This window comes from Gopherus flavomarginatus, chromosome 4, assembly GCF_025201925.1.
Source record: "Gopherus flavomarginatus isolate rGopFla2 chromosome 4, rGopFla2.mat.asm, whole genome shotgun sequence".
Taxonomy (NCBI): domain Eukaryota; kingdom Metazoa; phylum Chordata; order Testudines; family Testudinidae; genus Gopherus; species Gopherus flavomarginatus.
In genome coordinates, this window is record NC_066620.1 from 115,979,696 (window position 1) to 116,268,053 (window position 288,358).

The 288,358-nt window shown below is 42.6% G+C and overlaps 3 protein-coding genes across 20 annotated transcripts; 1 reads left to right on the forward strand and 2 right to left on the reverse strand.

Annotated features, from left to right (window-relative positions):
* Nucleotides 1-3,117: 3,117 nt before the first annotated feature.
* On the reverse strand, nt 3,118-96,195 carry LOC127049124 (ectonucleotide pyrophosphatase/phosphodiesterase family member 3-like). Of its 4 annotated transcripts, XM_050949538.1 has the most exons (25): nt 82,410-82,608; nt 71,981-72,059; nt 66,724-66,846; nt 64,775-64,900; nt 61,738-61,798; nt 58,221-58,318; nt 55,750-55,829; nt 55,162-55,281; nt 53,941-54,050; nt 48,064-48,129; nt 47,278-47,350; nt 41,731-41,839; nt 41,429-41,557; nt 39,904-39,935; nt 35,250-35,377; nt 30,637-30,703; nt 23,599-23,686; nt 22,434-22,606; nt 22,292-22,349; nt 19,479-19,633; nt 11,590-11,728; nt 10,440-10,517; nt 7,099-7,231; nt 4,742-4,898; nt 3,118-3,448 (listed from the first exon to the last, which is right to left on the reverse strand). In XM_050949538.1, the coding sequence occupies exons 1-25, from the start codon at nt 82,524-82,526 to the stop codon at nt 3,275-3,277; spliced, it is 2,673 nt and encodes an 890-aa protein (XP_050805495.1). In that variant the 5' UTR covers nt 82,527-82,608; the 3' UTR covers nt 3,118-3,274. The 4 variants fall into 4 exon arrangements, with proteins under 4 accessions (XP_050805495.1, XP_050805496.1, XP_050805497.1 ...); XM_050949539.1 differs by lacking the exons at nt 71,981-72,059; nt 82,410-82,608 and adding an exon at nt 95,855-96,195; XM_050949540.1 differs by lacking the exon at nt 3,118-3,448 and having other exon boundaries at nt 4,829-4,898; nt 7,085-7,231; nt 82,410-82,823.
* A 1,158-nt stretch (nt 96,196-97,353) lies between these two features.
* Nucleotides 97,354-209,206, forward strand: MED23 (mediator complex subunit 23). 10 transcript variants are annotated; one of them, XM_050949452.1, is made up of 30 exons: nt 97,354-97,550; nt 102,050-102,081; nt 102,205-102,292; nt 103,282-103,406; nt 103,556-103,667; nt 104,388-104,486; nt 105,384-105,485; nt 106,753-106,822; nt 109,562-109,674; nt 110,431-110,526; nt 111,092-111,109; nt 119,865-120,065; nt 120,808-120,951; nt 123,360-123,505; nt 124,268-124,513; nt 124,702-124,844; nt 125,573-125,747; nt 127,424-127,587; nt 128,735-128,859; nt 129,603-129,808; nt 130,882-131,062; nt 132,909-133,079; nt 134,150-134,366; nt 135,076-135,312; nt 136,525-136,690; nt 137,737-137,809; nt 140,072-140,286; nt 141,514-141,634; nt 146,133-146,264; nt 208,859-209,206. In XM_050949452.1, exons 1-30 carry the CDS (start codon nt 97,491-97,493, stop codon nt 209,015-209,017), a joined length of 4,137 nt encoding a protein of 1,378 aa, XP_050805409.1. In that variant the 5' UTR covers nt 97,354-97,490; the 3' UTR covers nt 209,018-209,206. The 10 variants fall into 10 exon arrangements, 8 of the variants coding, with proteins under 8 accessions (XP_050805409.1, XP_050805410.1, XP_050805408.1 ...); XM_050949453.1 differs by lacking the exon at nt 146,133-146,264 and adding an exon at nt 207,732-207,863; XM_050949451.1 differs by lacking the exons at nt 141,514-141,634; nt 146,133-146,264 and adding exons at nt 203,803-203,923; nt 207,732-207,863.
* On the reverse strand, nt 155,834-231,517 carry ARG1 (arginase 1). Of its 6 annotated transcripts, none has more exons than XM_050949843.1 (8): nt 231,366-231,488; nt 165,474-165,546; nt 162,713-162,884; nt 161,172-161,325; nt 160,582-160,676; nt 158,620-158,724; nt 157,218-157,354; nt 155,834-156,234 (listed from the first exon to the last, which is right to left on the reverse strand). In XM_050949843.1, exons 1-8 carry the CDS (start codon nt 231,423-231,425, stop codon nt 156,086-156,088), a joined length of 945 nt encoding a protein of 314 aa, XP_050805800.1. In that variant the 5' UTR covers nt 231,426-231,488; the 3' UTR covers nt 155,834-156,085. The 6 variants fall into 6 exon arrangements, with proteins under 6 accessions (XP_050805800.1, XP_050805801.1, XP_050805804.1 ...); XM_050949844.1 differs by lacking the exon at nt 231,366-231,488 and adding an exon at nt 175,382-175,558; XM_050949842.1 differs by lacking the exons at nt 155,834-156,234; nt 157,218-157,354; nt 158,620-158,724; ... (2 more) ...; nt 162,713-162,884; nt 165,474-165,546 and adding exons at nt 214,915-215,606; nt 216,435-216,571; nt 220,022-220,126; ... (2 more) ...; nt 224,162-224,336; nt 225,804-225,876 and having other exon boundaries at nt 231,366-231,517.
* Between the last annotated feature and the right edge of the window lie 56,841 nt (nt 231,518-288,358).

Genomic DNA, 288,358 nt, shown 5'->3' on the forward strand with positions numbered 1-288,358 from the left:
TGCAGACTTACCCTGGTATAACCAGCTCTTTGGGTATGTAATAAAGACCATTTATTTGAATTTTGGAGCAGATATTTTTTCTTTGAAGTGCTGAAGTGAGGCATTTAATCGTGACAAAATAGCAGCTGCTACATATTAAAAAGATATTCAAGTCAATTGAATTCATAGAAGAAGAAAGTAAAGATAACAGAGCATCACAGAATGGTGTTAGAAAACTGCAGATTTACTGACATATACAAGTGGAAAAACAGTCTATCAAACTGGTTTTCCCTTGATCTTCATTATAGAAATATTCTTTCTTATGATTGGCAATATCAGGGTCTCTATAGCACAACCATTTTGTGTGGTAAACCTACAATATAGATCATTTAAAGTTTTTAAGAGACTCAGGAATATAAAATTTGGTGTATATTAAAAGGCTGGCTCAGAAATGCAGATTTGACTTATCTTGAATTGCTCTTATCCAGTTTGCACAAACCAAATCAAAGCTAATGTGGAGGAGAGGCCTCAATTTTGATGCAAAATTAATACATTTATTATAACAATAAAAAATTAAGTTCTAAAGTTGTTTGCACTTTTACTGAATATAAAGATTAGCTACACGAATGCCATAGCCAGGATGATTGGAGATATAACAATATTTATGTTTAGCTAGTAGTTACAAAATGTTAAGCGAATCAAAGAAATTTAGAAGGTTTCCATTTCTATCTTCTATGAACAAGTAAATCAAGCATGTAAACATTCATGTTTTAGAAAGAAACATGAGTATGAAAGGAATGTAGGGTGTGTGATCAGTGCAACAAATCTAGGCAAAGTGGGTTCCACCAACACCCACCCTTTTGCAAGAAAACCTACTATTATACTAGAGAAAAACTTTTGTTTATTTCTTAAATGTTATCATGACAAAACTCTGTGAAATGCATATTTGTAAATATGTAGCTAAATGCAAAATCCCTAATGTCTTTGCTGTGTAAACGGTAAAAATGTTTTTGTGTTCCACCATGGAATCTAATGACCTAGCTAAACTAAGCTGTGAAAGAAGCCACTTAAATATAGAATCTTTATATTAATGGGGAATTAATTAGTTACTGACAGTGCACCAGCAAGTCCTCACCTAATTCAGGAAGACAAGAAAATCATCATCCCAAAAATTAGCATCAACAGCTTAAGCTAAGCTAAAATCAACAACTTTCTAAAAGTTATTTAATTTTAGTTCTCAAAACAGTCTTAAAAATTCTTATAAAGATCAGGAGTGTTTGGCCTTTTTTGAAAACAGAATTTCATTTCCTGTCAAATTTTAGTAAAATTGCAACAATATCTCAGAGAATGAATTGAATAAAAAAATAAGAGTTAAAGCTAGCTTTGAAAGTTATCTGATGCTTTCATGCCACAAAAAGCACAAAGGCAAGTAAAGAAAGGTTGCATATGCATTAAAACAGACTGCATATACAGGACCTGGAAGTGTCACCTAATGCCTGGCCTGCACAAAAAAGTGAGGTTGACCCAGCTATGTTACTCAGGAGTGTGAAAAATCCATATCCCTGAGAGACGTAGTTAAATCAACCTAACCCCTGGTATAGACAAGTCTAGGTCAATGAAAGAATTCTTCTGTCAACCTAGCTACTGCCTCTTGGGGAGGTGAATTACCTCCACCTACAGGAGAAGCCCTCAGGGCTGCAGCTGTAACATTTCCAGTTTAGACAAGCCCTAAGCCAACACTGAAGGCATGAAACCAATGAAAGGATGACAACAACCAACTCTGAATGTAAACAAACCCAAAAGAGGTGTTTCCCGCCCCCCTCCTCCCTCATAATTCATTAACATAGGAAGGAGAAGAATATAGAAACACTGAAGGATACAACCCCCACCCCTACCTTGCTCAAACAGCACTCCACAAGCCAGCCACCACAGAGAGATAAGAAAAACAAAGAAGACTTAAGAAGAAACCTACTCAAGGAAAACCTCCAGCAAAGGCTTGAAAATCAATTGGTGAGAGGAAGTTCACTAAAATATGCCAAGGAATTAGGTTTAAAACTCTTCTAATGATTTTGTTGGAATATTGAAATGCTGTTGTAACTTAGGCCATGTCTATATTGCACTTCCATCATGAAAACTTTCGTCACTTAGGGATGTGAAAAAAATGACAAATGTTCTAATGACGAAAAGTGCTGTTGTGGACAGCGCTTCGTCAGCAGGAGGTGCTGTCCTGTTGACGAAGTTACTGCCATTTGTTTGGGGGTGGTTTTATTTTGTCACTGAGAGAAAGAGCCCTCCCAGCAACAAAGAGCAGCTACACTGCTTACTTTACAAGCGTAGCGGCACTGCTGCGCCATTATAACGTGCACAGTGTCAACATAGCCTTAAAAAGCTATCAGCTTCTCCAGTTAATCATCAGGTGGTTAGACCAGGTATTCCTGGAGAGGAGACAGGGGCTAAACAGAAAAATAGTGGGATGTATGTGGATTTAAGTTTCTTAATATCCATAATTGGCCTGTTTTCAGACAGCTCCTTAAATGGCTTCTTCTAAGTAACTAATTTAACTACCTTCAGTTTCATAGGACCTAGTTAAAAGAGTTTATAGTTAGGCAAAGTAAGTAGTTTAGATTATTATTAATAAATACTAGACAAGCTTCACTTCCCTTAAATTCTTTTGCCAATACATGACCAGTTTTAAGTATCTAGTAAGATACTAAAATGAATTCATAATAATTTGACGAAATGGTAAGTTAAGACCAAAGAGATAAGTGCCCCCCGGAGATGATTCACGCTCTGGAGTGTAATCTCCATTAAAAGCTCTCCCCAGAGAGACATACAGAAGAAGAAATTGTAATGGAGGTAAACAGTTGATCATTTGTGTTGTTTAATGTTTTCTTTTCCTTTCTTTAATAAAAAACCATAGCCCTGGTTAATAACTATGATTGTTTTGCTTGGTCTTGATCACGGTGTCCTGTAAGGTATGTAAAAGAACCACATCCCTGAGTTGGCAATAAAAAAAACCACTAGTAGGAGCTGGCCTACCAGCTCTTGTTTCTGTAGACTAAATATTTTTTGTAATTTTTAAAATAAAATTACCTGGCAGTCAATTTAAAACTACCCCTTCAATCCCATACTGAATAAATGGCAAAATACTGAAAATTTGAGAAAAAGCAAATAAAATTATGTTTCTTATATTACAAGTTTGTTTTCTTGATCAATTGAAAAGCAGTAGTAGGTTTTTCTTTGCAGGAAACATTGATTTACTTTGGATTTATTTGTCCAAGTTACTGACACATGCTTAGTTAATGATAGTCTCAAATGTCGGCAAAAACGTCTTTAGCTGTAAAATTTCAGAGAGAGGCTGATCTCTGTCCTGGTAAAAGTCAAGCCCAGTTACAAGTTCCACATCTCGAACACGTGCTGCATGAGCCTGAACTCTTTCTTCAACCCACTGGGACTCTGGTTGCCCATCCTGCCAAAGCAAAATGAGCACAGTTCAAACCACTGGTTATTCCTTCACATGTTACCAAACAACAGAATAGCCTTGTATGGCATAAGGGCCTTCACTTGAAAAAGCTCTTTCCACTCTCTTCCTGGGCATCTCTGTAGTCTAGCATTTGGGTGCCTGGTTTGAATTGGATCAAGTGGATGTTTTCTCTCTTTCTTGATATCAATTTACTCTACTGAACAGATATTGCTGTTTCCAATTAGTTACACTCCACTTAATTGATTATTTTGGCTGAATAGGGAAACGAATGTATACTATAACTCCAGTACTAGAGCCATCTTTTGGGAGAGAATTGTATGCAAACAGAAGTGACAGAGAAGTAAATGCTGCTGATAAATGGTTTCTTGACGTTTCAATGGCCCTTTAACTACAAAATATAGTGGAATTGCATTTCCACTTGCACTTACAAATCAGTATAGTCTTATCTACTGTCTACATTAAGTACTGCCCCTCCCCAAATAAAAGAAAACTAAAATATAAAGAGCAATGGTCCAAAACACTATGATGTTTGTACTACTACTCTAGAGTTTTTTTCATAAAAGGATGGTAACTTATTTTTCCATTATCATCTCCTATTTACTATGTACTGTAAGTGTATCACTAAACATCAAGGCTACTGGTTATTAATTTCAATCTCAAAAGAAGCATTGATGTAAAAGTACACTATCTGATGTCAGCCCAAGACAAATAAGGAATAATATTTTCCATAGCTATGCAGAAGGGAGTAACCCTGCTAATGCTGTTACACCATTAAAATGGTCTAAAAACAAGTTTTATTCTTCAAAAAGCTGCAGTGATCCCACCCTGCACACAGAGAGAGAGCTGATCTATGTCATGTCTAATCTGCAGCTCTTCCCAGCCCTGCTACATACTCCCCACTGCCAACTGCTGAATGATAACTGCTCTGAGTTCATCAAGCCCACAAGATCCTTCCTTTCTTCCTGCATGGCTGACTAGCTACTTCTCTACTTAGCTGTCTCACTCTCTTCAGTCTGCCTCACCTGATCCACACCCTGCTGCCCCAGCTTCTCACCCGCCCAGTAATCTTTACAGCTGCTACCACTCACCCGACAACACGAACAAGCCCCTCACAAGCTGCCACTAGTTCCAGCCTTCACTCATGACTGTTTTTTGTTTAAATCAAGAATGACTGAGTTAAATACACCAGAATCTAAAGACTTCCCCCAGAAACAATTCTGTAGGAATCACAGGTCATGCACACACCAGGTGCAGAGACATGCACAAAACCATACTTACAGCACAGCTTTCACTGTTGTCAGGTCGATGAGGAATGATAAAAGATGAAACGTCCAAAGAGCCCACACAGTTCAGTGGTGTATTAGACTGGTTCTTACAGCTGGTCAGCACCACAAAGTAGTGGGTTGGGACAGGGATTTGTGTGTTGTTTATATGTCTATAAAAGAACGTTAATTAAGGGGTAAGTTTGATCATCAAGGGCATAAAACAGGAGTGGGCAAACTTTTTGGCCCAAGGGCCACATCTGGGTATGGAAATCATATGGTGGGCCAGGAATGCTAATGAAATTGGGGATTGGGGTGTGGGAGGAGGTGAGGCCTCCATGTGGGGGTGCTGGCTTTGGAGTGAGACCAGAAATGAGGAGTTCAGGGTGTGGGAGGGGGCTCTGGGCTGGGGTAGGGGGTTACGGTGCATGGGGGTGAAGGCTCGGCTGGGGAGGGCTCTGGAGTGGGGTTGGGGATGAGGGGTTGGGGTGCGGGAGGGGTTTGGGGTGCAAGGTCCTGGCGGCGCTTACCTCAAGCAGCTCCCGGAAGCAGAAGCAGCAACATGTCCCTCCTCAAGCTCCTATGCAGCAGCGTGGCCAGGAGGCTCTGCACACTGCCCCATCCGCAGATGTCGCCCCTGCAGCTCCCAGTGGCTGCAGTTCCTCGCCAATAGGAGCTGCAGGGGTGGCGCTTGGGTCTGGGGCAGCATTCAGCATTCAGAGCCCCCTGGCTGCCCCTACACATAGGAGCCAGAGGGGAGCCACGTGGAGCCATGTATGGAGCGGGGTAAGCCCCCAACCCCATTCCCTGTATGGAGCACCAGAGCGGGGCAAGCCCTGGGCCTCGCTCCCTGGCAGGTGCTCGAGGGCTGGATTAAAATGTCTGAAGGGCTGGATTCAGCTCCTGAGCTGTAGTTTGTCCACCCCAGCATAAAAGATAATATACTGTACAAGCACTGAAGTCAGTGGGACTGTATTTGTATATATACACATCAGTGCAGAATTTCACCTTTTTAAAAATAAATTGAAAACAGCCTTTTATATAAATATATCTCTAGTGTGACTGAATATCTGTATAAAGCACTACTCTAGCAAGGCAAATAGCTCTAAAAGCATTTTAAGTTTGTGATTGTCCCACTGACATCAAATGGACTACTCACATGCTTAAAGTTAAGCATGTGCTTAAGTGCTTCACTGGCTCAATATCAAAATGCACTGCACCTTGCAGGATCGAGCCCCATATTTGCTTTTCATTCTGTTAACAATTGAAAATAAAATTAAGTTTAATTTGCAAAAATTAAAGTGAAACTTAGTGTGGCAGGGAGAGTTGACAGTGCCTAACCTGAAGTGCCATGAAGAAAATGACACCTGGTAACCTGCTGTAGAAAGCTAAATCAATTTAGGATTCACAAATTAAAGTTTCCCCAAACCAGGATGAAAATCATCCCTACGTAGGGCCTAACCCTTTGAAGTGCTGAGTGACTCCTGGATGTGCTGTACACCCTCACTTCCCATTGACAGGCACTTTATACATAGTATGACTAAACGTGCAGAATTAAACATGTTTGTGAAAAATTGTAGACAGTGTTATGTGGTTGTCTGGGCATTACAGCATATTAGTTAGAAGGAATCCCCAGCCTGTCATCTAGTCCACCCTCCTGCATCACAGCAGAACTGATTTCACTATTCCCAAAACATCCTTGATAGATGTGGTATTAAGTTTAGCCTTGAATACAGCATCTTCAATTACATCAGTTCCACAAGCTATTAGCCAAGAAGGTCAGGGATCCAACCCCATGTTCTGGATGTCCTAAACATCCAACTGCTGGAAGCTAGGGCTAGATGATAGGGATGAATCGCTCAGAATTTCCCTATTCTGTTCATTCTCTCTGAAGCATCTCACATTGGGCATTGTCAGAGATACTGAGCTTGATGGGTGGTTGGTTTGACTCAGTATGGCCATTTTTAAGTTCCAGTGTTGCAGAGGCCTCAGATCAGGGTTGCCATATTACATCATATGCATCTGCAACAGCATGTGGTTAGTACACTGTTTATCTGATATGAATGCGTAGTGTTTGTCTGTAGGTATGTAATTGTTATGACTATTTTCTCTGTATTGCAAATTTTAAGTTCTCAAGGATTCTGTCATTTTGTGAGTAAGCATTATATGGAGAGGATACACTCTGTGCTCCTCTCATGGATACTTTATTTTTGATCTTTCTTGTTTCTCTTAACCTATAACAGAAGTCGTTCAGACTGAAAGAATATGGCTTGAATTGAATGAAATATGGTTGGAATATGGAAAACATAACAGCAAATATATGTGAAATAAGCCAGAGTTTGATCCTTCTCTCAGTTACCTTTTTGTACTTACTGTGTAATTTCATGAAGAGCATCAAAATGGCCATCATAATTGTAATCAAACACTGGTCCACTGATCACATTCAGTCCATTCCTCTCTGCAGCATACTTTAGAAGCAGCACATCATGGAAATAGTTCCATATCTCTGTCATTAAAATGATAGTTGAACATAATTAATACCAGTTCCAAAATGCTCTACCTCTAATACATTAATGAGCTTGTGAATTTTTTTCAATTTTGCCATAGGCAAAGAATGAAAATATAGCACATTTTTCCAGGCTAAACTGCCACAACTTCTTCTATATTTTATAATTTTTAAAATATTTCACTTTTTAAGCAAATTTAGAGGGAAACTGTTGTACTGACACAACCAATGTACTCTGTTGACCTATGAAAGAGGTGTAGTAAAGGCTATGCCATTGCAAGTTTCTCCACACAGTCCAGCGATATGGCTCAACCTGAATTTGTAAAGAACAACTCTTGAACAGAGAGGACAGTTCATTTTCAATGTCTATCAGTTCTTGGCATCTCTGCTGAGACTACTGACAAAGGTGCCAACTGGTGCCAGCTGAGATGGTGATTTTGGGGATATGGATATTTGTTCACAGGAACTAGTCTGAGTCAACTGAACACATTTCAAATACCAGTGGGCCATTTAACTTATTTTACTTATGTAACACTGGTCTACAATTTTTGAGAAGTCGTCTGCTTCAGAGACAAAATGTGCCATTTATTAGGTATTTTGATGTGCTGAATTCAAATATGACAATTAAAACAACTGATTGGCTACTGTTTCTAAGATATTTAAGTTTTTACATTTTATGTCTATGTATATTGTATAGATAGTAGAATTTTAATCATAAATTGTAAACCTAGGTCTTTTCATGTGTTTATGGTTGCTTTACATGATAATATTTCACCTGTCCTGTTTATGTAACACTTTAAAAATCAGCAAAAGGGTTATATAAATAAAATTGATTATGAAACAAAAGGCAAAAAACTATTATGTACATAGTTTAGTCCTTTTCAGTGTCTACTCAGCGCTTCTTGGCTTGTCTCTTGTATTCATTAAATGGAGCATCTCTTGTCACTGTCCAGCAATAGTCTGCAAGCATTGATGGGCTCCATTTGCCCTGATAGCCTGCCGGGAGATTCCACTGCTACAGTCTGGAGCCCAACAGCTCTGCCTTACTCTTGGGTAGTTCCAAATCCCTGACAAGGTCATTCAGTTCACCTTGTGTTATGAGATGTGGTTCAGAGGAGGAGGATGGGAGAAAATGTGGGTCCTGTGACATTGATGGTTCAGGACCAGAAGTTTCCTCCTCTTCCTCTTCCTCGTCTGACTCAAGTGAGAATGATTCTGGTGCATCAGGAACCGGCAGTCCTCCTCCGTGGGGTACTGGGCGTATAGCTGATGGAATGTTTGGATAATGCACAGTCCACTTTTTCTTCTTTGACACACCTTTCCCAACTGGAGGCACCATGCAGAAGGAACAATTGCTGGCATGATCTGTTGGCTCTCTCCAAATCATTGGCATTGCAGAAGGCATAGATTTCTTTTTCCTGTTCAACCACTGGTGAAGATTTGTCGCACAAGTGTTGCAGCATATGTGTGGGGCCCACCTCTTGTCCTGATCTCCAATTTTGCAGCCAAAAGAAAGGTGATAGGCTTTCTTAACCATAGTGGTTAGACTGCACTTCTGTGATGCAAATGTCACTTCACCACAAACATAGCAGAAGTTATCTGCACTGTTCACACAAGTACGAAGCATCTCTGCTCACTTTGGCTAAACAGAAATGTGTCCCTTTGCAAAATCAAACACTGACAAATAAGAGAGCACGACACTGTATGATTTCTAGAGCTGATATAGGGCAATTTGTTCAGCAGAGTGATGTAAGCTTCGTTATGATTGCATCATCCATGACTTCTAGGAATAACATGATGCAATTCATATCATGTATGACGCAATACCAGCTTCAGATTGCAGCATTCATTGTTTTGCCTAAAAAGCAAGTACTGTCCAAACCCAGTCATAGATTTATTCATAGATCCAGTCAAAGATGTATTTTAGTCATTTCTAGTTTAAATTGAGATCCCTTCCCTTTATAACTCACTTATCCTCCGCCATTCCCAAGTCAAGGGTCGTATATACTGACCCAATAGCATATCTTGAAAACTAGAGCCAATCAACAATTTTAAGCATCATTTTCGTTCTCAGTGACCCAGAATTAGTAAAGTTGGACTACATTTATTTCAGAAGCATTTTGGCTGTAGAGCAGTGTAATTAAAATTTATCTGTACAATGTAAACTAGTGATTATAGGTGCACAGTTATAGACAGTGTGGCTAAAAATACACTTTTTTCTGTTTACCTCTTACTGATATACCTGTAATCTATAGTCTGCAGTAACTGTCCAGTGAGTTTTATATTTCTTGTGACAGGGTGTTCTGTCGCTAGTTATTTATTTTCCCTTCAGGATTCAGATCACTTTGCTGTTCTGGGTTTCTTTGTTTTATGTGGTATGAGCGAATGGGATATGAATGAACTGTGAAAAACAGTCCAGTCATTTTTATTTTCTTTCTTTTTTCTATTACTTGCTGTAGCATTTTCTATATTTCTCCTTTGTCTTAGAAAACCAGCACTGGACTGTTAGACAAAACATGCATCTGTAGACAAGTCATAGCTCATGGTTACTGAAAACTGGAAGCAAGGATAGATGGATGGGCATAACAGGGTTCATTATAGTTGTACACAAGTACATCTGCCTGATATGCAGTTTTCCAAATAAAGATCCAGATTTTCTGATTCGCTGAGATACTGTGTGGTGAAGCAGGGGCAGTGTCAAAGAGCTGGTTACTAATTCCAGCCTGTCTACTTCTCCTGCATGGGGTTAAGAGAAGATAAAAGAGGAGCCAGCTATTCCATCTGTACACCTACTAGAGATTTCCCCGCACCAGGAGAATCCCCAGCAATGGCTTTGCAGGCAGTCTCTACTTCCTCAGCACCACCTGAGTGGTTCAAAGAGAGGGAGGGGCAAAGAATCTCCCCAAAGTCTAGTAGTAAGGAATTCTAACATTAATATATTCCAATTAGCAAGAGGCAGTTTTAAGTAGGATTGTCCAGAGAAAAGAGTAAAGGAAATGAATACAGTGGATGGGTTTTAAAATCTTCTGTGGCGATTTAAAAAAACAACAACAGTTTTTAGTGCAATTGTACTAGATCTGGATATACTGAATATGATCAGCTAAGAAAAGAATTTTTAAAATCTTTTAATTTTTTCTTAATTTTCTTTAGTTAATTATCATTTAATAAACTGCAGGAAAACGTCCAGTAGAACCTTTTGAGAACGTACTTTTGAATTCTTCATACATGGGGACAATATTGCTGGTAAGTAAGGCATCATATTGTTCTGGACCAGTTGCATTGAAATCTATGAAAAAGAATGAAACATGCATTAATGACTGATCTGATACAGGAAGATGTTTCTCTTCCTTTCTCTTTCATCTGATATAGGAAGATGTTTCTCAATGTGCAATTTATGTATCCCTGCAGACAGAAGGCAAATTATTGCAGGTAATTAAAATCTCACATTAATATGTGAACTATATAAATATACATACATAAATAATACATAATTATATATACAAACACACAGGATTGTTTGAACAGGATTAGGGGCTTGTTCTCTAATACTGGAAAATATTACCCTGGGATAGACAACAAAAATATCCCTTACACCCCAATAAAAGGTCTCCCTCCTGCAAATGTTGGAGAAAAATGTAATCTCTGAGGAATGGCATGGAGGAACCATTAGTACAAAGTATGCCACATCTATTCCCCAGGATTTAGTTTACTGCCTATTCAGATTTTAGCAACCTATATATTTAAAAAAATACATGCATTGACTTGATCTATTTATACTTCAATTAACTATTCTAGAACATACATTTTTTCCACTGAGAAGCAGGTCCCCCAGGAAAAGACTGTTCAGATGTACCAAACTGTGTGGTACCTTTGTGATGGGTAAAAAAGGACTATGGGCTGACAACAACTGTTTGACTGTTGCGAAGCTAACTCTTCCAATACATCAAAACTAACATTAAAAAAAACAAAATTTACATGGAGTGACACCACATGGGCCAGATTCTTGACTCCACTCTGGTCTTTGTCACTCTGGTCAGTTTTCATCACAGCCAGCATGTCTTCCATTTTGAAAGTAAACCTAAATCTTCTGAACTGAAAATATTTGGGTAGGATTAGAGTGGCTCTGTGGGTGGCTGCTGCAAAATGTATTGACTTTATAATAGTAATTCTGCTGCTTTTGGTCAATGCACAGCCACTGGAAACCTCTATTTTTTAAAAATTAATTAATTTATTTATTTTTTGCACAGCACACGTTACCAAGTAGGTTGCTTTGGTGTTGTAGATATGCTTTAAACACAAACCCACATCCAGCTGATTAAGACTTTCTAAACACTAGCTATAAAAAGAATCCTACTGACTGGGAGGATACAGGAACCCGTGGGTGATGTTCAGGTCTAGCTGGTAGTCAGAGCAGTTTTGGCTTTGAGTAGCAGGGATTCTAACATCAGCCCGCAGACAGTCTGGAACAGTGGAAGGAAGCGAAGATGCGTCTGCCTGCTAAAAGGAAAAAATGGGGAAATAGTGTTACACCCACAGTTGTGGTTAACCTTATGCACTGTATGGTTTGTGACTTCCTAGAATGGTTTTCATTTAATCTTTTCCTATTTTCATAATGAATCAGCTCAATGCAAGTAATGGAAAATTATGTTTTCTATAGAGTGTTTTTCCTTGGTCCTTCTGTTTTTCGGTAATCCAATTAGGGAAAGCATTTAGCATGGTGTAAAATTGTAGTAGCAAGTCTAAGGAAGTATCTTAGCCCAAAAAGGTGACATTTTTGGCCCATTCAGCTCTCTAAAAATAATTTCACTTCCTACTGCAGGGCAATTAACATGTGAGAATCACATACTGGCTGATGTTATTTTAGCTGTATCCAGATGGGATAAGCATTGACACCAAGAACCTTTATGGGTTAGATTCTCAGCAGCAATAAATCAGTAAACTCCTTCCACTTCAATGAAGCAATGTTAACTCACATCAGCTGAAGAACTGACCCACAACATTTCAACTCTAATTTCGGTATTTACAACTGGCAAGATTGCACCCACAGCAAGACCAGAATTGTACTTTATCTGCACAACTGTATTTTATTTTTCAGCAGCAGCTCTTACTTCCATTTCATTTCTTCTCAGTTTTGATAAGAAAAATATTTTATTTGATATGAGGATATAATTAATTATATCCATCTTTCATAGCTAATGAGATTTCGCCTGTTTTATTTTTAACACTATATGTTAAGGTTTTTTGATATGGTTTTTATTTTTATTTTAATAATCTAGGAAGCAGCCTAAGCTTTATAAACCTTTATTAGCTATGAAGATGACAAATGCAGTGCAACATCACTTTTGATTTGTTAAAGGTGAACTGCAGTCGGGGAAATCGTGCTTGTGCCTCTTCTTTGCACTTTGTTTAGAAGTGTGAAAATCTCTGTATGTGTCCATCCTATGTTCTAGGTGTGCATTCAGGGGCGGCTCTAGGCATTTTGCCACCCCAAGCATGGCAGGTAGGCTGCATTTGGCGGGTTGCCTGTGGAGGGTCTGCCGAAGCTGCAGGACCAGCGAACCCTCCGCAGGCAAGCCGCCAAGGGCAGCCTGCCTGCTGCCCTCGCGGCGCCGGCAGAGCGCCTCCCGCGGCTTGCCGCCCCAAGCACGCACTTGGCGTGCTGGGGCCTGGAGCCGCCCTGTGTGCATTACATTGAAGCAATATAATGTAAAAGGATAAAAAAATATCCATCAGCAAATATAAGCCACAATCCTGCACTGAGATCCATTAATTTGAACACCTAGCCCCAGAGGGTGTCCTGCTGAAGTCAACAGGGATCCACATGGGTGCAAACCTGCATGTTAATAGATCCAATTGCCAGATAAGTGACACAATGAGGATTCTAATCTAAATCACTATAGCCCTCCACCTGCACCTTCTCAAAAAACCTGGGGGGTAATATGGAGTTTGCAGCACATACAGAAAGTTAACAAATCCAGGCTCTGGCAGACTCAAGGGGAAACTGTGATCCAAAGTCAAGAAAATCTACAGAGAACATCTTTCCTCCCCACCCACCTCAGCAGTGCTCTCCTGCATGTTGCAAGGAACTCCAGCTGAAGCACGTTCGTTAACTGGGACAGTACATCATAAGGAGAGAAATGATCTCTCAGGAAATCAGGCCCAAAACTATTTAAGGCTTGGTAGATTAACATCAATACCTTCCAATTTCATCTGGAAACTTATTAGAGAAGTGCAGTGCCTGGTGTAAAGGTGGAATTGTTTCCAGTGTGAAACTCCACTTAACAAGCATGTGGAAACATTTTATAAGAACATCAGAATGGCAATATTGGGTCAGACCAATGGTCCATCTAGCCCAGTATCCTGTCTTCTGAAGGTGGCCAATGCCAGGTTATTCAGAGGGAATGAATAGAACAGGTAATTATTAAGTGATCTATCCTCTGTCTGACATTCTCAGCTTCTGGCAAACAGAGGCTAGGGACACCATCCCTGCCCATCCTGGCTAATAGCCATTGATAGGCCTATCATCCATGAACTTACCTAATTCTTTTTTGAACCCTGTTATACTCTTGGTCTTCACAACATCCTCTGGCAAAGAGTTCCACAGGTTGACTGTGAAAAAATACTTCCTTTTGTTTGTTTTAAATCTGCTGCCTGTTAATTTCATTTGGTGACCCCCTAGTTCTTGTGTTATGAGGAGTAAATAACACTTCCTTATTCACTTTCTCCACACCAGCCATGATTTTATAGACCTCTGTCTTATTCCCCCTTAGTCATCTCTTTCCCAGGCTGAAAAGTCCAAGTCTTATTAATCTTATTAAGCCGCTCTATATACCTAATCATTTTGTTGCCCTTTTCTGTACCTTTTCCAGTCCCAATAATTTTTTTTGAGATGAGGCAACCAGTTCCTGCACACAATATTCAAGATGTGGGTGTACCATGAATTTAAATAGAGGCAATATGATATTTTCTGTGTTATTATCTATCACTTTCCAAATGATTCCCAGCATTCTTTAGCCTTTTTGACTGCCACTGCACATTGAATGGATGTTTTCAGAGAACTATCCACAATGACTCCTAGATCTCTTTCTTAAGTGGTAACGGCTAATTTAGGCCCATCATTTTATATGCATGGTTGGGATTAAGTTTTCCAGTGTGCATTACTTTGCATTTATCAATATTGATCAATATAAATATTATCAATGTCAATTGATTAATATCAACATTATTAATAGCTTCAGTTTCTGAATGATCTCTAAGCATAGCTCTGTGTGAAGCTTTTTACAGGAATCTAATCACAAGTTGACAAAACACATGAATAAATGTGGAATGGACCATCTTGGAGAGAAAATGTCATTTTTTTCACCAAGCACAGACGAGAGTGTGCTCATAACTATGGCTGCTCCTTGAGCATCCAGGAACAGCCCAAGATCTAATACAACACCTAAGTCATGCATCTGGGCTACAAATGGCATTCAAACTCTCCCAATCAGATGAACCAATATAAATCCCACCAACTGTTCTGGCAGCTTGTCCTAAGCCACCAACATTATTTCACTCCTCTTCAGATACACAGTAATTCTCATCCAAGTCTCAAATTTATATAGATAGTGGATTATTTATTCTACTGCTCCAGCCAAATCAAAAGAATAGAGATGTAGAGCAAGCTGTCATCTGCATATTGAATATATCACAGACCATATATCTTCACTAACTCTCCCAGTCACCTCATCTACATGTTGAGTGGGAAGGGTGATAATATAGATTCCCATTGTACCTTGCAGGAGAGAACTCTCAAGTTGGAGAAATAAGTACCCACAAATAACCTCTGTGTTCTCTCAGAAAGATAAGAGAGGAACCACTCAGCTCTGTAACAGTCTTGCTAGGCTCCGCAACCAAATCAACAAAACTTCACGATCAGCAGTATCAAAAGCTGTTGACAAGTCTGTAATAATCAGTGATACTTTCACCCTTTGCTAGGAGAGTCCCAGCTAATCCAATCAATGCAGTCTCTGTCCCATACACAAATGACTATGGTCAAAGAAATTGGAAGACTTCAGAAACCATCACAGTTGCTCAGCTACAACCTACTCAATGGCTTCCCCATCCCAAAAAAATGGGAGATTTGCTATTGGTCAATAGTTAGGCAGAATGTACGTATCAAGAAGTGGTCCCTTAAGCAATGCTGTCATGATAGCCTCTTTAAGAAATCTCTTTCTTCATAAACTACACGGACAGACAATCTGTTACAACAGGTTAGACTCAGAAGAAGACTTGCATCACTAGATCTACAGCTGTATCCTCTCTCATTTCCTCTATCTCAGGTGACATGGTGAACCATGGTGACCTGTGAAGAAAAAACCAGTTACAATGACTTTAGAAAACTACTCCCTAGGTAAAATTACACAACCCATTCTCCAGTTTATGTTACAAGAATAAGATTTTTTTAAACAACCCAGTAATTAATGTTTCCAGATGCATAATCTATTTTCATTACATGACAAACTAAATATAGTATTCCGCAGCTGTTGCGGTCTGTCATGTCAATTTTCAGCCACTTCCAGGAGAGTTTTTTTGGGGTAATACCAGCAGAAAAAATACTTAAACCACAAAAAACAAAGATCCCATAAACCCAAAGTACCAAGGCCTTTTTTTCATAAATCATAAAATACCAAACAAGTCTCAAATCTGTTTGCATCCCAGTGCAGTAAAGATTAGATTCTTTAAGGATAAGATTCAAAAGTTAATCTAATTTACAATATTTTTATACTAAACAAAAAATCCTTGCACGTTACTTTCTTTAGCTACAAACATAGTCTAGAGTCATACCCAGAGGAACTACAGCAAACTCAGAAAGGCAAATAAAATTATAGTGTTCCAGTGTGCAAATTCAACTCACAACCAACAAAATATTACAAAGGGTGTGGTAGCTTTGAATTCTACCCCACAACAGAATTAGCATTCCAGCTGTTACATGCTGATTGGATAGGAGAGGTGGGTGGATTGATGCAACCAATTCCTTCCTCTTGAGGAGATGAGTATGTTACCTCAGAAATGCATTCCAAGGACCAATAGTTTAAATCTTAGATTTTCCTCTGAATCAGAGTCACAGGTAACAGAAAAGCCAGCTGCTGTTACTGATATACTGTCTGTAATTATAATAATATAAATATTTGTGACAGCTTATTAATATTCACTCAAAAAGAATTGTTCATTCATAACATTGCTAATCAAACACAAAAAAAATTACATATAAGAACTTTTTGAGCCAGATTTTTGGCCCTGCACTTGCCCCTTTGCACTGATCCTGATTAACCAGCCACCTGAGGGAATCCCTAGGAGACAGTCAGCAAAGCCTCAGCCTGCTTCATTTTGTTGTCCTGTTTGAGTCTCTCTGTATCTGTCTAGCAGTCAGAAACACACCAACCTAGAGGCGCTGCTAACCACTCAGCATTGTTTCTCCAGCTTATAGGTAACCGCAGGATGTACTGCTCGGTTAGAGGAAAACCATCTCCAGGAGCCTTGGCATCTCCATGATATTGTGCCCAAAGCATACAAGCAGAGACAGTTATTGTAGCCACCTAGCACTCATCTATTGGTAGAAATAACAAGGCTTTTGGCCTGTTTTCTCATCTTAGAAACTCCTATTTCTTTGGAAAAGTTATATTATATTTAGTTAGCAAAACACAACTGCAATTAACCATGTAGGTTTAGAAAATAAGCCAGTATGCAATCTGACCCTTACATTTGTAACTTTTCTCCATGTTATTGTCTTTAACGTAATTAAAGGAGGAAGACAGAATCTGTGCTACTGATTTTTGGTTGTTATAGTCCATTCCAGACACCTCAGTGCCTTTTTAGTCAGTGTTCAACCATGATGCAGCCTGAACTTCTATGAGAAACACCCACAGCTGCATTACCTTAGAATTAAGGCTGGTCAAAAAAAATTCCATCAAAACTGCTTATACCACAGAAAATGGGGTTTTCAATAACACATGTTTAAAATGCTTTCTTTGAAAATGTTTGGGGTTTTTTGGAAAAGAACTTCCTCCAAAATTGGCACTGGTACAAAGAGGAAACACATACTTATATCACGCTATATAAACAAAGCACAGACTTCCCTTTAGCTGGAAAAATCAATTGTAAAATTATTTCCTGTGGGAAAAAAGCATGTTAAATTATAGAGGGAAAAGTGTGTAAACTCACACTAGCTTTGCCAACCTGGTGAACCTCCAAACAATTGGTTCAAGAGATTCATGGAAGCATGAACTCTACAAGGTTCACCCATCTCCAGTTATAATTATATCATTTATCAATCACGCTGCTTAGGAATTGTAAATGCATGGAACATATTTGCAACAGAAACTGCATTAGTACAAACTATTCAGTAGGTTTGTATAGTTATGGAAAGCTTTCTTGGCAGAGAAAGCTAATAATAAGCTTAAGAAAACTTACAAAGACCCATTCCTGGAAATCATTAGTTTGACTTTTTTCTCAGGGATTCTTAGGCAAATTGGAGCCCTTGTGCACGACTGCCACTGAATGGCCAAGAGAGAGCACTTATCTTTTGGTTTTAGTTGTGTTTATTTTCTCATTTATTATTATTTTCTCTCATTGTTCCATATTCCATTCCCCTCCTTTGCCCTGTGGGACTGTGCAGTAGTTTTCACTCAATGGCCAGCAGGCCTAGTGGGCAAGCCATGGCTCAATGGTCCGTTCACCCCCGCCCCAGTCCTGGCATGCGGGGAGGGGAGAAGGTAGGGGAACCCAGGACCTGGCCCAAGTATAGTCTTGGTCACCTCTTTCTGATGAAAGTGACCAGCTTCCCTTGAGCCACTTCCTACATCCCCGTTCTCTCTTCAATTTGGTGCATGGGCGCCCCTCAACATGGAGTTCCCAATCAGTCTCAGCAGTTCAGTCAGTCAGATAAGCATTTCTCAGCCCTCTTCCTAGTGCTCAGTTATTTTCTCTCAGCAGGGAGAAAGAAAGGGGAAAAGAGTCAGTTCCCTACCCTCCCAGTTGGGTCTCGGCCACAGTCCAGACCCCTTCCTGTGGGTCACTTTGCCTCCAAACACTGCAAGCCAACTACTTCTCCTTCATTTTCTTCCCCCCCGCACAATCCCAGACTGACAGAGTCCCCTTTTGAGCAGATTCTTCATTTGGAGTATGCGTCACAGCTGCTGAGGGGCAGGGAAGGGCTCACTTTGCCCAGTACTGCTTCTTCATTCCCTGCAGTTTTGACACCCATGGCTGGCTCATGTCAGCTGGCTCATGTCGGCTCACAAGGCTTGGGCTAAGAGGCTTTTTAACTGCAGTGTAGACATTCAAGCTTGGGCTGCAGCCTGGACTCTAGGACACTGTGAGATGAGAGCGTCCCAGAGTTTGGGTTGTAGCCTCAGCCCAAATGTCTACACTGCAATTAAAGAGCACCTTAGCTCGAGTCAGCTGGCATGGGCTGACATTAATTACAGTACAGACAGACCATTAGTCTCTGTGTTGGGTCTGTAAATGCCCTCACAGACTATAAGGCAAATTCTGCGCCTTTGCTTTCCTATCCTGACTATTTATCTATTTTACAAAACCAGGTTTAGTTGAACCAACTTAACTCTTGTGCTTTGATCTTTGCATCTTTTGTGCTCCTATCAAGTGGCCATTTCCACATTTTAAAATAATTTTTAGGGTATTCAAGGTACAATTAGTTTTGATTATTTTACAGGTTGTTTTTCAAGACATGCTAGCTTTAGACAATTTAGGTGTGTTTAAAAAGCATTACAAATACGTTGCTTAAACCCCCTGCCACCATTTGAAACCAAGCACTAAACTGGAAGTATAATGCTTTGGGGAAGCTAAATAAAATTCCATCTTTCCATTACCAGACTCCAAGTAAACTCAACCTGTTTTGTTCTCATAAGAAAAAATATTACATTGCGAGAAAGAAATTGTCTGGAAGAGTCATATAACGTCCCCTAGTTCATAACCAATTTTAAATATATGGAGATATACCTATCTCATTGACCTGGAAGGGACCCTAAATGGTCATTGAGTCCAGTCCCCTGCCTTCACAAGCAGAACCAAGTACTGATTTTGCCCCAGATCCCTAAGTGGCCCCCTCAGAGATTGAACTCACAGTGCTGGGTTTCGCAGGGTTAAACCACTGAGCTATCCCTCCCCCCTTTTCCTAATGAATGCTCTACATTTTCAGAACAGTGAGTCATTCCATTATGAATGGTAAGTACATTTGATAACATACAGTTTTGTTGACAGTGTATGCACTCCACAGTGGCATCCAGATGCTGTGACTGTATCCACTCACATACTGATGATGGTGAAGAAGGCAGTAGGCGTTTTGCTTCTGTAGAACTCTAGGTCTCCCATAGGGCAAATTATAGGTCTCTGCCTTCTTTACTAGAATGTAAATAATAGTTACTGAATTTTGTACTTGTGAAAAAAAATGTCTTGACAGAAATTCATATGGGATGAGGAAAAATATACACAAAACGCAATGATGTTTTAGTGGACTAAATATGTACAATTTAATTAAGTATAAAAATGTTTATTAAGGATCTGTACTTCTGGATATTTGAAATTGTGGACAGAGGTGAAAGTAAGCTAGTATGGTACGGTACAGTGTACTGGCAAGAGCCAGTACACTGTGCCAGACTGGACCGGCTTCCATAGTGGTGATTTAAAGGGCCCAGTGCTCCAGCCACTGCAGGGAGCCCTGGGCCCTTTAAAGTGCTGCTGGGGCTCTGGCAGCCGGGCTCGGGTGGGGATTTAAAGGGCCCGGTGCTCCGGCCGCTGCAGGGAGCCCTGGGCCCTTTAAATTACCGCCAGAGCTCCAGCTGCTGGGCTCGAGCAGGGATTTAAAGGGCCCGGAGCACCAGCCACTGCCGGGAGCCCAGGGCCCTTTAAATCCCTGCTGGAGCTCCAGCAGTCAGGCTCCCACAGTGATTTAAAGGGCCTGGAGCTCCGTGGTGGCCGGAGCCCTGGGTCCTTTAATTCGCCCCAAGCCCCGAGGCTCCCAGCCGCCTCTGCAGTTGGTAGCTGCAGGGTGATTTGAAGGCCCTGAGGCTCCCAGCCACAGCCAGAGCTCCAGAGCCTTTAAATCTTTAAAGGCACCATCTTTTCTGGTTGAGGCCACGCCCTCGCTCAGGACTCCAGCGTATCAGTAAGTCCTTTAAGTTACTTTCACGCCTGATTGTGGAACAATATTTTTCACTCTATGTTAAAAATGCACAAGTTACTCAAGTATGACAAAAAGAACAGGAGTACTTGTAGCACCTTAGAAACTAACAAATTTATTAGAGCATACGCTTTCGTGGGCTACAGCCCACTTCATCGGATGCATGTAGTGGAAGATACAGTAGGAAGGTATATATATACACAGAAAACATGAAACAATTGCATTTGCTCCAACCTCCAGACAGAGACAACACTTACAAGATCTCTATCAATACTCACCTGCTGAAGTGAAGAAACAGACTGACAGAGCCAGAAGAGCACCCAGAAGTCACCTACTACAGGACAGGCCCAACAAAGAAAGTAACAGAACACCGCTAGTTGTTACTTTCAGTCCCCAACTAAAACCTCTCTAGCGCATCATCAAGGATCTACAGCCTATCCTGAAAGACGATCCCTCACAGATCTTGGAAGACAGGCCAGTCCTTGCTTACAGACAACCCCCAAACCTGAAGAAAATACTCACCAGCAACTACACAACAAAAACACTAACCCAGGAACCTATCCTTGCAACAAAGCCCATTGCCAACTCTGTCCATGTATCTATTCAGGGGATATCATCATAGGACCTAACCACATCAGCCACACCATCAGGGGCTCATTCACCTGCACATCTACCAATGTGTCGACAATGCCCCTCTGCCATGTACATTGGCCAAACTGGATGTCTCTATGTAAAAGAATAAATGGACACAAATCAGACATCAAGAATTATAACATTAAAAAACCAGTCAGAGAACACTTCAATGTCTCTAGCCACTCGATTACAGACCTAAAAGTCGCAATATTACAACAAAAAAACTGCAAAAACAGACTCCAAAGAGAGACTGCTGAATTGGAATTAATTTGCAAATTGGACACCATCAAACTAGGCTTGACTAAAGACTGGGAGTGAATGAGCCATTACACAAAGTAAAACTATTTGCCCATGCTTATTTCCCCCCGCGCCCCTCCCTCCACAGTTCCTTACATCTCCTTGTCAACTGCTGGAAATGGGTCATTTTCGTTACGACTACAAACAGTTCTTTTTCTCTCCTGCTGATAATAGTTCACCTTAACTGATCACTCTCCGTATAGTGTGTATAGTAACACCCATTGTTTCATGTTCTCTCTGTGTGTGTGTATATATCTTCCTACTGTATTTTCCATAACATGCATCTATGAAGTGGGCTGTAGTCCACAAAAGCTTATGCTCAAATAAATTCGTTAGTCTCTAAGGTGCCACAAGTACTCCTGTTCTTTTTGCGGATATAGACTAACACGGCTGCTACTCCGAATCAAGTATGACAGTATCACAAAAATCCAGGGCTTGATTTTCCTCTAACTTATACCAAGTTTACACTGATACAGCTCTGTGGACGTCAGTGTGTCAGTGAAGTAAGAATCAGGCCCTAGCTGACTATGAAGTGTTATATAAACCAAGTGCCAAGAACATCCACCAAAAGAGCCCAGTTACGCCCCCCAGAACTGTGTGAACAGATGAAAGGCAGATGGCTGAAAGGCTGGGAACAGTACTTTTATCTCCTGTTTTCCTAAAGAACTTTGGGCCTGATCCAAAGCCCACAGAAGTCAATGGGTGTCTTTCCATTGACTTTAATGGGATTTGGATCAGGACCCTAAGAAGAATTGTTGCTGTAAAGGATTCTCAGCTAACCTCTTCTCCACAGGCAGGAAAGAGAAAGGGGCAAATTACTAATTATGGGCAAGATTTGGTCATCCTTACTTACCTTCAGTTGCACTTTACTCTGCAAATAGTCTCACAGAAAGCAATAATTTAAAATTAAAAAACACAAGGGCATAGATTTTAGATCACCAGCAACTTACTTTCTTCTATGGTGAGATTTAATCTTTGATTTATTGCTTCCAATATGCCTGGTAATGCCTGTAAAATATAATATTAAAAGATTGTTCAGGAAGAATTCATGTTCTGCTTGATTAAAAACAAAACACTGGACCCATTACTTACTAGTGGGGCACATGTGCATCCTAACTCATCCAGAGGAGTTAATGTGGTAAAGGGGCATGAAGATGGAGGTGATTCTTCTTTTGAATGCGATGGATTATAGAAAGCCGTCTTCAAAAGATGATTTAAACTGCCGTGAGTTCCATTGTTTGGTGCAGGTTTAATATGCAGCAGATCTGATTAAAGAGATTACAAAAATTTGAAATTTTTGCAAAAACATCCTGATGCCCTACAGAAGAAAATACCAAAAGTTTCATTTGCCTGACAGCTACTCCTTTATGAATTTCTTCTAAATATGACAGTAGAATTTCAACTGTCTGAACCACTTGGGCAACCACAAAGGCATACGGATAATTAAGACGCTGAATAATAAAAGGTTGAGTTTATAGGGATTCAGTAAAAACAAAACTGAAATAAATATTTAAAATATAATGCAGCACTGCAACAAACAATTAAGAAACTGGCTAATTAACCAATTGCTTAAAGTCCGGCAGTTGAGTTTGCAATTTGTTAAATATGAAGGGTCTAATAGTTTCCACAGTATAACATATCTGCTACATTTTATGTAAAGTTAAGCATTAAGGTGTTGCAGGCTGGTCATTTCTGGGTAGCTTTTACACTTTCAAGTGGTGTTGTAGGCATGAGATCTGATTATTTTTATTTTAATTATGTTACAGGTGTCATTCTTTGAGACCATTACATTATATTATGAAGAGCACTTCATTTTATGTGATCTTTAAAAAAATTACAGAAAATTACAACTTCAAACTTTGGGATACAGTGGCCTATCTAAAATTCTGACCAAGATCTGCAGCTATCTGCAAGATTTCTGTCCCAAGATGACCACAGGGAGCCCCTATATGAACTCAAGCATATTTGCAGCACCTATATTTGTTTGGAGCACCTTTCCTCTTCATGATTCTTTCTCCAATCCTCCAATCAGGAAAATTTCCCTACTTTGCAGCTAATTTCTTGATAAGTGTGAGCCAATATACATAAACTTGAAATCTAATGTGACTTCCGTGGGTGGGGTGAGACAATTGGTACAGTGTTAGCTTCTGGATGCATTCACTAATGTTTCTGTAATCTTTGTCTTAGCTCATAACGTATTAGCATCTGAAAACCTGTTTGTGCATTACCAGCTGCAGTACTGATTGTCTATACTCACCACACATTAGATTATAAATTTCTATGTTTTCAAAAGGTTCCACTTCAGTTTTTTCTTTAAAACTTGGGCCATGTGCCATGAAGATAGCCTGGATTGTAATAATAAAAGTTGTTATCTAAAAGAATTCAAACTAGAAAACAACATGAGTTAGATTTTAGGAGAACTGAGAGTGTTGGGGCAGATTCTGCACTCTGTCACAACAGTTAAAATCAGTGGGATTATTCTGATGTAAGAGAGCAGAATTTAGTCTTGCAAAAAATCCCTTAGGCACCTAACTACAAAAGTAGGTTACCAGCTGTGGATCACAAGCAGGTAGGTGCCTCCCTGCAGCCAGGGGCAACGGAAGCTTCCTAACAGAGGGGAGGCCACTGGCACCTGAAACATGGCCCCACCCCTCACACCACCCCTTCCCCCCGAGGCCCTGCTCCCACACCACCTCTTGCCCTCCAAGACCCTCCCCCTTCCCCCCACTTGTCCTTACAGATGGTTAAAAGTGAGGGGGCTATGCCTCTGTATTGTTCCTGTGTTTTTCTAAGGCCTAAAATTTACAGTGCTAAGTGAATCCAGCCCTAAGTGTCTTAGGCTCCCATGTCCCATTTTCAAAATTGATTTAGGCATTTAGGAGATTAAACCTCACCGAGAGTTGATTGGATTTACAATCCTAAACACTAAAGTCACTTTTGATAATGGGCCTTAGGATTCTAAGTCATATAGGCCATGTCTACACTTGCAGTTGTGCAGCGCTGGTAGTTACAGCTGTGTTCGTACAGCTGTGTAGGGCCAGCACTGCAGAGTGGCCACACTGACAGCTACCAGCACTGCAGTGTGGCCACATTTGCAGCACTTGCAGCGCTGTTGGGAGTGGTGCATTGTGGGCAGCTATCCCACAGAGCACCTCGTCCCATTTTGGTGCTGTGGCTTGTGGGAAGGGGAAGGAAGTGTGTGGGTCTTTCCGCTTCCTGCTCCAACGCCCCGTGGTGCTTTGCTGCACATTCCGAGCAGTTTGGCAGCATTGTGAGTCTGCAGCGCGATTTCTGAGATTTCTGTTACAAATGGAGCCTGAGCTGCTGAGGACCTTGCTGATGAATGTTGCCAGCACATCACGCATGGCAGTGGAGCTATTCCTTCAGCTGCAAAGTGACAGTGAGGAGTCAGACGATGATATTGAAACGCCTGACGCTCAAGACACTCAATTGCTCGTGGCAGTAACAGACGTGCTTAGCACCGTGGAACGGCGCCTTTGGGCTCGGGAAACCAGCACTCAGTGGTGGGATCACATCGTCCTGCAAGCATGGGATGACGAGCAGTGGCTGCAGAACTTTCGGATGAGAAAAGCCACTTTCATGGGACTGTGTGCTGAGCTCGCCCCTACCCTGCGGCGCAGGGACACGAGATTGAGAGCTGCCCTGCCAGTGGAGAAGCGGGTGGCTATTGCAATCTGGAAGCTGGCAACTCCAGACAGCTACCGATCGGTGGCGAACCAGTTTGGAGTGGGAAAGTCGACCGTTGGAATGGTGCTGATGCAAGTTTGCACAGCCATTAATCGCACCCTGCTAAGAAGAACTGTGACTCTGGGGAACGTGCAGGACATTGTGGATGGCTTTGCACAAATGGGTTTCCCTAACTGTGGAGGGGCAATAGATGGGACGCATATTCCTATTCTGTCACCAACCCACCTGGCATCAGAGTACGTTAATCGCAAGGGGTATTTCTCCGTGGTTCTGCAAGCGCTTGTGGATCACCGTGGGCGTTTCACTGACATTTACTCAGGATGGCCTGGAAAGGTGCATGATGCACGCATCTTTCGGAACAGTGCCCTGTTCAGGAGGCTGAGGGCCGGGACTTTTTTCCCAGACCGCAAGATCACAGTAGGGGACGTCGAAATGCCCACTGTGATCCTTGGAGACCTCGCTTAACCCTTAATGCCATGGCTCATGAAACCGTATACAGGGAAGCTTGACAGGAGCAAGGACCGGTTCAACTACAGGCTGAGCCAGTGCAGAATGACTGTGGAGTGTGCTTTTGGCCGTTTGAAAGGGCGCTGGAGGTGTCTTTATGGGAAGCTAGATTTGGGGGAAAGCAGCATCTCCGCTATTATATCCGCGTGCTGTACCCTCCATAATATTTGTGAAGGGAAGGGTGAAAGATTCAGTGAGGAATGGACCTCCGAGGTTCGACACCTAGAGGATGAATTTGCACAGCCAGAGAGCAGGGCTACTAGAGAGGCCCAGGAAAGGGCTTCAAGGATTAGGGATGCCTTAAGGGAGCAATTTGATGCTGAGAGCCAACAGTAATGTTTGGTGCCTTTGCTGTGCTCCTTTCTACCTTGGGGTACAATATTTACCACTTCCTGCAATAATAAAACGTATTGTAAAAGCCATAAAATCCTTTATTCAAAGTAGAGTACATAAAAGGCCAGGGGGGTTAGGGTGGTGGACTACATTCAGAGGTTTGAATATGTCCTGTTTGGATTACTGTTCAATGTCTGCTGCACTTCAGGATTACTATGCTGCAGAGTAATGGGGGTGGAGTGCACAGGGTAAGAATTGTAGTTATCAGGGCTGGTAGGTGATCGTACAGGTGTTGGGGGCAGCTGGGGGTAATAAGAACCAGGCTGCTGGAGAAAGGTGTTTTGTGCAAATACTGGGGAACAAGAAAGAGAGCTTTGGGAGGGGTGTGGGTTACCACGGTACAGATCTGCCTGCATGGCTACGAGAGACTCAAAAGAGTCAGTTTGGCGAGCCAGGAGGCTTATCAGGTGCTTTGAGGTTTTTTTGGTAGCCAATTCCTTTCTCCTGCTTTCTGTTTGCCTCCACTCATACATTTTCTCTCTCCATTCCTGCGTCTTCCTACTTTCTCTGTTGTAGTGAATCATAACTGCTTTGATCAATTCTTCTTTTGATTTTCGCGGATTTTTTCTCAAGTTCTGCAAGCGACGTGAGGCAGGTGATCCGGCTGCATTAGTCAAGGTCACTAAAAAAAACATAGATAGAAACATGTAATACACAGAGGCTACATTGTTTATTATCACACAGTGAAGGAGTTTTTAGACTTTTTGTAGCATCCTTCCCACATACCTAACATAACACAGAGAGGCCAGGGAAGCGAAGGCATGGCGAGCAATGGGGTGAGTGTTTCTGCCCCGACTGCACCTGGGAGGGGGAATTGACCGATGGGTCACTGGGGTTTATCTGCACTGGGTACAGGAGGTAGCTGGTGTCCTGCACAGGGGACAGTACTGAACAGGAAGGTGGCGAGCTGCTGGCGGGGGGGACGGTCCGCGTAACTGCCAGCCTGCTGGTGAGGGGGGGGAAAATGCACAGCTGGGCTGGCTGGCTGCTGGGAAGGGGTGGGAGAGACCGGAGCGCACCGCGGGGCTGGCTGCCTGCTGGGGGAGGGAGACCGGAGCGCACCGCGGGGCTGGCTGCCTGCTGGAAAGAGGAGGGGGGAGACCAGAGCGCACCGCGGGGCTGGCTGCCTGCTGGAAAGGAGGGGGAGAGACCGGAGCGCACCGCGGAGCTGGCTGCCTGCTGGGAAGGGGGGGGGAAGACTGGAGCGCGCTGCGGGGCTGGCTGCCTGCTGGAAAGGGGGGGGAAAGACCGGAGCGCACCGCGGGGCTGGCTGCCTGCTGGAAAGGTGGGGGAGAGACCGGAGCGCACAGCGGGGCTGGCTACGTACTGGAAGGGGGTGGGGAGACCGGAACGCACCGCGGGGCTGGGGGGGGGACCGCGAACCTGGCGCCCTGCACTCAAGTATCCCTAAATTCTCAACAGGGTTTCCTACTGCCAGATATATCACTGCTGCGTGTTACCTGGGAAGAGAGGGAGGGTCTTCTACAGCAATGTGGATTCCACCCTGGCCCCTATGCAGCTTGCCTGTGTGCAGCCATGGTCCCCCCCACCCCTCGCTGCACAGTGGATCGGATGAGTTAGCCTGACCGGGACAAGGACCACGGTGGCTCTCCCTATAAACTTGCGAAAGCACATTGCCCACGCTCTGCTCCCTATAAACTTGCGAAAGCACATTGCCCACGCTCTGGCTGCAACTTTTCAAGAGATTACCGAAGCAGATTACAGAGATGTGATAGAGCAAATCAATGGGCTATTCCACGTTTAGGCATGCATGCAGGCAGCCATAACCCAAACCCTCCTCTCCCAAAAAATAAAAATCTGCTTACCCTGAGCACGCTCCTCAGCTTCTTCCTCACCAGCAACTTCCAGCTGCTGCGACTGGCTAGCCTCCTCCTAGCTTGAGAAGAGCTCCTGGCTGCATGCCTCCTGGGACTCCGGGGTGTCTCCCTCCACGCCAGTAGCCTCACTGTCAGCTTCCTCTACACCCTCCCCCACTTCTCCCTGCTCTGAACTCTCCATCGTGCTCCTAGGATTGGCAGTGGGGTCACACCCAAGTATGGCATCCAGCTCCTTGTAAAAACGGCAGGCTGTGGGGGCAGCTCCTGAGCGGCGATTTCCCTCACGGGCTTTGCAGTAAGCACTCCTCAGCTCTTTTATTTTGACCCTGCACTGCGACGCGTCCTGTTCATGGCCCCTTCTCAGCAAAGACTGTGATATCTGCCCATAGGTATCATAATTTCTCTGGCTGGAGCGCAGCTGTGCTTGCACAGCTTCCTCACCCCAAACACTGATGAGGTCCTGCAGCTCGGAATTGTTCCATGCTGGGGCTCGTCTGGGGCGTGCAGGCATGGTCGCTGATTGATTGAATGATTGATTGCACTCCACATCTGGCTGAGCAAACAGGAAGGAGATTTTTAAAATTGCCGGGGCATTTAAAGGTGGGGTCAGCTGAGCCCAGGGCAGTGGAGTGTGCATGATTACCAGAGAGGCTTCTAAGGTATGCTGGGATACCTCCTTATACCCCGGAGGTCAATAAAAGCGCTGGTGGGCGTCCACACTTGCTCACCAGCGCTGGAATCCCTACACCCGAGGCTCGACCGGGTGTACAGCCAGCGCTGCAACTCCCTGGTTGCAGCGCTGGCTGTGCTTTGCAAGTGTGGCCACATCCTAAGTTGCAGCGCTGTAACCCCCTCACCAGCGCTGCAACTCTCCAGTGTAGCCATGGCTTTAGGGTATGTCTACACAGCATTTTGAAATGCACCTCCTAGCCTAACTAGATAGACTCAGGCTCACGCTAGTGCTCTAAAAATAGCTGCACAGACACTACTTTAAAGTTGCAGCTCAGGCAGGAGCTTGGGCTCCAAACCTCACCCCTTCTCCCTAGGCTTCCGAGCCTGAGCTCCAGCCCAAGCCACAACTTCAAAGCATTGTCTACACAGCTATTTTTTAGAGCACTAGCACAAGCACTGCAAACCCAAGTCTATCAGTCTGAGCTAGAAGGCTCACTCCAAAATGCTGTGTAGACATACCTTTGTGAACATTTTTCTCTGCACGGCTACAGCAGCTGAAATCCATGATCTGCGCTGCTGTTCACTAGTGTATTAGAATCCCAAACCACAGCTGAATTTAGGATTCCACCTGAGGTCTGGGTCTACAAAGAGAAGTTATACCATCACAGCTACACCAATCAAGGGTGTGAAAAAAACACACCCCTGAGCAACATAGGTATGCCAACATAACCCCCAGTGAAGACACACCTATGCCAATGGAAGAAAGCTTCTGTTGACATAGCTAACTTCATTCAGGGAGGTGGTGTTCCTAGACCAAAGAAAAAACCCATCTGTTGATACAGGGTGTGTCTATGCTGGCATAGTCTCTGTGGTATAGACATAGACTCAAATATTCTCAGAGGTTTAATCCAAATATCCCTTCGAGATGCTCAAATCATCACTTAAGAATTTATGTGCCTAAGAATTAACGTGAGCATCCAAATATAGGTTTTGGACATACTATTAAAGCACTCATTCATAAACTGAGCACAAAGTAGATGAGCAGATGAACAAGGACTGAATCCTGAAATATATGGGTCTGAAGCTTATTACCAACAAAGAATAGAGAAGGCCAAACACATACTTCTGTTTATTTTTTTTCCATAAAACAAAGGCAGGAGGACATCAAATGAAATTAAAGGAACCAAATTTAAAAGGGATAAATAAAAATACTTTTTATACTCAGTATACATAGCCATTAAACTGTGGAACTTACTGCAGCAGGATATCATTGAGGCAAATAAGTGACTACGTTCCATACATTATTTAAATTTTTACATGAATAATAATATTATTTGCATTTAAACTAACTAGGATTAAATACTTTAAGGGCTGACAATTAGCTACGGTCTGGAAATTGTGCCTCAAAGTATGTAGTTTTGAACAAGTAAGTGCACTATGGGAATGTTTATGATTCTCTCAAGCATCCTTAACTTGATCACTGCAAGAGACAGAAGACATGACTAGATGGACCAATGGTCTATTCTGGTATGCATTTCCTTTGTTCTTTTAAGAGGCAAGGGATTTTGAACTAACTAATATAGAAGAACTCTTAATGCTTTCTTACTAGCACTTCTGAAGAACATAAACAGGATGCTATCAAAGGAAAATATTATGGGGGTATATCACCACATTATAAAGCACTAATTTGTCCTTACACAGAAGGACAAATCAGCAGAATAAATATGATTAATGTTCTCTATTAACACATTCTGTCTGAAATGTAAATACTTTGGAAAAAATTAGAAATTTCTGATGATTATGTTCTCATGTGCTTTTAATATGGCTGCGTGAACTCTGCAGAGTTCTGTTTCTCACCATAATGTGTTGTGTTTAGGTACTGTAGTTTATATGACTCATATTTTTTAGATGCACTGAGACATGGCTAAGTATTAGACTCCTAAAGATGATGCACAATCATAGGACTTTGCAAGCACAATTGAGGCCTGTCTGAACATTTGATCCTGGGTACAAACTGTCTCCATAGAGAGTAGATTTCCAGGGTTAGATGTCTGAATGCCCATGTAAGAAAAATCAGATTGCAAAAATTGTCATATACTACACTGTGTGGCTTATTTACAGCAAATATGTAGTTGGCTATACAGTGGGATATGCAATTAGACAAGAAAACACCTTACCTCCATACTTTTAAACTCATTGTCATAGCCATGATTACCTCCACCACAAAATGTATAATCTTTATTCCTAAGAAGAAATCATTTTATATTGTAAGTAAAAATGGTACAAATACAACAAAAATACCAGTTACCCCCAAAAATCTTTACTTTGGGTCACCTCGTGAGAGAAGAATTTTGGATAATATTTTGGTACTGATTGTTCTTATAACACAGTGTTGACTTTTGCAGAGACCTCTGCTTCTCTTAGGTTACTAAGATTACTTTAACCAGGAATTTGCCCCAAGATTCTAGCTACTGTACAGTGCATTTATGCCTCTGAAATAATCAGAGCAAAAGGCTGACCTCCGAATTGGGAAGTTCCAAAAAATGCATCATCTGCTTGGGGCTAGTTTTATAATAGCTTTCCTTACTATTCACATCTTAAAACAAGACTTCTGCCTGGAAAACCCAACTATGTTAGTCCTCTTGGAACAATTTCAATCAAGACTACAGATGGTATTGCCTTATGAGGAAGAATTTAAATTTAAATACATCATTCTAAAAATGTTTGCATTTTTTCTACAAATTGTAGCCTTAGTTTTGATTTTGTATATTAAATACAATAGAAATGTCATACTATTTGACTTACAATGAGTAGTACTTGAAAGGAGAAGATAAATATGAACACATTCCAAAATAAATAATTCTCTTAAATATCTAGAACAAATATTGGACACTACTCAAAACAAAATATGAAGTCAAATGCTAAACAGGCATTTTACCCTTCTCTCAATAAAACTTAAGTTTTAAAAACATTATTAAATAAGATTACAGGAAAAATAAGTCCTCTGCTCAGAAAGAGACAGAAGGTATTTAAGAGAAAAGAGAAAGAGTTTATTTTAAAAACCATCCAAAAAGCAGGAAAAGGTTTAACCATCTGGAGATCATTTAGGAATATGTATCTATATGTAAAATACTGTACAAAATATATTCCCAAAAGGTTTGGGCCAGTTGAGCCAATAATAAGTGCAAGCAGAATTTGCACCTGTAGTGCATTTCCAACTGAAAGTGCAAATGGGATGAAAGGAGCTCTCAATTTCTGACTTTCTAAGATTTTTCACCTTCATTTTTCCACATGAAAATTGATACCCTGACACTATGCTTATAATTTATTACCACTGCACCTCTGAGTGTACACACAATATACATTTTTTAAAATATACTCCCATGTATTTATGGTGTGTGTATGTATAACAGGGACAGACCCCACTTGTCGACTGGCAGGAGTGAACCTGGGACCTCTGGAGCTAAATGCATGAGCCTCTACTGCATGAGCTAAAAGCCATAGGCCTCTTAGCTAAGACTGTGGAGGACACTCATTAAGCTAGCTCTCTAAGTGGTCTCAGTACCACTAGATGGAACAGAACACCACACCCAGGCAGTGTGTGGGTTACATATGCCTACAATATATACAGTCTGTGTACACACATTATTATAAGCAACTAGAACAGCTAAGATCACATAACTATTTCCATTCTAACCATTCCTTTTTCAGTTAATCATATCTTTCCAAATCATTCACTTTTTGGTAAATGTTTCAGGCTTAGTCTCTTCCCAAAGGTGATTTATTTTTTCAAGTTTGAGTAAAAATACAGAAAATGTGGCAGGAAATAGACTTCCACCTTTATAAAAAGGGTCCTGCAAGATTTTTTTGAACTGCTCTGCCACTGGTATGGCAGGAGATAGAAAGCAGGGGCGGCTCTAGTATTTTGCCGCCCCAAGCACGGCAGGCAGGCTGCCTTCGGCAACTTGCCTGCGGGAGGTCCCCGGTTCAGCGGATTCAGCGGCATGCCTGTGGGAGGTCTGCCAAAGCCACAGGACCAGCGGACCCTCCACAGGCATGCTGCTGAAGGCAACCTGCCTGCTGCCCTCACAGCGACAAGCAGAGCGCCCCCTGTGGCTTGCCGCCCCAGGCATGCGCTTGGCGTGCTGGTGCCTGGAGCCGCCCCTGATAGAAAGCTAAAACTTGACAAGGTAAGAGTCCTAATTAAAAAGTGTTTTGAATATTTCAATGAAAACTGGCTTTGAATTGACTGAGTTATGAGCTTTGAAAAACTGCAGCACTCTTTGCATGATGGATTCTCATTAATTGAGCATATAAGAAGCCAGTTCTGTCAGCCCTACATAGTTAACTGATGTGATGAGACATTTAGTGAAGGTGAACAATGAACAAGATTTCAATTCCCCTCATTTACCATGCTGATTTGAAGAGAAAACTCTATGCACACCATGTAAAGCAGTGGATACCTAGCTTAGGCTTGGTCTACACTACGCGTTTAAACCAATTTTAGCAGCGTTAAACCGAAACGCTGTACCCGTCCACACTACGAGGCCCTTTATATCGATATAAAGGGCTCTTTAAATCGGTTTCTGTACTCCTCCCCGATGAGAGGAGTAGCGCTAAAATCGGTATTACCATGTTGGATTAGGGTTAGTGTGGCTGCAAATCGATGGTATTAGCCTCCGGGCGGTATCCCACAATGCACCACTGTGACCGCTCTGGACAGCAATCTCAGCTCGGATGCAGAGGCCAGGTAAACAGGAAAAGCCCTGCAAAATTTTGATTTTCATTTCCTGTTTGCCCAGCGTGGAGCTCTAATCAGCACGGGTGGCAATGCAGTCCCAAATCCAAAAAGAGCTCCAGCGTGGACCGTATGGGAGATACTGGATCTGATCGCTGTATGGGGAAACAAATCTGTTCTATCAGAGCTCCGTTACAGAAGACGAAATGCCAAAGCGTTTGAAAAAAAAACCCTACAGGCTACACAGTGCTGCGTGACAAGCGTAATGGGAAGCCAGAGACTCAAATGGACGCTCCTGAAGGGAGGGAAGGGGTACTGAGGACTCCAGCTATCCCACAGTCCCCAGCAGTCTCCGAAAAGTATTTGCATTCTTGGCTGAGCTCCCAATGCCTGTAGGTTCGAACACATTGTCCGGCGTGGTTCAGGGAATAGCTCGTCAATTTACTCCCCTCCCCACGTGAAAGAAAAGGGAAAGAAATTGTTTCTTGACTTCTTTCAATGTCACCCTGTGTCTACTGAATGCTGCTGGTAGACACAATGCTGCAGCAGTGAAGAGCAGTATCTGCTCCTCTCCCCGCCCCAGTGGCAGACAGTACAATATGACTGATATCCATCATCACCATCAGCCCGTGAGTGCTCCTGGCTTGCCTCAGGAGAGGTTGGCCGGGGGCGCCTAGGTAAAAATAGGAATGATTCCTGGTCATTCCCAGTAGATGGGACAGAACGGCTGGTAACCATCCTTATCATAGCAACTGGGGGCTGAGCTCCATCAGCCCCCTCCCTTTCCTGTGTAAAGAAAAGATTCTGTCCTGCCTGGACTATCACAGCAGCGGCATGCTGGGGTCCTCTCCTCCGCACCGCTTAATGTCCTGCCTGGACTGTCATAGCACCAGGAGGCTGCCTCCCCCTCATTTTATCTCACTAACAAGTCACTGTTTCTTATTCCTGCATTCTTTATAACTTCATGACACAAATTGGGGGGACACTGCCACGGTAGCCCAGGAAGGTTGGGGGAGGAGGGAAGCAATGGGTGGGGTTGTTGCAGGGGCACCCCCCGTGAATGGCATGTAGCTCATCATTTCTGCGGGATCTGACAAGGAGCAGCTGTGCTCTCTGATACACTGGTTCTCTAGCACACTTACCCCACATTCTAGGCAGGACTGACTCTATTTTTAGAAACCATAAAGGAGGGATTGACTCAGGGAGTCATTCCCAGTTTTGCCTTTGCGCCCCCGGCCGATCTCAGCCAGGGGCACCCATGATAGCAGCAGACAGTACAGAAGGACAGATAACCGTCATCTCATTGCCAATTTATACCGGCAGCAGACAGTACAGAACGACTGGTAACCATCTCTGCTATCATGCAAAAGCAAATGAATGCTGCTGTGTAGCGCTGGAGTATCACCTCTGTCCGCGGCATCCAGTACACATATGGTGACTGTAAAAAAAAAAAAGCTGAACGGGCTCCATGGTTGCCGTGCTATGGCATCTGCCAGGGCAATCCAGGGAAAAAGGGCGTCAAATGATTGTCTGCTGTTGCTTTCCCGGAGGAAGGAATGACTGACGACATTTACCCAGAACCACCCACGACAATGATTTTTGCCCCATCAGCCACTGGACTCTCAACCCAGAATTCTAAGGAGCAGGGGAGACTGCAGGAACTATGGGATAGCTACGGAATAGCTACCCACTGTGCAACGCTCCGGAAATCGACACTAGCCTCGGACCATGGACACATACAGCCGAATTAATGTGCTTAGTGTGGCCGCGTGCACTCGACTTTATACAATCTGTTTTATAAAACCGGTTAATGTAAAATCAGAATAATCCCATAGTGTAGACGTACCCTTACACAGACACACACAATCATTTCCTTTTAATATAGCCTCCTAAACATTCATCTAACTGTCTGGAAAAGCCAGCATTCTAAGGACCAACTATTGTCTTCAAGGCAAGAGAGACAGTTTTAAATAGAAAGCAAATGACACATCTGTGAAGGAAATGAGGCATCTAAATCATAAAGGTAAGAATCAGTTTACAGCCACAATTTACCTAACAGCCAGCCACTGCCGGTCCACCATAAGATGAACTTTGTCAATGCGAATGTTGTTAGCATAATGGAATCGCTTGGGCAAGTTGGGTGTCAAGTAGGGTTTGAAATGTTGGTTGGGTTTTCGGCACTGAAAAACATAAAAAGGTCCAATCGTGTTAAGATTTGCACTACGACAAACACAAACACATCATTCAGCAATGCCCATAGATACTGTGGAGATTGGCACACTAAATATACTGTATATATTGATTGATAGCTAGAACAATATCTTCTTCACTGACTTATTCCACCACATTTTTGTCTCAGTTGATAATAGATAGTAAAATGTCTTACTTGGATTTGTTACATAGGCCTTTGACAAGATGTATTGTAAGTGTGTCAGTCTTTAATAGGAGACAGTTGTGAAATTATAAATAAGAACAAAAAACTTGTAATGGTAAAGATATTGGTATATGCTATGGCTAATGTTACTGGCATCCATACCATGCAGTTAGTATATCAGTTCACATTCTATAAGCTAGTAATTAAAGGTCCCTGAAAGTTAATGCTTTTCTGCAATCTTTTACCAGTTTACCATGCAATAAATAGAGAAGAGGACTATATCCTTTCACAAGGTGTCATTTTGAAATCATTAAAAATTATAAGCATGCAAATCTCTTTCTTGGAAAAAGTCAACATCCCACTTTTGGCACTGTTGTTTATAAATGTATCATTACTAAAAGAGAGAAAATTTGCTGAGTTGCCAAAATATAACTTTGAAACAAGTTGAATAGATTCTAATGAGTTTTAATAGAACAAAAGTTTTTCTAACATCAGCTAGTGTAGCTACAGCTAGTTTTTCTTTCTGGTTAAGAATCTGTAGGATCTCAAAACTCAGAAGTTGCCAAAAGTAGAAGAATAAAGGAGCATAAGTATGTATTAAGTGCCACAACAAGTACAAATCTGAACAACCAAAACCAACCTATTCACTAGACCTGGTGACCTCACTTTACAACTGACTACCCCTAACACGTTGATTAGGCTTTCTGAAATTCCTTAAAAAGACAATATATATTTCTTGTTTGAAATAAGTAATGGGAATTTTTTAAAAATAATGACGCAATTATAAAAATTCAGAAGGTCCCAATAATTCTGATTGGGAGATACTTTGTTTAAGGCAGTGTTTCCCAAACTTGGGACGCCGCTTGTGTAGGGAAAACCCCTAGCGGGCTGGGACGGTTTGTTTACCTGCCGTGTCCGCAAGTCTGGCTGATCACGGTCCAGTCCCTTGGCTCGCACCACTTCCAGCAGCCCCCATTGGCCTGGAGCAGCAAACCGTGGCCAGTGGGAGCAGCGATCAGCCAGACTTGTGGACGTGGCAGGTAAACAAATCACTCTCAGGGCTGTACTTAATTGTGTCCAGCTGCCTATGGCCCTCAGGGGCCTTTCCAACAGCTAGAGAGCACCAGAGTAAAGCAATGCTCCAAGCATGTATTGTTTTCCCTGGTTATGCCCCCTACCCTGGAAACCAGCAGTGGAGCTCTCTAGAACCACTACTGCTAGTTCTGTGCCATCCGGGGGTTCCCCTACACAGGCAGAATCTTTAGGTAGTTGGTTAAGCCAGCTAACTGGTCTCTTTGTACCATCAGAGAAGCACCAGGGGCCAGAGTGGGTGTAAGAATCTGGTCTGAGGTGTTCAGCTGCTAGAGCTGTATACTCTGTTTGTATTAAACCTGTGAAATGAGAAGTGAGCCTGGATAATCAAATAAGCAACTTAGATTGATAATTTTTATTCTTTTAGAATAGGATTCACTAAGATGGCTACATGACACCTATTATATATGCCATGAGACAAGGTCACTCCTTAAACTCTATATGGGATCCTCATCTAGGGAAAAGATAGAGGAAACCATCAAATGATATAATAGAATACACTGATAGTTGGTGCAAGAAAATCAGACTGAAAGAGGCTAGGAACCCTGGGCTGCACTACATACTAGTGACCAATGATAGAAAAAAAAAGAGGGAATTCCCAAAATTCTGGGCTATAGCTATAGGACAGACATTTCACATCTCTTTTCATATACTCTGAATGGCTATTTGGATTATTTAGTTAACACTTAATTACTTAACAGGGATGGAGAGCTAATAACTGATGACATCAAGGAAGGTTTAGCCTATTTTGCTTCAGCCTTCACTAAAAAGGCTAATTATGACAAGATACTCAACACTATTAATATTAACAACCAGGGGAAAGAAATGCAAGCCAAAATAGGAAAAGAACAAGTTAAAAAAATATTCAAATCAGCAGTGCCTGATGACATTTATCCTAGGGTACTTAAGGAACTAGCTGAAGCAATCTTGGAACTGTTAGCAATTATCTTTGAGAACTCCTGAAGGACAGGAGATGTCCCAGAAGACCAGAGAAGGGCAAATATAGTAACTATCTTCAAAAAGGGGAACAAGGAGGACCCGTGGAATTATAGACCAGTCAGCCTAACTTCAATACCTGGAAAGATATTGGAACAAATTATTAAACAGTCAATTCGTAAGCACTTGCAGGATAATATGGTTATAAGGAATAGTCAGCATGGATTTGTCAAGAACAAATCATGCAAAACCAACTTAATTTCTTTCTTTTGCTGTGGATGTGGGAGAGCAGTAAACGTGATATAACTTGATTTTAGTAAGGCTTTTGACATAATCTCACAAAACTTTCTCATAAGCAAACTAGGAAAATGTGATCTCAGTGAAATTACTATAAGGTGGGTGCACAACTGGTTGAAAGCTTATACTCAAAGAGTAGTTATCAATGGTTTTCTGTCAAATTAAGAGGGCATATTTAGTGGACCCTGCAGGGGTCAATCTGGGGTCTGGTACTATTCAATATTTTTGTTAATGATTTAGATAATGGAATGGAGAGTATGCTTATAAAATTTGCAGATGACGCCAAGCTGGAAGGAGTTGCAAACACTTTGGAGGATGGGTTGAAAATTCAAAATGACCTTGACAAATTGGATAATTGGTCAGAATTCAACAAGATGAAATTCAATAAAGACGAGTGCAAAGTACTTCTTTTGGGAAGGAAACAAAAATCAAATGCACAACTACAAAATGGAGAATAATTGTCTAAGGGATAGCACTGCTGACAAGGATCTAGGGGTTATGGTGGACCACGAATGGAATATAAGTCATCAGTGTGATGCAGCTGCAAAAAAAACCTAATATGAGTCTGGAGTACGTTAACAGGAGTGCTATACGTTAGACACACAAGGTAACTATCCTGCTCCATTCTTCCCCTCAGCAGCTCCCATCCACCAGCAGCCCCACCAATCAACTCCTCTCCCTCCCTGCCAGTGCCTCCTGCCCGCAGCAATCAGCTATTCTGCGTTGTGCAAGAGGTGCTGGGGGGCAGGGGAGGAGCAGGGATGGGAAGAGGCAGAGCAGGGGCTTAGGAGAAGGGGTGTGGTGGGGACAGGGCCTGGAGTGGAGCGGGGGCAGGAAGAGTTGGGGCAGCGATGGGGGTTTGGGAGAAGAGGCAGATGGGGGCAGGGCCTGGGGTGGAGCAAGAGGTTGAGCAGCCCCGGGGACCAGAGGAAGCTGGCACCTGCGCTTCCAAAGGAAGTTGTGGAGTCCCCATCATTGGAAGCTTTTAAAAACAAGTTGGATTAACACCTGCCAGGGATATTCTACATTTTCTTAGTCCTACCACAGTGCAGTGGACTGGCCTATATGACTTCTCGAGGTCCCTTCCAGCTCTACATTTCTATGATTCTATGATTAAAAGTTTAAATGATAAAATCAATCTAAATTATAGACAAAGAAATGCAAAAATGAAGCTTCCCACAATAACATTAATTTGGCCATCTTCTCCATCCCTCATATTTTAAAGTAGATATTGAACTCTGTAAAAAGTATGGAATTAGCCAATAAAAAAGAAAAAAAACAAAGGAGAAGAAATTACTGCACATGTAATGAGGCCGAGTTAACCTTCCTGTAGGAAACCCGGGCCTGCTTCTCCACTGCCTTGCATCTGTACTCTAGATCCTAGCTCTCAGATAACTCTTTCACTGCGTGCCTGGTGGTGGGGTAAGGTCTGTGGATCCACTCCAGTGCAAGTCAACCAATTCCAGTGCAAATTCAACCACTCTGGAGTATGGGAAATTTTCTTCCCTTGATCCCCCAGAGCAGGGCCAGCTCCAGGGTTTTTGCCATCCCAAGCGGCAAAAAAATAAATAAATAAAAATAAAAATAAAAAAAGCGATCGCGATTGGTGGCTGCTTCACCACACCACTTTCTTCTTTGGCGGCAATTCAATGGCCGGTCCTTCCCTCCGAGAGGGACCGAGGGAACCGCCGCTGAATTGCCATGGAAGAGCTCAACATGCCACCCTTTCCCCTTGGTCGCTCCAAGCACCTGCTTGCTCAGCTGGTGCCTGGAGCCAGTCCTGCCCATAGAGACCTCCTGGGCCAAGCCCATGGACAAACTGGAGCATCTAGGATTTGCCTACAATTGTACTCAAAGAGTCAACCTGAGTCAAAACCAACACTAAAAACAATATGGAACTGGTGCAAAAGTTAGGGTTTGAGAAGTGCACACGCAATATAGCGACAAAAATATGCCTTTTAATCAAAATACCATTAAGAGGAAATATATATACAAGAGTTTACTCACGGTAAGGTTTTTAACAATTCCTTCCGAATCAACTGTTTAAGAAAACAGACAATAGAATAAGTTGCATTCAAGCTATTGAAAATTCAAAGCACTGTGCAAGAATTTGCACTATTTTTGCATCCATTTGTATGCTATTTGTAAAAGTGAGCACCAAGTATTTTGTCAGTCTGTGCAGATTACCCAGCCATCTACTTATCAGCTCCAGAATCACTAGCTAGGAACCCAAAAAGGTGGACTGCAGAAAGCTGCCATGGCAGTATCTAACCAAAGACAAAGCTGACAAATCACTGGAGACAGACTCTCCACCTCTACTCCACCCTCACTTTGGAATATCAGATTTGCAGTACTGGACAAGACCTGGATCACTGGTCCTTCAAGTCTTGTTTCCTGGCTTTGGCAGTGGCCATACCTAATGCTTCAGAGAAAGGTAAATCTGCTGCCATAATTCATCATCCATAATGCTTCAGAGAAAGGTAAATCTGCTGCCATAATTCATCATCCACACTTTGAGAGAGAGAGAGTTAATCTTTTGTTGTTAACATTTAGTTTTGAGTTTGTTTTTATTTTTACTGAACCCTGCTGCTTTAGGGAAGGCTAATGTTTTTTAGGGATAATAAGATGCCCACAAGAAATGAGAGAATAATTACATTAATTTAAAAAACACTATATCTTATTCATTTCCTCCTCAAGGCTTCTCATCCTAGCTTGTCTATTCTGTTTCTGTCCTGTTTAGAGTGCAAGCTGCTCAAAGCAGGGACTGTCTTTAGTTTGTGTGAGATCTATCCTACTGCCAAGCACATTAGCTGTGCATTAAAAATGTGAAATAATAATAAATAAGCACAATAGCTTGCTGGCTCCTAAGGCCCTAAAACAAGCATCACTTTTACCATAGGAATTCGGTATGCTCATTGAAATGAGTGACTTTGGGCTTGTACTTTCCCATGTTCTGTTCCCTGACTGAGAGGGAGAACTTAACTCAAGTTGATAGCATGATACGCTACAGGCACATTTAAATGGTTTCCATTATTATTAATTTGTATTATATCTCCTAGAGGTCTCAACCAAGATCAAGGCCCCACTGTGCTAGGTGCCGTACACACATGTATTAAGAGACAGTCCCTGCCCCGGAAGAAATTACAATCTAAATGGAGAAGACAGACTCCAACTGGGAGAAAGGCAACATTATTATTATCATTTTACAGACAGCAAACTGACACACAGAGATTAAGTCATTTGCTGGTGGGCAAAATATCTGTGGCACGAGGTGGGAATTGAACACAAGTCTATCCTTTCTTTTTCCACATGAGATGAAAACTCAAATTGCAATCTGTCATAAGAGTTTTTATTTTTTAGCATCATCTGGAGTTACAGTCACAGATCACTCTTGCAACATTATTTTCATGAGCCAAAGACATGATTGATTGGCACAGAAAAGTGTTCATTATAGACATCCCCAAGGTTCAAAACTATTGATTATCCACCTTCCTTATTTCTTTCCTTTCTGCTGTGCTGGGTTCACACTTACAGGTAAAGTAGTCTTCTGGAACATTGTACGCCCGAATGCGAGCTGCAGGCCCATCATACATGTAGAAATTAATTTGATTAAAATAATCCGTCATGTATTCTAATTGGTTGCAGTAGGTCTTATCCATTCCTAAAATGAGAATACATAAATATTTATTTTGTTATATTAGAAATTGGAATATCAACAAGACTATTTATAATAGTTTATTAAAATAGTGATCATGAACACCAGAAACAAGGAAGAGAATAAACAAGGACATATAATGGAACAGATACTGAAAAGTACAAAACTAGATACAGTACCATGATCAGCCAGAACAATAAGATTTACACAGTTGTGCAGGTTCCTCTGTTTTAGTCCCTCCATTAACATCCCCAATGCCTCATCTGCTAACTGCAAGGCTTTAATGACCTAAAGAATAAACAGAGTTTCATTAGAATTTCTCCTTGCTATTGATTTCAATACCCCTAGTCTATCTATCAGACTGTATAATCAGAGTAGGGAAAAATAAGCAAGTTTCTCTATCATCTTTCTACACTTAATTTTTCTTTGTGTTTGAGCTAAAAAATAATTCTGTCAACATCACTGCATTTTATTAGTGCAAACACCCACTGGTTCCACAAAGCAAAGCATGGTCTATACTGCTTTCTCCGTATAAAAGAAGAATCCCTCCTGCTGGCATAGCTAGTGTCCTCTCTGACATATCCTTAGATTGTATGATCTTCAGGGAAGAGACTATTGGCTTGTCTTCACTACTGTGTTAAATCAGCACCAGTGCCATTGATGCCATTGATGAGCCAGGGACCAGCCTAGCTTTGACAGGCTCCTGTAAGGGAGAATGAGCCAACCCAGACCCATTTGAAAGTAATTAAATCCCTAGGTGGTTGGTTGGCAGTTAATATGCTAATAAGCCACAAACATGTTTTTCAAGGCTCAGCTGGGGTGGGAGGATCCTAGAGATAGGAAGCTCCTGAGAAAAGTGGCTCCCAGGAGAGCTCACCAGGGCAAGAAGCCTGAAAGGTGTGCTCCTAGAAAAAGGAGCTCCCTTAACACTGAGGAGCTCCCAGAGGTGGTGGCAGCAGCAGCAGTACAGAGGCCTGGGGGCCTGCAGCTGCCTGGAGAAAGTGGGTTCAGGTAAGTGCTGCAAGGAATAGAGGTGGAGACTCAACTGAACCCAGCCCCGAGAAGGAAGGCTGAGGACTCCAGACTTGAGGAGAGTGATAGCCAGAGGCTAGAGCCAAGAGAAAGAAACTTTATTTCTGAGTTTATCTGGACTCAAATAAAGTAGACCCGAGGAGGGGACTTGTGTCTCACACCGTTTGGCTGTGCTGAGTTATTTAAGGAATACTGAAGAGGATAAACTGTGGCAGGATCCTTGCAGGGCCATCCTGAGATAGCAGAGGGGGGACACTTCAGGATGCCACCCTGTGATAGTGCCCAGTTTGAAACACCTAGGACTTGATTTTTTTTCAGACTATTTAGCATCATCGAGCACTTTATACATTGAAAGCACTGCTCCCATTCTTTTCAATTTCAGCTGTCAGTTTTCAGCACTTCTGAAAATTAGACCCCAATATCTCAAGTAGGGCACCCATAATATACAAGCAGTGACCTCTTGTGAAAAGTTTGGTTTAATGACTTACCAAGCATCACACAGGAACCCCATGGCATAGGCAGGGATGGAATCAGATTCTACAGGGTAGCATTCAACTGCCTTTACCACAAGAACCTCTTCAGCTCCCTGTGGCTAAGGAGCGAGATAGGAGAGTGGAAAAGCAGCAAGTGGGGTTAGGATCCCCCCTCGCATCCCACATAGGCAGCTGGGAAATATATTGAGATTTTTTTTTTTTACTGCTGCTAGAGCTAGCATCTAACCCCTTCGCCTGTTCCTCCTCCCCTAGCCCTTCTGCTTCTGCAACTAATAAGGCAAGGGTCCTACAGATGGAACTGGTCAAGAATCTTTCAACAAAATGTTTTTTTTCATTGGAAAATGTTGATTAATCAAAACCAAAACTTTTCATAGGAGTGTATTGGCTTTAACTAAATTTTCATTGGGAAGGCCTCTCAGATCCAGGATGGAATTTAGAGATGGTGGCAGGGAGAGATAAAGAAACCTTAGAATAGCCACATGCCCAGTGGATAGAGCACTCACCTGAGATGTGGAAGAAGCAGGTGCAAGTCTTTGCTATGCATGATTTATTTCCTATTTTTGAATGCTTGACTTTGTAACCTTAATAATGTTCCTTTAACTTAGAGTTGTGTGTGTGATATTTTCTGATTTTAAAAAAGTAAATCAAAAAATCTCTGCCCCCCAAATTCCATCACATGGCATCAGGTTGACACCCACATAGGTCATCAGCAGGGTTGCAACCATTTGGTCCACCACGTAGACCTTTGCCACTTGAGCAAATGGAGTAACTGATAGCAGTAGAAAGTTGCCATTTCCTACATAAACCAATACTAAAGGAGGATGAGATATCCTTTGTTGGTGGGTTTCACAAATACTTGCTAAGAGCAGAGGAATGACAAGACTCAGAAATCTTGGGTTTCATTCCATGTTCTGGAGAGGAGCATAATTTGTTTTTCCCAAATGTGGTCCCTTCTGCCCTGTCCCCTCCAACGTCCTGTCCATGTCCCAGTCTTGTCTCTTCCCCTATGCTGGGATGCTTGTCCCAGCCCCATTCTCCACTCCTCAGGCTTCTCATCCAAGTTCCAGTATCCTTGTCCAGCTGGTCCTAGTCTCCCCATCCCAGTCTCCTTTCCTTGCTCATCCCATTTTCCCCCTTCTGGCTCTTCATCTGATATCTTTCCTCTTCTCCTGGCCTTCAGTCATCTTTATGCCCTGCCTTTATTTGCCTCCTATACTGGCTCAGCAGTTCTGTGGGAAAGCATGAGCAGTCCAGTCACATGCAGAAGCTGTCAAGGGACGGAGTATGTAAGTCACTCTGTGACTAGTCATCACTAGGCTGGTCAGCATTAGGATTCATGAGACGCTGGAGCATGCTCAGTGAGGACAGAACCTTTGGCGATTTTAGCTGCTTAAACTCTAAGAAATCTACTGAGCATGTGAAAACAGCAGCTTTTTCAAAGGCTTATCACTTGTCAAAATTTGGATGAACACAAAGATCAACTCCTCTGCCAAATGTCAAGTTCCTTCCCCTAACTACGGGAGCGCTAGAGCTTTCCAAAGAAAAATTTGCCAGAATTTTTTTAACATTGCAAAAGAACACATTTTTCCCTAGTCTCATTTTTAGAAAGATCTGAACCATTTTGGTTGATTTTTTTTTTAAGTTAGACTGTGACAGACCCCTGGCATGGAAAATTTCAGCCCAAATGGTTAAAGTTTGGCAAAATCATAAGCAATTGAAAACAGAGTCTTATTATGAGAAATGTTGAGCAAACTTAACCTTAACCTTAATATGAAGAAGGAATGTAAACTCTCCTGCTTCTAGACATAAACCAACCACTAATCAACATGGATTATGTAAGTGAGTAAGAAGTTTCCCCTGTAGGCTGGTTGTTCCATACATGTCCACTAGAGGGACCATACCATCCTCTGAAGGCCAGTTTCAGAGACAGACACAGAGGGTATGTCTATACTACCCACCGGATCGATGGGCAGCGATCAATCCAACATTTATCCTGTCTAGTCTAGACGCAATAAATCGACCCCTGAGCGCTCTCCCATCAACTCCTGTACTCCAGTGGTTCTCAACCTTTTTGGCTGGCGGGCGCCAGCCGAAGGACCACAGCGGCGGCAAAGCACCCGCCGAAATGCCGCGGCTGCGACACCTCTCGATGACACCACTTGCCATCGATAAGCGACGTCATCAAGAGGTGTTCCCACCGAAATTCGAGAGCAACGCCTCTCGATGACATCACTTGTCGAGGGCAAGCAGCGTCAGCGAGAGGCGTCCCTGCTGAAATTCGAGGGCGATGCCTCTCGATGATGTCACTTGTCGACAGCAAGCAGTGTCAGCGAGAGGCATCCCCATCGAAATTCAGGGGCAACGCCTCTCGATGATGTCACTTGTCAATGGCAAGCAGCGTCAGCAAGAGACATCCCTTCCAAAATTCAAGGGCAACGCCTCTCGATGATGTCACTTGTCGACGGAAAGCGGCGTCAGCGAGAGGCGTCCCCACCAAAATTCGGGGGCAACGCCTCTCGATGACATCACTTGTCGGCGACAAGCGGCGTTATCAAGAGGCATCCCTGCCGCGGCATTTCAGCGGGTGCTCTCCTGGGGGCCAGGACGCAGGAGCATTAAGATACCCCCGTGGGCGCCATGGCGCCCGCGGGCACCACGTTGGGAACCACTGCTGCACTCCATCGGTGCAAGAGGCACAGGCAGAGTCAATGGAGGAGCGACCGCAGTCAACTCACCTCAGTGAAGACACCACAGTGAGTAGATCTAAGTACATCGAAGCTGCGTTATCTTAGATCGATTCCCCCCCTCCTCGCAAGTGTAGATCAGGCCTAAATTAGATAAACTATTGGGCTGATCTGGTATGACAATGTCTATGTTTCCCAGGAAGAAGTGTTCTGTGTGCATGTAAGTGAAAGTGAAATATACTTTGAGTTAGGAATAACAGAAAATGTGATGAATGATGTGGACTAAATAAAATACATATTAACTGGTGTTTGTATTGTATTTCACACTCATAAAAGGATTTAGCCAACTCTAAGAATTTGTCACATGGCCTTCAAGCATCACCTATCAACCAAATGAAAGTTTGTTCTAAATATGTCCATGCTTGAATCTTAATATCCTTCCTAGAACTGTGCAGGTCTGAACAAATTTTCTGCAGCTCTGGTTAGACTACAGCTCTGCTTTTGTACTTGCCGCACTGCTAGTGTAGTAAGGGAGGCCCTAAGATATAAATCTTGGTATCAGAGGCCCAGTATGAGGCCTGAGGCCTGAACTAAAGTAATGGTCAAGACTTTGCTAACATAAAGCAAAGTTAAGCTGTGAGCCAGAGGCAGGCCCTGCTCACAGAAGCTGGCAAGGAAAGGGCTGATGCTGCAAGAAGATACGTACCTAAAAGGTACTGAACACTAGATATCAGAACATTCGCATACTTATACATTCCACACAGATAACAAGGAACAGGCTGACCCATGCCAATAACAGGGCCAAAAGGGTAATATGATGGATAGAGTTGTTTTGTTCGAACCAACATGTACAAGGTGAGAGGCGTCACCTTACTACATAGAGGGGTTGTACCTTGCTGCGTAGATGGGTTGCAACTCAATACATCAGGAGTGATATGTAACTTGTTTGCACCTGTGTATAAGAATGCATCCCTGGGGTGGTGTCTTTGTCCGGACGAGGGGGCAGTGGAAAGTCCCACCACTGACTGAGCCGAGTCCATTGCCAAAGGGCACTTTCTCGTAGTATGCCCTGTAGAGTAACAATCTAGGAGGAACTATCATTGTGTCCAATATGGCAATAAACCTGGCCGACGTGCCTTCGTACTTTACTAGTCTCTGTGGTCATTGGGGGTTCTCTTCAGGTCTGCTGTGTCAGCTATCTTCGAAGAGCTGGGACAGCACACAGAAGGAACACACGCATGCAGCCAAGTGATATCAACATTGAACAGAGCAGAGTGATATCAACATTGAACCATGGCAGGGTGGGCCTCACTACTCCCAAGATGCTAAACAAAATGAAACTAGGGATATTGATGGTTAGCACTGTTTGCTGAATTCCAGTATTGAATAATAGTTACTGTGTGCAATTAACTAGAGCGTAAAGCAAGTAATCAGGACTCTTCTGAACTATATAAATTACTGTATACCATTACTTCTGGAGCAACGTAGCTTAAGATTAAAAAAAAATACAACTTACTCCACCACTAACTGGTCCATATGAGTGTCCAGAACTATCAGGTTCTTCAATATACAGAGTATAGAAATCTGGCCTAGAGTTAAACCAAAGAAAAGAGCACTGTGAGAATTTGGGAAAGTTTCTGTAAAAACTTTATTTAAAAAAAGGAAACACTGAATAAAATTCCAAGCAAACAAAAAAACTTAGCACAGTTGAAGCAGTTTCCTCTCAATTGCTTTTGTGAGCATAAACACTTCGGCCCACATTTCCAGAAGTGGCCTTCAATATCTTTAGTTGAGCATCCAGAAATTGAGGCACCCAAAATTAGAGGCCATGGCCAGTGATGCAAGTGGAATCCATTTCTGACTGGTACGGGAGGCAGAGAGGGCAGCAGCTAATGGGGGGGCACGTCACCTTTCATGTGACTCCTCCCCACCCCCTGCCTGGGGCTTCCCCACTCTCCCCATCCTCTCTCCATGATCCACCCCCTTACCTGGTGGGGGAGCTCTGTCCTCCTCCTGCTACATTGGAGATTTCAGAACCGCAGCAGGGAAAGGAGCAGAAAGTTGGACTACTGCTCAGTACACCCCATACTCATACCGTCATGGACTTGGTTTACCTCTTTCATCTCTAACTTTTGATCCATGAAGATAATAGGCACAACCATAATTACAGCAGCCCTTATATCCCAAGAAATAATAACTGAGCTTGTTTTACAAGCATATGAAAATAACATGAAATCTATATGAGTGAAAATCCTTCTAGCACGTTTTTTTTAACACTGAGTTGTATATTATCAAGCTTTACCTCTCAGATTTGGAACGATCAAGCCATGTGAGTATTTCTGAAATTCTCTGTTGATATATAATTGAGCTAAAATAAAATAAAATAATAATTAGGTTTTGTCAGCAAGCATTTCCCAGTACAAAAATATACATTTTCTAACACCCAGGAATACAAAATTTCCTGGTAATTCACTTAGAGCCTAAGAGTTGGAGTCAAAAAGATAATAAGTATAAGTTTTTGAATGTTAATAAATAAATGAGATACTTACACTATTTAATTTCCCTAATATTTTAAGGAAATATAATAGTTCCAATGACAGTTAGGAAGGTCCTGATCCTGCAAGCACTTGAAAACATGCTTCACTTTGCACATGTACAAAGTTAAATAGTTACATAAGAGTTTATAGGTTCAAGGCCTAAATTTCCAAAACAGAAGGTTGGTCTACACTACGGGGGTAAATCGATCTTAGATACGCAACTTCAGCTACGTGAATAACGTAGCTGAAGTCGAATATCTAAGATCGGATTACTCACCCGTCCTCACCGTGCGGGATCGATGTCCGCGGCTCCCCCTGTCGATTCCGCAACTCCATTGGGATTGGTGGAGTTCCGGAATTGATATAAGCACGCTTGGGGATCGATATATCGCGTCTAGATGAGACGCGATATATCGATCCCCGAGCAATCGATTTTAACCCGCTGATACGGCGGGTAGTGTAGACGTAGCCAGACACATGTATGAATAGGTAAGAAGAACTGTTTCCTTTATATAGCACATACAATTCAAGGACTTTGATATACATTACAAACATTAAGTATCCTCATAATACCCTTGTTAGGTAATTTAGTATTATTATCCCCATTTTGCAGATGAAGAAACTGATCCACAAAGAGATTAACTTTCCCAAAATCACACATCAAAGTCTGTGGCAGAGCTGAGAATAGTAACCAGGTCACCTGACTTCCAGTCCTGTTACCTAAGCACAAAGTCATCCTTCTTTGTACAGACTTATAAAGATAAGCCTGTAGCATGTTATTCTAATGAGGTTACAGGAATCATATAAAAGGTTCGGGAGATAACTGAGAAATTAACAGGAAAAGTTTAGGATACTAATATTAAAGGCAGCTGTAAGGAACAAAATTTTAACTTTGAGGTTAATTCATCATGGGAGTATCTTATCAAGAGATGAAGTATTTTCTCTATCACTCTGACAGCATAAAGGAGCATTAATGTAAATAAGAATCTGGCCCTTCATATCTGCCTAAAAGATATGCTGTCATTCAACCACAAGTTATTGTACTAATGAGTGAAATTCTATGCAGAGCTGTCCTGTCCATAGGACAGACCAGGGCAACCGCCCCAGGACCTGCACTTTGGGGGGGGGGGGTCCTGCACTTCAGGATGCAGGGTCCAGGGCAGCCTGGGAGGTTAATAGGGAGCCTGGCACCAGCAGCAGTGAGCAACCTGGCCCCAGCCCACCCTGCCCTGCTCCGCTGACTCCTGGTATAGCTCGAGGGAGAGGGTGGAAGCTGGAAAGAGGAGGGGCAGGGGCTTAGGGGAAGGGGTGGATGGGGGTGGGGAGGGGGCAGAGCAGTGGTGGGAAGAGGCAGGGTAGGGGTTTGGGGGAAGGAGTGGAGTGGGCCTGGGCCAGAAAGGGAGGGGTTATCCCAGGCCCCACATCCCCCTAGAGATGCCCTGATTCTATGGCTGATATTATGCAGGAGATTAAGCTAGATACTCCTAATGGCTCATTCTGTCCTTAAAAACTAAGTGAAATCTGGACTCCGTTAAAGTCCAGGGGCGGCTCCAGGCACTAGCGCAGCAAGCGTGTGCCTAGGGTGGCAAGCCACAGGGGGCAGCCTGAGGTTGCTGTGAGGGCGGCAGTCAGGATGCCTTTGGCGGCTTGCCTCCGGGAGGTCCAACGGTCCCACGGCTTCGGCGGTAATTCGGTGGTGGGGAAGCTGAACACACGGCACCAGCAGACATCCCACAGGTATGCCAATGAATCTGCATGACCAGCAGACAGCCCACAGGCAAGCTGCTGAAAGCCGCCTGACTGCCGTGCTTGGGGCGGCAAAAACCATAGAGCCGCCCCTGTTAAAGTCAATGACAGAACTCCAATTGACTTTGATGGGAGCAGAATTTCTATGAATTTTAGAAGCCATATATGTTGGGATTCCCTCTGAGATCCTTTCTACTTGGCTTCCAAGAGCTCAGTTCGAGTCCAGCCTTTGTCACTCAGGTATCTTTATTTGGATACAGAAATGATATGCTGGGTTTATCAGACTCAAATGCGGGTATGGACGCAGGATACATCATAGATCCATATTTACACAGCAACTCTCTCCCTTTTATATACATTTACACATCTCATTGCATTTACTAGACATTACATCACACATTTTTGGATTAGCTCGGTTTCTCTGTAGGAACCATGTACATCATGCACTGCCCATGCTTGACCTACTCTTTACTTCATCTTTATATTCCTGACTTGTCCATTTTTATCTTGTTCTAAGTAAATAGTTTCCTGGGCATTCTCTCTCTTCTCTTAGCTAGCTCAGAAAGACATTCTGTCTCATAGCTAACTGACCCATTTTCTTATCTTAACACAAATGATCCATTTACCTCCCTAATCCTGTCTACCAAGAAATGAGACCTTCCCCATATTCAATTATTCATGTCAAGCCAGGCCTATCTACAGTCCACTGCTTCTATTTTTCTTGTTTATATTAGCATTCATTTCATTTGCATCATATAGCACTGGAATGAGTTACCTAGGGAGGTGGTGGAATCTCCTTTCTTAGAGGTTTTTAAGGTCAGGCTTGACAAAGCCCTGGCTGGGATGATTTAGTTGGGAATTGGTCCTGCTTTGAGCAGGGGGTTGGACTAGATGACCTCCTGAGGTCCCTTCCAACCCTGATATTCTATGATTCTATGATATTCCTGTCTTTCAGTGCTCTCTTTTACAAGTTTACCTAGCAACACATGCCTAAGACCACAGTGGCTGTAATCATTTGGACCCCTCTTTATGTTAGGTTGAAGGTATGAACTAGGGTTGCAAGCTCACTTCCTCTGGTACAGCTCACTAGGCTGTCTTCACTGCCTATACAATATTGTCCCCCTTTTCCTGTTGCTGGGCAATTGCTCAATTTTCCTTTGTACTAAATCCATGGTACTAATGGACAAGGGAGGTATGGGTACAAAGAGATTTATCACCAATGACTCAGGGTTATCTGTTATGGCCCTTGTCACATTCTGCTTCATCTTCACTTGGCCATAGGGCATGAGTCCCAATCTGAGTCAGAGAGGTAAGGTTCAAACAAAATCCATCCAGGCTCCTTTGGCACTGTATTGTCCTCACTGAAAAGTTATGGTATCCTATAGCACATACTGTGTCCCCATGCCACACCACCTCCTTCACTCTCTCTTTAATGACTAGTTGGGCCCAATCTCCCTCGCTTGTGGTCAGGTTCATTCATGCCAAGCACTCACAAAATCATCTGTGCTTAATCCAGTTACAGAAGACTGTGTTTATTTCACATCCTTCTGGTGCTTTCATCTTCGCACTCAGACAATGCAGTTTATAGGTCTCATTCTCTAGTGTACCCATACTGGTGACATATATCAATTCTTTAGGTTTCTGTGTCCATCTAGGAATAGCAATCATAATTGGCACAATTGAATTATTAATTTTACGTGATACTCAAGGTCCAGGTCCTTCTAGCATTGTAAATTGCCCCTAATATTATAAATTCCCTTTTCTACCACTGTGGTCCAGTAATTATGCTGTGTAACAAGCTTGGACATTCAAGCCATGATACCATTCCAAGACCTCTTTCTACTTGGCTTCTCAAGAACTCAGTTTGACTCCAGAATCGGTCACTCAGGTATCTCTATTTTGCATATAGCAATGCAAGGGATGGACCAGGGTACATCACAGATCCAAATTCACCCAGAAATCCTCACCCTTTTATATACATTAGCACATTTCATTGCATTTACTATAGACTGCTGCACACATTTTTGGATTGGCTTAGTTACTCTGCAGGAACCAATCTTTGTACAGCATGCTCTGTTCATGCACTATCCGTATTCGATCTACTCTTTACCTCATCTTTACATTCCTGACTTATCTTGTGTGTAGTAAATGGTTCCCTGGGTGTCGCCTCTCTTATCTTTGCTAGCTCAGACACTCCATCTTTTATCTTAGGCCTTGGGTACACTTGAGAGTTACAGCACAATAAAGCCGCCCACAGCGCTGTAACCCACTCCTTGTCCACATTGGCAAGGCACATACAGTGCTGTATTTCCGTGGCTACAGCGCTGCAGGTACTCCACTTCCTTGAGAGGAATAATAGATGCTGCGGAGTGGCTGAGACCCTGGTGCTTCAGTGTAAATGGGGAGTAACCTTATTACACAGTGATTGACCTCCAGAAACTCCCCATAATCCTTTTAAGTGAAGGTTCCTCTCCTTGTTTTGTTGTGATGCCTCTCTTTGTTTTGTTGTGAACTCCTGGCTCCCGGAGCTGCTTATCAAAAAAACAAACACAGTTACTGTTTGCTGTGACTGAGTAGAGGCAGGCAGGGGGCCTCCCTTTGGAACGCCCACAGCTAATGTTTGCTTGAAGAGAGAGGTGGTGTGGGGGAGGAAGGGAGGGTCCATGTTGTTGAGCAGCTGCTTATCTGGTCTGTGAGGAAAAAAACAAACAGCTGCTGTTTGCTTTCAGTGAGTGAGAGAGGGGTGGAAGAGGGAGGGGGGTCGCAACTTGCAAGGTAGGGTGCTGAAACAGTGTCTGCACTCCAAAACCCCACTCTCTCTCCCCCACCATGCTCCCTGTCACACTCCACCCCACCCCCCCTTTTGAAAAGCACGTTGCAGCCACTTGAATGCTGGGATAGCTGCCCACAATGCACCCCTCCCAATGCCGCTGCAAATGCTGCAAATGTGGCCACGACAGTGAGCTGGCAGCTGGCAGTGTGGACAGACTGCAGCGCTTTCCCTGCTCAGCTGTACGAAGACAGGTTTAACTCACAGCACTGTACAGCCGCAAGTGTAGCCATACCCTGAGTCATCCATTTACCTAGTTAGCACAAACATTCTGTTTTCAGCCTGCTAATCTATTTACCTCCTTAATCCCATTTTTTGAGAAATGAGGCCTCCCCCATGTTCAGTTACTCACATCAAGTCAGGCCTATCTACAATATATACATTTCCTATAAAACCATACACTAGAAAAACATTGGCTTGTTATGAAGATACTATGTGAGGATTCTCATTGTGAAAAAAAATCAGAGAAACTACAATATATTTTTAGTATCAGAGGGGTAGCCGTGTTAGTCTGGATCTGTAAAAGCAGCAAAGAATCCTGTGGCACCTTATAGACTAACAGACGTTTTGGAGCATGAGCATGAGCTTTCGTGGGTGAATACCCACTTCGTCAGATGCACGCATCTGATGAAGTGGGTATTCACCCACGAAAGCTCATGCTCATGCTCCAAAACGTCTGTTAGTCTATAAGGTGCCACAGGATTCTTTGCTGCTTTTACAATATATTTTGCAGATTTGCCTGGAATATTTTTCTGTTATCAAAATTGCAGAACTATTTTCTAGTGGGAAACTGTTCTTTTGCTATAGTTTGAAACTATCAAAGCAATCTAGGGGATAGAGATGCCCATCACTTATCCATGGTAACTGGGCATCTAAGTCCCTTAAGTAGTTTTGAAAATCTCAGCCATAAATGTTAGTTTCATGGTAAAAGTGGGATAATTTGACACTAATATTGCGTCTGTTTCCCAGAACTTTGGTAAGAGCTCTAATATTTCATCTGTATTAAAAAAAACTATTGCCAACTTATGTCTTGTGTCATAAATCTTTTGACTATTTTGAAACTTACTTGTTGTACAACCTGTACAAATTGGGGTATGTTCCATTAATAGGTACATCTGATCCAGGCCAAAAGAAGGTGCCAGCCTTCAAATTCTGATACATTGCTGTCAGCCAGATCTAGGTAGAGGACACAAATATAGTATTTCAAATCATTCACACTACTGAATAACCAGATACAAGACAGTAGAGACAAGCCAAAGAACAGATTCAGAAAAATGCAAGTGGAGATCCTTTGCTAGGCTCATTTTTTCAGTTCTTTCACCTGCCCTACTGTTACCCAACTATTGCAATGTTTTGTGATTTGATATTTTACAGGATTGAAGATGGGATGCTGCCCTCTATTGGCTGTTCACAGCTTAGCATGAATGTCAGAGTATTTCTATATCTGAAGCTAACGATGATCTTTTGTTCCAGTGATAAAGGCCTGTGGTTTTGGCTGTGAAGGGCTAGGGCCCAATCTGAGCTCAGCAGTAGGTATATGTTGTTTTATTACACAGAGGGGATAAACTTGCCATATTTAGGGTTGCAACTGCAGTCCCGTTACAAGGCTGATTGGATTCCTCATGAAACAACAACAAAAATCATATATTTGAACCCACGCAATTTAAGTGTTTTTTCAAAATGTTTGGTGCTGTGTTTATATTTTGAGATTACTGGTGAAAGAATATCATCAGTTTTAGGTCAGAGCTAAAGTTATTGATCTGTGATGAAATATGCAATATTTTATACTTAATAATATACTTTGTTTATAACATGGGCAGTGAGATATCTATGATGTCCTTAACTGCACACTCCTTTGCTTTGTAAATGATGTGACAGGTAAGGACACTTGACACTTAATAACCTTAAACTGTTTTTGTTTGTTTGTTTGTTTTCAAACAAAACTTTTGTTTTTAGACTAGACTTTCAGACCTGGTGTAAGGGATTACTGTTGCAGTTTGCACAGCTAAGTTCAAAGTGCAAAATCTAGTAAAATTTAAGTGGTGCCAGCATTTTACTTCAGGTCTGAATATGGGCCAATATATTTTAAATTTGCACGCAAAGTATCACCACAAGTTTTCAGATATAGAAAATAATTCAGATGTTAAAGTTTAAACAGCTTTTCTTCCTGTATCAAAGGCGAACTATCCATTAAAATATCAGCAATATATATGGCAGGATATGGACTGTGGAACAAATTGATGAACCTAGAGGCTATGACAAACACCATAGAAAGAATGACACATACTGGTTGTCCTTTCCACCAGATAGGGTCGAATTTTGCCTGCCCAGAAAGTGAGAAACTCTGGCTCAAGTTTACATCATACATGTTGTTGTCAATGATACCATGAGATTCTGGATACAAACCCTAAGAATGAAAATAAATTAAGAAAGATGAAATATTTCTCTCATTCTTAAAGTAAAATGAAATATATACTGTGTTCCATTACAACTGAACATAGAAATTAGAGATAGAAAAGACTTATTAGGCCACATCCTTTTATATGACAATCCGTTCTACTTCCCTATTTTCATCTCATTTTCATTTAATTGGTGAAACTACTATGACATATGAAGCCTGAAGTGTCTGCAAACATGTATGATAGATCCCAACTGGTTACATATAAGCAGCACAAACAATTTTAATATGTGACTGAGACCAGCATCCCTATACAATCTATTCTAACAAAGAGTAGGAATAAATAATCTGCCCCTTATTGTTACTCTCACTGTAGCATCACATCTAAAATGAGATTGTTAGCTCTTTGGGATAAGCACCTAACATTGTGCAGACTGTACAAATAATGAAGAATAAAAATAATAAGTTCTCACTCACCGTGACAATAGTGTAGTGGTTGGGGAAGGTTTTGGTGGGGTAAGCAGCTCTCATGTACTTTGAATGCGTTCCACATGTTTCTACAACAAATCATGCTGAGTGATTATAAGATTACTTCCCAAGCAATTGTAATATTGAAAATTAGAGCTGGTCACAAAACATTTTTAGATGATATTTTCCACCAGGTTCAGTTTCTGTGATTCATATTCCTCATATGCAAATGTTCGGACAATCTCTCCAAGGTACTTATATAGCCCCCATTACTGTAGCACCTCACAATTTTTAATGGCACAACACTCTTGTGAGGTAAGGAAATGCTAATAGCCCCATTTTACAGATTTGGAATTGAGGCAAGAACACAATGGCTAAGTGACTTGTCCAAGGTGTCACAGGCAGCCTGGCAGAGCAGGGAATTAAGCCGACCCTCCCAAGGCCTAGACTAGTGACCTAACCACTGCACCATCCTTCCTGTCTCCTTTCAATAGTCACTTCTCTTGCTGTGCGACCGTTTCCTGAAATCCAACTTCATTCTTCTGTTTAAAATGTTTCTGTCACTCAATTAGAGATCAGAAAGAATTTGGGGTTCAGTGACCCACCACATTACATAAAAAGAGAATAGTAAGATTAAACAACCCATAGGCTGAAAACTATTCATCCAAACTATTTGGCAAATGCTTACGAATAACAAACAAACCCAGTGGATTCATCAGGCTCAGTTTGCAAATAATTCATAGACAGTGAAAAGGGCTAAATTCATAATGAACATTACCTGTAATTAATAGTTTGACTAACTCTATTGAAGATAATACCTAGGTTTTCTGGGCCAAACTATTAAAAACAATCTATGGAGTTAGTAAAGATACAAGGATAGATTACCACAACCTCTCAGGTTGGTGATAACAGCATAAGTGGTGGCAACAAATGTTTTTTTAAGTTCTTATATTATCATCTACTGAGCACCAACGGTCCACAAAGATCTTCTGTGTGGTCTGCAGAGTTGCTGGTGTCACCATGCTAATCGCTGATAAGTCTTCAAACACAAAACGAATTTATGTTCATGTTTTCCTTTCCTAAATGTACTTCCTTATGTAACCAAGCTCTATAGTTGCTGCAGAGAATGTGTGGGACCAACTGGGGAAAGGAAATGGTCTTTAAGAAGAACTGGTTCATGATATGAAAGTTAGCACACCACTGTTTTATCTTCTCTCACGTATAAATAAATGGGTCTCCTCCTTCCAGCTGCTAATGCGAGAAACAAAGTGTGTGAATGCACAAACCTCTGTTAAAATTGGAAACAGATGTGTATAACTGGTGAGTGTAAACCAATGTTCGAAATTTCCTCCTGGAAGCTTGAAATTAACATTTCTTTCATTCTGGTAGGAAAGATACACTTCCCTTAAATCTGTTTCAAACAGAGCTTGACATAAACTTGAACTTTTCATGAAATGACTTACTAGCTGACTGCATTTCTTCCACTGGTTCAGCGGCAGGAAAGCATAAAACACTCATGCAAGAGTCAGGTCAATTTGCCCATTAGTCAAAGTTATGACTCTCTTACAGTCCTTGTTATATTTAATAGGTTAGCCACAAAATAGATACGTTTGTTTATCCAATTACACTTAGTGGTTTCCAGCAACCATGGCAAGTTTTTAAATATATAATATAAAAAGTAAATACATTATCATTCTGTCCTGTTCAGTCTGGTTGTTGTGGGGGAGGTGAAGAAGATAAATGAATTGAACCATAGGGACACTAGGAGCAATGAGGCTTTGGTTCTAAAGTATTCCCATGAAAACCAAACTCAACTTATGTGCAAGTTTTGAGGGCCCACTACAGCAACATGCTGATGACTCTCTATTCCCATTAACTTCAGAGCACTGTGCATCTTTCAGGATTGTGGCTGTGCTACTTAAGTGAATCAGCATATTAAAGTTTACATTTAATAAATTTGAGTGCAGTAATTCACGATATTTGATATACATTTAAATATGTAGCTGTCTACAAATAGAACAAAATTCCAGACTCAAAAAGACTGTCACTTTGAGTGACATTTCACTGTTACACAATTCATTGCTCTTTAGTATTAGGATATAATTTAATATGACAATAAGTGATGATCCTTTGGAAATTTTATTACAATTTACAGTAATTTAATAACATGGAGGATAGAAAATGTATTAAAACTTTCACTGGAACTTTTCAGCTTCAAACTTTATTTGAATGAATGTTTCACAATATTTATTAAAATTAAATTTGAGGCTGCAGCCAATATTGGTAGCCATTGGTCAATAGGTGACTACAATGAACTCTAACTCTCAGGTTAATCCTGAGCAAATCACTGATGAGAGAACTACTATGAAATATGCGTCTAGTTTACCAGGGAGTCACATGTATAAAGTGGCAGAAGAGGGAACTGAAGAAATTGTCAACAGGCTCTGTTTTTAATTGTCACTGCTTTCTTGGTAACTTACTGAGTTTTTCGATATTCGGCAGTAAAGAACTCCATGTTTGTAAATATTCTGCTCTAAAACCATCCATCGAAAAAAGGATAAGTGGTGGCAAATCAAACCTGCAAGTAAGTGGGAGTTTGTCATCAGAAAAGAGTTTTAGCCATATTCTGGAGAATGCATAGCGATGTCAATAGTGTCAACCCGGAAGCCAGGAGCAGAAGTTCCAAATACCTTTATTTTACAAGTTTATAATCCTTTATAACAATAAATAATTATTCAAAAAGCAAGGGAATAAAAAGAAGGTTATTTACATTAGCTTTCAAAAGTGAGCTATCAAGCAGCTGCAGGGGTTCAAGAATAGGAACACTAAGTGTACTTAGAATTTAGGAAAAGTAAAGCATTGGTTTTTATTTTAAAACAAATATAAACATAGATGATGGGCCAAATTAGCTGGAAGATACTGCTTATGCCAGGATCTGAATTTTGTCTTTTGTGTCTCAATGTGTCCTGAAATCCTCTTGCAGTGTGTCCACACAGATGGTTTGAATATTCTAACAATCACCCATAGGGTGATCAGATAGAAAGTATGAAAAATCGGGATGGGAGTGGAGGGTAATAGGCGCCTATATTAAAAAAAAGCCTCAAATATCAGGACTGTGCCTATAAAATTGGGACATCTGATCACCCTACCCTTAGGAAACTTTGCCTATCCGGCCTGCACCTTGGGGAATGAAATTTTCTTGTGAAGGCAGGAGGGTTTGTGCTCATGATTTCCTTTCTTAGAAGGTTAATAAGCAGTCCAGGTTCTTCCTACACCAAACCCTTCCACCACCTCCTCTGAGCTGGAGCACACTCTCAATATCCAACTATCAGTATTACCAGGAGAGTTTAGCCTTTAATAACATCTATTCTGTAACATCTAATATAAAGAATCAAGGCTAAAATCCTTAGCTCTGAGTGACTTAATCAAATATAGTAGGTGTGATGGTAGGAAACACAAATTTAAACTGCCAGGTAGAAAAAAAATTAAATTGTTGTAACGATAAACTCTTGCCAGGAGGAAACAGCTGCGACAATAAATCTCTGTGTTTGACTAGGAATTGACCATTTTTCCGCCACATACAATTCCACAGGAAAAAACACATTAGTAAGTGTTAAGTAATAAACATTATAAAATTCTGTTTTTAATAATACAGGATTGACTAAAGGTATGTTTACACTACCCCCGAGTGCTCTCCCGTCGACTCCTGTACTCTACCTCCACGAGAGGCACAGGTGGAGTCGATGGGGAAGCAGCAGCAAACTCACCGCAGTGAAGACACCGCGGTGAGTAGGTCTAAGTACATTGACTTCAGCTACATTATTCATGTAGCTGAAGTTGCATAACTTAGATCGATTCCCCCCACAGTGTAGACCAGGCCAAAGGTAGTATCCAGTGCTTTCAGTCCTGTAAGTCAGCCACGTTTGCTAAACATCATTATATATTTTAGTTTCCTTAGAAACATTTATAGCTAGGAATGATATAGAGAATGCAGTTTTAGCTAAATTAGGGATCTGTGCACATGCGACCTAACAAAAAATTGAATTAAAATCTTTATGAAGGAACATTGTGCTCCATATATAGGCCCTCTCCACATTGAGTCAGAACTGTACTAACCACAATGCTGTTAGGTACAGTTATTGCTAGCAGGGTTTTAACACCGTTACTCTATTTAATGCTGAGAGCAATTAACTGTGTTCACTATTGGGAATGGCCTATATGCCTATTTGCTAGCATGCATCTCAATATGCATCAGCAATATTGCATATATATATATATGTATAAAGAGAGAGAAATAGCTGCATACCTGCTTCATAATTCTTCATGATTTTTAAGGTGTTTATATGTTTCCATCCCTTTCTTTCTCCCTCTCCCTTTGCCAACTCCTCTCAACTGACCTTTCTCCCCAAGCTACCTCAAGTAAAAATTCCTGACTATAGTAAGAAATGACATTCAGAAATCAGAATAGCCGTTGCTTTCTGCAGAGCTGCTGACAGAAAGAAATGAGCTCCAAGTAATTGCTTTAAAGCAGCACAGAGAGAGATAACAATGATATGTGATGGACTATGAACGATTCAGCTAAGAAAAAAAACTAGTTTTTTTTCTGAGAAGTAGATGTACATATCATTAGCTGAATTTTTATGTAGAGTTGATCTGAGGTATTCTATTCTAAAGTGTGTTGGGACAGATTGGCATGATGTTCCTAAATATAACCCTTTAATTCAAAAAAAAAGTGTATGCTGGTTGAGCAGAAAAGCTGGCCAAGTCCAAAGTATTATACTCTCTGCCTGCATCATCGGCTGAATTCTAGGGAACAGGATTCAAGGCCTTCCAGAAGAATCAATGTAATACAGCACTGGTATGAGACAGATAGATTATCCCTCCCAGGGGAGTACTACATTATATTATTTAGTAGGATTGGTGTTACAGAGGCATTTAGGGACTCCAGTCATGGACAAGGACTGTGCTCTGCTAGACACGGTACAAATACATAACAAAAACTCTCCCTGCCCTGGAAAGCGGACAATCTACATAAAAGATAACAGAAAAGGAGATGGATCCAATAGACAAGGGGAACACAAGGGAACAATGAGGAACTGGTCAGCATCAGTGTATATACCTTTCTATACTTTTCTCATTGTATAGAGAAAATATACTAATATTCCATCCCTTTTCTATCAGCCACTTCCTTCTAAACTAAGAGCTTTCCATGTTAATTTATTATGAATAATTAAATATAAATATATATTAAATATAAGTGAGATAGCAGGGGAGAAAAGAAAAAGGGGACTATTGCTAAGAATGTCTTCTGAAACCAGCTAAAAGCTGAAATTACTAAAAAAGAGAAAGAAGAGTGTTCTGTGCATAATATATGCTGATAGCTTGGACGAAGGTGTATTATCAGCATGAGTTTGGGATAACCTGTGGATAATTCCTGACTTCATCACTTATGAGTGTTGTGGCCACCCCATACTCTGGATATCACTTCCACATATTCACTGTTAGTTTGTGTGTATTTTATATATATATACACAATAGGGTGGTCACTTATTAGCTTTTGTTATACGTGGGCATCTTAGCAGTTCTGACATTTTGTGTGTGTGTGTGTGTGTGTGTACACACACTCCTCCCACAATATCAGAACCACCAAGATGCCCACATATAGCAAGTGCTATTAAGTGACAACACCGCTGTATCCCTTGCCCTGTGCTCTTCCAATTGCCTATTGATGTCACTCGCATGTTGTCTAAAGTTTACACTGTGAACTCTCCAGGACAGGAAGCAATCTTTTTCAACTGCTATAAAATAACTAATGCAATTCCAGGCACTGTATAAATAAGAATTATTTCGTATTACAGGCTTCCCAAAATTTGTGTCCTTTGTTATTTCTGATTGTTATAACATTTTTCTCCATCAGAAAAGATTCAGTTACAATGTTTAAAATAAAAATGCAAAAAAATTCCATTTGCAGACTGATAAGTGAACAAATCATCCTACCCTTCTGGGCACTGAGAAGTGTTAAGTGACACACATGCTTCTTTCACCCAAGGCGTTTCACCTGAAAATAACAACAGGTGTCACTGCAGCACTGTAGAAAAGTAAATATACAACACAAAGCAGTTTCCTTTCCACCTCCCTGTGATTTTCTGAAACTCTGCTTAATGCTCCTAAACATTTATCATATGCTAATGATCCACTAGGGTCTCTTTAGAAGAACAAAAGGAGTCATGAGAGAGGCAAGAAGGATAAACCAAAGAGGAAAGAAATAATAGAGAGAACTGATGGGGCAGAAAAAGCAGTGGATTTTTTTTAAATAAGTGTTCTCCCTCCCACAGAAAAGCCCTCCCACTGAGGATCCCAAGGCAGGCAGAAACAATAACCATTTTCACAGTGACGTTCATTGTGAATTACTTAAGCCAGCAATTATACAACTAAATAAAAAGTGAAAATTAAATATAGCCACAAGAAGGGGTGAAAACAGGTTCTGGTATTATGATAACAACATTAAAATAGTTTTTTTCATTGCTTCCCACCTCAAAATTTCTAAGAAGTCCATTTATGGATGCAGGGTGATATCGAATCTATAGATCCTTTATATCAGGGGTGGGCAAACTACAGCCCACGGGCCACATGTGGCCCACAGGACTGTCCTGCCCGGTGCCTGAGCTCCTGGCTGGGGAGGCTTATCCTCAGCCCCTCCCCTGCAGCACCGCCACCACACAGGGAGTGCTCTGGCCTGCCGCTCCTGCTGGCAGCACAGCTTGCACCCGCTCACCTCCAGACTTTCTAATAAGCCTCTCCTACTGCTCTGAGCGGCATGGTAAGGGGGCAGGGAGTGGCAGGGTTGGAATAAGGGGCAGAGGGTCCTGGGGGGGCAGTCAGAGGACAGGGAGCAGAGGGCGGTTAAGGGAGGGGGGTCCCTAGGGGCGGTCAGGGGACAGGGAGCAGTTGAATGGGTGGAGGTTCGGGGGAGCAGTCGGGGGAAGGGGTTGGATAAGGGTTGGGAAAGTCAGTGGACAGGAATGGGGGGGTTGGATAGGGGGTGCAGTCCCAGGGGGCGGTCAGGGGCGGGGGGTCCCAGGAGGGGCAGTCAGGGGACAAGGAGCAGAGGGGTTGGATGGGTCCGGGGCTCTGAGGAGGGGCAGTCAGGGGGCAGGAAGTGGGGTGGGGCCAGGCTTTTTGAGGAGGCATAGCCTTCCCTACCCAACCCTACATACCGTTTCACAACCCCGATGTGGCCCTCAGGCCAAAAAGTTTGCCCACCCTGATTTATACCCTCTGACATCATAGTCATGAAGTATGGTTTATTTTGCTAGTGGCATTTTTGCTATATCCATTAACTATTGTGCATACAGAACACACAAAGAAGGTTGGAGACAGGTTCTTTGGGTTGGAGTCTATATTGGATTGTTCCTATAGAATGCTGAAGTATCTATAACAACATGCCACCATGTTCTCATTAAAGTACCACATAACTCCAGGCACCTATTTTGTGCATCGTTTGAAATAATGATGGACTATCATTAAACTCTCATATCCAAATTCCTGTAAGCATCATTGGTTTTGGGAATCCAAACCTGAATCTGGGTCCACATTTAATGGCTGAACCCAATATATATGAGTCTTATGAAAATCCCAGATCTGAACATCCTTATAAAATTTAAAATCCAACAGCCATGAATATTAGGTTGGGGGGTGGTGTGACTTCTTAGAAATTTTAAATCAGGACTCTACATCTGTGGCTCGGATTTATCTCTAATCTAAGAGTTTAATCAATCTTACACAATTAAAATCAGAGTCTATATTTAAGTTAAATTTCTTTTTCCATATGTGTATTTTGGACTGCTGAAGATTTAAGGGAGGGAGGTGCTTTCAACTGAAATACTAAAGCAGTGTCACTGTATTTCTGCGCTGCAAAGTGCCCAGGATGCAATGGAGTTCATGACACTGCTCTAAAACTCCACTGTCAATACTGCCTTTGTGTGTGGGAATGAGAACATAATATCACCTGCTAGTGGCTGACCCACAAAGAAGTAAGGAGAATTAGTACTATTGTCTGTTAAGGAAGATCTTCTTTAGGATAAGTGGCAGAGCAGGGGCACCGGAATGGGGGGGGCAACAATGGGGGGCCCCTCACTTTTAAAAGGCATAGCCCTCCCACTTGTTACCTACTTTAAGGATGAATGTCAGGGGGAGAGGGCAGAGGGGAATGAGTCTGGGCGGGGCCTAGGGGAAAAGACGGAGCAAAGGCGGGGCCTCAGGGGGAATGGGCAGAGCAGGGGACGGGGCCCTGGTTTGGGCACCACTTCCCCCACACACACACACATACACTCCTATGGAGCTTCCGGCACTCCTGGACAGAGACACGTGTTTTCAGAAATAAAGGACTAAGAGTTGTAGCTCCACTTCTCAGGTGCATGTGTGATTTACCCAGTAATTCTATCTGCTATCTTTAGCTCGTGGACTCATCTTACACTCCCGAAAGAAACAGTGCTTGATATATATGGTCTACTGTCTTAAACAATGTTAAAATTAATTTTAAAATGTGCTTATAATGAAATGTTATGAAAAAGTTACATTAGGGATGGTAGTGACATGTTTTTTAGATTTCACAGAGTTCAGTGCAGGGACTGTGCCTTCTTCCATTTTGGGAAAGCATGTTTTGGGTGCTACTGCAATTATAATATCTTCCGTGTTTCTGAGGATTTAATTTTACACATACTAGATCCCTCTCCAGCAATCACCTTCCTTCTCACAAACCTAAATATCAGGTGTTTCACCAGAAAGCAGCCACTCCCCAAGTGACTCAGGCACTCAAAACACATTTATAGCTACAAGAAACCTAAACTTGTTCAAATAAAAGCTGTAGGTATCTTCACTTAGGCACCAGAAGGATTTTATCAGAGTTGCTAACAATTATGAAGCCTCATATGTTTATTTTATATGTATTTCATGTATACTCACTTGGGTAGCTTCCTGTAAATATCCCTATAATATAGCAAATAACACTGTTAAATATTAATTTTTGGTTTACCTTTGCAAATACTTTTGTAGTCTATACAGCAGTCTTTTTTCTCCAAGCAGTCTTCAGAACAAGAACAGTGGCTTCCAGTTATCCGTGTCTCACCACAACGGAGTTTAGTGCATGTCCATATCTGAGCTGAAAAATTATTAATTGGTTGTTGTGATAGAATTCACCTCTGTGTTCATGCCCTACATGCTACTGTAATAATCTTTGTATAAAGTATGCCTTGTAAGGTACCATTTGAAAACGTATAATTTGCTGGTCAGTATTGTCCTGGTAAAGTATGTGTGGCAATATTGTAGGTGAAGTTATAAGATTCTCTTGTATCGTGTTCTTAACACATGTTCCAAACCCCACAGCCCTGCCCAAACAGAAGTTGGCAAACAGGTCTGGCCTAAACAAAGGAATGTGTGCTCTGCTTAATTTGCATTTAAGCAGTAAAGAGAGTCATCAACCAGGAAGGGAAGACAAAGGAAGTTGAAACAGGACATTTTGTCCCCTGGTTCTCAGATGTAAATGTTTTTCAACAGGGGGACTGAAACTATAAAAAGGAGAAACAAACATCCCAAGGCTCTCCTCTCTCTCTCTCTCTCCTGACCCATTGCATTCACTGCACCTGAAGAGACAAAGGAAGCAGTCACTAGACTCTGTAAGAGGGGTTCTTACCTAAAGAGTTTGGTGTGTAAGACTGCTGAAAGTATATGGTGCTAAACTGTGATTGAATCTAATATTGTTTGTTAAGTTAGGCACCAGAAGGGTTTTATCTTTATTTTCTTGTAGACATTTCTGACTTTTATGCCTCATTACTTATACTCATTTAAAATCTCTCTCTTTGTAGTTAATAAACTTGTTTTACTGTTTTATCTAACCCAGTGTATTCAAGCTGAAGTGGCTGGGCAATTCTATTTGGGGCAACAAGTTGTGTGCGTATTATTCCCTTCAAGGAATAATGGACTTAGCATATTTGTACTGTCCAGGACAGAGCTGGGCAGTATACAACATGCATTTCTGAGGGAAGATCTAGGGCTGGAGGTGTGTTGGGATCACCCTGCAATATAACCAAAGCTGATAATAGCCAAGATGTGGCTGGCTGGCTGCAGCACACACACAGACATAGCTGGAAGTGCTGTCTGTGAGCAGACCAGACTAGAGGCTGAACCAGTAAGGTATTGTAAAGGGCACTCCAGATTACAGGGCAGGGGTGACATCGCTATTCGTTAGCCTAGATTGTATCCTGGTATGTCACAGTTGTGTTTTCGTTTGAAGAAAAAAAACACAATTCAGTTCAGAGCACCGAATGTACACATCTGTGGTGAAATCAGCAGGACTGACAAGTCCATTGACACTATTGGGAGCAGATTTGAATCAATAGTCTCTGAGAGAAGAGAAGAAGAGGAGGAAATGTTGCATGATTCCCAGCAGACTGCAAACAGACTGAAGAATGAAGGAACATGTACATGTTACAGAATGTGTACATGTTACAGAACAAGACTGAGAGAGAGAGCAGAACAGGAGAGATGGATTCCAAGAAGCTGTCAAGGGAACAGTTAGAGTGAACAGACAGAGAAAGGAACATGCACGGAAAAGACATTAGATGTGATACAGAAACAGACAAGTCTGCTAGAGAACTTTGTAGCCCACGGATCCAATTCATCCTGCCAACATACCATCGTGTGCTGCATACTATTCAGAACACAGGGTACTGGGAGCGTCCATTAATCCTCTCAGTTCTGAGAGGGATGGAGCAACTTGCATTCAACATACATATGACAGCCCCAGAATTCAGCACGTGCCATAACAAGACTCTCAAATACAAAAGATGGCTGGGAGCCTTTTTTGCATCTGTACTTGTGGCAGAATAAGTAAACATAGCACATTGCTCATTTCCCCTCACCCTCCCTCCAGAAAAATTAAATAAAAAGACTAGGCTAACAAATCTCACATTTATGGGAACATACTTGGTTCCAGGCAGGTACCCTCATAATCCCAGCAGCAGTTTTGACGCTCTTTACAGCCACCATCACACTGGCAGCCCTGTCCCTTTTTATTAAATGGCTCATTACATCTGTTTCTGCAGCTGACTGTAAAGAGAACAAAAGACAGTTTTAGCACTAGAGTTATTCCAATCCTTAAGAATACAACAATTAAATGGAACATGGCCAGGAGCCTAGAGTCAGAATATTCTGAATAATTGCCAAAAACTATTTCCCAAATCACTTGTCAACACATTTAGTAAAATGGGGAAAAGATGTGAAATTCAGACCAGGTAAAGAGGCCTTGTAAACAAAATTGAAAGTAAAAAAATATTTAAACTATTAATTTTAAAGTTATATAAAGAGATACAGTCATATATGTTCATAAAAAGCTTTGTGCCAAAACAGCTGTCTTGAATCCTTCTGAGAGTTTTGGCTTCAATCCTCTGAATGTGCTTAACATCATGCATTTCTCCCAAAGTCTGGGTAAATAGGTAATCCTTGCAACATGCCTTTAAGTGCAACAAATTCAGGCATTTTGGTCCAAAGGAAGAGAGGGTCCTGTGGCAAGGTATACTACCCTTTTAAAATACAATCTGGGGCTTACAAGAAAGACATCCTGGGCACAATCAAGGAGCACCCTGCCTGGCAGGGCCGGTGCAACCATTTAGGCAAACTAGGCGGCCGCCTAGGGTGCCTAGTGGTTGAGGGCACCAAAAAGCCCACTCAGGCCAGGAGGTGGAGTGGAGATGAGCTGGGTCGGGGAGGGGGTGCGGGGAGGGCTACCGGAAGTAACGGGGGGGGGGGCGCACAGGGGAACTGCTCCCCACCCCAGATCACCTCCACTCTGCCTCCTCCGCTGAGCACACAGCCTCCACTCTGAGTCTCCTCCAATCGGCGCCACAAGCCTGGGAGGGGAGGAGAATTAGAGCGGCGCCCGCGTGCTCAGTGGAGGAGACAGAGCCAAGGTGAGCTGGAACAGGCTCCCCAGGCGGGGTTAGCTGCCGCAGAGGGAGGGTGCTCCCCAGGTGGGGTTAGCTTCTGCGGGGTGGGGAGTCTCCCCGGGCAGGGTTAGCTGCCACGGAGGTGGGGTAGCTGCTGCAGGGGCGGGCTCCCCAGGTGGGGGGACTGGGTTAGCTGCCACGGGAGGGCGGGGTTAGCTGGTGGGTATTGCGAAAGGTGGAAGTTTCACCTAGGGCGCGAAACTTCCTTGCACTGGCCCTGCTGCCTAGCTCTTGGAGCCAGGCTATATAAACAGGAAAAGCAAGTTCAGCAGATGAGAGGAACGAGAAACTATGCTGGCAGGTATAAATTGCAGGCCCTGTTTCCCCACCCACACACCCCTGTCCCACTCCGCAGGCACCTGGATGCTAGCCTGACCTGGGTGCTAGGGATTTTGATTTCTGACTCTGAGTTTGTTTGCTCTGAGGCACGGGCCTTGTGAACTTCCTTAAACTGCTCCTCCCCTGACTTGATGCCTAAGGGACAGGGAAAAAGCTTGACTGTCACCTAGAACAATAAGAGAATTAGGAACTCCACTGGCAGGATCAGTTTAGAGGTCTTCTTAAAGGGGACTCTTTCTTTTAAATTAGTTTGACCTTCCCCTTTCTCAGATTCTATCCAGTTCTAAAGTTAAGTTTGGAGGTTTGAGTGCCTCCAGTCACCAAAGCTATGGCAATAACACACAGGGAGAGAGTTCTCTCACACTGCGAAGTTCCAACTCATTTAGGGCTTTATAAGTCAAACCCAACTTCATCTGGAACTGAAAAGGTAGCCAATAAAAAGCATGTGCCTGCAAATGTATTGTAGATACATATCAGAGCACTTGTACTTCAAACTATCGTATTTGCACCAGAAATTTACTAGGTAGATGTGCAACTAGCCAGATTTACAATTCCACCACATTTGCAAAAATGCAGGTGCACATTTTGCATATGTACACTTCTCTGCTCTCCATCACTGACAATTTGTCAAGTGTTTTCTAGTTGAGTTCTAGTCTGTTACAAGAGGGTTTGGGCTGCTGCTGATTTTAATGAATGTATTGACATGCACCCAACATGAAAAGGTAATTCTACCTTGTTTTCCTACACGAATAATCCATTGAATGTCTGACCTTGTCCTTGGGACTGTCAACCACCCTACGTCGTGAAGAAGGGTGGAATGGACCTAACTGAATTTAAGTTATTTTGCATTTAACATGCTGAGTCTCAGGGTATGTCTACACTGCACAGTTAATCTGGGTTTTTCTGGTTTTAGCCAAACACCCCTACCATCCACATAGAAAAAATCTCTGACCCAGGTCTGGAGGTGCTTTAAGCTCAGCTTGTTTACCCAGCTGATGGGTGTGGGTTAGAGCCCAAGTTAGGTTCTACTCTAACTTGGGATGGCACCTGCCCAGTGTGCAATGAGATGCCAGCAAAATTACCTAAGTGTTAACAGTCCTCCACTGCCCTTCCCACAATTCTCCCTGAAGGACAAACAAGCTCTCCCACAATTGACTGAGAAAGACTCTCAGAGTTTCTTACTACAAAGAACCATGGCATATGCCCCCAGATACACACGGACAAGTGCAGAAACAGTTAGGATATAGTAATGCAAATATGGCTTTGCTGTGGTCGTGCTCACACCCAGGCTAGTCTAACCTCAGTGCCAGTCACCCAGGTTAACTGTGCAGTGTAGATATAGCCTAAGTTAAGAGCAGTGTAATCCCTTTGAAATGCAAGCTTTCATACTCCTAACAATATTAAATTCCTCCTTATTATTTGTTTAGAGAACATATATAGAAAAATAGAATATTCAGGTGTAGAGGTCTAATTATATTTTTCAAAAACTTGAGATACTGCAGAATTATTATGGGCGCTATCATGAAATTTACTTTTAATACTTAAGTTTATCCAATAGGATCAAAGCCATTATCACAAGATTTAATATCTCTGATTTTGTACTGCAACTGCTCGCTATTGTATTACTATTTCATAAGCTAGGCCAGTCATAATGAAAGTAGTAAGAGTAAAAGGGCTTGATTCACAATTGCCCTGCAGCTAGCAGTCAAATACACCAGGGCAAAGTGGTTATAAAAGATTGTATTCTGATCTGTTAATATTTTACATCAATTTTTTACAGGCGTAATTGATTCCACAGGGTGGAAGCAATGGAGAATCAGGCTCTACACGTCAATAAATGTTACATGGCAAGTTGACAATACATCATACTATTTGGTTAAGAGTCACTGAAGAGTTCATCATAATAGTTACAAATAATGTCACAAGACGCCAGAAGAAGGAAACGAGCAAGAAAAATAATAAGTGGGGAAGAGTAGGGAAACAAGTTTAACACATTAACATAGGTATCGTAAGAATGAGGAAAAAAAATTTTCATCATCATTTTGTGGCTGCACAGATAGAATTGTTTTAAACAAAGCTATCCAATTGTTGACATTGCACTGAGTTGGTTGGGACATTTTAGACAAAATAAAATTTCATCAAAGTAAGTTGTTTTGTCAAAGCCAAAATGTTTTATGGAGGCATATAGGTGTCAGCAAAGTTTTTATTTGAAAGGGCCTTATTTGCATCAAGAATTCTCTGGTCTTTTCTGACAAGAGAGAGACCGAATTGAAAAGCTCAGGCTTTCGATTTGAAAACAGATGTTTCAATACATTTCTATTTTGCAAAAGCATTCAGAAAGTTTTGATTTTCTTCCAGAGCACAATTAAAACAAATTTTGAAACCTCAGGAATTGTCATGAAATAGAATTGTTGTCCTTCAGACAGCTCTACATTGCATTCTAACTAGACTAGTTCTCATTATTAATTAGAGCTGATTAAAAATCAGAATTTCCATCATATGGGAAATTCAGATATTTCATTATGTTTTTGTACTGAATCAGGATGAAAAGCTAAATAGCAAATTTTCTCATGGAATGGAAAGTTCAGACAAATGTCAGCTGGGAGCTGTTGTATAATTACTTGGCCAATCACTCTCAGCTCTTAACCCAGACTCTCTCTCATAATGCAACATGATCATTTGACTCACATACTGCACAGCATCAGCAGCTAGAGAGGAGAGTGTGGTCCATTGTGGGACCTTTGGTCTAGCCAGGGAGCCTGGCAACTGGAGGCATAGGAGTCGACTCCAAGGGTGCTCTGGAGCACCCATGGGGAAAAATTGGTGGGTGCTCTGCACCCACTGGCAGCTCCCCACCCCAGCTCACCTCCACCTCCGCTCCGTCTCCTCCCCTGAGCACACCATGCACCTCTTTTTCCCTCTAGCTCCCTGCGCTTCCTGCCACAAAACAGCTGTTTTGCAGCAGCAAGCACTGGGAGGGAGGGGGGAGGAGGGGAAATGTGGTGCGCTCAGGGAAGAGGTGGGGCCAGGGCCAGGATTTGCGGAAGGGGTTCAATAGGGGCAGGGAGGGGGCAAAGTTGGGGCTGGGACTTTGGGAAAGGGGTTGGAATGGGGGCGAGGCAGGGGTAGAATGGAGGCAGAGCCAGGAGCAGGGTGGCACGAGCACCCACCGATGCCGGAAAAGGTTGGTGCCTATGACTAGAGGATAGCGGGGGCATGAGGCATCCGAACTACATCTCCTGTGAAGCAATGCAGCAGTTCTGGTGAATACAGATTAATGTCAAACTGACAAAAAATGAAGTGTCTCAATTTGGTTTAACAGATTGAATTGTTTCTATTTGAGATTGCCCAGTCTGAAACAAATATTTTGTTTTGACTTTCCTAACAAAAGATTTTTAAAAATAAAAAAAAATCAAAATTTACCCACAATTTTGAAGAATTTGCATTTTGGCAAAAAAATCCCAACCAGTTCTAATATCAAGCACTTCAAAGTCAAATATACTCAATAAGGGGGGCACGAAAAGCATCCAGTGCTATTATGCATGAAGTATGTCACTTTGCAGTAATAATTTGCAACTCTCTAGTACCTTGTATCTCAACTTATTTTACAAATATTATTTAATTAAGCCTCCTCATACTTGTGAGGCAGGTATTATCACCCCCATTTTACAGATGGGGAACTGAGGCACAGCCATTAGGGCCACATTTTTAAAGCTGTCCACCAATTTTGGGGAGGCCTCCTTTTTATGCTGCCCACCCTGAGAAATCGAGGACCTAATTTTCACAAGTGTTGAGCAGCCACGGTTTATTTTTTGTGAAATTACAGGTCATCCTCTGTTTAAATGCTTTGTTGGATGGAAGCATAAATTAATATTGTACTGAAAATATTGTAAACATACCTTGCACTTGGTCTTCATGTTTTAGTCCGAGTCCCAAGCCTAGCCCAAGTGATATAATCACCAAAGAGACTAAAAGAACCTGTCACAAAAAAAGTCATATACTGTGAGGTATTTCATTGGCAGGTGACACAAAAATTGGGGGAGTCGTAAATAATGAAGAGGACAGGTCACTGATTCAGAGCGATTTGGTTCGCTTGGTAAACTGGGCACAAGCAAACAATATGCATTTTAATATGGCAAAATTTAGGTGTTATAGCCCATAGAGCTAACTTAGTTTTTTATTTTACTCAGCAGTGACACAAGGAACCTACAGGCCTGTATCCTGTGTAAGGTATTGGCTTAAATAAGTAGGAACAAAGAACGTACTTACAGAATGGGGAAGCAGTGACTCTGAAAAGATTAGGGGGTTGAGGTGGATAATCAGCTGAACATGACCTCCCGGTGCAATGCTGTGGCCAAAGGAGCTAATGCAAACGTGGGTTCCATAAACAGGAAACTCTCAAGTAGGCGTAGAGAGGTTACTATACTTCTGCATTTGGCACTGTGCCCGGTATTGGAATATTGTGTCCAGTTCTGGTGCCCACAATTCAAGAAGGATGTGTGAGGGATTGGGGGTCTCAGAGCCAGTCCCACAGCTCCCCAGGCAGTGCTCAAACCATGGCTACCACCTGGAACCTGTGGCGAGAGGGGCTGGTGGAGCTTTAGCTCATTGAGAGCTTCACTCACAAAACTCCTGACTGGGGGAGACTTCCAGCCCCACTGATGGCCTCAAACACACTACTTAAGCCAAAATGAAGCACAGGAAGGTGTCTGAGTAGCCATGTGAATTTTTGGCTGACTGCTATTGTGGACCCTGCCTACTCACCTGATTTCTGAGCCCTGCCTTCCAGCCAGTTCCTGCATCCCACCTCTTCTAACCCTCCTTTTCTCAGATCCCTGTCTGCTCCCAGTTCCTGCTTTCTCACCTCACTCCAGGATCTTGCTCCTACACCCTACCCGACTCAGACTCCAGCTCTGATCTTTGTCCTGACACATGACCTGTATCCAATTCTGCCCCCAGCACTGGTTCCTGGCTTCCAACTCTAACCGTAGGGAATGACCGTCCACACCCTGGTACTTATACAATAAAATATCATAAACTGGAGAGGGTTCAGAGAAGAGCTACATGAATGATTAAAGGATTAGAAAACATGCCTTATAGTGATAGATTCAAAGAGCTCAATCTATTTGAAAAGTTATGGAAGATGGGAGAGATTCCATAAGATTGGAAAATTGCACTATATTTGCTGATCTATAGAAAGGGAAATAAGGACAACCCGGGGAATTACAGACCTCTCAGCTTCACTTCTGTACCTGAAAAGATAATGGAGCCAATTAAGCAATCAATTTGCAAAGATCTTAGAAGATAATAATGTAATAAGTAATAGTCAGCATGGATTTGTCAAGAACAAATCATGTCAAACCAACCTGTTAGCTCTTTTTGATCAGGGTAATAAGCCTTGTGGATAGGGGGGAAGCGGTAGACGTGGTATATCCTGACTTTAGTAAAGCTTTTGATACTGTCTTGCATGACCTTCTCATAAACAAACTAGGAAAATGCAACCTAGATGGAGCTACTACAAGATGGATGCAAAACTGGTTGGAAAACCATTCCCAGAGAGTAGTTATCAGTGGTTCACAGTCATGCTGGGAAGGCATAATGAGTTGGGTCCCACAGGAATCGGTTCTGTTCAATATCTTCATCAATGATTTAGGTAATGGCATACAGAGTACACTTATAAAGTTTGAGGACAATACCAAGCTGGAAGGGGGTTGCAAGTGCTTTGGAGGATAGGATTAAAATTCAAAATGATCTGAACAAACTAGATAAATTATCTGAAATAAATAGATGAAATTTAATAAGGACAAATGTGAAGTACTCCATTTAGGAAAGAACACTCAGTTACACACATACTAAATGGGAAATGACTGCCTAGGAAGGAGTACCATGGAAAGGGATCTGGGGGTCATTGTGGACCACAAGCTAAATATGAGTCAACTGTGTAACACTGTTGCAAAAAAAGGGAACATCATTCTGAGATGCATTAGCAGGAGTGTTGTAAGCAAGACATGAGAAGTAATTCTTCTGCTTTACTCCACATGGATTAGGCCTCAACTGGAGTAATGTGTCCAGTTCTGGGTGCCACGTTTCAGGAAAGATGTGGACAAATTGGAGAAAGTCCAGAGAAGAGCAACAAAAGTTATTAAAAGTCTAGAAAACATGACCTGTAAGGGAAGATTGAAAAAATTGGGTTTGTTTAGTCTGGGAAAGAGAAGACTGAGAGGGGACATAACAGTTTTCAAGTAAGTAAAAGGTTGTTATTAGGAGGAGGGAGAAGAATTGTTCTTCTTAACCTCTGAGGATACTACAAGAAGCAATGGGCTTAAACTGCAGCAAGGGAGGTTTAGGTTGGACATTAGGAAAAACTTCCTAACTGTCAGAGTGCTTAAGCACTGGAATAAATTGCCTAGGGAGGTTGTGGAATCTCCATCACTGGAAATTTTTAAGAGCAGGTTAGATAAACACCTGTTAGGAATGGTCTAGATAATTGGTTCTGCCATTAGTGCAAGGGACCAGACTAGATGACCTCTCGAGGTCCCTTCCAGTCCTATGATTTAGCTTAACAAAAAGAAGATTAAAGGGTGATTTGATTACAGTCTATAAATATTTAATAATGGGAAACAAATATTTAATAATGGGCTTCAATCTAGTAGAGAAAGGTATAACAGGATCCAATGGCTGGAAGTTAAAGGTAGAGAAATCCATATAGGAAATTAAGAGTACATTTTTAACAGTGGCAGCAATTAACCACTGAAACAAATTATCAAGGGTAATGGTGGATTCTCCATCACTGACACATTTTAAAGCATGACTGTATGTTCTTCTAATAGATATGCTCCAGGAATTATTTTGGGGCAGTTCTATGGCCTGGGTTATACAGACTAGATGATCACAATGCTCCCTTCTGGCCTTGGAATCTTTGAATGTTATCACATATGCTGTCCATCAGTAATATCTATGAATGCTAACAAATGAAAAAATTGGGGGGATCCTGAGCTGAGAAGTGTGAGAGAGAGTCAGTAGTTATAGGCATAAAAGTAAAATTTGTGACGTGCTGCTTATATTTTTAGCAAGAAGCTGCCACAAAAATGTCTCCCCTTGAACAAGTGAGTAATCCCATGTGGTAAACAGGGATGTGTTTGCTTGCAGAGGGGGGAGGGACTAGTGAATCTATTAATGTGCTTTCCCTTAAAACAAAAAAGCTTCCTCATAACCAAGGATGGAGGCAGTACTTGATAAAATACTTGTGTTAAGCACATTTGCCTTGAAGTGATTACACTTTGATCTGAAGAAGTACTGCACATATTGATAATATAGCATGCCATTGCGTAATTTGAAAAAGTTGTACTTTAATCATGTCTCTTAGCACAGGTAAAAGATTTTAAACCATGATCAAATTTAAAAATATCACTATCTTCCTCAATACCAAGATACTATTCTCTCAGCCGTCATCTCTGGAACCCAAGTTCTCCCCTCCCTGCCTTGAAATAGCTGGAGGGAAAAGATACACCTCAAAGCTTTCCCATTGGGTCATCAACACAAGGCTCAGGGGAACCAAGGATGGAAATAAACTCCAGAGTCTAGGAAACATCACTTAGAATGCCCTGCCACCAATCCCCTAATAAAACCAAGGGGAGTAATAGCCCAAACTAATTGCAATTATAGAAAAAAAATAAAGAAACCGTCTGAAAAGTAGATAGCAGTAGGGACAAAACCTCTTAAAGATTTCTAGATTATTATTAATTATTATTATTTGTATTATCATAGTGCCTAATAGCCCCAGTCATAGACCAAGACCCTGTTGTGCTAAGCGCATGTAAGTTTCAACTGGCAACCATTTGATAATGAGTACTTATAACGAAACACAGATGTTCTCTACAAGCCCCATATGGGAAATCCCAATTAATAAGTAGGCAACTACTTTCTCTCCCAGAAGCAATTTCCTGATGCAGCCCTACACAGAGCATACTGTAGTAATCCATTCCCCAGATCACCAAATGCATGGATAACCCTGGTGAGGTCTGCTCTGCAACCGTAAGAAAAGGCCACCAGAAACTTCTTGCCAAGGACATAGGATGGAAAGCACTCTTGGCAACTTCTGCTACCAGAATACCCAGCAGCTGCTCTGGCTCTAACAAGATCTCTAGGTTGTTAGTCTGTGTAACAAATGGTAGGCATGCTCAGGATGCCAATAAAATTTCCACCATTTCCTCAATTATCATCCCCATCATCTTATATGGGTGCAACCTCAGTCAGCAAGTTCTTATTCTTATACCAGTGTCTGTTAGACAGGGGGCATGCTACATCGGCCAGGTCAGAGGAGATGGATCTATCACGCTGAGTGGAGGAGTGGATTTAAGAACAAGGGCTGACAGGGCAAACTGGGGAGGCCCAGTGGTAGGCATCAGCATGTGATTTAGGGGCTAGAGAGGCCTGTGGGTGTTTGGTAGGCAAGGGGAGCAGACTTGGGGCAGCGAAAGATACATGCTGGTTGACAGCCACAGGTGAGACGCTACAGTTCCCTTCCCTCAGACTAATCTGCAATCAGGACATACAGTCTCCTTACCCACCTGAAGAAGGGCCATAATGAAGACCTGTTAAGTCTCCCATTTTCTCCAGGAGACTATTTCAGGTCTCTTTCCCAGGTTCCTGAGCTGGAAGCTTCATCTCTCAAAGTAACAAGGAGACTCAATAGGAAATTGTGGCTAGAGCATCTCACTTTACACCCTTCCCCCAGTAACAGACTGCAGCAACTTAGCTGAGAATGACCATAGAGACTAGGAGCCAGATGAAGAAACTAAGGAGGATGCTCATACCTGATATGACACAAACAAATGAGCCCTCTCTGGCTTCTGTTCCTCCTCCTCCCAGCTGTGGCCCTTTCTCCACCTGCATCTGCCCTAACATCCCCCAGCAGGGTTCATCTAGGAGGCTCCTATCCAGCCTCAACTGCTGCCAAGCTCCATGTAATCAGGTTCAAAGGAGTAGCTGCTGAGTCTTTCCCTCCGCTCTCCAGCTCCATGCTCCTGCCTTTGCAAGCTCACCTGAACTAATGGTAGCAGTTCCTTCTTTCTCTACCTTCCCTTGTTTCAAGATACAGGGGACCACTGCTGGGTTAAGGGAAATATGTGCTTCTCTAGCATCCCCGGAGGAAAAATGTCCAAAGAAGGGATTGAAGAAAGAAGGGTGGAAAGAGAGAAGTAGGTGGAAAATAATTTCCCAAAAGGGAATTTAAAGGCTTCAGAGGTTTCATCATCTCTTATGCCACACAGGAGTAATTAAACACCTTAAATTGCAAAAGAGTTGTGCCTATGGATACAACAGCTGGCAAAGCATGACTGAGGTTATGGAATGAAAGACTATGAGCAGTCGGATGCACTGAAATAGATTTGGAACCCCTGGAGGACCTTCCCAGAAGGGCCAACACAGACTGGTCAACGTGGTGATGCCTGAACCACCTGAGCAAGCAAATCGGTAGATCAAAGACTAATATGATCAAATGGGCGGGGCCGGCTCCAGGCATCAGCTCAGCAAGCAGGTGCTTGGGGTGGCCAAGGGGAAGGGACGGCACGTCAGGCTCTTTGGCAGTAATTCAGCGGCGGGTCCGTCGGTCCCTCTCGAAGGGAAGAACCTGCCACCGAATTGCCACCAAAGAAGAAAGCAGCGCGGTGGAGCTGCCGCCAATCACGATCGTGGCTTTTTTTTTTCCCTGCCAGTTGAGGTGGCAAAAAACCCTGGAGCCGGCCCAGCAAATGGGGCAACTCTAATGACATGAATATATGTGAGTGCGGTGAGGTGCAGACCATGGAGCACCTGCTGGTTTGCTGACTCTTTGGGGAGATCTATATGAAGGAGGACTTTGCTGCAGCAACGGAAAAGACCATCACTTGTGCACAGTTCTGGAAAATTATCTAGTTTGTGACAAGGACATGAGAATAAAAAGCTGCACCTTTAAAAAGAAATGGAGAGAACATAGATTTGATATCCATTTGAAGGAAATTAAGGCCTTGGATGTAGATTATGCTCCTGCCCTGTCCCCAGAGAAGCTCAGAACCCTCATCAATCTAAGCTACAAAATCAACAAACTTTTGTCCCAAAAGGTTGAATTTGCTTTATTCTATTTAAAGCAAAACTACTGGATATCTGGCAAAAGAGCTGGCAAGCTGTTTGCAGACAGACTTAAGCAAAAGGCTAACAGAAATAAGATTGCTGCTATTCACGATAGTAGCAATAAATTATCTACAATGCAGTTAGATATTAATAAACAATGTCAACAGTTTTATTCAAAACTATATTTAGCTGAAGAGGGAATCTGTAAAGATGCCCTAGATCACTTTTATAGTGGATTGTCTCTTTCATAGATCTCTGACTCTCAGAAGAAACTTTTAGATGCCCCTCTAGAAATTGTGACTATAAAAGAAATGAAGGTTGGAATGACTCCTGACAGGTTCCCAACTGAATTTTACAAAAAGTTCTGTGAAACTTTAACACCTAGATTATTGAATATGTTCAATGAGACCAAGAATGAGCAAACTCTCCCACCTACTCTGAGAGAAGCTGTAATTTCAGTTATTCCTAAACCTGGGAAAGACTGTGGACTAAGTAGTAATTACAGGCCAATTTCTTTAATCAATTGTGGCACTAAGATTTTCATTAAAGCTCTTGATATGCAACTGGACAAAGTCCTCTCACACATTAAACAGATAAATCAGGTAGGCTTCCTTCATAACAGACATAGCTCAGATAATTTGCATCAACTGATTAATATTATTTCCAGCAAATTTGCAAATTAATTCCAATTCATCAGTCTCTCATTGGAGTCTGTTTTTGAAGTTTTTTTTGTCGTAATATTGCGACTTTTAGGTCTGTGATCGACTGGCCAGGGAGATTGAAGTGTTCTCCAACTGATTTTTGAATGTTGGCATATATCACATTGGTAGATGTGCAGGTGAACGAGCCTCTGAAGTCACCTACTACAGATAGTAGTACCCAGAAGTCACCTACTACAGGACAGACCCAACAAAGAAAGTAACAGAACGCCACTAGCCATCATCTTCAGCCCCCAATTAAACCTGTCCAGCGCATCATCAAGGATCTACAACCTATCCTGAAGGACAATCCATCACTCTCACAGATCTTGGGAGACAGGCCAGTTCTTGCTTGCAGACAGCCCCCAAACTTGAAGCAAATACTCACCAGCAACCACACACCACACAACAAAAACACTAATCCAGGAACCTATCCTTGCAACAAAGCCCATTGCCAACTCTGTCCACATATCTATTCAGGAGATACCATCATAGGACCTAATCACATCAGCCACACTATCAGAGGCTCGTTGACCTGCACATCTAACAATGTGTTATATGCCATTATGTGCCAGCAATGCTCCTCTGCCATGTGCATTGGTCAAACTGGACAGTCTCTACAAAAAAGAATAAATGGACACAAATCAAACGTCAAGAATTATAACATTCAAAAACCAGTTGGAGAACACTTCAATCTCCCTGGCCACTATATTATAGACCTAAAAGTTGCAATATTACAACAAAAAAAATCTTCAAAAACTGACTCCAACTAGAAACTGCTGAATTGGAATTAATTTGCAAATTGGACACCATTAAATTAGGTTTGAATGAAGACTGGGAGTGGATGAGCCATTACATAAAGTAAAGCTATTTCCCCATGCATTCCCTCCCTCTCTACAGTTCCTCACATCTTCCTGTCAATTGCTGGATATGGGCCATTTTCATTACCACTACAAACAGTTCTTTTTCTCTCCTGCTGATAATAGCTCACCTTAATTGAGCACTCTCCTTATAGTGTGTATGGTAACACCCATTGTTTCATGCTCTCTGTGTATTGTGACAGATCCAAACCAGTGTGGTACAGGAGTCTGGTAGAGGGCAAATATACTGGTCACTGGATGAGTAGTTTTCTGTTCCATGAGTGACCACAGCAGGAGCTGCACTAGAGTAATCAGAAACCTGCTAGAACCAATTAAGACTGGCAGGATAATTAATACACCTGGAGCCAATTAAGAAACTGCTAGAATCAATTAGGACAGGCTAGCTAATCAGGGCACCTGAGTTTAAAAAGGACCGCGCTTCAGTTTGTGGCATGTATGTGAGGAACTGGGAACAAGAGGCATGAGGAGCTGAGAGTGAGAAGACATACTGCTGGAGGACTGAGGAGTATAAGTATTATCGGGCACCAGGAGGAAGGTTCTGTGGTGAGGATAAAGAAGGTGTTGGGAGGAGGCCATGGGGAAGTAGCTCAGGGAGTTGTAGCTGTTGTGCAGTCATACCAGGAGGCTCTCTAGACTGCTGTAATCCACAGGGCCCTGGGCTAGAACCTGGAGTAGAGAGTAGGCCTGGATTCCCCCCAAACCTCCGAACTCCTGATCAGACACAGGAGGAACTGACCTTGACTGTGGCTCCTACCAGAGGAGATGGTCTCTGGGCTGTTTCCCAACCCACATGGTGAATCTGTGAGGTGAGCAAATCTGCCAATAAGCACAGTACCCACCAAGGTAAAGGAGGAACTTTGTCACTGTGTGTGTGTATATATATAAAAATTTCTTCCTACTGTATTTTCCACTGCGTGCATCCGATGAAGTGGGCTGTAGCCCATGAAAGCTTATGCTCAAACAAATTTGTTAGTCTCTAAGATGCCACAAGTACTCCTGTTCTTTTTGCGAATACAGACTAACACGGCTGCAACTCTGAAATTTATTGTGAAAGTACAACTTCAAAATGTAGAACTATTTTTATATAACTGCACTCAAAAATAAAACATAAAACTTTAGAGTCTACAAGTCCACTCAGTTCTACTTCTTGTTCAGCCAACTGCTAAGATAAACAAGATTGTTTATATTTATGGGAGATAAAGCTGCCTGGTTCTTATTTACAATGTCATCTGACAATGAGAACAGGTGTTTGCATGGCACTGTTATAGCAGGCATTGCAAAATAAATTGGTGTTCTATTATTTAACAATGTGATTTAAACTGTGATTGTTATAAATTTTTTAAATTTAACTTGTTTTGAGTTAATCACTTGAGTTAACTGTGATTGATTGACAGACCTACTAGATACCTAACTGTACAATCTCACTCTACTTCTCCAAGTCCCTCATGTATCTCACCTTTTCCAGTTAACCCTCCACTCCCAATTAGTCTCCCTTGTAATCTTTTTATTTTATTCCCAGGACAGTCTAAAACACAGATTTATGTTCAAAAAGAAAATAAAAAGGCTTTGGGGGGGCCTTAGTTCTATTTGCCTTCTAGGTTTTTAATATTTTACTATCACCTTTAATAAAATGAATGGGAAATGTCAGTTTTGGAGTGAGTTTATACAGTTTTCAGATTATATGGTTAAATAGGGTTTGGTTTGACCTGTTTAAACTGGTTCTGTTTGTTAGAATGATTCTAAGTGGTGTTGAATTGCTCTCTGTGGCAGTACCTAATGCCATTCAGACTTTTCTGCATGGCTATGTTTTATTACTGAAGTTTTCAGAGTCATAGACTCCTTCCCGCCCACCTGTAGAAGTGAAGTTTCTTGACTTTTTTGGTTACACAGAAAAGCTTGAAAAAGTGCACTGAGCATACCACAAGGTTCCAAAAAAAAAGAGAGAACAAATAAGAGCCCCAAATTTATATTTACAAGCCAATCTCATTAGGGAGAAGGGGGAATTGACCCCCTAATACCTCTTAATATTTTGGGTTGGTGATATTATCTGCATCTCTACTCTTTGTACTTTGGTGCAAGGGTATTATTATTCACCAGTTACTTGTCTGTGTTTTCTGATTTACTAATGAAATATCTGAACACAAAATAAAATAAAAATAACAGCTCCCTTAGCCATGAAAGCAAGAAGCTACCTTTTCTCATTTTAAACAAATACATAACATATAAAGTGCTAAATACATTTTAATAGGCTCTTAGGCTAATACAACAAACATAATAATGTTGCAATAAAAGTGAGGCGGTGAATGCACAGGCTTATTTATTTTGTGTTGCAGTTCATTGAAGCCATATAAACAAAGAACTGTTAGTGTACTTCAGTAAAGCATAAAGTGCAGATTTATAGTGATAACATAATAGCTCTGACATTGTTGAGGCTGCCTCACCAATACTGTAAAATTCATAGAGTCCTGCCAGAGAAGTTCATACATCTGTCCTGTAGAATTCCAATCCCATTAGGTATAGACTAGACAAGTTTATATAGTTAAATTAAACATAGTGAAACTTCTCACTAACAAATATCAAGTTTATAATGCAGAAACAACATTCTGAATTCTGAAAGAAACAGAACAGTCACTACTTACGCCACAGAGTATCTTATATTTCAGAAGTGTGTTTTTCTTAACAATTTCCTCCGTTTGTAAACCCATTAACTCCATCTGGCTGCTTTGATGTGCATTTGTTTCTTTGTCAGAGAGCATTTTGCTGTGAGTTGTATCTTCTGATATTGCTATAGTCTTATCTCCTTTTTCAGCTCAGCTACAGCCAACATTTCATCTTGGCATGAACTGAACACCTGGCACTCTGGTTTCAGGATTTTAATGAGATCAGAGTCCCTGAGTCATAGGGCTGCGGTAAGTCACAATAACAGGGAGATGCACTGAGCAGGGTCAAAGTGTGAGAAGCATGATCAAAGTCACAGTTTTGGTTGTGGTCAGTACATATAGGGTTTTTTGTGTTTGTCATTTAAGATAAGGAGAGAACTTGAAAATCAGAGTTTAGGATTAATTTGTGAGCAAACAGTAAAGCAATCAAATAAAAAAAATAAGTGAAATTCAAATACTTGATTAAAAGCCTCTCTTCACTTCAGCATATCATTCATTATCCTCAAAGTTACATAAAAAGTATTAAGCCAAATCCATTGTCATATAAGTGGATTTTTGTCTTGGATTCTATACTATATCTTTTTCCATGCTTCCATTGTGTTTTGAAGTCCTTTCTCTCTTCTGTATCAATCCTACCTTAAAATTCAATTTTTCCATGAAGCCTTCCAGTTAAAATTCATCAATAATAGAATAGATATTTTAGTTTAAAAAGAACACACCAGTATCGCCCACTCTAACCTATTCCCAAGTGATAAGCAAGACAACAAAAACAATTAAATTGACTTAAAAACCATGAGGCCAACCCCTGGTGCTAGGGGCACTGCAAGGTTGCAGTGAGGTAGCTCCTCACTTTCAACTACAGTACTCTTTCCATGCCCTCTGGCCCCAGCTCCGCTGATTCAGTGCTGGGACATCCAGTCCTAAGGGGGCCAAGAATGGCATCGGGTAATCTTTCAGGGAGAAGCCCCACCGGTGCATTTGAAAAAGAGAGCAGGTAGCCCCTAAACGTAGTAAGGTGATCTGCCCCCACAAGTCCCCTGTAATTCAAACACTATTCTCTCCTCCCTCTTTCCTTCCCCTTTTCTCTGGCACCTTCCTCTGTGTCCCGCTCTGTGCCCTGTCATGCAGCTCCTCAAGCACCTGGTCTCACTTCAGCAAACAGGGGCAAAGTGCACTTTGGCCTGGACCTCTCCTCCTCCTCTTTCTGCTCCTGGTTTCCAGCACTAAATTCCATAGCACCTCTGTTAATTCCTACGTCTAGTTAGCCAAAAGTTTCAGATATCCCAGCGGCCCTTGTACAAAGAGGAGTGTACTGTAGTTCTCAGGATGCAGAAGTTATCTTATTGGACAACTTGCAAGCATTTTAGGAGCAACATAAAAGAGTAAAGCTCAAAAGATGGATTATGATGGATACAGAATGATGCTGGTGCATAGTAAGGTAAGCACCATAGCAGCATCTAAGTCTGTGGTGCTCACATTTGTCAGAGCAGAGTATGAAGCATCTAACAGCTATTAGAATATCTTTCTTTATAAAATATTTACTTTGACAGGTTTGGTCACAGAGACCCCCTTGGGACTGTCACCTGACATGCTGGAATGACCTCTGAGCCCGTTTTTCCTGTCAGCTTGGGACTCCAGAACCCTGCCTTGTTGAGTCAGGCATGCTTGCCTTCTGCAACACAGACCCAGGTTTGGTCCATGCCCCCAAAGCTGCAGACTTTAACCAAAAACTGCTCAGCAGGTCACCTATCTCCAGCACCCAGACACCCAGCTCCCAATGGGATCCAAACCCCAAATAAATCTGTTTTACTCTATATAAAGCTTATATAGGGTAACTCATAAATTGTCTGCCCTCTAGAACACTGATGGAGAGAGATGCACGGCTGCTTTCTCTCCCACAGGTATTAATCACTTACTCTGGGTTTACTAATAAACAAAAGTGATATTATTAGGTATAAAAATTAGGATTTAAGTGGTTTCAAGTAATAACAGACCGAACAAAGTAAGTTACCAAGCAAAATAAAACAACATGCAAGTCTAAGCCTAATATATTAAGAAACCGTTTACAGGTAATTCTCACTCTCAGATGTTTCAATAAGCTTCTTTCACAGACTAGACTTCTTCCTAGTCTGGGCCCAATCCTTTCCCCTGGTACAATCCTTGTTAGTTCCAGCAGACATCTTAGGTGGAAAGCAAGGACGTTCTCATGACTAAGACCCCCTTTATTCTGTTCCACCCCCTTTTATAGCTTTAGCACAAAGCAGGAATCTTTGTCTCTCTGGGTCCCCACCCAGGGCCGGTGCAAGGAAGTTTCGCACCCTAGGCGAAACTTCCACCTTGCGCCCCCCTACAAACAGCCCTGCGGCAGCTCCTTCCTGAGGCGCCCCCTTCCCCCCCGTGGCAGCTCCCCCTCCTGCCCTGAGGTACCCCCCTGCCCTGCGGGAGCCATGCAGCACCTCCCCACCCCACCTCACCTCTGCTCCAGAAGCCCTGCTGTCGCGCCCGTTGCCAGGCTCATGCCACGTGCGCTAAGCAGAGCTGCGGATCTCTGTCCAGCCACCGACACCACTGCCGGCAATGAGAAGAATCGCATGGGATGGAGCAGCCGCTGCGGTGGGAGGGAGAGGGAGTCTGGGCTGCTGGCCCCAGGGATTCCCCTGGGTCAGCGTGCTGTCAGCAGCCCAAACCTCTGGGCTGCTTGGCAGCACGCTGACCCAGGGGAACCCCTGGGCTGCCTGCCAGCGGCTCAGACTCCCTCTCCGTCCCAGCGCAGCGGCCGCTGAAACGCTTAAAAAAAAAAAACTGGGGGCACCACTTTCTGGCGCCCCCAAATCTTGGCTCATTAGGCAACCGCCTAGTTAGCCTAAATGGTAGCACAGGCCCTGTCCCCACCCCTCTTTCTAAATGGAAAAGTACTAGATTTAAAATGGATTCCAGTATCACGTGACCTGGTCACATGTCCTGTGAGACCTCATTCTTCATCACCCAGGTCACGAACACAGGAAGGTAGATTATAAGCTTTGTAAGGATATCTTACAATAAACTTTTTGCATAAAGCATATTTCAGTTACCTTATATACACATTCATAAGCATATTTCCATAAAACATTATGGAGTACAACGTTACACACTTTTCAACAAATAAAAATATTTTTTCACATTTATTTTAACCCACCACAACAGGAAAACATGTATATATGTATGCACACAAAGTATGTTGCAGTATGAGAAATAAAGTTGGGGGGAAATTCCCATTAGCTGCTATGGGAGATGGCCTGAGAAAGGACTGAAAGACTGAGCCCACTACATATACTGAAAATCAAATATGTTTGCTCCTTGCTTCATTAACTTACTTGAGGATACCTGAAGCAGGAGAATCTCACAAAACTCAGCATTTGCAAAAGCCTTCACATGCTCTTGCATCATCAGCAATGTTATAGAAATAACAGAATCATAGAAATGTAAGGCTAGAAGGGACCTTGAGAGGCCATCTAGTCCAACCCCCTATTCTAGGGCAGGATCAAGTAAATCTAGACCATCTCTGACAGATGTTTCTCTAAATTGTTCTTAAAAATCTCCAGTGATGGGTATTCCACAACCTCCCTTCCAGTACTTACCTATCCTTATGGTTAGAAAGTTTTTCCTAATATCTAACTTATAACTCTGTTGCCAAGGAATAAGCTCATTACTTCTTCTCCTACTTTCAGTATATAGGGAGAACAATTGCTCACCATCATCTTTAGAATAGCCCTTGCAATATTTGAAGTCACTCATCAGGTCCACCCCTTAGTCTTCTTTTCTTGAGAATAAGCATACCCATTTTTTAAACTTTTCCTCAATCTTTTATAATTTTTGTAGCTTTCCTTGAGACTCTCTTCACTTTGTCCAGATTTTCCTTAATGTGTGGCTCCCAAAACAACAAACAATACTCCAGCTGAGGCCTCTCTAATCTAAGTAGAATGGGACAATTACCTCCCCTGTCTCACGTACAACATCCTGTTACACCCCAGAATATTAGCTTTTTCACATTTGCTTCACATTGTTGGCTTATATTCAGTTTGTGAACCGCTATACCCCCCAGATCCATTTGAGCAATATTACTCAAGTTAAAGTTAAAACACTTTTTGTATTAGTGCATTTGAATTGTCCTTAGTAAGTATAATAACGTAGTACTTTGCACTTGCGTAAGTAGAGTCTGAATGAGCTCTCCCCTGACATCTAGTGGGTGAGCTGTGGAAAAAGACTTCAGAAGCTGATCTCGTTTGCATGGACACACTCACCCTGCTTAGGTGCTCAGCATGATGGGATTGCTTGCCCAAATGATCATTTGTGGCTGGTGTTGGCTCCCCAGTCTCCTTGTTGTTGGGGCAGGAGTAATAAATGGTTGTTATCCTTGTTGTGTGAACCTAGGGCAGCAGAACTGTACCTGGCATATTCCCCCTGCAAGGACTCCCTCTCAACTGAACGGCAGCCGTGAGGCAGGGCACATGGATTCTAAAGCCCCGTGAGTTGAAAGAGGGTGGGGGTAGGTGGTTGTATTTGGTGTTGAAGGCTCTGTTTAAAAGTCTCAGACACTATTTGGCCCTTCTTCTCTCCATGAGATAATAAGAGCTAATTTAGACTCAATTACATATTACATGCTGCAAAACTGAAATCACTGATCCTATGTCTAAGTATTAGACCTACTTTGGGACAGTGTCTCTATTTCAAGAGACTGCCCAGTGTGTACCAGCAGTGATGCTCCCCCTCTAATAGCTGAAATCACTAAGAGCTGTGTTAAGTGTATATGTCTGGGAGAGGGTGAAGACACCGTGGTGAGCGGGCAGCTGGTGGAGAGGTGCAGCAAGTGACCAACCAGGTGGCTGGTGGAGAGGTGCAGCAAGCAGCCAGCAGAGCAGCGGGTGGAGAGGCATGGCAAGCAGCTGGCAGAGAGGCGCAGGCAGCAGAGAGGCTGGTGGAGAAGGGCAGCAAATGGCCAGAGCAGAGCCATACAGAAGTGTGGCAATCGACTATTGGGGTGACGCGCGAGTGCCCAAGCAGTGCAGCATGTAAGGTGCCTCCTTTACCCTCCCTGCCTTCCACACAGGATGGAAGATGAACTCTGCGGATGAACCTCTGAACTCTGGGGCTGCACTGGCTAAGGACAGCAACTGTGAATGTGTTGCTGGACTTAAGCCCCTGAGGGGAAGAGGACATTGCCCAACTTACTTGGGGGTGGGTCTTTTGCTCATGGTTTGTGTTTATGAACCCTAGTTGCCGTGTTTTCCCAAATTAATGCTGAGTTGACTTCCTCCTGTTAGTAAAAGTTTTTGTTACACTCAGACTCTGTGCTTGCGAGAGGGGAAGTATTGCCTCTTAGAGGCACCCAGGGGGTGGTGTGTAATTGTCCCAGGTCACTGGGTAGGGGCTCGAACTGGTTTTTGTATTGTTGAAAAGAAACCCTTGGATACTGAACCAGGCCCTTGTTTCTGCTGGCTCCACCTGGCAGAAGGGTTACACTTGTTATTACTGAATTTCATCTTGTTGATTCCTGACGAATTCTCCAATTTCTCAAGGTCATTTGGAATTCTATTCCTCTCCTCCAAAGTGCCTGCAATCCCTCCCAGCTAGGTGTCAGCCACAAATTTTATAAGCATACTCTCCACTCCATTATCCATGTCATTAACGAAAATGATAAATAGTACCAGGACAGGACAGAACTCTGCAGGACTCCACTAGATATAGCCTCCCCATTTGACAGTAAACCACTAATAGAACTATTTTTTAAGTATAGTCTTTCAATCAGTTATGCAGCCATCTTATAGTAATTTAATCTAGACCATATTTCCCTAGTTTGCTTATGAGAATGTCATCTGAGATTATGTCAAAAGCCTTACTAAAATCAAGATATCACAACTGCTTCCCCTCCATTGATTAGGCCAGTGAACTTGTCTTAGGCCTGGTCTACACTACAAGTTTATTTCAAATTTAGCAGCGTTAAACCAAATTAATGCTGCACTTTTCAATACAACAAAGCCCTTTATTTCGATATAAGGGGCTCTTAATATTGATATCTGTACTCCTCCCCACCGAGGGGAGTAGTGCTGAAATCGGTATTGCCATTTTGGATTAGGGTTAGTGTGGCCGCAATTCGACGGTATTGGCCTTCAGGAGCTATCCCACAGTGCACCATTGTGACTGCTCTGGACAGCAATCTGAACTCGGACGCACTGGCCAGGTAGACAGGAAAAGCCCCATAAACTTTTGAATTTCATTTCCTGTTTGCCCAGCATGGAGCGCTGATCAGCACAGGTGAACATGCAGTCCCAGAATCAAAAAAGAGCTCCAGCATGCACCGTACGGGAGATACTGAATCTGATCAATGTATGGGGAGATGAATCTGTTCTATCAGATGAAATGCCAAAACATCTGAAAAAATCTCCAAGGCTATGATGGACAGAGGCCACAACAGGGACTCAACACAGTGCTGCGTGAAACTTAAGGAGCTGAGACAAGCGTACCAGAAAGCCAAAGAATCAAATGGACACTCACAGAGGGAGGGGCGACTGACAAATGTAGCTATCCCACAGTTCCCGCACTCTTTGAAAACCATTTGAATTTTTGGCTGAGCTCCCAAAGCCTGCAGGGTCAAAAACATTGTCGTGGGTGGTTCAGGGTATGTCATCAGCCCCATAACTCCCCCCCCCCCCCCGTGAAATCAAAGGGAAAAAAATCATTTCTTGCCTTTTCAATGTCACAGTATGTCTACTGGATGCTGCTGACAGACACGGTGCTACAGCGCTGCACAGCAGCATCCCCTTCCCTTGTGGATGGCAGATGGTGCAGTATGATTGATATCCGTCATTGTTGTCCCGTGAGTGCTCCTGGCTGGCCTCGATGAGGTCAGCCGGGGGTGCCTGGGCAAAAATAGGAATGACTTCCCAGGTCATTCTCTTCAAGTTTTGTCTCCTGGAGATTCACTCCTGCCTGGAATATCATAGCAGCTGGAGGCTGCCCTCCCTTCTCCCCTTTGATCTCTGCTTGCAGATGCAATAAAGTCAGTGTTTCTTATTCATGCATCCTTTATTACTTCATCACACAAATGGGGGGATAACTGCCACGGTAGTCCAGGAGGGGTGGGGAAGGAGGGAAGCAACGGGTGGCATTGTTGCAGGGGTGCCCTCTAGAATGGCATGCAGCTCATCATTTCTGTGGGATGTCTGGGGCTCTGACATGGAGCAGCTGTTTGCCTCTCTGGTTCTTTAGTAGGCTTGCCTGATATTCTAGGCAGGACTGACTCTCCCTTTAGACAAAACTTAAAGAAGAGAATGACCTGGGGAGTCATTCCCATTTTTGTCCATGTGCCCCTGGCCAACCTCACCAAGGCTGGCCAGGAGCACCCATGACAGCAGCAGACGGTACAATATGACTGGTAACCGTCATTGTCAAGTTGCAAGGCAGCAGACGGTACAGTAGAGCTGGTACCCGTCTTTGCTAACTTGCAAAAGGCAAGGGGATGCTGCTGTGTAGTGCTGCAGTACCGCGTCAGTTACCAATATCCAGTAGACATATAGTGACAGTGAAAAAAGGCTGAACAGGCTCCATGGTTGCCGTGCTATGCCGTCTGCCTGGGCAAGCCAGGGAAAAGGGGGAGAAATGATTGTCTGCCATTGCTTTCACGAAGGGAAGATTGACTGACAACATTTACCCAGAATTACCCACAACATTATTTTTGCCCCATCATGCATTGGTATCTCAACCCAGAAATCCAATGGGTGGGGTAGACTGCAGGAACTATGGGATAGCTACCCACAGTGCAACGCTCCGGAAATCGACGCTAGCCTCGGTACATGGATGCACACAGCTGAATTAATGTGTTTAGTGTGGCCGCGTGCACTCGACTTTATATAATCTGTTTCCAAAAATTGGTTTCTGTAAAATCGGAATAATCCCATAGTGTAGACATACCCAAAGAATGAAATTAGGTTGGTGTGACATGATTTGTTCTTCACAAATCCATGTTGGCTATTACTAGGAGTCTACCAAATTCATGGCTGTGAAAATAACGTCATGGACCATGAAATCTGGTCTCTTCCATTAAATCTGGTCTCTGACTACCCAGCTCTGAAGGCAGAGTGGAAAGCAGTGGCTACTGGCAGGGTTCCCAGCTCTGAAGGCATCGCCACCAGCAGCAGCAGAACAGAATTAAGGGTGGAAATACCATGCCACCCTTACTTCTGTGCTGTTGCTGGCCCTACCGCTGCCTTTAGAGCTGGGCAGCCAGATACTGGTGGCTGCTAGCTGGGCACCCAGCTCCAAAGACAGTGCCACTGCCAGCAGTAGCACAGAAGTCAGGGTGGCAATATCATTAATGCACTTTGATCTAGTCCGTATTGAAACTGAACTAGATCAAAGCACACTAACTGTTAATGCACATCAGCAGGGTCTGCTCAAGCAGCAAATGCACTGCAGGCTAGTGCTGGGTAGCTTCACACCCCAGCTTTCTGTTAAGTAAATTGTCCTGTAGACAAGCCTTAATTTTATGAAACTCAAACACTTAAAATAAGGAAATTACTAGGCAAAGAAATCATAAAGCTAACACTGCCCACAAAACAAACATAAATTCTTTAACTTGATGTAGGTGCTTATGACCAACAAGGTGCTTACAAATAAACTCGGTTAACCTCGGCCCTGAAGCATCAGCCATTATTTTCCTTCCAAAACTTTGTGTGTGTGTGTGTGTGTGTTTACAATTATAACTGGATGTCCACATAATCTACATAATGTTCAATCCCTCCTTGAATCCTGCTAAGTTCTAGGCCTCAATGTCATACTATGGCAACTGTCACGGAGTCCCCAGGTGATGCTCTGGAACTGCTCCCCACAAAGCCAGTCAGGACTTTGGGGAGCCTCCTCTCTCTTGGAGCAGACTGTCTTCAGGACAAGAAGCTCACACGGCTTCACCTCCTGGGTCTCTCCTTGGAGCATTCAGCATATGCCCCTCCGTGCACTTCCCACGACGAGTCCGCCCAGGCGGGGTCCTGGGGAAGCCACAGGATCCTGCACCCCCAGTTTGCAGTCAGACATGACTCTTAGCCAGCCAGTAAAACAGAGGTTTATTAGATGACAGGAACAGGGTCTAAAACAGAGCTTGTAGGTACCGAGAATGGGAACTCTCAGTCAGGTCCATTCTGGGGCCCAGCGAGGCAGACCACCCCGTCTGCACTCATTCCTCATCCCCAGCCAGCCCCAAACTGAAACCCTCTCCAGCCCCTCCTTTCTGGCCTTTGTCTTTTTCCAGGGCCAGGAGGTCACTTGATTTCTTTGTTCTCCCACACCTTTAGCATCCCCTTGCAGGGGGAAAGGGCCTGGGCCATTGTTGCCACAGAGACAGAGTGTGGCCAGAAACTGAGGCACCCACACAGTATTCAGAGGAAACATTAAGAACAGCCCCACTTCATCACAGCAACACATTCCACAGTCTAAGTACTCACTGAGTAGAAAATGTATTTCCTTTTATTGGTTTCAATTTGCCACTTTTCTGTTTTATTGACCATCCCCTTGAATTTATATTAAGAGAAAGGGTGGACCATAATTCCACATAGAAAGTGGCAAGGTAACAACCTCACTCGATCCCCAGGGGGTCAGTCTTACGGAAGGAACAGAAGACTACTGAACAAAACCCAAGAAGACACTGGCTTCCTGACTAGGATGAAAGTAGTCTAGCCTACTGGTGAGAGCAGATGTCATGCCTAGGGTTCAGAGCAGGCATCTGGAATGAGAAGCCAGAGCCACAGGTCAAGCCAGGTGTCAGGAACTGGAGTGAGCAGGGGAGAGAGCCAGGAGTGGTTCATGACAGGGGAAGGTTCAAGGCTGGGAGCAAGGCAGGAGCAGTATGAACAAGGTAACACAGGAGCAATCACAGTGGTAGATGTAAGCATTGATTCTCCAGCAAGCTGCTGCTGGTTTAAGAGTTGTCCTGTTGGCCCTGCAGCCAATCAGATGGCCTGGCCAACCAGGCAGTTTGCTTTAGTTGTACTGATGAGGTTGCTTGGAGACTAGTTCTGCTGCAAACTGATTCCTGACGTTTTCACACACAGAGACATATACAAAAGAATAGGCTGTGTGTAAAAGGAATACTAAGAGCAGCCAGTGGAGTCATTGAGTACTGATCCTGTCATCTGAGGCAGTTACCATTATCTAGAGACAGTTGAAACTTTTCTTTTAAAAAAAACAAACCTTTTATCTAAATTTTTCAGTGCAAAACTGGAACCTGCAAAAACATAAACTATTTAGTTTTCAGGGCTTTGTTTTTTTCAACAAAACCAAAACAAATCCAGGGAAATGAAATTTTCACAGAAAATGCACATTTATACAAAAAATCCATTATTCACTGAAAATATTTTTCAATATATTTTTGACCATCTCTATAACTAACGTTTTGCAACTCTGACCTATGTCAGGTAATTGGAACCAGGAAATAAAGCCAAGTCTCTTATCACTCTTTTTGTCACAACTATGTGATCCCTCTACTTCCCTAAAATAAACCTTAGTTGTTTGTTGTTCTTTCTTGCAGTGAATGTTTCTACCATCAGTTGACAGAAGGTAAACGTTAGCCACAAGAATGTTGAAGTTAAGACTCTCCTCTTGGATGGGTGATTGTTCAGCTCAGCCAGTCAGTGTGCTTTTATATCTGCTGACCCTTTCTACAATAATGTTTTTTGGAGAGTGTGTTTTCTTCCACCCATCTCAGCGGGTATGTTTCTTCCCAATGCAGAGGTTTTTCTTTTGTTCTTCCTTGTTTGGTTAGGGTGTGAGACTGTAACCATGTTGACTGAAAATCAGAATTTGAGAGTTCTTTACTTTGCCTGGTGGAGAGATGTAAGAGTCAACCTCTTTGTTCTCAAGACCAGTGTGGTGTTATTTCTCTTTGATGTCCAGCTTCTCTGTGGTAAATGGTAGCATGTGAAGGTTCCCCCATGCTTTGAAGCTGGTGTCCATAAAAACTATTAAGGTCAAGCTGCTGTGCACAGGCTATAATGCAGTGACCTTGTTTGCCAAGGCAAAGTTTAGGAATATCTTAAATTTGGTAAACTGAATTATGGCCTAGGTAATGAGCCTGGGTTAGAGCTACAGTTAATGCCCATTTGTGGGTTCAAAATGGGATTAACATGTGGGCCAGGTTGAGGATCCAATTTAGGCTTAGTGTGTGGTCAGTTTACAGACCCAGACTCTGGTTAGGTGTGGGTCAGATTTGCTTGACCTCTCCCTCTGGGCAGAGAGCTGAGAACAGGCATGCTAGGAGCCTCACCAAGCACACGGTGTTGTGGCTGGGGTGTATAGTTGAGAATAGGCATGCACAATGTATACCACAGGCTCTCAACACTGGCCCTAGAGTGGAGGGATGGGAACACTCACTGAGATAAATGGAGGCGTTTGCACTGCTCAGAGCTGTTCTTCAAGCTACCTCTCCATGATGTATTCTCACTCAACTGAGAATATCACCATGGTTTGATCCCTAGGTTTGCGCAAAAAACAAACAATAACGATGACAGAATTTGCAACTTTAAGAAAAGCTGAGGTTTGGGGGAGGAGGGCTGTATTTTGGGAACTTCTCGAGCAAATGATTCCAAATTTGGTTCACTAACCCTACCCCACACTTTCATGAGACACAACAAATTTCAAGACAATCTGAGTAACCATGTGGATTTTAGAGCACTTAGAAAAATCAACCTTTAAACAGAAAGCAGTTCTCACCCTTAACTAAAATGGAGCTGGCATACTGCTTAGTAAGGCTGTGATAAAGTTTGCTCATTTGTTTCAATGTTTTGCAGAGATGTGTCAATTTCAATGAAATTCCAAGGGAACCCAGGAAGATTTCCAACACAATCCTCTGCCAAGCAGGGGTCCATAGGAAACCTGCCTGCTTTCCTGCTAGCTTGCCCACCTGGCTGCTCTGTAGCTCACCTGGTGCGACGACAGGAAGCCAAGAATATGGAAACTGTAGTTCCTGAGCAGCCTTGGCTCTTAGGCTCTACAGTTTAGCTCTTGGAGCCAGGGTTATCAGGGTCCCCCGTTCCTGGGCAGCCTGCTAGACAAGGTGTCTTGTAGTTGAGATCCTGGGGTTTTTTTCACCTTCCTCTGCAGCATGGGGCATGGGTCACTTGCAGGTTTAGACTAGTGTAAATGGTAGATTAACTGTAACTTGAACTCTTTAAATCATGATTTGAGAACTTCAGTAACTCAGTCAGAAGTTATGGGTCTATTACAGGAGTGGGTGGGCTAAGTTCTATTGCCTGCAATGTGCAGGTTAGACTAGATGATCATGATGATCCCTTCTGACCTTAAAGTCCATGTGGCTATGAGCTCACCAGGCAGATTGCCCCAAAGCAGGGCTCCCACTCTGCTTTGTGAAAAAATTCTAAATTTGCAGGGTTTGTTCTGAACTGGAATGAAAAAGAATTTCAAAATGTCAAAATTCTCTTCAAAACGGAATTACTGTTCTCCAAGCAGCTCTAATTGTGACGCAGATAAAGGGTCTCATTTAAGCATAATACTGTGTCCAGATTATATGATGGTGCTAGTGTTAGTATTGGTTCCATTTTGTTGGGACTGGGTTGTGACCATTGTCTAGGGTAAGGGTTGATGCTATTTTGTATGTTGCAGTTATGATAAGGGATAAGCCCATTCGAATGCCTGGACGGGGCAAGTGCAGTGACCAGTCTGGGCCAGGGGAAAAGTTAGGGTTGTTTAAGGTTGCTTATCTGGGGTCCGGTTAGATATGGACCTAGACTGTGCGCATGGGCTGGGGTTAAGTTTGGTGCCTGTGTGTGGCGTTAGACTAGCATAACCTGTCACACTGTCTGGAGTGGTTTACGACTGTGAGAGACAACCTCAGGAGAGACTGTCAAAAGGCAGGGCAAAGATTCCAAATGGAGTGTATGTTCTATAACTAGATTTCTCCAACCCAATAATAAATGTGAACTCCTGAAACACTATAACAGTCTTATCATGGAGTCACAGACACTCCCCTTGGGCATTCCAGTCTATCTTGCCAACCAGGCAAGCTGGACTTAATGACAGGTAGTTGTTACACACTAAAGATCACAAAAGAGTCAGGTTGCTTCCAGTCCTAAGAGACTGGTCACTTACTCCAGGTCAATTTGTACCTCCGATCTCACACCAGAGAAAATCCTTGTAGCCAATCCTATAGTAAATGAATTAAGGATTAATTAATTAGGAAAAAGAAATGAGTTATTTACAGTTAAAGCAGACAAGCATATATACACAAATGAGTTGCAGTCTATGGCATTAAGCATTTTGCACTAGACAAAGTCTTCTCTTGTTAGGTGAGTTACATAGTTTAAAACAGGGGTTTCCAAACCTGGTTTGCAGCTTGTTCAGGGTAAGCTCTTGGCAGGCCACAAGACACTTTTTTTGTTTACCTGAGCATCTGCAGGTACGGCTGCTCACAGCTCCCATGATCACGGTTTGCTGTTCCCGGCCACTGGGAGCTGCGGGAAGATGTCCTATGTCTAACATAGGAGTTATGTGCTTAAAATAACCCTTTTCTGCTTATATAATTCCTTCTCAATAAACTGCTGTGCACTGAAGATAATTACTGTGGACCTTTTTCACTGGTTTGACAGTAATCTGCTGCACTGGGAGCCGGTAGAGATCCATTTCAGGGGCAGTAGTGCCCCCTGGTGTCAATGGTCCCTACTTGTCCTGGGGCAGCCCGTCAGGCTCCAAAGCAGGGAGACTACAAGGCTGCCCTTGCCCAGAGTACCGGTGTAACGTCAGTTTGAGCAACCCTCCCGTTTTGCAACTAGCTGCAGTTTCTGTCACATAAGAAAACCATCTGTGCTCCTGCTCAGGAATTGCTGCCGCGTTACACCGGCACCCGCGAATGGGAGCTGGGGGGGCAGTGTCTGCAAGTGAGAGTAGCGTGCACCACGGAGCTTCCTGCCCCCTTCCCCTCCTGCCTAGGAGCCAGACCTGCTGGCCGCTTCCGGGGCGCAGTACGGTGCCCCAGGACAGGCAGGCAGCCTGCCTTGGCTCCACAGCACTGCTGACCAGGAGCCACCCGAGGACAGCCTGTGCCCCAACCCCGAGCCTCCTCCCGCACCCCAAACACCTCATCCTCAGCCCTACCACAGAGCCTGCACCCCCAGCCTAGTGATCCCTCCAATACCCCGAAACCCAGGATAGGGAAAGTGAGTGGGGGTAACGGAAATGTATTGCGGGGGCGGAGCCTTGGGAGGGGGCTGCAGGGCTGCCCAGAGAGGGGGGCAAGTGGGGCAATTTGCTCCAGGCGCTGATCCCTGCTGGGCCCCCCACGAGAACATAGTATTCTGTAGTATTGCAACTTTTTTTTATGGCGGGGGCCCCCGAAATTGCTTTGCCCCAGGCCCCCTGAATCCTCGGGGGGGGGGGAGCAGCCTGATGCCCAGTGCCCTGGAGGAGGTGCCCAGAAAGGAAGTTGGCCCAGTGCCCGCACCGTGGCGGCGGCGCTTAGCGTACAATGGCCCGGCCTGTGTCCCAACACTGGTCGGCGCTTTGCGAAACGTTGGTTCTTGTGAGTCAACAAGGCCTGGGCCGAACACGGCGGCCTGGCCGCTGCCTGCCCCGCTGCGCACAAGCTCTTGAGGTGCAGCCCCACCAGCGGGACTTGCTGGACAAGCCCTGCGAGCCGCGGGGGACTCAGCTGCCGGAGTCCAGCCCAGCGCAGGGCCGGGCCGGAGCGAGGCGACACTCGGGGCGTAGCTAGCCTGGTCCGCGCCACACACCCTCCCCGCCAGGCCCGGGCGCGGTCTGTTCCGCACCCGCCTGTTTCTCCCCGCGGCGCACCCGGGGCCCGGCCAGGGAGGTGCGAGAGCCGGAGGCTGCGGTCGGCCCCAGCGCGGAACTGCTGGGGCCGGGGAGCTGTTTCCCGGCGGGGACGGGTTCAGGGACGCACCTTCCGCCGGGGTCGCCGCCAGACCCAGGACCGCTGCCGCTCGGTTCCTCGGCGCTGGAGCTGGTCCCGGTTCGGTGCCGTCGCTGCCCGCAGGGAGTCTGGGGCCGAGCCGCGGGCGGGGCATGGCGATCCCGATGGTGCCGATGGAGACCCAGCTGCAGAGCATCTTCGAGGAGGTGGTGGTGAGTCACAGCCGGGCCCCGGCCCCAGGGGCCTTGCGGTGGGAGGGAGGGAATGGGGGGCTCTGGGGTGTTGTGGGGTCTTTGGGATGTGAGGAGCTGGAGGGGGGTTGGCACAAGACTTATTTACTAATTGGGGAGTGATCCATGGTTGCTTTGTGGCCCCTGCTGATTTTGTCCCAGCATCATGGGGGCCAGGGGCAGGACGGGCCCCAGTGGGATGTTGTTACAAAATTAAAGAGCTGGTGAGTCCCACTAATAACGGGTTGAAAGAACGGGGCAACAGTAAAGCAGTTTGGTGGAAGGACATGAGTCTCAGCGCTCTCCTTGCCTAAACAAAGCTAGATTGTGGCGATTTGTAGGTACGGCAGAAGTTGGTTTTAAGGAAGGATTTAAAAACAGGACAGATGGTGGCTTTGAACATTCTGATAGGAGGGTTTTTTGTTTGTTTCTTCGGGAATAGGAGGATGACTTGGGAGAAATCATGGAAATACTGGAGAGCAAAGGGGATGATCAAGGCAGGCATCACTGGCAGAGCAGTCATTCAGTTGTCAAGCTGAGTAGCACAGGGCTAAATGATAAAAACACCTGAAAAGCAAAACCAAGGAGTTTGTGTTTGATACGGTGGAGGAGAGGGGAGCCAGTGGAGGAATACAAAGAGTAGGTAGATGTGGTTGGAGCTAGGAAGAGGATCCCAGTATTTTTAGTAGACTTAAGGAATGTGGTGTGGTAGGTATCACAGTCAGTGAGGTTGGATTACAGTAGTCAGTGCCTGGGATGACAAGGGGCTCAACAGAAGATCTGGCAGTCAGACAGAAAAGGCTGAATCTTAAGTAGAAGCAACAAAGCTTGGATAAGGCCTGGATATGGAGGTCTTAAAGTAGTGGCTCTCAGAACAAACTCTTGCTGGTGGCCAGTCTGACGTGTTTTCCTAAAATACATAATTAACTTCAAACAAAACAAATATACGTACCTATGCATAGCCAAATCATTGTAACTTATTAATGTAGGGGTTTTTTTCAGATTCAGTAATAAAAATAATATACAGTTTTCTCTTTTCTTTACTGGACCTAAACAGAATAGAAACCCAAATAAAGTGCTTTCCATCTTCTTGTGTTTTATTGTTGTTGTTCCTTTTGCTCTTTTGGATGCATTTTTTTTTAAAGACTTGCTAACTAGTAAGACTGCTTCTGTGCAAAACAGTAGTTGTTTGTTAGTATCACTTTTCACAACAAGTCCTGGGACAAATTACTCCCTGGATAGGGGGGAGGCAGTGGAGGCCGGGAGGAATGGGGGATAGATGGGAGTTGCAGGGGAGACATGGGAGGGAGGTTGAGCCATGAAGTCCAGCGGACAAAGCCAGAGACTAATGCCCAAAGCCCCATGGCTGGAGCTGGAGGCCAGAGCCTGAAGTTCCGGAGTCAGAGCCCAAAATCCTGGCAGCCCGCCACCCCATGCTGAAGCCCAAAAACCAGAAGATGCAGGGGGAACTCACCTTGATCTTCTAGCATTGTGTGTCTCCAGAAGCTACACAGTGCCAACTACTGCTGGTGGCCTCAGCAATCAATGCCAATGTGGTGCATCCAGGAGCAGTAGGGAGGGGCTGGGCTGCTGCTCCTGACCTCTCCCCCACCCCCATTACGGCTCAGGAAGGAGGCTGTTGTTTATTTTTTAAAAGGAAAATGTATTTAAATTAGAGCTGTCAAGCGGTTAAAAAAATTAATCACAATTAGTCTCATGATTAAAAAAATAATTGCTATTAATCGCACTGTTAAACAATAATGGAGTACCATTTATTTAAATATTTTTGGATATTTTCTACATTTTCAAATATTGATTTCAATTACAACACAATTCAAAGTATACAGTTCTCACTTTATATTTATTTTTATTACAAATATTTGCACTGTAAAAAACAAAAGAAATAGTATTAAGTTCACCTAATACAAATACTGTGATGCAATCTCTTTATTATGAAAGTTGAGCTTACAAATGTAGAATTATGTACAAAAATAATCCATTTAGAAATAAAATAATGTAAAACTCCAGAGCCTACAAGTCCGCTCTGACCTACTTCTTGTTCAGCCAATTGCTCAGACACAGAAGTTTGTTTCCATTTGCAGGAGATAATGCTGCCACCATGTTTACAGTGTCACCTGAAAATGAGAACACATATTCGCATGGCACTTTTGTAGTCCGTGTTGCAAGATATTTACGTGCCAGCTGCACTAAAGTTACATATATCCCTTCATGCTTCGACCACCATTCCAGAGGATATGCATCCATGCTGATGATGGGTTCTGCTCAATAACAATCCAAAGCAATGCGGATTGATACATGTTCATTTTCGTCATCTGAGTCAGATGCGACCAGCAGAAGGTTGATTTTCTTTTTTGGTGGTTCGGGTTCTGTAGTTTCCACATTAGAGGGTTGCTCTTTTAAGATTTCTGAAAGCATGCTGCACACCTCATCCCTCTCAGATTTTGGAAGGCACTTAGATTTTTAAACCTTGGATCAAGTGCTGTAGCTCTCTTTAGAAATCTCACATTGGTACCTTCTTTGTGTTTTGTGAAATCTGTAGTGAAAGTGTTTTTAAAATGAACAACGTGCTGGGTCATCATCCGAGACTGCTATAACATGAAATATATGGCAGAATGCGGGTAAAACAGAGCAGGAGACATACAGTTTTCCGAGGAGTTCAGTTACAAATTTAATTAACGCATATTTTTAATGAGTGTAATTAGCATGGAAGCATGTCATCTGGAACTGCGGCCGAAGCATGAAGGGACATACAAATGATTAGCATCTCTGGCATGTAAATACCTTGCAATGCTGGCTACAAAAGTGCCATGCGAACACCTGTTCTCACTTTCAGGTGATATTGTAAATAAGAAGCTTGCCGCACCCCGTACCTCTCCTGCACCCTGATCCCCTGTCCTGAGCCCTCTGTTGCACCCCCAATCCTGTGCCCCAATCCTCTTGCATCCTGACCCCCTGCCGCACCCCACACCCCTCTTGCACCCCAACCCACTGCCCGGAGCCCCCTGCTGCACCCCACACACTGACCCCCTGCCCTGAACCCCCTGCCACACCCCTCCTGCACCCCGACCCCCTGCCATACCGCACACCCTTCCTCCACCCTGACTCCCTGCCCGAGCCCCCTGCTGCACCCCCAACCCTCTTGCACCCCAACCCCCTTCTCTGAGCCCCTTGCCCACCCTGAGCCCCTGCCCTGAGCCTCCTGCCACACCCCACACCCCTCTTGCAGCCCAACCCCCTGCCCTGAGCCTTCTGCCACACCCTGACCCCCTGCATGAGCCCCATGCTGCACCCTGACCCCTGCCTTGAGCCTCCTGCCGCACCTCGCACCTTTCCTCCACCCCAGCTACCTGCCGCACCCTGACCCCTGCCACACCCCTCCTGCACCCCACACCCCAACTCCCTGCCATGAGCCCCTGCCACACCCCACACGCCCCCTGGGGGGCAGGGAGGGGACAGAGTTGTGGTGGGGATTTGGGGGAAGGGGTTGGAATGGGGGCAGGGAAGGGGTAGGAAGAGGCAGGGCCTCATGGAAGGGGTGGGGTGGAGGTGGGGTCAGTAATGCTGCCCTCAGGCCAATGTACTAGTCTTCATGTGGCCCTTGTTGTTGTTTGAGTTTGAAACCCCTGATCTAATTCCTTCACATCCTATTACCCATAGAGATTAATATTTAAAATATTTAATGTCATTATATATACATTGATGTGGTGTCATCGTCTTGAATATTGTGTTCAGCACTAGACACCATATCTAGTCCACCAGTCCATAGAAGGGCAACAAAAATGATTAGAGGAATGGAAATAATCTCACATGATATACTAAAACAGACTGTTCAGAAAGGAGAAAAGTAAGAGGATATATAAAATAATTAATGGTATTAGAAAAGTAAATTGAGTATTTATATATATCCTTGTAATTCAAGACCATAGAATCATCTAGTAAAATTAAAAATCAACAGATGTAAATTAAATAAAAGGAAATGCTTTTATACGCACAGCATAATTAATTTGTGGAACTCACTGCTGCATAATATAATTGAGGGAAAGAACTCAATAGGATTCAGATGATTAGATTTTTATATTTATAAGAAGATCTACAATTACAAAAGATAGAATAAAAAGTGAATAAAAATATAAATCCTCCTACTTCAGTACATAAATCAATCACTATGGGTTACAGAGAAACTCCCTCCACCAAACTCCTCAAGAAATGTTGTATATTTGTCAAAGGGCATGCATGAGAGGGCAGAGAAGAACATTGTACCTGCTGAAGCATCTGGTGCTTGTCACTTTCAAGAGACAGTATATCAGGCTGGAAAAACCATTGGTGTGATCCTATGTTACCTTTTACTGAACATGCCTCATCTTGATAATTCTGTTTTTATTACTACTATGTGTATCTGTAGCAGAGCTTTAGATCGATTTGCCATTAATCACCAAGAGCTGAACCCCTTTCTCTTACAGAAAACAGAAGTTATAGAGGAGGCTTTCCCTGGGTGAGTGCAATGACAATTTATTTGTGCATGAGATTCATTGTGACTATCTTCTATATCTGCTGTTTTAATTGTGCTACCTTTCAAGAACACATTGAAGATCACTAGTGTTCTTATTTGCAATAGTATGTTTATGGACACTCCTGAAGATGAGAGAACCAAATTGATCAGCTGCCTGGGAGCTTTTAGACAGTTCTGGAGCAGTCTTTCCCAGGTAAGCATTTCATTTATTGTTAATGTAGTTATATTTTACAGCACCCGATAGTGTACTAGATACATAGCCAAGGCATGATTCCTGTCTCAAACAGCTCACAACCTAATTTCAGATTGGGGAAAGAAAAGTAGTAGGGAAATAACAAAACACTATAGTGAGCTTAGATGGGAAGGATAGTGCTGACATCAGTGAAATTACATGATTACTTGGCAAAGGCTGGTGTACAACATGGTGTAGTAGTAAAGAATAACTCCTTTTATAAATATAAATATCAAAAGTAAATCCCCATTTCTGGGGTAAAGCTGTAATTTCTTATAGCTGTTGTAGTAGAAGAGGTTCTGAAGGAGGGGCTTGAATGAAAGAAGGGATATATTTCATGAAAAACATTCATGCATAAAATATTACTATCCCATGACTCAACCATTCTTGCAAAGCATAGGTCTTTGATATAGGTAGAAAGAAATGCATTATACTCGGGGTTTTCTAAAGCAGTCATTAAACGTCTCTGTTTACTTTATGCACTGCAAAAATTCACTCAAATCTCTGTTGATGCATCCTATGTTCAGCAGCCCATTCCACTCTATTTCAGAGTAATCTGATTATTTGTTCCTGTTCACAAGTATCATTCCTTACTTTGGTATATCCTCCTATTATAAAATGTTAATATTGGCAAATGAATCGTTTAACTTAATTACATACTGGATATATGAAGTCTTCATTTCAACTCTGTAGTCAGCCCAGCAATATACTTTCTTTGTTTCTCTTCATGTATGCTATCAGGCTATAACTTTGTATGTCACAGATTGGGGAAATTTCTTGAAATAAGATAAGTGGATGTTAAAGGAGCAATCTTTGACAGATTAAATACCCAGAAGTCATTATCCCTCATTTGTTGCTTTTACTCATAGTGTAGCAATTTATGGTTTTAAGAAGTTGTTACTTATGTTTTCATAGTAAGTAGTTTATTTTAATCCTCCACTGTTTTCCAGGAATCTCATGAACAATGTGTCCAGTGGATTGTAAGATTCATCCACAGCCAGCACAGTCCTAAAAGAATTTCTTTCTTGTATGACTGTTTAGCAATGGCAGTCGAGACTGGTCTGTTGCCACCGAGGTATGTTTAGTGTGGGTGAAGCAAGAAATGCAATAGGCTTACGTTGTAGTATTGTAGGTTAGTTAAAAAAAATTCCTTAAATTTACTGTTCATTGGAAATCATCTACTTATTCTCGTCCATCACTCACTGTTGTATTCTTTTTTACTAGAATGGTTTGTGAATCTCTAATAAACTCGGAAACCCTTGAATGGGAAAGGACACAGCTATGGGCATTAACATTTAAACTGGTCCGGAAAATAATTGGAGGTGTAGACTACAAGGTATTTTCCTAAGAAATTTTGGAAACTGTGGTGGTTTTTATAAGTTTACAGTGCTTCTTTCTGGGATTCCAGAGACTGTGTTGAACCTGTCTCTGTCAGCTGAGTATTTTGTCATCAATTAAACCAGATATTCTCAACTTTTTTCCTAGTGTAGACCACATCTTAATTAATATTTTCTGTTGTACACCTTACTTCCTAGTCCTGGTCACAGAGTCACCTTACCTTCCATTTTCAATCACAAAATAAATAATATTCCTAATACAATTTCAGCAATTGTTTGCCTGGAAAAGTAGTATTTTAAAAGCATTTAGGGTTATATCTTCACCTCCATCTTTATACTGTGGAAAGGGTCAGACTGAGCAATGTAAAAGGTACCTAACAGAAGCACTGTATCTGGTGTGGGAAGATTTTGCCTGTGCAGGCACTGAGGAAGACATTCATAAATCTGCCTCTTGCGGTATGTCTTCACAGCAAAGAAAATCCTATAGCTGGCCCGTGCCAGCTGATTCAGACTCATGAGGCTTGGGCTGCTGGGCAGTTTTATTGCTGTGTTGACTTCTAGGCTCAAGATGGAGCCTGGGCAGTGGATACTTACTGTGACTCTTAGAAGCAAAGCACCTAACCTTGTCCTTAGTATTTTCTGAGCAGTCTTCCGATGCACTTTGGCTCCTAGAAATTGAGAGTTTTTGTGAATATTAATCTCTATATGATTTCTCTCAGGGTGTGCGAGATTTGTTGAAGGTGATCCTGGAGAAAATCCTAACTATTCCTAACACAGTGAGCTCAGCTGTTGTACAGCAACTCTTAGCAGCAAGAGAGGTAACTCTGAAATGTTCTATGGTGTCACAATGAAAAAGTTGGTCTCAATCTTTTGTCATTGATCTTCACGGTATTCTGAAAGGGATCTCTTTGGAGCCTTTTAGATCTGATATAAATGAATAGCTTAAGCTGATGACGTGTCTTCTACTGGCTCTTGTGCCAGTGTATTTCAGGATCATCTAATGGTGATCTACAACAGTGGTTTTCTACCTGTGGTCCATGACCCGTTGGGGTCTACAGACTATGTCGAAGATTTCCAAAGGGGTCCACACCTCCATTTGAAATCTTTTAGGGGTTCACAAATGAAAAAAGGTTGAAAACCACTGATCTACCACGTTTCCATTACCAGGCTATCTGAGCCGCTGATATGCCTGGGCATAGTAGAATGCAGTGATGTAGCCATGTTGGTCCTAGGATATTAGAGACATAAGGTGGTTTACCTCACCCACCTGGGCATAATAAAGTCAGTTTAGAATCTCAGCCTTAAAGGGATGCTAAATAAGCTTTATGAAATCCAGTATTAATATTTTCATTAAACCAAAAAAAAAACAAAAAACAAAAAAAGCAGTTGGGATTTAAATATTTCCCATTGTTGCACCAGATATTGCTGTGTTGTGCTAAAGCATTAGAACCAGAAATTAAATCTCGCCATTCTTCTTTCATTGTCCAAACTGAGTAAAATGTAAAAAGTAAACAGCATAAATGGTGAAAAACAAAATACAATTTAATGACAATTTCATTATGATCTAATGTGATACTAATAACACATTGCAGTTTAAAAATAACTTAATGTACCTTCAGATCTTACGTGTCTAGTTTCTAGAGCTCATTGTAATTTATATTGTTTATGGTAACTATCCAAATTGCCTTACATTTTTAAATTTTACTTATTTCTAGGTTGTAGCCTATATTTTGGAAAGAAATGCCTGTTTATTACCTGCCTACTTTGCAGTTACAGAGATAAGAAAACTGTACCCTGAGGGAAAGCTTCCTCATTGGGTAAGGTTTATTGGTAATATTTTATAAAGTGATATGCACCTCATTCTCACCATACAAAACATTGGGTGCAATTTTTTAAAAAAAAGGATGCCTGATGCCTTGTCTATACCTAAAACTTAGGTTGACCTAACTACATCGCTCAGGGCTGTGAAAAATTTCATTGCCTGTGCAATGTAGTTTGGTCAACCTAACCCCGACTGTAGATGCAGCAAGGTCAACAGAAGAATTTTTCCATCGACCTAGCTGTCATCTCTCAGGTTGTGAATTACTGGAGTAACAGAAAAGCCCCTGCTATCGCTGTAGTATTTGTCTGCACTGTAGTGGCATAGCTGCAGCTGTGCCTGTGTAGCACTTGAAAATATACGCTTAGTCTCTATTTAAGCACTGAATGAGGCCCCTATCCTGCAGCTGATTTGCTGGCAGATCCCTGTTCTTAACGCAGATCATGCCATTGATTCCATGCAAGTGGCCTAACTTTCAAAATTGAGGGCTCAGCAGGTCTTACTAATTTAAAATTTGGAAAACTAGGTAACTTATTTAGGTGCCTAAATATGCGCTAAATTAGGCATCTGTTTAAAAAATACAACAACTACTAAACACAAATGTTGGCCATTATATTGCTTTAGATGTGCATCTGAATGTTAGGTTCTTGAATTTTAGCATTTGACACTGGGTTGAAATTCTTCATGTGCCTACCAGCCTTACATACTCTCCGTATAACTAGGAAGATAAGCAGGCAGCTTCAATTTTCCAGTATGGCCAGTTTTGTGTCCTGATATTCACCATTACAGAATTATTTGGCATTCTCGTATAATCAAAACAGCCTTCAGTTCCTAAAGACTGTGATACTCATTCAGTACATGTTCCCCTTGTCCTTTTGGTTCTTTTGACGAACCAGATCTCTGGTTTTGCTTGCACAGAAAGGGACATGTTTCTTTGATTAGAGGAGATAAGGGGTGAAACTCCCATTAATTTCGCCGGGGCCAGGATTTCATCCAAGAAGTGGTAAGTTAAGTACCTTTGAGGAATTGCTCAGTTGAAGAAAATGGTGTTCTATTGCTAAATAGAATTTTAAACCTCACATGAAAGATAATAAATAATTTACATTGCAAGAATATTGTACACATGAAAAGTAGCTATTTTGATTTGCTCTGATTTCTACCAAAAAGAGCATATATCCTTCAAGTAACTTTCCTGATTTAATGTCTTGTTTTATATTGAATATTGTGTCAATGTAAACAATTTAGTATTAATAATCTCCTTTCAGTTGCTAGGTAACTTAGTATCAGACTTTGTGGATACCTTCAGACCCACTGCAAGAATAAATTCCATTTGCGGTAAGAAAACATGAGTGAAGTGAATTTAGATTGAATTGAATTTTTAGCCAGTAGGCCTACCTAATTTGCGGTTAGCCTTATATGTTAATTCTTGCAAAATGCTTGCGTGTGTAGCATTTATGTAATAGCTATCAATTACCTTCTTTTTTTTTTTTTATCCTGCCTCAGCTTAAAAAAAGTTGAAAACTTTTTTGGATTTACCAGATTAAAAGTATTGCTTTGAGCACAGGTAGAAAATGGAAAATTACTACTTTTCACTTGCCCCCTCTGCAAAAAGTGATATTGTCCCTTCTGTGGTCTTAACCTGGCCTGTGAATTCAAGGGTGTGTCTACATTTAATTACTTTTTTACTGGTGTAGCTATGTTATGTGTCAGACTTAATGAACATTTTCTGAATCAACATCTAGACTAGGGATTTGCACCACTGCTGAATTCCCTAATTTATGTAAGCCTTTAGTCTCCATTTAAAAAAAAGTCTTTTTCATTCAGTTTTACTTCTCTCAAGAAATCTGCAAAAGTTTGATTAGGGCATTTCGGTCCTGTTTAATACTCTTCTTGCTCTTTTAGAAGAAGAATTCTTTTTTTTCCTGTACATTTTAAGAAAAGTAATTCTTGTGTATATACTGCTGTTGTTTCATTCATTTCTATAAAGGACCTAAAATTGAGAGCTTCCATTAATCTCCAGATGATTCCTTTAATACACAAAAGCAATGTAGTGAGATTAAGGATGTAATGTCAGCTGTAAATCACTGAGTTTCTTGATTTATTTCTTTCTTTAAATAAATCAATAAATATTTATTTTTTGTTATTTCTTTGTTTTTGCAAGAGTATCTAACACTCTTAAGTATATTTTTCCAAACACGTGGAAAGGATTTATTCATGTGACTTTCAGTCCTGGAAGAAATTTCCTAATTTGCTGAAGTATTTGCATAAATGACCAGGTGTATTGTTGACTTTATAAATTCTCTGACTCCACAAACAGACTATACACAGTTTAAGGTAGAAATAGTATTAAAGGTGCTTGCTGTGTATAGTAGTCCTGTCCACACCCACTACTACTACTACAGCAAAGTAGTATAATTACTGCTAAAGGCAGGAAACCAGAGTGGGTGAACTAACCGTCTACAGTAACTCCTCACTTAACGTTGTCCTGATTAATGTTTTGTTGTTACGTTGCTGTTCAATTAGAGAACATGCTCATTTAAAGTTGTGCAATGCTCCCTTCTAACGTTATTTGGCAGCCACCTGCTTTGTCCACTGCTTGCAGAAAGAGCAACCTGTTGGAGCTAGCTGGTCGGAGCTTGGAACTAGGGTGAGCTGGCAGCCCCCCATGAGCTCCCCTTAGTTCCCTGTCCGCCAGTCTCCCAGCAGGCTATCAATTGCCAGGCAGTTCAGCTGTCCCTCTTTCCCACTGCCATGTGCTGCTCCTGCCCTCTGCCTTGGAGTTGCTCCTGGAAGCCTCCTGCTTGCTGGGGGGTGGGGGGGTGCTAATGTCAGGGTGTCTCCCTCCCCCTGCTCCTGCCCTCATCTCCACAGAGCAGGTGGGGGACACCAGAGGGCTCAGGATAGAGAGAACTCACTGGCAGCAGCTGCTGTCTCAACTTGCTTATGTACTTAGAGTTGGATCGCATACTTAAAGGGGCAGTGTGTGTGTCTCTCTCTCACACACACGGTGTGTGTCTCTGTCTCTCTCTGCCACACTGTCTCCCCTCTCTCCATTCGTGCTGCCTTGTAGAGTGTGAGGCTACATTAACAACAATGTGTTAACCCTTGAGGACTCAACCAAGTGCTAGTACACCATTTAGCAGTAAGGCATTCCCTGGGAGATATCCCACCCTCTGACTCCACCATCTCAACCAACCTTCACAATCATCATTGCTGTGTACAGTATTAAATTGTTTGTTTAAAACTTATACTGTGTATATATGTGTGTGTGTGTCACACACATACAGAGAGAGAGAAGGTCTTTATCTGGTGAAAAAAGTTTCCCTGGAACCTCACCCCTCCCCCCCATTTACATTAATTCTTATGGCGAAATTGGATTTGCTTAACATCATTTTGCTTAAAGTAGCTTTTTTCAGGAACATAACAACGTTAAATGAGGAGTTACTGTACTTTAATGAGGTGGAAGGGGGAAAGCAGTTATCCTTTAATTTCATTTTGCTTGAGAGAAGTTGAAGGCTCAGTGTAGCCAAACTGAATATTATTGCATTACTTCTCCTGTGCTTTTGGATATAATGGCAATAAAAGAACTATGACCATCCGGAGTAGAGGCTTGACTCATTTACAGTAAAAGGTCCATAATGGCCCATTATGGTTGAAATACAACTCCTGCTTTAGTTATAAACATTTATTGGACAAAAAAAAAGTTTTTATGGTCTGGGCATATGATGTGAATAGGAAGACTTTGAGGATAAATAGTATATTTTAGTGTCATTATTTACAAGTATTTTAGTATATCTGGAGATGTCCAAACTGAACAGTTTATAGCAAAACATAATAGTTGAGTTTGCCCTTTAGCTAATGAGTTGAGATTTCTGATGCAAAAGGAATGATTGCTAACATTGGGAGCTTCATGCTAGCCAATTCCTGGTGGGAGATAACAGATTTAAATAAATATAGCGGGAAGGAATATTGTTAGTAGTCTCTGAGGTGGGTTCTTGACCTCTAATGATTAAGTGCCATAGCCACTCAGCTTCCTTAGCATTTATCCTTTCTCATTCTGTGTAATATGTGCAGGACGTTGTAGTCTTCTTCCTGTGGTAAATAACTCTGGCGCCATGTGTAACTCATGGAAGCTGGATCCTACAACCCTTCGTTTCCCTTTGAAAGGACTCTTGCCATACGATAAGGTATGCATGTGTCAGCCTCTTAGTTATTAAAGTTTTGTGTGTTTAATCTATGAAATTACTATTTGTTTGTAGATTAGAGAAAGGAAGAGGGCAATTATTTTGAAAACTCGGGCTTCCCATTTTCAATTAGAACTTAAAAATTAACTAACTTAGTTTACTAACAGATTAAAATCCTCCAAATGTATAGTACACTAATGGCAAACATACACACATCAGGTGGTATGTGATGTTTTTACTTCCTGGCACACAGATTCCCTGAATTCTGAGAATGGGTAGGTGTTGCATGCACCTATTCTGTGTCTGTGTGTGAGAGAGAGGAAGATATAGAGGAAATGGAATGTGGGAAAAGAACTGTGTAGTTCATGCCTTGCACAACAGGGCAAGACTTTTGATTCCACTTTTTAAACTGGTCTCACCTCAGGAGCACTGTGGAGGCAGTGTGCTCATACCTTATTGAGAGGGATCTCGTTGGTCTCCTGAAGCTTGTTTGCCCATGTTTTCCAAAAAGTATCCCATCTTCTTATTGTCGAAGGTCCCCCACAACTGGGAGTGTAAAACCAAGGGGAGGACACTCTCTGCTGATACTTACCTCCCTCTTGGGTATTTAAGAACAAAATAGTTCACCACCAATGGTACATACCTACAAATATAAACATTTAAAATTAAAAATGAATTATTTTTTTACATTTAATCACAACATTTAATTTAATCTTGAGGCAATGTTCGCGTATGTTTGTTTGTTTGTTTGTTTTTAAGGATCTGTTTGAGCCACAGACTGCTTTGTTGAGATATGTGCTGGAACAACCTTATTCCAGGGATATGGTCTGCAATATGCTAGGTCTGAATAAGCAGGTACTGTACTATACTGTGATGCACGATTTAATTCTGCATAGAATCTGCACTATTCTTTTCTCTTTTCTTTGCTATAGCTAACTGAGCAAAACAGTTTAGGTCCAGACAGTGATTTTTTTTTTTTAATATTATCATATTAGGTAAATTGGATTCTATATTGTACCTATCATTTTGATATTGCTTTAAGAGTGTTTAAATTGAAAAATAGAGATTTAAAATATTGATTTTTTTTTTGCATTGCTTTTTTTTCCTATAAGGCCAGCCTCAAATATACCTTTGACAGACTATAACTTACCAAAGTTGTTGTTTTGGTTTTTTTTTAAAGTTCTTGCTAATGTTCATGTAATTAGTTCCCAGAACTTTGTTGTACATTGTTACTTTGGCATGTTACAGCATTGTATCAGTGGAGCGCTGATTTTATTTTTTTATACTTTTAAGTGGGAGGGTTTTGTCTGACTTGGGATTCCTTGAGGCTGGCCTCATAGTCACTGTTTTGTCTTTTCTTTTTTTCTTCCTTTATTTTTGTTCTGTCCTGTCTTGTCCTGCCCATCCTCCAATGCTCTAGACCTTGAACATTGCTCAGGTATGTTCACAACCTTACTGTTGTATTGTGACTAACGATACGCTGGCCGCTTTGTAGCCACTGATTCCAGTTAGAGAATACATGTACGGTCAGGGCTTGAAATTGGCAGGACCGTTAGATGCTAGGACAAGGACAAATTCTCATTAAAATCTCTTAGGATATGAGAGATTTAATTAATATGAAAATGTACAGCCCCAATGGTCCTCTGATCCTAAAATTTTGGTTAGGTTGGACCATCACCATTTCCCTCACCTGATCGAGGGGCTTTTTCTTGGTTTGCTGGAATTTTTGGATGAAGAGAGATCATTAGTTCAGTCCTTTTGTTCCTTATGTGAATAGAAAAGTATTCTTTGAATTCATTTTTGCAATGTAAATCTGGAGAGGCAAAAACTGCTAAAATGGAGCTTGATGGTGAGGTCACATTATCAGGCAGCCTCTGACAAATTCCGTTTCCTACATTAACCTTCCAGTATCCTCCAAGCAGGATGAACTAAGACAATGCAAAGTGCTAGAAAAAAATATTTGTTTCGTTTAAAACCAAATTTTATAAACCTTCTGTTTTATTTCTTGTCCAAATCTACTGTATGGAGTTATGCTTGAAATTTTAAATATTGGTTATTACAACCTTTTTATTCTTTAAATTTTGAATCCTTCTTAGAATAGTAACCAGCTCAACATCTATTTAAAAAAAAAAAAGTAATTTCTAACATATGTAAAATAGCGTTGCTGTTTGCAATACTATGGTGAAGGTTGTGTCAGTGTTTCCATTTATAAAATTTCTTTCAGGGATTTGTAACTTGACTGTAAAATTTGCATGACTCTGAAACCTCGTGTATAATATCTTCCACTGTAAATGAAAAACAGATCACATTACTTGATTTGGTCAGTCTTTTGAATGCACAAACTTCTTTATCTTATCAAAGTATTTGACAAATAATACTCCATTGCATGTAATTATCCTAAATATTTTAAAACCAAAATCATCTAAGGCAGCTGAAATGTTAAAATATGAAAACTAGCTGCTAGATTAATATTTAAATTAATAGGATTTTTGATTGTGTCTAAATTTCTATTTAGACAATAGATCAGGTTGTCTCTTTTTGCAGCTTTTTATGGTTTAGTTGCTAAATAGCATAAGACGTAGGCTAAACTGTGTACTGAATGTATTGTATTTAGTTTATTAGCGGTGGTCTGCCCCTTTTAGGCTAGAAGATCAAAGTTAAAATGTTAATTTTAACTCTTAAGTTTGCTATTCTCTAATTAAAAGATAACTGAAATACTTTATTTTTAGTCTTTTGAGTTCTAGATGGTAATTTCTACACAGTGTTTCAACCTAGAGTGAATTTTTATGGCAAAGAAACAAACCCTTGAAAAACATGGCTTATAATGGAAATGCTGACAGAACATGAACTGTAGCTGTGCTACCATAATACCAGTGTATGGACTTTCAGACGATTGTATTTGACCATAAAAGTTTAAGCATGAAATAGGGGGTGTATCAGGATAGAAGAGAAAATATTAAGCAATACACCTTAAAAATATAATTTTTTAACAGTTTTCAGTAGAATATGAAAGTTTACTCACATTTGGGTGTAGGTTAATTTATTATGACTGCATTGATATTTCCAGTAACTTCAGCAAAATGTTGTGTAGCACTTCCTGAAGAGCATGCTATTTGTGTTGCTACCTGCAGTAAAATTCTTAACTATTTTTGTGATAATTCATCTAGATATAATAATAATAATAGTATTAGATATGAGTTAATCTATTAAAGGCCAAGTGTTATCAGTATAACAGAAACTATTGAAAATGTAAATAAAGTAATCAATAGTGTAAACTTTGTTTTAAAAACTAGTTGTGCCTTGCCAACTCTTAGAAACAAATGCAGAAACAAATAAATGCAGGACCATGATCCTACAATCAGATCTGCCCCTTTTACTTACCTATGCCTTGCAGACCCTCACTTATCTAATCACACCGATCCAGTTGCAGGATGGGAGACTTCATGTGTACCTATTAGCTCATTACAGTAGAAAAGTGTTCAGGATAAATGTGATACTGGTAAACAAGACCCTTGACCTGATTATCAAATATTCTTAACAAGGAATAGCAAAAATGTTAGTATTATTTTTGTTTTTTAACAATGTATAGATTTATATTAGAAATATTTACTTTGAAAAAGTATTTGAGGTACATGAAAAGTACAAATTTAACTGTTTTTCATATTAACCTTGTAGAGACAAACATCAAGGCAAAGAAAGATACACAATTTTACACACTGATTTCAGGATTTTCAGTTTTTATTTAGTCTTTTATGGCTATTTCTGTCATGGCTCTTGATGAAAAATTACAACTTAAAAATATTCGTTTAGTGTGTGGGTTCTGGGGGTTTTCCATTTTCTAGTAATGCACAATTTGGCATGTGAAAGTGTGGTACACCATCTCTTGCATAAGTGTTAAAAATCAAATCATCCTTTAGGATGTACAGTTTGATCCAATTTGTATTTTATCTCCGTCAGTATATTACTAATTTCTTCCCAATATTTGTTTAACTTTGTACAGTTTCATAGAATGTTTGTTATAAAAAATATTTTAAATATGATTAGTTATTTTGGATGCTGTAAATTTCGGGAAGTCAAATTGACACCTCTTCAAGGGGCCTCCTTTTCAGAAAGTGCTGAACAATCACCCCTTTATCATGTTTCAGGCTGGCATCCCTTCTGGAGTATGATTTTATTTTCTCTGTGACAAATAAACATACATTGAAAACCACTGCCTCTTTAGCTTAGTTGCCTGCAGTTTGGGTTCCATGGTGGTATCTCTGACCCCTCAAACAATGGAGTGCTCCAAGCTTTCTTTAGCCTGTGATTTCTATCGTTTGGCAAGTATGCATGAAAGATATCTTCAAACATTTTGTTTCTGTACCTGTAATAATTGCATGTTGTTAATAATTTTGGACCTTAAAACAGTTTTACTCATATTAAAATAGAAAGGAACATAAATTCTGGCAAGTCAAGTGTAAAAGTATAATTAGGTGGGCCAAAAAAGAATTTGAACCAAAAGACACACAAACTTAACAGCAACTTTTTTTTTTTTTTTTAAGTACATCACAAGTAGGAAGCCTGCAAACAATCAGTAGGGCCACTGAACAATTGAGGTGCTAAAGAAGCTCTCAAGGAAGACAAGGCCATTGTGGAGAAGCTAAATAAATTATTTTCATCAGTCTCCTCTGCAGAGGATGTTAGGGAGATTCCCAAACCTAAGCCATTCTTTTTAGGTGACAAATCTGAGGAAATGTCCCAGACTGAAGTGACAGTAGAGGAAGCTTTGGAACAGACTGATAAAGTAAACAGTAATAAGTCACCAGGACCAGATGGTATTTACCCAAGAGCTCTGAAGGAACTCAATATGAAATTGAAGAACGACTAACTGTGGTATGTAACCTATTGCTTAAATTAAACTCCATACCAGCTGACTGGCTGATAGCTAATGTGATGCTGATCTTTTAAAAAGGCTCCAGTGGCAAATCAAGTAATTGTAGCCTAACTTCAGCACCAGGCAAATTGGTTAAAACTATAGTAAAGAACAAAATTATCAGACACATGATATGTTGGGGAAGAGTCAACATGGCTTTTGTAATTGGAAATCATGTTTCACCAATCACTTAGAATTCTTTTATGGGTTCAGCATGAATGTTGACAAAGGGTCCCTCATCAAAGACTCTTAAGCAAACTAAGCAGTCATGGGATAAGAGGGAAGGCCACCTCATGGATCAGTAACTGGTTAAAAGATAGGAAACAAAGGGTAGGAATAAATGGTCAGGATTCAGAATGGAGACGTAGATAGTGGGGATCCCTTAAGCATCTGCACTGGGAACTGTGCTGGTCAACATATTCATAAATGGTCTGGAAAAGGAGGTAAGCGGTGAGGTGGCAAAGTTTGCAGACTACACAGAATTACTCAAGATGGCTAAATTGAAAGCAGACTGAGGAGTTGCAAGGGAATCTCACAAAATTCGGTGACCGGGTGAGAAAATATCAGATGAAATACAATGTTGATAAATGCAAAATAATGCACATTAGAAAACATAATCCCAACTATACATACAAAATGATGGGGTCTAAATTAGCTGTTACCACGGAAGAAAAGGTCTTTGAGTCAATATGGATAGTTCTTTGAAAATGTGCTCAGTGCGCAGCAGCAGTCCAAAAAGCTAACAATGTTAGAAACCGTTAGGAAAAGACAATATTATAATGCCTCTCTATAAATCAGTGGTGTGCCCACACCTTGAATAGTGTGTGCCGTTCTGGTTGCCCTCTTTCAAAAAGATATATTAAAAATTGAAAAAGTACAGAGAAGGGCAGCAAAAATGATTAGGGGTATGAAACAGCTTCTATATGAGGAGGATTAAAGAGATTGGGACTGCTCATCTTGGAAAAGGGACAACTAGGAGGCAATATGTTAGAGGTCTGTAAAAGCATGAATGAGGATGTGTTCGTGTAACATGAACCGGGGTCACCTGATGAAATTAATAGGCAGCAGGTTTAAAACAATAGAAAGTACTTCTTTGCACAATGACAGTCAATCTGCGGAACTCATTGTTAGGAAGTTGTGAAGACCAACAATATAACAGTTCAAAAAAGAATTTGGTAAGTTCACAGAGGATAGGCCCATCAGTAGCTATTAGCCAGCATGGTCAGGGACCATGCTCAAGGTGTCCCTAGCCTCTGACTGGTAGAAGCAGGAACTGGACAAAGGGATGGATCACTCATTAAATTGCTCTGTTTTGTTACTCCCTCTGGAGCATTTGGCTCTGGTCACTGAAGACAAAGTACTGGGCTAGATGAACTGTTGGTCTGACCAGTATGGCTGTTCACATGTTCTTAAAATCTTTGCTGTTCACCTTTTCAGCCAGCAGTGATGGTATAAAGGTTAAAGTAGAATATCCTCTTCTATGCCTTCTCCCAAGTTTCATCCCTGCCTAAATCCATTTGTGCCAGGTTGTTTGAGAAAGGAGCTGTTGATTTTACCTCTGTCTATACATCCCAGAAATGGAATTGAAGCATGAAGTGAAAGCAATGACTTAATACAGTATTATTCAGTTGACTTTCCTTTCCCTTTTCTTTTTACCACATTGTCTGTTTGGTACTAGGAATTTGGATTTTCTGTTATTTCACAGCATTAATATGGCAAACATTATGGATCCATTGTTGTTAAGGTGTAAAGTAATCCTTTGATATTCTTTCCATTCATATGTCAGAAATGGCACATGCTTCTACTTACTGGGATTGATTCAGCTCCTATTGAAGAAAATGGCAAAATGTTCATCAAGCTGGTAGAAGTAGGATCAGACTCGATACAAACGACTGGTTGCAATTTTAACAAGCTGATAGCGAGCCTGGGTAACCACCATATTTGGAAAAAGGGGCAATTTGTGCCAGTATTATGCATAGTGTCTCAATCATTTATTAATTGTTCCTCAGATAGCTCAACCATCCATATTTTATTAAATATTTGAGAACTATGAGGACAGTTACATTTATTGAATTATTAAAATCTTTTTAAAATGTGTTTTCTCTAAATATTTTTTTATTAGAAGGCAGTTGGCGTTTTGACCGGTTCACTATAACATCCCTAGTTCTTCAGGGATTGGTCTTTATAAAATTTTTCAGAAAGTCAGAAATGGGTGTGGTAGCACTATTCTGATTTTTTTCATATTTGTTTATGGTATAATTGCAGTTTCAAATATAAATCCCCATTTTTCAAGGATTTAAAAACTTGTTTCAGAATGAAACTCCAGTTAGTAGCCTGGGAATCATTTTGTTTAACCAAATTTTTAAAAATGTATTGTAATAAGTGGGTCTTAGAGGAAAGTCTTGATTGTTTCAGATACTTTTTAAAATTCATATATAATTCCAAAAATATTCCTTTAACCAAAAAAAAAAAAGGCAAATTAGTAACTGCTAGTTCTGATGTTTTAAGGAGTTAAACCATGAGGCTATAGGTATTCATTGCTGTAGCTAGTCCCTGGGATATGCCTGTTCTTAATAAATTAAAGCCCAAATCCTGCAGACTTTTTCACATGTACATAATTTTACTCATATGAGTAGTCCAGAGCATGAGATTTACATATAAGTTGCTTCAAACTTTTATGTACGAAAAATAGTAAAATGCCAGATATTGAATTAACGCTGAAAGACTGTATGCAGAAAGCATTGTTAAGCTTCTTCCTAATCCCTTGAAAGTTATTTTAAAGCAATATGAGTAGAGGATAAACTGATCATCTGTATGTTTGAATTTCCTGGCTCCAAAGATTGTCCAGCCTTGATATTATTTAAACGTTAAAATAAATATTTAGTAAGATTTGTTGCTTAATTAAATGTGCTGGGGATCTGACTATCATTTTGTCAATTTTATTATAAACTATAGAATAAAATGTACATTACTAATGGAAAATTCTTACTGGAAATTCTGGCTTTCTTTTTCACGATCATATTTTCCTGTCCTTTGTATATTTTGAATAACTTTTATTTTTTAATATAGGCTAAGGTTGGTGGGCTGTTAGACATTAACTCACTGCCTATCAAGCTAGTGAATTTCAAGCCCTGTACACAGTAGTTTTGCATGCTGGATTATGAAATAGTCCGTAGTGTTGTCTGTTGCACCCTGCTCTGCTTCATAAGTAGTTGCATTTGGAAAAAAGTATTCTCAACTGGTGGTGGTAATATTGCTCTATGTAAACCTATAATGTGGTTGATATGTGACAATGGCATTGCGTATTTGGAAGAGAAGGTGAAACAGAAATTGATGCTTCCCTTTTTAGTTAGAAGTTTGTGTTAAGCATGCTTCAAGAAAGCACAGCTAAACTTGTAGCTTTCTGCAGTTCTGAGCTGGCAAAGAGCATGTAAAAGAGGGGATGATGTTCATTATATTTGTCAAGTTTTCCCATCTTGCGTTTTATTCTTAATTTGAAGGAAAAAATCCCTTTTTCATGGCAAAAGACTAATATTGGTTAAAATTAGAATGAGCATCTCCTTTCAGCAATTTTCTTTCCTTTTTTATTAAAAAGGTTTTTAGGCTGCTTGGCTGGCGAGTCAAAGAACTCATTTTTTAAGGAAGCCCTGACATGTATTTTGGTTAAAAAAAATAAATAAAAAAAAATAAACTTTTCTCTTTTTTAAAAAATAAGAATTTTTTTTTAAAAAGCCTTTTTTGCCTCTAGAAAGGGACACTGTATTTTCATGACTAGTATTTTAGCAGCTCAGTTCCTTCTTTTCTCTCATGATTAAAGTAATACTTTTTTTCTTTAATTAAGGCTGCATTATGTTACAGGAATTAGGTGTAAAAATCTAAATGTAACTATTTTTAAACCTAGTCTGTAGAATGACACAATAGGTCTTCAAGCCCTTGCACTGTATGGAGTGAGTCAAATTACACTCCACTTGCCACCCCCTGAGTAGCCTTTAGGGCTCATCATTCTGTTTGAAGATGTACAGACATAAAGTAATACACAGTTCCTTACAAAAGTGTTTACAATATAAATTATACACAGAAAATAGTCTAAAAAGTTGGAGGTGCAAACTTCAAGTACTGCAGCTATTTCATTTTATTTTTTCACACACACACACACACACACACACACACACACACACACACACACACACACACAGAGAATATATTCTATATTTGGTCATTGTTGAAAGACATCAAAGAAGAGAGATGTTTTAAGGGATGATTTATTTATTGGTGTGTTTAGGGGCCTGGAAATTGCCTATCACACTGTGGAGAAGCTGCAACCTAAGTAATTTTTATGGTTCTCATCACCGTGGTATATAAACTAGTGCGTCACCATTACTTGGGACCTTAATCATGTCTGAGGCTATGTCTACAACTTGGTGCTAGGCGTATGATTCACAGCTTGACATACTCTCACTAGCTCTAATGAAGCTAGCCTGCTAAAAATAGTAGCATAGCTGCAGTAGCATAGACAGTGGTGAGCCACAGTATGGACTAACTGCCCTGAGTACAGCAGACCTTAGGGGTATGTACTCAGGTTGGCTAACCTGTGTTGCTGCTCTCCACTGCCCTTGCTACTGCAGCTACATTATTTTTAGCACTCTAGCCTTCAAATTAGGGATCACACCCCATTTCCAAGTGTAGGAGACCATAATTTATAAAATAAAAATTGTCAGTGTACCGTTCACCTTTAGGATCCTAACCAAAGACTATTTCTTGCTGCCATTGAAATCATTAAGATTTCTGCTGTTGACTTTAATTGGAACAGATTTGAACTGGAAATGAAAGAGGTCATACATCTTCTTAAGATAACATAAATATTCAGATAGGCTGTCTTTGGAATACATCCTCTGTTTTTAGTGGTACAATTAGTGTTTTCTCTTCATATACACATAGACCCTCATTTAGAACACTTGGGCTTTGCAGGTGCCAATTAGATTCATAAATATTATGGCAGAAAAATAACATTTGTACTGATGAAAACTGTTACACCAAGTATCAACTGAGAATTATTTGTGTGTGAAGGGGCAGGGAATTAATATACGGTAGAATGTAAAATTATTTGTGACCTGTAACACAGTGCAGCTTTAATACACTGGCTTATCCTTAAACTTCTTAAGTTCAGACTTCATTTCATGCTTCCCAGCCTTCTGTCGAAATACTGTACTGAAATTGTTAGCATTGTGTTGAAGTTAATTGCAAAGCTTTTGGAATACTGTATCTCGTCTCTGCTTTGCAGCACAAACAACGCTGTCCTGTGCTGGAGGACCAGTTGGTGGATCTCGTCGTGTATGCCATGGAACGTTCGGAGACTGAGGAGAAGTTTGACGATGGTGGAACCAGCCAGTTGTTGTGGCAGCACCTTTCCAGCCAGCTCATTTTCTTTGTGCTCTTTCAGTTTGCAAGCTTTCCTCACATGGTCCTATCGCTCCATCAAAAGGTACCTTTTCTGTGGCATTCTCTTTTAGTAGAATGGGAAAAGAATCTGTCTCTGTGAGACTGAAGTTTGTAATCACACTGGCAGAGATGAGATGAAGTATTCATACAACGTAAATCATTATGTTCTTCTTAGCATGTGCACGATGTGCCTCAGGTCTCACGTGACCAGGACTCCTCACCGAATTTGGTCTGCTGGTTGGATCATTAGCTTCCCCGGCTTGGGCCGAGTACTGATGGGAAGTGCAACGTGAACACTGATTCATCCCCTGCTCCCTATTCTGGTGTTAACTGGTTAGGTCTTTCTCTTCATTGCGTTAGATTACAGGATACCATTCTGTACTTGGATACATTGTAAAATAAATTTGCAGCTGGAATTTGAAGATGGCCTTGTTTTCTTTCAGATTATACTGTTATAACTTGTACTCAGGCCAAATATTGTAGACCTAGCCTTTATAAAAAGCAGCTATTTTCAGTCCCATGACCCTTTCTGTTTTTGAGACCATTGTGCCCATGTTGTCCCCGGTTATGGAAATGCAAATCCAGTGTTCTAAGACTTTTTTTAAATGTTCCCCAACAACTTGTGGAAAGGTTAACTATTTTAACTTACTGCTAAATATGTATGTGTGAATGAATCTTAAGATGTAATGTGCAAGAACTGGTTGGTTAGAGGTAATTTTTCCTCTGCCTTCAGTGTATCTGTTCCTAAATAAGGCTTTGTTGTGTGTGGTTTTTTTTTTAAACAGTTGGCTGGACGAGGTCTTATTAAAGGCAGAGACCATCTGATGTGGGTACTATTGCAGTTCATCTCTGGCAGCATTCAAAAAAATGCACTGGCTGACTTCCTCCCAGTTATGAAGCTTTTTGATCTCCTGTACCCTGAAAAAGAAGTGAGTTTTCCGTACAAAATTAAAAGCCAGAGTCATAATTGAACCTATTAATTAAAATGAGCCTTCAGGAATAATAATAATAATAATACCTAGCTCTTAACATGTACCTTAATAGTGTGCTGCATAATTCAACAGGGGAATTTTACAAAAATAAAGTGAATACTACTGTTAAGTTCAAAATTTATGTGCTGAATTTCTCTAATAATTAAATTTGGGTGGAGAAGGAAGCATTTGGCACCAAAATAAGTTGTAACTAATCTTTTAAGAACTTTTTCTATTCTGTGAAAGTCTCTGTTCTTCCCTATCACTGTTTGATGGCATTTCTGATATGAAGGATTTCAATGAGTCTTTTGGTATCTGGGTTAAAGCAAAATGATGCATTCTCATATTTTTAGTGAACAAGACATTTTAGCGGTATTGTTTATACTTTTAAAAGGTTAGCTAACATGATTTAAAGTGATGTTGGTATGCAATTGCAAACCCACACTGTGAAGTTAGTGTAGGGGTATCTGACAGCACCTCTCTTTGAGAGATAACGTTGACTTTAACAGTGTCTGCTTTAAGTTTAGGATCTGATTTGCAGAGGTGCTGGGTATCCGCAGCTCCACTTGCAGGCAACGAGCTCTAGATGTGCAGCGTTTCTGAAAATCAGGTGCATTGATATTAAATGAGATACATACTTTACCCTTGATCCTTGTACGATCTTCTAATTGTTATCAGGAGGAGACAGTCTGTGGATCAAAGGTAGTATATGGCCTTAATGTTTCAGACCTGGCCCATAGATGATAATTAAGAGCTTATTTGTGGCTTTGACAGGAACCCCAAGCAAAAGGCAAGGCGGTAGTACCTCAGGAGCATCCCAGGAAGCAGATTGTGGTCAAGACACAATCTGCCTCCTAGTTTAACCCTGCTTGATGGGGGAAATGCCCTGTGTGAGGCCTCATATACCTGGTGCTAGGCAGGTCCTTTGCTAGGCAATGTGTTGTGGTGGAGGTTGGAGCCGAAGCCTGTCCTGTCCCCTTTTACGGAGGGATGTGTAGCTGCCCTTCAGAAAGCACTATTCCTCCTTTCCCTTCTTCCTTCTTTCCCTTCACCTATCCCCAACCACTACTACCTCTGAGTCACAAACCCAGTGCAATGGAGTAAATGGGGCACGTTATTCTCCTTTACTGCACACGCAGGACCACAAACTGGCCTTAAATATATAGTTTGGCTGTCTTCACAGCCTTAATTTTACACCTATTTCATGCTGAATGCCTCCTCTGACCTAGTAGTGGGATCTTCAGCACCCAGCTGTGCTTAACACAACTTTCAGTTCAGCACTGCAGTTCTACTTTTCTCCTTAAGGAAAAATGAATGTTTTCTCAAGTGAGAGAGTGGATGGAGTTTTTTAAATCTTTTCATGCCATAAATAGAGTAAATAAGAAAATATCTTCTTGCAGAAAGAGCCACCATACAAGGGCACGTACCACAAAAGTGATACTAATTTTATATACTGACTGGCAGTGATCTACAACACTGCTTTCCCATCCTGAAATGCACACTGTCCTGATTAGTTGCTGAAGTTGGGCGTGGGGATACATGCGTGCGCACACAAATAGTTTCTGCAATGTTTGTGTGCATAGTTCCCATTGCCAGCTGTGAGAGGAGCACTTAGACTTGCAGTCACACATCCTGCACATTGCACCCTGCTTGCAGTAGCTCCTGTCACTTTGGATTTATGGACAGGCTCTTTTGTGCATTTTTGTAGGAGCGAGAACTACGTTAGAACACTAACTTTTTGATACTCCTCTGTCCTTGTCTTGTGTGTATCAGTGTATAAAACCAGCCGGATTTTGTCTCTTTCTACAAACCAGTTTTAAATGCAATTTAAGTAAATTGAGCAGATTACATCTTTTTCTTGTGGGATATTTGACTGTCAGATGCAAAGGCATCCTTTTTCCTGATGGGCTGTTAATGGAAGTTTTATATTGACTGTCAAACTACTGCTATTCTCTGTATTTTCTGTATTTTATCTCTCCATTTCCATTTTTGAGCTTTATATCCCATAACCAATCTTTGAAATTTGTCCTATGCAAAACTGAGTCTGAGTCTGAAAGCATTTGGTTTGTAACAAAAATATGTATTTAATTCCCTTGACTCCTATATATTGTAAATGTAAGCATTTATCCGCTGAAGTTTTTGAATGATTTATTAGGTTCTCTGGGTAAAAACTAATAGCCAGATTCAGTCCTTGGTTCCTTTTGTCTTCAGCTTAAATTGTATGCACATGTGTGAGAACAAAATTTGTTAGATAAGTGTGTTGTTCACACTTCTGCATATCAGAAAAAGACACTTTGATTGGTGAATGTTAGTTGTGTTACAAAAGGTTATACATACAATATGTAATTTGTGCATTCATTCTTTAGTGTATTCCTGTACCTGATATTAACAAACCACAGTCAACTCACGCCTTTGCAATGACCTGTATCTGGATACACCTGAACCGAAAGGCTCACAGTGACAACTCCAAATTACAAATTCCCATTCCTCATTCTCTTAAGCTTCATCATGAGTAAGTTTGGTTTGTTTCGGTTTTTGGTTGGTTGGTGGGGTTTTTTTGTTGTTGTTTTTGTTTTGTTTTTTAATTCTATATTACTGTTTATTCCTAGTCAGGACCAGAGAAGAAAAAAGAAAGTTCCAAATCCATGTTTATATGTGTGATATGACGCAGTGTCAGTTTTTTCAGTTACTCTTGAAGTTTAAGATGAATTATTTTGATCATGTTTTAAAGGACTGTTGTCAGGTAGCTCAAACCCAAATGAGTTTCACATAAATTAATGTTAAATATTTTCATGGCATTTTTAAGAAGAATAATTCCTCTTTTGACTTCCTCACAACTCTACCATTACACTTATGCTAGTTATTGAGTAGCAGAAAGTGAAACAGACTATTTTCCTGTTCAAAGTGTGTGAAATGCAAAAAAGTAAACAGTTAATAAATGGTGAATAGTAAATTACGTTTAGTTTTCAGTTTTAATAATCTAAAATATTAATAAGAAAAATAGGATTATTTAAATAACTTTTACCTTGACACATAACTCCAATTATCTCTTTACCCAAGACATATGAAGCTATCATAATATTTACCTGCCTGGGCACAAAATCCTAGTCACCTATTTACCATGATAGTTGAATGATAATGAAAAAACAAAAACTTTACAATGGAGTTACATGAGGGATTAATTTGGCCTCATATCTGCAGTGCAGATTTCTTGTTTTTCTCTCTCTTTTTTTCTTTTCTTTCAATTAACATTTGACCTTTCTTGATTTTGCAGGTTCCTACAACAGAGTCTAAGGAATAAAAGTTTACAGATGAACGACTACAAGATCGCCTTATTATGTAATGCATATTCAACCAATTCAGAATGTTTCACATTGCCTATGGGTGTTCTAGTAGAAACTATTTATGGTAATGGCAACATGAGGATACCTCTTCCAGGAACAAATTGCATGGCTTCTGGATCTATCACTCCCTTACCAATGAACCTCTTGGATTCGCTTACAGTTCATGCTAAAATGAGGTACAATATAGATTTAAAATATAATCAATTTACTTTTAGCTGTGGGTCTTAATGTAAGTGTAACTGTATAAAGAGGAAAGTTCATTGTTTTGTTTGCTTCAAAATGTTTTGTATAGAACTTCTATCTGCTTATACAACTAATTTCTTATTAGTTTTCAAGTACATACTTTTTTATTTTTTATTTTCAGTCTTATTCACAGCATAGCTACCAGGGTGATTAAACTGGCCCATGCAAAGTCGAGTCTGGCCTTGGCACCAGCACTTGTGGAGACATACAGTCGCTTATTGGTTTATATGGAAATAGAGTCCTTGGGAATCAAAGGGTTTATCAGTAAGAATTTTTTATTTATTTATTAACACTTTATATTTCATTAGTACCCAGAAGCTATAAGCAAGGTCAGAGCCCCACTGTTCAAGGGGCTGTACAAATACTTAGGAAAAAACAAAGAGTTGCTGCCCCAAAGAGTTTATATTATATAGCCCTAATCCTGCAATAGATTCTACAGGAGAACACCACTGTGCCTGTGTGCCATCTATTGTGGGATCAGGGCCTACGTACTCTGACAGTTGTGCACAAGTATGTTGTTATCATCTACAGATACTCTCTTAAGCTTAAGTATACTTAATTTGTCAAGCTCAACATGCATTTACATTTTCACTTTACTACTTTGTACATCTGCACATCTGAAGAGGAATAACACTTATTACAGATGATACTTGTATGTGTGGTGTTAGAGCTGATTCATTCTTTTAGTAGTTTATGGCTTGCAATTTAAGATAACTATGCTTTTGCATCAGGTATAGATTTCATTTTCATGTCAGATGTTAAGAGGAGTTGGTGATGTGGTGGTATGTTTTTCCTGGGATAGACTTAAAATGCCTATAACTAGATAAAATATCCCTAAAGATTTGCCTGATCACGTGGTTTAAATGGGAGAGGCATCTAGCTACTTGGTACATATTTTATAAGAGGGTGTATATTTGCACATATGAGTAAAATAGCCTTTTCCAAATGATCTCACTGGAAAATACTTGAAAAATTCTCATCTCTCTTATTAGGTCAGCTGTTGCCAACAGTGTTTAAATCTCATGCCTGGGGAATTTTGCATACACTACTGGAGATGTTCAGCTACCGTATGCATCACATCCAGCCTCACTACAGAGTCCAGCTGCTGAGCCATCTTCATTCTTTGGCTGCTGTGCCACAGACTAATCAGAACCAGCTTCATCTCTGGTGAGTAAGGGTAACCATCACTAAATTTTTATCCCCTTAGTAATTTATTGAAAATCCTGCAGGACCTTTACATAATAGGTTGTCAGTGCTTGCCTGATACACCCATCCTGCTAGCAGCTGTTGATTCTGCTAGGAAAGTGTTAAATGGGTTCTGCTGAATCAGAAGCAGGTGGCTTCCCTGAATATAATGGAACAAGATACTGTCAGGGTATGGACTAAACAGTAGGGCTGGCCAGAAGACAAGAATTCCATTTCACAACAAATGTCAAGGTTTCAGCATTTGATTTTTTCTGTGTCATTATGAAACCAAGACCTTTCAAAATGTTCCACGAAAAGCCAAAGAGAGAGACTGTCCCACCACAGAGTAGGAAATAGCCGAGGAGTTAGGGCACTCTCATTGGGATGTGGAAGACCCAGGTTCAAGTCCTTGCTCTGCCTGATTTGCAGCAGCAACTTGAAATTGGCTCTCCCACATCGCAATGGAGTGCCATAATTGCAAGATTATAGAGTTAGTGGCACTCTCTCTGACAAATTAATACAAAGTGGAACCACACCAATTGGAGAGATTGGGGAACAATCCCTGCAGAATACTCGATAACCCAGTGATTAGGGCTTTCATCAAAAAATTCCCAACCAGTTCCATTGAGAGTCCTGTGGTAGAAGCTCAAGGTGCAGTCAAGTGTGGGGAAACAGCTTGAGTTGAACTTAATTGTTGAAAGGTCCTTGTTAATAAAGCAAAACATACAAAGGGTATGAGCTGTTGAGTATCAAGCTCCTTTGTCCAGATCAGTTTTCTCAATTGATACCAAGGAAGTCCTTCTGACTGCATTTTGATCTCTTAGCCCACGTATAACTGTAAGCTGCTTAGTAGTTACCCATCTCTGCTGAAAGAGCAGGGGAAAAAGTGAGGGGGACAGGAAAGTGGAGGAGTCTATGTTGTCATTGATTGTGATTATGGTTATGAACTTTTGCATGTCTCTTGAAAGATAAGAACATGGCAGAGACCTATCAACACAGAACTAGAGTGCACACTAGAAATGAAACAATTGGACTCTGCGTTGTAGGTGTTTCTGTAAATTTAGATGTTACAATGTCAATATCTCTTAAATTGCTTCTAACTAGCAAATGAGAAAACTAGCTGTTATTGGACCAGTGAAGAACTTAAAATAATGCACCTCAAATGAAAAGAAATATTTTATTTCCCTTCCACCCCTCCTCCTGAGATTTTAATTCAAACAGTATGATTACTATCTGGCACTGTAAATAAAGAAGTTGGCTTTGCAACTTCCTATACCACATTTGTCTCTTTAAATAATGACTTCACATCTTTGGACTGAGATTCTCAAATGTAAAAATAAAAAAAAAAAAAAAAAGATTTTTGGGTGCCCCTCTGGAGAGTCCTTGCCCCTTTTCAGAAGGTATGTGCTCAGCACTTTCTTAAAACCAAAAGATGGAAGCATCCAAAATCACTAATCATCTAAAATTCTTGGCCGTAGCCACCAAAAAGCACAAGTACATTGTTCTTTCCATACAAAAACTGTTTTGAAAACAATTATATATGTATTATATGAAGCAAAAAGGTAACAAATGACGAGTACTAAAGTTTTTCAGTTTTATAGTAGCAGTGTATTTATTTTTCCCCTAACCAACCTAACTTTTTTCCTTGTCTTCTTTAGTGTTGAGAGCACTGCTCTAAGGCTAATCACAGCGTTGGGCAGCTCTGAGGTCCAACCACAATTTACACGTTTCCTTAGTGACCCTAAAACAGTTCTTTCAGCAGAGTCAGAAGAACTCAACAGGGCTCTGATTTTGACTCTAGCAAGAGCAACACATGTGACAGGTAAGAGTGAATTTGTCAAATAAGGGATAATCTACTTGAAAGTGGATTAAATCATCTTCCTTCAAATACAGAGATGCCACTCAAGGGCCAACAGCTAGCATTAATGCAATGCTAACATTCTGGAATCAAGAATTGAATATTAGAATGTTTATTCTACAATGTAAAGTCAGTTAACCTGCACATACGTATTTTCCATTTTAGTTTTCCTTATTAAATTTTAAATGCTTGTGTACTAATGCATACCATAAATATATATGGAATGTACAACAGGGCTAAAGTTAATGTTGTGGAAGAAGCCTTCTTAAAGGCGATCTGCAAAGCAAAAGAAAGCTTGGCTTTTATGTCCTTTTTATGATTTTTAAAGGCCTGAAAGATTTGGGTGAGTGTTTTGGATAGAAGAGAGGTAAAAGCTTTTTTTTTTTTTTTTTTTTTTTTTTTACTTTGGAAATTCAGATCTAGTCTAGAGACTGACTGGTGAATTAGTACAATTATAATATCAGAAAATCCGAGAGTGAAAGTTTGAATGGGGAAGGAATTTTCTGACTTTTTTGCTCAATTTTTGCAACCTTAACATTGCATTAACACTAGCTTTTTACATTGACTAAGTTAGAATGTTTCATAGGATAATGCTTCACATGCATTTCTGTTCAGAAAAGTTGATTCTTTAAAAATGATGTCTTGTTGATTGTCTCTCAGTGATTTCCATATCATACCTACTCAGTTTACAGGCAAGGTGTGTCTTGCAGTTGCCAGTCCAGCAAGCTAAGTCTAGTCTCTTAAAACAAAACTGGGTTATTTCTAGCTCATTTGTCAACAGCCATAAAGATTCTGCAACTGCAACTTCTGGAATTCTGAAACTGTTATCACTTCTTATTTGTGCATCTTCAGCAGGATGGAATCCAGCCCATTCTTCCCACAAGTGTGTTGGTTCTACAGAATCAATCAGGAGTGTGAAAAAGAAAAAGGAAAAAAGGGAAGACTGGCAATATAAACATTTTAGACAGACAAATAAGTAAACCTGTCTGTTTTGGCCAAGATTTGAATCCTACTAATATTTAAAAGCCTGGGGAGGAAATGTCAGTTTTATGTGAAGATCCAATTTCACCAATCCATTGTGTTTGATTAATGTTGCTATGTGTCCATTTAGACTTTTTCACAGGCTCCGATTCAATTCAGGGAACTTGGTGCAAGGACATATTGCAGACTATCATGAGTTTCACTCCCCATAACTGGGCCTCACACACACTAAGCTGTTTTCCAGCTCCACTGCAGGTAATTGTTTCAAACTAAGTGCTTGAACAGCTGGGAAAATAATGATCTCAGTGGGATCTTTGTTGTCCCCTTCATAGTTAATTTTCTTTCCATCTACATTATGCTCAAGTCACATGAGAAATCGTGCATGATTTTGAAACGGTAGGTGTTTTAAGATGAAATGTTTGGGCAGTGGTTGTTACCAAAAAAAAGATAAAGCGGTGTTTGCAGACCTTTGCAAAATTACATGACAAATGACTTCTTTCACATTGGAAAAGGTTTTCATGCATAGTGGAGATATGTCAGCAGGTTTTGCATTTATTGTTCTGGCAGGGTGTCCTGCCACTTTGAGCTGTCCTGGTCTGTGGGGAGCTTGCTTTTGATGATGAGTTTTGTGGGGGTTCAGAAAAGATTTCTTTAAGGATGGGATCCCCATTGAGTGAGTTGTAGTTGTCTGATGATACCCCGGATGGGTTCCAGTGTGGAGTGGTAGGTGACAACTAGGGATGTGTGTTCAGAGGCGGGGTTATTTCTGTATTGAAGCAGCTTTTCTCAGGGTGTTTGAGTAACTGTGACACTGAGTACATTTCCCAGACCTGAAGAAGAACTTTGTGTAAGCTCCAAAGCTTGTCTCTCTCCAACAGAGGTTGGTCCAATAAAAGATATTACCTTATCTCTTTAATATTCTGGGACTGACATAGCTACAACAACACTGCTTAAATGTTTCAGACTTGTCAGTTAATAACAAACAAACTTTATTTCAGGCATTTTTCAAACAGAATAATGTTCCCCAAGAAAGCCGTTTTAACCTAAAGAAGAATGTGGAAGAGGAATACCGAAAGTGGAAATCTATGACCAATGAGAATGATATAATCACCCACTTTTCCATGCAGGGCTCCCCTCCCCTATTCCTTTGCCTCCTATGGAAGATGCTGTTAGAGACTGATCACATTAATCAGATTGGCTACAGGTGAGCTTTTAAAAGTGTAGCTGCATTCTGTACCAGTTATAACTTAAGGGGATGGTAAGCTTTCCTCAGTCCAGTGGGCACAGTTCTTCTACACCAGGGTAATCAGCTTTAGTACGTTGATCGATGTTGGGTTTTGATGTACAATTAGAAGGATCAACATACTTCAAGGATTGCATAATGTCTAACAGTAGTGCTTACTGCTGGTTGTTGCTGTTTTTATTTATAAATTTCTATGATGTACTTATCTCCTGATAAAAGTGACAGATGCAGGTGAAGGATTCAGCTGTTGAGTTGGAGTTTTTTGGGTGGTGGGGAGAGATAAGTGGTCTACAAAGTCAGAGTTTTACTTACATTGAAGCACTGATCTAGACAGTCTTTCTGTTCATCATTTACTATTTATTTGAAATATTTTAATAACTTTAGTTAAAGGCCAAATACCAAAAGTTTTATTGGGTTTGACTGCTCAGAAGGCTTATTTCTGAATTGAAGAAGGTAATAATTTTCGTTGCTGTCAAACTCTCATTTCCAGTTTTAGAAAGCTTAAAATGTGCTGTACCAACAAATCAGTTATCCTCTTTCCTCCCTCACTAGGCCTGTCAGAGCAATTACTAAATATCTGATAAAATGCTTGATACGCTTCCCTACAGTTAGGAAATGTGATGCCATTGGTACTGTGCATGTAAAAAAAAAAATACAGAAAATATTAACTCGTTTTTAGCAGCATGTCATATCTCATGTCCTACTGAAGAATTCAGTTCTACAAGACATGCATGTATATTTATAGAGACTTATGCTCAGAGTCTATCCATGAAGCCAAAAATGATTTATTTTTACTGCTAATTAGCAGCCTGTGGTATCCTGACCTGGAGTGCCCTCCCTTCTGGGAGTTGGGTTACGCTTTTTAGCATGTTTTGATGTTTGTATTTGAATGCATATTTTGTATAAAAACTTGAAACACAGTCCTGCAAAATTGGCCAGATAAAAATGTATCAAGACGTCTATACATTATGCAGTCTGCTTCTGCTATGTGCATGTTACAGTAACAAGATCATTTCTTTCCCTCTGCTTGCTAGAGTTTTGGAGAGAATTGGGGCTAGAGCTCTGGTTGCTCACGTTAGGACATTTGCAGATTTCTTGGTCTATGAGTTCTCCACGTCAGCGGGAGGCCAGCAACTCAACAAATGTATTGAGATTCTTAATGACATGGTGTGGAAATATAACATTGTAACACTGGACAGACTGATACTATGCTTGGTAAGTATGACCTTAGTAGGTTAGGTGCAAGATGTTTCTTTATCCAAAATTTGGCTAATGTCTTCTGATACACTTCTATAGCAGTCACTTGCATAGGTGTAGTTTGACTTCAGTTTTTGGGGAAGCAGCTCCAGTCTGGGCATCACACTGGGGGCAAATTCCATGCTTGCTTGAGGCTTGCAGTTTGGAGGGCAACACTCTATTGTTCCCCCCCAAAAAACTATGTTCATTCTTGTGCAAATGTATTGAATTGAATATTGACTAATTATTAGTTCAATAATCAAGTAGTACTATAGAACTACAGATTTCCCGCCCCTCGAGTGAGTGAGTGAGTGAAAACTAGGAGTATCACACATGTCTCATTCTCTGGTGAGGAGAACTCTGTCTTGCTTTATTGATCATATAACGGCATTGAATGAATTGGAATTGTTAACACCATTGTATGGGGCTGGTTCTCTTCCCTCTTAGCTTTGCAATGACGGTTCATATTTTGAAAGGGACCAGGGTGCTTCACAGATGCCATATTGGCAAATAAATGGAAAACCTCATGTGGCCTTTGGACAAAGCTATCTTTGTTTCAGGGAGGTTAAAGATCTGCCAGCTGTCTCAAAAGGGTGGGTATGAGGGATTGTATGCTCAGTTTTCTTTAAGTTCCCTTGCCCTTTTCATTGGTTAGGAATTCTCAAAAAACTAGCTAAAGTATTACTTCAGTAGGTGCTATCCTTTCACCAGAGTTTTTAAAATCTCTCTTCCTGCTGTGAAGCTAGTGCTACCAAAAGAAATGTCCAGGATGATATGTCAAAAACTGAATGCAGTGTTTGCAGTTCCACAAGGACCTATCCCTGGAATGACTAAAAATTTGAAACTGGCATACCTTTCTTGATGCTATCAGTGTTGGAGGGATGTTCTTAAAATCGATTTGGCAGCTGGGTTAAAGCTATTATTGGGGATGCCTGTCACTGAGGAACATGGGAGAATTTCTCCCCTGGGAAATGAGTGACTTGATGGGCACTTATTACTCGGAGGGGATGGTGTCCAGACTTCAGACCCTTGCTTCTATTCTGTGCCTACACACACAGAATATAGTGAGTGGGTGAGTTGACTGGCCAATTTATATTGAAATTAGGATGTTTAATCACCCTAAAGTCATTAACGATGTGGATACTTAACCATTTACCAAGAGTTGTGGTGGATTCTCCATCGCTGTCAATTGTTAAATCAAGATGGGATGTTTTTTCTAAAAGATGTGCTCTAGGAATTATTTTGGGGACGTTCTATAGCAGGGGTGGCCAACCTGAGCCTGAGAAGGAGCCAGATTTGCCAATGTACATTGCCAAAGAGCCACAGTAATACGTCAGCCGCCTCCCATCAGCTCCCCTCCTCCCTGCCACCGGCAACCCTGCCAATCAGAGCCTCTCCCTCCCTCCCTGCACCTCTCAATCAGCTGTTTTGTGGCATGCAGGAGGCTCTGGGAGGGAGGGGGAAGAGCGAGTGCATGGCAAGCTCAGGGGAGGGGACGAGAAGAGGTGGAGTGGGGGCAGGGCCTGTGGCAAAGCCAGTATTTGAGCAGTGAGCATCCCCTGGCACATTAGGAAGTTGACTCCTGTAGCTCCAGCCCCAGAGTCGGTGACTATACAAGGAGCCGCATATTAACTTCTAAAGAGCCGCATGTGGCTCCGAAACAACAGATTGGCTACCCCTGTTCCAAGGCCTTTGTTATACAGGAGATCTGACTCGATGATGACAATGGTCCCTTCTGGCATTGGAATCTATGAATGAAAGCAGACAGCATTAGCTAGAATTTTACACTGTTCTGCAATCTAATACTTTTGTTGTTTGTTTAAAGGCTATGCGCAGTCATGAAGGAAACGAAGCCCAGGTCTGCTACTTCATAATTCAGTTACTCTTACTCAAGCCTAATGATTTTAGAAACCGAGTGAGTGATTTTGTGAAGGAGAACTCTCCAGAGCACTGGCTACAGAATGATTGGCATACTAAACACATGAGTTATCATAAGGTACTATAGATCACACCAGAGGATTGTGCAATGTGTGCTGTGCAGTTGAGATACTGAAGTAGTCCTTGCATTTTGGTTATACTCCTTGTTCTGCTATTCAGTGTGCCACTTAACACCACAACAGTAACTTTAAAAGATACATTTAACGTTAGTAACTTTTGAATATTTGGGTTAATGTAAAATTATTTTATGTTTACAGATTAATGTAAGAAGAAAATGTGCATATAATACTTAAAGATAGAAGTGACTGAAGAATTAGGAGTCTCTGCTCATCTGAATCCCACATTTAATCCTTGATTTTTCTGGAAACCAGTCAGAAAGAACAAGGACCCAGTTTCTCCTTTCTGTTTGTGAATTGGGGAAAATATAGATTATTTGTTTTTTTCATTAATATAGGTTTAACCATTAGTAATCATTAAGGGGCAGATTTAACTAGGCTTCTGCAAGCTTCCACAGTATTGAAAATAGAATGTAACACTCACAGAGAGGGAGACAGTCTGGATTTTAGTGTTGCCAAAACAGTCAGAACTGCTCGCTGAGGTGAGGCGTGACAGCTGGAATATAATATAAATCTTAAACTGTGACTTTTTATGTCATGTGTGGTTCCTTCTTCATTCTTTTCCCCGGGGAGAAATCTCATACAAATTGTTTTTAATGTGTTGATTCCGCACATGGCAGACCACTGTTCTTAGGCTCCAGGGGAGACATATAATGTTAAATAGAGTTGATTTCTTTCGTTGGAGTCTTTGACATGAAGGGTGGATAAATGATGGTGTCACTGGCTGCCTGATATCAGGATTAATTTCCTTTTAGTACTTTATACCTCCCTGCACCAGTTTTAGTGACTCTGAAGCTCTCTCTCTTTTTTAAAATACTTTTTCAAGAAAAAATGAGATTATTATATTTTGTCCAGTTATATGTAGTTACTATGTTCATACCTTCTCCAAATTGTTACGGAGGGTCTACAGATTAGAGTACAAGGTAGCTTCAGTACATTTTTTAAGTATTGCAAGTACTCAGTAATGTTTTCCGTATACCTTTTTAAAATAATCTGTTTTTGATTTCTACAGAAATATCCTGAAAAGCTGTATTTTGAAGGGTTGGCAGAACAGGTCAACCCTCCTGTTCAGATCCAACCCCAGTACCTACCCATCTACTTTGGAAATGTGTGCCTCCGTTTCCTGCCAGTATTTGATATTGTAATCCACAGATTTCTGGAATTGCTTCCAGTGTCCAAGTCCCTGGAGACTCTATTGGATCATCTAGGAGGCTTATACAAATTCCATGGTAAGCTCTTCAAGCCCATTAGCTCTTTATACTTGCGATACAATCACTACAGATTCTTCATCATGGTGCATATCAGTAAAGTCCTGTCCACAATGGGAAACCAAACCTTATTAGCTAATTGTCTGTTTTGAAGAGCAACTTGGTTTACTATTAGAACCATAATGGCTGACTCTTTTTGAATGCTGATCTAGCTGTTTCAGTGTTGTATGGGCTTTAATATAGTAAACTTTGTTAGCAAGAACCTTGTTTAATGCTACCCACTCTATTCATCCTCTTCCTTCTCAGCAGGGTTCAAACACAGTTTTTTTTTAACTTGGTTGTAATCATGTTGAGTGTGATGCAAACCATGTTGTAATAATGGCACAACAGTGTCAGTCTTGTTCTTTTTACTCCTTGTTTCTTGTCAAGGTCTCCCCATGAGATGCTCTCTAATGCTTTGTATATAGAGAGGCCTTGTAGGAGGAGTTAACTTATTTGTAAATAATTTTTTAAACAATATCACAAACATAGAAATATTGGTTCTGGCCTCGTTTCAGGTACACTTTTTGTCCAGTTTCATTTAACATAGTGGTACAGCAACGATAAAAACATGAAGCATTTCTACTTCGTATATCTGTTTTTACATCAACCTTAATTTCGCATAAGCTTACTATTACCAATGTAAAATTAAGTGCGATGCTACATTGTTTATGGGGGGGTTTGTTGACAGACCGTCCAGTGACATACCTATACAATACTCTTCATTATTACGAGAGGCATCTCAGAGAGCGCACAAACCTCAAGCGGAAGCTTGTCCATGCCATCATTGGTTCTCTCAAAGATAATCGACCACAAGGCTGGTGTCTAAGTGACACTTATATCAAATCTGCTATGAATGTACGAGAAGATAATCCATGGATCCCCGATGACACTTATTATTGCAAACTGATTGGAAGACTAGTTGACAATATCCTTTTTATAATGATTTGTGCTTAAGGAAAATTAACAGCATTGTAGTTTCAGTTCACCAGAGTTTGGTTATGTTCCATACAGTTGAAACACTATAGGACTGAGGGCTTGTCTCCACTTACCAGGGGATCGACGCTTGACAGTTGATCCACGGCAGTCGATTTAGCGAGTCTAGTGAAGTCTCGCTAAATCGATCACCGATCGCTCTTCCGTTGACTCCGGCACTCCACCAGAACTAGAAGCATAAGGTAAGTCAGCGGGACCCAGCGTGGTGTAGACACTGCAATAAATCGACCTCAGGTTATTCACATAGCTGGAGTTGCATAATTAGGTTGATTTAGCCCTGTAGCATAGATCTGCCCTGACTCTCCCTGGCCATCCTCTTCCCCTTTTCTCTAATGCCAACCTGCTGAGAAGTTGGCTAGTTCTCTGTGCACCTTTGTTCTCCTCCTCCCACAGCTCCACCATTTCCTCTACTTTGCTGAGATGTCCAACTTCAGCGGAGCTGGACTTGTCTCTCTGATTGAGGGAAACTAAAAGCATATCAACCCCTAGTTTACATAAGTTTTAAGCGTCTAATGATGCCAGTGATTCCACTGTCCTATAAGTAGAAAAAAAACACTTGGTGTTGTTGATCTAGAACACCTCTAATTTTCAGTGGCAATCAGATAATCACTGTTATTTGTTCTTTGTCTATTCAAGAGTTTAATGTTTTTCAGTGTTGCCACCTAATGCTAATATGAGTACTATGTTTACATTTAACAATATACTTCAAAACAGATTATTAATAGTGTAGAAAATTTTCACCATTTTTCTAATAAACAAAATATCTTAGGTTTAGTGTAAATGAACTGTGACATGGCCCATACCCAATAGATCTTCCTGTCAGAAAAGTATCTGTTGTGTTGTGTGTATGTATGGGTTTCTATATTTACAGATATTTCTCTAGATATTTATTTAAAAAATGCTTTCCAATAACTGACTTATCTTAAATATGTGCCTTTGATTGACTGTGGCCTTTAGTTTCATTCAGTACTCTGTGTGTGTATATAAAAAGTACACACATTATCAGGAATTTGTGGGACTTTATTGTTTTGTTTGTGTATTAGATATATTTTGTGTTAAATACATTTTGTACATGCAAAACTACATTGTTTACTTCTTACCAGTCCCCATGTGGGAATTTGTTGTTTTCCTTAATCATTGTTACCTATGGCTGGCAAGTCACCTGGTCCATTTCCAAACTGCGACTGGAGATTCAATGAGTTTCCTAACCCAGCTGCCCATGCTCTTCATGTTACCTGTGTTGAACTCATGGCTTTGGCTGTTCCAGGAAAGGATGTGGGCAACGCACTACTAAATGTTGTGTTAAAGAGGTACATTGCTCTCTACAAAAAGCAGTACAGTGGTTACAAATTGCTAACTGGTTCTGAAACGTCCTTTTCTTAAACATTGTTTTATATATTGATATCCTTGGGCGGTGAGCAGTATGCTGTTGGATGCCATTCTAAGAGCCAAGAACAAAAAATGTGTGTGGTGAATACCTATGCAGTACCTTAGATCCCAGTGCTGGTGTTGGCTGAGACTCAATTTCATGTGGGAGAGATGGAGGAAGTACCATACATTTGTCAGCAACTTGTCCAGTGTGTTCATAGGCATTAACAGGAGGGGAAAGGAGTCATGTATAGCAGTCCACATCCAGAGGGGGAGGGCCATCAGTTGCTGCAACAAATGATCTTTGACTGAAGGGAGGAAAGCAGAAAAATTGGTAGGATGCCTGAGGTCCAAAAATGCATCATAGTTTAAATTTTTATATACATTTAATATCTGTTGTCATAATTTTCATTGTTACCATGTGATATTGGAACTGCATTTTACAGATCTCGTTCTGTGTTGCCACATGAGACATTTGGACTTGATTCCTAAGATCACTGACTTGCTTTTTGGGCCACAGGTGCTGAAAGAATTGTAAAGGGACGAAGCACCTTGCATTTAATCAGTGACTCAGATGGCCATCTCTGAGTGGTAATGATAGATTGAAAGAAAAGATTCCTTTCCCACCTTACTCAGCCAAGGAAGGTTGCCCTGATGCAGGCTTTGAGATGATGGAGAAATGAGTCATCAAAGGAACCGATATCACTCTGAAGACTTTATTTGTACAAATGCCTCTAATGAAAATATCTTAAAAGAAAACATGTTACAGGAACAAAATTGTTTAAAAAGTTTTCCATGCAGTGTCAATGTGGTACTCAACTAACCAGTTAAATAAACCACATAGTCACACGTTTGTATATATAGCTTTTTCTTAAGACAAAATGTCTATAATTACTTTCTGAATATATTTCATTCCTCATAAATACATCAAAAAGTCATGAGAAATCTTATCTAACTGCAGACTTTTTTTCCCCCTCCCTATTTGTAGTCAGCCTCTGGTGCCAAGAGAGAATATCACAGCTTGGATGAATGCTATTGGACTGATTATCACAGCCTTACCAGTGAGTCTGTATGTATTTTAAAATTTTCTGAACAGAGAAGAGAATTCATTCTTCCATAAAAGCTGATATAGTGTAATCTCTGTGCGGGATTAGTGCAACGAGTTTTTTTTCTGATGCACCTGGAGTAGTTCCAAAAGGCACTGGGAAGCTTATGAAACACCTGTGCTTTGTCCTTCATTGTCTGACCAAACCCACTTTGGCATTGCGGGGAGAGGAAGCACAAAAACTGGATTTTTTCACAATCTTGTTTCCTCAGTACCTTATGGGAAAATAAAGTTTTGCTATACATTAACTACAGAAAATTTCTTGTGCAGTGTTTAAGTTTGAGAATGAAGTCAGAAAATTCTCTAAGATAAGAAGTCTGATGTAACATTAACTCTGCATATCTCATATAACTTTATTGAGCATAATGGAATAGGAATAAATCATAGAAAAATAGTGTAAAATTTAACAAGGAAAACAAGAATAGGAAATATGTATAATTGAGTTTAAATTGTTACAGCAGAGACTTTTATCTTTTGAAAATGCTGAGTTTTAGTGTTTGATGACTCAGCTTCAACACTGAATATTTTTTATTTAATTTCCCTTTTTCACCCCTTTTCTGCTCTGGTCCCCTTTCCACTTGATCTACCAAAGTTATTTCCACGCCTTCCCCAGTTATATCACGCATCCCTTTGAAACGCTCCATTGTCTTCCTATTTCTCGTTGTAAAAAATGTAAGCGTCTCATCTTCATCTACAGGTTCCTCCATCTCTGCTTTCTTTGCTCCCTACAGTCTCCTACCTTAAGACCTCCCTTTGTCTCTGTCATAAACAGATAGCTAAGGGTTAATGTTCTTTTACCTGTAAAGGGGTAACAACAGTAACCTGAAATACCTGACCAGAGGACCAATCAGGAAACAAGACTTTTTCAAATCTGGGTGGAGGGAAGTTTTGGGTGTGAGTCCTTTGTTCTTGGTCTGTTCTTTCTCTCGGCTCTGAGAGTGATTTTTCTATCTCCTGGCTTTCTAATCTTCTGTTTCCAAGTTGTAAGTACAAGGATAGTAAGACAATAGGTTTATATTGTTTTTTTGTATTTACATGTGTGTAGTTGCTGGAATGGTTTAAATTGTATTCTTTTTTGATAAGGCTGTTTGTTCATTTTTGTCTTTAAGCAATTGACCCTGTATATTGTCACCTCAATACAGAGACCATTTTATGTCCTTTTTCATTCTTTTTATATAAAGCTTTCTTTTTAAGACCTGTTGGAGTTTTTTCTTTAGTGGGGACTCCAGGGAATTGAGTCTGCAGCTCACCAGGGAATTGGTGGGAGGAAGAAGTCAGGGGGAAAATCTCTTTGTGTTAGATTTACTAAGCCTGACTTTGCATACCTTCTGGGTGAGGGGGAAGAGAGATTAGATCTCTCGGTACTTGTGTTTCCAGGACTGGAAGCAGGGAATCTCCTAGGGTCGTCCAGGGAGGGGAGCCTGGGAGGAAGTAACAAGGAGACAAGGGGAAGGGGTTATTTCCCTTTGTTGTAAGACTCAAGGCATCTGAGTCTGGGGGTCCCCCAGGGAAGGTTCTGGGGAGACCACAGTGAGCTAGGCACTGTATAATTCCTGGCTGGTGGCAGCAATTACCAGGTCCAAGCTGGTAACTAAGCTTGTGGGTTTTCATGCTAACACCCATATTTTGGACGCTAAGGTCCAGATCTGGGAAGAAATGTTATGACAGTCTCCTTTTCCCATCCTTGTCCCCAGCCTCTGTTTGCCAGAAACTGGGAGTGGACGACAGATGGATCACTTGATGATTACCCATTCTATTAATTCCTTCTGAAGCACCTGGCATTGGCCACTGTTGGAAGACAGGATACTGGGCAAGATGGACCATTGATCTGATCCATTATGGCCGTTCTTATGTTCTTAGCTTGTGTCTTCTATTGTTCCTATGCCTGGAACAGTTCCCTGATCCTCTGCCACCAACTGCCACTCTTTTCTGCTTCAGATCACTCTTTAAATTCCTTATTTTCAAACAGTCCCTCCACTCTTCTTTTCATTAACAATCCCCAGGCTGCTTCTCTCCTGGACTGGTGATATCTTGTCTTTTTTAGATATTAAGATCTTTGTCAGGAAATGAGTAGGTAAACTTTTTGTGTAAATTAAGAATGTTTTATATAAATATTTTTAATAATTTACAGTAATCTGAGGGAGGTGGGGGAGAAAGTGTTACTTTTCTTCTAAAAATTAAAAGAATAACAATCATTTGGGGTTTTTTGTTTTGCCAGGAGCCATACTGGATTGTCCTCCATGATCGAATTGTCAGTGTAATCAACAGTTCTAGTTTGACATCAGAGACAGAGTGGGTTGGTTACCCATTCCAGCTCTTTGACTTCACAGCTTGCCATCAGTCTTACTCTGAGATGAGCTGTAGCTACACTTTGGCATTGGCACATGCCGTGTGGCACCATTCTAGCATTGGCCAACTTTCCCTCATTCCAAAGTATGTATAATGGGTAACTGATAATTTAAAGTACACTTTTGACACCCTGTCTGTATTGTGTGCAACATCACAATATGTACACAAGGAAGTGTGTGGCAGAGAGAGAAAGCAAATCAGAACAAGTAATAAAAAAAAATCCTCTGAAACATGGGTGATGGTAGGGTTTTGGGCGTTTTTTTGAGCTGGTTCTTGTCTCTTTTATCTATATCTTTGGGCTCTCCACCAATCTGTGATAGCCTTCAGGGTATGATGTAAAGCAAATGTTATCTCATTTAGCTTGTGTTTGGTTTTTCCTTACTAATTACAGTTTGGGTGCAGCTTATACAGGTAGTGGCTGTACACTTGCTTAATGCCATTCATTATGATCATCTCCATGTAATTTTGTCTTTAATCTTTGTAGGCCCAGTGGCCTAATGGATAAGGCATTGGCTTCCTAAACCAGGGATTGTGGGTTCAAGCCCTATCTGGGATGAAAAACTCCTTTGTTGCCAGTGGGGCAAGTGCTTTAAAGCAGACATTGCAGTGATACACTTGGAAATGTCCTTAGAAAGCCAAGAAGCTGTAGCATTTCATACCTTGCGGTTCATTAAAAATCTAGTTAAAATGTATTTCCGTACTGCCTTATTAATGGGAGCGTTCAGAGTGGAGCGGGGTGTGGAGGTTAACTCAGCTAAAAGCTTCCATTTTAGCTTTTCAGGTCACCTTTTAATATTCTGTCCTGGATTTATCGTTGTCTACATAAGTGGGAGATGGCATGAAGTACTAGTGACAATCAGGTGACCCTATTCAGTGATTTAGTGCCATGTCACTACCAAAGAGGCCTGCATTTGCCTCTTCCTTTCATTCTGCAGGCTGATCTTGGGTGAGCCTAGGCAGCTTCTAGTCCTTGGGACTATGTAAACCATTCGTAGCTCAGTCATGATCCCTATGGCTAGTTTTGCTGACATACTGAGTACAGTTCTGTGAGTGTTATTCGGCAAGTGTTCAGTCATTTTTAACATGAGGACTCGAGTTTGGATTTTAGGGGAGGATGAAACACTTTGACGGAATTTCCACCATAGCAAAATGCTGTCACTCCCAACCCGTCTGAGGTAGAACAAGAAAACCTTAAATTCAGTCATGAATGTCTGAGCCTAATGAGTGACGATCATATTGAATGTGGCATGACTACTTTTAACATAAGATAAATGTACAAAATAGTGATGTGTCCTGTTTGAAATACTGCAGATTCCTCACTGAAGTCTTGATACCCATAGTGAAGACAGAATTCCAGTTACTTTATGTTTACCACCTTGTTGGTCCTTTTCTACAGCGATTTCAGCAAGAGAGGACACGATGTATGATAGAGGTAAAATATAGCTCTTGTCCTGGCTTTTATAGTCTAATTCTGTCTGGTCTTTGAAACTCAAAAGCAGGGGGAAATCTTTGAAATTAAAGCCTCAGTCCTGCAATGAGCTCTGTGTGAACAGAACCCTGTGCTTTCATGGAGCTTGCTACTTGAAGGGAGCGAACCCACCAGCTTATTGAAAATTTATTACTTTTTAATATACAATAAACTTAGCATTTAAAGTAATTAAACATCAAGTCAAATATATACACACACTTTATCACTTGTGCAGTGTATGCATAATACATTGTAGACAGGACTGGTTGCGCTAGTTAAGCCTTTAGTTAAGGTTGCCCAATGCTCTCCTTTGGTAAGGCCCTACCAAATTCATGGTCCATTTTGGTCAATTTCACTATCATAGGATTTTAAAAATCATAAAGGTCATGATTTCAGCTATTTAAATCTGAAATTTCACAGTGTTGTAATTGTAGGGGTCGTGGCCCAAAAAGGAGTTGTTGGCAGGGTGAGAGAGTTGCAGAGTTATTGTAGGGGGGCTTGCGGTACTTCTACCCTTACTTCTACACTGCTGCTGATGGTGGTGCAGCCTTCAGAGCTGGGCAGCTGGAGAGTGGTGGCTGCTGGCTGGGAGCCCAGCTCTGAAGGCAGTGTCACTGCCAGAAGCAGCACAGAAAGAAGGGTGGCATGTTGCGGTGTTGCCTCCCTTATTTCTAGGCTGCTGCCTGCAGAGCTGAGTCCTCAGTCAGCAGCCACCACGCTTCGGGGGCCCAGCTCTGAAGGCAGAAGCGCAGAAGTAAGGGTAGCATGATATGGTATTGCCACCTGTACTTCTGCGCTGTGTTGGTGGGGTGCTGCCTTTAGAGCTGGGCATCCGGAAAACAGCTGCCACTCTGCAGCCACCCAGCTCTGAAGGCAGAGCAGAAGTAAGGGTGGCAATACCATGACCCCCCTAAAATAACCTTTTGCCCTCCCTGTAACTCCCCTTTTGGTTAGAACCCCCTGTGAAATCGGTATAGTAGAGGTTAAAAGCACACAAAAGACCAGATTTCCCAGAGGGTGACTGGATTTCATGATCCGTGTTGCATTTTTCGTGGCCATGGATATGGTAGGGACCAAATTATAAGACCCTTTTTCAGGGGTGTACAACTTGGCCAAACTTCAGCTTTTCAAGTTAAAATTTTTGGTGATGGGTATCTGCCTCAGGTTGAATATTTTTGTAAAGTTTTACTTAAAATGGTTCCACTGTACCCATGTCTATTTTTTAAAAATGTATAAATCTTGCCATTGTTTCATTACTTTCATGTTTTGGAATAAATGCTTGAAATTTGGCAAGGGAGTCACCTAAGTGTCATGGATGCATCTTGCCATCCATGTGAAATTTTCCCAAATTTGGCCAAGTTATAAGCCCCTGACAGGTCACTATTTTGACATGCTGAGTAGAGACTTATTAGCAGGTAGCACAGAGGTGGGCAAACTACGGTGGCCTGCCGGCCCCTCCTGTCTGGCCCCTGAGCTCCTGGGCCGTTAGGCTACCTCCAGCCCCTCCCCTGCTGTTCTCCCCTCTCCCAGAGCCTCAATGCACCCTGCCACTGGCTCAATGCTCTGAACGGCAGGGCTGGGAGCTCCTGGGGCAGCACGGTGCAGTGTTCTGTGCTGTGCGGTGGTAGTAGCGTGGCCTGGCTCCTGCCGGGCAGCACAGCTGTAGTGTCGCCAGCCACCAGTGCTCCAGGCAGCGCGGTAAGAGAGCAGGAAGCAGGAGGGGTTGGATAGAGGGTAGGGGAGTTGAGAGTGGTGGTCAGGGGGCGGGAGTGTGGATGGGGTCGGAGCAGTCAGAGCGCAGGGAACAGGGTTGAATGGGGGCAGGTGTCCCAGGGTGGGGCAGTCAGGAAGGAGGGGGTGGATGGATGGGACAGGGGTTCCAGGGGGGCCATCAGGAATGAGAGGAGGGGTTGATGGGGTGGTGGGGGGCAGTCAAAGATGTGGGTTCCGGAGGTGGTCAGGGGACAGGCAGCGGAGTGGTGGATGGGGCAGGAGTCCCAGGGGGGCAGTCAGGAAGGAAAAGGAGGGTTGAATGGGGCAGAAGTCCTAAGGGGGAGTGGCGGATAGGAGGCAGGGGCAGCTCTAGACATTTCGCCAGCCCAAGCACGGCGGCATGCTGTGGGGGGCGCTCTGCCGTTCGCCGGTCTCGCGGCTCCGGTGGATCAGCAGACCCTGCCTGCTGCCCTCCCGGCGACCAGCAGAGCACCCCCCGCGGCATGCCGCCCAAAGCACGCGCTTGGCATGCTGGGGCCTGGAGCTGCCCTGATAGGAGGTGGGGGCCGGGCCACAACTCCCTTCCCTAGCTGGCCCTCCATACAATTTCCAAAACCTGATGCGGCCCTCAGGCCAGAAAGTTTGCCCACCCCTGGTGTAGCAGCTAAATTCTCTGAAGATTCTCAGTGCTCCCTTTGGTGGTACCCCAGCAGCATGGAGAATTAGGAAGATCTACCCTGACTGGATTGCAGGAGGGGTAGGGCAGAGAGAAAGAGAGAGATAGGGAATTGCAAGACTCAGAGGATGAGGAGGACAGCAGAAGGAGATAGGAGTCAGGGCTTGGTGACAGGAGCTGGTGGGGTGAATAGCAGCAATGGGGAAGGAGGAGAAAAGAGTGAGGGCGGAGTATATAGACACAAACAGGGGAATGAATAGGAACAGAGGTGGGCCAAACAGCCTGGGGACACAGGAGGAGAGAGGTCTTTAACTGCTAGAGAATACTCCTCTCCAGAATTTGAAATTTAACTCAGGAATCCTGAGTTTTTACATTCCTCTGTTGTCAGGTAACAGTGTGTATCTTATCTCCCTCTAGTGGCTGGTCTACATACAGGCTAGCAACTGACTATGGCTACCTTATTCTGTTATCTCAACTGGTAGAGGTCTGTGCTGTGGATCTTAAGATCTTTATCACCGTCACCTATTACCTTATCCTGACTCTGGGGTTTAATTTTATTTCTTTAGACTTACAAAACCACAAAAAATGCATATTCTGTTTTTTAGGCAGCCCTTAATGTTTCTTTAAATAATAACACGTCACTATAGAAAGACAACACTGCAACAAATTCCATCATATGCCAGCACTGATTTCCTAAACCTTACAGCAAAAAGATTGAAGAATAAAAAAGAAGAAAAATAAACTATTCAGGGCAGAAAAGAGCATCTTTTTATACATTTCTATAAAGTGCCTAGCACACTTCTGAGTCCTGTATACTGTAAACAGCCACTAAATATTGCCTCCAGTGGCTTCTTTCTCTCTTCCCTCAGGAAGAAAATAGATTTTTTTATATCTGTATTCCACCTTCAGAGCAAGAATATAATGCTCTTCTAGAAAAGTAAAGGGAAAAGACTTCAAATTTCTTATTCGCTTTAGTCCACTGACCACCTCGTTACTTCTCCATAAAATTCTCACTTTGTTCCTGAGAGAATCGAAGTCCCGATGACATATTCACTTTATCCTCTGCCTCTCAAATAGGGAACAAATACCTCTTGACTTAGGTGACTAATCGTAGAGATCAATTGTTAAATACCCCTAGGCTGAAACATGTTTGCACAAAACATTTGTTTATTAAATACAAACAAACATTCTTTCAAATCATGATCTGTTCATGGAGAATTCATGAACAGTTAAAAGAATATATTAAACAAACAAACGCACCCATAGTTTGCCCAACTTTAGGTTCCACTGTACATTAATTAGCATTAGTTTAGGCCCATCAACTAATAGGAGACTTTAAAATCTTATTCTGTATTGGTGTAGCACTCTCACTAGGAGTCCAGCAAATCCCATAAACACATGCTTAAAGTCTGTTTCAGTCAATGAGACTTAAGTTTGTGCTAAGTACTTTGCTGAAGAGGAATAGTTTGCTGACTCAACCTACTAAAAAGCTGATTGATTAAAAGCATTAAGTATCAAACTACATAAATAAAAGGACCATAATTCAGATTTTTGGAAGGTTATTAAATTATTGTAATTTCCAAAGTGAGGCACCTTGGGGCTAGATAGGCTACATGTATGCTATGAGCTGGGAGGTGATTCCCTTGCTCATGTACGCATACTCGTGCTGGCTCTCATCGAGCTAGTACGAGTACAAATAGCAGTGCAGCTGTAGGCCAGGCCTAGTACAAACCCACCTGAAACGAGTCGATATGTATTCGACACAACCGTGCCTCTACTGCTGCTTCCTGTGCTACCATGGCCACGCTGCTCTTTGTACTCGTGCTAGCTCAATGAGAGCCTCCGTGAGCATATGTACATGAGCAGGAGAATCACATTGCTGGTTCATACTGTAGACATAACCTTAGAGTTTCACAAGAAAGCAAATGTTTAACAGGAAGATCAGATAAGTAGAAGATGCACATAATGTATTTCTCCTTCACAAAAGAGTAAACTTAAAAATATAGCATGTAAATCCAGACAGCAAATGTGTTAAACTTTTTGTTTTCGTGTGTTTTTTATGTATGAAAACAGATTGGGGTGGCGTTTTATGAAATGCTTCTGGATGTGGACCAATGCAGTACGCATCTGAACTACATGGATCCCATATGTGATTTCTTATATCATATGAAGTACATGTTTACTGGAGACAGTGTGAAAGATCAAGTAAGCGAACAATATACCTTGAAGCTAAAAGCAAGGTTACATTTAATATAACAATTTGTACCATGATCTCTTTTTGTGTATGATCTTAAATGTAAAAGGATCACAAAACCTTTCAGAGCTGATCAGTCTATGTACGATCCCAATCAATTACCGGCACAGTTTTTCGTAGTTAAAAGCTATATGCCAGATTTGGAGACAAATTTCAGACCGCAGGGAAATTGTGACTAGAGTTTGATTTTCTTTGAGATGGCAACAGGAGTGCTGCTATATAAACATCATAAGCATTTATGTTTAGATTTTTGTGCTATTTCAATCTACACCTTCTGAGTTTAACTTTGAGCTTTGGGTTCAAATTAAATAACCAAATTTCATCTGGTGTTTTTGCAAAAGCATAAATCATCCCTTGTTCACCAAAAGGTTTCTTGAACTTTATTGAATCTTTTGCTGAAACCTGATCCAGGTTTCTATTTTGTAACAAAGTGCAAAGTCCAGATACGTGTTATGTTTCCTGAATGCATTTTACATGGGTTTGCTTGAGTCCTAGACAGAGGAGGTTTTGAGATGAGAACGGAGAAGATTCAGGGATTCATTTAGGTTGCGTTTACGATAAATCCATCTTGCCGTACTGTTCTAGGGTATCATTCTTCTCTTGCATTAAAATGTGTCAAATTACTTTGTTTTGATAATACTTTTGTGGACACGTCTAAATGGCAGCCGGGAACATACTTCCCAGTGTGGGAAGAGGGATGGGCAACCAGTGTAGCCAGGATAGCACAAGTGGCTGCTCAGGTGAGTAGCCTGAGCACAAACCTGCCCAGTCCCCCGAGAATTTGCTTGAGTGGCTAGCCCAAGCCGCTGCTCTTGCTATCCCCCAGCTATGTTGAGTGTTTAGCACATTAGCTTGAGAAGAGCTGGTGCGTGTCCATTTGCCTGCACTAGGGAGCATACTCCCTTCCACAGTGTAGATATATCCTGAGGGGTCTTTTTTTTTGTTTTTTATAGGTAGAGAAAATTATTTGCAATTTAAGGCCGTCTTTGAAACTCCGTCTACGTTTCATAACACATATCAGCAAAATGGAGCCAGCTGCTCTTCCTCAGCAATCCATCAACAGCGGGTCTCCAGCACCACAGCATAGCCAAGTGCCTGTTAATGTTGCTTAGCCAGTAACACAATAGAACAGGACATCACACCGGTGTCTATGTGAAGACTCTTTTCTATTGACCAGGATGAAACTCTCTTTGGCCTGAACTTGGTGACATTGTGTAACAAGTGAAGAGAACTATCTCCAGCCTGCTGCTTCATTTTCATTTGTGTGGTGAATCAGTTTTTGCCTCACCTGCATGCCACTCTTCCTGTCTATTTATATCAGAGACTAGGTAAGGTATGTGTTGAACTGGTCAAAGGTATGCTGCAAGCAGTGTCATTTGTGGATGTATGAGAAGATGACTATTTTGTAAAGCGGCTCCGTATCCCTCTTCAAGCCATCGTAGTTTTCCTTCTTTCTATCTGTCTATATGAGCTTTTTTCAGAGGTGCCTAGCATGGTGGTATATAAAAACCTAGTTTTCTTTTAAATGAAAACGTTAATCCTAAATGTCAGCCAGATTCTCTCTTCAAACCCTGGGATCGAATATTAATCCATGGACTAAACATAAAGATGGTCACTTCAATTGTAATTCACCAGTACTGTCTACTTCATCACTAGGGCACAGATATTGATAACCTCACTCCTCTTGAGTACTGCCTTTTTGAAGTCAGTGGGGCTACCCATGTAATAAGGTACCATCCAACATGAGTAGAGGCAGCACAGTCAGATCTTGCATGCACAAAGCCCTTTTAGTTGACCTCCTACTCATGAAGAGATTGAGTGGGGAGAATTAATGTTCTTGATTTTTGATTATATAAACAAGCTTAGTCCCACAGGGAGGGTGCTTAACTACATGCTTAAGTTCCAGTGATGTAAGTCAATGGGACTTGCATATCTGATTAAATTTAAGGATGTATTTAAATGCTTTCTTCAGTTGGGGAGTTAGGGCTTGTCTGCACATACAGCACTGCAGCAGCATAGCTGCAGTACTTTAGTGAAGACACTGCTGCACTGATAGGAGAGCATCTTGTGTTGGCTTAGCTAATCCACCTCCATGAGAGGTGGTAGTTATGTCAACAGGAGAAGCCACCCCCCATTGCCAGCACTGTATACACTGGGGGCTAGATTGGTATGACTACGTTACTCAAGGGGTGTGGATTTTTCACACCCTTGAGCACTGTAGTTACACCAACGTAAGTTTGTAATGTAGACCTGACCTTAGTCTCTTTAGAGACTGTGGATGACTCTTGTAAAGTAGGGAATTTACTGATGTCTTCATTAAAGTAAATAGATGAGCAGTGGCTTTGATTTGGCACGAACTAACAGACTGCTAGATTATTAGCCAAAGACCATCTAAAATAGAACTATGTTTAAAATCTGTGGATTCAGTTAAGATTTGCTAGTTGATATTTATCTTCCTTAGTTGGGAAATGGTGTAATTTTTACTAGTCAGTAATGGATGGATTTTTATCATATCTAAGCTTTATTTTAGGTTTGTGTAATCCACTACTTTAATTCTTCAAACGTTATTTGTGTATTTGTACTGTCAGTTGTTTACCAAGTATGACTGGATAACAAAAGTGAAAATAGTCTCAGTTACGACTTGTGAAATATTGATCATATTTGACATCTTCAAAGAATTTTTTAATTAAAAAAAACCCTTGAAGTTTATGGTAATACTGTTTGCCATCTTATGCCTTATTATTTATTTGCCGTGCTCTTCAGTTTAAAAATAGATTTAGATGTTCTAATTAACTCCTGTGTCCTAAATCTTCAGTTCTACAACGATACATCTCAGACGATGATCTCCACAGAACTGACAAGTTTAGTAAGGTTAGGCCTCATGAGCACCTCCTGCTAAAAGCCCTGGTGCTATAAAAATAGTATTTATTCTGTAGAAAGAATTCTTCATATCAGTCTGCGTAGTCAACACCTGGCATAGATAATGGAGCAAGTAATTAAGGAAATCATCTGCAAACACTTGGAAGGTGGTAAGGCGATAGGGAATAGCCAGCATGGATTTGTAAAGAGCAAATCGTGTCTGTCATAAACAGATATTTAAGGGTTAATAGAACAGGAGTACGTCATGTCTCTTTTGCCTGTAAAGGGTTAACACGTTCAGTGAGCCTGGCTGTCACCTGACCAGAGGACCAATCAGGGAACAGGATACTTTCAAATCTTGAGGAAGGGAAGTTTTTGTGTGTGCTGTTTTTGGTGGTGGTTCTCTCTGGGTTCTGAGAGTGACCAGACATGCAACCAGGTTTCTCTCCAATCTCCCTGATACAGGTTCTTATAGATTCAAAATAGTAAGTACTAGGTGATAAGGCAAGTTAGGCTTATGTTTGTTTTCTTTATTTGCAAATGTGTATTTGGTTGGGAGGAGTTCAAATGTGTATTTTGCTGAAAGGATTTTAATTTGTACTTGTATACTTAGGCTGGGAGGGTATTCCCAGTGTCTGTAGCTGAAAGACCCTGTACCTATTCCATTTTAAATTTACAAAGATAATTTTTACTGTTTTTTCTTTCTTTAATTAAAAGCTTTTCTTGTTTTAAGAACCTAATTGTTTTTTTTTTATTCTGGTGTGATATCCCAGGGGACGGGGTCTGGATTCACCAGGGAATTGGTGGGGAGAAAGGAGGGAAGGGGGAGAGAGAGATTAATTTCTCTCTGTGTTAGGATTACTTTCTCTCTCAGGGAGAGTCTGGGAGGGGGAGAGAGAAGGAGGGGGGAAAGGTGCATTTTCCTCTCTGTTTTAAGATTCAAGGAGTTTGAATCACAGTGATCTTCCAGGGTAACCCAGGGAAGGGAAGCCTGGGAAAGGCAACAATGAGGGAAAGGATTTACTTTCCTTGTGTTAAGATTCTGAGGGACTGGGTCTTGGGGGTCCCCGGGCAAGGTTTTGGGGGGATCAGAGTGTACCAGGCACTGGAATTCCTGGTTGGTGGCAGCGCTACAAGTACTAAGCTGGTAATTGAGCTTAGAGGAATTCATGCTGGTACCCCATCTTTTGGACGCTAAGGTTCAGAGTGGGGAATTATACCATGACAGTGTCAAACCAATCTTAAAGCTTTCTTTGATAGGATAACGAGTCTTGTGGATGATGGAGAAGCAGTGGATGTGGTATACCTAGACTTTAGTAAGGCATTTGATAAGGTCTCGCATGATATTCTTATTGATAAACTAGGCAAATACAATTTAGATGGGGCTACTATAAGGTAGGTGCATAACTGGCTGGATAACCGTACTCAAAGAGTAGTTAGTAATGGTTCCCAATCCTGCTGGAAAGGTATAACAAGTGAGATTCCGCAGGGGTCTGTTTTGGGACCGGCTCTGTTCAATATATTCATCAGCGACTTAAATATTGGCATAGAAAGTCCACTTATTAAGTTTGCAGATGATACCAAACTGGGAGGGATTGCAACTGCTTTGGAGGACAGGGTCATAATTCAAAATGATCTGGACAAATTGGAGAAATGATCTGAGGCAAACAGGATGAAGTTTAACAGACACAAATGCAAAGTGCTCCACTTAGGGAGGAAAAATCAGTTTCACACATACAAAATGGGAAGAGACTGTCTAGGAAGGAGTATGGCAGAAAGAGATCTAGGGGTTATAGTGGACCACAAGCTAAATATGAGTCAACAATGTGATGCTGTTGCGAAAAAAGCAAACGTGATTCTGAGATGCATTAACAGGTATGTTATGAGCAAGACACGAGAAGTCATTCTTCTGCTCTACTCTGCGCTGGTTAGGCCTCAACTGGAGTATTGTGTCCAGTTCTGGGCACCGCATTTCAAGAAAGATGTGAAGAAATTGGAGAGGGTCCAGAGAAGAGCAGCAAGAATGATTAAAGGTCTTGAGAACATGAACTACGAAGGAAGGCTGAAACATTGGGTTTGTTTATTTTGGAAAAGAGAAGACTGAGAGGGGACATGATAGCAGTTTTCAGGTATCTAAAAGGCTGTCATCAGGAGGAGGGAGAAAACTTGTTCACCTTAGCCTCTAAGGCTAGAACAAGAAACCATGGGCTTAAACTGCAGCAAGGGAGGTTTAGGTTGGACATTAGGAAAAAGTTCCTAACTGTCAGAGTGGTTAAACACTGGAATAAATTGCCTAGGGAGGTTGTGGAATCTCCATCTCTGGAGATATTTAAGAGTAGGTTAGATAAATGTCTATCAGGGATGGTCTAGACAGTATTTGGTCCTGCCATGAGGGCAGCGGACTGGACTGGATGACCTCTGGAGGTCCTTTCCAGTCCTAGAATCTGTGAATCTATGAATAGTGTTAGCATCTTGACATATAGTGCCTTCTATCTTTTAAATCATTCATACCCCTCAAGATTCGAACAAGTGGTCCAGTGTGAGTAATTATATTACCTATATTCATCTTACAGTTTGCATAAGGGATACAACTTCACAACAATTTAGAAGAGGAACAGTAGTACTTCTGCATGCTGCTTGAAAAGCTGTCTTGCTCCATTCCAAAGTTGAGTTAAGTGATTCTTGTGTCTGCAAGACTGGATTTGGTAACACACTGCACCTAGGTGCTCTCCATGAATCCAGTACGCATCTTGGAAGTTTATTCTGCTTCTCCAGAGGCCTCTCCAGAAGTTATTCTGGGGCAGAGCCAAAATGTCAATTGATAGGGTTGGGACGCAGAAGGGCTGAGTTCTGTTCCCAGGTCTGCTATATCGCTTTGGTCAAATCACTTTCCTCTCTCTATTTCAATTTACTCCTCTGTAAAACTGAGATGATATTTGCTCACCTTTCTAAACAGGACTAAGATGTATGAATGAAAAATGCTGTATAAGTATCAAGCTTCATTATTGGTACGTGTGTGCCCTCTGACAGAACAATAGCAACTACTATGTGCCAGCACACTACAGAATAGTCCTGTACTACGTAGAAATAATTCTTGGGGTTGTCCTGGGACTAGAATATACATCTGCAGTTCTTTGTAGCACCTATTTACAGTCATTGGTCTTGCATGGAGAATAAGAGAGAATTTGGCCTCTTGCCTTTAGGAGCAAATGTTTAGAGCTATTGGTAACCCTAAAACCTGTGAGGTTTTTCTCACCCTTTAAAATTGGGGCCTGAAATCTTTTGTTTCTTCACTAAGCAAGCTGCAACAATGTAAATTAGCCCTCTCCATCCATCTAGTGTCTACCTGTGTACTTAAATGGGTTCAGTAGCTCAGTGTCTAAGCACCTTCAGTTCCTGGCCTGTGGAGATCTGACAAAATGTGAAATTGGACTTAGGCCATCAAAAAATAATGTTTGGCCACTACCAGCCTGGGTTTGAACCTGTCACATAAAGCTGAAAGGCTCTCTGTCCCATTAACAGTCTCCTAAGTCATTCTGTCTTTAGCTAGGTGGTAGAATTACTATCCAATAGGTTTGAGTATTTTTAAAATACATAAACATGTTGGGATATAGTCTCCTTTTGATGTGTGTGCAAAGCTCATTAGCAGGCTTCCGAGGTTGTCACCCTAGACCACCGTTTGCGCATTGCTACCTGGCCCCTGTGGCCCACAAGGCAGCGGCAGCCATGACCCCATCCCTCGCTGGGCGGGCCACCCAACTGCCTGCCCTGGGCCCCATAGGGACAGCTGGCTACCCTGGATCTCGCCACACAGCTGCCCTGGGCCCCGCTGTTCCGGCAAGCTGCCCACCCTGGAAACCTTTTGAACCACACCAAGGGAACAGCACTACACATTTCATTCTCCACACATTTCACTTCTTCACCGTTGTGTTCTGGCACAATACCAAGAGGCAGGACTTTCTACCACCTGTAGAGGGTGAGGAACCCAGTGGATCAGCCTATATTTCACCCTAGTCCCATGGCCCACCCGGGATTTTGCTTGGTGGTTCCTCAATAGAGCCGTAAGCACGGGCGTGTACCTGGCGTGGTTCACCCCCACCCCCGATGCCTGCTCTTTTGCTGTGTGAGGGAGACCCTGACGCATGTCTGTCTTGAATGCGCTAGGTTGCAGCCCCTATTCCAGCTCCTCCAGCACCTCCTGTTCAGCTTCCGGCTGCACTTCTCCCCACACCTTTTCAGATACACACACTCTGACCATGGCCCCATGAAGTTGCAAGACCTCCTAGTCAACCTCCTCCTGCCTTGTAGAGTTGTTCCTTTGGCACGGCTTGAAAGATCTGGCAAGCTCCGAAGTGGCCATATATACAATAGCAAGAGGAGGATGCTGGATGGGAAGGTGCCCTGTGACTGTGGCGCCTATTTCCATTCCTCCTTTCTCTCACATATCCTGGCAGAGTTCCTGTGGGCAGCGTCTGCTGGCTTCCTAGACAACTTTGAGGAGCTGTGCGGCTGTCTCGGTTTCTCTGCTTAGTGTCTCCATCCAGATCCCTAGTTTGAACCTATGACCCCCACTCCCTGCCCTGTTCTTCTTTAGTTGTACCTCGCCTTCAGTTGGATCCCGGGTCCAGTGGCTCCTTCTGCAAGGCTGGGGGAGGGGCCTTTAGATGTGGATGGGCTTCTGCCTGCCTGCCTTCCTCCTGCAATTTCAGTAAGATCCTGGAGCTCACGGGGCTAGCTGGCTGCCCAGATTCCGAACCCTGCCAGTCCAACCAGCAGCCCTGGACCCCAAGGGACCGTCCGGCTGCCCTGGAGCACACAGGGCGGGCGGGTGGGCTTCCCTGGACCCGGACTTCAGAGCTTGTGGGGCCAGCTAGCTGACCTGGATCCAGACCCTGCAGCTTGCAAGGCTGGCCAGCTGCCCCAACCCCAGACACCTGCTGCGTGGCTGCCCCGGACCCCAGAGCTTGAGGGGCTGGATGGCTGCCCCAGGCCTCAACTCTGGAGGGCCTGCTGGAGCCCCTGACCCCAGATTCCCGCTATGCAGTGCAAGCCAAAAGCCCCAACCCCATCCCCGCCACATGGGTGGTGGGGCAGCCCAGCCAGACCCCTTCATGCCGGACAGCTCTGAACCTGGCAGACTCCGGGCATGTAGGTGGGCCTTTAGCACAACTGAGCTGGGCTGCAGCTGTGTGCTCATTGGGCCACATGCGGCCTGTGGGCTGTGGATTGAGAACTGCTGCCCTAGACAGTTGGAATGAGGTACCTTACCAAGAGAAACAGACACCAGCATTGTCTGATGTGAGAGTCCTTTAATCTCTTATCTTAACCATCAGTGGTCTAAAAAGAAATGATTGTTTGCCTAATGTTGCCTACTTTGGACTGAATGCTCTAGGTTAGAAGTTGCGCTTTTTTATTCATGCTTTAAATGACTATCACAGCGAAGCATAGTTTGTGAACAATTTCAGTCCTACATTTGGGTGGCTGATTGCAGTTTTTAAAGCTGAAAGTGAGACCCTCAACTGCCCAGGCAATGGCAGCATGGGTTAATGTTTGTGGCAAACACAGCAGGTTTGAATAATCAGATTTGCAGGAGGTGAAAGAAGGGCCTGCTGCATAAGAATTGAGAGATTGTTCTCTGTGTAGGAGGCAGCATGGAGAATGCAGAGGAATCCACGTGGCTGACCATTTATCTATCTGATATTTTTAGAGTGACTATATGTCCTCTTTTGGCCAGGACAGTCCCTTTTTTAAGTCCTGTCCCAGCTGTCCTGACTTTTTTTGGTAAAAGTGGGCACGTGTTCTGTTTGCTCTTGTCAACTTGATCAATTCTCAAGAGCAAATGGGACAAATGCCCACTTTTGTCAGAAAAGTGGGGTGCGGAGGAACATGCAAGGGAATGGGTGAGCGGTGATGCCAGCCCCCTCTAAGAGGTGTGGGGTGGGGGGAAGGGCTCAGGCTACCCTACACAGTGTTCTGTTTTTCCTTAGGGAAATATGGTCACCCTAGGTATTTTTGTATATAAATGTATTTGATCAGAGGAAACTCCTCTAGTAAGACTTGAGCAACTGTCTGTAATGCCAAAGTTATCTGACTTAACTGAGATCAGTCTTTGGAAAAGATTCAGTTTAGTTATTAGCCGCTGGAGGGAACTTATATGGTACATTTTAATTCCATGGTTTCATAGAGCTATAGATTCCAAGGCCAGAAAAGACCATTGTGATCATCTATCCTGACCTCTTATAAAACACAGACAATAGAACATCCCCAAAATAATGCCTAGAGCACATATGCATATTAGTCTGTCTGCAAAATTTCAATATAATGTTAATTGATATTTCATTTATAATGAAACATACATACCCATTATAAAACTACTTCCCAGATGCAGTTACTTGATATTTTAAAATGTCAATTTCTTTTTAATTTGTAAGATAACATGTTGAATGTGTTGACTCAAGTTTTAGTAATGCAGAAGATGAGCTAAAGTAAAGTTACTTACTACATAGGGGGTTGTTTTTGCATGTAGAAATTTGTTGAAGGATTATCTAGTACTAACAGTTTGCATTTTCTTCCAGAAAACTTAGTTTAGTGCATTAGAAAAATGTCCACTTTCTTTTTCCAAGAACTTCATAGAACGCAATGAAAACAAGATCAGTAAATAGTAGTATAATGTGATTTAATGCAATGGTGGTAATAAAATTATGGTAATACTTCAGCAGCCTCCATTAACACAAGTGACAATTACTGTCTCATTAGTTTCTGAGCTTTGATGAAAAACGTATTTTTGTGCTTGAGGTTACCAAAGTCATTCAGTAAGCAATTGGCATTAACAAAATGTTGTTATACTTTAGGATTAAAAAACTTCTTGGAACATAATTGTATATGTTCAAATGGATTTTTGTGGCTGGGATATTCAGCAACTGCAACTATGAGAACCTTCACGTGCTTTACCAAAACAGGACAAGATAATTGAAATAGCTGTGTTGACTGTTGAGTCAACGCCTTCTTGTGTCTTCCCAAGACGCGGATTGATCTCCACTATATCTACTGCTGATAGCAACCCTGCAATAACAAATGATAGTTATACTGAGAAAACTTTCAATTGATAGATAATTTTCTTTTCAGGTCAAGAAATTCCAAACTCACTACCACAGAGGTTCCAAGGCAGGATGTATTTTCCCCCGTTAGGTTTTGCCTTTGTTCTTTAACAACATTAAAAAAGGCTAGTATAAGAAGACTCAACCAGTAGTGTGCCTTTTCCCAGCGTAGGATGAAGATAGAGTCAGATATTCTACTGTGCTCATCTTCTGCTGGACACCACAACAAGGAGCTGGTATCAGAGAGCTAGTTAGGACTCTAATCCTCAGCCTCAGGCATCGTTCGGGGGCTACTCTAATTTGAACCAGCTAGCTTTGTCCCCAAGGGTTCATACAGTACCTGAGGCACAGCCAAAGTGCAGAATGCTCTGGCTACTTCCCCCTCCTTGCCCAGGACCCATTCAGTCCCACCCCCAATATGTCGTCTAGACCAAGGGGTGTAGGAGCCAGCTACATCAGCTCTATGCTGTTGGGGCTCCCATACTACAAAGTTGCAGGTGACATCTAACCTTCTTTGTATCTGTTTTTACATTTTATCGAACACCTGCGTTCCAGTGAATTGACAAAGCACTTCACAAACTAAATGCCACTAAAACACAAGTAGCTGTGGTGGGAGTGCAACAGCTATGCAGATCCCAGAGTGCTACAAAGTAGGGACAGCATGGGAAATGTAGCCTCTGGACAGTAGTAAATCCCAATTTATGCAAGATGTGCTATGAGAGCAGATAGGAGGATCTCAGTTAAAGGCCATTCCCAAAAACCCGGCACAGAGAGTAAGCTCTATGGTAGTTTATCTCTCTGAAGGAAGGATGCGGACATGTTGAGGAGATTTGAACCTTTGGTTCCAGATCATCTCGGTATGCAAAACCTGCTAGTTAACTCACTACTCTGTCCCTTCCAATTTTAATTTTCATGAGCTCCACTCTTCAGCAATTCTGTTTGTTGTACCTGTTTTATAAAGTTGTTCTGCTACATAGATACCCTCCCTCAAAGTCACTCCTCCAGGAACTGGGGTGCCTGTAGCTGGTGTCAGAGAGGGATCCAGGCCATCAACATCAAAACTTAGGTGAATTGGTCTCTTCTTACTTTAAAGGTGGAAAACAAGAGAATACAATTAAACACGTTCAGAGAAGCTGTAAAGTGGTCCTGTGAAAATGTTCTTCAGAAACAATGGAAAAACTTAAGCCCCCTGATTGAGACTTCTTGTGTCCTACTTAAAAAATATTTGTGCCACATAAAGAAGTTATGGAATGGCATACTACCATGGACGGCGTCACAGTGAAGCAACGAACAGATTCTAAATTGGCTCCCTGTTTGTCACGAAAGTCACGGATTCCGTGACTTCTGACTTCTGCAGTGGCCGGTGCTGGTGCAGTCTTGGACCCCCAGTCCTCCAGAAGCAGGAGTTTGGGGGCGGGGGGCGCTCAGGGCTAGGGTTTGGGGTGTGAGGCAATGCTTACCTTGGGGGGGTGCTCCCTGGAAGGGTGACAGCAATTCCACTCCCTCAGCTCCTAGCCCCATGTGCTGCCTCCGCCTGCAGGCACCACCCCCACAGCTCCCATTGTCCACGGTTCCCAGCCAATGGGAGCTGCAGTACCGGGGCTTGGGGCAGAGGAGAGGCAGCATGTGAAGCTAGGAGTTGGGGTCACCACTTCCCAGGGAACTAGTTAGGGAGCCTGTCCCAGCCCCACCAACCCGCACACCCGCAGCACCCCCCGGGCCGAGACTTCCCCCACCCTGAGCACCTGTGGAACCCCACAGGCCACAAACCTCACTCGCCCTGCAAGCACTTGCGGTGTCCCCCAGGCTGCCCTCCTGAGTGCCCCCTCTTCCCCCCCCCCGTCCCCGTTTTAGTCAGAGGTATATAATAAAAGTCATGGACAGGTCAAGAGTTGTGAATTTTTGTTTACTGCCTGTGACCTGTCCATGACTTTTACTAAAAATACCCGTGACTAAACCTATCTATAAAGTATCTAGTATGTACAGTAGAGCTGTAAAACTCTCAAGGGAGAAATTTTGTTTCTCTAATCTTTGTGTTCAGATTGTCAGTACATAAATTTGGCTTGATTTACATGCATGAGTATTTGGCAAAATATGCCGTGTTCTCTTAGATCTGTTGAACTTTAACATAATCACATAGTCCTATTACATATAGAGGGCCTCTTCTCCACTATCCTAAAACAATTTTGCTGTACTGTGCTGGCAGGTATCTATTCAGCATCCATGGAGCGCTCCAGTGACTGACCGGGATCTCAAAATTCTGGGGTGATTTACCTGATCATTTTTGAGAATGGGTTGCAGTGTAATTTTTATCCTGTATTTTAAAAAATGAAATAGTTTCTTTACTTACTTGGCCAGCAAATAATCAAGTGCTTCTTCCATCACCTTCCCAATCCCAAGTTGATCTATTTCAGTCATTGAATAGTATTTAATACCCAGAGATTTCAGAAAATAGCTGAAAGAGACATGGCAGACACATTAACTGCTTATAAATGCAACTAAAAGTATGTTGTTTTTTCAGCATTTTGTAAATGCACTGATCTCTGAAATGTTATCTTCCATCAGAGAACTAAGTACAAATATTAAGTACATTTTACATTTTAATTCTGCTTACAAATTATCAACCAGATGAATGAATTATAAAGGCAAGAGTGGGAGGTAAAGTATTCTGCTTATATTGAAGTGCTTAATTTTTGAACTTGGGTACCTGAGCACATAAATAGGCACTTAATCTATATTGGTTATATTTGAAATATTATTTAGTTTGGAATTTGGATGCATTAAATCACCATTTAGATGCCTACAAATCAATATTTAAGTTCTTAAATTTGGATTTAAAATGTATGTATTTATACATGTGCTGGTTTAGGCAAACAGAGGAAGGGATGGGAGCAATAGCTGGACAGGCAGGAGTTGATCAAAGATAGTTTTTGATTGGAGAAACAGATGACTGAAGATGAAAGAACCAGTTGGGTGGGTGAGGATAAGAGAGGAGGCAAAGGAAAGCAGAGAAAGCTAAGCAGGTGATGTAGAGAGGATGAATTGGGCAGCAGAGGACAAGGAGGAGACAGACCTGTGAGAGACAGACTGAGGTTAAAAAGTTGAAATGTACAGAGTAGGGGATGGGCAGGAAGGTGGGAGTTCTTGCTGGATTGCATCTTTTCTCTTTGAAGAAATTGGAGAGACTCCTCAGCACAGGAGAGGAGCAGGCAGCTGGTTTGAGGAGAGAGCTAAAGGTAGAGAAGAGGTGTTGATGGCTGTGGGTGCAGGCTTCATTCAGTCAGCAAAAAGGGATTGAGCAGTTTGGGAGGAAATCTTCGTAGTCACTGGATTTCCCCCCAACATTTCACTCATGAACGTGAGCGGACGAAGCAGATATGAGAGGAGAGGAGGGAAATCACTCCTGGTGAATGGAGCTTGATCTTTTGAGGTGAGATGATATTTAAAGATAGTATCTGCTTCCTGCAGTTCTTGATTTATATATTGCAGATTTTGTCCATTGGCTGTCTGTCTTTGGGGAAGGTGGACCTATTTTCTGCTTTATTTTCTCTTATCATAGAATCTAGGGCTGAGGCAGGACCAAGTAAACCTGAACCATCCCTGGTAGGTGTTTGTCTAATCTGTTCTTAAAAACTTCCTAAAACAGAAGCCTATTGTAGTCCTTAACTATCTTTTATAGTTAAAGTTTTCCAAATATCTAACCTAAATCTCCCTTGTTTCAGATTAAGCCCATAACTTTTTGTTCTATCTTCAGTGGACAGGGAGAGCAGTAGACCACCGTCCTCTTTATAACAGCCATTAATATATTTGAAGACCGTTTTCAGATTCCCCCCCGCAATTTAATTTTAACATTTCCTTGGAGGCCAGATTTTCTAACACTTTTTTTCTCATTTTTGTTGCTCTCCTCTGGACACACTCTGATTTAGCCACATCTTTCCTAAAGTGTGGTGCCCAGAATTGGACACAGTACTCCAGCTGAGGGTTCACCAGGGCCAGGTAGAGCAGAACAATTACCTCCTATGTCTTACATACAACACTCTGTTAATATATCCCAGAATATTAGACTTTCCACAACTGCATCACATTATTGGCTCATATTCAATTTGTGATCCACTATATCCCACTTCCCCTCCTCCTCTCTCCGATTATTTTCTGCAGTGCTACTGCCTAGCCAGTTGTTTCAAATCACATCACATGAAGCCTCACACTGATCAAGGAGGCACCTACTTTGCAGTCTGCAGCAACACCACACATCCATTTAGGCAAGGGAAGTGTGGCATTTGAGCACTGTTGAGAGAGGAACTAGACTCACTGTTCAGCTTTGTCCACATCTCTTAGTCCAATATACACAATGTTTTCAACAGACAGGCATGGCTTTAACCACTTGAATCCTGGAACACCAGACACCTCAGAGGATCAAAAGAAGTTTTATTTTTACTACGTTACCCCCATAACAACCAGCCGCCTCCTCAAAGTGGGGTGGGATGGGGAGAATAAGGTTTGACTTCTTAAAAAGCCCAAAATGTGAGTGTAGAAAGGTTGGATGGATTGAAATCAGGCTGAAAATCAAACCTTGCACCCAAATCAGAGCCATAGGACACTGGGTCCTTGGGGGTCCTCTTTTACCATGACTTCCAACCAGGGGCAGAGCTTTGAAGCCCCTTGCTTGCTGATCCTAAGGGTTCAGGGCAGGGACTGCCAGGCTTCTTGCCCACAGGAGCCATGGGTGATCCATGAGGGAGAAGGGGTCCCAATATGAGGAAGTAGATGGGCAGGTTCCCTTACTAATTCTAAATGTTACAGTAGTAATCAAGGGCAGCAGAGGATGAGCAAGAACCCGCATCTGTTTAGGACGAGTTTCCAAGATACTTGCAATGTAAAGAGTGATGGCAATTGTATTACCTTCAGTTCCTTTAGCAGGAAAGCCACAGGCTGCCCATGCATGTTCCCAGATAATGATGTCAGTGGAGTGTTAATATCAGCGTGGGCATCAAACCAAATTACACCAAGATCAGGTTCAGTCTTTGCGTGGCCAGATATGCTTCCAATTGCCAAGCTGAATAGACAGAGTTATGCGTAAACATAGACATTACATGGCACATCACACAACGTATTTTTCTTCTCACAGCACCATGCTAAACTTATTTCTAAAAGCATTTGTTGTGGCAAAACATTCTCTGAGGATGAAAATCTGCAGCCTGCTATGCAGCCAAGGAAGGCTCCTCATGCACTGGAAATGCTATATTTCTTCTGTGTGGGGAGAAGCCAGGAAGGCTAGAAAAGGAAAGGATGTGGCTGGCTTTCTGCATACTATGGAGTTGAGCTTGGGATCAACACTCTCCCAGAAGCACAGGGCAAAACACTGGAACATTGGCAGGAGAATGGCTAGCGAGTTCACATACTGCACAGGTGCCCTGGTCCAGAATGGTAATTTTGGCCCTGATCCAGCAAAGCACTCAAGCATGTGTAAACGTGAGTTGTCCTCTTCACTTTGCTGGGAGTACACAAGTGCTTAAAGATGTACAGTTTGAATACTCCCAATGAACTGAATGAGACTCTTCCTTGTTGAGACCTGGCCTGAAGTAATCAACACCTGTGTGGAAGCCTCATTCTTTGGAAGAGGGAGAACACCCAGGGAACTATTTACTATGAACTAGATAACAAGGGACAAAGTAAATTAGGAGTGTAGAGAATGAGGTAAAGAGGAAGTCTAAAATGGACAGCACATGGATAGAGCATGTATTACTGGGATCGGTTCCTGCAGATTAACCAATCTGATCCTAAATGTAGTGTCTAGTAAATGTAATGAGATGTGTGAATGTGTACGAAGAGAAATAGTTTCTGTATAACTTTGGAGCTATGATGTTCCCTGATCAACTCAGCGCAGCATTGCTGTATGCCAAATTATGATACCTGAGTGACAAAATTTGTAGTTCTTGGGACGCTGAATGAAGAGAGATCTCTGAGGGAATCCCAACCCTATTTACATTCTTTAAAGCGATGCTCGTGCTTGAGTGCTTTGCTGGATCGGCACTTTGGTGAACAGCCACATTAACTACCCATCCCTCCCTTATTGGAACTATTTGCACTGCGTAAAATTATGTGTGTGCATAAATGTTTACAGGATCAGGACCCAAATCTACATAAAACTCCAAGGTTAACCTCTGCGGGAATGAGGGTTCCTCATATATTTTTTTTAAATGCAAACACTCCTGTGTAGGAAACAGCCTTGGCTTGTTTGAATGGCTAATTATTTCTTCTACCAACCTTTTAAAAGGGGTTTTGGAATAGGGAAAGACTTTTGATCAGATTTAACAGACAGCTGCTAGTCTTGAAATTGAACTGAAAGAACTTAGCTAAAAATGAACTGGCTCTTCATTTGGGTTGTTTGTGCAGTTCTGAAAGCCACTCATGCTTTTACACAGATAAGTATAACAAAGCACCTGTGATCCCCGCCAACTACCAAACAGGTTCTTCCATCCTTCTTCACTTCTTCCACAGCGCTGGCTAGCTTCTTGTTTGCACACCCAACAGTTCGGGGATTCTTTGCATTATGATGTGGGGGGTCATCGGGAATGATATCAATCTTCAACTCTCTATCTTTAACATCACACCCTGTGATTAGCATAGTGGAAGGAAAAAATTAAAGGTCACAAGAAAGTACATTTTTCATTTAAAATTTCCTGTTCAAAACAATTGAACATTATTGTGTAGCAGGTAATATGGAGAAAATCACATGTAATTTGCAAAGCTATTTTATGCTTAGATGTGTTTTTTGCTTGCATCTTAATCTATAACTCTGGGTATGGCTACACTTACAGTTGTACAGCGCTGGGAGTTACAGCTGTCTTCGTACAGCTGTGTAGGGAAAGCGCTGCAGTGTGGCCACACTGATAGCTACCAGCGCTGCAGTGTGGCCACATTTGCAGCATTTGCAGCGCTGTTGGGAGTGGTGCATTGTGGGCAGCTATCCCAGCGTTCAAGTGGCTGCAATGTGCTTTTCAAAAGAGAGGGGTGAGGGGGAACATGGGGGAGAGAGAGTGGATTTTTGCATCTGTCAGCTCTGTACTGCAAGTTCTAAGGACTAGAACATACACATCACCAACCTGCAATCAATTTAAAAGTTTTGAGCCCTTCCCCCACCCCTCTCTTATTAACTAAATGCAAATTATGCACTCCTAAATAGCCTTCAGACCACATAAGCAGCTGCTCAACACGGATTCCCCCCTCCCCCTCTGCCGTGTGACTTCTGTCTTCAAGCAAACAGCTGTGAACCTTCCAAAGCAATTCCCCTGCCTGCCTCCGCTTGCTCGCTGGAGCAAACAGCAGCTGTGTTTGTTTTTTAGATAAGCAGCTTGGGGAAGCTCAGAGTTCAGCCATTCTTCCGGTTTGTTGTGAGCAGGCATTCTGGGATACCTCCTAATACCCTGGAGGTCAATAACAGTGCTTTTGGTGGCCACACTTGATGAGCAGCACTGCATCACCAGTGCTGCAATCATAACACCCCAAGCAGACCAGGTGTACAGCCAGTGCTGCAGCCAGGGAGTTGCAGCGCTGGATGTGCCTTGCAGGTGTGGACAGTTACTAAGTTGCAGCGCTGTAAACCCACCACCAGCGCTGCAACTCTCCAGTGTAGCCAAGCCCTCTGCTTTTCTTGTTTAGCTCCTTATTGAGCAGCTGCTAATCCAACTCACCCATTTGCCTAGGTTACCATTCTGAAAATCCGGAGGCTCGAGCTTACACTGCTATTACTAGCATGGCTTCCAGAGGCTTATATGTAGGAGAGCAAACTTTCATCCTCCTGAGTAGCTAGGAGATGGTCAACAAGGGCAGGTGAGGAAGAAGCTTGCTGCTAGCTTACAGGGAAGGGAGCTCTTGGGGGCAGGGATTGGTGTTTTGTTCTGTGGTTGTACAGCACCCAGCTCAGTAGAGTCCTGGACTCCAAGGTGCTGCAGGAATACCAATAATAATAATAATGGTGTCCTGGTTACGGTGTTCCCCTAGTTTTGAGAGTCGCTGGTTCAATTCCCTGCTCAGCTGTACGCTGCCCGTGTAACCATAGGCAAGTGACTTTGTTGGTCTGCGCCCGAATTCCCCTGCTGAAAAATGGGGCTAGTAGCACTTCTCCACCTCCCGGGTACTGTGAGAATAAATACATCCAAGACTGTAGAGCACTCGGATACTACGGCAGTGGGGACTATAAGTACCAGGTAAGCAGCAGTGTACAAGTACAAGGCAGCGCTCCGTCAGATGGGGAGGCAGCAGTTCATTCAACGCTAAACAAATGTTGGGTTCTGCTACTTCTGCAGAGTTCTAAGCCTCCCAAGCACCACTGGGGCTGTGACATAGGGAGCTTCCCTTCGCTCCAGAAGCGTTTGAAGACATCTCTCCAGTGGTTTTCAGTTTGGAGGGGTGGGGAGGGGAAACATATTTTCAGCCTAAGCCTGTTTTTTTTCATTCACACACATTTGAAAGGCCAGGCTTGATATATAGCTATCCCTCCTTTGGTTAGACTTCACAAAATATAAAGTTATACAGGAAGTGACTGGGGGGTGGGGAGGGGAATCTACTTTTCGACTTACGAAGTGAGTATCTGCTAAGATGACATCACCAGAAATTTAAAATAAGTACATGCTTTTCCTGGCCAAGGGGAGGGGCAGGGTAGAATAAGGGTTTCTGGGTCAATTTGCATGAAGAAGGTAAGCATCTCAAAACACTTAAGGAATCCTCTTGGGTAACAAATAATTGTGAGCACAAATCTTTTACAGCTTCTGTGATTTTTAGGCACTTTGCAATTTTCTGCAGATTTTCAAACATAGTGTTTTGGTTTTATTTATACTTTTCAGTCATTTATTTCAGTGAAGATGCCAGAGCATTGCTTGTGTACTTGTTGGCAGGGGCGGCTCTAGACATTTCTCCGCCCCAAGCATGGCGGCATGCCGTGGGGGGCACTCTGCGAGTCACTGTGAGGGCGGCAGGCAGGCTGCCTTCGTGCCTGCGGGAGGTCCGCCGAAGCCGCGGGACCAGCGGACCCTCCGCAGGCAAGCCGCCAATGGCTGCCTGCCTGCCACCCTCGCGGCGACTGGCAGAGCGCCCCCCGTGGCATGCCACCCCAAGCACGCGCCGCCTGGAGCCGCCCCTGCTTGTTGGTGTGTTTATAATGTTAATTGTATTTTACATTTGTGTTTTCCATTTGAAAAATACCTTGGGCTGTTAGTTTATCAATCAAGCCAGCTTTCTTCACCGCTTCTGGCCCTTCTTCTGTTCCTGGCAGTGCCTATTAATATGAAATATAAGAAGTCAGGCAGATCATGTACCTGAGCAATTGTTATAGAAAACCTGTTTTGAAGCAGAATTTACATTAAGCACCACATTCTGTGCACATGTGCTCTTCTGAAATAATTTGACTGGAAGAAAAACAAGTATAGCACCTATTCTGTTCTGATGTAAGTACAGGAGGCAAAAATCCTATCCAGGAAAGAAATCTGGGTCCCTATCCTGCTAGCTGGTCCATCGCGTGGACAGACACCGGGGCACAAGTGTCAGCTATCCACCAATCCTTAGTGAACCCCAAACTCAGAGGCCCAAGTGACAATTCACCCATTCATGTCAAAAACTTTAAACTTGCCTACAGCTAAATTGCCTGTCCAGTACAAGGGCTGGTCAGGAATGTGGACTTTTGCAGTCTATGACAATAATCCCGTCCCCATGCTACTGGGGGAAGACTTGGCCAACCAGGTAAAGCTGGCCAAGAGGGTGGGGATGGTCACCCGCAGCCAAGCCAGGCAAGCTTCCCCACCCATCCCCATCCCTGTTCCTGAGCCATCCACAAGGGCCCCGTCTGTGTTACCAGAGACCCAGACAGTGGTGGTGGAACAGGATCCCCTGCCAATGACTGCAACAACCATAGTGCATAGTCCCAGAACTGGAACTGGAAAAGCAACCAGCATCAGAACCGTTGCCAGCACTGACACTAGTGCTTGCAAACCCATCTACCACTTCAACGCCAGAGGGCACCAGCGGGCCTGAACTGGCAGAAACAGCAGACAACCCTACCCAAGAGGCTCAGCCTGAAATATCACCTAGTGCACCAGCGGACAGCTGTTCACAATCAACGAAAACAAACCCATCACCTACATCGCTTCCAGAGGGACCATAGTCTAAGGAGGAACTGATGTCTCCAGCCTCAAAGGAACAGCTCCAGGCTGAGCAGGAAGCAGATGATAGCCTTCAGAAAGCTTGGGTGACAGCACGGAGCACCCCACCACCTCTCAGTTCTTCTAACCAATCCCGGTTTGTTGTAGAACAAGGACTTTTATACAAGGAGACTCTTTCTGGTGGACACTAGGAAGGCTGGCATCCTCAAAAACAGTTGATAGTTTCAACTAAGTACCAGGTAAAGCTCTTAAGCTTAGCCCATAATCATCCCAGTGGCCATTCTGGGGTGAACAGAACCAAAAACAGGTTGCGAAAGTCCTTCCACTGGGAGGGTATGGGCAAGAACGTTGCTAATTATGTCCAGGCTTGTGAGGTGTACCAAAGAGTGGGAAAGCCCCAAGACCAGGTCAAAGCCTCTCTCCAGCCACTCCCCATAATTGTGGTCCCATTTCAGCAAGTAGCTGTGGATATTCTGGGTCCTTTCCCAAAAAAGACCCCCAGGGGAAAGCAGTACATACTGACTTTCGTGGACTTGCTACCCGATGGCCGGAAGCAGTAGCTCTAAGCAACACCAGGACTAAAATTGTGTGCCAGGCCTTAGCAAACATTTTTGCCAGGGTAGGTTGGCCCTCCAACATCCTTACAGATTCGGGAACTAATTTCCTGGCAGGGACCATAAAAAATCTGTGGGAAGCTCATGGGGTGAATCACTTGGTAGCTACCCCTTACCACCATCAAACCAATGGACTGTTGGAGAGGTTTAATGGAACTTTGGGGGCCATGATACGTAAATTCTTAAATGAACACTCCAATGATTGGGACCTAGTGTTGCAGCAGTTGCTTTTTGCCTACAGGGCTGTACCACATCCCAGTTTAGGGTTTTCACCATTCGAACTTGTGTATAGCCACGAGGTTAAGGGACCATTACAGTTGGTGAAGCAGCAATGGGAGGAGTTTACGCCTTCTCCAGGAACTAACATTCTAGACTTTGTAAGCGACCTACAAAGCACCCTCCGACACTCTTTAGGCCTTGCTAAAGAAAACCTAAAGGATGCTCAGGAAGAGCAAAGGCCTGGTATGATAAACATACCAGGGAGTGTTCCTTCAAGGTAGGAAACCAGGTTATGGTCTTGAAGGCGCAACAGGCCCATAAGATGGAAGCATCATGGGAAGGGCCATTCACGGTCCAAGAGCACCTCGGAGCTGTTAACTATCTCATAGCATTCCCCACCTCCACCCTAAAGACTAAAGTGTACCATGTTAATTCTCTAAAGCCCTTTTATTCCAGAGACTTAAAGGTTTGTCCGTTTACAGCCCAGGGAGGAGATGATACTGAGTGGCCTGAAGATGTCTACTACGAAGGAAAAAATGATGGTGGCATGGAAGAGGTGAACTTCTCCACAACCCTGGAACGTCTGCAGCGGCAACAGATCAAGAAGCTGTGCACTAGTTTTGCCCCATTGTTCTCAGCCACCCCAGGACGAACTGAATGGGCATACCACTCCATTGACACAGGTAATGCTCACCCCATTAGAACCCCACCCTACCGGGTGTCTCCTCATGCCCAAGCTGTTATAGAATGGGAGATCCAAAGCATGCTACAGATGGGTATAATCCGCCCCTCTAACAGTGCATGGGCATCTCCCGTGGTTCTAGTTCCCAAACCAGATGGGGAAATACACTTTTGCGTGGACTACCGTAAGCTAAATGCTGTAACTCGTCCCAACAACTATCCAATACCACGCACCGATGAGCTATTGGAGAAATTGGGACTTGCCCAGTTCATCTCTACAATAAACTTAACCAAGGGGTACTGGCAAGTACCGCTAGATGAACCCGCCAAAGAAAGGTCAGCATTCGTCACCCATGCAGGGGTGTATGAATTTAATGTGTTTCCTTTCGGGCTGCAAAATTCACCTGCCACCTTCCAAAGACTTGTAGATGGTCTCCTGGCAGGATTGGGAGAATATGCAGTTGCCTACCTCGATGATGTGGCCATTTTTTCTGATTCATGGGCAGAACACCTGGAACACCTGGAAAAGGTCTTTGAGCGCATCAGGCAGGCAGGACTAACTGTTAAGGCTAAAAAGTGTCAAATAGGCCAAAACAGAGTGACTTACCTTGGATACCAGGTGGGTCAAGGAACAATAAACCCCCTACAGGCCAAGGTGGATGCTATCCAAAAGTGGCCTGTCCCAAAGTCAAAGAAACAGGTCCAATCCTCCTTAGGCTTGGCCGGATATTACAGGCGATTTGTACCACACTACAGCCAAATCGCTGCCCCACTAACAGACCTAACCAAAAAAACCCAGCCAAATGCAGTTAAGTGGACTAATAAGTGTCAGAAGGCCTTTACCCAGCTTAAGGCAACACTTATGTCTGACTCTGTGCTAAGGGCCCCAGACTTTGAGAAACCATTCCTAGTAACCACAGATGCGTCTGAGCGTGGTGTAGGAGCAGTTTTAATGCAAGAAGGACTGGATCAAAACTTCCATCCTGTCGTGTTTCTCAGCAAGAAACTGTCTGAGAGGGAAAGCCACTGGTCAATCAGTAAAAAAGAATGCTACGCCATTGTGTATGCCCTGGAAAAGCTACGCCCATATGTTTGGGGACGGTGTTTCCAGCTACAAACCGACCATGCTGCACTAAAGTGGCTTCATACTGCCAAGGAAAACAACAAAAAACTGCTAATATGGAGTTTAGCTCTCCAAGATTAAGATTTTGAAATTCAACACATTTCAGGAGCTTCTAACAAAGTAGCTGATGCACTCTCCCATGAAAGTTTCCCAGAATCAACTGGTTAAAAATTGTCCTTGAAATGTGAAATATCTTGTAGTTTTACATAACACTGGTCTACAATTTTTGAGAAGTCGTCTGCTTCAGAGATAAAATGTGATATTTATTATATATTTTGATGTGCTGAATTCAAATATGACAATTAAATCAACTGATGGGCTACTGTTTCTAAGATATTTAAGTTTACATTTTATGTCTATGTATATTGTGTAGATGATAGAGTTTTAATCATAAATTGTAAACCTAGGTCTTTTCATGTGTTTATGGTTGCTTTACATGATAATATTTCACCCGTCCTGTTTATGTAACACTTTAAAAATCAGCAAAAGGGTTATATCAATAACATTTATTATGAAACAAAAGGCAAAAAACTATTATGTACATAGTTTAGTCCTATTCAGTGTCTACTCGGCGCTTCTTGGCTTGTCTCTTGTATTCATTAAATGGAGCATCTCTTGTCACTGTCCAGCAATAGTCTGCAAGCATTGATGGGCTCCATTTGCCCTGATAGCCTGCCAGGAGATTCCACTGCTGTGGTCTGGAGCCCAACAGCTCTGCCTTACTCTTGGGTAGTTCCAAATCCCTGACAAGGTCATTCAGTTCACCTTGTGTTATGAGGTGTGGTTCAAAGGAGGAGGATGGGAGAAAATGTGGGTCCTATGACATTGATGGTTCAGGACCAGAAGTTTCCTCCTCTTCCTCTTCCTCGTCTGACTCAAGTGAGAATGATTCTGGTGCATCAGGAACCGGCAGTCCTTCTCTGTGGGGTATTGGACGTATAGCTGATGGAATGTTTGGATAATGCACAGTCCACTTTTTCTTCTTTGACACACCTTTCCCAACTGGTGGCACCATGCAGAAGGAACAATTGCTGGTATGATCTGTTGGCTCTCTCCAAATCATTGGCACTGCAAAAGGCATAGATTTCCTTTTCCTGTTCAACCACTGGCGAAGATTTGTTGCACAAGTGTTGCAGCATATGTGTGGGGCCCACCTCTTGTCCTGATCTCCAATTTTGCAGCCAAAAGAAAGGTGATAGGCTTTCTTAACCATAGTGGTTATACTGCGCTTTTGTGATGCAAATGACACTTCACCACAAACATAGCAGAAGTTATCTGCACTGTTCACACAAGTATGAGGCAGGTCTGCTCACTTTGGCTAAACAGAAATGTGTCCCTTTGCAAAATCAAACACTGACAAATAAGAGAGCATGACACTGTATGATTTCTAGAGCTGATATAGGGCAATTTGTTCAGCAGAGTGATGTAAGCTTCGTTATGATTGCATCATCCATGACTTCTAGGAATAACAGGATGCAATTCATATCACGTATGATGCAATACCAGCTTCAGATTGCATCATTCATTGTTTTGCCTAAAAAGCAACTACTGTCCAAACCCAGTCATAGATTTATTCATAGATCCAGTCAAAGATGTTTTTTAGTCATTTCTGGTTTAAATTGAGATCCCTTCCCTTTATAACTCACTTATCCTCCGGCATTCTCAAGGGTCGTATATACTGACCCAATAGCATATCTTGAAAACTAGAGCCAATGAACAATTTTAAGCATCATTTTTGTTCTTAGTGACCCAGAATTAGTAAAGTTGGACTACATTTATTTCAGAAGCATTTTGGCTGTAGAGCAGTATAATTAGTAGTATATGTAAAGGTGCATGTGTTTTATTAATCTGTTTATTCTAAAGTTCTAGGAAGAAATCACCGCCAGTGTGGTTCCACACTGTCTGAGATTTGGGGGGCGTGTCATAAACAGAGAGTTAAGGGTTAATGTCTCTTTTACCTGTAAAGGATTAAGAAGCTCAGTAAACCTGGCTGACACCTGACCAGAGGACCAATAGGGGGACAAGATACTTTCAGATCTTGGTAGAGGGAAGTCTTTGTTTTGTGCTTTTTGTTTTGTTCGTTGTTCGCTTTCGGGACTGAGAGGGACGGGACATCAATCCAGGCTCTCCAAATCTTTCTGACTCAGTCTCTCATGTTTCAAACTTGTAAATAATTTAGCCAGGCAAGGCGTGTTAGTCTTATGTTTGTTTTTCTCAACTTGTAAATGTTTCTTTTTGCTGGAAGGATTTTACTTCTGTTTGCTATAACTTTGAACCTAAGGCTAGAGCGGGTTTCCTCTGGGCTATATGAATCTAAGTACCCTGTAAAGCATTCTCCATCCTAATTTTACAGAGATAATTTTTACCTTTCTTTCTTTAATTAAAAGCTTTCTTTTTAAGAACCTGATTGATATTTCCTTGTTTTAAGATCCAAAGGGTTTGGATCTGTGTTCCCCAGGGAATTGGTGAAGTCCCTCAAGGCAGCCCAGGGAGGGGAAATTTTGGGGGGGACAGGTAGTGCCCCAAACACTAAGATTTCTGGGTGGTGGCAGTGTTACCAGATCTAAGCTAGTAATTAAGCTTAGAAGTGTTCATGCAGGTCCCCACATTTGTACTCTAAAGTTCAAAGTGGGGGAAAAAACCTTAACAGAAGAAAAACAAGTATAGCACCTATTCTGTTCTGATGTAAGTACAGGAGGCAAAAATCCTATCCAGGAAAGAAATCTGGGTCCCTATCCTGCCAGCTAGTCCATGTTGAAATGAATCAGGCTCTGCATGGATCCACCCACATAGACCCAGGTGCAGATCAGGGCTGTAGTTGAAATAGGGCACAGAAAACAAATTACTGTAATAGATCCATGGGTGCACTTAACTGCACCTTAAGGGACCCCAGGCCCTTGAAATGTAGTTTACAAGCATCAAGCCCATTATTCTAATTTTTCAGGTAATGGAACATCAGTCCAGGTAACCTTAATAAAATATATTATTTTAGTTACAGTAGCATCTACGAGCCCTAGCTAGGATTAGTTACTCATATTGTCCACATTAATGCAGTATGTGAGCACCTCACAATCTTTAATGTTCAACACCCTGTGAGGAGAAGTGCTATTATCTCCATTTTACAGAGGAGGAATCTGAGAATCCATGTGATTTCCCCAAGGTCACACAGTTAGTGTGGAGCAGGGACTTGAATCCAGGATTCCCAAATCCTAGGTTAATGCCCTAATAACACTGTTGCATCCTTCTATTATATGTACATATATATATATATAGTAAGAGACAGTCTTTGCCCTGAAGAGTTTACAATCTAAATGGAACAAAAAGTGGGAGAAAAAAAGTACTGTCATATTATAGATAGGGAACTGAGGCTCAGAAAAATTAAGTGGCTTGCCTAAGGTTACTTAGGAAGTCTGTGCAGAGCATGTCCTGAATCCAAGTTTCCTGAGTACCAGTCCAGTGCCAGAAATACAAAACAACATCTTCATTGTTTATTCCTGTCTGTTCTTATCTTTCTACTACAAACTATTTCACAGTGGAAAGAGATGCTTTATCTAACACCAAAATGAGTTTTTGAAACAAACACATTTAAAATGAAATAGCTATATTCTAATACCAATAAATTATGTCATAAGAGAAACAGCCATGTTGAATCAGACCAGTGTTCTATCTACTCTCATATCTTTTCTCCATCAATGACTGGTACCACCTAACTGGGCTAGAAGAGAAATGTAATTTTTCCCCTTTGAAGGTGGAAGAAACCCTAAAATAGGCAAATATGAAATAACTTGCCCCCACAGAGTCAGTTTCTTTTTAGCCGCATCAGTTGGTGTCTTCACTTATGCTCAGAAACAAGAGGGTGTATATAACTTACAAATGTTGAATCCTATCTGATTTTCAAAGGGGCGGAGCAGGCACAGGCCCAGTTGCAGAGTATAACTTTGATATTCACATGTGAAAATGTTAGGAATTTCATTCTCAATGTTCCTTAACAGATTCCATTCCACACATACTTTAAATTCCTTGCTTGTTATTGGGGTGGGGGGGGGGGAGGGGAAGTTGAGATAAAATCGCATCTGAAAGTGATCAGCTCCCACCGCTGGAGCCAGATCTTCAAAAGCACTTGGAACATTGGAGGCTGAGTTTTTTTCAAAATCTGGCCCTACATTATACACATTCATTCCGGGACCTGGGACCCCAGAGGCTGCAACTGTTTACACATCACAATACTGTAGGCTAATTAAGAGAGAGAGTGAAAGAAAAGCAAGTCCAGCTAACACCTCTGAGTACAAGCAGCCCAGCCAAAGCAGAACGTTATGTATTGCATGTTTGTATCCATCTAGACATTATAATTTTTTGTGATACTTGGGGTGAGGTTTTTTTAAAGGAATGGATTGCAGAAATGGAATAACTCTCAAAAAGAATAAATGGGCATGTTACTTTAATTAGTGTATGTAGCTAACTACAAGTCATACTCTCACCCTCAGTTGCACTTTACAGTTTGGAAATGGAGTGTGTAGAAAGAGAGTAGGCTAGTAACAGGAGCAAGCACATGCCAGGCTGGAAAGAGAATCTGTTTCTTTTCCAGTGTGTGTAATTTTGTTTCTGAGACAAAGCTGAACTGGGCTACAGCACAGGGTAATGCTGCTAGCTGAATAAAAAGGGACTGAAGACCATGCCCTTACAGCAGGCTGAAGAAGGCAGGGTTTTCCTAAGGAAAAGCTCAGCTTGGGAGTGAAGTAGTAAGTTTATCTGAAGGAAAGCCTTACAAAAGAGGACCTAATTTTTAAAAGTGCTGAACACCTACAACTGCCACTGATTTTTAACTGGAGGGGCAGGAGCTCAGCACCCCTGAAAATAAGGTGACTTAAATTTAGTTTTCTATATAACACTGTTTAGTCATATAGTCATACTGTTTATATAGGAAGACCACCAGACGGTGGTCAGCTTTGCCACTGGACCAATACGTAAAGCTGATTGAGGTAGGAATTTCTAAACAGACTAGAGCTGATTGAAAATTTCCATCAAACCTGATTTTCAATGGCAAATTGCATTTTGACTAAACAATTTATTTGTTAAAATTATCTGCTTCCCCCCCGCCCACCCCAAAACTGAATACCAAGACATTTCACTTGTGAAGTGCTGCTATGGTGCCTCGTGCTGCTATTCTCATCTGTGGTCCAGGCCCCCGGCTGGACTTCATCTTTCATGGTGCACCATGGCCACATGATTCCCATGCTGCTTCACCCTCCCACCCCTACAACCCCACTGAGGGGAGACTGTTATACATTATGAAAGATGGAATCTGACTAGGGAGCCTGGCTTATAGAGGAGAACAGGAGCAAGATACACCTGAATTACAACTCACATGAGACACAGTGGCAAAACTTCAGAACTGAAATATTTCAGTTTTTAATTTTCCTCTGAAAACATTTTTTCCTGCAGAAAAACATTTTCCAACCAGCTTTTTATTCTTTGTATTTGTTTTTGAATAGTATTGCTTCACAAAAGTTACTGAGCTAATATTTCCATAACACTATTCTCTCTTTACTTGTGTATTTATTTCCTATGTCGCTGCCATGAACTCATGTCTGAGGGGGGACGGAGGGAAGTTACCATCTTCAGAATTAAAGGAGAAAATATCATTCTTGGAAGCACATTATTACATATACGATGGCGGAGGGTGTAATCTGGAAGCAAGTATAATCACATCAGAGGCATTGTGTAGGCCATGCCTAATTATTGAATTAAGCATGATTGCACTGATTTCAGTGTGTTCGGGGAGGTGTATATCCGGAATTCTCCCCTGCAAGATGTCATTTAAGATAAGGAGAACTCCCATATTACACAAATAAAGACTGCAGATTCCTAACAATAATAGTGTAATTATATTTTACTCAACTTTTTGCTCATATTTACAAGAGCAGCATTCATCCATGAATGAAGACTCTGCTCATGACAAGTGTGCAATATATTAATAAGGGAGGTTTGAAGTCTGCAAAGTTGGTGTGGGGAGAGAGAAAGTTGTCTTGTGCTTCAGTTGCTCAAATCAAACAGAATTTAAGTAACTTTTTTGAAATATAACATTTGCACTAAGAACAAAACAAAGCTAAGTGTTGCCTTTGGGACTGACATGGGTGAAAGTCCTAGACGTGTAGCTTACTCGATATTCTTTATGCCCCACTTTCTAATAAAGAGAATGAGACCAAGAGAAACAAGGAACAAAGGTCACAGACAGTAATGGCTTCATAATTTCCAGTCTAAAACCCCCTAAACACAAGCATTTATAAGCACATTTTAGAAAAATTAGAGACACTCTACCTGTCCTTTTGAAAAAGGAGCCCAGACGATTCCGATTGAGGTCTTTGGTTTGACACTCATTCTGCCACACACCTTCCCCTCTGGGATCTCACCAAGGTGGAACAGGTCCCTTCTGTTGGAAGGCAGGCTCCCAACCCTTTCACTGGCAGAGGTTAGCTTTCTCCCATTTATAACTGAAGGGAAGCTATGGGTGGAAGGGAGGGGCTGGGAGTTCTTTTACTCCACCCACTGAAAAGAGCAATTGCATAAGAACAGCATCAGCAATTGCCACTTTCCTGTCCTTGAGTCTGTGCAAGAGAATAACCCCATTAACTGTGTATTTTGTATTCATTATTATTTAATTTTACATAATTATGGCAAGCTTGTTCATTCACAGCAGTTTGCGTGCCAAGCTTCTAACTCTTTTGCAAGTGTTAAGTAGCACACCTTGTTGTGGTGTATGTGACAGGGCAATATGTTTCTTGAGTATATTGTGAAGTAGAAGGCCTTTATCCTTCAGGAAAGTACACCTGCTGCAGCCTGTTGCTGTTCTACTATAGCTTTAGCTTCTTAATTTTAAATTCCGTGGTTTAAAAGGAACCTTAAAATCCAACAGCCTTCTCAGTATTAATATATCCTTTTGTAGTAGATAAATGGATAAGACTTCATTAAGTGACAGGTTTATAAACACCTCCCCTGCGCTCCAGTAACTATTATTTAAAAGCCTTTTTAGGTTTCCTGAACCCATTCCCTGTCTCATATTACCCAATCAGTATGATCTGCCCTGTATTAGTGCAGGTCCTGAGCCTTCCTATCTGGAAGGGACAGACAAAACCAGGACATAGTCATAGTTCACATCTCTGGAGTCCCTTGAAGATACTTTTGTGCATCAGTGCTAGATCTGCACTCCAGTGCACACACAGGAGATAGCAAGGGTGTGCCTGCCCACTACAAAATCTAACTCCCGGCCTCTGAAAATAGCTATCTGAGTCTATTCGGGATGCAGAGTGTATAGTCCAAATACAATTTTGATGATAGAGGATAAAATCTGAAAGAAACAAACTTACTCTTTTTGGGAGCTTAACAGCTTTATGTGGCTGTTAACAAGTCTAGGAAGTGTTAAAACACTGCTGAGTCAGGCAACAGCCAAAGTTTTCAAGTGAGTAATTATTTTTTGGTGCCTCCATTTTTTGAGGACCCAATCTGAGATCCCTAGAAAGAATCTGATTCATTTAGCGCATTGGTGCTCAGCAGTGTTTTCCCCAGAATTGAAATTGGGGGAAGGAGGTGTTCTGAATTTACGGGTGGGGCAGGGGAGTGGTTCGGGCCGATGAGGGGTGAGACCGTGAGGGTGAAGGTGGGCTGTATGGCACCATAGTAAAAACTGGAAAATGTTTCATAACCATTTTATAAGATTTAATTCATGTTTTTAAATCATCACACAAATTGAAGTTGGTTACTCGAGCCTTCTATGAAGCACGACATCTACATCCTTCTTGGTTTCTTGTTATAATTTTGCACAACTCTGTTAATGAACTTCTTGAATGCAATGCGTTCACCTTTGGGGGCTTCTCGTGTGTCCATTATTTCCATTCCTTCAATTGATATGCTCATTAGTTCATTCACAAGATCAGGCAGAAGGTGACTTCTTTCAGGACACAAAATTCTATTCAATGATGAAAAAGAACTCTCAGCTATAGTGGTTGTGACTGGAAATAGCAAGAGATGATTTCCTAGTTCTTTCAGCCCGGGAGACATAGCATAAAGATCGAGTTGAACCACTAGTGATGATAAAAAAGAAGTTGAAGTCAAATCTTCATTCATTTGTCGTATGATACTCCACTCTGTGTTCAAATTCTCTATTCTGTCCTGAGCACATGATGGCAGCCCCATTGCTGGTAGTGCCTCACTTCACCTCAACAGTCAGTGTTTTATAGGACAGGGATCTGTAAAAGCTACATAGAGGTTGAGTAGAATCTAGAAGTCGCTGCTGTAGATTTTTAAGAATCAAGTCTCAGTACTTTTTCAGTCGTCTTAACAAACACTTGTCCTCTTCACTTAAGGATTCAATATAAATTCCTTCATTAGTCAACTTCTGGACTGAAGTCTTTGCTTCTTCCAGTACTTTTTCAATGGATAGCTCTTTAATTGATCCAAATGTAGCTTCTATTGCTGGACAAAGATCTACTGTTGTAGCAGATGCCTGGATGGCATTGTTTAATGACCCAAGTGGTTTCAACAGTAGACTTACAAGAGAGAGAATGGCAGTAGTCATGTCTGAACATAGTAGCAAAAGTAATCCAACAGCCTCCCTACTTAGATCCATCTCATCTTGGTAGATACTTTCCAAAGCCAGTAATAACGACTGGAGTAATTTAAGACAACAGCCAAGAATCACTTAAGAGAGAGCCAGAGGGTTTTCCCAGGTTGGACTAATTTGAACTTCAGTCCCAGTATATCTTCTATATTTTCCAAGATATTCAGTCTTTTTGGACGCTTGCTGAAAAAGAATATAATGAAGACATTAAATTTATAGCTTTTTAAAATGTCTTTTAAAGAGTCTGCCGCTCATACTAGCGCTAGTTGGAGTAGATGGCCTCTGCAGTGTGTATAGGAGAGATTAGGGTTACACTTTTCTCTGAGCAAAGCTTGTACTCCACCATGTCTTCCAGAGAAGTTTGCAACTCCATCAAATGCACAAGCAGCCATCCGTTTGGGGTCCAATTGTCAAGCATTTAACTCTTCTAAGATGTGGGTTGTCACAGATGCAGCCGAGGTGATCCAATTGGAGAGCCACTGAGTGGAGATCAGCTGATCTTTCATGCGCTTGGCCAAGGCAATGAACAGCTGCAAGGACTTCCTGAATGGCTTAGTCCACTCCAAGTAAAAAGCCAAAGTCTGTCTCACATCCAGCATGTGGAGACAGCTCTCCTCACTGGACACATAGGGCTTGGGGCAGAGGACTGGCAGGAAAATGTCCTGACCCATGTGATAGGCAGAAACCACCTTCAGGTGGAACGAAGGATGTGGACGGAGCTGGACTTTACCCTTATGGAATACCATGTACAGGGGCTCAGAGGTGAAGGCCCCAAATTCTGAGACATGCCTAGCCGACGTGATCACCACCAGGAAGGCTACCTTCCATGAGAGGTGCGACCAGGAGCATGTAGCTAGCAGCTCAAATGGAGGGGGCCGCAAGGCGAGCCAGCACTAGGTTCAGGTCCCACTGGCAGAGTAGGGTCCGAATGTACGGGAAGGGACGATCCAATCCCTTAAAGAATTAGGCAGTCATGGCATGGGAAAACACCGTGTGGCCCTGCACTGGTGAGTAGAAGGCCAATATGGCCGCCAAGTGCACCTTGATGGACGAGGGCGCCAGGCCCTGGGCTCTAAAGTGAAGGAGATAGTTCAAAATTAGCTGGATCGGGGAAACTACGAGGGAAATGCCCTGCTCATCCGCCCATTAGGAAAACTGAGACCACTTTGCCCAGTAGGCTCGGCGCATGGAGGGTCGCCTGATTTCCAAGAGGACGCGTTGAACTCTTTCCGAGCATGCCTTTTCCTCTTGGCCTAACCATTGAGCAGCTGTGCTGTGAAGTGGAGTGCCACTAGGTTGGGGTTGAAGAGGTGGCCCTGGTCCTGGGAAAGCATGTCCGGGCGAGACAGCAACGGCCACAGCAGGGCGACCACCAGGCTCATGAGGGTCTCATACCAATGTTGCCTTGGCCAGGCCGAGGCAACCAGGAGGACCCGGGCCCTGTCCGTCTTTATCTTTTCCAGGACTTGCCTATCAGTGGGAATGGGGGGAAGGCATAGAGGAACTGGCCTGACCAGGACAGGAGGAAGGCATCGGAGATAGCGTCCTGTCCCAGTTCCCCTGGGGTCAGCGACAGTTCTGACGAGTCGCAAACAGGTCCACCTGGGGAATTTCCCACTCTCGGAAAGATCTGTGCACCACCTCTGGGTGAAGAGACCACTCGTGCTGAGAGAAGTCCCTACTCAAGCAAGCCACCCACAAGTTCCAGGTGCCCGATAGGTGGTAGCCTGTAGGCAAATGTCATGGGCTATAAAGAAGTCCCACAGCCTGAGGGCTTCCTGGCAGAGGGCAGAGGATCAGACCCTGCTTTTCCTGTTTATGTAAAACATCGAGGCCATGTTTTCCAGGAGAACCCTGACACCCAGCCCTCCAGGTGTTACGGAATGCCACGCACACCAGCCGGACTACCCTGAGCTCCTTGAAGTTTATGTGGAGGGCTAGGTCCTGTGCAGACCACAGACCTTGTGTCTGAACATTCCCCACATGGGCTCCTCACCCCAGGTCCTATGCATTGGACACCAGCTCCATCCACAGGGGCCTGCCTCTGAATAGGACTCCGTGGAGCATGTTCCCTGGGGAGGACCACCATCATAAGGAGGCGATCACCAGTTATCCACCCTGTCTCTGACCTGGGAGAACGCCAAGGCCCACCATAGCTGGAGGGGCCTCATCCTGAGTCTTGCACAATGGACCACATATGTGCACGCTGACATGTGACCCAAGAGCTGGAGACATGCTTTGGCTGTTGTCACTGGAAACCTTGTGATCATGTCGATGAGCTCTTTTAGGGTCTCAAACCTCTCCGGTGGGAGGGAGGCTCTGGCCAACATGGTGTCCAGGAGCGCCCCGATAAACTCTATGCGTTGCACCGGGACTAACGTGGACTTGGTGTCATTTACCGACAGGCCCAGAGTGGCACACGTGGACAGAAGGAATGCCACATGATCCCGCACCTGTGACCGAGAGCTGCCCTTGACCAGCCAGTTGTCCAGATAGGGGAAGATCTGGACCCCACTGCGCCTGAGGTAGGCCGCCACCACCGACATACGCTTTGTAAACATCCTGGGGGCAGTGGACAGGCCAAATGGGAGGAAACACCCTGCTCATCCGCCCATCAGGAAAGCCGAGATGTGATGAAGGGACTAAAACTAGAGGGAATAAGCAGAAAAAACTCAAAAAGTACAAGGAGAAACTTTCCTTGAGGATATCTGTACTTACTGTTCCTTTAAATCTGAAGCAGGGAGCCAGACGGGAAGGTCTAAGCAGAAGCTCTGCAGTTAAACAGACTGAGGGACAGAGTAGGTTTAGGAATAATGCTGTTTTCCTTGTTTTAATAAATTCTCCGCTCAGTGTTACAAGAAAGTTGCTCCTCGGCACTTTACTGTTGTTGCATGGCATCTTTCCTTCCCCCGTGTATATCTTGGTTTGTGGGGGGGGAGAAGCTGGGAATGGGCAACAGGGGATGGACCACTTGATTTACCTTTTCTGTTCATTCCCTCTGGGACACCTGGCATTGGCCACTGTCAGAGGACAGGATACTGGGTTAGATGGACCTTTGGTCTGATGCACTATGGCCGTTCTTATGATTGGCCTTGGGAGTCCAGTATTCCTTCATAGGGGAGATGTTGGCTTGGAAAAAAATAGGGTGTATGTGTGACATGCAGCGCTGATAGTAGTATTTTTTAGAGTAATACTTAAATAACTACTGCTGGGTGTTGAGCTTTTTTCAAAATCAGGTCATTACGTTATTTGCATGGACTTTTATCAGCCTGTACACATCTGAAGGATACACAGACAAATGGGCTTGCACTTGCAAGTGCCTGTGGTGCATACTGATAGATTTGAGAATATCTCGCAGCTCGGGGGAGTCACCAGCGGAAAAGGTGAACAGAAAAGACGTCGCTCAGGTAAATGAACAATTTAGAAGTAATGTTAGAGGATTTGTGTGTGTGTAATGGGGTTAGGAACCGGGGTTGTGTAAATCTAAAAACAAGCAGTGGGAACTTATACTTGCTTCTTTTCTGAAAAATCTCTCGACAGCTCAACGATGCCTTTCTATAGGACCCAGACGCCCTGGACAGCATAGTATAAGGGCCCCACCATCAATCAAACATCAACCCCGCCCCTTGACCCCTTAAGCCCTGCCCATCTGTCACCAGAAGTCCCGTCAATGGGGGTATTACTTCCGGGGTCAAGCCAGACACTTGACTGGAAGCAAGCTGTGTCATTTGACCTCTCTAAGAACTCCTCCCACTGCCTTCTACCAATCAGGAGGTGTTTTGCACCCATGGGACTGTCCCAAAAGATTTGACCTATCGTGGGAGCTCCGGGGCAAGATGACCCATCCAAAACTGGGTCGTGTGACCCCCTCTAACAACTCCTCCCACTGCCCTCTACCAATCAGGAGTGATTTCAGCCATTGGTGACCAGGACCGGCGCTAGAGTTTTTCGCGCCCTAGGCCCACGGCCATTTCGCCGCCCCACGTGCCACTCCCGCTGCTCCGGTGGAGCTTCCACAGCCATTTCTGTGGAGGGTCCATTGGTCCGCAGCTCCAGTGGAGCTGCCGCAGCCATGCCTGCAGGAGGTCCACTGGAGCCGCGGGGACCAGCGGACCGTCCTCAGGCATGCCTGTGGCAGATCCACCGGAGCCACGGACCAACGGACCCTCCGCAGGCACGACTGCGGCAGGTCCACCGAAGCCACCTGCCAGGCCCCCCCCGGCAAAATGCCGCCCCCCGAAAATCCTGGCGCCCTAGGCAATTGCCTAGTTCGCCTCAATGGAAGCTCCGGCCCTGCTGGTGACCCACCCCGGGAGGGAGTTCTGGAGTGGGATGAACCTCCCAGAAGAGGGTCTTGTGAGCCCTCTAACAACTCTTCCCACTGATCTCTGCCATCAGAGTGCAGGACTATCACCCCATAAGTCCCAGCGCCGGGCAGAAGAGGCCATCTCTTACCAAGAATGCATGTTTTAGAAATCATGGAAAGGCTGAGAGGAAACATGAACTCCTTCACCATCACAGGTATATAGGAAGACTTACAGGTAAAACACAACCATTTCCAGACAATGGTCCTCGTTAATGGTAGTCATCAAGATTCCAAACCACCATTAACAGCCCACGCTTTACATAATTACAATAGGCCCTCAGAATTATATTTCATATTCCAGTTTCAGATAGAAGAGTGGTACATTAATAGAAATAAGATGATTACACTCAGTAGATTATAAGCTTTGTAATGATACCTTACCAAGAGACCTTTTGCATGAAGCATATCTCAGATACATTATATTAACTTATAAAACCATATTGACTGCACAACATCACAAAACTCTCTTGAATTACTGCTGGACTGCGAAAGGAGGTATGCTCCCTGTTTTTAACTCTGAAAATATATATTATATAATGTCAATCTTTGGCCATGCTGTCCTTTACTAAATAATGGTACTTATGTTTATTGCAGTGTGATCTGTTTAGCGTGGAACCAGTAACTTTAAGTTGCATTTCACCACCAGGCATAGATAAAAACCATTTTTAACTAATAGTGTGCTTAATACTGTTAAATTAAAAAACCCAAAACTTCAGTATTACACAGGTTGCATAGGGATTTGGGGGTAATACTAACTAACTTTTTTGCTCCTTCTTTAACCTAAAGACCCAAACATACATGGGGGGAAACAGAACAACCATGTGCCAGCAACCCTTTATCCTCTGGTAGAAGGTAACTTTCTGCAATTGGCTTTTAAAGGCATGTGAGTTTATTGAAAAGTATTTTGTTGCAAACTGTTGGTTTTAAACTGCTGGGGTTTTATGGCTGCAAACTGATGGTATGGAGTGTTTCAAACTAATAGGGGTTTCTGTGCAAAGTGTGTTTTTAAAAGTTAGTTTTTAAAAGCAGTTTGGTTTTTATTCTGAAAAAAAAAAGATTTTTTTTTAAATGGGGTGGTTTGTCTTCTTAAAAGAGTTGGCTTTAGGGTGACCAAATGTCCCGATTTTATAGGGACAGTCCCGATTTTTGGGTCTTTTTCTTATATAGGCTCCTATTACACCCCACCCTCTTCCTGATTTTTGATATTTGCTGTCTGGTCACCCTAGTTGGCTTTAGGGATAAGGGTGGGTTTTTTAAAAGTTGCAAACTGTTTGTTGGGTGTTTTTAAAGCTGCTGTTTGAGCGTGTGTGTGTGTGTGTGAGAGAGAGAGAGAGAGAGATAGGGGTCTGTACAAGACATAGGTGTGGTTTTTTACAAGTATTTGGTTGCAAACTGTTGATTGGGTTTGTTTAAGGCTGCTACTTTTTGTGTGTGTGAGATAGGGGTCTGTGCAAAACTTATACATAAGTTTAAAAAAAAAAACCTACATGGTTACCAAGTGTTAGTTTGAAACAAAACAAGCCAAAAGGTTTTTTTACTCTGCAAAATGTGATGTGTTTTTAAAACGGGTTGTTTGTTTATAGGGGTTTGGTGTAGATGGGGAATAATACCAACTACAATTTTTCCTTATTTTTTACCTAAAGGCCCAAACGCACATGGGGGGAAACAGAACAACCATGTGCCAGCAACCCTTTATCCTCTGGTAGAAGATAACTTTCTGCAATTGGCTTTATTGAAAAGTATTTTGTGGCAAACTCTTGGTTGTAAACTGCTGGGGTTTTATGGCTGCAAACTCTTGGTATGCATGTTTCAAACGTACAGGTTTCTGTGCAAAATGTTTTTTTAAAAGTTGGTTTTACAACAGTTTGGTTTTTATTCTGCAAAATGAGATGTGTTTTTGAAATGTTTGTGGGTTGTTGTTTTTTTTAAGTGGTAGAAATAAACTCAAAAGCTGTTTGTTGTACAGCCTGAAATCGATTATTTTGTCTTAAAGCTGTGCCTTTTTAAATAGAAAAACACCCTAATGAGTATTTTATTTTTTAAGTTTACAAGACCATTTCATCTGTTTTATAATAATACTGTTGTCTGCTCCACGGTATGGTCAAAACATGAGAGATCTCTAAACCAAGGGTAAACAAGCTCAAAAGAAAAAGGAAAGAAATAGCTGCAAAGGAAAACTCACCAGCATCAATGGCTGATGGATGGATGAAACCCACTAAATATATTTTGCTTATTGGTTTGGTTATTTTATGAGGTTCAGTATTTTAAGTAAATACATAGGCGTGGGTAAGAAAGATGGTGAAATTAAGTTTTGGAAAATGTTTTTTTTTTCCCCTAATCAGGCAAGTGCAGCTCTCCTAACAATGCTGTATTTGGAGCTACAGGGACACCTCCACCAGAACTGCCAAAGAACCAGGAATCTGCTTTGAGACCTTTAACAATGCCAGCACAAAACAGCACAAGAGTGCAGATGAAGTATCAGGACAGTCCAATCCTCATATTCGTCAAACCCAAGAACAAAACAAAAGACTCTAGTAAAAACCAACCAGGCAAACACAACTCCAGTTCCCCAGCAGCCACTACCACACCAAGCCCTGAGAAAACTGTGAGCGAAAACGCCCACATTCACAAACCCGGAGCACGTGCTCTAGGGGTTGTAAATAAAAAACCAAGGACTGACAAACCACTCTCCCAACACCGTAAGCTCTTCACAGCTCCCCCATATTCTAGTATTTGGGAAAAGTATAATGCCTCATTCAGAAAACTGATGGACTCTGTTCCTCAGGGGTTCTAAAAGAAAAGAGGGCTGGAAACTACATCAAAAATGCAAAAGCTCTGGCGGGTGATTTTTTGAAAATACTTCAATTTTTCCAAAGGGTGGCTCTAAGCAGGCATGACTATTCGTGGAAAGGGGCTAGGTACAAGGGGCACCCTCAAGGGTACATCCACTCAGGTGTAAAGAAGAGGGGGGACAGTGCTTGGGGGATAAACATATGGCTGCCAAAAAGTTCCAGGCCAGGGTTGCTGTAAATTTTTTTTAAAAGACTGAAGAGGTAATGAGGAAAAAACAAAACAAAAAGATTCTCCTTACTGGAGGCTCTCAAACTGGCTCATCTGAAAATGGGGAGGTGGAATCCGACCTGTGGGTGGTAGTGACTCTCACACAGAGTCTGATTTAGAAAATTCCTCAGAAGGCTCTCTAGATGGGTCCAGGGTGACTCCTGATGACTCTCACGGAAGCCCCTCAGAGTCTGACTCTCAAATAGCATCTGATGTCGAAGATGCTGATGATGGTCCCATAGAGGAACCCCCAAGTGACCTTGAAAATGCAGAGGTGTACATGGAGAGAGTGAGACTCCATGAGGGTCATCAGAAGTAGATGGGACCCATCTAGTGGGTTACTACCAGAACAGTTGTGACATGAAAGTGGGGATAGGGACGTGCTGAACCTGTGACATGTGAAGATGCCAGCTTGGAAGTGCTGTTCGACCCAGCCTGCTCAGGCTTACTCTATTCTGGTGCAGTATTGTGGCCTATAAGCTTGAGAGTGCTGATTGACCCGGTCCAATCAGACTTGCTTTGTTAGTGTATGTGTTTGTGTGCGTGTGCTCATCTGATTCTGGGGCTGGAGGAACCCAGCTCTGGGGAACCTAGGTCCTGCAGGATAGCTCCATCGTTAGGGGACTTGCAGAAGGGAAGAGTAGAGCTCCATAGGAAGACATGAATGACACAAGCAATACATTAATAGAATGACAGAACACCTCCCCTCCCCCCGAAGAGTAACGATAATAAATGAGCATACCCCAAAGTAACGGGCAGAACTGGTAACACTCTGGTCTAAGGATCTCTCATGTTTTGACCGTACTATGGAGCAGACAACATTATTATTATAAAACACAAGAAACAGTCTTGTAAAGATAAAAAACCAAAAAGCTGCCCCTTCTTGGAAGCTCTCAAACTGGCTCGTCTGAAAATGGGGAGGTGGAATCCGACCTGTGGGGTGGTGATGATTCTCACTCAGAGTCTGATTTTGAAAATTCCCCAGAAGGCTCTCTAGATGGGTCCAGGGTGCCATCAAGGTTAATGTATTAGTGATCAGTAATTAAATTTGATGGGTGTGCACCCACAGTAAGGGAGGTGGTAGGGTGAGAATGGTGAGTTTTGATTAATATGAAATGAAATAAAACCTCAGAAATTCACAGATGCTATTGAACAGTTTAAATAGAACCCCTGTAGTTGGTAGAACTCTATTGGACAGTTTAAATATAACCCAGGAGTTGGTTGAACGCTATGGGTCACTCTTTTTCTAGCAACTTAAAGTCATTAAAAGTTTAAAATACCATATTTACAAAAAATAAACCAGGGTCTAACCCAAAACTGAAATATTTCAATTGTTCTCAAACCACCACAATACTTTAGAACAAGCATTTGCTCTAAAGACCATCAAACATTTAAAAGCTATGGGTATTATTAGGCTGCTCACAATGGTTGTGATACACCCATTTTATTTCAAAAACAGCCCCCAGATTTTAAGTGTGAAAGAAACATGTTTAAAAAACAAACAAACCAGCCCCAAGACATTGATATCTGCAAAGGGCCCCCATTTAGGAATGGATACAGTAACAAAGGACTGGTGATTTACTGTTTAATATGGTAAGAAGGCCCTACAGAAAAATGTATTTTAACTAAAAGGAAAAAAAAATAGCCAAAAGCAGCCTAGTTGTGCAAACAAATTTAATTTTCCCCATCCCACATCACAAAAGGGAATGTTAGGGGAGGGGTGCCTAAAGTCCTTAAGTACCTATTAATTCAGAGTTGTGGTGATTGAGTCAACCTGCTAATTACAGTGGTCTACAATTTTTGAGAAGTCGTCTGCTTCAGAGATAAAATGTGCTATTTATTATGTATTTTGATGTGCTGAATTCATATATGACAATTAAAACAACTGATTGGCTACTGTTTCTAAGATATTTAAGTTTTTACATTTTATGTCTATGTATATTGTGTAGGTAGTAGAGTTTTAATCATAAATTGTAAACCTAGGTCTTTTCATGTGTTTATGGTTGCTTTACATGATAATATTTCACCTGTCCTGTTTATGGAACACTTTAAAAATCAGCAAAAGGGTTATATCAATAAAATTTATTATGAAACAAAAGGCAAAAAACTATTATGTACATAGTTTAGTCCTATTCAGTGTCTACTCGGCGCTTCTTGGCTTGTCTCTTGTATTCATTAAATGGAGCATCTCTTGTCACTGCCCAGCAATAGTCTGCAAGCATTGATGGGCTCCATTTGCCCTGATAGCCTGCCAGGAGATTCCACTGCTGTGGTCTGGAGCCCAACAGCTCTGCCTTACTCTTGGGTAGTTCCAAATCCCTGACAAGGTCATTCAGTTCACCTTGTGTTATGAGGTGTGGTTCAGAGGAGGAGGATGAGAGAAAATGTGGGTCCTGTGACATTGATGGTTCAGGACCAGAAGTTTCCTCCTCTTCCTCTTCCTCGTCTGACTCAAGTGAGAATGATTCTGGTGCATCAGGAACCGGCAGTCCTCCTCCGTGGGGTACTGGGCGTATAGCTGATGGAATGTTTGGATAATGCACAGTCCACATTTTCTTCTTTGACACACCTTTGCCAACTGGAGGCACCATGCAGAAGGAACAATTGCTGGTATGATCTGTTGGCTCTCTCTAAATCATTAGCACTGCAAAAGGCATAGATTTCCTTTTCCTGTTCAACCACTGGCGAAGATTTGTTGCACAAGTGTTGTAGCATATGTGTGGGGCCCACCTCTTGTCCTGATCTCCAATTTTGCAGCCAAAAGAAAGGTGATAGTCTTTCTTAACCATAGTGGTTATACTGCGCTTTTGTGATGCAAAAGTCACTTCACCACAAACATAGCAGAAGTTATCTACACTGTTTACACAAGTACGAGGCATCTCTGCTCACTTTGGCTAAACAGAAATGTGTCCCTTTGCAAAATCAAACACTGACAAATAAGAGAGCACAACACTGTATGATTTCTAGAACTGATATAGGGCAATTTGTTCAGCAGAGTGATGTAAGCTTTGTTATGATTGCATCATCCATGACTTCTAGGAATAACAGGATGCAATTCATATGTATGATGCAATACCAGCTTCAGATTGCATCATTCATTGTTTTGCCTAAAAAGCAACTACTGTCCAAACCCAGTCATAGATTTATTCATAGATCCAGTCAAAGATGTATTTTAGTCATTTTTGGTTTAAATTGCGATCTCTTCCCTTTATAACTCACTTATCCTCCGCCATTCCCAAGTCAAGGGTCATATATACTGACCCAATAGCATATCTTGAAAACTAGAGCCAATCAACAATTTTAAGCATCATTTTCATTCTCAGTGACCCAGAATTAGTAAAGTTGGACTACATTTATTTCAGAAGCATTTTGGCTGTATAGCAGTGTTACAGACTTTTGAAGTCTGTTTGAAACAAAGAGTTAGGATGGTATAGAAACCTCAGTTTTTGGAGACTGTCCTCTTTCAACAGAAACTCTCCTGAATTGCTGCTGGACTGCAAGAGGAGGTATGCTCCCTGTTTTTAACACTGAAAATATATATTATATAATGTCAATTTTTGGCCATGCTGTCCTTACTAAATAATGGTAACTATGTTGGACTAGTATCAGGGGGTAGCCGTGTTTCCCCCCCCCCCCCAGCACGTAGCTATCCCCGCAGTGCGCTCCGGTGTTCCCCCACCCCCCTCCCAGTGGGCTTCCAGCCCCGTGGTGCGCTCGGGTGTTCCCCCCCCCTCCCAGCACATAGCTATCCCCGCAGTGCGCTCCGGTGTTCCCCTCCCCTCCCAGCAGGCATCCAGCACTGCGGTGCGCTCTGGTGTTCCCCCACCCTTCCCGGCAGGCAGCCAGCACAGCTGTGCGTTTCCCCCCCCTCACCAGCAGGACTGCATTAACGCGGACCCCCCCCCTGCCAGCAGCTCACCACCTTCCTGTTCACTACTGTCCCCTGTATAGGACACCAGCTATGTTCTGTACCCAGTGCAGATAAACCCCAGTGACCCATCGGTCAATTCCCCCTCCCAAGGGGAACTCGGGGGAAAACCACTCACCCCATTGCTCGCCATGACTTAGCTTCCCTGGCCTCTCTGTGTTATGTGAGGTATGTGCGAAGGATGCTACCAAAAGTCTAAAATCTCCTTCACTGTGTGATAATAAACAATGTAGCCTCTGTGTATTACATGGTTCTATCTTTCTTTTTTCTAGTGACCTTGACTAATGCAGCCGGATCACCGGCCTCACGTCGATTGCAGAACTTGAGAAGAAATCCCAGAAAATCAAAAGAAGAATTGATCAAATCAGTTATGAATCACTACAACAGAGAAAGTAGGAAGACACAGGAATGGAGAGAGAAAATGCATGAGTGGAGGCAAACAGAAAGCAGGAGAAAGGAATTGGCTAACAAAAAAACCTCAAAGCAGATGATAAGCCTCCTGGCTCGCCAAACTGAGTCTTTCGAGTCTCTCGTAGCCATGCAGGCAGATATGTACCATGGTAACCCACAGCCCTCCCAAAGCTCTCTTTCTTGTTCCCCAGTATTTGCACAAAACACCTTTCTCCAGCAGCCAGTTTCTTATTACCCCTATCTGCCCTCAACACCTGTACGATCATCTACCAGCCCTGATAACTATAATTCTTACCCTGTGCACTCCACCCCCATTACCCTGCAGCATAGTAATCCTGAAGTGCAGCAGACATTGAACAGTAATCCAAATAGGACATATTCAAACCTCTGAATGTACAGTCCCCCACCCTAACCCCCCTTGCCTTTTATGTACTGTATGTGGAATAAAGGATTTTATGTCTTTTTCAATACGTTTTATTATTGCAGGAAGTGGTAAATATTGTACCACAAGGTAGAACAAAGCACAGCAAAGGCACCAAACATTACTGTTGGCTCTCAGCATCAAATTGCTCCCTTAAAGCATCCCTAATCCTTGAAGCCCTTTCCTGGGCCTCCCTAGTAGCCCTGCTCTCTGGCTGTGCAAATTCATCCTCTAGGCGTCGAACCTCGGAGGTCCATTCCTCACTGAATCTTTCACCCTTCCCTTCACAAATATTATGGAGGGTACAGCACGCGGATATAACAGCGGAGATGCTGCTTTCCCCCAAATCTAGCTTCCCATAAAGACAACGCCAGCGGGCTTTCAAACGGCCAAAAGCACACTCCACAGTCATTCTGCACCAGCTCAGCCTGTAGTTGAACCGGTCCTTGCTCCTGTCAAGCTTCCCTGTATACGGTTTCATGAGCCATGCCATTAAGGGGTAAGCGGGGTCTCCAAGGATCACAGTGGGCATTTCGACGTCCCCTACTGTGATCTTGCTGTCTGGGAAAAAAGTCCCGGCCCTCAGCCTCCTGAACAGGGAATTGTTCCAAAAGATGCGTGCATCGTGCACCTTTCCAGGCCATCCTGAGTAAATGTCAGTGAAACGCCCACTGTGGTCCACAAGCGCTTGCAGAACCACGGAGAAATACCCCTTGCGATTAACGTACTCTGATGCCAGGTGCGGTGGTGACAGAATAGGAATATGCGTCCCATCTATTGCCCCTCCACAGTTAGGGAAACCCACTTCTGCAAAGCCATCCACAATGTCCTGCACGTTCCCCAGAGTCACAGTTCTTCTTAGCAGGGTGCGATTAATGGCTGTGCAAACTTACATCAGCACCATTCCAACGGTGGACTTTCCCACTCCAAACTGGTTCGCCACCGATCGGAAGCTGTCTGGAGTTGCCAGCTTCCAGATTGCAATAGCCACCCGCTTCTCCACTGGCAGGGCAGCTCTCAATCTCGTGTCCCTGCGCCGCAGGGTAGGGGCGAGCTCAGCACACAGTGACATGAAAGTGGCTTTTCTCATCCGAAAGTTCTGCAGCCACTGCTCGTCATCCCAGAATTGCAGGACGATGTGATCCCACCACTGAGTGCTGGTTTCCCGAGCCCAAAGGCGCCGTTCCACGGTCTTGAGCACGTCTGTTACTGCCACAAGCAATTGAGTGTCTTCAGCATCAGGCGTTTCAATATCATCGTCTGACTCCTCACTGTCACTTTGCAGCTGAAGGAATAGCTCCACTGCCATGCGTGATGTGCTGGCAACATTCATCAGCAAGGTCCTCAGCAGCTCAGGCTCCATTTATAGCAAAAATCTCAGAAATAGCTCTGCAGAATCACAATGCCGCCAAAGTGCTCGGAATGTGTAGCAAAGCACCACGGGGCATTGGAACAGGAAGCGGAAAGACCCGCACACTTCCTTCCCCTTCCCACAAGCTACAGCGCCAAAATGGGACGAGGTGCTCTGTGGGATAGCTGCCCACAATGCACCACTCCCAACAGTGCTGCAAGTGCTGCAAATGTGGCCGCACTGCAGCGCTGGTAGCTGTCAGTGTGGCCACACTGCAGCGCTGGCCCTATACAGCTTTACGAACACAGCTGTAACTACCAGCGCTGCAAAACAGTAAGTGTAGCCATACCCTCAGTGTTAATTGTCGAAGCACATCCAGAGACAAAGAAATTGTTCTAAAAGTAACAGAATAACAGTTGTTCTTTATTGATGGTACAACTTTGTTTTCCTAAACTCCAGAATAAGATTTGTGAACCCCCCACTCTTGCATTCTTATCTTGTTTGTTTCCTTTTAGATATAACAAGTGGGATGAATAGACTTATTGAAGTCTGCCATGTCCCACTGATTTTAGAATGGTTCTGTTAAAGGATGGGTAGGTGATTAAAATGCAGATGTGAAAGGATATACGTTGGAGTGTGATTATATGTATATATGATTGAATGGGGAATGAAAGACTAAAGGTTGAGGTGCCAGCCTTAAACTAAGATCATCTGGCTGAAGAAAGCGGTGGACGAGAAAGCCCGATAACCCTGAGGGCATACTTGTCCTAAGGAGGATGAAGGAGCAAAGAGCCGAGGAACAAGATAACAACATACTGTCAGTTCATTATTGCTGTGCCATCTGCATGATTGACTATCACCTCAAACGTGAAAACAGTGATTGATTATTACTTAGAACAGCATAATGAAACAGACCCTATAAATTTGTATGAGGATAAATCCTATAAAAACAGACCCTAAAGACTGAAGACTTTGGGTCTGATTCTGCAAACCAACCTCCAGGAGCCTCAGATGCGCATCTGACAAGGCCCTGCTCCACCCTCCTGTCCAGCCCACCTGGCCAGTGACTTGGCAGGAGCAACTCCTAGGTTGGTAACTATAACAACTTTGCAGAACTTGTGTGTGTGAGTGAATGAGATGTTATAGCTATAGCTGATTGCTTACTCTGATTCTTTCTGTATTCACAATAAACATGGCATTTTGCCTTATCCCCTTTAATAAGATCTTGCTGGGTTTTATTTTATTGGTTTATCACCTATCTTTATTGAAGTGTTATCTGTATAGCATGGAACAGGCTGCATTTCACCACCAGGCCAAGGTAAAAACAATTTTTAACTATAGTTGTGCTTAATACTGTTAAAATAAAATTAAAAAAAAAACTTCAGGTATAACATTTTTGCTTCTTCTTTAACCCAAAAGGCCCCAAAACAGAACAACTATGTGCCTGAAATCCTTTATCCTGTGGTAGAAGGTAACTTTCTGCAATTGGCTTTAAAAGGCATGTGAGTTTATTGAAAAGTATTGTGTTGCAAACTGTGGGTTTTAAACTGCTGGGGTTTTATGGCTGCAAACTGATGGTATGGTATGTTTCAAACTAATAGGGGTTTCAAAATGTGTTTTTAAAAATTGGTTTTTAAAAGCAGTTTGGTTTTTATTCTGCAAAAAAATATTTTTTAAAAAAAACGGGTTGTTTGTCTTAAAAGAGTTGGCTTTAATGTTTAAATTGTTCATGATTCAAGGGCCTAAGTTAGAGATAAGGGTGGGCATTTTAAAAGTATGGTTGCAAACTGTTGGTTGGATGTGTTTAAAGCTGCTGTTTGTGTGTGAGAAAGAGATGGGGGTCTATCCAAGACATAGGTGTGGTTTTTTAAAAGTATTTGGTTGCAAACTGTTGATTGGGTTTGTTTAAAGCTGCTAGTTTTTGTGTGTGAGAGATAGGGGTCTGTGCAAAACATAGATATACTTTAAAAAAAAGCACATGGTTGCCAAATGTTTGTTACAAACTAACAGGGTTTATTACTCTGCAAAATGTGATTTGTTTTTAAAATGGGTTGTTTGTTTATAGGGGTTTGATGTAGATGGGGAATAATACTAACTAAAATTTTTGCTTATTCTTTACCCAAAGGCCCAAACCCACATGATGGGGAAACAGAACAACCATGTGCCAGCAACCCTTTATCCTCTGGTAGAATGTAACTTTCTGCAATTGGCTTTATTGAAAAATATTTTGTTGCAAACTCTTGGTTGTAAACTACTGGCTGCAAGTTGATGGTATGCATGTTTCAAGCTCATAGGGATTTCTGTGCAAAATGTTTTTTTTTAAAGTTGGTTTTAAAACTGTTTGGCTTTTATTCTGCAAAATGAGATGTGTTTTTGAAAATGTTTGTGGGTTATTGTTTTTTTTAAGTGGCAGAAATAAACTCAAAAGCTGTATTTGTTGTACAGCCTGAAGTGGATTATTTTGTTTTAAAGCTGTGACTTTTAAAATAGAAAAACACCCTAATGAGTATTTTATTTTTTAAGTTTACAAGACCGTTTTGTCTGTTTTAAATAATAATGTTGTCTGCTCCACAGTACAGTCAAAACACGAGAGAGCCTTAGACCAAAGGTAAACAAGCTCAAAAGAAAAAGGAAAGAAACAGCTGAAATGGAAAATTCACCAGCATCAATGGCTGATGGATGGATGAAGCCCACTAAATATATTTTGCTTATTGGTTTGGTTATTTTATGAGGTTCAGTATTTTAAGTAAATACATAGGCGTGGGTAAGAAAGATGGTGAAATTAAGTTTTGGAAAATGTTTTTTTTTTCCCCCTAATCAGGCAAGTGCAGCTCTCCTAACAATGCTGTAGTTGGAGCTACAGGGACACCTCCACCAGAACTGCCAAAGAACCAGGAATCTGCTTTGAGACCTTTAACAATGCCAGCACAAAACAGCACAAGAGTGCAGATGAAGTATCAGGACAGTCCAATCCTCATATTCGTCAAACCCAAGAACAAAACAAAAGACTCTAGTAAAAACCAACCAGGCAAACACAACTCCAGTTCCCCAGCAGCCACTACCACACCAAGCCCTGAGAAAACTGTGAGCGAAAACGCCCACATTCACAAACCCGGAGCACGTGCTCTAGGGGTTGTAAATAAAAAACCAAGGACTGACAAACCACTCTCCCAACACCGTAAGCTCTTCACAGCTCCCCCATATTCTAGTATTTGGGAAAAGTATAATGCCTCATTCAGAAAACTGATGGACTCTGTTCCTCAGGGGTTCTAAAAGAAAAGAGGGCTGGAAACTACATCAAAAATGCAAAAGCTCTGGCGGGTGATTTTTTGAAAATACTTCAATTTTTCCAAAGGGTGGCTCTAAGCAGGCATGACTATTCGTGGAAAGGGGCTGGGTACAAGGGGCACCCTCAAGGGTACATCCACTCAGGTGTAAAGAAGAGGGGGGACAGTGCATGGGGATAAACATATGGCTGCCAAAAAGTTCCAGGCCAAGGTCTCTGTAAAATTTTTTTAAAAGGCTAAAGAGGTGTCACGGTGTCCCCACCCACTCTGAACTTTAGGGTACAGATAGGAGTACCTGCATGAATAACCACTAAACTTATTTTTGCCAGCTTAGGCTAAACAGTCGCTGCCACCATCAAATGTTTTTAAAAAAAGTTTGAGGGAGAGCCATTTGGGAACTCTGCTTTCCCCCAATTTTACCCAGTCCTTATCCCTGATTTCCTGGCAGTATTTGACTAATTTCTCTCCCCAAAGTCTCTATACTCCTTTTTTCTGGGTAGACTTAAGAAAATCCCCCCCACCAATTCCTGGTGACCCCAGATCCAAAATTCTTGGATCTTAAAAAGAAGCAAAAATTGATCAGGTTTTTAAAAGAAGACTATTAATTAAAGAAAAAGGGTGAAAAGAATACCTCTGTGAAATTAAAAAGCAAGATGATCTCACAGACAACAGAGTCAAAACACAGAGGATTTTCCTCTTGGCAAAACCTTAAAGTTACACAAAAGCCGAATTTGATTTTCCCTCTATGTTTGCAGAATGACAAAGAGAAAAATAAAGAAGTCTACCACTTTCTTATCTAAATACTCACTAATTTAAACAAGGGTTAGATGGTTGTTTTCTGGATCTTTTACTCCGGCAAAAGCGCGCACACAGAACAGACAAAAGATTTTTTCCCTCCTCCCTCTTTGAAAGTATCTTATCTTTTTACCGGTCCTTCTGATCAGGTGTCATCTAGGTTATGTGAGCTTCTTAACCATTTAGAGGTAAAAGAGGAATTAAACCTTAACTATTTATGACACCACCCCCCCGCAAATCATAGATAGTGCTGGACCACACTGGCTGTGATTTCTTCCTAGAACTTTGGGAAAAAACAGATGAATAAAACACATGCACCTTTACATATACTACTGATTATGTAAAAACTAACAATATTTTTTACCTTTCAAAGACGATTTTAACCAGTTGATTCTGGGAAATTTTCACAAGAGAGTGCATCAGCCACTTAGTTAGAAGCTTCTGAAATGTATTTTGAAATTAAAATTTTGGAGAGATAAACTCCATCGAAGAAGTTTTTTGTTATTTCCCTTGGTGGTATGAAGCCACTTTAGCGCAGTATGGTCAGTTTGTAGTTGGAAATGCCGTCCCCAAACGTATGGGCATAGCTTTTCCAGCATGTACACAATGGAATAGCATTCCCTTTTGCTGATTAATCAGTGGCTTTTCCTCTCAGACAGTTTTTTGCTGAGAAACATGACAGGATGGAATTCTTAATCTAGTCCTTCCTGCATTAAAACTGCTCCCACACCATGCTCGGATGCATCTGTGGTTACTAACAATGGTTTGTTAAAGTTTGGTGCCCTTAGCATAGGGTCAGACATGAGTGTTGCCTTAAGCTGGTGAAAGGCCTTTTGACACTCATCAGTCCACTGAACTGTATTTGGCCTGGTTTTTTTGGTTAGGTCTGTCAGTGGGCCGGCGATTTGGCTGTAGTGTGGTACCAATCGCCTGTAATATCCGGCCAAGCCTAAGAAGGATTGGACCTGGTTTTTTGACTTTGGGACAGGCCACTTTTGGATAGCATTCACTTTGGCCTGTAAGGAGTTTATAGTTTTTTGACCCACCTGCTGTTCAAGATAAGTCACTCTGTTTAGGCCTATTTGACACTTTTTAGCCTTAACAGTTAGTCCTACCTGCCTGATGTGCTTGAAGACTTTTTCCAGGTGCTTCAGGTGTTCCACCCATGAATCAGAAAAAATGGCCACATCATCAAGGTAGGCAACTGCAGATTTTCCCAATTCTGCTAGGAGACCATCTACAAGTCTTTGGAAGGTGGCAGGTGCATTTTGCAACCTGAAAGGGAGCACATAGATTCATAGATTCTAGGGTCAGAAGGGACCAATGTGATCATCTAGTCTGACCCCCTGCACAAAGCAGGCCACAGAACCCTACCCATCCACTTCTATAACAAACCCTTAACCTATGCCTGAATTATTGAAGTCTTCAAATTGTGGTTTGAAGACCTCAAGCTGCAGAGAATCCACCAGCAAGTGACCCATGCCCCACGCTGCAGGGGAAGGCGAAACACCTCCAGGGCCTCTGCCAATCTGCCCTGGAGGAAAATTCCCTCCCGACCCCAAATATGGTGATCAGCTAAACCTTGACCATGTGGGCAAGACTCACCAGCCAGCACTCAGAAAAGAATTCTCTGCAGTAACTCAGATCCCATCCCATCCAACATCCCATCACCAACCACTGGACATACTTATCTGGTGATAATCAAAGATCAATTGCCAAAATTAGGCTGTCCCATCATACCATCCCTTCCATAAACTTATCAAGCTTAATCTTAAAGCCAGATATGTCTTTTGCCCCCACTACTCCCCTTGGATGGCTGTTCCAGAACTTCACTCCTCTAATGGTTAGAAACCTTCATCTAATTTCAAGTCTAAACTTCCTAGTGTCCAGTTTATACCCATTCGTTCTTGTATCTACATTGGTACTAAGCTTAAATAATTCCTCTCCTTCTCTAATATTAATCCCTCTGATATATTTATAAAGAGCAAGCATATCCCCCCTCAGCCTTCTTTTGGCTAGACTAAACAAGCCAAGCTCTTTGAGTCTCCGTTCATATGACAAGTTTTCCATTCCTCGGATCATCCTAGTAGCCCATCTCTGAACCTGTTCCAGTTTGAATTCATCCTTCTTAAACATGGGAGACCAGAACTGCACACAGTATTCCAGGTGGGGTCTCACCAGCGCCTTATATAACGGTACTAACACCTCCTTATCCTTGCTGGAAATACCTCGCCTGATGCATCCTAAAACCACATTAGCTTTTTTCACGGCCATATCACATTGGCGGCTCATAGTCATCCTGTGATCTACCCATACCCCAAGGTCCTTCTCCTCCTCTGTTGCTTCCAACTAATGCATCCCCAATCTATATCTAAAATTCTTATTACTAATCCCTGAGTGCATGACCTTGCACTTTTCAGTATTAAATTTCATCCTATTACTATTACTCCAGTAATATTAATATTATTAATCTATTGGAGGGGTGGATTACAGCCATCTGTAGCATGTTCTGGATCTCCCGTTCTATAGCAGTTTTGGCTTGAAGAGACACCCAGTATGGTGTGGTTCTAATTGGGTGAAATTTATACACCCCTGCATGGGTGACAAAGGCTGACCTTTCCTTGACGGGTTCATCTAGCGGTACTTACCAGTACCCCTTGATTAAATTTAAGGTAGAGATGAATTGGGCATGTCCCAGTTTTTCCAATAGCTCATCTGTGCATGGCATTGGATAGTTGTCGGGATGAGTTACAGCATTTAGCTTACGGTAGTCCATGCAAAAGAGTATTTCCCCATCTGGTTTTGGAACTAGAACCACTGGAGATGCCCATGCACTGTTAGAGGGGTGGATTACACCCATCTGTAGCATGTTCTGAATCTCCCGTTCTATAGCAGTTTTGGCATGAAGACACCCAGTATGGTGTGGTTCTAATTGGGTGAGCATTACCTGTGTCAATGGAGTAGTATGCCTGTTTGGTCCATCCTGGGGTGACTGAGAACATTGGCACGAAGCTAGTGCACAGCTCCTTGAACTGCTGTAGTTACATACATCCACGGGTTATGGAGAGGTTCACCTCTTCCACACCACCATCACTTTTCCCTTCATAGTAGACACCTTCAGGCCACTCCATGTCATCTGTTCCCTGGGTTGTAAACTGCAAAACTTTTAATTTTCTGGAATAAAATGGCTCTAGAGAATTAACATAGTATACCTTAGGCTTTATATTTGAGGTGGGGGATGCTATGAGATAGTTAACAGCTCCCAGGCACTCTTGGACCTTGAATGGTCATTCCCACAATGCTTCCATTTTATGGGTCTGGAGTGCCTTTAAGACCACGACTTGGTCTCCTACCTTGAAGGACCGCTGTCGGGAATGTTTATCATATTTTTTGCTCTTCCTGAGCTTCCTTTAGGTTTTCTTTAGCAAGGGCTAAAGAGTTTCAGAGGGTGCTCTGTAGGTTGCTTACAAAGTCTACAATGTTAGTTTCTGGAGAAGGCATAAACCCCTCCCATTGTTGCTTCACCAGCTGTAATGGCTCCTTAACCTCATGGCCATATAGAAGTTCAAATGGTGAAAACCCTAAACTGGAATGTGGTACAGCCCTGTAGGCAAAAAGCAACTGCTGTAACACTAGGTCCCGATTATTGGAGTGCTCATTTACGAATTTACGTATTATGGCCCCCAAAATTCCATTAAACCTCTCCATCAGGCCATTGGTTTGAAGGAGGTAAGGGGTGGCAACCAAGTGATTCACTTATGAGCTTCCCACAGATTTTTTATGGTCCCTGTCAGGAAATTAGTTCCCGAATCTGTAAGGATTTTGGAGGGCCAACCTACCCTGGCAAAAATGTCTGCTAATGCCTGGCACACACTTTTAGCCCTGATGTTGCTTAAAGGTGCTGCTTCCGGCCATCAGGTGGCAAAATCCATGAAAGTTAGTATGTATTGTTTTTCTCTGGATGTCTTTTTTGAGAAAGGACCTAGAATATCCACAGCTACTTGCTGAAATGGAACCTCAATTATGCGGAATGGCTGGAGAGGTGCAGAGGTGTATATGGAGAAGTGGAGAGGTACAGAGGTGTATATGGAGAGAGTGAGACTCTGTGAGGGTCATCAGAAGTAGATGAGACCCATCTAGTGGGTTACTACCAGAACAATTGTGATGTGAAAGTGGGGATACGGACGTGCTGAACCTGTGACATATGAAGATGCCAGCTTGGAAGTGTTGTTCAACCCAGCCTGCTCAGGCTTACTCTATTCAGGTGCAGTACCTGTGGCATATAAGCTTGAGAGTGCTGATTGATCCAGTCCAATCAGACTTGCTTTGTTAGTATGTGTGTTTGTGCGCGCGCGCTCATCTGATTCTGGGGCTGGAGGAACCCAGCCCTGGGGAACCTAGGTCCTGCAGGATAGCTCCATCGTTAGGGGACTTGCAGAAGGGAGGAGTAGAGCGCCATATGAAAACACAAGTGACGCAAGCAGTACATTAATAGAATTACAGAACTGCCCCCCCAAAAAAAGATTAACCTTAATAAATGAGCATACCCCAAAGTAACGGGCAAATCTGGTAACACTCTGGTCTAAAGATCTCTCATGATTTGACCGTACTATGAAGCAGACAATATTATTATTATAAAATACATGAAATGGTCTTGTAAACTTAAAAAATAAAATACTCATTAGGGTGTTTTTCTATTTAAATAGGCACAGCTTTAAAACAAAATAATCCCTTTCAGGCTGTACAACAAACACAGATTTTGAGTTTATTTCTATTACTAAAAAAAAAACAACCCACAAACATTTTTAAAAACACATTTAATTTTGCAGAATAAAAAACAACTTTTAAAAACACATTTTGCACAGAAACCTCTGTTAGTTTGAAACACTCCATACCATCATTTTGCAGCCATAAAACCCCAGCAGTTTAAAACCAACAGTTTGCAACAAAATACTTTTAAATAAAGCCAAAGGCAGAACGTTACCTTCTACCACAGAATAAAGGGTTGCTGGCACATGGTTGCTCTGTTCCTCCCGCAATGTGTATTTGGGCCTTTGGGTTAAAGAAGAAGCGAAAATGTTAGTTAGTACCCCCAAATCCCTATGCAACCTGTATAATACGTGAAGTTTTTCTGTTTTTTTTTAATGTAACAGTATTAAGCACAACTACAGTTGAAAATGGTTTTTACCTTGGCCTGGTGGTGAAATGCACAGTTTTAGGATTCCCTCCCACCCAGAAGATTCTACAATATACATTTCAACTTTTTGCTGTAACTGGGTCTCTTTTACACAAAGACACAAGAGCTAGGTTCTCACAAACTATTTTTTTTTTAATGTAAAAGACCTACAGCTCCTTGAAAATAAATCGGATGCTCCATTAAAACTTTTAGCTCACTTAAGGGCCACAGAGACTTTCTAACGGAAACACAGTTAGTCACAAAGCCCTTTTCAATAGATTTTTTTTTTATTTACAGCTACCAAGTTTTATATCACTTGTTTGTCCCCTCACCATTCTCTCACTTAATCCTTTTAGGTTTCTTACAAATCTTTTTGTTAAGCAGGGTTCTGTTACTTGGTCGATATAACGCTGAAAGTAGGCATCTTCCAGTTCAGTCATTTTCTTTAAAACACAGTCAGGGTCTCCACTGAATCGTACAGCATTTGTCAAGGTCATCTCTTGTGCTAAATGTTCTTGGGTTAGGCACAGACATTGCATAGCATAACCTATGGCAATAACAGTGTTTAATAAGCTTTCCAAATACAGCTCGGCACACAGGACCCGGAGCTTGCAGTTTATATCATTTGAAGTCCAAGTCACACAATCATGGTGCCACTGGCCTGGCTCATCTATGACACAGCTCTCACAATCTTCAAAAAGCTTTTCCCTAAGACAGTGATTAAGGACAACATAAACAGCAACATATACAATAGTCCATATGCCTTTTTAACGCTCACTACATAGCACTGGGTCAGTTAGCTCCATGCCAAGCCTTCTCCTAAACTCCTTATAGCATATGCTTGAAAGGAACATGACTTAGAGCTTGATTGGCCCACTCAAAAGGAAAATCAGGGCCCTCCAGGCTGATCCTTTCCTGCTGAAGCTCAGCTCCACAGAGAGTGACAGTGAGGAGAGCCATGGTAGTCTCGGTGTATGCCCAAGACCGATAAAAACGGGAATGTTATAAAAAAGGAGATTATATCATCATCTCCTGGTATAATGAAGGAGTCAGTCCCCTTGGCTCCAGTCACCACAACAGTGGTGACTTGGGATGGAAACACCAACCAAGGTGGAGAGACAAGAAGAGAGAGCAAGGTGTTCTCACCTGTGCAAGTGCGGGTCCTGGGGAGGTCACTGGGCCCTTTGACAAGGGAAACCACTGTAGACTGGATGGCAAGGATTGCAGCCATCCCCAGTCTGGTAGTTGGAGATGTGGCAGCTGTAGTGAGATAATGTGTTCGACCGGAGGAGTATTTAGGTCTCCCAGTTGAAATCCAGGCAACCAGTTTGAAGACTCCTATTCAGATATATATGGGTTTATATCAGTTTTTCTATCCCAGGAGTAGCCTCTTAGATCAATTTTACTCCGAACGACAAAAGGCGGAGGAGAGACCGGAGTGCTACCTAGGAAGGAAAAAACTCCTGTATTTACTAGCGAGTGACATTGGTTGGGACACTGATGAATTTAAGGATGCTGTGGTTCAGGGTATAGTACCACCCCTCAGAATTGTGGTGGGATCCTTTGACCGCCATCTTCTTGCCTTCCAGGAGATAGAGAATAAATTAAGGGAGGGCTATGAACTCCAAAGGGGCACTTTCTCTAATCCCAAAGGAAAAAAGATAGCGGCTGTCCCCAGCAATAGGAAGGAGGAAGGTGGAAGCCCTAAGGTGGGGAAGAAGGGCAAATCATCCTTTCAACAGAGAGGATATCTGGCTGACAGAGGCTTGCAAAAAGGGCAGCCTAAACAACAAATGTAGAGGCAGACGGAGAATGATCACAGGGCTTTCAGTAGGCTGGTGTGAGGACAGTTATTGACTTACAAACATAAGCAAGATATAGATGGGCTCCCCACCCCAGAGCTGATGAAGTGGCTCATTGCTCATCAGCAGTGTTATAAACATAAAGGGAAGGGTAAGCACCTTTCTGTATACAGTACTATAAAATCCCTCCTGGCCAGATGCAAAATTCCATAGGGTGACCAGATGTTCTGATTTTATAGGGACGGTCCAATTTTGGGGTCTTTTTCTTATACAGGCTCCTATTACCCTCCACACCCGTCCCGATTTTTCACACTTGCTCTCTGGTCATCCTAACATGCTGTGTGGCACCATTCTAGCATTGGCCAACATTCCCTCATTCCAAAGTATGTATAATGAGTAACTGATAATTTAAAGTACACTTTTGACACCATGTCTGTATTGTGTACAGCAATACAACATGTCCAATATGTACACAAGGAAGTGTGTGGCAGAGAGAGAAAGCAAATCAGAATGAGTAATAAAAAATCCTCTAAAACATGGGTGATGGTAGGGTTTTCTGGTTTTTAAGCTGGTTCTTGTCTCTCTTATCTATATCTTTGGGCTCTCCACCAGTGTGTGGTAGCCTTCAGAGTATGATGTAAAGCAAATGTTATCTCATTTAGCTTGTGTTTGGTTTTTCCTTACTCATTACAGTTTGGCTGCAGTTTATAGTGGCAGTGGCTGTACACTTGCTTAACGTCATCCATTATGATCAACTCTGTGTAATTTTGTCTTTAATCTTTGTATGTAGCATTTTTTGCCAGTGGGGCAAATGCTTTAACGCAGACATTGCAGTGATATACTTGGAGATGTCTTTAGCAAGCCAGGAACTTGTAGCATTTCATACCTTGCAGTTTATTAAAAGTTTAGTTAAAATGTGTTTCCGTACTGCGTTATTAATGAGAGTGTTCAGAGCATGGGCGGGGGGTGTTAACTCAGCTTCCATTTTAGCTTTTCAGTTCACCTTTTAATATTCTGTCCTGGATTTTATCGTTGTCTACATAAGTGAGAGACGGCATGAAGTACTAGTGACAATCAGGTGACCCTATTCAGTGATTTAGTGCCATGTCACTACCCAAGAGGCCTGCATTTGCCTCTTCCTTTCATTCTGCAGGCTGATCTTGAGTGAGCCTATGCAGCTTCTAGTCCTTGGGACTGTGTGAACCATTCGTAGCTCAGTCATGATCCCTCTGGCTAGTTTTGCTGACATACTGAGTACAGTTCTGTGAGTGTTATTCAGCAAGTGTTCAGTCATTTTTAACATGAGGACTCAAGTTTGGATTTTAGGGGAGGATGAAACACTTTGACGGAATTTCCACCATAGCAAAATGCTGTCACTCCCAACCCGTCTGAGGTAGAACAAGAAACCTTAAATGCAGTCATGAATGTCTGAGCCTAATGAGTGACGATCATATTGAATGTGGCATGACTACTTTTAACATAAGATAAATGTACAAAATAGTGATGTGTCCTGTTTGAAATACTGCAGATTCCTCACTGAAGTCTTGATACCCATAGTGAAGACAGAATTCCAGTTACTTTATGTTTACCACCTTGTTGGTCCTTTTCTACAGCGGTTTCAGCAAGAGAGGACACGATGTATGATAGAGGTAAAATATAGCTCTTGTCCTGGCTTTTATAGTCTAATTCTGTCTGGTCTTTGAAACTCAAAAGCAGGGGGAAATCTTTGAAATTAAAGCCTTAGTACTGCAATGAGCTCTGTGTGAACAGAACCCTGTGCTTTCATGGAGCTTGCTACTTGAAGGGAGCGAACCCACCAGCTTATTGAAAATTTATTACTTTTTAATATACAATGAACTTAGCATTTAAAGTAATTAAACATCAGGTTAAATATATACACACACTTTTTCACTCGTGCAGTGTAAGCATAATACATTGTAGACAGGACTGGTTGCGCTAGTTAAGCCTTTAGTTAAGGTTGCCCAAAGCTCTCCTTTGGTAAGGCCCTACCAAATTCATGGTCCGTTTTGGTCAATTTCATGGTCATAGGATTTTAAAAATCGTAAATTTCGTGATTTCAGCTGTTTAAATCTGAAATTTCACAGTGTTGTAATTGTAGGGGTCGTGGCCCAAAAAGGAGTTGTTGGCGGGGTGGGAAGATTGCAGAGTTATTGTAGGGGGGCTTGCGGTACTTCTACCCTTACTTCTACACTGCTGATGATGATGGTGCAGCCTTCAGAGCTGGGTACCTGGAGAGTGGTGGCTGCTGGCTGGGAGACCAGCTCTGAAGGCAGTGTCACTGCCAGCAGCAGCACAGAAGGAAGGATGGTATGTGGCGGTGTTGCCTACCTTACTTCTGAGCTGCTGCCTGCAGAGCTGGGTCCTCAGTCAGCAGACACCACGCTTCAGGGGCCCAGCTCTGAAGGCAGAAGCGCAGAAGTAAGGGTAGCATGAAATGGTATTGCCACCTTTACTTCTGAGCTGCGTCGCTGGGGTGCTGCCTTCAGAACTGGGCGTCCGGAAAACAGCCGCCGCTCTGCAGCCGCCCAGCTCTGAAGGCAGAGCAGAAGTAAGGGTGGCAATACCATGACCCCCCTAAAATAACCTTTTGCCCTCCCTGTAACTCCCCTTTTGGTTAGAACCCCCTGTGAAATCGGTATAGTAGAGGTTAAAAGCACACAAAAGACCAGATTTCCCAGAGGGAGACTGGATTTCATGATCCGTGTTGCATTTTTCGTGGCCATGGATATGGTAGGGACCAAATTATAAGACCCTTTTTCAGGTGTGTACAACTTTGCCTAACTTCAGCCTTTCAAGTTAAAATTTTTGGTGACGGGTATCTGCCTCAGGTTGAATATTTTTGTAAAGTTTTACTTAAAATGGTTCCACTGTACCCATGTCTATTTTTAAAAATGTATAAATCTTGCCATTGTTTCGTTACTTTCATGTTTTGGAGTAAATGCTTGAAATTTGGCAGGGGAGTCACCCTAGTGTCATGGATGCATCTTGCTATCCATGTGAAATTTTCCTAGATTTGGCCAAGTTATAAGCCCCTGAAAAGTCCCAGTTTTGACATGCTAAGTAGAGATTTATTAGCAGGTAGCACAGAGGTGAGCAAACTACGATGGCCCACAGGACCCTCCTGTCCAGCCCCTGAGCTCCTGGGCCAGGAGGCTACCTCCAACCCCTCTCCTGCTGTTCTCCCCTCTCCCGGAGCCTCAATGCACCCCCCCACTGGCACAATGCTCTGAGTGGCAGGGCTGGGAGCTCCTGGGGCAGCACAGCTGCAGTGCCTTGCTTGACCCAGTGCTCTGTGCTGCACGGTGGCAGCAGCATGACCTGGCTCCAGCCGGGCGGCACGGCTGTAGTGTCGCCAGCCACATAAGGCAATTTCTGGGTTTTTTTTTTCAGTTTGTCCTTTTTAAAACACGGAGGGTTTTTTTTAATGTAATTTCTTATATTAAAAGATCATTAGGGCTGCATACCCGCAAGATGGGCAAATTTTCTATCTTGACATGACATTTAGTAGCAGGGCCAGCTCCAGGCCCCAGCGTGCCAAGCGCGTGCTTGGGCTGGCATGCCGCAGGGGGGCGCTCTGCCGGTTTCCACCAGAGCCGTGGGACCGGCGAGCGGCAGAGCGCCCCCCACGGCGTGCCACCATGCTTGGGGCAGCGAAATGGCTAGAGCCGGCCCTGTTTAGGAGTGCTTGACTATGCAAGTTTGATATTCTTTTGATGTTTTTGGATGTAATGTGTGAACATATGATGGAATAGGTATATGTATAATATAGCTAAGTAATCATGTAACCTTGTTATTGTACATTTATAATCTTGCTCCTTATTTCTCCCGTTTCTTTGTCACCGTCACCTATTACCTTATGCTGACTCTTGGGTTTAATTTTATTTCCTTAGACTTACAAAGCACAAAAAATGCATATTCTGTGTTTCAGGCAGCCCTTAATATTTCTTTAAATAATAACACATATCACAATAGAAAGACAACACTGCAACAAATTCCATCATATGCCAGCACTAATTTGCTAAACTTTATGGCAAAAAGATTGAAGCATAAAAAAGAGGAAAAATAAACTATTCAGGGCAGAAAAGAGCATCTTTTTATACATTTCTATGAAGTGCCTAGCACACTTCTGAGTCCTGTATACTGTAAACAGCCACTAAATATTGCCTCCAGTGGCTTCTTTCTCTCTTCTCTCAGGAAGAAAATAATTTTTTTTTATATCTGTATTCCACCTGCAGAGCAAGAATATAATGCTCTTTGAGAAAAGTAAAGGGAAAAGACTTAAAATGTCTTAGTTGCTCTAGTGCACTGACCACCTCGTTACTTCTCCATAACATTCTCACTCTGTTCCTGAGAGAATCAAAGTCCCGATGATATATTCACTTTATCCTCTGCCTCTCAAATAGGGAACAAATACCTCTTGACTTAGGTGACTAATAGTAGAGATCAAATGTTAAATACCCCTAGGCTGAAATATGTTTGCACAAAACATTTGTTTATTAAATACAAACAAACATTCTTTCAAATCATGATCTGTTCATGGAGAATTCATGAACAGTTAAAAGAATATATTAAACAAACAAACAAATCCATAGTTTGCCCAGCTTTAGGTACCACTGTACATTAATTAGCATTAGTTTATGTTCATCAACTAATAGGAGATTTTAAAATCTTTTTCTATACTGGCCTAGAACTCTCACTAGGAGTCCAGCACATCCCATAAGTACATGCTTAAAGTCTGTTTCAGTCAATGAGACTTAAGTTTATGCTTAGTATTTGCTGAAGAGGAATAGTTTGCTGACTCAACCTAGTAAAAAGCTGGTTGATTAAAAGCATTAAGTATCAAACTACATAAATAAAATGACCATAATTCAGATTTTTGGAAGGTTATTAAATTATTGTAATTTCCAAAGTGAGGCACCATGGGGCTAGGTAGGCTACACATATGCTATGAGCTGGGAGGTGATTCCCTTGCTCATGTACGCATACTCGTGCTGGCTCTCATCAAGCTAGTACGAGCACAAATAGCAGTGCAGCTGTGGTACCACAGGTAGGGCAGCATAGGCCGGGCCTAGTACAAACCCACCTGGAACGGGTCGGTATGTATTCGGCACAACCAGGCCTCTACTGCTGCTTCCTGTGCTACCATGGCCACGCTGCTTTTTGTACTCGTGCTAGCTCAATGAGAGCCTGCGTGAGCATATGTACCTGAGCAGGAGAATCACATTGCTGGTTCATACTGTAGACATAACCTTAGAGTTGTCAGCCTTCTTTCACAAGAAAGCAAATGTTTAACAGGAAGATCAGATAAGTAGAAGATGCACATAATAAATGTATTTCTCCTTCACAAAAGAATAAACTTAAAAATATAGCATGTAAATCCAGACAGCAAGTGTGTTAAACTTTTTATTTTCATGTGTTTTTTATGTATGAAAACAGATTGGGGTGGCGTTTTATGAAATGCTTCTGGATGTGGACCAATGCAGTACGCATCTGAACTACATGGATCCCATATGTGATTTCTTATATCATATGAAGTACATGTTTACTGGAGACAGTGTGAAAGATCAAGTAAGCGAACAATATACCTTGAAGCTAAAAGCAAGGTTACATTTAATATAATAATTTGTACCATGATCTCTTTTTGTGTAGGATCTTAAATGTAAAAGGATCACAAAACCCTTCAGAGCTGATCAGTCTATATACGTTCCAAATCAATTACCGGCACAGTTTTTCATAGTTAAAAGCTGTATGCCAGATTTGGAGACAAATTTCAGACCGCAGGGAAATTGTGACTAGAGTTTGATTTTCTTTATGAGATGGCAACAGGAGTGCTGCTATATAAACATCATTAGCATTTATGTTTTTATGTTTGTGCTATTTCAATCTACACCTTCTGAGTTTAAGTTTGAGCTTTGGATTCAAATTAAATAACCAAATTTCATCTGGTTTTTTTGCAAAAGCATAAATCATCCCTTGTTCACCAAAAGGTTTCTTGAACTTTATTGAATCTTTTGCTGAAACCTGATCCAGGTAACAAAGTGCAAAGTCCAGATACGTGTTATGTTTCCTGAATGCATTTTGCACGGCTTTGGTTGAGACCTAGACAGAGGAGGTTTTGAGAGGAGAACGGACAAGATTCAGGGATTTATTTAGGTTGCATTTACAATAGAACTGTCTTGCCGTACTGTTCTAGGGTATCATTCTTCTCTTGCATTAAAATGTGTCAAATTACTTTGTGTTTTGATAATACTTTTGTGGACACGTCTAAATGGCAGCTGGGAACATACTTCCCAGTGCGGGAAGATGGATGGGCTACCAGTGTAGCCAGGATAGCACAAGTGGCTGTTCAAGTGAGTTGCCTGAGCACAAACCTGCCCAGCCCCCCGAGAATGTACTTGAGTCTAGCCCAAGCCGCTGCTCTTGCTATCCCCCAGCTATGTTGCTGTGTTTAGCACATTAGCTTGAGAAGAGCTGGTGCATGTCCATTTGCCTGCACTGGGAAGCATACTCTCAGCCGCAGTGTAGATGTATCCTGAGGGTTTTTTTTTTTTTTTTTTTTAAAGGTAGAGAAAATTGTTTGCAATTTAAGGCCGTCTTTGAAACTCCGTCTACGTTTCATAACACATATCAACAAAATGGAACCAGCTGCTATTCCTCAGCAATCCATCAACAGCGGGTCTCCAGCACCACAGCCTAGCCAAGTGCCTGTTAATGTTGCTTAGCCAGTAACACAATAGAACAGGACATCACACCGGTGTCTATGTGAAGACTCTTTTCTATTGACCAGGATGAAACTCTCTTTGGCCTGAACTTGGTGACATTGTGTAACAAGTGAGGAGAACCATCTCCAGCCTGCTGCTTCATTTTCATTTGTGTGGTGAATCAGATTTTGCCTCACCTGCACGCCACTCTTCCTGTCTATTTATATGAGAGACTAGGTAAGGTATGCGTTGAACTGGTCAAAGGTATGCTGCAAGCAGCGGCATTTGTGGATGTATGAGAAGATGACTATTTTGTAAAGCGGCTCCGTATCCCTCTTCAAGCCATTGTAGTTTTCTTTCTTTCTATCTGTCTATATCAGCTTTTTTCAGAGGTACCTAGCATGGTGGTATGTAAAAACCTAGTTTTCTTTTAAATGAAAACGTTAATCCTAAATGTCAGCCAGACTCTCTCTAAAAAACCCGGGGATCGAATATTAATCCATGGACTAAACATAAAGATGGTCACTTCAATTGTAATTCACCAGTACTGTCTACTTCATCACTAGGGCACAGATACTGATAACCTCACTCCTCTTCAGTACTGCCTTTTTGAAGTCAGTGGGGCTACCCATGTAATAAGGTACCATCCAACGTGAGTAGAGGCATCACAGTCAGATCTTGCATGCACAAAGCCCTTTTAGTTGACCTCCTGCTCATGAAGAGATTGAGAGGGGAGAATTAATGTTCTTGATTTTTGATTATATGAACAAGTTTAGTCCCACAGGGAGGGTGCTTAACTACACGCTTAAGTTCCAGTGATGTAAGTCAATGGGATTTTTATATCTGATTAAAGTTAAGGATGTATTTAAATGCTTTCTTCAGTTGGGGAGTTAGGGCTTGTCTGCACATACAGCACTGCAGCAGCATAGCTGCAGTACTTTAGTGAAGACACTGCTGCACTGACAGGAAAGCATCTTGTGTTGGCTTAGCTAATCCACCTCCATGAGAGGTGGTAGTTATGTCAACAGGAGAAGCCACCCCTCATTGACAGCACTGTTTACGGTTGGGGGTTAGGTTGGTTTCACTATGTTACACAAGGGGTTTTATTTTTCACATCCTTTAGCAACATAGTTATACCGATATAACTCTGTAGTGTAGACCTGGCCTTAGTTTCTTTAATGACTATGAATGACTCATTGTAAACTTGGGAATTTACTGATGTCTTCATTTAAGTAAATAGATGAGCAGTGGCTTTGATTTAGTGTGAACTAACAGACTGCTAGATTATTAGCCAAAGACCATCTAAAATGGAACTGTGTTAAAATCTGTGGATTCAATTACGATTTGCTGGTTGATATTTATTTTCCCTAGCTGGGAAATGGTGTAATTTTTATTAGTCACAGTTGGATTTTTATCACATGTAAGCTTTATTTTAGGTTTTTATAATGCACTACTTTAATTCTTCAAACGTTATTTGTGTATTTGTACTGTCAGTTGTTTACCAATTATGACTGGATAACAAAAGAAAAAATAGTCTCAATTAAGGTTTGTAAAATATTGATCATATTTGACATCTTTAAAGAATTTTTTAATTAAAAAAACCCTTGAAGTTTATGGTAATACTATTTGCCATCTTATGCCTTATTATTTATTTGCCATGCTCTTCAGTTTAAAAATAGGGATTAATTAGAACATCTAAGTCTGTGTCCTAAATCTTCAGTTCTACAACAATACCATCTCAGACGATGATCTCCACAGAACTCTCAAGTTTAGTAAGGTTAGACCTCATGAGCACCTGCTGCTAAAAGCACTGGTGCTATAAAAATAGTATTTATTCAGTAGAAAGAATTCTTCATATCAGTCTGCATAGTCAACACCTAGCATAGTGTTAGCATCTTAACAATATAGTGCCTTCTATCTGTTAAATCATACATACCCCCTGAGATTCTAACAAGTGGTCCAGTGTGAGTAATTATATTACCTATATTCATCTTACAGTTTGCATAAGGGATACAACTTCACAACGGTTTAGGAAAGGAACAGTGTTACTTCTGCATGCTGCTTGAAAAGTTGTCTTGCTCCATTCCAAAGTTGAGTTAAGTGATTCTCGTGTCTGCAAGACTGGATTTGGTAACACACTGCACCTAGGTGCCCTCCAGAAATCCAGTACACATCTTGCAAGTTTAGTCTGCTTCTCCAGAGGCCTCTCCAGAGGTTATTCTGGGGCAGAGCCAACGGGTCAGTTGATAGGGTTGGGACACAGAAGGGCTGAGTTCTGTTCTCAGGTCTGCTATATCACTTTGGTCAAATCACTTTCCTCTCTCTATTTCAATTTACTTCTCTCAAAACTGAGATGATATTTTGCTCACCTTTCTAAACATCACTAAGGTGTATGAATGAAAAATACTGTATAAGTATCAAGCTTCATTACTTGTGCGTGCGTGCCCTCCGACCAAGCAATAGCAACTACTATGTGCCCACACACTACAGGATAGTCCTATACTATGCAGAAATAATTCTTGGGGTTGGCCTGGAACTAGAATATACATCTGCAGTTCTTTGTAGCATCATTGGTCTTACGTGGAGAGTAACAGAGAATTTGGCCTCCTGCCTTTAGGAACAAATGTTTAGAGCTATTGGTAACTCTAAAACCTGTGAGATTTTTCTCATCCTTTAAAACTGGAGCCTGAAATCTTTTGTTTCTTCACTAAACAAGCTGCAACAATGTAAATTAGCCCTCTCCATCCATCTAGGGTCTACCTGTGTACTTAAATGGGTTCAGTAGCTCAGTGTCTAAGCTCCTTTAGTTCCTGGCCTATGCAGAGATGACAAAATGTGAAACTGGACTGAAGCCATCAAAAGATAATGTTTGGCCACTACCAGCCTGGGTTTGAACCTGTGACCTAAAGCTGAAAGGCTCTCTGTCTCATTAACAGTCTCCTGAGTCATTCTGTCTTTAGCTAGGTGGTAGAATTACTGTCCAATGGGTTTAAGTATTTTTAAAATACATAAACTTGTTGGGTTATAGTCTCCTTTTGATGTGTGTGCAAAGCTCATTAGCAGGATTCCAAGGTTGTTGGCCTAGACCAGTAGTTTTCAACTGATTACCCATTGTGGTCCACAGGGGCCAGGTGGCAGGGCAGCGGCAGCCCCAACCCCGTCCCTCACTGTGCAGGCCACCCCACTGCTTGCCCTGGACCCTGTGGGGCCGGCTGGCTACCCTGGACCTCGCCATGCAGCTGTCCTGGGCCCCGCGGGGACAGCGGCTGCCCACCCCAGACACCTTTTGAACCACACCAAGGGAACAGCTCTACAAGTTCATTCTCCACACATTTCACTTCTTCACTGTCATGTCCCACCACGATACCAAGTGGCAGGACCTTTTACTACCCGTAAAGGGGGAGAGACCCCAGTGGACCAGCCTATATTCCACCCCAGTCCCATAGCCTGCCCAGGATGTCGGTTGGTGGCTCCTCAATAGAGCCATGAGCATGGGCATGTACCTGGCACTGTTCACCCTCATCCCTGAAGCCTGTCCCTTTTGCTGTGTGAGGGAGACCCTGGTGCATGTCTATCTAGAATGCACCAGGCTCCAGCCCCTGGCTACTCCAGAACCTTCAGTTGAGGTTCTGGCTGCACTTCTCCCCACATCTTTTCATATACACACCCTGTCCATAGCCCCATGTAGTTGCGAGACCTCCTACCCAGTCTCCTCCTGGCCGTGTAGAGTTGTTCCCTTGGCACGGTTTGAAAGTGAACTAGCAAGCTCCAAAATGGCCATATATACAATTCCAGGAGGAAGATGCTGGTCGGGGAGGTGCTCTGCGACTGTGGCGCCTCTATCGGTTCCTCCCTTCTCTCACATATCCAGGCAGAGTTCCTGTGGACTGCATCTGCTGGCTTCCTAAATAACTTTGGGGCTGTCTGTGGTTCTCTGCTCGGTGTCCCCATCTGCATCCCTAGTTTTGAACCTTTGACCTCCACTCTTTTCCCCATTCTTCTTTAGTTGTCCCCTACATTCAGTTGGATCCTGGGTCCAGTGGCTCCTCCTGAAAGGCTACGAGAGGGGCCTTTAGATGTGGATGGGCTTCTGCCTGCCTGCCTCCTGCAATTTCAATAAGGCCTTGGAGCTCGCAGGACCGCCTGGCTGCCCAGATCCCTGGACCCTGCCAGTCCAGCCAGCAGCCCCAGACCCATCAGGACCGGCCGGCTGCCCGGAGCACGAGGGGTGGGCCGGCTGCCCTGGACCTGGACCCCAGAGCTCATGGGGCAGGGTAAGTGCCCTGGACCCAGACCCTGCTGGAGCCCCTGACCCCATGAGGCCTGCTAGCAGCCCCGACTCTGGATTTCCCACCATGCAGGACAGGCCAGGAACCCCCACCCCATCCCTGCCACCCTGGGAAGTGGGGCAACCTGGCTGGACCCCTCCACACTTGGCAGCTCGGACCCTTTCACGTCAGACAGCTGGGAACCCAGCAGACCCTGAGCATGCAGGTGGGCCTTTAGCAGACAGCTGAGCTGAGCTACTTCCATGGGTTGAGAACTGCTGTCCTAGACCGTTGGAATAAGGTATCTGACCAACAGAAACAGAAACCAGCATTGTTTGATGTGAGAGTCCTTTAATCTCTTATCTTAACCATCAGTGGTCTAAAAAGAAATGATTGTTTGCCTAATGTTGCCTACTTTGGACTGAATGCTCTAGGTTAGAAGCTGTGCTTTTTTGATCATGCTTTAAATGACTATCACAGCAAAGCATAGTTTGTGTACAATTTCAATCCTACACTTGGGTGACTGATCATAGAGTTTAAAACTGAAGGTGAGACCTTCAGCTGCCCAGACAATGGCAGCATGGATTAATGTTTGTGACAAACACAGCAGGTATGAATAATCAGCTTTGCAGGAGGTGAAAGAAGAGCCTACTGCCTAAGAATTGAGAGATTGTTCTCTGTGTAGGAGGCAGCATGGAGAATGCAGAGGCATGCACTTAGCTGACTGTTTTTAACGATCTGGTATTTTTAGGGTGACCATATGTCCTGTTTTGGCCAGGACAGTCCCTTTTTGAAGCCCTAGCCCAGCTGTTCTGACTTTTTTGGCAAAAGTGGGCGTGTGTCCTGTTTGCTTTTGCCAGCTTGATCAATTCTCAAGAGCAAATGGGACACATGCCCACATTTGTCAGAAAAGTGGGGTATGGTGCAGAGGAACATGCAGGGGAGGGAGGGGGTGAACAGCAATGCCAGCCCCACGCACTGGGGGGAGGCAGGGCTCAGGGGAGCAGTGGGGAAGGGACTCGGGCTACCTCACACAGTGTTCTGTTTTCTCTTAGGGAAATATGGTCACCCTAGGTATTTTTTGTATATAATGTATTTGATCAGAGGAAACTCATCTAGTAAGACTTGAACAACTGTCTGTAATGCGAAAGTTATCTGACTTAACTGAGATCAGACTCTGGAAGAAGTTCAAAATCCAGAGGGAGTTCACATGGTGCATTCTCATTCCATGGTTTCATAGAGCCATTGATTCCGAGGACAGAAAAGTCCATTGTGATCATATATTCTGACCTCTTGTAGAACACAGGCAATAGAACTTCCCCAAAATAATGCCTAGAGCACATCTGTACATTAGTCTGTCTGAAAAATTTCAATATAATGTTAATTAATATATTTATAATGAAACGTATATGCCCATTATAAAAAAACTTCCCAAATGCAGTTACTTGGTATTTTAAAATGTCAGTTTCTTTTTAATTTGTAAGATAACATGTTAGATGTGTTGACTCAAGTTTTATTAATGCAGAAGGTGAGCTAAAGTAATGTTACTTACTACATAGGGGGTTGTTTTTGCATGTAGAAATTTATTGAAGGATTATCCAGAAAACTTAGTTTAGTGCATAAGAAAAATGTCCACTTTCTTTTTAATGAACCAAGAGCTTTATAGAGAGCAACAAAAACAGGGTCAGTAAATAGAAGTAATAATGTGATTTACTGCTATAGTGGTAATAAATGGTTTGACTTGACTTTTAGAATTTGTCATAAAGTAGAAAACAGCATGAGCAAATCTGACACTTTACTTCACCAGCCTCCATTAGCATGAGTGAGAATTATTGTCTCATTAGTGGCTGAGCTTCGATGAAAAGCTTATTTTTTTGCTTGCGGTTACCAAAGTCATTCAGTAAGCAACTGTCATTAACAGAATATTATACACCTCTATCTTGATATAACGCTGTCCTCGGGAGCAAAAAAATCTTACTGCATTATAAGTGAAACTGCATCATATCGAACTTGCTTTGATCCACCAGAGTGCACAGCCCTGCCCCCCACCCCCGGAGCGCTGCTTTACCGCCTTATATCCGAATTCGTGTTATATTGCGTCGCCTTATATTGGGGTAGAGGTGTATTTTAGAACTGAAAAACTTCTTGGAACATAATTGTATATGTTCAGATGGATTTTTGTGGCTTGGGTATACGGTAACTGGAACTATGAGAACCTTCACGTGCTTTACCAAAACAAGATAAGATAATTGAAACAGCTGTGTTGACGGTTGAGTCAACTCCTTCTTGTGTCTTCCCAAGACACGGATTGATCTCCATTATATCTACTGCTGATAGCAAACCTGCAATAACAAATGATAGTTATACTGAGAAAACTTTCAATTGATAGATAATTTTCTTTTCAGGTCAAGAAATTCCAAACTCACTACCACAGAGGTTCCAAGGCAGGATGTGTTTTTCCCCTGTTGGGTTTTGCCTTTGTTCTTTATCAACATTAACAAAGGCTGGTATAAGAAGACTCAACCAGTAGTGTGCCTTTTCCCAGCGTAGGATGAAGATAGAGTCAGATATTCTACTGTGCTCATCTTCAGCTGGACACCACAACAAGGAGCTGGTATCAGAGAGCTAGTTAGGACTCTAATCCTCAGCCTTAGGCATCGTTCGGGGGCTACTCTAATTTGAACCAGCTAGCTTTGTCCCCAAGGATTCATACACTGCCTGAGGCACAGCCAAAGTGCAGAATGCTCTGGCTACTTCCCCCTCCCTGCCCAGGACCCATTCAGTCCCACCCCGAATATGTCGTCTGAGCCAAGGGGTGTAAAGAAGAAGTCATAGGAACCAGCTACATTAGCTGTATGCCTGTTGGGGCTCCCATACTACAAAGTTGCAGGTGACTTCTAATTTTCTTTGTGTCTGTTTTTACATTTTATCGAACACCTGCGTTCCAATGAATTGACAAAGTACTTCGCAAACTAAATGCCACTATGCAGTAGTGAATATCACATTCTCTTATTTGATTTGTGAATTCCTCTTATATTAAAGCAGTGCAAAAATCCAATATGTACCTCAAAGTTAGAAAATCCCTCACTATAACTCTTCAAATGCTGTTGGTAGACATTGCAAATGTTAAATATAAACCTGTATGGAGAATTTTCAGGTGTTTGTTGTACCTGTTCTATAAAGTTCTCCTGCTACATAGATACCCTCTCTCAAAGTCACTCCTCCAGGAACTGGGGTGCCTGTAGCTGGTGTCAGAGAGGGATCCAAGCCATCAACATCAAGACTTAGGTGAATTGGTCTCTTCTTACTTTATTGGTGGAAAACAAGAAAATAAAATTAAACACATTTGTTTAGAAAAACTGTAAAGTGGTCCTGTGAAAATATTCTTCACAAACAATGGAAAAACCTACGCTTCCTGATTGAGGCTTCTTGAATCCTACTTATAAAATATTTGTGCCACGTAAAGAAGTTAAGGAATGTCATATTGCCTTAGATGGCAGCACAGTGAAGCAAGGAATAGATTCTAAATTGGCTCCATGTTTATCACAGAGGTCATGGATTCCATGACTTCTGTGACTTCTGCAGCGGCTGGTGCTGGAGCAGTCTCGGGCCTCCCAGTTCCCCAGCAGCAGGAGTTTGGGTGTGTGGGGGCTCAGAGCTGGGGGTTGGGGTGCAGGGCGGTGCTTACCAGGGGAGGGGTGGCACTCCCCAGAAGGACAACAGCAGCTCCTCTCCTTCCTAGTTCCACGTGCTGCCTCCGCCTGCAGGCACCACCTCGACAGCTCCCATTGTCCATGGTTCCCAGCCAATGGGAGCTGCACAACCGGAAGTTGGGGCAGAGTGGAGGCAGCACATGAAGCTAGGGTCACTGCTTCCCAGGAGCTAGATAGAAAGCCTGCCTCAGCCCCCCATGGCACCCCCTGGGCCATGACTCCACACACACCCCCGAGCACCCATGGAACACCCCTCCCGGGCCGCAACACCAGCCCCCTACCCCCTGGGCCGCCCTCCCATTGTTGTCAGGGGTATATAGTAAAAGTCATGGACAGGTCACGGGCTGTGAATTTTTGTGAATATATTCACTAGCGTAAAATGAACTAAACTGAGCTAAATTGATGATGCTGTCACCATTTCCCGATGTGAGACTGTTCTAGTCTTACAATCTCCCTGCGACGAAGCTTTTCCTGAATTCTGCCTAAAGTGGTGCTGCTTTTTAAATTTAATCCTATCGCTCCTTCCTGCTACTACTGCCCTCTTTTACTACCCTCAATGAAACTGTAGGCCCCAAGGATGGAGAGGAATCCCTGCTTGAGCAGTGGAGAGTTCCAACAGTAGCAGTGGTTGGGGGAAGCCCTTAGCAGCCTAGCTCTGTTTGATCTGTGGGTGGGAAGAAGATCTTAGAGACGGTATAGAGGCACTTATGACTTGTGTTACCATAGCACCTAGGCGCCCCAGCCATGAACCAGAACCCCATAGTGGTAGGCACTGTATAAACAACAGAAAGAGTCCCTGCCATAAAGTACATGGCATGAAGACACTAGAGGCCTCTAAAGTTACCCAGGGACCTAGACCAGTGCCTGATGACTTCCATTGTACTCATCCAGTGCCAAAGAGAGACTTAGACACAGCTGTGAGTTGAGTATTCACTTCAAACTTTTAAAATTAGATGCCAATTTAAATACCATTAAAATGAACCATTATGTTTTAAATGTACATCATACAGGCCTGGGCTGCGAGCTATATACCCACATGGTGCCCAGGCACCGGCAACATTCAGAGCCCAGCTCCACCAATGTTTGGGGCTGGATCTCCCCCCCCCCGGCCCCAGCTGCCACCCCCCTGTGCTTCCCCAGAGTGCCCCCTAGCCCCAGAGAGAGCAGAGTGTCCCTGCCTCTTCCGTGCAGCTCCATTGTTGCAGGGTGCTAGTGCCCCCACTCACTGCCACGGCAAACTGACTCTGAGCCTACCCTTTCCCCTTAAACCCTGTCATTTTCCAATGGGACCCTCCAGCAGCACAGGGGGACCCCTTGCCTCGCCAGTCACCGCTCCTGCCCCATGCTGGGCAAGGAGGCAACCCTATCCCCCATCCCCAGTGAGGATACAGGCAGGGGCAACAGCAGAGGAGGCGGCACGGGAGATTCCTGGATCTGAGAGGGGCCCTAGCAGCACATGCAGTGACAGTGGTGGGGGTGAGTGTGCTGCTGGGGGGGTGGGAATGTGGGTCTCCTCCCCCAGAGCTCGCTGCTGCCGGCAGGGAAAGGGCTGGGGGGAGTCCTCCTCTCTGGCCCCTGTCCCAGAGCAGCCTGCCCGCACCCCAGACTCATCCCAAGCCCTACCCTATCCCAGAGCCCACAGCCCCAGCCAGAGCTTTCACCCCCCCACAGCACCCTCAATCCTCTACCCTAGCCCTGAGCGCATCCAACACCCCAAACCTCCCAGCCCAAGCCAGAGCCCTCATCCCCCTGCACCCTAGCCATCTGCCCCTACCGTGAGCCCCCTCCTGCATCATGAGCCCCAGACTCACCCCACACCCCAGACTTCTACCATATCCCTGATCCCCCTCCCACATCCCAAACCTCTCATCCCCAGCCCCACCCCAAACCCTCTCCCTCCCCCAAACTCCCTCCCAGAGCCTGCACCTCCTCCCTCCGCACCCCCTCCCATCTCCAAACTCCCTCTCAGGGCCTGCACCCTGCACCACTCCTGCACCCCAGACCTCCTCTCCCACCTAAACTCCCGCCCAGAGCCTTGGGCAGGTGGGGGGCTGAGTTTGGGCGGGGGTGGGTTCTGGGAACCACCAAAATTTCTACAAACCTGCTACTCATGCAGACAGATTCATAGATTCATAGACTCTAGGACTGGAAGGGACCTCGAGAGGTCATCGAGTCCAGTCCCCTGCCCTCATGGCAGGACCAAATATTGTCTAGACCATCCCTAATAGACGTTTATCTAACCTACTCTCAAATATCTCCAGAGATGGAGATTCCACAACTTCCTTAGGCAATCTATTCCAGTGTTTAACTACCCTGACAGTTAGAAACTTTTTCCTAATGTCCAACCTAAATCTCCCTTGCTGCAGTTTAAGCCCATTGCTTCTTGTTCTATCATTGGAGGCTAAAGTGAACAAGTTTTCTTCCTCCTCCTGATGACACCCTTTTAGATACCTGAAAATTGCTATCATGTCCCCTCTCAGTCTTCTCTTTTCCAAACTAAACAAACCCAATTCCTTCAGCCTTCCTTCATAGGTCATGTTCTCAAAACCTTTAATCATTCTTGTTGCTCTTCTCTGGACCCTCTCCAATTTCTCCGCATCTTTCTTGAAATGCGGTGCCCGGAACTGGACAGGAGAGTTTCGAAGTGATCTTTAATCATATGATCAACTATAGTTAGTGGATCTCCTGTAACTGTCAAGGCAGAAATTTTGCTTCTCTGATCTTTGTGTTCAGATTGTCAGTATATAAATTGGGCTTGATTTATATGCATGAGTATCTGGCAAAATGTGCCGTGTTCTCTTAGATCTGCTGAACTTTAACACAATCACATAGTCCTATTACATATAGAGGACCTCTTCTCCCACTGTCCTAGAACAATTTTGCTGTACTGTGCTGGCAGGTATCTATTTAGCATCCCTGGAGCGCTCCAGTGACTGACCAGGATCTCAAAATTCTGGGGTGATTTACCTGATTATTTTTGAGCATGGGTTGCAGTGTAATTTTTATCCTGTATTAAAAAAAAAAGAAATAGTTTCTTTACTTACTTGGCCAGCAAATAATCAAGTGCTTCTTCCATCACCTTCCCAATCCCAAGTTGATCTATTTCAGTCATCGAGTAGTATTTAATACCCAGAGATTTCAGAATACAGCTGAAAGAGACATGGCAGACACATTAACTGCTTATAAATGCAACTAAAAGTACATTGTTTTTTCAGCATTTTGTAAATGCACTGATCTCTGAAATGTTATCTTCCATCAGAGAACTAAGTACAAATATTAAGTACATTTTACATTTTAATTCTATTTACAAATTATCAACCAGATGAATGAATTATAAAGGCAAAAGTGGGGGGTAAAGTATTCTGCTTATATTGAAGTGCTTAATTTTTGAACTTGGGTACCTGAGCACATATATAGGCACTTAATCTTTATTGGTTATATTTGAAATATGTATTTAGTTTGGAATTTGGATGCATTAAGTCACCATTTAGATACCTACAAATCAATATTTAAGTTGTTAAATTTGGATTTAAAATGTATGTATTTATACGTGTACTGGTTTAGGCAAACAGAGGAAGGGATAGGAGCAATAGCTGGACAGGCAGGAGTTGATCAAAGATAGTTTTTGATTGGAGAAGCAGATGACTGAAGATGAAAGAACCAGCTGGGTGGGTGAGGATAAGAGAGGAGGCAAAGAAAAGCAGGGAAAGCTAAGGAGATGATGTAGAGAGGATGGATTGGGCATTAGAGGACAAGGAGACAGACCTGTGAGACATAGACTGAGGTAACAAAGATGAAATGTACAGAGTAGGGGATGGGCAGGAAGGTGGGAGTTCTTGCTGGATTGCATCTTTTCTCTTTGAAGAAATTGGAGATACTCCTCAGCACAGGAGAGCAGCAGGCAGCTGGTTTGAGGAGAGAGCCAAAGGTAGAGGAGAGGTGTTGATGGCTGTGGGTGCAGGCTTCATTCAGTCAGCAAAAAGGGGTTGAGCAGTTTGGGAGGAAATCTTCGTAATCACTGGATTTTCCCCCAAAATTTCACTCATGAATGTGAGTGGAGGAATCAGATATGAGAGGAGAGGAGGGAAATCACTCCTGGTGAATGGAGCTTGATCTTTTGAGGTGAGATGATATTTAAAGATAGTGTTTGCTCCCTGCAGTTCTTGATTTATATATTGCAGATTTTGTCCATTGGCTGTCTGTCTTTGAGGAAGGTGGGCCTATTTTCTGCTTTATTTTCTCTTATCATAGAATCATAGAAATCTAGGGCTGAGGCAGGACCAAGTAAACCTAAACCATCCCTGGTAGGTGTTTGTCTAATCTGTTCATAAAAACCTCCAAAGACAGGGACTCTACAACCTCCCTTGAAAGCCTATTGTAGTCCTAAACTATCCTTTATAGTTAAAGTTTTCCAAATATCTAACCTAAATCTCCCTTGTTTCAGATTAAGCCCATTACTTCTTATTCTATCTTCAGTGGACAGGGAGAGCAATAGATCACCATCCCCTTTATAACAGCCATTAACATATTTGAAGACTATTATCAGATCCTCCCTCAGTCTTCTTTTCTCAAGACTAAACAAACACATTTTTAACATTTCCTTGGAGGCCAGGTTTTCTTAACACTTTTCTCATTTTTGTTGCTCTCCTCTGGACACACTCTGATTCAGCCACATCTTTCCTAAAGTGTGGTGCCCAGAATTGGACACAGTACTCCAGCTGAGGGTTCACCAGGGCCAGGAAGAGTGGGACAATTACTTCCTATTTCTTACATACAACACTCCGTTAATATACCCCAGATATTAGACTTTTTCCACAACTGCATCATATTATTGGCTCATATTCAATTTGTGATCCACTATATCCCGCTCCCACCTCCCCCGCCCCATACCCTGATTATTTTCTGCAGTACTACCACCTAGCCAGTTGTTTTCAAATCACATCACATGAAGCCTCACACTGGTCAAGGAGGCACCTACTTTGCAGTCTGCAGCAACACCACACATCCATTTAGGCAAGGGAAATGTGGCATTTGAGCACTACTGAGAGAGGAACTAGACTCACTGTTCAGCTTCGTCCACATCTCTTAGTCCAATATACACAATGTCTTCAGCAGAGAGGCATGGGGTTATCCACGAGAATCCTGGAATATCAGGCATCTCAGAGGATCAAAAGAGGTTTTATTTTTACTATGTTACTCCCTCAACAAACAGCCTCATTCCCAAAGTGGGGTGAGATGGGGAGAATAAGGCTTGACTTCTTAAAAAGCCCAAAACGCGAGTGTAGAAAGGTTGGATGGCTTGAGAGCAGCCTGAAGATCAAATCTTGCCCCCAAATCAGAGCCACAGGACACTGGGTCCTTGGGCGTCCTCCTTTACCATGGCTCCCGACCAGAGGCAGAGCTTTGAAGCCCCTTGCTGACCCCAAGGGTTCGGGGCAGAGGCTGCCAGGCTTCTTGCCCACAGGAGCCATGGGTGATCCACAGGAGAGAAGGGGTCCCAATATGAAGAAGTAGGTGGGTGGGTTCCATTAATAATTCTAAATGTTACAGTAGTAATTGGGGGAGCAGAGGATGAGCAAGAACCCACATCTGTTTAGGACGAGTTTCCAAGATACTTGCAATGTAAAGAGGTGATGGCAATTGTATTACCTTGTCCTTCAGTTCCTTTAGCAGGAAAGCCACAGGCTGCCCATGCATGTTCCCAGATAATGATGTCAATGGAGTGTTAATATCAGCATGGGCATCAAACCAAATTACACCAAGATCAGGGTGAATCTTTGCATGGCCAGATATGCTTCCAATTGCCAAGCTGAATAGACAGAGAGTTGTGGGTAAACACAGGCATTACATGGCACAGCACATAACATATTTTCCTTCTCACAGCACCATGCTAAACTTATTTGTAGAAGTATTTGTTGTAAAACGTTCTCTGACGATGAAAATCTGCAGCCTGCTATGCAGCCAAGAAAGGCTCCTCATGCACTGGAAATGCTATATTTCTTCTATGTGGGGAGAAGACAGGAAGAGGAAGGCTGGAAAAGGAAAGGATGTGGCTTTCTGTGAACTATAGAGTTGAGCTCGGGATCAAAACTCTCCCAGAAGCACAGGGCAAAACACTGGAACGTTGGCAGGAGAATGGCTAGCGAGTTCACATAGTGCGCAGGTGCCCTGGTCCAGAATGGTAATTTGGGCCCTGATCCAGCAAAGCACTCAAGCATGTGTAAACGTGAGTTGTCCTCTTCACTTTGCTGGGAATACACAAGTGCTTAAAGATGCACAGTCTGAATAGTCCCAATGAACTGAATGAGACTCTTTCTTGTTGAGACCTGGCCTGAAGTAATCAACACCTATGTGGAAGCCTCATTCTTTGGAAAAGGGAGAACACCCAGGGAACTATTTACTATGAACTAGATAACAAGGGACAAAGTAAATTAGGAGTGTAGAGAATGAGGTAAAAAGGAAGTCTAAAATGGACAGAACATGGATAGAGCATGTATTACTGGGATCGGTTCCTGCAGATTAACCAATCTGATCCTAAGTGTGTGATGGACTGTCTAGTAAATGTAATGAGATGTGTGAATGTGTACAAAGAGAAATAGTTTCTGTATAACTTTGGAGCTGTGATGTTCCCTGATCAATTCAGCGCAGCATTGCTGTATGCCAAATTACGAAACCCGAGTGACAAAATCTAGAGTCGAACTGAGATCTTGGGAAACTGAACAAAGCGAGAGCTCCGAGGGAATCCCAACACTATTTACATTATTTAAAGCTATGTTCATGCTTGAGTTCTTTGCTGGATCGGCACTTTGGTGAACAGCCACATTAACTACCCACCCCTCCCTTACTGGAACTATTTGCACTGCATAAAATTAGGGACCCAAATCTACATAAAACTCCAAGGTTAACCTCTGCTGGAATGAGGGTTCCTCATACATTTTTTTAAATGCAAACTACTGTGTAGGAAACTGCCTTGGCTTGTTTGAATGGCTGATTGTTATTTCTACCAACCTTTTAAAAGGTGTGTTGGAATAGGGAAAGGCTTTTGATCAGATTTAACAGACAGCTGCTAGTCTTGAAATTGAACTGAAAGGACTTAGCTAAAAATGAACTGGCTCTTCATTTGGGTAGTTTGTGCAGCTCTGAAAGCCACTCATGCTTTTATACAGACAAGTATAACAAAGGACCTGTGATCCCCGCCAACTACCAAACAGGTTCTTCCATCCTTCTTCACTTCTTCCACAATGCTGGCTAGCTTCTCGTTTGCACACCCAACAGTTCTGGGATTTTTTGCATTATGACATGGTCTGTCATCAGGAATGTCATCAAACTGCAAGGCTCCATAATCTTTAACATCACACCCTGTGATTAGCACAGTGGAAGGAAAAAGGTAAAGGTCACAAGGAAGTACAGTTTTCATTTAAAATTTCCTGTTCAAAACAATTGAACATTAGTGTGTAGCAGGTAATTTGTAAACCTATTTTATGCTTAGATGTGTTTTTAGTTTGCATCTTAATCTATAACTCTGCTTTTCTTCTTTAGCTCCTTATTGAGCAGCTGCTAACCTAACTCACCCATTTGCCTAGGTTACCATTCTGAAAATCCGGAGGCTGGAGCTTACACTGCTATTACTAGCATGGCTTCCAGAGGCCTATGTGTAGGAGAGCAAACTTTCACCCTCCTGAGTAGCTAGGAGATGGTCAACAAGGGCAGGTGAGGAAGAAGCTTGCTGCTAGCTTACAGGGAAGGGAGCTCTTGGGGGCAGGGATTGGTGTTTTGTTCTGTGGTTGTACAGCACCCAGCTCAGTGGAGTCCTGGACTCCAAGGTGCTGCAGGAATGCCAATAATAATAATGGTGCCCTGGTTACGGTGTTGCCCTAGTTTTGAGAATCGCTGGTTCAATTCCCTGCTCTGCTGCAGGCTGCCCATGTAACCTTAGGCAAGTGACTTTGTTGGTCTGCGCCCGAGTTCCCCTGCTGAAAAATGGGGCTAGTAGCACTTCTCCACCTCTCAGGTGCTGTGAGAATAAATACATCCAAGACTGTAGAGCACTCGGATACTACGGCAATGGGGGCTATAAGTACCAGGTAAGCAGCAGTGTACAAGTACAAGGTAGCGCTCCGTCAGATGAGGAGGCAGCAGTTCATTCAATGCTAAACAAATGTTGGGTTCTGCTACTTCTGCAGAGTTCTAAGCCTCCCAAGCACCACTGGGGCTGTGACATAGGGAGCTTCCCTTCGCTCCAGAAGCGTTTGAAGAACATCTCTCCAGTGGTTTTCAGCTTGGAGGAGTGGGGGTCAGAAACATATTTTCAGCCTAAGCCTGCTTTTTTCATTCACACACAGTTGAAAGGCCAGGCTTGATATATAGTTAGCCCTCCTTTGGTTAGACTTCACAAAATATAAAGTTACACAGTAAGCGACTGGGGGAGGGGGAAGAAATCTACTTTTCGACTTACGAAGTGAGTATCTGCTAAGATGACATCCCAGAAATCTAAAATAAGTACACACTTTTCCTGGCCAAGGGGAGGGGCAGGGTAGAATAGAGGCTTCTGGGTCAATTTGCATGGAGAAGGTAAGTGTCTCAAAACACTTAAGGAATCCTGTCGGTTGACAAATAATGGTGAGCACAAAACTTGTATAGCTTCTGTGATTTTTAGGCACTTGGCAATTTTCTGCAAATTTTCAAACATAGTGTTTTGGTTTTATTTAAACGTTTCAGTCATTTTTTTTCATTAAAGATGTCAGAGCATTGCTTGCATACTTGGTAGTGAGATTATAATGGATAATGTTAATTGTATTTAAATTTGTTTTTCCATTTGAAAAATACCTTGGGCTGTTAGTTTATCTATCAGGCCAGCTTCCTTCACCACTGCAGGCCCTTCTTCCATTCCTTGCCGTGCCTATTAATAAGAAATATAATAAGTCAGGCAGATGATGTACCTGAGCAATTATGTTATAGAAAAACCTGGTTTGGAGCAAAATTTACATTAAACACCACATTCTGTGCAAATATCCTGCTCTAAAATAATTTGATTGGAAGAAATACAAGTATAGCACCTATTCTGTTCTGATGTAAGTACTGGAGGCAAAAATCTATCCAGGAAATAAATCTGGGTCCCTATCCTGCAAGCTGGTCCATGCTGAAATGAATCAGGCTCTGCATGGGTCCACCCACATAGACCCAGGTGCAGGATTGGGGCTGTAGTTGAAATAGGGCACAGAAAATAAATTGCTGGAATAGATTCATGGGTGCACATAACTGCACCTTTAGGGACCCCAGGCCCTTGAAAGGTAGTTTACAAGCATCAAGCAGAATCTATTTTGAAAGAAGAAAAAAAAACACCCTTTATTCTAAATTTTTCAGGTAATGGAACATCAGCCATTCTCTGTGTTTGAACAGTTCCATCAGCTAACAAAATTGATCTTTTTCACATCCAACCTAGCCTAGGAATTCTCAAGCATGACCTCTGGTCATTTCAAATAAGTGAAAGCAAAAATCATTGTCCTCTTGTATATGTTTTGTTCTATATGAAATTACTGAAAGCTTCTATCTAAGAGCTTATATTCATAGCATGCTATATTGGTGCTGCTGCAATTGGTGCAGCAGCATCGATTTAGTGGATCTGATGAGGATGCGATAAGTTGATAGGTGAGCGCTCTCTCATGGACATAATTAATCCACTTGAATAAGAAGCAGAAGTTACGTCAATCAGAGAACATATCCCGCCAACACAGCAAGGTGTAGACACTGCGTTAAGTCAATGTAAGTTACATCGCTCGTGCAGGAGGGGTTTACATCCTGAATGATGTAACTTTCATCGATTTAAGCAGTAGTGTAGACAAGGCATTAGTTACATGCAAGAAAAAGAACAGTCTGGATGTCAGGAATGTTAACAATATAGAAACAAACATTCACTACAAGGTTCACAAGAGCATTTATATCTTTTGTAAGGGTAACGGTTTCTTTTATTGCCTATTACATTGAAAAGGAGATGATCATTTTCTTTATCATTTAAAATAATTATTAGCCAGCTCTGAGACTGGAAATGAACTCATTTTGCCATAGAGAGCAACTGCTGTATTGCGCCCAGTCTATCTGCCTGATAGCTCACACGAATGTTAATGAGAGTTGAGTTGTTTTAAAGGTAAATTGGCTCCTTTTCAGATCTATAGGTAAAGGTTTGTCAGAGGCCGACTGCGTGGGAAACTTGGCAGCTGGACCGGAGGAGGGACACAGCAGCCTTTGAAGTTTCTCTCCTTGTTCCTCTGAAGTAACCCAGCTTCAGAGGGGAGAATTACGTTTCTCTTCTAGTCAAGCTCCAGCACAGAGCTGTGGCTGGGCTGCTTTAGAGTTTGACTTTTAATTAAAAAGTTGAAATGGGAACTGACTGACTGGTCCCAAAGTAGTGCTTTAAGTACAAGCTACATTTTAAAGCAGCCTAGTTGTCTTTGAAGTGCACCGCACAGCTGCATGAGGGAGGAGACACTGCCAGAGGCCTCAAAGGCACAAAACAGGCAGATTTAAATAGCTCCCATGTGCCTGGATTCAGTAATGTCCTTTCTGTAGCACTTCACAGCTAACACCAAGTCGGAAGTTTGACAATCCAGATTCAGGGCATCATCATGTAAGGTTCTACTCATGTTTATGAGCTCTACTTATCAGAGCCATCCCCTTGACATCAATGAAACCATGTGTGCGCATGAGAATTACTTGTATGAGCAAGACTTGTAGGACTCAGTTATTGGCAGTGGAAAATGAGAATGGAACATGCAAACTAGGATATGAATTATTGCCAGGAGACAGCTGGATTCAATGGAGACATCCAGGTAACATTAATAAAATATATTATTTTAGTTACAGTAGCACCTACAAGCCCCAGCTAAGATTAGTTACTTATATTGTCCACATTACTGAAGTATCTGAGCACCTCAGAATCTAATGTGCTTATCGTCACAACACCCTGTATATAGGAAGACCCAGTCTTTGCCCTGAAGAGTTGGCAATCTATTTAGAACAAAAAATGAGAGAAAAGAACTATTGTCATGTTACAGATAAGGAACTGAGGCTCAGAAAGATTAAATAACTTGGCCAGGTTACTTAGGAAGTCTGTGGCAGAGCATGACCTGAACCCAGGTCTCCTAAGTACCAGTCCGGTGCCAGAAATACAAAACAAAGTTGTCATAGTTTATTCCCGTCTGTTCTTATCTTTCTACTACAAACTATTTCACGGTAGAAAGAGATATCTTATCTAACACCAAAATGAGTTTTTGAAACAAACACATTTAAAATGAAATAGCTATATTCTAAGACCAGTAAATTATATCATAAGAGAAACAGCCATGCTGAATCAGACCAGTGTCCCTCTACACCTATATCCTATCTCCAGGGGATAGCTCAGTAGTTTGAGCATTGGCTTGCTAAACCCAGGGTTGTGAGTTCAATCCTTAAGGGGGCCATTTTTTAGGGATCTGGGGCAAAAATCTGTCTGGGGATTGGTCCTCCTGAGGTCCCTTCCAGCCCTGATATTCTATGATTGACTGGTACCACCTAACTGGGCTAGAAAAGAAATGTAATTTTTCCCTTTGAAGATGGAAGAAACCCTAAAATAGGCAAATATGAAATAACTTGCCCCCATAGAATAAGTTTCTTTTTAACCGCATCAGTTAGTGACTTCACTTATGCTCAGAAACAAGAGAGTGTATATAACTTACAAATGATGAATCCTATCTGATTTTCAAAGGGGTGGAGCACGCACAGGGCCATTGCAATATATAACTGAGATATTCACACTGCAAATGTTAGTAATTTCATTTTCAATGTTGCTTAACAGATTCCACTCCACACACGCTTTAAATTCCTTGCTTGTTATTGGGGGTTTTCTTTGTGTGTTTTTGAGATATGATAATGTCTGAAAGTGATCAGCTCTCACCGCTGGAGCCAGATCTTCAAAAGCACTTGGAACATTGGAGCCTGAGCTCTCTTGAAAATCTGGCCCTACATTATACACATTCATTCTGGGACTTGGGACCCCAGAGGCTGCAATTGTTTACACATCACAATATTGTAGGCTAATTAAGGGGAAAGAAAAGCAAATCCAGCTAACACCTCTGAGTACAAGCATCTCAGCCAAAGCAGAACGTTATGTATTGCATGTTTGTATCAGTCTAGACTTTATAATTTTTTGTGATACTTGGGATAAGTTTTTCTAAGGAATGGATTGCAGAAATGGAATAACTCCCAAAAAGAATAAATGGGCATGTTACTTTAATTAGTGTAGAGGTTCTCAAATGGGGAGTTGGGATCCCCTCGGGGGGTCACAAGGTTATTACATGGGGGTTGTGAGCTGTTAGCCTCCACTCTAAACCCTACTTTGCCTCCAATATTTATAATGGTGTTAAATATATAAACAAGTTTTTTTAATGTATGGGGGGGCGGGTTGCACTCAGAAGCTTGCTATGTGAAAGGGGTCACCAGTACAATAGCTTGAGAACCACTGAATGAGTGCATGTAGGAGGGGAAAGCCCTCACCCGCAGGTGCACTTTACAGTTTGGAAATGGAGTGTGTAAAAAGAGAGTGGGCTGGTAACAGGAGGAAGCACATGCTAGGCTGGAAAGAGAATCTGTTTCTTTTCCAGTGTGTGTAATTTTGTTTCTGAGACAAAGCTGAACTGGGCTACAGCACAGGGTAATGCTGCTAGCTGAATAAAAAGGGACTGAAGACCATGCCCTTACAGCAGGCTGAAGAGGGCACGGTTTTTCCTAAGGAAAAGCTCAGCTTGGGATTGATGTAGTAAGATTATCTGAAGGAAAGCCTTACAAAAGAGGACCTAATTTTTAAAAGTGCTGAACACCTACAACTGCCACTGATTTTTAACTGGAGGGGCAGGTGCTCAGCACCCCTGAAAATAAGGTGACAAATTTAGTTTTCTATATAAAACTGTTTAGTCATATAGTCATACTGTTTATATAGGAAGACCACCAGACGGTGGTCAGCTTTGCCACTGGACCAATACGTAAAGCTGATTGAGGTAGGAATTTCTAAACAGACTAGGGCTGATTGAAAATGTCCATCAAACCTGATTTTCAATGGAAGATTGCATTTTGACTAAACAATTTATTTGTTAAAATTATCTGCTTCCCCCTCCCAGAAAACTGAATACCCAGATATTTCACTTGTGAAGTGCTGCTGTGGTGCCTCGTGCTGCTATTCTCATCTGTGGTCCAGGCCCCCGGCTGGACTTCATCTTTCATGATGCACCATGGCCACATGATTCCCATGCTGCTTCACCCTCCCACCCCTACAACCCCACTGAGGGGAGACTGTTATACATTATGAGAGAAGGAGTCTGACCAGGAGCCTGGCTTGTAGAGGAGAACAGGAGCAAGATACACCTGAATTACAACTCACATGAGACACAGTGGCAAAACCTCAGAACTGAAATATTTCAGTTTTTAATTTTTCTTCTGAAAACATTTTTTCCTGCAAAAAAACATTTTCCAACCAGCATTTTATTCTTTGTATTTGTTTTTGAATAGTATTGCTTCACAAAAGTTACTGAGCTAATATTTCCATACCAGTATGCTCTCTTTACTTGTGTATTTATTTCCTATGCCACTGCCATGGACATCGTGGCGGGAGGGGAGAGTTACCATCTTCATAATTAAATGAGTAAACATAATTCTTGGAAGCAGATTATTACATATACGATGGTGGAGGGTGTGATCTGGAAGCAAGTATAATCACATCAGAGGCATTGTGTAGGCCATGCCTAATTATTGAAATAAGTATGACTGCACTGATTTCAATGTGCTCGGGCAGGTGTATATCCAGAATTCCGCACTGCAAGATGTCATTAAGATTAGAAGAACTCCCACATTACACAAATAAAGATTGTAAATTGCTAACAATTACAGTGTAATTACAGTGTAATTACAGTTAGACTTTTTGCTCATATTTACAAGGCCAGCCTTCATCCATGAATGAAGGCTCTGTTCATAACAAGCGTGCAATATTAATAAGGGAGGTTTAAGGTCTACAAAGCTGGTGTGGGGAGAGAGAAAGTTCTTTTGTACCTCAGTTTCTCAAACCAAACAGAATTTAACTGAACTTTGAAATATAACATTTGCACTAAGAACAAAACAAAGCTAAGTGTTGCCTTTGGGACTGACATGGGTGAAAGTGCCTTCTCATCCAGAAATGTGTAAACCTGTGTTAGACGTGCAGCTTACTCGATATTCTTTATGCCCCCCTTTCTAATAAAGAGAATGAGACCAAGAGAAACAAGGAACAAAGGTCACAGACAGTAATGGCTTCATAATTTCCAGTCTAAAACCACCTAAACACAAGTGTTTCAAAGCACATTTTTAGAAAAATTGGAGACACTCTACCTGTCCTTTTGAAAAAGGAGCCCAGATGATTCCGACTGAGGTCTTCGGTTTGACACTCATTCTGCCACACACCTTCCCTTCTAGGATCTCACCAAAATGGAACAGGTCCCTCCCTTTGGAAGGCAGGCTCTCAACCCTCTCACTGGCTCCCATTTATAACAGAAGGGAAGCTATTTATCATTGTGGGAGAAGGTGGGACTTTCTTTTTCTCCACTCACTGAAAAGAGCAATTGCACAAGAACAGCATCAGCAATTGCCACTTTCCTGTCCTTGAGTCTATGCAAGAGAATAACCCCATTAACTGTGTATTTTGTATTAGTTATCGTTTAATTTTACATAACAATGGCAAACTTGTTAATTCACAGCTGTTTATGAGTGCCAAGCTTCTAACTCTTCTGCAAGTGTTAAGTAGCACACCCTGCTGTGGTGTGCATGACAGGGCAAGACATACCTTTTTTACATTGTGAAGTAGAAGGCCTTTATCCTTCAGGAAAGTACACCCTGCTGCAGCCTGTTGCTGTTATACAATAGCTATAGCTTCTTAATTTTAAATTTAAAAGAAACCTTAAAATCCAAGTTTTGTGATATTTATGCAACAGCCTTTTTAAGTATTAATATATCCTGTTGTAGTAGATGGATGGATAAGTCTCCATTAAGTGACAGGTTTATAAACATCTCCCCAGTAACTATTATTAAAAAGCCTTTTTAGGTTTCCTGAACACATTCCCTGCCTCATATACCCAATAGGAAGAATCAGGATCTGCACTATCTGGAAGGAACAGACAAAACCAGAACATAGTCATAGTTCACCTCTCTGCAGTCCCTTGAAGATACTTTTATGCGTCAGTGCTAGATATGCACTCCAATGCACACACAGGAGATAGCAAGAGTGTGCCTGCCCACTACGAAATCTAACTCCCCATCTCTGAAAATAGCTATCTGAGTCCGTTCAGGGTGTAGAGTATACAGTCCAAATACAATTTTGAGGATAGGGGATAACATCTGAAAGAAACAAACTTACTCCTTTTGCGAGCTTAACACCTTTATGCTGCTGTCAACAAGTGTTAAAACACTGCTGAGTCAGGCAAGCCAGGACCCCAAATTGAGGGCGGGCTTCTGAACAACAGCCAAGGTTTTCAAGTGACTAGTTATTTTTTGGTGTCTCTGTTTTTTGAGGCCCCAATCAAAGATACCAGGAAAGAGTCTGATTCTTTTAGCACATTGGTGCTCTGCACTTTCTAAAAATCAAAACTCATCAAGGCGTGTCAAGTTAGGCATCCATAATCACTAGCCACCCACTTCTGAAAATTTTGGCAAGCAGCCACTAAGATTTCTAGAGATAAGAACTATACACGTCTACAAAGTTCTCTTGATGAAATCTGATTTTTTTAAAAATTTCTCTTAGCCCCACAAAGATGCTAAGTATAGGCACAGTTCCTGTGATGATAAGAGGACAGGTTCTGAACTTTTTCTCCCCTTGTGTTATTCCTGCCAGTGCCACTTCTCCACATCACTTCCCCCTGAAAATTCAGACCAAGCTACTTGTGTAGCCACTACATATAAAAATAGCTCAGATGTGTCTTCTGGGCTGCAGTGGAAGCACTCATAGTAAATGCTTCCTGCATATTGGGGCGTAAATTAACCGCTGTCATTGCCAGAACTATTTTACCTACAAGGGCAGGGAGGAAAAATCACCGAGAACCTCCATAGGTGAGTGGATGCTGTCCAAATAACACAGTTCCATGGAGTATGTACTTTGTTCCACTCCTTTCCAGCCAAAAGAAGGTTATGGTTTTTGGAGCTGGGGGTTAATAACCTGTCAGATGACAGGGGCATGAACTTTTGCAATCTAATCTACGTCAAGTGAATGGAGCCAGGAAATAAAGTTCAGTCACTTGCAAGCCCTCCTGTGTGTCACCTAATTGTTACACTAGTGCAGTGATTTTCACCCTGTTGTCCACAGACCCCTGGGAGTCCTCAGACTACGTCTAAGGGATCCACGAAAGGTTGTCTTTACCATAGAACAGTGGTTTTCAACCTGTATGTCTAAGATTTCCAAAGGGGTCTGCATCTCCATTTGAAATTTTTTAGGGGTTCACAAATGAAAAAAGGTTGAAAACCATTGCACTAGTGAATCTTGAACCAGCAAGATGATTTTGTTTCCTAGTCACCTGAGATAGGTCATGGTTGCCAAATGTATTCCAGTCACCTGAATCCAATGTTTACTGTTACAATAGAGCGAACCTAGTATGCCTCATTTGGGGACATTAGACACATCCTTTATAGTAGACGATAGTGGTAAAATGCAATTACTTTTTCCTATGCTGCTTTTTTTCGGACTTCTTAACAGCTCTCCTGTCTGTCACCCCACTGGGGAAACCAGAACTAGTTAGGTGACTTCAAGGGACCTTGACTGGGATAGTAAGTAGTGGAGGCACATTTTCATGCTTCTCTCAGTTTTCAGGTTTCCATTTCTAGTCACTGGGAGAGGTCTGATGAAGGGACTAATACTAGAGGGAATAAGTAGAAAAAAAACCCACAAAAAAATACAAGGAGAAACTTTCCTTGAGGATATCTGTGCTTACTGTTCCTTAAATCTGAAGCAGGGAGCCAGACGGGAAGGTTTGGTGAAGGTTTAAGCAGAAGCTCTGCAGTTAAACAGATTGAGGGACAGATTAGGTTTAGGAATAATGCTGTTTTCCTTGTTTTAATAAAGTTCACTGTTCAGTGTTACAAAGAAGTTGCACCTCGGCGCTTTACCATTGTCACATGGCATCTTTCCTTCTTCCTGTATATATCTTGGTTTGGGGGGGGAGAGAAAGAACAAACACTTAAAAACGACATGTTAGTGGAACAGGAAGTTTGGCACAATTGATTGTTTATCTAACACTATTGGTATACCTGGTATTATACAACTGGAGAGCTGTGCCAGAGCAGCTATAGGATTCTTACCCTGATGTCCTTGCATTCTAAGGGCATACACTGGCAGACTCAATACAGTGGCAGGTATAAAATCAGTGTTTCATTTTTATCAGAAGATACCAAGAGAACCTGACTGAGTGGGAACTGAGGGCATGGTGTAATTCTTTGCCAGAGGATGTTGTGAAGGCCAAGACTATAACAGGGTTCAAAAAAGAACTAGATAAGCTCATCGAGGATAGGTCCATCAACGGCTATTAGCCAGGATGGTCAGGGATGGTGTCCTTAACTTCTGTTTGCCAGAAGCTGGGAATGAGCAACAGGGGATGGATCACTTGGTGATTACCTGTTCTGTTCATTCCCTCTGGGGCATCTGGCATTGGCCATGGTCAGAGGACAGGATACTGGGCTAGATGGACCTTTGGTCTAATCCAATATGGCTCTTCTTATGGTTGACCTTGGGAGCCCAGTGTTCCTTCATAGGGGAGGGAGATGTTGGCTTGGAATAAAACAGAGTGTATATGTGTCATGCAATATTTTCAGTCATGCTTCAATAACTACAGTTGGGTGTAGAGCTCATTTGGAAATTGGGTCATTACTATATTTGCACTGGGTTTTATCAGCTTGTGTATGTCTGAAGGATATGCAGCCAAATGGGCTTGGACTTGCAAGTGGCTGTGGTGCACATTCATAGATTCATAGAACCTAATTTATGGAACCTAACAATGGAAAGTTATTCTATTACTGATTATTTTTCCATATAAATGCATTAAATCTTTGTTCTGCAGTGTCACCATTTTTTACAGTGCTGGAAATTGCATCTGCTGGGAAGGATACTATTTTAATTTTATTATCTGAATAAAACAAAATTGTCCCTGCTCTTTCCAGTCCATCCCACATTCCCTATCAGCTCTTTTATGATGTGGTTAGAGTTCTCATACTGTGGAGTCAATGCTGTATAGAAGTGAACTAGAAAAGACAGCTTTTGAACCTTCAGTAGAATCTAATGAGTCTTTTTGAGACGAGAGTTTGGACAAGAGTATGGGCAAATCCTATAATGAATACTGTACTTACTGCTATTTTTGAGTATTCTATCTGTTTTTCATATCTGATACCAGGAACACTAGTGAAAGTAAAGGATCTTTACCTTTATTTTTTGTTATCCAAAAATATGCTTTCTAGAGTGAAAGATCTCTCTTAGACTTGGGGTATACCTATTACAATATCTCTAATGCTGGATGTGCAAACTTCTGGTTAATTTTGAGCCTACTAAAACATTGTGGTTCAAAGTCACAAAAACAGAACTTGAAGCTTTGGAGACTCACTGGTCCTATAATTATCATTATTTATTTATTTTAGTACAACACCTCTGAGTCACAGTCATGAATCAGAACCTCATTGTGCTAGGTGCTGTACAAATACAGAATGAAAAGATGTTCCCTGCCCAAATAGTTTACCATTTAAGTATAAAACAAAAGAAGGATGTTGACACATAGGGGAGGAAAAGGAAACAATGAGACAATATTGTCAACAAGATAGGCAGTGGTCTCGGCCCATCAGCAGCCTAACTATTGTCAGGATTTTTGTAGGCATCATGCCAGAGTTTTAAGGACAGATTTAAAGATGTATAATTGAGGAACTTTGTGGATGGTTACTGGGATCTCCTCCCAACCACAGTGGGGCAAAAATACCTCATAATTTAATGAGCTACCCAACTGGGAACCACAAGAACAGGTTCCCCTGTCTTAGTATGGGTATCTCTTTAAGATGTTGGTCCTTGCCTTTAAAAAGGGGAAAGAAGAAATCACCATAATCAAGAAAAATCACAAGGCTGTTTATTAGCAGCGTCCATTTTATTATGAAGAATTTTCTGAGGAAATGCTAAAAAGGTCATTTAATGGCCCCAAAATGCAGTAAAAATATATTCACTGGACAGCTTTGATAATGTGCAAATTTTTTTTAAGTTTTTCTCCTTTTGAATAAGTTCTCGTTCAGCACTTTCCACTCGTTTCCAGACTCCTGGCCAAACAAGTGCATAGGACAAGTGCATATTCAACCCACAAGGCACTGCCTCTATTTAATTTTCCTTTCCATAACTGCGGGTGAGATGCAATGTCACATGAATCTTGGAAACAGTCCAACCTCAAGGTATACAAAGTGATTTGTCAACTCTGTTGGCAGTGCATTCACCTCTCTCTGTCTCCCATACCAATTGCATCATTGCTTTTGTCTTCAAAACACTCATTATGATTTTTCTTTTTAATTCTTTTTGTGTGTGAAATCAGTGTCAACAAAAGATCAGTAATGCTGCAGAGTACAAGCAGACCCTGAGCAGTAGTAGCGCAAGCTTCTCCATAGAATCCAATACATCTTCATCTAGATGCTATCCACACTAGAAAAGTGGGTAACCATATTTAATATGTCCAAGCTGCAGTGTAGAGAGGATACAGCTATTTTTAATATGGTAATATTCTTCTCTATGTGTTAAAATGCTGCAACAACCCTTGGTGCTGCACTCATTCTAGGAGCCTACTAAGTAGGTCAAATTATTCTATCATAGATAGGGCCTAGAATGTATAGAGTTATTCAAACTCCATGCTTATTCAAGATGAGTTCCAAATGTCAGTGAAGCCAATGGATGTCTTTCCACTGACTTCAGTTGGCTTTGATCAGGATCTCAATCTTTGGCCAGTCTGAGACTCCCAAAACATGTACCAGTTGTGGTAGTTTCTATGATGGGGCCAACTGTCCACCAAACAGCCATGAGGTATGCATTGACCTGAAGCAGGGAGCACAACATAGACACTGTCTAAAATTTTGTAGCTGTCTTGTAAATAAATCAGTGCATGCTTGTATATTTTTAAAGAGGAAAGGGTGGGGAAATGAGTCTGGGGTGGTCAGCTCACTTGACAGCTTGTCGCAGGATAGGAAAAGAAAAGTAAATATAGGGTAGTTGCTTGTATGAATTAAAAATTGAGACTATATTTTGATTTATATCCAACAAGTCTAGGATTGCCTAAAATGTCAAGGAAACAATGCTGTCAGGGAAAGACAGGTCTTGTGAAATGCATGTGACTCCATAAAAACCCAAATTCTAGGCTTCATTGGCAAACTATATTTCACTTGAGCAAGTGACAAGTTGATAGGTGTGTTTTAAAAAACATTTTCAACTCACCTAATAAATTATAAACTGAATCTAGGGAATGGCATATTTCCTCTGATGTGGCACAAATCCAAAACAGATGTTTAGTGGTGGTGTTAGTTTACATAAAGGGCTTTGCAAAGATCACTGGTGTTAGCTGTCTCTCTGTCTGCATTTAGATAACCTGAAAGACAGCCTCGTATGACAGCATAACAAACTATAGGGATTAAATATTACAGATTTGGCAAGGAGGTATTTATTAAAAATCCCCTTCCTGCCTTCAGCCTGACAAATAGAGAAGAAGGGTGGTCCAGTGGTTAAGACACCAGCCCAGGACTTGGGAGACCCAGATTCAATTCACTGAGGTGATTTTAGGCAAGTCACTTAGTGCCCCAGTTACCCATCTGTAAAAATGGGAATGACAGCATTGCCTGCGTCACAGAGATGTTGTGAGGATAAATACATTAGGGGTTATGAGCTGCTCAGATGTGACAGGAATAGAGGCCATATAAGTACCTTAAACAGAAGAAAAGTGTGATGTTGTGCAGTCTATATGGGTTTATAAAAATATGGTAATAAGTGAATATAATGTAACTGGAATATGCTTCATGCAAAAGGTCTCTTGTAAGGTATCATTAAAAAGCTTATAATCTACTGAGCATGATCATCCTATATGTATAAATGTAACACTCTTGTATATGAAACAAAAAATATAAAATATAACTTTGAGGGCCTATTGTAATTATGCAAATTGTAGGCCATTAATGGTGGTTTGGAATCTTGATGACTTCCATTAACCAGGGGAATTGACTGGCTGGCTCTGTTTGCAGGCAGGTCTTTCTGTGAGTCAGGCTGGGAGGAATGAAGGCTTGAAGCAACATGTGATCTTGTCACCTGAACTGGAATCTATCTTTAACCTGGTGCCTTTCCATTGAGAAGGACGGGGTGGGAACCCAGTGAGGGACAAAAGGATTCTCACTTTGTGCAAAAGATATATAAAGGGATGGGAGAGAACCATCATGAAGAATCCCCTAGCTACCACTTGAGCTGGAACAAGAGCTGTACCAGGGGGAAGAATTGTATCCAGGCCTGGAAGGTATCCAGTCTGAGGAAAAAACTTACTGAAGGATCTCTAAGGATGAGATTATCTGTATTCAGTTTGATTAGACATAGATTTGCGTGTTTTATTTTATTTTATTTTGCTTGGTGACTTACTTTGTTCTGTCTGTTACTACTTGGAACCACTTAAATCCTACTTTCTGTATTTAATAAAATCACTTTTCACTTATTAATTAACTCAGAGTATGTATTAATACCTGGGGGAGCAAACAGCTCTGCATCTCTCTCTATTAGTGTTATAGAGGGCAAACAATTTTTGAGTTTACCCAGCACAAGCTTTATACGGGGTAAAATGGATTTATTTGGGTTTAGATCCCATTGGGAGTTAGACATCTGAGTGTTAAAGACAGGAACATTTCTGTGAGCTGTTTTCAGGTAAACCTGCAGCTTTGGGGCAAGTAATTCAGACCCTGGCTCCAGGAGTGGCGCCAGAGTTTTTGGCACCCTGGGGGGGGTCCTTCCGCGCTCCTGGTAGGCAGCAATTCGGCGGCGAGGGGGTCCTTCCTCGCTCGTGGTCTTCGGGGCACTTCAGCGGCCGCCGAAGACCCAGAGCGTGGAAGGATCCCCTGCCGCCGAATTGCCGCAGAGGGCCGCAAAATGCCTCCCTCCCAAATCCTGGTGCCCTAGGCGACAGCCTAGGTCGCCTAAATGGAAGCACTGGCCCTGCCTGGCTCTGTGTTGGAGCAGATGGGAGTGTCTGGCTCAGCAAGACAGGGTGCTGGAGTCCTGATCTGGCAGGGAAAACAGGAGCAGAGGTAGTCTTGGCACATCAGTTGGCCACTCCCTGGGTGGTTTCTGATCTAACCCATCACAGAAAGATCCTAAACCAATCTGTTAGATCATAGAATATTAGGGTTGAAAGAGCTCAGGAGGTCATCCAGTCCAATCCCCTGTTCAAAGCAGGACCAATACCAACTAAATCATCCCAGCCAGGGCTTTGTCAAGCTGGGACTTAAAAACCTAAGGATGGAGATTCCATCACCTCCCTAGGTAACCCATTCCAGTGCTTTACCACCCTCCTAGTGAAACAGCGTTTCCTGATAACCAACCTAGACCTCCTTCACTGTAACTTGAGACCAATTCTTCTTGTTCTGTCATCTGCCACTACTGAGAACAGCTGAGCTCCATCCTCTTTGGAACCCTCTTCAGGTAGCTGAAGGCTGCTATCAAATCCCCCCTCGCTCTTCTCTTCTGCAGACAAAATAGCCCCAGTTCTCTCAGCCTCGCCTCGTAAGTCATGTGCCCCAGCCCACAATCATTGTCATTGCCCTCTGTTGGACTCTCTCCAATTTGTCCACATCCCTTCTGTAGTAGGGGGACCAAAACTGGATGCAATACTCCAGGTGTGGCCTCACCAGTGACGAATAGAGGGGAATAATCACTTCCCTCGATCTGCTGACAATGCTCCCACTAATACAGCCCAATATGCCATTGGCCTTCTAGGCAACAAAAGCATACTGCTGGCTCATATCCAGCTTCTCATCCACTGTAATCCCAGGTCCTTTTCTGCAGAACTGCTGCTTAGTCAGTCAGTCCCCAGCCTGTAGCGGTTCATGGGATTCATCCTTCCTAAATACAGGACTCTGCACTTGTCCTTGTTGAACCTCATCAGCTCTCTTTTGGCCCAATCCTCCAATTTGTCTAGGTCACTCTGGTCCCTATCCTTACCCTCCAGTCTATCCACCTCTCCCCACATCTTAGTGTCATCTGAGAACTTGCTGAGAGTGTAATTAATCCCATCATCCAGATCATTAATAAAGATGTTGAACAAAACCAGCCCCAGGACAACCCCTGGGGCACACCGCTTGATACCGGCTGCCAGCTAGACATCAAGCTGTAGATCACTACCTGTTGAGCCTGACAATCTAGCCAGCTTTCTATCCACTTTATAATCCATTCATCCAATCCATACTTCTTTAACTTGCTGACAAGAATACTGTGGGAGACCACATCAAAAGCTTTGCTAAAGTCAAGATATATCACATTGACCACTTTATCCATATCCACAGAGCAAGTTATCTCTTCATAGAAGGCAATCAGGTTGGTCAGGCATGACTTGCCCTTGGTGAATCCATGTTGACTGTTCCTGATCACCTTCCTCTCCTCCAAGTACTTCAAAATGGATTTCTTGAGGACCTGCTCCATGATTTTGCTGGGGACTGAAGTGAGGCTAAGTAGTCTGTAGTTCCCCAGGTTCCTTTTCTTCTCTTTTTAAAATATGGGCACTATATTTTCCTTTTTCCAATCATCTGGGACCTCCCGTGATCTCCACGAATTTTCAAAGATATTGGCCAATGGCTCTGCAATCACATCAGCCAACTCCCTCAGCAACCTTGGATGCATTAGATCTGGACCCATAGACTTGTGCATATGCAGCTTTTCTAAATAGTCCTTAACCAGATATTTCACCACTAAGAGCTGCTCACCTCCTCCCCATACTGTGATACCCAGTGCAGCAGTTTGGGAACTGACCTCGTCTGTGAAGACTGAGGGGAAAAAAAAGCATTGAGTACTTCAGCTTTTTCCACATCTTCTGTCACTATGTTGCCTCCCACATTCAGTAAAGGTCCCACACTTTTCCTGACTGTTGTCTTGTTGCTAACATACCTGTAGAAACTCTTGTTACCCTTCACATCCCCTGCTAGCTGCAACTCCAATTGTTCCTTGGCCTTCCTGATTACACCCCTGCATGCTCTAGCAATATTTTTATATTCCTCCCTAGTCATCTGTCCAAATTTCCACTTCTTTTAAATTTCCTTTTTGAGTTTAAGCTTACCAAAGATTTCACTGTTACACCAAGCTGGTTGCCTGCCATATTTGCTATTCTTTCTGCACATCGGGATGGTTTGTTCCAGCGCCCTCAATAAGTCTTCTTTAAAATACAGACAGCTCTCCTGGACTCCTTTCCCCCTCATATTAGCCTCCCAGGGGATCCTGCCCATCAGTTCCCTAAGGGAGTCTAAGTCTGCTTTTCTGAAATCCAGGGTCCATATTTTGCTACTCTCCTTTCTTCCTTTTGTCAGGATCCTGAACTCAACCACCTCATGGTCACTGCTGCCTAGTTTGTCACCCACTTCTACTTCCCCTACCAATTCTTCACTGTTTGTAAGTAGCAGGTCAAGAGGAGCACAACCCCTAGTTGGTTCCTCCAGCACTTGTACCAGGAAGTTGTCCTCAACACTCTCCAGAAACTTCCTGGATTGTCTGCGCATTGCTGCATTGCTCTCCCAGCAGATGTCAGGGTGATTGAAGTCCCCCATGAGAACCAGAACCTGTGATCTGGAAACTTCAGTAGATGTCTGAAGAAAACCTTGTCTATCTCATCCTTGTGATCCGGTGGACTATAGCACATTCCCACCATGACATCACCCTTGTTGCTCTCTCCTCTAAACTTAACCCAAAGACTCTCAACAGGCTTTTCTCTAGTTTCATACTGAAGCTCTGAGCAATCATACCACTCTCTTACATACAATGCAACTCCTCCATCTTTCCTCCCATACCTATCCTTCCTAAACAGTCTATACACGTCCATGACAGTGCTCCAATCATGTGAACTGCCCCACTAAGCTTTTGTTATTCCAATAATATCATAGTTCCTTGATTGTGCTAGGACTTCCACTTCTTCTTGCTTGTTTCCCAGGCTTCTTGTGTTCGTGTACATGCACCTTAGATAACTAGCTGATTGCCCTACTTTCTCAGTAAGAATCAGGAAGCTTCCTGTCTTGTACCCTCCTCCTTGTGTTTCTTCCTGGTATCCCACTTCTCTACTTACCTCTGGGCTTAGGTCACCAGCAAACCTGATTTAAAGCCCACTTCACTAGGTTAGCAAGCCTGCCTGCAAAGATGCTCTTCCCTCTCTTTGTTAGGTGAATCCCTTTTCTTCCTAGCAATCCTTCCTGGAACAACATCCCATGGTTCAAGAATCCAAAGCCCTCTGTCCGACACCATCTGTGTAACCACACATTCAGCTCCATAATTCAACGGTTCCCAGCTGGGCCTTTTCCTTCAACAAGGTGGATGGACATGAACACAAGTTGTGCCTCAAACTCCTTTATCATTCTTCCCAGATCCTGTTGATAGGATCCTTTCTGATTAACTTATCAGAGGGGTAGCTGTGTTAGTCTGGATCTGTAAAAGCAGCAAAGAGTCCTGTGGCACCTTATAGACTAACAGACGTATTGGAGCATGAGCTTTCGTGGGTGAATACCCACTTCATTGGATGCAACGGCTTCCGGCGAACTGGGTATTCACCCACGAAAGCTCATGCTCCAATACGTCTGTTAGTCTGATTAACTTAATACTGTTTATTTCAGTACCAGTTCTGCCACCATTTGCAACATTATCCCCTTTCCACATGCCATGGATGCAGGCTCTGTGCTGCAATGAGAAATAGGACATTAAGGTGGTACCCACTGCTCCAAAGGTCTTGTTCCTGTACCTGGGCTCTAAGATTATCATCTCTTCTCATCAGCATTTGTATTCTCCTACATCTCCGCCCTTCACATCTTCACTTCTCACCTATTGCCTTCAACAGTGTCAGGAGATGGCAGGGAATCTTCTTCGGAATGAGGAGCATCAGGAACTCTGTTGGTAGGACCTGTTCCCTTTTCTCTGGCTGTCTTCATGGGGGAATGTCTCATGCATTCCCCTTTGTGAGGGAACATGCAACAGACATAATTTACACAAGGTACTAAAAGGGTGTGTAGGCTTCTGTAAGGCCCAACACTAGAGGCCAAATTAATCCCTGGAGTAACTCCATTATTTGGCCAACCCTTCCATCTGATACAACCAGCAGGTATTTTACTCTTGTGAAACTAAGCCCTTATCTACTTGAACTATACTAGTATCAGCATAACTGTATCCATATTGAGGTTTGTACTGGTATAACTATTTCAATTTAAAAAATACAAAAACTATGAGTAAGCCAGGCCAGGAAAGTAATTACAGTAGCTAATGTTTGTACAGTATAGCACTTTGTAAATGACTTGCTATAGTTATTGTAACTTACAGATTACCCCTCACTGAAGTTTCTATTGCATTTCACACAGTGTAGATTAAGCGCAATTTTTCCCAGTTATGGAAAGCATATATACAGCAACCCTCCAGTTTCATTTTCCCCTCTAGCTAGGCATTCATTAACCTTTTCTGGCAAAGACAACCTGGCTGATCCCTTCTGGCCTAAAAGTTTTTGAATCTTTGAACTCTGGCATGTCCAACTTGAGACAGCTCATATCTGACTTTCAAGGGATCAGCTGATGAGAACTGTGGGTGCTCAGCAGCTCTGAAAAATCAAAGAACAAAGGCCCAGATTTCCCAAGGTATTTAGGCACTTTCCTCCTACTGAAATCAATGGGAATTAGGTGCCTAAATAACTTTGGAATTCTGGACCTAAGTGTGTCAGGTTGAAACCACCAGAATATACACACAGGATCAATGAAATTGTGGTTCCATGTGTATTATGGAAGAGTGGGAACCTAGGCACCCCTGTAGTCATACTCTACATACTACTGCAATAATATTTGTACAAAATATGCCTTGTGGGTTTCATATGAAAGCAAATAAAATGCTGGTTATTTATATCATAAAATGCATGTGTTAATATTATATGTGAAGTTATGAATTCCGTCTGTATGATATTACTATAACATGATTAAGACCAGATAGCCTAGCATAAGTAAAGATGATAAACAGTCTGTCCTACCAACGCAGTGTGGGTTTACCTCAGTTTACATATAAACAGTAAACAAAGCCATTGAACCAAATCGGCAGGGATTATCCTGATCCTGAACTCAAGAGACAGAAAATTAACATAGCTCCTGCACCCTAGAGAGACACAGGATACTGAGTCCCTAGAAGGCCTTCCTGACCTCTCTTTGAGGATATAAGGAACAGAGGGAGACTCCATCTTTCTCTTTCTCTTTAGGAGACACAGGAACTAAGTGATTTGATCTTTGTGATGTGTCCTGGCCAAGCTCAAAAGGAGACTGTGGATGAGAGAAACCATCTTGAACAAAGGCTGTATCTTGACAGATTACGTTTTAGATTTTTAGACACATGTTTTCACTTTTACTTACTTGTAACCATTGCTACCTTCATCCCTTTCACTTGGTCTATAAAATCATGACTGATGTGGAGAAAGTAGATAAGGAAGTGTTATTTACACTTCTCATAACACAAGAACTAAGGATCATCAAATAAAATTGATAGGCAGCTGGTTAAAAAAAAAAGAAAGTATTTCTTCACAGAATGTAGTGTCAACCTGTGGAACTCTTTGTCAGACTTGTGAAGGCCAAGACTATGATAGGATTTAAAAAAGAACTAGATAAGTTTGTGGAGGATAGGTCCATCAATGGCTATTAGCCAGGATGGGCAGGGATTGTGTCCCTAGCATCTGTTTGCCAGAGGCTGGAAATGGGAAACAGGGGATGGATCACTTGATGATTGCCTGTTCTATTCATTCCCTCTGAAGCACCTAGCATTGGCCACTGTCAGAAGACAGAATACTGGGTTAGATGTACCTTTGGTCTGACCCAGTATGGCCGTTCTAATGGCATCACTTAATCCCTACTCTTTTGCTAATAACTTTGTTTTGCTTTCACTGCAAATCATCAGTGCTATATAAGTTCAGTAAAGTGTGCGCTTCTAGAAAGCTGACATGTTGGAGTGTTTTACTTTCTCTGAAAAGGCAGTGAGCCTAACATTTTCTCTGTGAGGGTCCAGTCAAAGAGACTAATCCCTGCAGTAGGAATGTTTGGGGGTGAATTCAGGGCTGAAAGGGTACTAAGATCAGCCTACAAGGAATAACCAGGTTGGGCAAAGCCAGAGTGAGGCTTGTGGGCTGCTGGTAAGCAGTTGGGGTCAATGGTCTAGACCAAAGCTTCACAGTAGCAAGACGCTCAGGGTTACAAGGCAGATGGTGACTTAACTCCTTACTGGCACGGGTGAACCCCAAAAGGTCACAAAGAGAAGTTTCAAAATGGTTACAGATTTCCGGACAGAGGGAAAAGGTTAGTTTCAAGCTTTGATAGAAATGTCAGTGATGGGGAGAACAAACCAAACTTTTTAACCAACCATAGTGGACACCCTTTAAACTTGAACCAAGGCTAATTTTAAGTGCAGTTTACATTTGTTCAATATTTCACACAGCCCTATTTAAAAATAAAATGAAAGTTAATAGTTAGCCCCCCTTCCCTGCCCCCAAGTAGACTGTATATGTCCAAGGTCTTTATCCCACTAACAGGTAAGTCTATCTCTCAAAGATTTAGACATGATAAATTTATATCCTACTGCAAGTAATTTACAGTTTACAATTTATATTACTGTCCACATTACTTGGGTTCTTCATAGCTTTGTCAGCAATGCCAAACCCGTTGCTGCCTGTCTTGGTGCCTTGTTTATGATGTTTCAGACCAGTTTCCTTGTTGATGGAGGAGTCATAGCAAGGAATATTTACTTCAGGTAAAACTCCCCTCTTTGGTCCATGATGTAGATACTCTCTTTTATGTCATGCCTTTTTTCTATCAGTACAATTCATGTTGGTATCAACAGGAGTTCCACACGCAGAATGTACAGGAGAGAAGAATTGGAGGAGTATGACAACAATAATAGCTCCTGACTGGCCACAGTATGTTAATGACATCTGCTTCCGCTACTGAATGAGATGCAGCTGACGAATACAGCCAGCCAGTTTCTCTTCAGCAGTGTATCAAATAGTAACAGTAGCTCCTGCTACCCCGTCTTAAATTAATTTAATAATACAAAAGCAACTATGCTGGGGTAGTAGATCCACTCCCCACCAAGAGGTAAGGGTGCTTAGTCTTTAGTGCCTGCTTCTTCTAACATTTGGTAAAGTTGGGCATAGGAAACACCTGTGATTATTCTTCCTATCAGTTTTTCTGGGCCATTTCCAGATTGAGGATTTCTATGATTAGATTTGTCTGTCTCTGGCAGCTCTTTAGTTGGTTAAGGCTGGCAGGCAACATACAGAGTAGTCTGTAATAACTATGAAGTTAAGAGTCCCAGTTTTTGGTGTTAAACCATCTGCCGAGGCACCTTCGCTCTCCAAGGTGTTTCTGCAGTGAGTCTGCACACTGCTGATCAAAATAGATAGGATCCAGCAGCTGGTTACAAGTAGAATTTCTCTTTTATGCTTCACTGCAGAAGATAGCTGAAGACATCGCAAGTACAGAGCAGATTGGGTCCATGAAAGTGAAAATCGTTTTTCTGTAGAATATAATTTCTCTGATGCCCTTCATATTTAACCCAAAGCACCCAAAGCTAGAGACTGTCAGTGCAGATTCTCAGGGCTTCATTGTGCCTTAAACGTATAGCTCTGCATTGAAGGCTGAATTGCACCCCAAAATTGTCTGGGTGGCATAGTTCACTGTTTGTTCCTTTGCCCACTTTCTAGCCAGGGGATAAGAGCCCCAGGGAGAGCACACTTAGAGTCTGACTGGCTCTGCCTGAGCCTAGGGTAATGAATCCCCTCCCACCTCTCAACTGCCCAGAACAGTCTAGGAAAGTGCGAAAAGGAGAAACTGAGACCCAACGATTAATTACTATTCCCTAATTCTCTGCCACAGCCCTGACCCAGATTAGAGCTGTAAAGAAGTGCTAAACTGTATTATACTCTTCAGACACCAGGCAGCAGTGTGCATAACATATGATATTTAAACTAACTTCAGCCATACCTGACAGAACATGAAAAGATCTTATAACGAACACATCTGGTGTGCCTCTTTCTAAGAAGGAAGCTCTGCAATCAATCCTCATCTGGTACAAAAGCCTGACCCGCTAATAGCAGTGCTGTTATTAGCAGGTCAGGCTTTTGTACCAGATAGGGTATAAGGTGCACATGACAGAGCAACCTGGGGGCACTTCTACCTTGCATACAGCTCAGTGTTTCCCAAGAGACCAAACACCAGCTGGGGTTAGCTGGAGTGCTGTTGCCCCAGCCTGTTTCTCTGTCTGCCCCATGGTATTTCCATGTCAAGCCAAGCAGGTGGTTTTACCTTTTTACCTCCCTTTGCCACCTGAGCAGCCCAAAGAGAATGGAAGAGAGGAGAGAGTCTGCCTCAAAGCATTTATTGTAGCTTCTTGACTTGTTTGAAATATGCTTGGGCCGCATGCCAAATACTACTGCTGTAGAGGCCCCAGATAAGATCAGAGATGCATAGTGGTGGGCACTGTACATGTAAAGAGCAAGAGACAGCTCCTGCTCCTAAGAGCTTGCAGTCTAAATGAACAAGACAGACAAAGAATGGGAGAAAGTTTTCAAATTACTTCCTAGCAGAGATATGAACTCTGGCCCCTCAGGTGAATTCTGATGCTGAATCAAGGAAGCCATCCAGACACACATCCGACCGTAAGAATAATATCCCATTGTGTCTTTGGAGGTAGCAAAATTGGTGTTCAGTGCAAATAAAGGCAAATTAAGCACTGAAGACTAAGCTTTTGAAAACTGGTAGATGCCCTTCCTGAACTTGCTGAACTGTGACTGCATATGCATGAAACATTCTGCTAGGAAGTATGAGATCTGGGTTTTTAAAATTACACAATACGTGAATTGGAAGTATGTATGTGTAATCTAATTACTGTAGTCTCATAAAGATAGGGCTGACTGCTGCAGCAATGTGCTTAACTATATACATTATAAGTAGTCTCTGACTTCAATGAGGGACTGCTTGTTGATATGCAAAGTTAAGCATGTGTGTGCAACTCTGCACAATTGGAGCCATAGTACTTAACTAGTCAGTTAAAGTAGGCTTTAATCTACAGATATTTAGCCAAATAGAGTTCTTCTTTTATCTCATTTTCTTGCATTCAAATGGGTAAAAGGGCACTGACTGCAAAACTTTTCCTCCTGTCACATGCGAAAGCTTGCACTCTTACTACAGATTTCTCCACTCTTTGCAAATTGTAGTCTCATGTCACTTGTTAGCAGAACAGTTGTTCATTAACAAAGATTGATCTGAGTTTGTCAATCAGAAACTCTACTGGAGGATGATCATCTCCGCCCCACTGACTGGAAATGTTTTCTTCTATCTTGCTGCCCCCCCAAAAGTATGGTTTCTATTTCTATTATTTTAATTCAGAAAAAAAATACGAGTTCAGCACAACAGAGTGTTCGCCAAGCTATTAATTCCAAATGAGAAACTGACTATTGGGACACCCAGCGAAGAAAGAAAATATTCGCATGCCTTAGAAAGAGGGCCTAGAGACTGAAATGGAAGATAGGTAATACATTCTGGGTTTGGAGCTGGGGAAGTTCGGTGGTGAGATTGAAAATTTACACCAAGCTTTGCCCTTTTCCCTCAAACTCTCAAATTAAACAAGCTATCATTCCGAGGTGACTGCTTTCAATTATGCTAAACACAATCTTAGATATGATTTATTTTGACCTTGTCCTGCCAATTACAACAAATAAAGGGGGTATCTACCTGTTGTCTCTCTATCATCTACTAAGATTGTAAGATCTTTGGAGCAGAGATTGTCTTTTCTATTGTATGTACATACACTATACATACAGTGCCTAACACGCTGGGGCCTTGATTTGGGGCCTTTGGGAACTACCTCAATATAAATAACTAATAATAAATTCCAGTTCAATAAGCTCATGCATTTTTGAGTAACTACAACAACAATACGTTTGGACAGTGAAGGTCCATCACATCCAATGTCCATGATCACACTATACAGTTTTATTCCAAGTGTCTAAGAGCACCACAGTATCATTACTGATCTGGCATGGCCAAGTTAATTGCAGGCGACCACATTACCACCACCAGTCCATAACTGGGCAGTAACCCTATCCTGACCTCAAGTCCAATCTTCAGAGTTTGAGGTGCAGGGACTGTGACACATTGTACCTCAAAATAGCACCCTGTAACCCCCCACATTTACCAAGGTCATGTAATTGTGATATTTCATAGAAAGATGCCACGTAATATATCACATGAAAGGTCATGATCTGCTTAAATCTCTTGTTCTATCTAAATATGTATAGCATTAGTGTGCATAGTTATGAGATTTTGCTGTACGGTTGTTACTGAAACACGCTGTAAGTTTGCTAGTGACATACAAATGACCCCCACCCAGGAGGATGCTCCATTACCATTAATCAGCAGGAGAGTTGTAATCAAGGGATTTCCAATTCAATGACAGTTGCCCAAATCTGCACAGCGGGGGTTACTCAATCACTGTGACTCAGCAAAACTCCTCAGGACATGTCTGGGCAAGTGTCTCTCAGGCACATGGATTGTGGGTATAAAATAAGAAACAGTTGCAGCATGTCTTGGCCTTTCTCCTCCCCCACTGGAAGCAACTAGAATGCTGAGAAGACGAAGCTCATTTGAGGAGACTGATCCAGACTTAAGGGGAAGCCTGTGTATCAAGAATTGTAACATGCATTGAGGTGAGAAAATCGCTGATCTAAATACTGCCTAATGTAATAAGGTTTAAGATTTAGATTTGTACACGTATTTTTAGGGGCGAAAGAAAAACGCAGACCTGTTATTTACCAGGCTGCACGTGGCAATAGACTGTATAGGTGAGGGATGCAAGGAGGGTATGGGTCACGATGCAAACTGCAGACATGCACACAACTCAAATTAATTAATTAAAAGTTTTATTGGGGATAGTTACAAGGGGTAGGGGAGCAGCGTATGATTAGCTAATAGGGTTAATGGAACTTAAAACATACAATGACTAAAGTATTTACTATCAAACAATATTTATAAACAAAGATGCAGTAAACAATATTTATAAACACAGATGCAGCATTTAGTAATAACCAATACTTATAAATACAAACCAACTCATAACGACCGGCAAACGTAGAAACTCTGCTTAAAACACGTGAGCTGAGAGAGGCTTCGAGGTGATCAGGCTCGGTTACGGGTGTGCACAAGGTACACAGGGTTCGTTTTTCTTTCTCCTCTTCTGCCTGCACATGGCAGACCAGCCTAAAATACCCACTATGACATCATAGAAGTGTCATAGAGGACGGGGCCCAAAAACTGTGTGCGTACGTTTCTGATTGGTACAAGCAAAGTTTACACCAAGTAGGGGAGCAGGTGCCTAAAAGTCTGGCTTCGCCCCCAAAAGGTGAGGAAATGCATGTAGTTTAGAATGCGTTTAACACTGAATGACAAAAGAAGAGGCCAGGGCAATACCGGTATGGGCAAGTTTTAGGATGCAGACAGGAACTTATCTTAACATGCCCCCATGCCCTGGCCGAAATAGTTTGGCCGAAAACCTAAACTTCCGAGTCCGACTCCTCATTCCCACCTACGAGGGGATGCACTTCGGGGGTGGAAGCGATGTAGGCCGAGGCAACAAACTTGTGAATGCAGGCTTTAATGAAGGCACATCCGAGACAGAGAAGAGCGAGTCCAACCAGAAGGGACACAAACAGGGATTGGAAATAGGATTTGTAGGGCGCAAGGCCAAACCAATAGAGCCATGACCAGAACTGGAAGGACTCTCATGACTCTTTGACAGTAGAGCTCAATGTTTGCAGGTCTTTAACAATTGAGGACAAATTAGGAGAAATAGAAGGCAAAGAAACACAACATTTATCAGCAAACTCGGGATATACTTCAGCAAATTTAGAACAAAATGAGGGAGATTGTAACAAATATTGAATCATTAATCTATTTTGAATACTATACTGAACAAGGGAATTTAACTGCTGATTAACTAAGGAGAGGCCTTTGGCCGTAGTATTAGCAAGCATTTCAATAGCAAGGGATTGAAACAGCACTTGATCACGTAACATCATATAACCAACAGGGTTAAAACTAACAACAGAGGAGGCGAGGGAGGAAGCTGCTGTTTGCAAACGAGTCCAAAACGAGCGGGTACTACGATGGTGTCGGTGGCTAGATGGCAAGGTATAAATACCTCCCCCTTGTAGATACAGGGTGCCAAAGGTGCATATACCCCAGGGGTTGGGAGGAAGCACAGCAAATGCGACATTACCGCAAATCCAAAAATGGCCGGGTCTTAAGGAAGAAATTGTGGTCTGGCTCCACCTATTATTGTTCACGGAGGAAAAGCTGGATGCACGATTGATACATGCAGCCTCAGCATGATGCATATGCTGGGCATGGAACAGATACGTATGTGTTATGGAGGTATAGAAGGTTCCAAAAAGAATGTTATAATTAAGACGATAAGAACAATTAAGGGGAGGCGGGTAGGTGTAAGTAAGAGTGGGTTTAGTTAGGGAGGTATTAGCATAAGAGAAACTCCACATAGAACAATTAGAATAAGTACCCACCCAAGTAGGAGCTGAGGTTAAACTATTACCAACAAATACCCAACAATGAGATGCTGGAACTCTAATACTTTCAATTAAAGGAAAGCTATGATCACTTCGACCTGAAGCATTAAGAACTGGAAACACATAAGAATTAAATTGTGAAGAACAATTATTCCAAACACTAGAAGCAGCCCACTGCACATAGGGGGAAGAACAATTTACATTAGACAAATTAAATGAAGGAAAATTATAAACTATTGGTACAAATTGAAAGGGTAATGGATATTTAGGTGAGAACTGAATAGAGCAAACAAGACAATCTTCTGGATTCAGCGCTGACAGGGACTGGTTTCCGCTGACCTCCTGCACCCAGTAGGCGGCGAACCATGTTTGTAGTCCACCTTCTCCTAAGGGTTCCGTGGGCAAAGATGTTGTGAGGAAGGGCAGTATAACCTGTAAAACAGAATAATAGGAGCCCTGCTCAAGGGCATTAGTTTGTTTATTAAGAACTACATTTGCTGAGCCAGTTATGATGAACTAGCTTGTTACCGGGGGTACTTGTAGCCACTAAGTAGGTGTTAGGGTACTTGCTGGCCCAGAGAATGGTGGTTTTTATAGGTTTTCGATGGCCAGAGGCTTGGGGCTCTGTAAGCCAAACCAGTTGGCCAGTGTTAAACATGGGGACCAAGGCGGCTTAGGTGTAGGTGAAATGAGAGGCCAGCGAGAGTAACTTTTTTTGAGTGCGATAAGTACCTGGGGTAAAAATGAGCTCCAGTTTTTAAAATCAGGGTTGGGGTTTTCTGTTCACAACATAGTTTTAAGGACTGCGATTTTTCGTTCTACCACACCATTGCTTTGAGGATGATATTTAGTATGGATGTGAAGGGAAGCCTCCCATCCGAAAATGAGCTGTTCAATGCTTTTGCTGGTAAAGGGTGGTCCACCATCTGCTTGGACTTCAGTGGGAGTGCCCCAGGCAGCTGCTGTTTGCTTAAGAGCCACAGCGACAGAAGCAGCGTTGGTTTTATTAAGAGGAACACAAAAGGTTTGTCGAGACCCCAGATCGACAGTAACTAAGGCTTTTGGAAAACGACAAGCACCTGGCAAGGGTCCTATTAAGTCAATTTGCCATGTACTACCTGGGGCAAAGTGTTCTGCAGCGTATGCAGAGTGCTCATATCGGGGACGATTCATAGTTTTTTCCTGCACACACTGCAAGCAGGACTGAACAATGAGCTCGCACTGACTGCGGCTAACATCAGGCTTTTGGTTAGAAAAGCTAGATAACAGGCCGTACAATTCTGTGGGTGGTAAGTGTCCTCATTCTTCGTGGAGCCAGTGCAACAGCGGGTCTGCCTGTACGGCGGGATTTGCCATATGAACTTGGGAGACCTCTCTCATTCTTTGATCAAGACTGGAATGCAGGGGGTTAGAGTCTGGTCGATGGGAGGGACAGTGCGTAACGAACCAAGGGTGAGAGAATTTACGAATTAGGGCAAAAATTTGGCCCCACAATTTAACAAAAGCTGAGGGAGAGGCTTGCTCAATTAAAATGTCTAAACAAAATTGAGAATCGATACCTAAAACAACTTGCTTGTTGGCAGAGTGGGCATTAGCAAAATGTTGGGCAGCTAAAAGAACGCCCTGCACCTCACATTCTTGTGCGGAGCAGGAAGGGGGCAGTAACTGCACATTAAAGTGATTACATGTGGAACAAAGAACTCCTGCCCTAGGGGATGATGAGGTGCCCCCGTCAGACACAACCCAGGGATCATATTTTACTTCAATGCATAACGGTTGATGAAGGGGGGGGGTGGGGGCTAAGATGTTATCGCTGGGAGTTAGGGTCCATGCCTGCCAAGCTACCTCAACCTGGAAACACAGAAGCTGCCAGGTGTGAGTAGTGCCATGAAAGTCGGGTGGAGGGGTACTTGTAAGCCACGGGATTAAATGAACACGTGGTCCAGACAGGGTACCTGGGATAGGGAGTTGGGACCAGTGACGAGCACTGGACGCAGCCAGTAGCATTTTTCCCACTAGACCATAGTTGTACTGGGGTCCAGACAGGTGATGGGCCCAATTGTAAATAGTATTACCATGTTGCAGTACAGTGAACCCTACATGGTGTTTTGTAATAAACAAATTAATGTTGAGGGGTTCTTGGGAATTAAAAAGGGGGAGGTGAGGGTTAGAGGCGAACCAGCCAGCTAGTTTCTCTAAGCTTTGTTGTGCTGATGCGTTCCATACTTCTCGAGAGCGTTTAGAAGAGAGAGAGCTTTGTAGGATTTCTAGGTTAAAAATTAGCTGTGCCGGGATATATTGGCGGTGATAATTAAGGAGACCTAGTAGCTGCTGAAGCTCTCTTTTATTTTGTGGAGGGGCTTCTGTCCAAGGGTCTAATACGCTGGCTGGGGCTTGGGTGTGAGTGGTGGGAGTGAAATGGAGTCCCAAGAATGAGAATTGCTGGCTGGCCTGCAGGTGGCTCGTTGTTTTGTTAATTTGCCACCCATCTGCTTCTAATGCATCAATTATCATTTGAGTGGTACTTTGAACTGCTTGTGGATTGGGCCCACAAATAACAATGTCATCTACATAGGTTAGCACATACACATCCTGTAGGGGTTTTACCTTTTGTGATGTGATATTGAGAAGGGACGATGCAAGTGCAGGAGAATTACAGAACCCCTGTGGGCAAACTTTCCATTTATATTGGACGCCCTTAAAAGCAAAGTTTAAGATTCGTTGTGTGTCCTGGAGTGGGATTTGGTAAAACATATCTTTTAAATCAAGAGTACACGCCCACTGATTACTTGCATCGCTTAGTTGCCGCTGTATTTTGGGAATGGTGACAGAGCTGGAAAATGCGATAGGCTTTACACGGCTGTTAGCTTGTCTGTAATCAATGACAAGGCGATATTTAGAGGGATCGCCGGGCTTGGGAATACCCCAACCCACGGACAGAAAGGTGGATGCAGTGACCCTTTCTATTTTTTTTTCTTCTAGAAGCTGAGTGAGCAAAGCTTCAATAAGGGTAAGCCCTTCAGATTTTGTGGGAATAGGGGGAAATTTCCATGGCTGGGAGTTAACTACTTCGGGGGTATAGGGAGAATGATCGCCTACGGTTATAGGGAGGGCTTGCAGAATTTGATCATGCAGTTTAAATTTTTTAATATCTGAGACACCTAGCAGATTTTTTGATCCCAACAAGGCTTTTATTTTTCTTACGTATTTTCCGTGGGCAATTTTAACCCAAACCACGGGTTTTTCTTGTACTGCATTGAGACCTTGAACAAACATAAAGGAGTCAGTAGGACAGTGGGAAACATTGGGCTCAATAACGCTAACTTGAGCTCCAGTGTCTAATAAAAAGGAAGTGGGGGTGTCACTGTTAACTAACAGGGTGGCATATGGGCGTTCATCGGTGGGATCTTTAATTTGGGCCGGGCAGCATCCGGCCCCTATTCGTTTTTTGTCCTAACGTAGTCCTCCCAATTTTTTCAGCCTAGCTGTTTGGCTACATTTTGCTACTCTTGGTTTGACATTTTACGCAGGGCTTCTTTGGGGATCCCTTTGTTAAGAAGGAAGCCAAATAGTGCCCGTTCAGCTTTAGTTTGCTCAGGATATTTTTGGGGATTAAACTGACTTTTTGGAGGGTGTTTTAGTGGCGAATCAACTGGGAGAACAACAGGCGGGGGTGGCAGTAACAACTTAATTTTACTAGCCACTTCAAATAACGTTAAGATGGGTCTGCGAACAGCCGCATGCAAGTGCAGCATGGCACCGGTGTCAGCTCCAGGGGCAGCTTCTAATGCCAAATTAACCGCCTCTGCTGAGACAGGAATTTGGGTGGGATCAGTAACGTGTATAAAGGGTGTGGCCACCAATTGCTGTTGAACAGTTAAATTAAGTGGATTTTGTAGTGGATCCCACAGGACTATGGAAGCTCCTGCAATTGCCCATATTAGATCGTGTGGAGTAACTAAGGTTCCTGGAGGGATATATAATCCTTTAAAACTGCCTTGCATTGCTAAAATGGCAGCTGCCGGGGCAAGTGGCCAAATGCGATTATTTAATAAAGCGTGACCCGGGAAGCCTCGCGCCCAATTGGCCGTTTTGGCTAAGGTGCCGGCCTCCTCGCGGTCCACCAATTCTGCTCCGTGTTCTAAGGCTAGCCGCCCGTGTTATAACCTTAGTCCCAGATCTGGACCTTAGCGTCCAAAATATGGGGGTTAGCATGAAAACCTCCAAGCTTAGCTACCAGCTTGGACCTGGTACTTGCTGCCACCACCCAAAAAATTAGAGTGTTTTGGGCCACTCTGGTCCCCCTGAAAAACCTTCCCTGGGGACCCCAAGACCCAAATCCCTTGAGTCTCACAACAAAGGGAAATAATCCTTTTTCCCTTCCCCCCTCCAGGTGCTCCTGGAGAGATACACAGACACAAGCTCTGTGAAACTACACAGAGTGATCCCCCTCTCTGTTCCCAATCCTGGAAACAAAAAGAACTTTCCTATTCCCCCAGAGGGAATGCAAAATTAGGCTAGCAATCCAACACACAGATCTCCCCTTGACTTCTTCCTCCCACCAATTCCCAGGTGAGTACAGACTCAATTTCCCTGAAGTAAAGAAAAACTCCAACAGGTCTTAAAAGAAAGCTTTATATAAAAAAGAAAGAAAAAATACAAATGTTCTCTCTGTATTAGATGATACAATACAGGGTCGATTGCTTAAAAGAATATTGAATAAACAGCCTTATTCAAAAAGAATACAAATCAAAGCACTCCAGCACTTATATTCATGCAAATACCAAAGAAAAGAAACCATAGAACTTACTATCTGATCTCTTTGTCCTTACACTTAGAAACAGAAGACTAGAAAGTAGAACTACTTCTCCAAAGCTCAGAGAAAGCAGGCAGGCAGACAAAGACAAAAGACTCAGACACTCAATTCCCTCCACCCAAAGTTGAAAAAATCCGGTTTCCTGATTGGTCCTCTGGTCAGGTGCTTCAGGTGAAAGAGACATTAACCCTTAGCTATCTGTTTATGACACGCCCCCCAAATTGCAGACAGTGGGGAAGCTCACTGGCGGCGATTTCCTTCTAGAACTTGAAAATAAACAGATTAATATAACACATACACCTTTACATATACTCCTAAGTATATAACTAACAGACTTCTACATTTTAAGAACACTTTTTAACTACTGAATTCTGGGAAACTCTCACGGGAGAGTGCATCAGCTACTTTGTTAGAAGCTCCTGTGATGTGTTGAATTTCAAAATCAAAATCTTGGAGAGCTAAACTCCAACGAAGAAGTTTCTTGTTGTTCCCCTTGGCAGTATGAAGCCACTTTAGTGCAGCATGGTCAGTTTGTAGTTGGAACCGCCGTCCCCAAACATATGGGCGTAGCTTTTCCAGGGCGTACACAATGGCATAGCATTCCTTTTCACTGACTGACCAGTGACTTTCCCTCTCAGACAGTTTCTTGCTGAGAAACACGACAGGATGGAAGTTGTGATCTGTTGCTTCCTGCATGAGCACTGCTCCTATACCACGCTCAGATGCATCCGTGGTTACTAGGAATGGCTTGTCAAAGTCCGGGGCCCTGAGCGCAGGGTCAGACATGAGCGTTGCCTTAAGTTGGGTAAAGGCCTTTTGACACTCATCAGTCCACTTAACTGCATTTGGCTGGGTCTTTTTGGTCAGGTCGGTCAGTGGGGCAGCGATTTGGCTGTAGTGTGGTACAAATCGCCTGTAGTATCCGGCCAAGCCTAAGAAGGATTGGACCTGCTTCTTGGACCGTGGGACAGGCCACTTTTGGATAGCATCCACCTTGGCCTGTAGGGGGTTTATGGTTCCTCGACCCACCTGGTGACCCAGGTAAGTCACTCTGTTTTGGCCTATTTGACACTTTTTGGCCGTAACAGTTAGTCCTGCCTGCCTGATGCGCTCAAAGACCTTTTCCAGGTGTAGTAGGTGTTCGGGCCAGGAGTCTGAAAAAATGGCCACATCATCGAGGTAGGCAACTGCAAATTCTCCCAGTCCAGCTAGTAGACCATCTACCAGCCTCTGGAAGGTGGCGGGTGCATTTCGAAGGCCGAAAGGAAGGACATTGAATTCATACACCCCCGCATGGGTGACGAATGCTGACCTTTCCTTGGCAGGTTCATCTAGCGGTACTTGCCAGTACCCCTTGGTTAAGTCTATTGTAGAGATGAACTGGGCACGTCCCAACTTTTCCAATAGCTCATCGGTACGTGGCATTGGATAGTTGTCCGGACGAGTTACAGCATTTAGCTTACGGTAGTCCACGCAAAAGCGTATTTCCCCATCTGGTTTGGGTACCAGAACCACTGGAGATGCCCATGCACTGGTAGATGAGCGGATTATACCCATCTGTAGCATGTTCTGGATCTCCCGTTCTATAGCAGCTTGGGCATGAGGAGACACTCGGTAGGGTGGGGTTCTGATTGGGTGAGCATTACCTGTATCAATGGAGTGGTATGCCCGTTCAGTCCGTCCTGGGGTGGCTGAGAACAATGGGGCGAAGCTAGTGCACAGCTCCTTAATTTGTTGCCGCTGCAGACGTTCCAGGGTGGTTGAGAGGTTCACCTCTTCCACGCCACCGTCTTTTTTCCCGTCGTAGTAGACACCGTCAGGCCACTCAGCATCATCTCCCTGGACTGTAAACTGACAAACCTGTAAATCTCTGGAATAGAAAGGCTTGAGAGAATTAACATGGTACACTTTAGGCTTTAGTGAGGAATTGGGAAATGCTATGAGGTAGTTTACAGCTCCCAGGCGCTCTTGGACCGTGAATGGCCCTTCCCATGATGCTTCCATCTTATGGGCCTGTTGCGCCTTCAAGACCATAACCTGGTCTCCTACCTTGAAGGAACGTTCTCTGGCATGTCTGTCATACCAGGCCTTTTGCTCTTCTTGAGCATTCTTTAGGTTCTCTTTAGCAAGGGCTAAAGAGTGTTGGAGGGTGCTTTGTAGGTTGCTTACAAAGTCCAGAATGTTAGTTCCTGGAGAAGGCATAAACCCCTCCCATTGCTGCTTCACCAACTGTAATGGCCCCTTAACCTCGTGACCATACACAAGTTCAAATGGTGAAAACCCTAAACTGGGATGTGGTACAGCCCTGTAGGCAAACAGCAACTGCTGCAACACTAGGTCCCAATTATTGGAGAATTCGTTGATGAATTTACGTATCATGGCCCCCAAAGTTCCATTGAACCTTTCCACCAGGCCATTGGTTTGATGGTGGTACGGGGTGGCAACCAAGTGATTCACCCCATGAGTTTCCCACAGTTTTTCCATGGTCCCTGCCAGGAAATTAGACCCTGAATCTGTAAGGATGTCAGAGGGCCAACCTACCCTGGCAAAGATGTCTGTTAGGGCCAGGCACACAGTGTTAGCCCTGGTGTTGCCTAGAGCGACTGCTTCTGGCCATCGGGTAGCAAAGTCCACTAAAGTCAGTACGTACTGCTTTCCTCTGGGCGTCTTTTTTGGGAAAGGGCCCAGAATATCCACAGCTACTCGCTGAAATGGGACCTCAATTATGGGGAGTGGCTGGAGAGGGGCCTTGACCAGGTCTTGAGGCTTTCCCACTCTTTGGCATACCTCACAAGACCGGACATACTTGGCAACGTCCTTGCCCATCCCCTCCCAGTGGAAGGACTTCCCCAACCGGTCCTTGGTTCGGTTCACCCCAGCATGGCCACTGGGATGATCATGGGCTAAGCTTAAGAGCTTCCCCCGGTACTTAGTTGGAACCACCAACTGTTTTTGCGGCTGCCATTCTTCCCGGTGTCCACCAGAAAGAATTTCCTTGTATAAAAGTCCTTGGTCTATAACAAACCGGGATTGATTAGAAGAGCTGAGAGGCGGTGGGGTGCTCCGTGCCGCCGCCCAAGCTTTCTGAAGGCTGTCATCCGCTTCCTGCTCAGTCTGGAACTGTTCCCTTGAGTCTGGGGTCACCAGTTCTTCCTCAGACTGTGGACTTGGGCTTGGTCCCTCTGGACGCGATGTAGGTGACGGGGTTGTTTCCGTTGCTGGTGAACCGCTCTCCGCTGGTGCACCTGAGGGTATTTCAGGCTCTGGCTGAGCCTTTTGGGTATGGCTGTCTGTTGCTTCTGCCAGTTTTGGCTCGCTGGCGCCCTCTGGCGTTGAGTTTGAAGATGTAGTTGCACTTGCTGGTGCTGGTTGCTGTTCCAGTTCCGGGCCTGGGACTGGAGATGCTGTGGCTGTTTCAGTGGTAGGCATGGAATCCGGGTCCACTACCTCTGTCTGGGTCTCTGGTAACACAGACGGGGCCTCTGTGGACGGCTCAGGAACAGGAATGGGTCTGGAAGCTTACCTGGTTTGGCTACGTGTAACCATTCCCACTCTCTTGGCCCGCCTCACCTGGTTGGCCAAGTCTTCCCCCAGTAGCATGGGGATAGGATAATTGTCATAGACTGCAAAAGTCCACATTCCTGACCAGCCTTTGTACTGGACAGGCAGTTGAGCTGTAGGCAAGTCTACAGCTTGTGACATGAAGGGGTAAATTGTAACTTTGGCCTTTGGGTTGATGAATTTGGGGTCAACGAAGGATTGGTGGATAGCTGACACTTGTGCCCCCGTGTCTCTCCACGCAGTAACCTTCTTTCCGCCCACTCTCAAATTTTCCCTTCGCTCCAAGGGTATTTGAGAGGCATCCGGGCCTGGGGATCTTTGGTGTGATGGTGGTGTAATGAATTGCACTCGCATGGTGTTCTTGGGACAGTTGGCCTTGATATGTCCCAGTTCATTACACTTAAAGCATCTTCCATCTGATGGATCACTGGGCCGAGGTGAGTTACTGGAGATTGGTGAGGTTGAAGGGTAGGGTATCTGTGGCTTTACTTGGGTGGTATGTGGGGTTTTTGGCTGTCCTCGGTTGTAGGGTTTATGGTCTGTGTGCCCCCTGGGGTAATCGTTCCCCTTGACAGTAGCTTTCTTGCTTTCTGCCAGTTCCATCCATTTGGCTCCAATCTCCCCCGCCTCAGCGATATTCTTGGGGTTTCCATCTTGTATGTACCGCGTGATGTCTTCAGGAACACCATCCAAGAACTGCTCCATTTGTATGAGGAGGTTCAGTTCTTCCAAGGTTTGAATGTTGTTTCCTGTTAGCCAGGCCTCATAGTTTTTTGCAATGTAGTAGGCGTGTTTGGGAAATGACACCTCTGGTTTCCACTTTTGGGTTCTGAAGCGCCGACGGGCATGATCTGGGGTTATCCCCATCCTGTATCTGGCCTTGGTTAGAAAAAGTTTATAGTCATTCATTTGCTGCTTAGGCATTTCAGCTGCCACCTCTGCTAAAGGTCCACTGAGCTGTGACCTCAATTCTACCATGTACTGGTCTTCGGGAATCTTGTACCCAAGACAAGCTCTTTCAAAATTTTCCAAGAAGGCCTCGGTGTCATCACCTGCCTTGTAGGTGGGAAATTTCCTGTGCTGTGGAGCAATAATTGGCGCCGGGTTGTTAGGGTTGGCTGGCATATGCAACCCAGCTTTTGCCATTTCCAGTTCATGTTTTCTCTGTTTTTCCTTCTCTTCATTCTCTTTTTGTTGTTTTTCCATTTCTCGGTGGTGGGCCGCCTCTTCTTCTTCTTGCTTCCTTCTGTGGGCCAACTCTTCTTCTGCTTGTTTCCTTCGGTAGGCCACCTCTTCTTCTTCTAGTTTTCTTTTGTGTGCTGCCTCTTTGATTTGTTCTTCTCTTTCTTTCATCTCCATTTGTCGCCTGTGTTCAGCTTCTTTGAATTGCTCTTCGGCCTTAATTTTTGCCTTAGAAGTCATGGTTCCTGTTTTCTTGTGTTGGGGTGCCCTCCGGTGTTTATCCTCTGAACTGCAGGTTCTCTGTTGCCTCCTGAAGTCTGCCTAGCAACAGTGCCTTTAGCTAATCTTCAATGTCAAGTAAACCTGAAAAACCACTTTATTTGCATTCATATAGTGCTGGTATGACTCTCAATGGGAGTGCTATTGTGTGACAAAAGACTGTTAATAGTCCTTAACGACTTCTGCTTAACATGCAAGCCACAAACTGCCAGAGAGAGCAGAAAAAAAAATTTCTCTCTGGTTCCCTTTTAAAACCAAACTGTTTCTCTCTGCTAAAAAGCCCTTAGCAGAGAAAAGAAAAATATAATATTCCTACTGGCTTCTGGATTCTATCTATATCCCACCGCTGCCACCATGTAATAACCTTAGTCCCATATTTTGGACGCTAAGGTCCAAATCTGGGACTAAGGTTATTACAGCCCGACCCAAACCATAGGTGCCTCGTCGGCTTTTCATTGCATTTCCTTTAAAAACTCTTTAAGTTCGGCCTTAGTACGTGTTCGCAGTTCAGTAACCTGCGTGGTGTTGCCTGTTTGTGCGTCTGTTTTAGTTTTAGTTATTGCAATAGACAAAGCTTCTGCTACGGTTTCAGATTCTGCAAATTCTGGGGCTGTTGGCAGAGCTGGATACAGAGGAGTTTTAGGAGCTTCATATGGGGGTGGCAAAATTTTCCGAGAGGGACTTGGGGGGGGTAGTGATGGGCTCTACCTTTTCTGTCTTCTTCTCATTATTACCTTTAGGAGAGCCTGGGGCTGCCTGTTTAGCTGCAAACATTGTGCCTCCATGGAGGACAGAACACAGATCGAGGGCCTTGCATATCACGCTAAACAGGACGGTGGAAACATCCTCAGATTTATATTCATCGGGTCGCAATTTTTTGGTTTTCTTAATCAAATTTAATTCTTTTATCATTTGGCATAATAATTTATGTGCCGGATCAGCAGGTATTACCCGAGGTGGGGGAATTAATTTGGAAACGGTGCCTCCAGATTTTCTAACAATGCGGCTACATTCTCTCCAAAGTTGAGAGGGATCTGCAGCACCGAGGTTTTCTGCAGTCTCCGTGCACTAAGGCTGCAGGGAACAATCGGCTGGCTGACACCTAAAGCTCGGGTGGCACCGAAGGAGGCATCCCATATCTGCCAGGGTTAATGGTACAGTATAGCCTTTTAGAGTTTTGCCCAAGCCAAGAGAACAGATCCATTCTATTTTTGGATTAGTCGAATTTTGGCTAGTAAGAAGGTGAAACTGCAAATGTTGGAACTGTTCAGTTTCATTATCTGCGCGACCTGCAGTGTGCCACGGGCATGGCCCAACCTCCGTGCATCCTGTTCGTGACGCCATGTAGATTGCCACGTACTTTTAGGGGCGAAAGAAAAATGCAGACCTGCTATTTACCAGGCTGCACGTGGCAATAGACTGTATAGGTAAAGGATGCAAGGAGGGTATGGGTCACGATGCAAACTGCAGGCACGCACACAACTCAAATTAATTAATTTAAAGTTTTATTGGGAATAGTTACCAGGGGTTGGGGAGCAGTGTATGATTAGCTAATAGGGTTAATGGAACTTAAAACATACAATGACTAAAGTATTTACTATCAAACAATATTTATAAACAAAGATGCAGTAAACAATATTTATAAACACAGATGCAGCATTTAGTAATAACCAATACTTATGAATACAAACCAACTCATAACGACCGGCAAACGTAGAAACTCTGCTTAAAACACGTGAGCTGAGAGAGGCTTCGAGGTGATCAGGCTCGGTTACGGGTGTGCACAAGGTACACAGGATTCGTTTTTCTTTCTCCTCTTCTGCCTGCACATGGCAGACCAGCCTAAAATACCCACTATGACATCATAGAAGTGTCATAGGGGACGGGGCCCAAAAACTGTGTGTGTTCGTTTCTGATTGGTACAAGCAAAGTTTACACCAAGTAGGGGAGCAGGTGCCTAAAAGTCTGGCTTCGCCCCCAAAAGGTGAGGAAATGCATATAGTTTAGAATGCGTTTAACACTGAATGACAAAAGAAGAGGCCAGGGCAATACCGGTATGGGCAAGTTTTAGGATGCAGACAGGAACTTATCTTAACAAGATTGTGTGTTTCTTTTATTTTCTTTGATAACTATCTGAGTTTTTTATGCCCACCACTTATAATCACTTAAAATCTATCTTTCTATAGTCAATAAATCTGTTTTGTACTTTATTTAAAACAGGATGTTATGGTTGAAGTGCTTGGGAAAACTCAGCTCAGGTAAAAAAAAAGGTTGTGCATGTTCTCTCTCCATTGAGGGAGGGGTGGAGTGCGTAGTAAATGTACACTGGTCAGGCTTCTGACCAGGGCAAGACAGTACAGCTCTGGGGTGTAAGGCTGGAGAACTAGGGGGAATTGGCTGGAGCCTCTCTATTATAGTTCATGAGTGGCTGGAAGAAGCATGTATGTAACTCAGTTGAGTGTGTCCCTGCCTATAGAGGTCTGTGTGAATGTAGTACCTGCCAGAGGTTTTCAGCTTGTTACAGCACCATATGATGAAAGGGAGCTCAGGTTAGATGGACAGAGGGCTCAGCAGTACCCTGAGTTCAGGTTCGACTCTGGGTATCCCATCACAGGAGCCAAGCTATTAGGCAACAGAACAGCATGGGGGCCAGGACACTTCCCTGCATCTCCCTGGATCTAGTGTGAAACCTGTTAGACCTGTGGGTCCCCTAATGCACCCATGCCCCTAGGGCATTATGTAGGTCTTGAATTAGCCAAAGAAAAATAGCTAGTCCCTAACTATTTCAAAACTGTTTATCAGTAAGCTCTCTGCAGCAGTAGCTCTTCTAAAGCCCCAGCCTGTCCTGAAATTTAATAGAAACAGTAGCCTGGTGCCTCTGAAAGTTTGCCTCTGAGATGATGTACAATGAAGCTGCAGTGTTAGAGTTTTGCTCACATTTATGCTGAGATGACTATAAAATGACCAAGCTAGACTCTGTCTTTAATCTTTTGGCTAAGAAAATTGAGAAATGTATGTTAACTGAGAAGATCTTTTTTTCTCTCACCAGGAAGTTATAAAAACTGGGACATGTAATGAAAATACACACCCAACCATAATTATAATGCTGCTACAAGGCACCATTATTAAATAATAACTTCCAAGTGAGCTGGATTTTGTCTCATTCAAAATCATTGATCCGATGTAGGTCAGAGCATTTACAGTAAATAAATCTACTTGTTTTCTCTGTTTCAGAATACGTGACTCATCTTGTGTGTATTACAGGTGCAACACCAGTCACCTAATCTCATATAAACTCTTACCAGACGATGATGATTCATTGTTTGTGTGGGGGCAGGGGTTGGATTCCAAAAATGATGGCTCTTGGCTGGATCTGACACATGGGCTTTTTAAAGCTTCATCTTTCCCAGTGTTTTGAGTATGACAACTTTTGATAAGACAGTGCTACACCAAACTTTTGCTTTGGTTTTAACAAAGCAATGGAACAAAAAATGTAGTGTTGGTAGAGTAAAGGGAAAAGGCTTATAGAATCATAGAATATTAGGGTTGGAAGAGACCTCGGGAGGTCATCCAGTCCAATCCCCTGCTCAAATCAGGACCAATCTCAACTAAATAATCCCAGTCAGAGCTTTGTCAAGCTGGGCCATAAAAAACCTCTAAGGATGGAGATTCCACCACCTCCCTAGGTAACCCATTCCAGTGCTTCACCACCCTCCTAGTGAAATAGCGTTTCCTAATATCCAACCTAGACCTCCCCCACTGCAACTGGAGACCATTGCTTCTTGTTCTGCCATCTGCCACCACTAAGAACAGCTGAGCTCCATCCTCTTTGGAACCCCCTTCATGTAGTCGAAGGCTGCTATCAAATCCCCCCTCACTTTTCTCTTCTGCAGACGAAATAACCCCAGTTCCCTCAGCCTCGCCTCGTAAGTCATGTGCCCCAGCCCACAATCATTGTCATTGCCCTCCATTGTACTGTCGCCAGTTTGTCCACATCCCTTCTGTAGTGGGGGGACCAAAACTGGATGCAGTACTCCTGATGTGGCCTCACCAGTGACTAATAGAGGGGATAATCACTTCATTCGATCTGCTGACAATGCTCCCACTAATACAGCCCAATATGCCACTGGCCTTATTGGCAACAAGGGCACACTGCTGACTCATATCCAGCTTCTCATCCACTATAATCCCCAGGTCCTTTTCTGAAAAACTGCTGCTTAGCCAGTCAGTCCCCAGCCTGTAGTGGTATATGGAATTCATCCTTCCTAAATGCAGGACTCTGCACTTGTCCTTGTTGAACCTCATCAGCTTTCTTCTGGCCCAATCCTCCAATTTGTCTAGGTCACTCTGGACCCTATCCCTACCCTCCAGTGTATCTACCTCTCCCCCCAGCTTAGTATCATCTGCGAACTTGCTGAGGGTGCAATTAATCCCATCACCCAGATCATTTATAAAGATGTTGAACAAAACCAGCCCCAGGACCGACCCCCGGGGCACTCCGCTTGATACCGCCGTTGATCACTACCCATTGAGCCCGACAACCTAGCCATTTTTCTATCTACCTTATAGTCCATTCATCCAATCCATAATTTTTTAACTTGCTGGCAAGAATACTGTGGGAGATCATATCAAAAGCTTTGCTAACATCAAGATATATCACATCCACTACTTTACCCATATCCACAGAGCCAGTTATCTCCTCATAGAAGGCAGTCAGGTTGGTCAGGCATGACTTTCCCTTGGTGAATCCATACTGACTGTTCCTGATCACCTTCCTTTCCTCCAACTGCTTCAAAATGGATTACCTGAGGACCTGCTCCATGATTTTGCTGAGGTCTGAAGTGAGGCTGATCAGTCTGTAGTTCCCTGGTTCTCTTTCTTCCCTTTTTTAAATATGGGCACTATATTTGCCTTTTTCCAGTCATCCAGGACCTCTCCCAATCACCACGAGTTTTCATAGATAATGGCTAATGGCTCTGCAGTCGCATCAGCCAACTCTGTCAGCACCCTCAGATGCATTAGATGTGGACCCATGGACTTGTGCATGTCCAGCTTTTCTAAATAGTCATTAACCTGTTCTTTCACCACTGAGGGCTGCTCACCTCCTCCCCATACTGTGTTGTCCACCTGACCTTGTCTGTGAAGACCAAGGCAATCATAGATGAAGATATTTGGATCAATTATATTTTACTACGGTTAAGGTTTTGACAAAAAGATAATGCAAATACATTTTTATCCTAAACATGTCTTCTTTTTCCAAGGGCTTGTGATCATCAAACCTTAACTTACTTCAGCTGGTTTGTTGTTCAAGCCATATGGATTTATTAGGCAGTCCCATTATTTTTCAGATAAGAACAAGCTCAGGTGAGAACCTCTCTGTTTTTCTGGACCACTCCACTCTGACACTGCAGTATGGTGGTAGGATCTCCAGTGCTTTAATTATGACATAAAAAGGTAAGTGTGACATGGGGCCAAAAAGGGTTAAGCAACTTGCAGGTCAAATTGACCCTGATTCAGCCTTTAGAGACTATTGTGTCTTGTGTTTACATATACACGTCTACCTTGACATAACACTGTCCTTGGGAGCCAAAAAAAATCTTACCACGTTATAGGTGAAACTGTGTTATATTGAACTTGCTTTGATCCACCAGAGTGCGCAGCTCTGCCCCCCCATAGTGCTTTACTGCATTATATCTGAATTCATGTTGTATCAGGTGGCATTGTATCGAAGTAGCGGTGTATATTGTTAGAGGTTGACAGTGTAATTAAACAGCTTGTGTCTATGCTATATTCTGTGAATTCAGAGATCAAAAGAAGATCTTAACATTTAAATGTACTGATATCACTGTCTTAATTTCTCTTTGAAGTCTGTAAAATGGTGCAAGATAGATAATTGCCATACGTTAATCCATGCAGCTAATTACATGGAAATAGACGGTTACTTCAAAAGCCTATTGTTTACCCAAGGACTGGTGCTGTCTAGAGGCTGCAAAAATCTTTGTTAGAAACTCCTGAAAAAGACAACAGAAGAAAGATCTTTGCAAGTCGACTTACAGTAGCCAGCCCATCACAAAGAAAAGTCAGATCCACCTAAATGTTTTGTCACTTTGCTTCTAGTAGCTGAAGGCTAGAAAAGAAAAATACATTGAGTGCTAGTAGTAGGGTTGCCAACCCTCCAGGATTGTTCTGGAGTCTCCAGGAATTAAAAAGATTATGTTATACAATTAAACTTCCAGGAATATGTCCAACTAAAATTGTCAACCAGTCCGGCATGGCTATGTTGAAATCTCCTGGGAGACCTCAGGATTTGGAGGGATCCTAAAGAGCCATTCAAGCAGTGTTAGATTAACCACAGAACTCATTGATTTTAGAGCTACATGAATATTTAGTTTGTGGCAAACTGAGGTAAACTTTAGTCTCTGAGATGAGACTAAATCAAAGCAAATTAACAAACTGTTAAAGCACATCAGCAGGACCCACACAGACAGTTAGTCTGTGGCAGGCTAGTGTGGAGTATGTTCACACCCAAGCTTGCTGCTAAGTGTTTGTGTAGACAAGCCCTGAGTCCTGGCTGGTAGGGGTCCAGGCCCACCAGAACTTGAATCCATAGATCCATCTGAGGGGGGCTGATTTTTGGAGATGAACAGGGAGGCTCAAGAAGTGATGATTCAGGTGAATTAAACACAACTTATGAAGTGTGGTCTAAAATACCCCATTATGAACAGTGGAGGCATGCGCTAAATTCAAACACAAGTGGTATCAAATGCAGAGTTGTCTACTCATCTTTCCCTCTCTCAGACTGTCATGCCCAGCACCAATCAGTTTCTGGTAAAATACTTCTCAGTTCCTGCTGAAATTCAAGGCTGGCCAGTATTACAATATCAACATCTTGAAAGTTGAAGCTAGACAAATTCAGACTGAAAATAAGGTATCACTTTTTAACAGTGAGGGTAATTAACCATTGAAAAAATTAACCAAGGATTGTGGTGGCTTCTCCATCACTGGCAATTTTTAAATCAGGATTGGATGTTTTTCTGAAAGATCTGCTCTAGGAATTATTTTGAGGCAGTTCTGTGGCCTGTGTTATAGAGGAGGGCAGGCTAGAAATGATCACAGTGGTCCCTTCTGGCCTTGGAATCCTATTCATATCCTTAGAGTTAGACATTTTTCTATCATTAAATAACACACAATGCACTACATCACTAAGCGGGGAGTTCGTAATGTATTTGTTTTGCCCATTCTGGTCCCCCTAGCAGTATTCCATACCTAATGCATCAGCTGTGTACATTTATCAGAGCAGAAGACTTTAGTGCTATTTTTTTTACTGCTCTTCACATCTGTTGATTTGATACACTTTGCATACAATAAAAACAGCAAAGAGTCCTGTGGCACCTAAGAGACTAACAAATTTATTTGGGCATAAATAAATTTCTAAGGTGCCACAAGGACTCCTTATTGTTTTTGCTGATATAGACTAAAGTGGCTACCACTTTGTATACAATGTCATTCTTACATTTCCGCCTTCCAACAAACGCTCCAATTTGCTTTTATTACACTATGTCTTATTTTTCACATAGTAAAGTTGTGAGGGTGAGTCTAAAAGGAAAAAGGGTTCTTGAAAAAAATACAGAAACTGCTGTACTTTGAAGTTCTTGTGGTAATGTAACAGGTCACAAGAAGGTGCCAGAATAGCAAAAACAGAGGGGGTTTTTTTTCACTCAAAGATGGAATGAATGCAAAGCTTCTACTGTATGATTCTGGTAGGGAAACATGACTTTAACAGGATCCACATCCTGTTTGGAGTGACCAGATAAGAAGTCTTTGTGCATTATATGTTTGAATGACTGGATGATTTAGGGTATTAGCTGTTTAATTTTATTTATCTATAGCTCTCATTATTCTTGTATATGAGCACCTCAGAACAACTAATCCTGAGGACACCCAGAAGGAAGGGAAGTATTATCAGCTTCTATTTTATAGATGATGGTCCCTTCTGACCTTAAAGTCAGAGTAACCCAAGGCACAGAAAGTTTACATGATAACTGTGGTCATACAGGAAGTTTGTTGTATTGGTGGGACTAGAATCCATATCTCCAGCTGTTGAGGTGTGTTCCTAAACCACAGAACCACTCTACCAGAATACAGCTGTAGGTCACCAGTTCAACTTCCTCCTAGACTGGTTGTTGCTGAAAGACCAACAGGAATTCATGAAGTCCAGAGCCTTGAGTGCAGAACTACCATCACAATTGGCCCCTTCAGTGTCAGTAAAACAAGCCAAGGTATGGGTGGATATGGCAATTGAGCTGTACTTGCTCCTAAAAGTGGTCACACCTGAACTAAGGGATGGATGCTGACACTGGGAGGAAGTTTTGCAATCTTATTGTACCACACTGTAGACAGGACATTCAGTGAAATTCTTCACTGTGAATGTGACTTTTACTCCGATTTAAAGCTTCAACCACAAAGAGAGAAAAGACCTTTTAATCTCTCTCTTGACACAAATGTTGACATACAATTACAGTACTAATTATCTGTAACTACCAGTAGTTATCACCTCTCTGGTGAAGCATAAGTTTATTTTCTATACTTTTCTTCTTTTAAAAATTTCTGAAAAGTCTTAACTGTATAAGAAATGGTACATGACCAACTTCCTCACCCAATAATTTATTCTATGTAAATCTGTATACTAGATTATTTAATTCCAGAATACAAATCATTTTAAGCATTGCTTATTTGCTTGGGGTTGTTTTGCTTTTTATATTAAGCATAATTCTGAAGCCCCACTGCACCGATTTTCCCTCACACTGGTGTAAATCAGTTGTCACTCCACTGAAATCAGTTACACTATGCAAATCTTCTCTCAGTAAGAAGAGAATCAGGCCCTCACAGAACATGTATACTATCCGAACGTCCTTATCTGAACTGCCGGAGTGGTAAAACCAATTGCCATCTTTATCCCTAACTCCTACTCCTTCCTTCTCCCAAATAAAGCTTCTCCCACTTTCTAGTTTTCCCATAATCCCCTCCACTGAGTAGTAGAAGATTCTAGTCTTCCTAGTGTTGCAATCTCAGGGCTCTGTAGGGCTGCACAGAAGCACTTTGACCTTTGTGCCAGTTCCATTATAGTCTTTACTTGACTTCCCCACATGTTATCTCTGCTATGTTTGCTCATAATTGAGGGGAGCAGTTGTGAACTGGCAGCATGGGGAGTGAGTTACAGCAGGAAGGTAAGCGAAGGGGAGAGAAGGATGCCCAAGCTGGGACTCTGATGGCAGACTGGAGATGAGTCTGACTAGAGATGAGTTCAGACTAAAACCCCAGATACAAATACCTCTGAACTTCCAAATCCACACTTCACAGATGGGCCACACATCAGGAATAGGCCAAACCAAAACCCAGCTTGCCACTTCTCAACCTTTTTTTGAGCCAAACTTCTTCACATCTCTAACCCCGAATCAGCCAGACATTTACCAGCCAGAAATCTTAGCAAGGTGCTTCCTAGTAGATCCCTCTTAGTTCTTAGGAAGTGGCCAGGTTCAAAGGTGTTCAGTACCTGTGGTTCAGCCAGAGCCCTAAGAATCAATATATGCAGACATACACATAACTGAGCACACTCTGAATATTTGCTTTAAACAAGTTTGTTTACAAAGAGTATCAGCTTATTCTTTACATGGCATTTCTGTGCCTTCTCTTGAACAAAGCAAGGTCAACTTGTTTTTAAACTTTGATGGGCAGGTTATTTTACAACATGTTGTTCTCTGTGATGCAACTCCTTTCAATGAGAGCTGTGTTTAGCTTTTGGCAAAGAGAAGCATGAAATCAAAATAATTGGAACAAATGGGGCCTGAAAGAATCTAGGTGGGAAATTGCCTTGTTTTCATCCCAGAACAAAGCATACGCTGTATAAATAATGTCATCAAGCAGCTATATCAATGAATTGATTAGCTGAGAATTGTCTGGTTTACATTCAGCAGCAGTCAACTTTGTGGCATTTGTCTTTACTGTAATAATACCCATATCGCACATTTTGTCTTCAAAGAAATGTGTAGTTTTAAAATCATCGCAACCCTCTTTTACAGAAGGGGAAACAAGTACAGGGAGGCTAAGTGACATAAACAAGAATACAAAGGTAGATCAATGTCAGAGGTGGGTTTCGGACACAGGTTAAGAAGTCAGGAGTCATGGACACTGGATGGGTCAGGGCAATGGCATATACAGAGTCTTTCAGCTGCAAGTCACTATTTTGTATCCATCACAGTTTGGTAGTTATCATTTTTGACTTCGGTGTCTGGGTGGAGGGCAATGACTAGGATTACTGAAAATTTTCATCATATAAAAAAGTTCTACCAATCCCAAAGGCTCTGACACGTTACCTCCCAGGTTACTTCAGATATTTCAGATCTTACCCAAATACACACTTGCAGCCAATTCTTATTAACTAAACTAAAATTTATTTTAAAAAGAATAGAGAAAAAATTGGTTAAAAGATCATTAAAAGAGTTCAATTCTTGAGGTCCAGATTCATAGCAGAGATGATGAGCTTTGTAGTTGCAAAGAGTTCTTTCAGAAATAGTTCTTAGGTTATAGTCCAATGTTTATATTCAGGGTGGCCCAGTCAGAACTGGGATCTCAGTCCTTATGACTTAGGCTTCCTCTGCATGAAACCTCAAACCAAATATCTTTATACAATTTCAGGCCTTCTTGTGACAGCAGGGAGTCCTTCAGTGAACAACACGTACTCATGTGGACTTTGAAGTGACCCATTTCCTAAGCATCATTGGTAATTATTCACACAGATTAACATAAGGTAATTGCCACTCACAATTGCTTCCAAGCTAGGATTCTCCCACCGTCATCCATTTTAAAAAATGTGATTTATTCAAGGCTGTTGCTGGGATGCCCCAACTCAACACAGTGTCAAATCACTCCTGAGATTGTCCTACCAGTTTTTCATGTCTGAACTCAACAGCCAGTTACAAAGAGAAAAAATGAACTTTCCAAAAGACTGGTGGTTGGCTGCAACCAATGTCATGTTGTGTATTTTTACAGCCATCTTTTCAGTAGATGAAGGCCACTTGTTCATAACTACACTTACAAATGGGTATTTAGATGTCTAACCATATCCACTTGAGCATAACATTTAATGTACATTTTTGCACATAAAACCAACAGAAAATGTGGCTAGTAATAATTACAAAAACCCAGTAAATATTGGAGGAAAAATATACAAATCAACAATTCACTATTTATTTTTACATGCTTCAATTTAATTGGCTAGAGTTGTTCAATTTTAAAAAAAGTTAATTTAAAATATATTGCACATCACAGTAGTATAGAGTTAGTAGACTATTTATATTTAGTTTTCCTTTTTAAAATTGCTATGTGGCTTGGAATAAATTGCTAGAAGAGATGTTCTCATCTTTATAGAGAGTGTGTTTTTAGAAAGTGTTCAAGGACAGTGTCAGGGATAGAAGCTCTTTTTATAAAAAATTGAAAGTTCCCTAAATTGTACTATATTAAGAAACCACAAAACATCATAATAAATAACTTAACAGAGAAGGCAATAATTTGTATTCTTTGAAATGTGTATAATTGGGGTTTAGAACATATTTTAAATAATCCTTTAATCATTTAATTGCATATTTCTCCTTTGCAGTCATTGATATTTTCCAACATGTTATCATTAGGTCCTTTTCATATATATATGAAATGTCTTGGCCTACAGAAACAACAGCAATGAGAAAGAGAAAGAGAGAAATGGAAAACAGAAAACTGGCTTAAACCTCAAAATAGGAAAGTAGTTCAAACTGATTATATTGAAAATGTTGCAGGCCCCTGATAAACATGAGCCCTAGTAGCATAATGTCTCTGCATTTCAGTTCTGAAAACAGAAATCTTGTCTGTTCCCTTAACTCTGATCAAACATAATGATAAAATGTTACCATAATTTTTATAAGCAACTATGATGGGTCATAGGACTATATTGATATGGCGACTGAACATGTGGATGTTAGATGCAAGGTAAAATGCAGTATATACACACACACACACACACATACACACACCCCAGCTTAATTTGGTAAAGATTTTATGAAAACAATTTCTCATTCAGAGGCTCAGACATTCTTCACTGTGATAAACTACTTAGCCTTCAGCAACTATAAGACTGATCCAAAGCCCGCTGAAGTCAATGGAAAGATTTCCACAAACTTCAGCAGACTTTGGACTCATCCTGTAAAGAAGATCTCAGAGGGAGGGAAATGCATTAGGTCTCCCTAATTTGCCATGTCAATCCTGCTAGCATGAACTTATGTCAATGTACACTATCTGACAAAGTGGGTATTCACCCATGAAAGCTCATGCTCTAAAACGTCTGTTAGTCTATAAGGTGCCACAGGATTCTTTGCTGAACGTACACTATGAAACTTTGAGTGTGCAGTAGCAGGGTCAAGAGGACAACTTAGTGTGCAACAGGCCAGTATAGGGTGGATTTACATCCTGGCTTTATAATTGGTTCATATGCCAGTTTCTAGTTGCTGAGAGATCAGCATTCTCATACTCCCACTTACTCTCCTCCCTGATCTAACAGGGAGACACTCCCAAATGGGTAGACAAATTTGTAACAAATATTTAGCTGTAAGATCTGAGAATTCCATTTGACATCTTTTAATTAATGTTACATCTTATGCAGAAGATCTATATTATTCTAATTACATTAAACCAGGGAATAACTCCAAATAAATAAATTTTAAACAGCAGTTGCTCAGTGAAAGTGGTGCCATGTGTGGTTGGTGAAGCCTAGTAATTGGACATGGGAACAGACCTATCTGGCCTAGGGACCTCACATCTCCAGTTTCCTTTTAGAAGTTGCAGGCACTGCTGCCCTCATACAACTCCAGATAGTCTTTTGCGCCGAGGTAACTGGTGCAGGCACTCACAGTTACTGCAGCTGCAAACAGCCAGGAAGGTGGCAGCACTTAGGTTTTTATTTAGCAGGTATCACAGTGGAATCTAAGGCCTGGTCTACACTACGCGTTTAAACTGAATTTAGCAGCATTAAACCGATTTAACCCTGCACCAGTCCACACAACGAGGCCCTTTATATCCATATAAAGGGATCTTTAAACCGGTTTCTGTGCTCCTCCCCGATGAGAGGAGTAGAGCTGAAATCGGTATTGCCATGTCAGATTAGGGTTAGTGTGGCTGCAAATCGATGGCAATCGCCTCCAGGCGGTATCCCACAGTGCACCATTGTGACCGCTCTGAAAAGCCATCTGAACTTGGATGCACTGGCCAGGTAGACAGGAAAAGCCCCGCAAACTTTTGAATTTCATTTCCTGTTTGGCCAGCCTGGAGACCTCACCAGCACAGGTGACCTCGCAGAGCTCATCAGCACAGGTAACAATGCAGTCTCCTGAGAATCGAAAAGGAGCTCCAGCATGGACCTCACGGGAGGTATTGGATCTGATCACTATATGGGGAGAGGATTCCGTGCTAACAGAACTCTGTTCCAAAAGATGAAATGAAAAAAATTTGGAAATATTTCCAAGGCCATGATGCAGAGAGGCCACACCAGGGACTCAGTACAGCGCCATGTGAAAGTTAAGGAGCTCAGACAAGCCTACCAAAAAACCAAAGCAGCAAACAAAAGGTCCGGGACAGGGCTGAAAACATGCCACTTCTACGCAGAGCTGCATGCAGTTCTAGGGAGGTCCGCCACCAGTATCCCACCCCTGTCCATGGATTCTGAATTGGGGGTGGTCATCTTAGCCATGGCTGAGGATTCTGCAGACGGGGAAGATGAGCAGGAGGAAGAGGAGGATGAGCTTGCAGAGAGCACACAGCACTCCATTCTTCCCAACAGCCAGGAGCTTTCTCTCATCCAGACGGAATTACCCTCCCAGCCCTCCCAAGCCACTATCCCAGACAGTGAAGCCATGGAAGCGACCTCTGGTGAGTGTACCTTTGTAAATATAAAACATGGTTTAAAAGCAAGCATTTTTAATGATTAATTTGCCCTGAGGACTGGGGATGCATTCGCAGCCAGTACAGTTATTAGAAAAGTCTGTTAACATGTCTGGGGATGGAGCGGAAATCCTCCAGGGACGTCTCCATGAAGCTCTCCTGGAGGTACTCCAAAAGCCTTTGCAGAAGGTTTCTGGGCAAGGCAGCCTTATTCCATCCTCCATGGTAGGACACTTGACCACGCCATGCATGTAGCAAGTAATCTGGTATCATTGCATGACAAAGCCTAGCTGCGTATGGTCCTGGTGATTGCTGGCATTCAAGCAATATCCATTCTTTATCTCGCTGTGTTATCCTCAGGAGAGTGATATCGTTCATGGCAATCTAGTTGAAATTCAGGAATTTAATTAAGGGGACAGAGATGGCCATTCCTACTGGGCTGTTTGCCTGTGGCTTAAAAGGAATCCTTCCTTGCAGGTAGCCAAGCAGGGGGAGTGGGGTGGTGATTGGCACTGAGCTTTTTCGTGTTTGGCTAGCAGTGATCTTCCATGATCTCAGCCACACGGTGGGGGGAGGGGTAAAGCGATCATCCCAGAGAAGTGGATGGGGGAGTGGTTTCTGCTGCTGCATGTTAACAGGAAAGCAGCAGCACTGAACGGGATTTGCTTGGTATCTGGGAAAGGAGGGCACTGTGTATATGAAGGCTGTAGAAGCCTAAAGACAATGGCTTGCCATGGACACATGCAAGCTGAATTCTGCTGCCCGGACCTGCGTCTGTGAGATCTGTAACACCAGAGCCACAGGCACTCAATATTAAGATGCAAAATGCGACCTTGTAGTGAAATCACATGTGCTATGTAAGATGAATAGTGCTGTTCACTGTGAAAGAGTATAAGCATTGTTCTGTAAAATGTATCTTTTTAAATACTTCTCTCTCTTTTTTCCCTCCCTCATGCAGCTGCAAATTTTTCAAGCCTCCCTACTCCATCCCGAAGGCTATCTCAGATAAGGCGGTGGGAAAAAGAGACACGAGACGAAATGTTCTCGGAAACCATGGAAGTGACCTGCAATGAAAGAGCTCATCTGAATGAGTGGAAGGACGTGGTATCAAATTACAGGAAAGATGCCAGTGAACGTGACGACAGGAGGGACCAACATGAGGACAGGAGGGATGCTCGAGGTGAGAGGTGGTGGCAGGAAGATCAGAGGTGTAGGTAGGAAGATCAGCGGTGGCAGGATGAAACACTGGGGCTGCTGCGTGATCAAACTGACATCCTCCAGTGTCTGGTGGAGCTTCAGGAACAGCAGCAGGGTCACAGAGTGCCGCTGCAGCCCCTGTGTAACCACCCTCACCATATTCCATATCCTCCTCACCCAGACGTGTAAGGACGCGTGGGGGAACGCTTCGTGCATCCGCCCACTCCACCCCCGTGGACAGCCCAACCAAAAGGCTGTCATTACTTTGAAATTTCATTAGTGGCCTTTTCCTTCCCTCCTATCCTCCTCCCAAACCACACCCAGGCTACCTTGTCAGTTCTCTCCCTCTTAAGTAATAAAGAATACATGACTATTAAACGATAGTGACTTTATTTCCTTAAGCAAGCTGTAATCGAAGCGGGAAGGTGGGTTGCTTACAGGGAATGAGTCAATTGGGGGGGGGGTTCATCACGGGGAAATAAACACAGCAGTCAGACCGTACCCTAGCCCGTGATGAAACTTGTTTTCAAAGCTTCTCTGATGCGCACCGCTTCCTGGTGTGCTCTTCTAATCACCCTGGTGTCTGGCTGCGCATAATCAGCGGCCAGGTGATTTGCCTCAGCCTCCCAACCCAACATAAAGGTCTCCCCCTTACTCTCACAGAGATTGTTATTGCTGCTTGCTGTGTGCTCCACAAAGGGGACATTGGTTTGGCTGAGATCTGAGCAAGTCAGTAATGTGCGCCAGCGTGCCTTTAAAAAGGTCAAATGCACATTCTACCACCATTCTGCACTTGCTCAGCCTGTAGTTGAACAGCTCCTGACAACTGTCCAGGCTGCCTGTGTATGGCTTCATGAGCCATGGCATCAAGGGGTAGGCTGGGTCCCCCAGGATAACGACAGGCATTTCAACATCCCCAACTGTTATTTTCTGGTCTGGGAAGTAATTCCCTTGCTGCAGCCATTTAAACAGAGTAATGTTCCTGAAGACGTGAGTGTCATGAACCCTTCCCAGCCATCCCACGTGGATGTTGGTGAAATGTCCCTTGTGATCCACCAGTGCTTGCAGCACCATTGAAAAGTACCTCTTGCGGTTTATGCGCTGGGTGCCCTAGTGCTCCGGTGCCAAGAAAGGGATATGGGTTCCATCTATCACCCCACCACAGTTAGGGAATCCCATTGCAGCAAAGCCATCCACTATGACCTGCACATTTCCCAGAGTCACTACCTTTCGTAGCAGCAGCTTAATGATTGCTTTGGCTACTTGCATCACAGTAGCCCCCACAGTAGATTTTCCCACTCCAAATTGATTCCTGACTGACCAGTAGCTGTCTGGCGTTGCAAGCTTCCAGAGGACTATTGCCACTCGCTTCTCAACTGTGAGGGCTGCTCTCATCTTGGTATTCTGGAGTTTCAGGGCAGGGGAAAGCAAGTCACAAAGTTCCATGAAAGTGCCCTTATGCATGCTAAGTTTCGCAGCCACTGGGAATCATCCCAAGCCTGCAAAACTATGTGGTCCCACCAGTCTGTGCTTGTTTCCCTGGCCCAAAATCGGCATTCAAAGGCTAAAACCTGCCCCATTACCATCAGGATTTCCAAAGCGCAGGGGCCCGCGGTTTGAGAGAATTCTGTGTCCATGTCCTCATCACTCTCATCGCCGCACTGCCGTAGCCGCCTCCTCCTCGCCTGGTTTTGCAGGTCCTGGTTCAGCACGGACTGCACAATAGTGCGCAAGGGGTTTACAATGTCCATGATTGCAGTTGTGATCTGAGCAGGGTCCATGCTTGCTTTGCTATGGCGTTTGCACAGTTCACCCAGGAAAAAAGGCGCAAAATGGTTGTCTGCTGCTTTCACGGAAGGAGGGGTGAGGCTGTACCCAGAACCACTCATGACAATGTTTTTTGGCCCATCAGGCACTGGGATCTCTACCCAGAATTCCAAGGGGCGGGGGAGACTGCAGGAACTATGAGATAGCTATGGGATAGCTACCCACAGTGCAACGCTCCAGAAATTGACACTAGTGTCGGTACATGGACGCACACCGCTGAATTAATGTGCTTAGTGTGGCCGTGTACACTTGACTTTATACAATCTATTTTAAAAAACCGATTTCTGTAAAATCAGAATAATCCCGTAGTGTAGACATACTCTAAGGCCTTGGCTACACTCACACTTTACAGCGCTGCAACTGGGGTGTGAAAAAACACCCCCCTGAGCGCTGCAAGATACAGCGCTGTAAAGCGTCAGTGTAATCAGGGCAGCAGCGCTGGGAGCTCCACTTCAAAGCGCTGCCGCGCTTTGAATAGCAGAGGCCCAACCCCTGCGAGACCACAGTAAAAACTCAGGTGTTCAATGATGATTCCCCATTTACAATTACATTTTGAGACCTATCATTTAGCCATTTTTTAAATCCATTTAATGTGTGCCATGTTAATTTTGTATCATTCTAGTTTTTTTAATCAAAATGCCATGTGGTAACAAGTCAAATGCCTTATAGAAGTCTATTACATAGTGCCTTTATCAACCCAACTTTGTAATCTCACAAAATAAAAATCTATCAAGTTATTTTGACAGGATCTATTTTCCATTAACCGATGTTGATTTGCATTAATTATATTACTCTTCTTTAATTCATCCTTAAAGCACTCATATCAGCACTCCATTATTTTGTTCAGGATCGATGGTAGACTGACAGATTGAGTGTCTGACTATTCCTCCTACTTGTTTTTAATTGTTAGTGCAATATTAGCTCTCAGTGTGTATTTTTCCACACTCTAATTTCTCCCCAAATCACCATAAAAGTTGCCACTACTCCCTAGATTTTTCCTGAGTCATTTCCCATGCAAAAGATTTACAGGCCCAGTGTTTTTTGCATTAGAGTATCTGACTAGACAAATCCAAGGTAGTATGGCTGCAGACTTTCCTCATATGTGTTTCTTTCTGCCAACAGTGGTACTATTTTGTTTTTCACTTGATATTCTATACCTGTACTCGGTGGACTGGAGATCTGTGAAAATTGCCTCATTTCCAAGAGGTGCGGGTGTTATTCTGGAGCAGAGAAGGAAAATCTGCCTGTGCTTCTCAGCAGGAAGCTCAGAGACAGAATGTGGTCTCAGTATTATTTAAGCAAACAGTAGAAATCAGATACATACTTTGTGTTAACCTGTGCTGCTGTAAAAAACGACTGGTGTGTCCTCAGCAACCCATGGAGAGCTCAGCAGGGGGAATGCAGCTCTAACCAGCTTGGCATTTGTACTAAAACTAATTGGATTGGGCAAGCTTACCAAAAAGAACTATGAAGAGCTCAAAAGGAGAGAGTCAATAGGTGGAAATGTTACACATTATTTCAAATATGCTAGCCTGCACCATGTTATTTTCAGATTAAATAGATAGCTGGGTCACTTATAAGATATAAAAACACTCAAGGGAAGAGCAAAAGGGAGTTTTCAAAGAACAGCTTGACGCAAGTGCTGAAGGACATATTAAAATCCAGGTCAGCTGGGTCATATGTCCAGTTGAGTGCCCCCTCTTAGCTGCTCACTAGATTGCCATGAGGGGACCCAACCATGGGATCCCATGTGTTTTAGGCCTCCAGATTCTGAACAAAATCCAGGCACTGTCGTTGTGTTAGGGCCATTGGGTACACTTTTGGTCTGCAGATCTTCTATCGGGCACCCCCCCATGAGAACTTAGCCCACTGACCAGTCCCTAAAATCAGTGCTGACTTCCTGCAGACTTCCTCATAGCTTAAAGATGTCTTCTCCCCAAATGGCACTCAAGGGTGAGAGCCTTCTGGTTTAACTACGAGCCCCAGCCATGGACCAGGACCCCATTGTGCTAGGTGCTGTACAAACAGAACAAAAAGAGTCTTTACCCTAAATGTCTCCTATCTTATACTTAGGTTAGATGATACAGATAGACAAGGGAGTACAAGAAAACAGTGAGACAATACTGGTCAGCAAGATAGCTTGTGGTCTCATCCCACCAGCAGCTAAATTATTGTCAAATTTTTATAGGCCTCTCAAGAAAGGAGAGTTTGAAACAAGATAATGAGTTAGTTCTGTGGATGTTTATAGGGAGCTTCTCCCAAGTGTGAAGAGCATCATGGGAGAAAGCACAAAGGTACTTGTTTGAAAATTTAACAAGTAGCTGATAGAGGCTGGTGGTATGGGCCAATCAGAGGTGGAAGTCAACTTGTTAATACTGAATGAGAGATGATAGATAGGGTGGGGATAGACTGCAAAGGGCTTGAAAATGAAGACAAGTAACTGACATTTGATACAATAGAGAAGAGGGAGCCAATGGAGGGATGCACAGAGAGGGGATACACAGTCAAAGGGATAGAGTAGGAAAATTATCTTTGCAGCAGCATTCTGACTGGATATGAGTAGGGCAAGACTGCATTTGTCAAGGCAAGAGGAAAAGATGGTGCAGTAACGGAGATGCGAGATGATGTCTTGATAAGAATTTTAGCTGTGTTAATGGATGAGGCAGGCCATTTATTAGAGAGGCACAGAGAGAATCTGTGAGACTTAGACATTGACTTAGCCCTCTCTTTAGGTCCTCACAAGCTAAGAGGACACCTAGGTTATGGGCCTGAGTGACGGCAGGATGGCAGTGTTATCCACAGTGACTGAGATAGGGGGTAGCAGGGAAGATTTGGGTGTTGAAATTATGAGCTCTGTTTTAGCCCTGTTGAGCTTGAGCTGATTACTAGACATCCATTAGAAGATGTCAGAAAGACAGGTTGTGTGTTACCTTTAGGAACTTGGCTCATTGCCTAGCCTGTTCAATTGGCATTTGCTCAGAAGCCTACATGAAACAATGATAAATGATTTAAATTGAATTTCCCCATGGTCTATGCACCAGATGGTTGCAGAGACTGTAATTATTAGTCAGATATTAGTTCATGCTCAGCATCTGAAATCAAGTTAAAGTTTGGATTGAGAGAACAGACACTAGAATGAAATAAGCAAATATGTTCAGATAGATAGTGTCTCAGTTTTAGTAACTGTCACATTAACTAGTGTGTGTACTATGGTCATGTGGCAGAAAATCATCATAAAAATAGCTAGCATTATCAATGCGAGGGGGAGTGTTTGGCTCAGATATGAAACCTTATCCATAAGTCATTACTTCTAAGTCACTAGTTCAAATGCAGCCTTGGCACTTTCATCAGTGAGTGAAATTCATTCCTGTCTTTCAGATAGCTGTTAATGGCTTATGTGCATCAGCTGGTGTTCACAATCCATTCTCTAAAGGCCAGTGAGTCCACATTTTAACAGTTGACAGCTTTACTGGAGGTATCAGCAAGGTGAAAAGCTCTGCAAGGTGAAGAATCTCTTCTCGGAGGGGGTGACCTGTCAACTTTCATTGATTTAAATAGGACATGAGGGTGCAGAGCCCCTCAATGCCTTGCATTATTAGGCCCTATGGTAGGAGCCAGTGTTTAATGCGTAATCCTCAAACAACCAATATCCACAGCAAGAATTTTGTAGCGAGTACTAATTTCCAATCCAGTCCACTCACAACAACATTCTAACTGTTTCAGGAATTAAAAAGCACCTGCAGTCAACTGCACTTGCTGTAATGTCATCAAGCGCACTTGATGCCCTCTTGTTTGGACGGGGTGCTACTGGTTTTCCTTGTCAGCTCTGAAAAATATCTATTTGTGATGGATACTCCTACCCTAACCGTTTAGGTCCATCAAATACATCAAGGTGTCACAAATTACTTTCACAAGAATACCCCTAAAGGGTAAAAGCTGAAGTACAATCACTGCTGTGGGCCTTTTCCTTCCTCAATACATTCTGTTGTCTGTTTTGATCCTTCCTCTGAGGCACCAGGGATGGCCATGGCTGGAGATGAGACCTTGGATGGGGTAGGTCAGGGCTCTGAGCTGGCACTGATCATTCTCTCTGTCAGATGCTTAGCTGGCCGGTTCTTGCTCACATGTTTAACATTTAACTGATCTCCCATATGTGGAATCAGGAAGGAATCCTGCACCTCAGTATAGGTTTAATGTGCAGTTATCTAGGTTTCCAGACATTACTTTATTCCACAGAAAATTATTCATCAGTACAACAGGGTGGCAGTTCCAGTAGTCAAAGTATGTTAGACACACTGGACAAGTCCTTGCTTCACAGGGTGAGGTGTTGTGAACAGGAAGACAGGAAATTAAACCCAGAAGAAGCCATGCCTGTTGTTGTTCTTCCTGCTTTTACTGTTAAATGCTGTGTGTTTTGTTTGTTAAGATTTCTAAGAATGGTGTGACCTGCCAGGTATATGGATGTGGTGTGGGATTTACTCATTATCTCAGGACTGTTCTCACATTTCCGTCAGGAGACTGCAGCAAACACTCAACATTCATGTTCAATATTTAGCCAAAAACTGACATTCCTGTCAACTTCATTCCTGAGATAATGAGAGAATCAAGCAGGGAGCCTGCAGCTCTTGCTCCTCATTTGCATCTTACATGAGGTCTCTAGATGAGACTGCTGTGAGTAAGGTCATTAGAATATACTCCCACTCTCTGACATATCCTCAGAGAGTGTGGAAGAGGTTCTACAACCTTTTATGCATCAGGCTGTTGACAAAAAAAGCTTGTCATGAGCTTCTTACCCACAATAGGGGTTTTCTAGCATGTTTTTAAAAAAAAAAAAAGAAAGAAAAGACGCCACAATGTGATCACAAAGAACAGCTGCAGCTAAGACAAGGTTTAAAAGCAAACAGATGACGACAATCAGGAAGGGTTCTAAAGCTATTGAACATACTGTACCTATCAATTAGAACCTTTCTGTATGTTCTGCTCTAATATGTATGGCTGCACATCTGGACTAATAATTGCCATTTTCACAAAGGGGCATAAACAGTGCCAGAATTTGCTTCCCTTTTAAGACTTGTAATTTGAAGGTGATAATTTTCTTTATGCAATAGGCAAATTGCTCACTTGACTAAACTGTTCCCAGTAATCAGGTCTGAGAACAGTGACAGGGCAGCATTGCCAAAGACATGTCTGCCTCTCTTGTGCATATGTAATGCCAACAGACCCCGGTTGTTGGCAGGTGGGATGAAACCTGGGGCCTTTGGAGCTTAGGGCATGAGCCAAGAGCCAACTGGCTCTTAGGTAAGGCTCTAGAGCATATATAGACAGACAGATATAGATACAGTAACTCCTCACTTAAAGTCACCCTGGTTAACGTTCAATTGCTGATCAATTAGGGAACATGCTCATTTAAAGTTATGCAATGCTCCCTTCTAACATTATTTGGCAGCCGCCTGCTTTGTTCACTGTTTGCAGGAAGAGCAGCCCGTTGCAGCTAGCTGGTGGGGACTTGGAACCAGGGTGGACCAGCAGCCTTGTATCAGCTACCCCTAAGTTCCCTGTGCTGCAGCCACTCAGCAGGCTACCAATCAGTAGTTCAGCTGTCCCTTCCCACACTGCCATGTGCTGCTCCTGCCCTCTGCCTTGGAGCTGATCCCAGAGGCTCCTGCTTGCTTTACAGCGGGAAAAAGAGGTGCGGGGAGGGGGGGGAAGCTAATGTCAGGATGTCGCCCTCCCCCCTGCTCCTACACCTCACTTACCCCTTCTCCATATAGAGCAGGGAGATGGCATGGACAGAGAGTGCCTGGGGCAGCATCTGCTGTCTCATCTTCCTTATTCACTTAAAAAGACAATACACTTAAGAGTGGCTCAGCTTACTTAAAGAGGCAGTGTACATTTCTCTCTCTCTCCCACACAAGGTATGTGTCTGTCTCTGTCTGCCATGCTGTCTCACCTCACTCCTGTTTGTGCTGCCTTTATGAGAGGCTACATTAACAATATGTTAACCGTTGAGGGCTCGGTCAACTGCTAGTTCATCATTTAGCAGCAAGGTGTTCCCTGGGAAATATCCCACCTTCTTTCACCCTCTAACTTCATCACCTCAACCAAGCTTCATAATCATCATAGCTGTGAACAGTATTAAATTGTTTAAAATGTATACTGTAAGCATATCTATAATATATAATTTTTTATCTGGTGAAAAAAATTTCCCTGGAACCTAACCCCTTCTTTTTACATTAATTCTTATGGGGAAATTGGATTCACGTAACATCATTTTGCTTAAAGTCGCATTTTTCAGGAACATAACTACAACATTAAGCAAGGAGTTACTGTATATAAAATATCTCTCTCTGCGCCACTAGATGGGACAGAACACCACACCCAGGAAGTGTGTGGGTTACATATACACAGGGACCAAAGTCAAAACTATAGCAGCTCTCAGAAGGGACAGCGTCTCACCTCTGAGGTCATGCTTAAAAATGCTCCCATAACAAATGGGAAACAGCAGTCTGTCCTCAGATCCAGAGTCTGGTTATTTTAGCAAGTATTCAGCACTCATACAGTGCACAGGACATCCATAAGAGCACAGAAGTTAGTACTAATGTTAATGCAAAAAGGATCTGAAAGAGCAAAATGCTTATCATTTATTTTAATTTTCTATTATTTAATGTTACCTCAATAGAGACTGGGACTCCATTGAACTAGGCACACTACAGACCCATATGAGGAGATGGTCCCTTCCCCAAAAAGCTTACAATTAGAGGCATAGAAAGGGAAAGTGATTTGCCCAGTGTCACAAAGCAGGTCAGTGGCCAAACTGGAAAGAGAACCCAGCTCTCAGGAGTGCCAGGCCAGCCCCTTACCTACTAAATCATTTTGCATACAGTTTCTAGAAGATCATGTTCTAATTTGTTGCAGAAGAACTGGCAGTTTTTATTTTAGCAGTGCCTGACAGCATTTCTGTTTTCAGCTTTATTGTACAGGGGCTTATACCTGTCAGATGAAACAAAGTGGCAAGTTTTGTCCATTTTCAAGTGTAAAAAAAACAGATGTTTTCTGACTAAAAAGTGAATTGAAACTTTTTTAAAAACTCTGTGATCCCAAGTTATTAATGGTATGTTTGTGTGGATTGAAAGGTCAGCTTTTCTAATGGTGTAAATCGGCACAGCTCCCCTGTGATGTCAATGGAGCCCACTGACGCCAGCAGAGATTTTTAGCTCAAAAATTTGAGATAGCTGGGGGACTAAACCTGCCACTTTGCTCACAGTGAGTAGCACTGTACTCTGCAAGTAGTCACCTTCATTTCACTGGAATGACTTACAGAAAAAAGTACTAGTCAGCTTAAGTGTGGCAGATTCAGGCCCTGTGCTCTCAAGCTTTGTATTCACACATAAAACACCAGACTCCTCGGACAGGAAAGGGCAACTGGGAAAGCACCTCCCTATGGGGTTTTGAAGTAGTAGCCAAAGGGTGTTTGTGCACTCGTTCATTGTGTTGGCATTAAATGCGGATATTAAGCAGGTGGATCTTCCCCTAGTTAAACAGAAATTTGCTGTTTATTGTACATGTTTCTAAGCCCAGTAAGGACCAAATTGTGCCTGGCCTTTTCACAAATCATGAAGGGCAAAGAGATCCTCTACCCCCTTAAAACCTACTGGTGGAAGATGGGCATAATTGCAGTCTTTTTTACTCATAGGAGCACAGAGACTGCTCCCTCATAACACTGCCTCCCCCAGAGCATAAATGCACACAAAGGTGGTGAGGAGGGGCAGGGAAGATGCAGGGCCATGACTCTGCCAATCCATCTCCTCCCACCACACACCCACACACACTATCTAGTGGAACAACAGTCTGTGATATCACTATGCAGATTCAATACAAAAGATTACAAACAAGTGCATTTTAAAGTTAACAAAAGGATTTTTTACCTGGCAGGACCTGAAGTAAGGTCCTCTTTTTTTGCATTTCTCCTGCATAACTGAAATCTAAGGCAGAGAACGGAGTGCTTATCTCATTGAGTGAAGAAGGAAAGACACAGATTCCAAAACTTGGGCTTTTGCAGCTATCTTCAGGGGTCATTAAGTCACCCGCACAGGGCTGATGCATTGAAGTTAAGGGAAATAAGGACCTGAATGTGAGAGATACCCATCACCTGTGATTCAGCTGATTTCAGTGGGAGCCCAAACTGAAAAGACTTGTGATTAATGCCCAGCCTAAATAAAGCAGGAGACATGATACTACAGGCTGGGTCCTTTAAGGATGGTTTAAAATTCATTGAAAGGTGGCCACTTTTTCCCATAGGTCAGAGTGAAAGTCAGGGGTACAGAGAACCCCATTTTGTTAAAATAAAATCCCTGTTTTGTAGTTAGGGTTTAACACCTTACAGATGTATGATCCCTTTGCTCTCACAAGCAGTGCAGGCAAAGATCCAGCTTCAAGGAAGAGAGGAATAGATGGAGAAGGTGCCATTTCCCTTGCCCCCAGCAGAAGCCTATTCATGGGGCTTTGGGAGGAGGACTGAGCTGTCTGCTGGGGTGGGCAGGCTGAGATGGTGCCTTGGGGCAAGCACACGCCGTTGAAACTCTCCCTCCGCCCCTCCATTAACAGCTAAGCCATTTGCAGATAGGTTAATTCTGAGCCTATCACAACAATTTTTTTTTTAATATATAAACAGTCCCACTCCTGAGAATGACTGCAGAGGCAGCAGCTGGATGGGAAGCCCTTGGCAACTTAGCCAAGGAACAATGCTGCTGTGGAAGCTAAGAGTGGTGTGATGGACACAGAGCTGCTCTGTCATAATTTATGAATACTGCTTGTTGACCTGGTTACTGGGATGTTTACTGTATGATTATATTGCTTTCATTTTAAAGTGTTTTTCCCTACAGCCTAATCAGGAAGGGACTAAGCCACTCCTCAGCAAACGCTTGAAGGTTGTTATGGGGCAAATAGATTTATAGATTATAAACCCAGAAGGGATCACTGTGATCATTTAGTCTGACCTCCTGTATAGCAAAGGGCATAGAGCTCCCCTGCACTGATTCCAGTTTCAATTAGAGCATCTCTTTTAGGCAGAAAAAAACATCCAATCTTGAAATCAAAATTGCCAGTGGTGGTGAATCTACCACAACCCTTAGTAATTTGTTCCAGTGGTTAATTACCCTCACCTGCACCTTATTTTCAGTCTGAATTCGTCTAGCTTTAACTTCCAGACTTTGGATCTTGTTATATATTTGTCTACTAGGTTGAAGAGCTCATTACATAGATGGGGAAAAATATGATACTTATAAACTGTGATCAAGTCAATCAACCATCTTTTTGTTAAGCTAAATAGATTGAGCTCTTTGAGTCTCACTATACAACGTTTTCTAATTCTTTATTTGTTCTCATGGCTCTTTTCTGAACCCTCTCCAACTTATTAACATCCTTCTTGGATTGTTGGCACTAGAACTGGACAGCAGTTGTGCCAGTGCCAAATACAGAGGTCATGTATGTGATGTGGTCAGACCAGTTGCCAGCTCATGCAAAGGCCGAGAGTCTAACGAACACTGACAAATGCACAGTTGGAAAACAGTCTGGCTTACCTGTGCGTTAATATAGTTAAAATAGATATTAGTGTTACAAGAATGAGTTTAATGTTTTTCGATCCCTTGTAGGATGCTTTATATATTAATCTTACTTACTGGTATATTATCTGTATCCCATAG

Bases quoted from the DNA above. Each gene is read 5' to 3' on its own strand.
- LOC127049124 (XM_050949538.1), bottom strand. From the start codon at position 82,526: ATGCTCTCTGACAAAGAAACAAATGCACATCAAAGCAGCCAGATGGAG. The intron at 47,351-48,063 runs GTAAAGCTTGAT...GTTTAACTCTAG, and splicing joins GATCGTTCCAAATCTGAGAG to GCCAGATTTCTATACTCTGT. The intron at 23,687-30,636 runs GTAAGGTGTTTT...ATTACAATCCAG, and splicing joins ATGAGTTTAAAAGTATGGAG to GCTATCTTCATGGCACATGG.
- MED23 (XM_050949452.1), top strand. From the start codon at position 97,491: ATGGCGATCCCGATGGTGCCGATGGAGACCCAGCTGCAGAGCATCTTC. The intron at 103,668-104,387 runs GTATTTTCCTAA...GATTTCTCTCAG, and splicing joins TTGGAGGTGTAGACTACAAG to GGTGTGCGAGATTTGTTGAA. The intron at 124,845-125,572 runs GTAAGAATTTTT...CTCTCTTATTAG, and splicing joins GGGAATCAAAGGGTTTATCA to GTCAGCTGTTGCCAACAGTG.
- ARG1 (XM_050949845.1), bottom strand. From the start codon at position 231,425: ATGAGTGTCAAACCGAAGACCTCAGTCGGAATCATCTGGGCTCCTTTT. The intron at 222,136-222,626 runs GTAATACAATTG...TGATCCTCTGAG, and splicing joins TAAAGGAACTGAAGGACAAG to ATGCCTGATATTCCAGGATT. The intron at 216,572-220,021 runs GTAAGTAAAGAA...CCACCAATAAAG, and splicing joins CTTGATTATTTGCTGGCCAA to TAAGAAGAGACCAATTCACC.